The sequence below is a fragment of the Balearica regulorum genome, chromosome 1, assembly GCF_011004875.1.
Source record: "Balearica regulorum gibbericeps isolate bBalReg1 chromosome 1, bBalReg1.pri, whole genome shotgun sequence".
Taxonomy (NCBI): Eukaryota; Metazoa; Chordata; class Aves; order Gruiformes; family Gruidae; genus Balearica; species Balearica regulorum.
The window spans coordinates 147,500,506-147,710,537 of NC_046184.1; the positions used below are offsets into that span (position 1 = coordinate 147,500,506).

Consider the following 210,032-nt stretch of genomic DNA (forward strand, 5'->3'; position numbering starts at 1 on the left):
AACTTTTGTTCTCCTCTTCCCATGACACCTCTTTGGAGATGCTCACATTGGGAAGTTGAGCAAACTGACTCTGAGCAGCCCCTTGTGCAGAGTGAGAGTAGGCATGAGCCAGGGTGGCCTTCTTTATTGAAGGAGTTATTTCTGGCCCAGAAAAAGGAGCAATTTCTGCTGCAGCATATCCCGATAAGCTCACTGTGCTTCCTTAAATCTGTTTTTCTGGGTAGAGCCCTGTGGGAAGAATATGCAAGTTCCACAGCCTCAGCTCTGCAGTTTTATTACAGCTCAGTCAAAATGCTGTAGTGCCAATTCTCTTCCATTTTTGCTAATTGTTAAAGGAAATATCTTAATTGTGTAGAAGAACGTGCAAGTGTAACATATGAGTTATTATCGAGAACCCGATTTTTTTATGCACCGTAAAACTCCATCTGTCCTGTCATCTGGAGTTGGCTACTACTCCTCTAACACACAAACGCAGATCAAGAATAATAAGTTTTAAATATCCAGTGTATTAACCAAAGCGGGGACTCATTTTATTTAATTGAAAGTATTGGAATAGCAGAGTCATTGCTGTCTGTGGGCATCAATGAGCATATTACATACGAGTTTCTATTCCTGACATGAGGTAACTTAATCCCCAAATTTGTAAAACTGTGCCCTATTCTTACGGGTTGCATAAGGAGCTCGGTCCGCAGGACTTTTTACTACGGTTAGAAAATGGCTTGTTTTTTCCTATCCACTGCTGATAACGAAAGGGTGTTAGCGCGTCAGCTTGCTCTAGCATACGTTGGCAGAAATTGTTTTCACCAGCTCAAGGTTTCTGACCTAATAAGCGCCGTGACTTTATGGCACTTGTAAAACGTGCTTTGCGAAGAGGCAGCCCGTCCTCTGCTTGCAAGCAGGGCATTCCAGGTCTGCACAGCTCCTGCCTCAGCGCTTCTGGCTTCACGCAGCCGGAGCGTGGACCTGGCCCATATTCTGGTGCATTAAAGACCGTGTTGACTATCATTTTCAGTGACTTCTAACGTTACATTTTTAGCAACATGAACTCATTTATTACACACAGATTTTGATCAGTCATTAACGGTTAGAATGACTTAGATAAGCAAACGAGCAAAGTGTATGCTGGATAATTTAGGCTCTGACTCAGCAAAACCGTGTCACTTTGCTCATCTCTTCAGAGTTAAGGCCCAAAGACAAGCACGTGCTTAAATGCTGCACTGAACAGCTGTCGTCTCAGCCATGTGCGTTGTATGGATTTCTTAAGGAAAGGAAAGCAAAACTCGTCATTGAAAACTTGGCCTCTCCTTTTCCTTCCAGCAAAGCTGTGGTGTGGTGATGAGTGTGAGAGTCAGTAGCAGCTGCAGAAGACAAGCAGGAAGATAACAGTAGCCCTTGAAGAAATACAAAATGTTTCACTTGTTAATTTTTTGCATATGATGTAAATCTCTGGAATAAAGCAACAGTATTAAACAATAATGTTCATTCCTAGGTCTGATCATCTCTCACAGAATTCAGAGAATTTTTTATAAAGAATATGATCAATAACTTTAGAAAATAATTTAATTTGGAATTTAATGGATATTTTCCACTCATTTTATATGGAGCAGATTCAACTCGATGGTAATGAAACCAGTAGTAGACATCTCTGAGAGGACCTATGGGATAATAACAGGACTAAGTATAAATATGCATTATATAAATCTTAGGTTTCTAGAAGGACTCTACGTGGCCAAAGTAAAATGTACTTTGATGCTCCAATAGCAAAAAATAAACCACCTCCCCCTTATTTTTATCAGGACTGCCACAAAAATAGCCAAAATAGTGACCCTTGAGGGACTTCTGCTGGAGGTAGAGGCCAGGCCCAGATTTTCTACCAAATCCTGGCGGTTACAAGGGCTCCGCTCCCTTCCCCAGTTCCCCCCAGCCTGAGGAGTTTGAGGGTGAGTCTCCCACCAGAGACAGCCCAAGAATTTCTGTGAAAGCAGGAAAACGCATGTAGGTTATGAATTCTGCTGCCTTGAGCACTTATGTTCAAGGGAGAAAACTTACGCCGAACGCCTTACGTTCAAAGAAAACAAGCGTGAGTGTTGGATCCAGTCCCTGGACTGTTCCCAGTGCATGGAAGGCACAACCAGGGCTACTTTAGGACAGGCGTAGGGTGGGGGGGCAGAGGGGACCTCTTGTTTCTGAGTCTTCCCAGTGCCACCTTGCTCTCACAGGGCAGCTCTGGGCATGCATGGCAGCAGTGCTGGGGGGCTGTGAGGGGTAAAAATTACAGATGTAGATGATCCAGGCAGCTATGTGCGTCCCTATATAGTAAAACTATATACAGAACAACAGGCTATCAGGACAGATGTGATGTAGGTGGTATATTTTGTCCTTGAAGACCAAATATAAAAGATAAAGATTCAAAAGCTAGCAAGGAGCAATGCACCCAGTTTCTCCCAAAGGAAGCGAGGCTGTGTTGTGCACAAGGGGTGCGAATTCCCAGGCCCATCCATAAAGAAAAAAGGATGAGGTCCCAGCTGCCGTCAGGTAATTCACTTCAGTGTGGTTGTGCTGCTGTTTGAGGCAGTTTCTGTCTCTGACAGGCTGATTGCAGTGGGGGTGTCTCACCTCTCATTTTGTACCAGTTTGTACCAAAAGATGTAGGAAAGACCTTCTGAGGAAGAAGAAGAGGAAAGAACCATCAACTTCCATTAGGATCCAAACGCAGCAGCACCTGGCCCGTCCACCACCTCCTTGCCCCACTGAGCCGTGGGGCTTCCCGGGACAATCCTAGCCACTGGCTCGAATTTAAAAACATAAGAATTGAACTGTCTCGAGTTTGATGGCAATGATATTATTGCCACACAACGATACAGCGAGGATTTGCAGGGATAAAAGAAAGGCAAAGGGAGCTCAGGATGAATGTATAAATAACCACCCGGGTGCAATGAAACCATGAACGCGGGCGGCTCCTGCTGCGCCATTGGTTAAGTCACTCGCGGCTGCCCCCGGATTAAGAGCAGCTGGGATCTGTAATCCAGTGCAACTCTGACAGTCTCTCCCTGCCGGGGTCAGCTGAGGACTGCGGCTGCTGGGGAATCACAGGAGGGATCACCAGGGTAATTCCTCCTTCCTCCTCTCCTTGTTTGCTCTGGCTGGCGGTGCGCGGAGCAGGGGCAGGTCTGCATTCCTGCATGCTTCCAGCTCTGCTCCGAGGTGCGTGTTTGGGGAAATTAACCCAGGAATCGGAAGGGCGGAGGGAACGCAACTGAGAGCTGAAATGCTCCAGAAGTCCTTGCCTAGGTGTGAAAACGGCGACCTGCCACAATCCCTTCCTTCTCCAGCTGTGAGCTTAGCAAGAGCAGGCTGTTCCCTCAGCTGAACTGACACCGTTCTGTCAGATTTGGGGCTGTTTGATCATGTACATTAGTGTCCTTAGGATGTGCCTAGAGACTCCTCTTTACTTGTGACTCAGAGGAAAAAATATGCAGTTGAGGGACTATAATGTTCTCGGTATTAAATCTGGGTTATTTTTGATGGAGTGAAAAGCTAGCTACAAACTTGAGCAGAAACCGAATTTGACTGGTTGGTCCACACCACAAACACACACATGTGGAGGTTCCCAAATGCGACAGCATCCCTACAGAGGGAAATATAAGCAGCAAAGAAGCATTCGCAGTGGATGGAAAAAAAAACCAAAATGCAGCTTCCTTATTTTAAGGTAAGCTCAGTGCTAGCCCTAATATAAGAGTTGACCATAGCAGGTTGTTGGGGTTTTTTTCTCTTATTGAGAATAACTGGAGCACTGTAGTGCAAAATCCCACCTTTCCCCCCCAGAGGAACCAAGCAGCCCTTATAGGACTACTGTAATGGAGAGTGCAAGTTTGTAGTTCAAAATCTGCCTCGACTCGTGTGATATGCTTTTACGTTTTCTTCTTTCTGCCAATACCGCTGTGCTGCGCCGCGCAGAATGAAAGAGGTAATTTAATATGGCGTTAAGCTGTGCGTTGCCTGCGGAGCCTGTAGGGATGGTTCCGTAGGGGTGCTTCTGTGGCCCTGAGCCAAAATTAAGGCAAAATGTTATGCTGCAGCACGGATCCTGCCTGCTACCTTGCCTCCAGCTGCCTCTCGCAGGGTGAATCTGCTGGAATTGTGCAGGTGAGGGGGATGGAGCTTTCTCTGATGTGTTGGAATAAATTTTTGAGTGTTATTTTCCCAGTCTGCCCTTTCTCCCTTCCAAAAGGAATCAGCAGGCACCAGGGCTGCAGCTTGCTGCAACTGTGCTCAGCTGTCAGGACTGGTTTTCCTACGGGCTTGGGATTGCAGGCAGAGCTTTCATTTTGAGAAAAACAGAGATGCCTCAATTTTAGAGAGACCTTGGCACATGCTGCCCAGCTTGGCCCTTTGCGGAGAGATGATCCTGCTCTACTTGGAAAAAGGAAAAGCACAAATTCTTCATTGACTTCGGGCCCGCTACGTGCATTCCAATTTTGGTTCCCTTCCCCACAGCTATCCCAAGTCTCATCTTGGATAGGTCTTATTTTACAAAAGGAAAAAGCATCAGGAGTGACTGTCAAAACAAGGCAGAGTTTTGCCTGCAGGAAGATGAGTGATGTTGCTGCAACCCACAGTCTGAATGCTATGTGAAATGCCAGTTAAAATAGAATTGTTTGCATAAAATAAAGCACAAAGTTTTCCTAAAGCCTGATGCTATTTACAAATAAATATTCCATGAATGATAAATCCTGGGCACATATAATTTGTAAAATGACAAAAAAAGTCAAATGATCGCACAAGCTTCTTTTTTACAACGGATTTTTGTCTTGCTCACTGTCCTGACTATTAAATAGCACCTCTGTGTTTCTGAATGTTATCAACAACTACTGTTTCCTTGACAAAACCATAAGAGAGAAATAAATCTCTTAAAGAGATTGCTAGGCAGCTGTTTGCCAATGGCTAAATGCTTGCAAGAGTTACACAGTATTATCTCTGTGTTCGTACAGCTCAGCACTCGACTAGGAATCAGGGGATCTCAGCTCAGCTTCTCCAGACCACCTGCCTGCCTAGCAAATTTTGGTGCATTTACCAGCATTGGATCCCTTTCTAAATGAGTTACAAACCCCAAATCTCTCTGCATCAGTGCAGAAAAAGACCCAGGACCCTTAACTCTTAATATACAAGTGCTTTTCTATATAATAGAGGAATGCATTTTATTTGCTAGAAAACTCAGCATCATGGAAAGCTGTCACTCAATTTCTGCTGTCGTGAAGCAGATCTTGCCTCCTACTACCCAGCAAACACATAGAAACAAGTACAATAGGGCACCTGGGGGTTTTGGTAGCACTCAAGAAAAATGCCGGCAGAGCTTTGGCGATGCCCATGGTCCAGCAGTCAGCTGAACCGGACAGCAACGCAAGTGTAAACGCGCCTCTGCTCCCTGACTGCGGTGTCACACAAATGCGGGGACACAGCAGGGTGCTCAGCACACCTCCGACGGCCACCAGCCGAGGTAGCCCTGCTGACACCAGGGATGCTAACAGCAGATCAGCCTCACCGTGCGACGGGGAGCAGAACCGTGCCGCAAGGGGACGGCTAATCTTTGGGTACGCTGGGCAGCCCCGCCGGCCACAGCTGCAGTCCCACCGTCACCTCGCTCAGCGTCACTGCTGACTCGTGTGAGCTGAATGTGTGTGTCAAACCGCAGCCGGAGATACTGCATGGCGGGTGATCGCCTGGGGCTCAGCTTCTCCATTACTCCACGCTGACCCAAGCCTGTGCTGCTGCCGGTGGGGCCGTGCGTCCCTGCCCCATCCCTCACGTCAGCACCAGCGCTCAGGCAGCCGGCGGGGACCCCCACACAGAAACACACCCCGCTCACTGTGCAGCTCCCCTGTCGCTGGCAAGGGGGCCCGGGGAGAGCACATGGCTAGTGAAAGCAGGACGGTGGCAGCGCATTTGTGCATAGTTGTGAAATTGGCCCTGCTACAGGTTTCATTGTAAATCCAATGATGGCCTTGAGAGACCTGGATCTACAATGGTAGATTGAGATGATCTGCCTGGGGGTGCTTTGAATCTCCGTCCCCAGCGAATTTTAAGGGTGGACCATGCAAACCTGTGTTAAGGATTAGCGTGGAGCTGACCCTGTCTTGGGACTAGAAGGGGGAGCCTGGATGTCTCTCCCAGCCATGCCTTCTGCGCTGGGATCCACCAAAATGTTACATAGACAGGCAATAAAATCACTGCACAAATAACTGTGGTGTGTTACTGTTCCCTTAAAAGCAGAGCTAGTAAGAGAAGACTTAAACAAAGCAGATTTGGGTTAATCAAGTGAAGCTATGCCAGTCTCACACTTGACATATGCACGCACTCAGGCATGACTCACCCTTCAAACAATGATTCATCATTAGTTTTTCTTGTGGGTTTGTATGTCTTTTGTCCATCCTTGTTAGAGTCTCTTGCCGTCATCTCACAAGTGCAGTGATGATTAAAACAACATTAAAATTAGACTTTTAATTGGGGCCTGCTCTGTTGCACGCGTGGTGAAGGGCAGAGAGGTCACTTGCTTTTTGTTCTGATGAGAAACGGGGAAGTGGGCTGTAGGTGATGATTTTGAATGGGGGAAGGAGGGCTGAGGAAAGAGGCTGAGGAGACTGTAAAAGTGTCGATTCTGGAAGGACAATGTGATCATACATTCGGTTACTGCATAAGGAGCTGCAGCAGTTTGGTGAACTTGAGAGGAGTGATTAAAAGCCCCACGACCTGCATAAAGGTCTACACTTTGCACTGTATTTTCTTTGCGTTAGCACGAGTTTGAAGAGCCTAGTCGTGCTGCCGACCTTCAGCCCCATGGCTCAGCACGGAGCTCGGCAGACTGTTTTCCCAGGACATTTTCTGCAGGTCAGGGCAAGACGCTGCTTAGCCCGCGGCCTTGGCTTCTCCTTTTGGGGTTGGCAACTTTCTCCCCCAGAGGAGCAAAGGCTCTGCAGTCCCTGCTCGCCGGGACCACCGCTCTCACGTGTCATTGCCCATCTCTTGTAAATGTGTGCCTATGGGTGTAAGGCATACCTTCCGCATGCGCGGTGCCCAGATGTACGCCAGACAAGACAGCACTGGGTGGCTTGAAGTGCCTGGTTTATTCCTTCCCCTGTAGGGCACTGCGTACGGCCCCCCGTGCTGTGCATGCACGGCAGGAGCAAGGAGCCTTCCAGGAAGCTGGCCAGAGCCTGTGCTGGGAACAAGCAGCTCCTCCAGGCCACCTTATCACTTGAAAAAGAAACTACTCTCTGCCAAATTGCTTGGTAATCCTCTACATGCCATTCAGTGGAAGTAAACAGAATAGACTACTACATCTCCTAATAGGGGAGATACTGAATAAAACTCTTTTCTTTCTTGACAGACCCTGCAGCCCAGTGTTTTAACCATTTGTCCTTTGGGAAGTGAAATTTGTCCAGAAGAGTGAGGATCTCTACATGAAAAGAACGAAAATAATATTTTTATTTTTTTTTATTTCAAGCACCCAGGTCTGTCTGTGTAAGCAGAGGGTAAGAGTTTACAGTGGATTACAGGTCATCATTCGTAATGGCATTTGCTCTTAAACGGTTACCAGCTTTATTATCTGCACCCATTAAAAGCGGATTTGAAGGAAGGGATATTAACAGCAATGCCAGACTGTACATATGTTTTGTTTCATACTGTACAGTTCTAAAGAGAGAAATGAGCTCAGTAATAAGGTTTTTTTTTAATCCAACTTCTACATTTAATAATATTTTAAAACTGTTACATGTCCTGTTTCCTTTTGTTCCACCTGCTTCCTTTTTTCACTTCATTTTCTTTTGCTGTCTATTACAGTTTATGCCTCTGTTTTTGTGTGTCAAACTTGTAATGTATTTCTTTAACGTGTTTCTTCAGGTTGCAGTACTTTCACCCCTTCAGAATCAGCCTGCTCTCATCTCTCTTTCTCTGCAAGGAAGTCTCCTCTTTCTGATTGTGGCTTTCTTTAGCTCCTTGTTCCTGATTTCTTTCCTATTTAGTACATTGCTAAGACTTCCTTTTTTTTCCCCTTTGTTATATTTCTCTCTCTTGAGGTAGTGCTCCTCTTCTCTTTCCCATCTCTGCTCGCTCCCTCATTTACCTGCTCTTTCAAATGCTCAGGGCTTCTCCCCTTTGTTCTCCGCTTTCCATCCCTTCCACTCTTCAACTCTCCTTGTTCTCTCCTCACCACAGTCTCTCCTTTCCCTCTTCTCACCCTCCTCTTGTCTCTTCAACATTGCACACACTTTTCTGCCCGTTTCTCTACTTTTTTTCCCCACTCGAGGAGATGATCAAAGCCTGAGCGCTCCTTTTCTTACTCCCTGGGGGTTGTTGAGGAATTTATCTCTGTTTCTAAAAGACCCAAAAAAAAAGGAATATCAGGAGAGCTGGAGGGATCTTCTTTGTATTTCCCGGGACCCTGGAGGAGGATAAAACCTTGTGATTTGCTGGGAAAGTTTATTCTCTACATCTCTGGTCTGTAAGTGTGAGCAAGGGCAAAGGCTTCTTTGGGATCTCCCCGTAGCCTCAGCAAGCATCCCCCTTCACCAGCCAGACGGGCACCTAGCCCCGGCCCTCTCCTCCACGCTTCCCAGCCGGAGGGGTCGGGCAGTGGGACACGGCAGGGACAGTATGTCCGCCGCCGCTTGCTTTGTGACTCTTGGTGCAAGGGACGCCCGCCCTTCCCCTCGGCACGGGCAAGCAGCAAAGCTGCTCCATGGCCGCAGGAGCGTGCGTGGTCGGGGAGGCAGAGGGCAGGCAGGGCAGGACGGGGTTGGAGCCCTCACCCTGTGTGCCACCTCCAGGTGACTGTCGATGCCCCAGGCTTGTCATCTGAGAAGACCTCAGATGACCTTATGTTTCTCTAACTGAGATTTCAAAATAAAACCAGCAGGCGTCTGGGTGGCAAAGGTCCTGGGAAGCAGATACGGGCTCCTGCCGTTCGTGTTGTGCAGCACCACAAACGCACAGGACGTAAGCGAGCTTTGGAAACGTTTCTGTAACAATAGTAAGTAGTAATAAACAGAAAAGTAATTACTTATCACTGCCATGCTGCTAAAGAAATCAATCTTTAGCATGTCGTGCTGTAAGCGCCAGAAGGGATTGAAGAGCAGGAGGGGCAGAAGATGAAACGAGGCTGTGGAGAAGAGAGACAGCAGAGGAGATTAGAGGCGCAGGGCACCGGCAGAAGGCTCTCATCGCGCCCCGCGCTCCCTGCGAACTGCTGCCTAGGACAGCGTTCACATTTAGCCAACGCATATAAGTAAAGGCTGAGCAATTACCACAGGACCGAGCCAAGTGTGCCGTGAAATTTAATTAAGGTCAACAGGCTCTGGTGTCTGGTGGGGTCAGAAGAGAGCCCTTGCAGTGCCTGTGCAAACCGGCCTGTCATTAGCGGTGTCCCGGTGCAAACAGCCCATTAAAAGTCTCTGGAAACGCTCCTTTCCCCTCAGTGGCTTTCTGTCAGGCCTAGTGTGAATATTACAAATTAAGCAGAAATGTGCAACAAGATTCCCTGCAAATTCTTAATTAGCCTTCATGCGGTGGCATTGCTCATCTGCAGATCTGCTAGTTGTGGCGGAAGTGCCCATGGCGGGGGGATGCCAAAATCAGCCTTTCACAGGGATCCTCCACTGGCGTGGTGGCACGGCTCGTGGCAAGCGAGGCACCCCAAGCGCCATGCTCACCACACTGCCGCGTGTTTTATGGCAGCACAGCAAGGTGCCGAAAGCATGATGGGTGGCGACAGGGCATCATCCCCATCTCCAAAATAACTTTGGCGCTGCCACCTGGGAGCAGATCCCACAGCAGGGACAGGAGCAGCATGGAGGACCAGGCTATCCCGTGCCTCCAACATCCTTTCTTCGCTCAGAGACCTGCAATCGCTGCTCCCCCAGCCATCAGTGCTGCCCGTGGAGGGGCAGGATCCACTCCCTTGGCTCTCCCTTTCCCGTGCCCCCCACCCCCTTCCAGACCAGGTATGGTGGGCAGCCTGGAGCCGGTCCAGCTCAGCACACAGCACCACGGAGGCAAGCAAAGAGTGAGACAGGTCAGACAGCTGAAGGAGAAAAGTCAAGTTCTTCAGAGTCTTTTTAACTTATAGGATCAATATTTGTGTAATATTCATGTCGTAGGACTAAATATTTGCTATAGGATTAAATGTTTCTGTGCTGCTCTAGTGACTTCAAACTAGCCTCCAGTGCCTGGGGCTGCCAGTAATGAGCTGGAGTCACATACCAAACTGAATTATTATTACTAACACGTTTAGATGCAGCCTCATACCTGATGAATGACACCTGCTGTGAAAAATGAGTGATGCTATTTTTGGAAGGTATTTATCTGGTGTTTGGAGGGTAGCTTTAGATGTATGCAATTCAAATGCATTTCTTTAGGTAGGATAACGATCCTTACATTATCATATTCAATGAAAGTATGTCTACAAGTACGTGTTCTGTATGCGCTGTATGTGTGCAAAATGTGTATCCTAGATACCTAATGGCAATGGCAGATCCAAGCTGTAAATAAACTGATAAGTCAAATGTGTATTACTGGGCCCAGATCGCTACAATCAGTAGGAGCTTAGTCTGGAAAGGAGTGCAAGATTGAATCAACCGTAGTAAAGACAAACACTATTATTTCCTTTTTGGAGATTAAAGCAATATTACAGATTTAAAATTGGATGACATTTTGCACACCATTTGGAAAATCACGTTACAGATTTGCCAAGGCACTTTCAGCTTAAAACTGCCTTATGGAAAAGTTCTTGGTATTTCTTTTGAAAATTGCAGGTACATTCCCCCTCTCCCTCCCTCCCTCCCTCCTTCTTCTACTGAACTTGCACCTTTTAATCATGCTCCACAAGTACAACAAAATAAACCAATAAAATATTTATGGACAATATTTCTCCATCGGGGTTTTTTTTATTGGCATTTTTTCACTCTTCCTGACTTGCAGGTGAAAGTGGGAATTATTAGGGGCACGAGTCCATTTGCACAGCTGTCTTGCTTGATTCCTATTGATACAGACATTACCTGGACAGTATTTAGAGTAGGCTTGAAGTGGGATTATAAACGTGGCTTTTGCGATTTCTTTTCTCTTGAGACACCACCTTGTTCCCAGTAGTGTCACTTGCACATTCAAAACAAACCAGCGAAAACCCCTTCCTCTCTTTCTCCCAGGAAAAGACAACCAACATTTCCGAAAGGCCAAGTTTGGGTTGTCCCAAGGTTTTGTGACGGGCACATGCATTGCTGTCTCTGGAAATGCCAACCGCGCTGCCGTCAGCAGCGTCCCGCTCAAGGACGGTTCCGGGAAACAAACCCGACCTGCAGTATTCAATAGACACTGCAGGCTGGCAGGCCTGTGAATTAAAGCTAGAGCAAACCCAAAGGCTGTAGTCTGATTCCTAAACCTCCCTTGCTTCTGGTTGCATTCCCTGGTTTCTGTCTTTGTCCTGGTGTGGCTCAGTAGCAGCATATTTCCTGGGCAGGTACCTGGGTCCTAGGCTGTCTCCTGGGAGCGGTGGGAGTGGTGACAAGCAAGGTCTGGGTAAAGTACTCGGTCTGCTCCATCCCTCTGCCACCCCAAAGCCCCCGAGGCCGGGGACAGGAGGGAGGGATGCGGGAGGGATGCGTGCCTGGGCTCGGTGCTGTACCGGAGTGGCTCCCTGGCCTTCCGAGTGGAGCTGCCTGTCGGCTGCGGTCCCAAGAGCAGGCAGAGATCCTTTGACTGTAATGAGGTTTACAGGTGCATGCTTAGATCATCTGCCCGAGCCCAAAGTGCTCGCATCCTAATCAGAGCCCGTATTTCTATGCCTAGCAAACCGTGGGTTTATTCCCAGTCTTTTACTTGGGAGCGTACCTCCATATGAATGAGAGTTGTTCACGGGCTGACATTCATCAGCGCGCTTTTGAGATGCACGTGGTGGTCTTGCAAATTTGGTTTCATTTTTTTCCCTCCAAAAGTCAGCTAGGCTTATATTCCCAGGTTGGTTTTTTTTTTCATCAGCACAACTCAAGACAATCACTTTCCTCTTCTTAGTTTACCCAATTGTATTTCACAATTTCTTCTTCTTAGCCCCCAAACTAAACACCTTGCTTCACAAAACTCTTTTTTACAATACTATAATGGTATATTATGGGATCTCAGATTTCTCTAAACAGCCTTAGGTGCTTAAAAAATAAATTCTTTAAATAGTGTAATTTTACTCCTCACAGTGGGAAGCAGGCGTCATTCATAAAGTTCCTATTTCCTCAGGAGACCAGCACTGACTAATGCTCTGGACAATTACGCGTTTTAATTGTATATGTGAGATGTAAACCAGGAGCTTTTTCCAGACCAGGTCATGCTTTGAAAAACTGTAAGAAGGCTAGGTGCTTCAGTAAGCTAATTTCTTTTAAATGGTTTGTTTCTCTGTCCCACTTAAAATTTATCAGATAATCTAGCATGTCCCAAAAGAAAGGGTTCACTGAAAAGCTGTGATTCCCTGGTAGACTAAACATATGCACAGAGCCAGGAGTCATGTGGGAAAAACAGGGCTTTTACACCAGCATCCAGAATTTGAGATCCTGGGTTTTTCTTCAGACATGATGAAGAATCTGTGTTTTACAGGAAATTGAGTGTAATTCATGTTGTGTTTATGGGTACTAATTTCTCATGCTCATCTATCGGTTTCCAATCTTCCTCTCAGTAATCTACATTAAACTTTTCAGTCCATATTCTTGTTGACTGTTGAAATTATCTCTTGTAAGTATTGCTCAGTCAATCTATTAAATACATTAGAAGTATTTATTGTAAAATTCACCTGAAATTCTTCTAGTTAATTTTCTCAGGTTGTGTTAAGTAACATGTGAATAATAAAACAACAGAAACAGAGTATCTTCTCCTTATATTATCACTGAATAGCACATTTACCTACCAAAATGACCTAAAAAAATAGACCTTCCTCAGCATACAACACAAGGCATATACATCCTCTATCTAGAACTGCAAGTTAATGATGATTAGGGTTGTGCATTTTATTATGGCTTCATTAAAACTTGCTGTTCAGCATAATAGCCTGTGATGACTGAAACTTGTTAAAGCTTCAAGTTAATGTGAATTACATAGACACAAGCTTTATCTAAACTAGCAGTTTCCAATATCCATTTACAAATATTTGTCATTTCCTCATTCCTTAGAAATGAAAACTGAAGCTACCACTAGTAATTCATTCAGCTTGAGGGGGTTTTGTGAATGGGTAAGGATTTCATACCTTGGATCTCATGTGAGAACTAAAACAAATGGAGAAAAAGACTCTAGTCATCCTCTGTCTTCTTGTTTCACAGGAACTGACAACTCACGTACTGAGAACGACTGACCAAATCAAAGGACTTTGTTGGGGGAAAATCCAGTACCAGATCTCTGAAAGTAGGGTTTTTTTCCCCCAGATATTTTATATTTATCAGGGATGTCTTCCTACAATGAGCTCTCGCTCAGGTTACTGAAGCTGATTCTCATATAAACTAATGTCTCTTCAAGCATTTGCAACTCATTATAAAGAACATTTCTTCTGGCAGAGACAGACTACAATAGATGTCTATAAAATCTGAAAAGTGATGGAGAAAGTGAGTGGGGAATGACAGTTTGCTATGTCTCCAGATGCTAGAACAAGGGGGCACCTCTGAGAAACAAATCTGAAGCACACCAAGGCAATGCTGATTTCACGCAGAGCATATTTAAATTGTGAGGCTTACTGCCTCAGCAGGAGGTCCTGAATTTCTCATCCTGAAGAAATGCGTGTTGAGGGGGCCCAAGGTATGAACAGATTCCAAAAGGGCTTGAATGACTTCGTGGAGGAGAGAGCCCAGGGGGACACTACACAAAGTTGCCTGGGTGCATTCTCCAGTGCACAACGTGCCCCAACAGTTGTTGATTGCTGAAGTTGCGATGGCACAGAAGGGGAAGGATCATTCCTTTTTGGGGTGTCTCCTGACTGTCTGCACTGAAAACAGAGTGTGAGGTTAGATGGACCTTGACTGGTCTAATTCAACCTCTACTGCAAGTGGTGGTGGCAATCAGCCCCACTATTTAAAGAAGTCTATTTCAGGATCATATTCTTTGGATGGTGCATTCAGGTATTCTTTCAGACATTTAATTTCAGTTCTCAGGAATTTAAAGTTCAAATACATTTCATCTATATAAAGCACATTCTGAAGCAATTTATTCTGTTTTGAGACCTGTCACTTCAATGTTCAGTTCTGACAATACAAGAAGTTCTGCACTGAAGCAACGCACACAGAACAGAAGGCCACACATCTGCCCAGATGAGTCTGACCTAACAAGCCTTACAGAGGGGGATTTAGCTGCTGATACGGATGCCTAAATTTAAGTGGAGGCAATCTAGATATCCGTGTTTGAGCTACGTGTCTAAGCTTCCATTGGTGTTGATGGAAATTTATTCGGTAGGGAATGGACCCAAGGCTCAGACTGCGGCGCTTCCTCACTGTGCTGCGCTCATACGATGCTCAGCCTTTGAAGCCCAGCTTGTGTAAACAAACTAATCCACCAGTGCATGATAAGGTGCATCATCACATACATGAGAACTGGAAACGAACTTGAGTACATCCACGAGGAGGCAGCCTAGCTGATTTTGATTATTAAAACAAAAAACTAAACACAAAGCAGCACTGGCTTGGGTTGCTCCCTGAGTGCTATTACAGGAGTGGTTGAGCTCATTGTGCCCTGTCCCATCACACAGGAGGGATTTCTGCATGCCCAGTCCTTCTTTAGCAGCCAAAAAGAGATGGGCTTTATGTAATTTGTCTGTCCTACATTTATCTCTACCTGGCAACGACTTTGTCGTGCTGGCTGCGTGCTGCACGTTCTGTGCCTCATCCTCAGCATCACTCTCTCCGCATTTAGAGCTGAGAACATAACGATGTCAGATCTTCTGCTCAAGATCTAGCTGAAGGGAGCAAACATCGTCTCATCTCTTTCCCCTAAACCGCACAGAATCATCTTGCCTTTTGTCTCAGACTCAGGCTCTGCATACTCATCTTTAAGTCCCAGCACAATTTCTTTTCCCATCTTTTGACAATTCATTGTTGATGCGGATGTGACGAGCAGGAAGAGATGGGGGAAAATCTGAGACGTGGGAAGGTGAAGTGACTTGCCAAAGGCAATAAGGCAGCTCACTGAACTTCATACTTACGCTCAAATCTCCAGAGTCTCAGCAAAGTGCTCACATCACTCAGTCACACCAAATGCCTGCAAGTCTTAGTCCTTACCTTCCACCAGTCCTCTGAGCATCTCATCCCGGCTTCTTGTCCTCTCCTTCTCTCAATGCCCCGCAAGTCTGCCAATGGCCTCTTCACCCTCACTTCATGCCTTGCCAATATACTGTCAATACCTTTCTCTCTACCTGCCTTTCCAAAAACTTCCCTCTCTACCAGGCAGGAAGGAGTAGTTCCATGCCATCTTCCCATGTCCATCTTATATTGTTGCAATTGTACAACACACTCAGATTTCTGTTTGAAGAGCAAACTGTTACTCGGCTTCCACTGTGAATAGTGGCTGCCTAGGGCAGGCATGCTCACAGAAAAGATCTTTGCTTTCTATCTTTCTAAAAATAAATAATCAAAGAAAGGGAAAAGTCAAAAGCTCATCATGCCCCAAAGAAATGTCTGCATCTCCACGGAAGACTTCCAAATATCTAACCCAAGATAGAGTGGTAGGGGTAGGCAATTTGCAGATCAAAGGTTTCAAAAACATAAAGTTCTGTTTGTGTGATGCAGACCAGAGCTGTTTGCTCTTCTCAGAATTAGCGATCGGGCCAGCACACTCCTGCCAACACAGCATCGCCATCAGCTTTTGAAAGCTGAATGCCACTGCCGATTGTTGCAAGTAGACCTAGAGCAGAGATTATTTTAATTGAAATGAAGCTTTCAGACCACTTCACTTGCTCTCATAAAGCAGCTGGGGATACTTAGGCACAACTTTGGAGAGACATTTTAAGGGAACAGGTTCAATATTTGCACCCCGTGGCACTAGAGCTTGAGGTTGTCAGACTAATCCCTGGGTGGCAGCTGCTGCAGGAGGAACTGGTGGAAAATCTGAGTGCGATGTCAGCTGTGGGCTGTGGTGGTTTGCTTGGTGGAGCCAAGTGGGAAATAGCTATCAGTTACCCTGGAAGGGGGAAACATCAGACTGAAGCTTTGGCCATCACTGCTGCTTTTCTATAGTGCCGTTATCAGTCTTACTCAATAGCACCAGCCCAGATTAGATAAAATTTGTAAAATAATACACCTAGCAAGGATTGCGAAATGAAAAAGGAACTGGGTAATTATGATATTTACAACAGTTTTCAAGTAATACAAACATCTGACTACATCTTTAAGGGCAAGGAGGATATTTTTAAATAAACATGCTTCCTTCCTGCAAGTAATAGATTGCAATAGCAACTGGCAGAAGGATTCATCTGTTACTTTAGTTGTTTTCATGGTTTCATGGGGTTTAGCTCTAACAAAAATATTTAAAAGAAGAGAGTGCATTCTATTGCAGGGAAATTGTCAAAGGGGTTTCTTACATTATTCTATTCTACCCTATCATGCATTTATTTTCACAAGTTTAGAACATTTTGAAACATTTCCTTTTGCTGTTCAAGTTTTCTGTGGTTGATCCTCCTTCCCCCTCCAGCATGGCTATCTTTTGTGTACATAACTTAAATATAGCCCCTCCAGAAATCTTGGAAGTTACAATGAATAAGAATACATTTTCTCCTTAGCAATATTCTAACCATTCTTTTCTTTTAATAGAGCTCAATCTGTAGATAAGACAAATTTCTATTATTTTGGGTTGGATTCAGCAGGGCTATAAAAAAAAAAAGGTAAATGGAAAAAACTGTTCTTGAGCTCATGTAACTGAAATGTACTATGAATCCCAGAAGATCTTAAAGACACAAGAGTCATTGCACCATGTTAGCAGTTATTAGGGAAGGAAAAGCCAGAAGACCATCATGCACCTATACAGATTTAGTGTGTGCCCACTTGGATTGCCTGTTGAATAATATGTGCAGTCCTGGTCCCCACCTCAAAGGAAATCCAGTGGGAAACATTCAGAGAAGAGCCACAGGCATGATCAAAACCATGGAGCAGTTTCCGTACTTTGGCTCTTCAGCTTGGAAAAGTGATGACTGAGAGGGGATACAGCACGTGTCTATAAAACCACGACTAGCATAGAATGGGTGGAGAGGGACTGGTTGTTCCTCTTCTCTTCCAACACAAGAATGAAAGGGTGCCAAATAAGGTTAGCAGGTTCAAAATGAGTGAAACCAGATGGCTCTTCATAAAGTATATAGTTAAGCTGTGGGGTTCCCTGCAGGAAGATGTTGCCCATGGTGGTTACATGGGCATACGGGGAGCTCCTGAGCATAAACTACTGACGGCTGAGAGAGCACTCCAGGGAAGTGCACGCTTGCGCTATTCTTATTCACTTCCTTAGACCTCTCTTTCTGGCCACGGTTAGAGGCAGAATACTTTGGTCTGGCCCTGCATTGCCGTTCTTATTTTCATAATTGCTTCACGATAAAACTGAGTCCCTTTCTTTGCCCCAGCTACAACCCCAAACTCAGGTAGGAATAGGGCCGTTCTTACAGATACATCTGTTTGTAAGGAGGTGTTGATGTCAATGATTTACTGAAATACACACAGCAAATCTAATCAGCAAACTGCTTTGGCATTAAGAACAGGAAAAGATAAGAGTGTCAAGAACGAGGGAGTAATTCAGTTATTTTAGGGTCTTGCAACAACTGGCGCTGCAACAACGCAGCCTGTGAAACTTGTTTTTAAAAGAAAAACTGTTTTTCCATGTGAAGTTACAGCCATCACAATATAGATGATGGACTGCTGTCGTTTTTAATCCAACCTGGCAGAAATATGTGCTTGACCAATGTTAGCATTAAGAAGGCTCAGACTCACTCCTTGTCCGAATCACAAAGGTGCAGACTTCCCCTCGGAGACATACTTCCCACACAGAGCCTATAAATAGCCCTCTGGAAAATATTTTGCTGTATTTAGCATTTTATTAAAAGCATTGTGTAAAATGAATTCTCCATTACTCTGTGCTGTTCATCTGCATGTAATACCAATGGTAATTGATTTTCTGATGGTGCATGAACTGCTAATGTAAAACCTCTGCAGAAGACTTAAAGGTAAAATCTATTTTCCCTGCAGAAAGCCTATATAATCTGGTTTTATACAGGAGAAGTACATCCTAAAGGAATCGGAGGGCACTGCAGTTCCTGCATCCCAGTTACTGCTCCAACCTGTGGCGGGGAGGAAGGTACCAGCCCAGCCTCTCCATGCCCTCTGCAAAGGTGGCGGCATCAGCCAGGCACCGGTGATAGTTTAAACACCTTTTACTCAGTATTAAATTGCTAACACAAATTTGCACCAGGAGCTCCATTAAATACATATTCTTTCACTTAGGCTGTGTGTCCACATCCACACACGCCGCTGTGTTTGTGTCTTTGCGCCCACCTCTTCCACTCCCTGCGAACCTCCTGCCCGGATGCTGCTCCTGCTTCCCGTGGCAGGGAGAGGGAAGGCATCGGCTGCCGCACTGGGCTCACGTCTGTGCGCAATCCGTGCAACCACGTCAGGATCGGGCCCTGCGGGCTCAAACAGCTTGCTGCCTTCTCTGCAAAAGCAGCTGAGGGCAAATATTGCCTACAGTATCTGCTGATGCTGGAACACTGCAATTACTTCTGAAATCTAACCTAATTACAGTTGCTGAAGAATGTTTCTCCATCCTCTCTGGCTCATTTACAGTTCTCCCACCTTCTCCTTTATGTCTCCTTTCTTTGAGTCAATATTTACCTTTTTAACACTTTCTCTTCCTCTGCTTCCTTCCCTCCTGCAATGCTCTGTGCAAGCGGAATACGACAGCCTCTGCTACCAGCCGGATCTGCGCGCAGCCTGCCCTAACGACGGAGGCCAAATACACCTTCCAAGTTTTTACAGCGAAAGCTCTGACTTTGCAAAAGGAACACCTCATCTCATTTTGCATTAGTGAAATTGTTTTCGAGGGGTTGGTTTGTATTTCGACGCTCTCCCGGGGTGCTCACTATGAAATCTGAACCACATTTGCGTGAATATCAGGAAGAGGAGCCACAAAAAAGGAAGAGCAGTCCGTGAAGCAGCCCATTTTCATTGACAACGTAGAAAGGAAATAATCTAGCTCAAAGGAAAAATGTTTTCTGAACTTTTTTCTTTTAACTGTATGACTATGTTCAAACTAAGAGTTTAAAACAGCAAAGTAAATTGGTTTTAAATGTATGATTTAACTAGTTAGGGTGGGTTTTTTTATTGTTACCAGAAATTTAGCATCTGTTTGGACGGGGGGTGAGCTCATTGCAGAACACACCCAGTGCCTCATTGACATCTAGTGCCTACTGACTGCTGCAGTTCGAGCAACACCAGTCAGAACACTGAAAGAGACAATGAAGAAATGAACTTGATTTTTTCAAGTCAAGATCAAAGTCTTTTTAAAACATGACAATAAGATACCTGGCCAGATGCACTAAGAGGAAATTCTGTGTCCTGGATTTGTTCAGGAGGTCAGAATTAATGGTCCTCATAGCCCCTTCTCATATGTAGGGGCTGTATAAGACTAGATAATGAGAAAGATCTGAGCACATATGCTACAAACATCCTGGAACAAAATCCTCTGAGCTTATTTTTTTAAGTCAAGGAGCTAAATCCAGGCTTACACAATGTCTTGATATTGATAGTTGCTTACTGCTTTGAAAATCATAGATGACGGAGCTTTATATGTGAGGGCAAATCCATATACTCCCGAGTTTGAAGATTTTTTATATTTCCTCTGTTATTTATTTAACTTACACATTTAAATTTTCCATATTTTTACTCACATGTGTCATTATTAATAATAACATAATGAGCTTAAGGTAGGTGCAAGAGTGCTGCACAGAATCAAAAATCAAAACAAGCTGAGAAGAATTTGAAAGAGCGAATGGTGGTAAAAGTTGTAACTCCAAGGTTGTGAGCAAGAACAGTACTCAGGAAAAAAGAGGGGAGGGAACAATTAGCAAAGAATTTGGAAAACTCTGCAGAATCCTGAAAGTGAGGATGAACTCCAGGCCTAACCCACCTCCTGCTGAAGTCAGTGGAGAGGGGAATAAGGCTAAGGAGAGAGGCAATGGTTTGCTACACCTTCCTGCTGCCCATCAAGAGCTTCTGGAAGAGGTAGAGGACTCTGTGAAACCTGCCAGGAATTAAAATATTTGTACAGATCCATAGGGACTGTGTCTTGCCAGAAAAATACTACTGGAGTCCAACATTAATGCAGTTGTTTCTCTTAGTGAAGATAAAGCCAAAGATGCCGTGTTTGCATTCAGACTTCTCCTGACCATTCTTAATTCAGTTGTGGCACTACAACGTTTTATTTTATTGGAGAGGGACTGTTTATCAGGGAGTGTAGTGATAGGACAAGGGGTAATGGGTTTAAACTGAAGGAGGGTCGATTTAGAGTAGATATTAGGAAGAAATTCTTCACTGTGAGGGTGGTGAGGCACTGGAACAGGTTTCCCAGAGAAGCTGTGGATGCCCCCTCCCTGGAAGTGTTCAAGGCCAGGTTGGACGGGGCTTTGGGCAACGTGGTCTAGTGGAGGGTGTCCCTGCCCATGGCAGGGGGGTTGGAACCCTTTGAGGTCCCTTCCAACCCAAACCATTCTATGGTTCTATGATTCTATATCTTCTGTTCCACTGGGACTTCCAGAGAAAAATAGCAGATTATTTACTCCTGGGTTTGAGTTTGAACTCCATTTTCTTGAACAGCTCTCAAAGCTGAACAATCTCCATCAGCCTGATTTCAGACCAGAGCCTTTCTCCCAGGTACAGCCATGCCATAATTACTTATTTGTGGTAACCATCATAGTCCCACTGAAACCTGACTTGGCCATGAAATGTATTACCATCCTGCTGCGAGTGAACGAAAGGTTTTGTATGGACCAAGAGGAGCACTAGCACAAAGGCCACTGTCAACCAGAAGGTGGGTGGATCATGTCTTTCCCATATGAGAAGGAATTATTTCCACAGGCTTGAGCTTTGGCTCACCAGGCTGACACACGCGCATACAGCACGCTCCCTGGCAATTGAGTGCATACGTACTGCTCATCCTGCAGAACTGTTTTGCTTCACAGGAAGGCTGTAAATGCTCAGTCACAAGGTTGCCAGGCAGTGGTAGGCTTTAGGGATTTCTGTGCACCCGAAAGCAATTTCAGCCCTTCCAGACATTGTCTATTCAATGATTAGTCACTAATTTTTCAGCACATGCATTCTTCCTCCCCACTCCTTACATTGACCACTTAAACAAAACCTGAAAACCCTTTTTGGAATAAGCTGGGAAAGTCAAACCTTCAGGTAAGTTGTATACGTGACTAAGTTCTTCCATGAAAACCCTGGCAATGGATAAATTTTTGCTTCAAAATGGATCAGACTAAGGTGAGTTCAAATCAGCAAATTGGCTCTTGTCTTGTAATGACCATGCAGAAGAACAGGGAGCTTGGTTTTCTAGCTGAAGAGACTCTAAAGACCCGTCAGGCATCCTACTTCAGCGCTTGGGGCAGCAGCAGTAGGATGCATCTGAAGTCCATTTCTCTGTGGCATCTCTCTGCCTTTCCCTGATTTGAAGGCTGTGCTGCTGGTTGATAAGTATGCACTACCTCTACCTCCCTCAGGAAGCTGTAAGCTGCAGAATGAAAAATAACACTGATCCTCTGAAGACTGTTTCTCCCTGCAGAAATCTCTGCCAAAATTGGTTACAGAAGTGTGTTACCCAAAGAAGGAGCTCCCTGCATCTGTCCTCGTGCTCCCATGCTCACCTCCCCTAGCCAGCCCGGCTGGAAAGCAGCGCAGAGCTCCCAGCAGCCATGGCTGGTGCAACTTCTTTGACTAACAGGAGCCACTAGATTTATTTGCCATGTATTTGCCCTAGTTGCTCTCTCTTTCGGCATGGAAAGCAGGGAGCCAAGTGGCTCAAGGTCTGTCCTGCCCCTTAATTAATATTAACCAAATTAATCCTTGTCCGTCTCCTTCTTACTGACTTGAATACCCAATAGTTTTGTATTCAGCGCAGTTTGATCTGCAATTAGGTCCTTAATTATTTTCCATCACGCCCTGACTTTTGCATCACTGTTGCCATTTATGTTGATTAAAGGATGGTTATTTGGGGGACCCCTTTTTACTTCTACACAAACACTAATCCAAATGTAGGCTTCATATGAAAATTATCAGCTGCAAACTGCATCTCATTTTCCCGCAACGTGTACTTGTGTCTGTTAAAGGTTAAAAGTGCCAATATTGCATAGGTAATGCTTAAGGTAATGCTTATGCTTCCAGGTTGTGGTGACCAGGCTCTGGCTCTGGAGCCAAGCGGTGCCCAAGGTAGCTCCTTCCTTGAGGGTTACATCATGTGGCAGTGGTGGCACCACATAATCCGAATCCCTGACAGTGAGAGAAGGCAAGCCAGCAGAGTTAAGCCCCAAATGTTGGGGCTGAACTCACACCCACCCCCACATCCCTCCCATGGGCTTGCCACAATGGAGCAGTGGGGTTCTAGGGAAGTCGCCGTCCTCTCCTGCTCTTGCCCTCGGCCCCCCGCCCTGGGAGGCACCTAGCTTGTGGTTCAGGGCCCATTGAAAACCCTGCTGTGTCATTTCTGGGCTGCGAAGGTTGGCCAGACTATTCTAGTCGAAACAAAAGGGATTGCAGCTTTGGATCACAGGCTCCTGCTGTCCGAAAAGTTACTGATATTTCATGACTGTAAAACAATTTAATTTTTTAAAAAAATTGAACGCTGGGCTCCTTCCCTAAAGTTCTTACATGTGGCATCTAGAGTAACCCTTTGGTTGATTTCCAAACCAACCGCAGTGTTGACAGTATTGAGTTATTTCCCATATGTCACCGGACCCAGAGAAAGGCTGCGTGTTTTGAATGGCTGGTATTTCACAACCCGGTTCAGGTATGCGCTGGGAAAAGCCTGCCTCACCCTCAGCCAATCTGCTGTTTGTTGCCCTAATTAAAGTTTACACTGGTAACCTAGGGAATGAATGAAGAAACAAACCTTAACCAGTCTCACTTCTTCACTTGTGCAATGGAGTCCTTAGAAATTCACAGGGAAAATGTTAAAACATGGTAGAGATGTAATTTTGTACATACGCCCCTAGGTCTCTCTGGTTGCCTTTCTCAGCGTGGTATTTTCCTCAAGGTACTTGGTTTCCCAGCTTTTGAAAGCATAGGGTTGTTTTGGGGGCAGGGTTTCGGTAGGTTTTCAAAAGGACTGGTATATCAAATCATGTGGTGTATGTAATCATGGGAAGTTCCTTTTCTCTAACCTTACAAGGCTTGAAGATTTTATGTTATACTTCATTGTGCAACACAAGAAAAATACCTCAGGAACAGAAATGTCTTTTATTCCACTCCCCATGTATCTGATGCTTTATTCCCTCAGGCACTACTTGTTTGCCAAAGGATTGTTTAACCACCGTTTGACAATTTCCAAATGGGAAAAAATGCTGGGTTTCATCCAAAGGAAGGGAGGAGCTTTTCAAAGTTTTGTATTTAATCTTGGTTAAAAGTAAACAACTTTACCCTTTCAACATTAGTCATGCCTGTTGTATAAAGTACGGTGTAAAAGTGCTCAGCAAAAGAGCGCGACATTTTTCCATACTTTGTAATTATTAACATTTGCATTTGGGATTGAATCTGATCAAATAACTGGCTGGACGTGCCATGCGGGGGGAGCTGTGCACCACGGCGGGGGAACGGGGTGAGCTGGGCGGTGGGGGCAGTGGGAGAAGCAGCACGGCTCCTCGCTGGAGCAACCTGCAGCCCACATGCTGCACCCACACACGCACACCCCGTGTGGGCAGAGAGGTCTCTGCTGGCTGGTATTTTGCAAGGATTAACGTGTCTTTAAAAAGGAGGCCGGGGGAGATGGGAAAACAGCCCCCACCGCCCAACACAGACTCTGCTGGCACAGGTATGGCAGTGCAGCCAGGCCCTTCTGGCAGGGACAAAGCTCGCACCAGCTAAAGGGGCTTTTCCCTCCTCAGCAAATCCCTTCTCTCAACAAAAAAAATGCATTTCTCCTAAAAAGCAAATACTGTATCCCAGGGGGAGACCCCTTCTGCGGGTGGAAGAGGTGCCCACTCCACGTGTTTCTTTGGCATAGCAATGGGGAGAGGGGGGGGTTGGCCGGGTGGACACAGCACTGCCGGCAAGCCCCGGGTGCAGAGGCCGTGCGAGGGCGACAGCGGGCAGGGGGCAATAGCCGGCGGGGCCCGGGAGAGGCGGGCGGGGGGCAATAGCCGGCGGGGCCCGGGAGAGGCGGGCGGGGCGGCGGGGCCCGGGAGAGGCGGGCAGGGGGCAATAGCCGGCGGGGCCCGGGAGAGGCGGGCAGGGGGCAATAGCCGGCGGGGCCCGGGAGAGGCGGGCAGGGCGGCGGGCCCGGCGCTGCCGCTGGCAGGAGGCGCGGGGAGAGCGGGACTTGGGAGGCGGAGGGGATACGGGCGGGCTGCGCCCAAGCCGTGCCCCTCGCTCCCCTGGCATTTCTGTCCTCCTTGGGGGAGAAGGGCAACCCCAGACCTCGCTCTCCGCCGCCGTCAGAAGTCGGCAGGAATGCCCGGCGAGGCGAAAGCAGGGCTCCGAATCAACAGCTCCTCCCAGGCTTCAGTACACTTCCTTATCTCACTGGCCACTTTGCAGCAGGAGTATTAGGGGGAAAAAAAAAAAAGCAAAAAAAAAAAAAGCAAAGTGGGGAATAAAAAGAATGACCTACTTTGCAACAAGAAAAAAAAAAAAAGAGCTCTCCGTCAAGGTTTTGCTCTCATTGCCGGTGCGGCGTTGCATAACCAAATCGGGAGCTCCTGCCTGTGCCCGGGGAGGCCGGGAACCCGCCCCGGGGCAGCGCGGTGCCGTGCCCCGCTCCTGCTCGGCTCCCGCGGCCACCGCCGCCGCCGGGGGAGCGGGCACGGGCAGGGCGCAGGGTCACCCCCCGGGCCGGGGGCCGAGCAGGGAGGGCGTCCCCAGCCCGCCGAGCGAAGCCGAGCCGAGCCGGGGCCCCGCCGGGGCGCCCCGGGAGCCGGCGGCCGGGCACTTGGGCGCAGCCCTACCCGGCGGGGTCGGCGGCACCGTGGCCGGCTGGCGTGGCGGCGGCTGCCGGGGTCAGGCTATAGGGGCGGCCGCCGGTGCAGCGCGGGGACGTCGCTATAGACATATGTAAACGCGGGCACGCTGGGGTTTGCTCGAGGCGTTGTGAAACCATCCTTGATGCGGGGCTGGCTTTTGGTTGAGGTTTTTATTATTTATTTTTTTTCCCCTGCTTCCCCTTTCGTTCTCTTTCCAGCTTCTCCTTTTCTTGGATCCTCGCCTGTCTCCTCCCACAGAACGAAAGAGAGAGAGAGAGAGGGAAAAAAAAAAAAAAAAAAAAGGTCACGTATGTTTGGAAAAATATGTAGGTCAGTGGAACATTCCCTGCACTTGTGCACAGGGAGCCGGGGCGGGAGAGCTCCTCCGCAGCCCTCTCGCTACCCACCGCCCCAGCCCGACCCTCCCGGAGCTCGCCGCGGGGAGGGGGGAGGCGTGCGCCGGGTTCCCTCTCCCCCTCCCTGACCCATTTTGCGCACCGGCCTCGGGTTTGGGCTCTTCCCCCACCCCCACCCCGCTCCCTGCCGGGGAAGGTGAGCGAGCGGCGGAGGAAGCCGGCGCAGGAGAACCGCCGCCGCCGCCGCCAGCCGCCGGGGCCGCAGCTGCCCATGGGCTGAGGACGCGGGGCGGCGGCCCGGCGGCGGGGGGCAGGCGAGGGGAGGCGGCGGCGGGCGGCGATGAAGGGCCGGCGGAGAGGATGCCCCCGCCTCGCCCGCCGGGCTCCAACTTCGCGGAGAACTATCGGCCCCGCAGCCCCCGCGCCCGCCCTACCTCTCCCGGCCGCGCGTCCAACTTAATGCCCCAGCGGGAGCCCCAGCCAGCAGCCCCCCCGGCCCCCGGCCTTTCCCCCCCCCCGCAGCAGCCCGGGCTCCCGGCGGCCTCCCGCTGCCGGCGGAGCCCCTGGCCCCGGCGCGCGTGGGTCCCGCGGCGCCCGGGGCGGCGGCAGCGCGGCATGCGGCGGCCCCGCGCACCATGAGACACGGCACCGGCACCGGCACCGGCACCGGCGGCAGGCAGGAGGCGGGCAGCGTCCCCGGCTCCTCGTCGGCGAGGAAGAGTTTGCCGGCTCCCGAGGCCGGCCTCCTGCGCGGCTGGAGCAGCGGCGGCCGCTGCCGCAGCGGCACCGGCAGGCACCGGAAAAGCGGCGGCATCCAGCCCGGCGGCACGAGCACCGGCACCGCCGGCACCGGCACCGCCGGCGGATCCCGCGCCCAGGTGGCCACCGCGGACAGCAGCAGCGGCGGCGGCGGCGGCTGGGGCTTCCCCGCCGCGCTCCCGCAGCACCGGCACCCCAGGTAACGCGCGGCCCTGCGGCCCCGGCCCTCCCTCCGCCCCGCGGGGCGCCCACCCGCGACACCCGAGCCGGGGTGGGGGGGTGGGGGGGCGCCCGCTCGCGACACCCACGCGGGATGCCAGCCCACGCGTGACCCTCCGCGGCGGCGATCGGGGTCAGCTCCCCTCCGTCCCACGCACCGCGGGGGTCGCGGACGTGCCCGGCGGTGCGGGGTGGCATCACCTCTGCCGCGGGAAAGTTTCCGTGGGGAGCACGCCGTGTGCGGCGTGTCTGTCCCGGCCGGGCTGGCGGGGTCCGGCCGTGCTGGCCCCTCCCGTTGGAAAAATAAGTTGCCCCCCAAGCTATCCCCCTGCCCATCTCGTTTCGGTGCGGGTGGCAGTTTCCTGACCTTGGGGGTTCTTTTAGGTTAGACTGGAACGGGGTCTGCGACGCGACCGGGCAGTATTTGATCAAACAAAACTTCCAGTAAGACCAGTGGGATTTTTGAATAGGCGAAGGCTGCCGGTGGGAGCAGAGGTTGTGTCGTGTGCCGGGAGAGCCCTGCTGCTGCTGCAGCCCTGCGCCGGGCTCCGACTTGTTCCTCTTCAGCGTGCAGAACGGGGGGAAATCTTAAATCCACGGCTGAGTGGCAGTGCAGGAAGATGCAGAACTCTCCTTTCACGAAGAGTTGTGCGGCGGTGTTTTCCTTGATGGTCACTGGTCTGATTTGTCAATTAACAAGCACACTCATCCAGAAACTTTCCTCCGTACTTCTTAACTGTCTACAGGATGGCAGTTTACTTTCACTCAAGTGACTCAGAAATAATTAGCGGTTATAAGCATTACAGCCAGCAGAGGAACGGGAATTTTCACGGTGCTAAATCTCCAGAAGGGCTGTAGGGTTCCCTTGGACGAGCACGGCTAACCTGAGCATTCAGCTCAACAAGTGGCCGCCTCTTGAAGTGGAAAATTATTTCTCTCTTACCCCAGCGTGAAATGTTAATTTGTATCCCACCGTGGGTTTAGTTTGTTTGGTGATACTAAATAATTAGTGTTCACAGTTTCCAGACCTAGCCAGCTCATCCGATGATCCGTGTCCGATCCTCAGAGCTGTCAGCTGGTGGAGGGCCCAATCCTGCACATGTTTCTGTAGATGAATATTGACACAGAGTTGCTCTGCAGGGATGGCCTGGAAACAGGAGTGTTTGCAGAACGTAATTGCCAAGCTGTGCATTGTCTTACTGGTTATGTGAAAACGAAGGTTTTCCAGAACCGGGTATCCGACACCAGGGTGATTCCCCAAGCTGGCAGCACTTCTGTGCCCTGCTCCGAAGCCTGGAGACAGTAGGCTTGCCTAAAACTGCTTTCCCTCCTGAATAGAAGGTGTCACCCTGCGTGTGTGCAGGATTGAACCCACAGACTAGACTTTACAGAATCAGGACTATTGCCCCATTTTCTAGCCTAGAGCATGCAAGAGCATTTGCAGGAATTGTTATTTCATCATAGGCAGTAATATTGTCTACAGTTAAAATTATCTAGTGCTTTCCAGTACAATGCTCTGCTCTCAGGTGCTTATGCATTTGCTAAGCTAAAAACTAGGCTGACATTTTCCAGGCTGAGTGTTTGCTGAAGACAGACTCTCTTTGGGAAGTTTCAGATGAAATGGTTCAGCTATTTCTGAGAACGTGGTTAGAGGAAAATGTATTCTTTGGCCACGCATTTGACAAAGATGGTTTATGTATACATCACCCTGCATTAGGAGACCTTGATCCTTCTTTTTCTGTGAATCTGCATTTTTTTGGCTATGTTGAGAAACACTTTCATTGAGACTGTTGAATTCTTGTGGCTTTGTGTTTTGGAGCAGGAAAAAGATACTTGGCTTGGGATCAATCTTGTGATGGGGGTGTGCCTTATCTTGAGCCTATGCAAATCTTCCAGAATTTGTCTCAGTTAGCATTTTGTCACAACACTCAGGTTGCGCACTCTCGGTGGAGGGATGTTGAGGGCTTCATTGTTGCACTCACTCGCTGAAGATGCTCTCAGCACGGAGCATGCTGAACACCCCAGCGTTGTTAGGAGCTGAGCAACTTCTCATCTTCCCGGGAAGAATGAGAACACTCCCGTTGGTGGCTGAAGGGCTGAGTGGATTTCCGCCCCGCAGTTATTCTTCCCAGATGTTACTGCTATGGTGAGCACCATAAGGAGGGAGAACTGAAGCCTGTCTCAGCTGTGTCTTCGGTGGCAGGGTGTGCCTGCCGATGCAGAGGCAGGGTGGGGAAGGAGGAGGAAACTGTTTAATTCATATGCATGGTGACAAGAAATGGTGGGACTGGAATGGAGAAGTATTTGTGATGGAGGCATGGGAAAAGTGAAGAGCAGGGACCTCAAACTAAGTCAAAGGACTTGATGGGGTTGTAGATGACAAAGCTTGGTAACAAGGTGCAGGAAACTGTAGATAGAGGTGGAAAACCCAGACCAAGAGAAAGAATTGTGAGCAGAAAAAGGTGATGAGAGACTTGTGATGGACCAGGACAGGAGATGTGAGCCTACAAAAGCCATGGTTTCCAGTCTTTCAATGATCAGGTCATGGTACTACCGCTTTTTCATCCTTTTCATCTTCCTCTTCACACTACCTACTGTGTTCTTCAGCCCCTCCCTCTGCTTCTTTGCCCTTCCCCTGGTCCCCTCAAAGCAATTGTTGCTGTCTCCTTGTCATGAGGAGCAACTGTTGTTGCTCCAGTCATGGACCTTGGACCTGGAGAGGAGCTGTCTCCACTGTGAAGCCCAGGCTCTGGAGTCGCGCTGAGCCCATGTGTTTGTTCTCCTCCTTATCCTGTACCCCACCATCAGACAGCACCCCAGGGAGCAGGACCTGGCACCAGGGCTAGTCTCAGTCCTTCACCATGGTGTCTGTCCACCTTCTCCTAGCACGGGGTTTGCTGTGGACATGATAGTAACATTGTATGACCCGGTTAAGTCTAAGTGGACGTAAAGGACTCAACCCAGTTGGTGGCTGCTGCAGTAGGCTAGGGTGAGTTTTCCACTTTTTACACCAGAGGAAGAATTTGTAGCTCAGTATATTAACAATACATCAAAATAGTGAAGCCCCATGGAAAAAAAATAGTATGTAATCATGTAACTGATGTTGCATTGTAACACGTTTGTATAAGGTAGGAAATTTAAGATCAACAACTGATGATTTTGATTTGCAACTCTAGCATTCTTTGAGGATAAGATGTTTTGCACAGCAAATGTAATGATTTAAATAATCGTTGCCTGTGTTCAACCATAAGTTTTGAGCAATCAGATTACGTACATCACTATACAATTGATGATTGTAAATATCATACACTTGAAAATGACAGAGAAAAGTGTGGTTTATGTGTACTTCATTGCTTTTCTTTCTAAGCTGGACAGTATAGAATTTAAATCACTTTCATTTGTGTTTATACTTTTGCTTTCAGGCTCTTAGGGCAGATGCACTTGAGTTGCAGATTTTGAAGGGGTATCTGTATAAAACCCAGTCATTTTCTTAGGTTTGGCTTAGCTTTCTGTTAATCCTTGATCTTATTAAAACTTGGTTTTGGAAAACTAGGCTGAGGCCGTGCAAATATTTGTATTTTCGCTGATTTAATTCAGTCAGAAATCAGCATCAGCTAATAGACTGACTTTATGAGACTGATTACTGAAGTTTGAAAAGGAAACACCATGTAACAATATTCAAGCAGAATGTATAGATGGTGGTGGATTTGTTTATGTAATGGTGCTTTTGGTATTTTTGGGAGGGCCTAAAGGCCTTACTCTTTGTTGTGACCTGCTATGGGCCACACAGGATGTATATACCAGTATAGCGCCAGCTGAATTCAGACATACGAATTGCAGGGCAGGAACGGCAAGGGGGTGAGAAGGGATGTGATCCTGTAGGCTCTTGCTTGGAGTAAGCGGCTGAGAAACTGCGGACATGTTTCACTCTCCACTCCTTGCATTTATCTTGCGGTGGCTCAGGGATGTCGGCAGATTAGGCTGAGGGATTTTGGGGCACGGCTTTCTTGGTCTTGTGTGCATAAATTTGATGTACATTTTGGGGGTTGAGGGGTAAGTACTGGTTTTATGTTTCTCTTCCTCTGTCTCTTCTCCCTGAAGGCAAACCATGAAGCACAACTTAGTCCGACCAAAATGTTGTGTTAAATTACACTTCGGTAAAGACATTTCTGTTCCTTCATCCAAGGATCATGGTAGAGATCAGTGTTCCTGCATGCTGCCTGCTATCTTTGGGAGGAATATATTGCCTTAGGCACCTCCAGTGTTAATTTTAATCCCGCTTCAGTCTAAAAATTCACCTGTGGCTTCAGAAAAATAAAACTCACAGAAGTTAGGTCACTGGTGAGTTTGGACCTTTGTCACTAGAAAACACTATTGCCACACGCGTTGCCCTGTACTGTGTCACTACCTGCCTGCTGTTCCTTGTCCTGTCCTTCGACAGCAAGCTCTTTGAGGCAACGCCATCTCTTTCTTCTCTGCCTGTGCAGCAGGTAGCATGCCCAGAGCTCCAAGATGCTCCAAAAATGACCATGTACATGGTGGGAACAGGGAGGTTATCTCACCTTCTCCTGCTTGGGCACAAGTCTGTGTGAAAACAGCTGGTCTTTTGCTGGCCTTTTGCTGGCCTGATTATGACAGAAGGTGTTTTTCAGCTGTTTTACCACTGTTCTTAGGGATCTGTGCATAAAATAGATTTCTAGCCAAGTGAAATGATGGTATGGGAAAAAAAATCTAAAAGATGTGTATGTGCATTTGAGATCAGAATGGAAATTTGGAAGTTCGGGTATAAAACCTCTTTGTCATTTCAAAACATACAAGAAGTGCTAGCACGACAGAGTATCATCTACTGGGACGTTTCAATCACCCTTTCTCTTTGAGTGTCTTCATGTCAGATGAATGTAATATGCATGCCAGGCTGAAAGCTAATATAAGAAAGTATACGTGACCCAAACAAAAATCATAGAAATTTATGGCTACAGGTCACTGAAGATGCAGAAAGTTAGATAAAATCTTCTATAGAGAACTCGGAAAAAAAAATCAATGCAATGCTCAGATGTGAGGTTTTTTAAAAAAGGGCAAATAGAACGTTAAGGATTATTTTAAAAAGAATGGAAAACAATAAAAAAAGAATCCCATTTTTTCACTGTATAAACTATGGTGTGCCCACATCTTCAGTACCACGTTGTTGATCACCCCACCTCAAAGATCTGTAGTGGTGAGGGAGGACACTCAGAGAGAAGTGATCAGAGGAACAGAGCAGCTCCTGCCTGAGGAATGACAACGCTGATAAAGCAATGCAACAGAAATCTGTAAAATTAAGCGAAGCATGGAGAAGGCAAACTGGGAATGACTGTTCACAGCGACAGCAGCGGAGGGCGTCGGGTGAAGCAGGAAGTTGTGGGGATGGAAACAAAAGGAGGTGGCTCTTCACGTGGCGTGGTCAGACTGCCGAGCTCCTCACCACAGGATGTGGATGCTGAGAGGTTACATCAGCTAATGAGGTGACTGGATGAGTTCATGGAAGAGAAATCCATCAAGGGCTATTAAATACAAAACCACTGCCTCTGGCTTAGGAAGTTTTGAGCTGCAAATTCTTAGAAGCTCGATGAGTATCCTGAGGAAATATCACCATTGGTTTGCCATGTTCTTATATTCACCCCTCATCACCAGTGTCCGGCTGCGGCTGAGGTGAGGTGCCAAGCCAGGGGATCCCCCCAGCCATGTCTGCTCTGCAAAATGAAGTGCTCCAGTGTCTGGCCCCCTAGGCTCCCAAGGCCAAGGGGGTCCCGGTGGCTTGCACCTTCGCTGCTCAGGACTGGCCCCGTTATAGCACATCTGCTGCAGAAAGAGCTGGTTGGAAGAAGGTAGTTGAAGTGCTCCAAAGCAGAACCAGGGTGTGAGCTAGAACTTCAGCAGTGCTTCAAAAAGCAGGGTAGAGTGCTTACACTTGCTCCCTGATGTCCTATTACTGAGCTGTGCAGGCATGGCGAGGATAGACAGCCTTATCTTCTTGGGTTCAAGTAGGTTCAGAAAGCAATTATATTCACGGAAGCAATCCCACCAAGAGGCATTGAATACCAAGATACAATGCCTGGCTGAAGAAGTCTCCGCTGGGAGACTGTAATATTGCTACATGCCCGCCCTGCTTGCGCAGGCTTCCCGAGCCCTTGCTGCTGCCCAGTGTCAGGGAGAGAATTTGAGGCAAGGTGGTCATCTTCCCTGACCTGGTGTTGCTGTAGTTACGGTTTTATCTGTCTGTGCGAGACCAGGCTTTGAAATCCTGAACTGAGACTGTGAGGATGCATTGGAAATTCATTTTCTCCAGCTATCCACTTAACCACTGGTTAAAACAATAATGTTGCGTTGACTGCTGCTTACTAAACCAGACAATTTGCTTAATCATCTGAAAGGCAGATTTTAAAGCCCTAGATCGTACTTACCACGGCTGTGCTAAGCCAAAGACTGTGTATTGCTATTCACTTAAGCAATGGTCAAAGCACAATGCATTCAAATGTAACTCACGCTGATGGTATTTGCTAGTTTTTACGTGAGGTCTATTGCTATTAAAGGAACAGCAACAATCCCAAACTCAGCAATGTGTAAGTCCTTCTGATCGTTTCTTAAAATTTCTAGATGCTAACTGGTACAGAAACTCCGATACAGCACTCAATGGAGCTCGCAACTGCCTAGCTGTATTTTCGGGCTACTTTATGTAATAAAATGGCAGGCCTTTACACGGCTTGCGCAAGCGAGGTTGCATAAGCAGCCTGGGGAAACAACTGGAGCTCCAAGAGCCCTCCTGAATCCTGCACGTCTTGTTTGATCTCATTTAACATTATTTAATAAGCGATATTAACCTCTACCTTCCTCATGTTATCTCGGAGCAGTGATACTGATTTAATTTCACATGCAGACCTCACTTTTTAGATAAGTCATCAAACTTTTCACTCAATTGAGCAGTCTGATGTCCGGGTAGCCTTGAATGTTCTGTGATCAGCACTCAATCCAGTTAAAAATAAAAACACATTAAAAACAAAACCTTGAACAGGAAAATACTTGTTTTTCTTTCTCGGTTCTAATTTGGTAACCTTTCTTAAAGTTCATCACTATGGTTTGTTCTATCTTGGGAAAAACAATTTATTATTCAAGCAGCTTTTTTTTTTTTCTTTAAAAATAGACAATACTGTTCAATCATTGGGAAGAAAACCAGCACAAGAAAATTGTAATCAACTTTAACAAGCTTACAGATGGCAATGAATTTCTTCAAGAATAATTTTAGCCCTGCAAACAATAATAATTGTGTTTGATTATTTATTATCATTTTGTCATTGATGAACAGACCAGACTTTTTTCTCTCGATTCCCTCTGTTAGGTGTGTCAGATTTTTAAGCTGGAGAGCAATTTTAATAAGGCAGCTCCCACTTGTAATCTCTAAATCAACAGGTGGATGTAACCGTGCAAAACCTGAGAATTACTGGTTATCTGATTGAGTCCGGGGCCGAATTAATCCAACTTTGAGCGTGTCCTAGGCTTATTGGTTTGGGTGGGACACCTCTCATTAATACGTCATGGAGAACTGACATGATATTTCCCATATTATGGCTAGGAATGGTACGCTTGCAAAATCTTGTCACTAATAAATATTGCGTGCAATGTCATCAACTGGAGATGGGATATTTTTCAGCTATTCCTAGTTCTCATACAAAATATGTTTTTAGTGGTAATTCTACAGATTTTACTTGTGGTATTTTGTCTGTTCCTGCTTTTGACATCTAAAACAGTAAAAGGTTTTAAATTGGAGGCTTTGCATTAGACGTACCCACATTCCAATTACACTTCCAGTGAGAGTTCCTTTAATTTATGATTTATAAAGAGGAAAACAGCTATATGATTTCTGCATGGACCATTAAGGCCACTACTTAGGCAGAATCTTCATCCCATTCATCAGCTGAGCATCAAGCTTTTTTCATTTGCTTTACCTTTGGTTACCAAGCTGAGAAGAATATTTTATTCTCCACTGTACTTATCTTATGCTTCCTTTTTAATATATTAATACAATATTTGGGAAAGATACCTTCACAAAAACAGCCTACTCAAACAATAGTTCTGTGAACCAGATGGGTGCATTTCCAACAATTTCAGCAAGAGCGATACTGACAAAAAATAATTAGGTCACTCATATTCGGTCTCATATTTATATTTTTTTATAAGAAGGACTGAAGAATCTTATTTATTTTCTAGGCTGTCACTGAAGTCAATGGAAACTTTGCTGGAATAATTCCAAACCTTTAATTTGATTGTTTGCTAGGTGGTACGAGTCAGCTTTTTCATCCTTTTTCTTTCTTTCCAGCACAAAGGACCTTATTGTCAGCTGATGCACACTGATGTAACTCAGCTGGTTGTAGCAATTACATTTATACTGTCCAGACCCTAATATCCATATTTCTTCAAAAATGCATCATCTTTTTCAACACCAGAATATCTTGCTAGATCTTCCTGTTAGTCAAGTACAAGAAATAAAGCTGCATTTGGTGCCTATCCTGCAAAACTCCCACTGAAATCACTGAGTTTGGCTGACAAAGAATTACTGGCTTGAGCTTCTGAAAGGTCTGAACTTTCTCTGTCACTTTTTGGTTTTGAGGTGGGGTTTTTCTGTAATTTTTTTTTTATTTTATTTTATTTTATTTTTATCTCACCTTGCATTTTAACTGTTCCCTCTCCTTCTTTTTTATTATTGAATATTTAGCTTTCTTCACTAGGATTTTTGTTATTTTTACTTCAGCCGGGCCTTAGGACCTTCTACGTCCCACCTCGCCCTCTCCTCCTTTCTTCTCTCCTCTTACTATCTCGCTCTCTCTTTAAGTTATCCTTCTGCTATGTTCACCTTCACTGACTACAGCACTGTAAAAAGTTGATGCATCCAGGAATTTCATTTAGCTTGTTTAGACCCCTTCTACGTACAGGTGCCTATATTCAGGTACTTGCCTTAGGGCGAAGCAGCAGTTTGTAAGATTGGTGATACAGGCAGAGATTTGTTTGCACAATATTCATCTCTGTAATCTTTCCTCCTTTTCTGGGCAGGATCTTAGAAGTTCCTCTGAAGTATTCATGCAGGGTTTCAGCAGTAAATTGAGGTTTGGACTGATAAAATAAATATTTGGCATAGTATTGCAGTCAGAAAAAAAAATACTGAAGGATTTTGAAGTCTGTGTAAAAGGGGTTTTGTTGAGGGTGACAAAACTGGAAATCTCCAGGGAAGTAGCGGTTTATTCGTAATTCTTCTACTGTGCAATGTTACAAGCTTAGACCATATATATAATGCTTTTTGTGCATCCCTTCTCCGATCCACAAACTAGGGCAGCTTTACAGAGTGTTGGAGGCTATGATCAATTCTGGGTGCCCTTCATAGGCAGGTATCTGAGGGGGGCACTAAGTGGGGGGCTCCAGGGTGCTAAATATATCATTGGCCAAAAGCAGAGCCCCAGCGAAGGCTTTTTGGGGCGTTGATCCCTCTCAGCGGTTAGGATACATTTAAGGCAGCACGTTGTCACCGCAGGCATTGTGCTTCCAGCTGTGCAACACCTGACGGCGTTGGAGCTTTCCCTGGATGTCCTGGCTCCGTTGGTGACCTGCACAAGGGCTCCGGTCGTGTGTGTGTGTGTCCCCGGCGCTACCTCTTAATTATTTGCATTTTTCAGATGGAAAGCATTTTGAAAGTGCCAAGTATTGTTATTTTCTTACAAGTTTGACTGAAATTCAAGTTATTTTCCAGAAAGCCTAATTTGTGCTTGTGAAATAAATAGTAGGTGTATGGCTTCTTAATGTATAGCGTAGCATTTCAAACGAATGTCATCAGCTTACTGTTTCTTAGCATCTGGATCCCTGCAGACATACTTCTTAAAGTAAAAGGCATAACGCTAAACTTGCTTATTCTCCCTTAAATAAGCAAACACATTTTCTCTTACTGTAATGGTTACAAATAATTTTTCATGGTGTCCAATTGCCTGTTACTCTGGCAAACCTAAAATGTGTCAAAAACTACAGGCTATATATATATAAAGTAATTCCACTTAAAAAAGCGTTTCTTCTTCTTTAATACAGTTTCTATTTGATTTTCTCAAAACCCTCCTCTTCCAAAGAACAATTTAAACCACATCTGAACAATAGATTTATTGGTGTTGACTGAATGAGAAATTTGATAAAGATAGCTTTTCGATTTCCATTAAAAATATATTATTTTTCAGAGGACCTAAGGCTATACGTTCAATTTTTAACTTTGAATTTCACATTTAGTTTGCCAGGTCTATAATATATATATTTTCAAAGTCCTAATTGGCATTAGACTTGGCATGTTTCTCTGCATATTTTTTCTCAGTGTGAAACTACTAGAGGGTCATTGCGCTGGTTAATGAAAGAGGGCTGACATTCTTTGTAAGTCGTGAGTATTTAAATATTCTTCTATGCAAATTTTGCCTTTTCATGAAAAAAAAGTTTAAAGAGACATCTTAAAAAAAATTCCTTAGAAGCATTGAAAAATGCAGGTTACATTCATTCAAAATCTAGATATCCAGTGGTGGGAAGTGATGACACATTTCAAATTTGCTACTGTATAATTAAGAGGGGATTCCACGTAGGAGATGTAAGCATAAAAATTGGGTATGGCTCTTTACAATGCTGCTAGTTTTGCAGCTGAATTCCTCAGTACTTTTCTTGGAGTATATAATCAGTTACGCTTGTGCTGATTTAATCAATTATTCTTGTGCGCAAACAAACAAACACAAACAAAACCCAGCTAATTTCAGACTGCCTTTGAAAGATCAGAACTAGAGATTTCACTTACAATGAAAGAAATATTATTTTCAAGCCTCCAGAATGATTTTAAAAATGGCAAAGATATATTTGGGAAGTATCATACTTTTGGGTACCAGCAGCTGTGTATCCTTATGCAAAAGTGGATTTGGCTGAAAGACCAATTCATAAATATTGTATCTGAAGATTGCAGCAAGCTTTCATATTTGCAAGAGATAATGTAAAATGTGCAACATTTTTTTCTTCACCCTAAGAAGTTTCAGCTTAAACAGCTCCGTCTCCCAAATCTAATGAATAATGGCCAGCGAACGTAAGGATCCATGGCTTCTGGAATCGCAGGGGCTGGAGACCGTTGTGTCTGTGGAGGAGGAAAGGTCAGCCTGCTGCGGTCAGTCTGAAAACCCTCCTGCGCGCTGCCAAGCTGTGAAGCGGCTTGGAGGTGGGAGATGTCAATAAATAACGACTCCTGCACTCGGTGACTTCCCATCTCACGGTCTAGGAGCTTCCAGGCAAGCAACAGACTGCTCCTAGCTGCATTGCCTGGAGAAACCAAATGGGCGATGGGGGAACCTCTCATTTCTCTGTTAGAAAAATATCTCTTTTTTTATTTTTTCCCTTTTTTTTCTAGACCTCCTCCACCTTGATCTGCTGTTTGGGGAAGTGAGGGGTGTAGTGGGGGAGGTAAGACTTATCTTTGATCCGATGGCTTCTTTCGTTCTGGGCTGCTCTCCAGGAAAAACTTTTCCCCCTTGGGGACGCAGCATTTTTCACGGCAGAGGCTCTGCGAGCGAGAGCGCTGCGGAAGATCCTGAGCTCGCCTGACGTGCGCTTGACATTTTAGCACAGATTCAGCAAAGCAGCTTTATTCAGGTAAACACTTAGGCACATGCTTTTCATTACACATTTGCTCAGAATTTCATCTGAGTTTCTCTCCTGAATATGGAAAGACTTAAGCGCATATTTAAGGGTTGAGTAGGTCCCCGGTCTGACTCACGGGTAGCACAGCGAGGGTGGGTTGGATGGAAAGGGAGCGGTCAGTCGTCACGGCAGCGTGGCAGCTGAGAAGCGGGACGTACCGCCTGAACATCAGCACGCTACAAAGGGGCCTTCTTCTGGGAGGCAACATTTATCTGGATGTGGCCCCAAGAAGAGGAGCAGGCCTGGACTTTTTACTATCATCTGTCTATTCGCTCTCCCATTTCTCTTCATTTTGGATTTCTCTGTGCAGGGCTTGGATGATCTGAAGTAGGTTTATAATTAAAATGAGTTTGGTTGTTCCAGCAACCTCACGTTTGGCAGTTTTAAGATGTACCCATCCGGCACCCCAAAAAGAGGACAGAGTTCTTTTGCAGAATACTTTGGGAGATCTGTATGTAACGGTGGTGCCGTATGCTAAGTCCTCTGAGGATTACTCAGACTGCATCAGCCACAGAAGGTTTCTGAAAATTATTAAGAATTTGTCAGCAGTGAACACATACCCCAACCTTTAGGCTCTTTCTAGCTACTTTATTAATGAAAAATGTTGGTTCACCGTTTTGCCTGCAAAACTTAAATTGATTCAGGCACTGATGTAACCTTTTTTGCTTCTTTTGAGGATCTGAATTATGAATCTAGATTAATGTTTTGCAGCACAGAAAGGAAAGAGAAAGGCACTGCAGAGCGAGCTCAGAAATGCTTTTACAGGAAGGTCATTTCGGCGAGCCAGGTCTTGCCTACTGTTAAAGGTCTTTGCTGACAATAATACATGTAAGGGCACAGTGGTAACTTTCTCTAGCAGATATGTATTATATGCAGTTACTTTACTGGCAAAACTAAACTGTTTCCCCAAACAGAATGAGCTATCCCAGCAAAAAGATGTTTCGGGGAAGTATGGTAGTCTTGGCACAAAGATGTTTCCAACATAGGGTTCATTGAAGGTTTTTCCACATTCCTCACTGACAATGCCACCCAAAATTTGAAATACAGACTACATCTAAATAGAATATGGGTGATGGCTTCCAAAACCTCGTCTGATGAATAGCCTTAATCGTTGCATTTGTTCTTGCACTTTAATCAGGAGTGTGGCTACAGTGGAGGTCGCATGTTTTTCAGGGACTATAAGGTAGGAAGTGACTCACTTCAGACCAGCCTTTTTTCTGTGTTTTAATCTGGAGTTAATAACTTTTTGGATGTTTCTCCCCAGTCTTGTTTCCCAGCTAGTCTACGGGTTTCTTTCGGAGAAGTTTGGTGTGAAACTCCTCTCACCCTGCCAGAATGTGACACCCCTTGCAAGACAGAGCAATAACTGGGGAGTCGTGAGACGTTTCTGGCATGAACGCAGGCAGCATTGCCCCCGTAGCATATTCTTCCATTTAAGACTGATTTTTCATTGCTTTATCAAATCTTGCAAGACTGCTTTAATCCATATAAGTCTCTGCTGCTACTGCAAAGGATGATCCTGCCTTACTCCCAGTTCTGGATGCTCATTTCTGTTATTTCCCTTGTCCCAGAGCAGTGGGCCAGAGCAGGAAGCTGCTCTTGCTGAAATTTAACCTTTTCTGTGTGTGGATGGGTTAATTTTCAGCTGTTGTGTTTTCCTGAGTTGGTTCACTGTGCAGCCACACAAATGGTGGTGGTGGGGGTCAAAGGAGGAAAGTGGGATTTCCTTTGGAGCCAGTGTGGGTTTAAACCACTTTACAGTGTCCACTGAACATTTTCCATACGAGTGACCTGGAGGAGAAGAGAAGTGGGGACGGGGTTTGTCCTGTGGGGAGCTGGTGTGCGAAGAAATGGAGACTGGGCTGAGACTGTCTGAGGGAAGTGAGCTGGGGAGAAAAATGGGCTAGCAGGAGAGGGAACATGGAGCGTGGATGGAATAGAAGACGATGACCAGCAGGAGAAGGAACACTGACAGTGGATGAGGAGCAAGGGAGACAAGGAAAGTCGAGCTGCAATCCATGGCAGTGAGGAGAAAGGAGAGAGGAGGAATGGAGAAAGAGCCCCTAGTACAAGCTTGGGTAAGGAGGGGTTGCTGTGGACAACTGGAAAAAGGGAGTGTGGGAAAGGGAGCAAGCATGGAGCTGAGCCCGGGAGAGGGAGGTTGGGGCAGCAACGTGAGTGCAGCACAGTGGGGAGAAAGAAGTTGGAGGAGAAGCCAAGGAGGCCTTTGGGCTGAACAAAGACTGAAAGTGAGGTTGGAAAGCAGGGGGTGATGCTCTGAGTTGCTTGGGAAGTACCTGGGAATTGGAAAGCCAGAAATAAAAATGTGCTCATCCTAAACTGTGGGGCTGGAGCGAGGAGTCTGAGGCACAGAAAGAGCCGTCAGGCTGGAGGTCGGGGAGACAGGCAGGGGCTGCTCACTCACACGGGCACCTGGGAGGGGAGCCCGGTGCTGGTGAACTTGGTGCTCCTCTGCTGCCTCAAAGCACGGGGGGGACAGCATCTCATCCCTGCCTCTCACTCCTCCTCCTTGTCCCTACCTGCAGTGGGACACTGTGACCACTCCAGCTGCCACAGCTTGTTAGCTGAAGGGACAGGGAGGCTGCTGATGTTTTGGAAATGTCACAACAATGCCAAGTAATGATGTTTTTCACTGTTTGAAAGACCTAGCAAAGTCACACACTCACAGAAACTGCATTAAATGCTAACCGCTATGGATGCAAAGTCGAGCACTCAAAAATTAGGAAATAGTATAATTAAGTCTGCCTGTGTAATTTTAATTTATTCACTTCCTGCATGTTCATTATGATTCAATACTTAATGATTTAATGATCACACTGTGATCAAATAATTTTTTGTTTTGTTGTTGCCGGTCATTTTAAGTCAGGTTAATTTGCTGTCAGTTACCAATCAGTTCACTGAGTCACTGCACAACTCCTGGCATAAGCTGAGGGGGCAGGGAATGGCTGTGACCACCTTTGTGCCAGCAATGCTAGCTTAGCTGGCCTGAACAAAGTCTGAAATGACAACATTAACCTCCATGCAATAGGCTAACAACTTCAGTTTTATTAAATGTTGGCAAATCCAGGCAGATTTGTAAATGGGGATATCATTGTTGCAAAGAGCCCACACACCTGCAAAGCAAGGACTAACTTTTCTCAAGAACATACCATCGCTACTTCTTAACTCTTTTGGCTGAAATCAGGAATTATTATAATTCCAAGGCAGACACCAGACTGCGAAATTTCAACCCAAGTGGTTTGATGGTGGAAATACTCTGTGTAACCAAGAAAGTTTCTCGTACCTGGAAGAACAAGGCAAAGTTTCCTGGCAGGGACTGTCCCCAGACGTGTCCCTAGGAAAAGCAAGAGATGAGGGAGGTACCATGAGGCTAGCCTTGAATAAAATTCATATTTTCCACAGCCAAATTCATGAATCTTAATAAAACCCTGAAGACTTCAGACTTTCTCCTTGATCATTCTGCGAAGCTGTAGGGGCATTTACTGAGCAAAGCTTTTCTTAGAGGACCTCCTCCCTTTTCTCTTAAAATTATTATTTCTTTAACTTTGGGTCAGAGGAAAAATGGAAAAAATGTAGGTAATTTGTATTTCTACTGGCTGCAAGTGGTCGTGTACAAAAACAGGGCTAAGAAGTGGTATTTTATGTACGACACAGCCAAACCATGAAGGGCAGTGTTAGAGTACCTACCACAGGTAGGGAGTGGACATGCTCAATGGCTGCCACCGCTAACAGCACTGCCTACTTCAACCAGTTTAGCTGATAACAGGCCCAAAAGATAATTTGGAAGAGCAGGGTGAGCACACAACACAAAGATATTTCTGGGTCATGGCCAGTTCCCTTATATCCTCTGTGCCACAGCGGGCAGTGCCTGGTGGCTGGCTGAGCTTTCCCCACCAGGGCGTTCCCAACGACTAGCTACCTGGCACCAGGCAAGCAGTGACGAGCACATTTAGGATGAGATTCTGACTCTTCTGAACTTCAATGTGACCAAAATTTTGCCTTTATGACCCACAGGTTTGGGGCCATGCTGAGGCCATTAGATGCTGTTTCCTGATGCATCCTGTTCTGTTCACCACTTTCTGCTACTTTGCCTCAATGCATATCATTATTTGGCCGCTTTATCTGTTTTAAGAAGGGGGACTTTGTGGTTTAGCAATCTTAATATAGGTCAAGGGGGGGGGGGGGGGGGAAAGCATTTTGTTTAATTGCAAAGTATTGCCCTGGCAACTTTGTTTCTAGTAAGTTATACGGCTAATGAACTAGTTTAAAAGATCAAATTTTACATAGAATTTGTAATTTTTATTTTGAAATGTACATAATTCAGAAATAATAAATATTGAACCCACAACGCTACTTTCTTGTTTGTTTTCAGGCGTTTCTGCTGCTTATATCTGTTTTGGTATGGTTAAATCAGCCTTATGAAATTTTAAATTTAAAATTCTAACTGGCTTAAATAGACAAATAAAGAATTTTTTTTACTAATAGCTAAAGTAATTTTTATGACTACCTTAGTGATATAATTTTCATTTTAAAGAACTATGCACTATTTTTGTATCTTGGAAAATATCAGTTGTTCATCTTCAGAACTATGTAAAGCTTCAACAGTGCTTCTTTCTGATATGAATTATTTCAAGATTGTCAGTATGTAACCAAACTCTTGAGATCAAACAGACTTTCTAATTAGTTTTCTGATCTTCTAATTACATCTTTTAGAAGCAGATTGACAGGCATTAATGAAACTTTTTAATTTACAATTTACTCCCTACAAACCCATGTGCAAAAGGAATTTTATTGTCTATTCATATACTCCTTAAGCTAAGGAAATAAAAACTTCAAGAATCTTGCATTAATTCCATTGCTTCTTGCTTGCTGAGCTGGAGTTGCATGTGCTGGTTTGTATTGTATCTGTAACTCAACAAGTTATTAAAACTTGTGTTTAAGTTTGAAGTTATTTTTATTGTTGAAGTGACTTGATTACTCTCATGCATCAATGTCTTCAGGAGAGTAATAGGTCTTGTTTCTATCATGTATTTTTCCGCTCCAAGCCTATATGTAAGCAAAATATCATCCTTTATTTGTGAGCTGTTTAAGAACAAATCTTTACAGATTTCTCTTATGCTGTGCAAGGCTGGAAAGCTCTGAAAAGAAGAATAGTGTAAACAATAAGAATAAAAACCTTTGTGGTGTCCGTACGTCACATCCTGTCAGACTGATGCATTAACTTGCTGGATTATGGGCTTCAGTCAGCAAAAAAACAAAGCAAGTAAATAAAAATTTGACCTGTTTTTCCATGTAAATAAAATAGTCAGTAGAATTAAAACTAGTGGAAGGCAGTGGACTTTGCTACAAGAGCAGGCAGAAATTGAAAGCAAATACAAGTTACCTGCTAGATAGCTTTTCAGTAAAGAGAGTCATTCTTTCATTTATCCTGGTATATGGCGACCAAAAGCTTCCCCGTGGACTTTCGAGGGACCCAGCTAACATCTGAAGTCCATCTATTATAGCTACAGTAAATACATTGTTGTCATGGTAATGCAATGATCAAAGTCTGAGGGAAAAACTCCAGCATTTCTATGGTTCATAGTGTGAGATGAAAGGAAGGCTTGACAAGAAATAAAACAGAATTGATAAGCATTTAGTTTAAGTTCATTTTGCAACCTTCCAGAAAGATGCTATGAATTTTAATCTAAAATTAAACTATTTCAATTTAATGATGTGGTTTTGTATAGTCATTCTGATATTGTACTCAGAATAATGCTGTCATTGTTGCCTGGGAAAGGTGGCCATTTTCTTCCCCAAATCAATTTCTAATTTTTTGGGACAAAATTGACCTGAATTGACCCAATTGGGCCCCTTGTGAGGCCATGCAGGGGAGTAGCTGTGAGCAATTGGGAGGATTCACGGGCAGATCTACTAAGGGATGAAAGGTAAGGTTTCACAACACACTACAGCTTATTTAGGCCCACTCTACCACTGACTGCACTTAAATGGTGGGGGGCCGCTCCCGTTTTCACCCCTAATCTGGCAAACACCAGCCACTGTCCCCCAATCCTAGCTGTGCCCTTCTGCCAGTTGCCTTCTGCTCTCCGAACTCGTGAGGCTTCTCCAGAAGTCCCTTCAGCTCTCTACATCAGAAAATAAAAGAAAAAATAAAGGAAAAGGTGGCTAATTTTTTGCCAAATTACAGAACTGAACCAGCTCACAGAAGAAGCAGGGGTCAGCAGTAAGGATGAGCAGAGTAGGAGGAGCAGGAGGGGAGAAAGACCTCCTCTGTTTGGTGGCCAAGAGCCATTTGGCTGGCCCACTGTGGCCTTGAGCGTTCAAGATGCAGAGCCTGAACTGCTGGCTCACCAAGCAGGTGTAACGCGCGTTCCCAAGGAAGTGCAGAGTGGAAGGGTGGCTTGAAACCCTACCTTCCTCTGCTGCTCCGGTGCCCTACAAAGGGCTGTGGTTAGGGCTATCGGTAAGATCGGAATACAAAGCCCCAATCCTTTCTGCATTTAGGCAACAGATCTTTTCCTCTGGGTTGTGAATCCTACCCCTGGGTGGCCTGCTTTCCTTGTTATATTGCATGGGACACTTGCTTCAGGCTTCTGATTTCCACTCCAGAAAGAGCTGCTTGAATATCAGGCATGGCTGCACAGAATATTTCCCGTCTCGGATCCCTTTTCAGAGGAATCGCCTCCTTTGCCAACATACTCAGAATGTGCTTCTAGCCCCAGCCTGATATTACTTGCTCACAGTGAATATCTCATTATTCCAAAGCTGTGTCCTTCATTTCAGTGGTGTAGCTTAATGGGGTAGATGCATGCATGCCCATAAATCTGGATGGATCAAGCTGTGCAAGCTTTAGTCCCAGTGAAAGGGGATGACTCACCTGATGAAGTGCTCACTAGTCAAAGCAAAAGCCGCACAAAGGCAATCTTAAGTGTTAAAATAATCTTTTGTCAACAGGGACAGATTCTGGCCTCCTTAATCACAATGACTGTGTTTTACAAGTAGTCCCAATGAATGAACTGAAACTACTTGCAGAGTAATAAAGAAACTCTCCTGGGAGAAAGGGTACCGAATTCCAGCTATAGGTCATCAACCTTGTGTTAAAGTCTCATTCCATTTAGTTGATGTCTCACGGTTAATGTTCCATGAAAGCCCTTTAATACACAAGAAAACAGCTTAATCTGAGACACCCCTCCTGGCAAGTTATAAATTTCATCAGTATTGAAGGGACCGTTGAAATTACAATTACAAAAAAGATGTGAAATGTCACACAACATGGTGATGATAAAATGCTGAGCACTCTCCTAACCTATGTCCTGGACACTGCAGTAGGCCCACAGCCCAACATTGCCCAACAGCCTGAGATAAAGGCATAAATATGGAGGAAAAGGCAAACACGAGAGAAAATTCAAGGGGAAAAGTGCAAAACCCAAAAGGAAAGCAATAATGGTGAATTTAACTTCCAAAATGCATGATTGAACAGAATTGAGAGTGTTGAAACCACAAGGGTGGTCTCCATGCAGGATTAAGACTGCTTTCATTGTACTTTTTAAACATAAGCAGTATAAAAATTGAGTGTATGTGAGCCACCATGCATAAGAGCTGTATAAACACCGTGCCTACTAACCTGGAGCCCTCCCTGGATTTTTAAGAAAATCCCTGCCAGAAAAAGACTGGTGACCTTAAAATTATTTTATTCAATAATTACTGTGTCAAAAAACAATTTAACTTTGCAGACCTAAATGACAAGAATGTACTTGTCTTGAGGATATTACTGCCTCATGCAGTTTTCAACCTAAACAAAGTAAACAGACAAGTAATTTTGTCTGAGTAAGGACTTTATGATATGCCCCAGGGGAATGAAAACTCCAGGAAAGGAAATGGAAAAATCTAGAAAATGAAGAAAAACAATTATTAGAATTTAATAGCATGTTTAAAGCATATACTTGTTTTATAACATGTGCTCAACATGTTTCCTTACTGGTTTTTAGGATGTACAAGTAAGTACCAGACGATGTATATTACTAAATCACAATGCAAAGATCGATAAACGTCTCCGCAAAACTTGCATTTTTCCTGGACTTCAGCATGGATATGCAAAAAAATAATTAAAAGGGAACAAGGAAATGGAAGCATTAAATGGGCTTTTTAACCTCCAAATAGACTGTAAATCAAGCGTACAAAAGTTTTCATCAGTCTTAAGGCAGCACTTAGCTGTATAGAATATCAAGCATCCAAAGGAAAGACCATCACTTCCGAGATGCACTCACTGTTCTCATTTGTAATTTGTCCTGTAAAAATACAGCAGCAGAATATTAATGGGTTTTGGTTAGGTTTTTAAAACTCAAGAAATACTGAAGTCAAAGTGACATGCTCAGTCTGACAGCCTGATATTTTTTTAAGAATGAACCTGAAGTGATTTCAGACTCCCCTTACTCTTGAATCCCCATCTTGTGCTTTTGCAATTCCACTTCTGAGCATTTAATACATTATTTTTCTCTCTGTTTCTGATGGGCCCATCCAAGCAGAGGGCAAGCTAAATGCCAGCCCACATGTATGAAGGAATAATAAAACAAAGGGTCATCATATAAGCAAAGGTGGGTTATTTTAAAAGGCGAAGATTTCTTTCTTTTCCTTCAGATGATTGTCCTTCTACATTTATGGAGGGGAAGACTTGCTAATCTAGGTGAAGAGGCTGAGGCCTGAAAGAGGAAAGAAGAGGGGTTTGATTTTTTTAGGAAAGTGAGGAAGCATGTGAGGAAGAGCTGCCAAAAAAGCAGTAACGGGGTTTCCTGAGATCCTGGGGAACCAGAGAGAGGGAGAAGGGGGTTAGCCTGAGCCTGGTCCTTTACTATCAGCTGGCACGTCTCAAGCATGAAGTATTTCATCGGTTTTGATGACTCTCTTAAAATTGGGTTACTCGTGCCCTAAGAGTTCCTGTTGCTGTCCACTGACTAGCACAGCAGTTTTGGCAGTTACCTCTGCTGCCAGCATCTGTACTGTAAAGACCTGAAGTTAGGTGAGATGAGTCACAACCCAGATGTATAAAAGCTAGACACTGTTGCCTCTAACTTACTGGTTTGTTAATCCTTACGGGATCCAGTCCTTGCAACCTGCCTGGTTTGGGTATTGAGATAACAGCAATGATTTTTCTTGGGGAAATAAGGATTATTAAAAGATACACATTTTAAAAAGAAAAAGTCAGCAACCAGAACAGAAAATAAGTAGGAACCATTCAGAAATCGGGAAAGGTGGATGGGCTTAAGGCCAGGTTCCTTGACTTCATGGTGGTAGCAGTTTTGGCAGATGATGTATTATAGTAGTGGCTTCTCTGGAGAGGTTTTTGTGCAGTGACTGCACACTTTGTCCCCTCTGGCCACATAAAAAGAAATCACAAGTGGAAGGGATTACTAATGGGAAATGCTGTATTATTTTCATAGGTCTAATAGATGATGTGAAAAAGTGAATACTGAGGGAAAGCCAAACTCTCTATGAACACTGCAGCATTTAGACCTGCTCTTGGCTAATTGCTATTCTAGAGACATACCAAAAAAAAAGCTAGAAACGTGGTTCTGTTGATTACATCAGTAGGATCCACTGATCTAGGGACTCACACACTGCCAGCTGGCTTCTCTTTGAACTTTGTGAAGCCAGCCTTGTTGGTGGCACGTGAGCTGGGTGCAACAGGAGGGAGAGGCAATCACCGCGGACAGTGAGGAGATAAAGAACCTGCCTGCTGAGTGCCAAGCCTGCTGCTCACAGAGCCGCTGATAAATATCACAGGTTTTATCTGGAAGGTCCAAGGTCTTCCCCGTCACGGATTTGTAATTTTTCTCCTCCTCCACTGCTTAACATTTCGGTTCCCCTCAGAGCAAGCGGGAGCTGGCTACTCCGCTTGCCCTAGATGAGTCACTCCTCCAGATAAGCCTGACTGACTTCAAAACTCAAGTTACTCTGCATCGAGTGTAAAACGTTGAGACAGAAAAAAGCAGACTGCAAATGAGGAAACACTCCTGCCAAATTCCAGTCCCTGTCACATAAAGCCATGCTATTTCATGTGTGAGGTGACGTGCTGTTTTGAACTGACTTCAGCTGATCGTAAAACAAAAATGATGTTGTAATTGTCACATAAAGGCTCCTGACATAGCAGGGGAGAAGACTTCAATCTGTCGCAACCTGTTCTCTTTGAGGAAGGAAAGGTGACTGAGAAAGTGTTACTTGGCACAGAACAGTGAATCAGAGGCAGAAATATAGTCCTCTTTCATTTTTTGGAAGCATTTACACTTGCTAATATGCCATTCAGTGCTCTTAAAAACTCAACTCTTCGTTCCTACCTGGCAGCAAACTAAGAATCTAGTTTCCTAGGAACGTGCCAGAAAAATACAGCTTCTTCAGAACCAAAATTTTCAGTCAAATGTTCAACACAGCAGTTAAAACAGCGAATGTTTCACTGACCCGCAGGCTGCTCTCCACGTGGGACATCCCAGACGGGGAATTCTTGCACAGCCCCGAAGCAGAAAGATCGCCTTTGCGTTTCCCTATCCCTACACTGCCAGGAAGCTAGTAAATGTGGCAGACGAAGCTCAAGCAAGATATAAAGGTGGCTATTCAGGCTCTCGGACTTTGGTTATAACACCTACTTTATCTTTAGGCAGGCTGAGGAGGAGCAGGGAATGTTGGTGTAGGGCTGACAGCGAACCTCCGTAGGAGCCTCCAGAAGCAGAGCAGCACTGCTTCACACCAGTGCAGTCAGACAGCACCGGGCAGCCACCTCGCCGTGAAGGATATGAGCTGGGTTTTTTTTCAAAGAAATTCTCCAATGAGTCAAAAACTGAGTGACATTTATTTGATATTTTTGTAGACAAGGAAGAGAAAGGAGCTGTATATAAAATTGAAAATCTCTTCTATATTCTAAGCATAGCCATAACCAGGCAACAGTATATCATCTGGGATCAGAAGAACTTGCAGGAAATAGTAGTACATTTAGCTCTTCAGTCTTGGCTCTTCCTAATCCTGACCACAGGCCTACCCATAGCTATATGGCCCCCACCCAACTGAGACTGTCATACTTTCACCATGCACGTCTTATAGCACCCATCAGTGAACCTAACCCTCTGGACCCAAATGCTAATGGTAAGATGGGCCCAAGTCAATGAGGCATAATATGCTATGAGCTACTCTCAGCCCTTTACTCCACATAGACCAAGTTCTTCTGTTTGATGTTGGGGTAGGGAAAATTAAAAATAGGATTAACATTCAGGTTATTGCCGGCAATCACAGAGGCAGGAGAATTCAGTTTATTGCTACAAGAGATCACTGGGATATACTTTAATACTAGATGATGAGAGGAAAACCTAGGCTTATTGCTGATTGTAGTGCAGCTCTTGGAGGTGTAGGTGCAGAGGCTTACTGCCAGCTGTGGAGGAAAGGAGGAGATATTGGGCAACTTTTACACAGTGTTTGTGATAAGAGATACGGTTAAATTTTAGGTGTGGAAATACTGAATGACGAGAAATATTCCTGGATTGCACAAGGCCAGGAGGCTGGTATGAAGGGAGAGCTGACAGGACAAAAGGCTCTAAGCTGAATTTTGGCCCCATGAGGGCTTCTGCAGGATGGGTAAGGACGTCTGGGGGTACGCATGGAGTGGGGCTGAGTGGTAAGAATTACAGGGACGGGCAGTTCAGTTTGCTGCTGGATCCTACAACATCTGTAGGGGGAGAAGCCATCGAGGCACGAGTCAAACAGTTTACATTTGCTTTTTTAACCTAGGCGTCTTCAGATGATAATTAAAGATAGGATTAGGCTTAGGATGGTTGTTAAGGTTAAAAACAGGCAGGACTGAGATGCTCGATCTGCTGGTACAGCCTGCGGGGTCTGTTGGGCTGCAGTAAGGGCTAGGGACCTCTGCTGAGAGGTAGCTGTTTTACTGAGTTTTACTGGCTTCATTTTGGTTGGGGTTAGGGAAAAGATGATCTGAAGAGTTTAATTAATTTTTGGATTGTGTAAGGCCCAGGGTGGTAGGATGATAGCAGGTTCCCCCAAGGCGCTTAGAGAAGATTAGTTTTCACTGGGGGTTTAGGGGAGACTGCAGAAACTAAAGCACCCCAGATTACAGCCACAATTAATGCTCAGTCATTGGCTCATTCTTACCCAGGCCTTGTCCCAGCCCTACAGATCCAGTCAGATATGAGAGTCCTATCTCAGTCATATCTCTAAACCTAAATTGCACACCAAAAGTTCACATGCCCTTCCTCACAGTACCAATAACTACCTGCTCTTCAGCCCCAGCACCAGCTGCCATCATCCAGCCCTGTTAAACTTGCAGAGTCTACCAGTTTACACTCCTGAACCCACTGCTGCCCACTACCCCATCCTTTAACCCTACCTTTAACGCTAACCCCCATCCTTGCTGTACTCTAGTGGCCCACATCTACTCCAGGGTTACTCACAAGCCATTTGCTCTGCTGGCATTTGTGCTCAGTCCAGCTCAGTGGGCCTACAAGGCTTTCTAACATTGCTCATAGTCATTCCCACCACAACATGGACACTTGTGCAGGACCCAAGACAAGAAAGGGTTTGTCCGAGCACCTGTGATGTTCCAGCCAGAGCTGTTGTTTTGTGGGATTGAGACAATGGCAGAAGACAGGCAAGAACCCTAAAAACCTTTGCTAATGAGTATGTGTCACATACAAATATAACAAAACACAGAAAGTTGTAAGCTGCTTGACTTCTCACATCAGTGATTGATGCTTCCGCTTGCTCATTCACTCAGAGGGAACAAGTCACTAACCAGAGACTGTTCTCTTCAGCAGCAGACACAGTTTCAAGAATGGTTCCTCTTTCTGCTTTCTTAATGCAGGCCTACTGCCTTTAATAACATTATTCCTAAGCTACCTACATGCAAATCCTTGTTAGCTTCTACGCATACACGGACAATGCATGGTAGGCCTTGACAGAACGTGTGTATTTGGCAAGCCACACTTGTTTTCAGGTCACTTTGTCCTGGTTTTGTATCAAAGCTTTTCATATCAACAGCAGTTTCATTTCAGTAAACTAATAATAGCCCTTGAAAAATCCTATGTATCAGCAAAAAGACTCCCTGCTGCTGAAAATCGAACTTAAGAGTTTATGCTGCAGAAGGGTGAGTGATGAGGAAGCCTACATGTTGGCCCAGGCTAAGGCATAGCCTTGTGTTTGCGTAGGGAGGCCTGCGGCAAGGCTTTGCCGTTGTCTGTAACTGGAATATCGGCTAAGTCCTGTGAGATCCAGTAATGAACTCAGCTCTTTGGGTCCAAATTATAGTTGTACCCCAAGCCATTAAACTAACGTAACCTAAAGCACATTATTCCTATCCAGCCCTACAGCTGGTCAGGCTTTACTGGACTAATGCTTGCTTTTCATCCCCATCGGTCCTTAGCCCCAAACTCAGCTCCAGCCATACCATTAACAGACTTGAGCAAGTCAAGTCTCCAGAATCAACAGATATCAACCTAGATCGAATCACAGTCCTGTGGTCTGGAGGAGCCAGCCAGAACTCTTCACCTCCAGCTTTTCCAAGGCCAGCCATCAGCCAATGCCATTCCTAAACTGGTATTAATGGCCATGCCGGACAGCCTGCGCTGTCTTTGAGCCCTAACACAGAACGATGCTCTGGGAAGCAGCGCAGCAGTAGACATGAGTTTTGCTTATGGCCTCAAGCCTGTCCTTTGAAAATGCCAGTAGAGCATGGGCAAGGTACATTTTAGTTTGCTTTTTAGCTGTAGCCCAAGAACAGGCCCTGAACATTGTCCTGTGTTATTTTCGGTTTTTCTTTATGCAGAAGTACAACAGTAACTGCATATATGACTCAAGAAATGTTTGTGGATAAAGATCGTTTTTCTCAATGCCTCATTGTAAAATGCACACCTCAGAAAACGTCACGCTATTGTTGGTATTTTGGCACTGCTTTTGAGAAAGCGGGAGTGCAGTTAGTTTAGTCAAGGTCATTAGAGCGGTGCCATTAGGATGATGCATATTTTCCTGGGCGAATAATTGTAGTACTATTTATCTCCAAGCTGTATTTTCACAATAGAGCTGAATCAATGTATCTGATTCCAGTTCACATACATTCATTTTACTTACCAGTGGAAACTGATATTACCAGTCTTTGATAAGCACTTAAATTAATTCCTTCCAGACATTTCATTTAATGCCTTTCAGCCTGATCGAGTTAAATTAGCAGGACTAACTACTTAAGAGTACCAAAAAAATGAAGTAAAACATTTTTAAGGATTATACATTTGAAACAGGTTTACACATTAGCATATTAAATCCATACAATACAGATGTTAAAAAGGGCTTCAGTCACTCCCTGATTAGAAGCAAACCTTTGATAAGAGCAGGGTGTGTGTATCTCAAGACACAGGCTCCCTTGTGGATGGGAGAACTTCATCACGCCATGCTGACACTATGTATTTTGAATAGCACTATGACATCACTTCCTTTTATAGAAAGAAGTGCATTCTCAATGTAAGGGAAAATGTAAAGGTATTATTTTCCTCAGTTTAAGAGCTGTATTCAGAGCTGCCTTGCTGCTCTCACTCGGCAGGACCATTTCTGTGCTTGAAACCTGGGATCGGGCACCCACAGAAATGGTACTAGCAGGTCTCCAGTCACGTCAGGGAGGTCAGGTGTGAAGCAGCACCACTATATGGATTTACCATGGCTCTCTTACTGGAAATTATGGGTTTAGTTGGCACCTTGGCAGCTCCTACCACTTTGGAGGAGAAAGCCCACAAAAGCTTTCTGATTGAAAGGTGTGAGCCACCTCTTAGAGGACCACCATCCCTTGCTGGTCTCCTAGAACCAGTGCAGGCAGTTCATGTCATGCCCACATCACCTCCTGGATCAGAGTCTTATGGTGATGATCACTTAATGTGGGGAAAGAAGCAACAGGTCGTTTAGGAGTTTTTATTCTGGGAAACACCTACACCAGTGGACACTGCCTGCAAATATCTTATGAGTTATGTGCAAAGACACTTCTAAAATGAAATTCTGGAATATTTATGTATCTTCCCAGTAGTTACTTTTTACTGAAAACGTCAGAAAATCTGAAATATTCCAATAAAAAGAAGATGTATTTCAGTTTTCCATAAAATCAGTGTCCCAAAGATTTCTTTGAAAGATGCACAAAGTGTCTCTGGTGTTGTTGGTTTTTTTTAATAAAAATATACCATTTTTCAGGTAAAAAATGCTATCACTTGTTTGGCAGTCTTCTCCTTAATTTATAATTCATAAATAACATTTCCTACTAACCTTGTTTAAATGTGCAAGGCCTAAAGATGTGAAGATCTGGAAACTTTCAATAAAAAAAAAATCATCTCTACTCTCCATTCCCTCCTCCTCTTTTTTTTTGTTTTTCTTTTTTTTCCCCAGTGCAAAGTAGGAAATACAAGATTGGGAAACTTGGGAAAAGCTTCAGCTGAACGTATTTGAGAAATACATTTTGTTAGAATGAGTAGAAAAATGTGCAATGTTTAAAATAAATGCTGAAATTTCACCCTTCAAAATATTTTCCATACAATAAAGTATTTCAGTTAGGTTACTATGAAGTCACTATGCTGTGTTAGCTGTATCATGCATACAGTTGGTTATGTTCCAAACATTTCTTCTAGGAATATGGGTTGGTGCTGTATGGCTTTGTGCATTACGGCCTTCGGTCTGCTTACATCATATCTCTGATCTTATGGAATCCTCTTGTTAATGGCTCAGTAATGCTGGTACTCTCTATTTCCATCTTTCTAGCTATTTACTTAGTCATTTTACTGCTGGAGAGATATGTCAACTGGCAAGAAATGTCAAGAAGTACTTTGTGTGCATTACAGCTCTGTCTTTAATATTGGGCATTTTTGATGGTGTTCAAAAATCAGGATTTTTTTTCCTTATTCTCAGAGATATATCTGGCAGAAATCTATATGCGCTAACAAAATTAGGTATAATACGGTTCTTATTCATAAAGAAGTAAATACAACTTAGTTCTAAATTGAAAACTGCGGATATTTCAGTTTTCCCTTAAAGGGGAGAAAAGCCCAGAAAAATCTGTTACATTTTCTATGTACGGACATTTCCAGAAAATTTAAATCTCTGGTTAGGCTACACTTTTTTAGCAGAAGTCAGATAGTGAAATATCCTTGACTCAGGACCACAGGTATAAAGTAAGTGTGGAATTAGGGAGAAAAGTTTGTGAACGCAGTGTTGCTTCTGTCTTTCACTTGTTCACTCTTCCTTGTGCCGTGAAAAAAAAAAAAAAAAAAAGGGTAGAGAAGGTCAGAGGGAGGAGGTGGAGAAAGTGAGTCTCAGGGTTTCTTTAGTTTTCTCTGCTGCTCCAGAAAAAGCCTTTGCAATCCAAAGAGCACATACTAAAGCAGAAAGCCAGACCACCAGTCACCCAAGCTCATTTCTCAGCCCTGAAAGGTGCTGCCATAAGTGCGTGTTGTCTCTGCCGTGATGTAACTGTCCCCTTTTAGCAATGCCGAAGTGAAAGTTTCCAAATCAGAGCAAAGGCCAACCTGCTTGTGTGCGTGTGAAGAGCTGGAAGGCTGGACGTGCGGGGGTGGGAGTGCTCATTTGGACCGGGCAGTGGTGGCAGCCGTGGGGCATAGAGCAGAGGGAAATAAAGCCCTTCTGGAAACATTCTTGGCTTGGGAACTTTTTTCTCAATTGTTCAAGATAACATACCTTAAAAAAACCCCCAAACCAACTATTTGTATTTGTGTGACTTGAGTTAGGTCTTAATCCAACACTGTGTTCCCCTAAGTGTGTATCTCTGCTATCCTACAGAAATAGAATGTACGTATTGGAGCTCTTTGCCATGTTCCCTCTTTTCTGACTTGGCTGTTAGGAGTCATTACCCCTAATCTTCTAAAGCATGATGAATGCACATCAGCATTGCATTGTAGGCTAAAGGAAATTTAGGGGTAAAGGGAAAAGAATTGTTTCTGTGGCACCTTTCTGCTGTGGGAACCCTAAATTAAAAAGAAGTATAAAACTCTGGGGGGAAGTGGTACAACGTCAGAGCACTTAGTTTCGTTGTCCTTCTAGAGCTTTTTGCTCTTCTGCTCTTTTTGCTAAGGAACAAGTAATCTCTCAGATTTGTTTCTTTCCAAGAAGAGTCACGTCTGTGTTTGTAGCTAAGGAGCATCCAGCTTGGCTTCGTCAGAGGATCTTAGAGTAACTCAGATGCTGACTGGTCTCTGGTGCATAGGACAGCTATTTCAAACAGGCTTTGATTTACACCAGAGACTGCCAGCCAGAAGGAGCCCAGGCCACGGTGCTTCTGCCCTGCCTTTGTTCTCTGGGCATGCCCTCGGTGGCTGGCACGACAGCCACAGGCTGCTCTGAAATCCAAGGGCTTCCCTGCTTGCACTGCTGTCGGGAGGTCCAACACCTTCTTAAGGTCCCCAAGGAGTCTGTCTCCACCTCCCCATCCCCGAATCAGAAGCCTCAGAAAGCAGGACAGGCGGAGGGGGCTCACTCATACCCTGTGCTATCTTATTGGTTTTTACAGCTTTGCATTCCTCCTAAATGAGGCAAAATACTTTATTATTTCCCAGCTCTCCTGGGGTTTCATGTTCCAGTGATGGCATTTGCCACCCACCTGGCAGAAGAGAAGGTATGGGCAAGGGAAGCAGTGCTTGGATTAGTTATTGCGGCGACCAAGGTGCTAAAAAGTTGCTTGTGCATGCTTAAGTAATGACAAAGCTGAGGATAGTGGAGAAGAGTCCCCCAGGAACAGAACATGAACATTAATTATAGGGGGGAAAATATATCATTAACATCAGACCGCACACTACAGGAGATCCCAGTGTGACTATTAAAGGAAATTAATTACCACCTCTCTTTACCTTTCAGATCAACTCTTCTTTATAATGAGAATAATTCTTTCATTGTTACCACTAGTATTATCAGCTGTGAGAGAATAATTTTTCCTGGTGTTCCATTCACTGCTATTGTGCATCTGTATGTTTTGAAAATACGTACTTCCAATGGGTGCATTGCATCCCCTTTGAGGAGAAGTCCCGCAGACTAGGCTCAGGCTCTATAAAACAGAGCAATATGCTAAAATACTTGTTCCTCTGCACTGATAAGTGTGAAATAAATAGCTTCAAAGTCATTCAGTGTGGCAAAACCAGGACCAGACTTTAGGAGGGAGCGTGCCAGCACAGTGCAGGAAACCTCTCCTTCCTATAGCTGCTCCTCTCGTCACATCAGCCACATGTGGCCATTATATCGGGTTTGTAAATTCTGGGATTGAGGAGCTCTAGAAATAACTACCCTTTCAGAAATAGTTAGACATTGCTGTCTTTGAGGCTAAGTAAAAAGAAAAAAAAAAAAAAATTCTCAGTCTGAATTATTTTCCATGTACGCCACTCCCCTAAAATAGAGCAAAGCAAGGAGATACTCTTACTTTTTTAGACTATTCTGGCTTCACAAGTCCCTTTTCCAGATCCCACTGTATTTTCCAAATGCGCCTTGCATAAACTCACATGAGAAATTTTTGCCGCTAAAGTCAGAATTGAGGTCAAAACTGGACTAGAAGAAAGCTCATTACAACTTTAACATCCGTAATCCACCCTGAGGAGAGAGATGAATGCAGCAGCGGGCTATGGGTACATTGTTTCCATTGTACTCTTGATTAACTTATAATTCACAAGTGAGGGAGTGTGAAGGAAACTACTGACTGATGGAAGGTCACCAATTCCAAGAGGAAATAAATGATATATAGGCATCCCATTCATCACTTTATTTGTGTAACGGCATTTTGGATTCTGTCTCTCTAGGGCAAAGCCCATTTAAAATCTTTTAATATTTCTGCAAAGACAAGGCTGGAAAGCTTGTGTAATCTTTTAGTAACAAAAGTCCCATATGTAAAATCCACATCATCCCAGGGCAGCCAGTGACTTTTTCCTTGAAGAGGGTGCTAATTCCCCAAATTATTCATGATTGTCCTTGGATAGAGGCCAGTAATTATCATGATTCTTTCAACCCCACATGAAGATCTGCCATCAGCCTATTATTTCTAGCATAATAGCAATCCTAAGCTTTGCTGTAAGGTTCACCTTTGCATTATGAGGAGCGTCTGCTTCTCGGAAAATCCCAATTACAGCCATGGCTCTAATTTGTATCAGGTTCCCAAATTCAGGTCTCAAAGAATATATAAACATGTGCATGATCCCCTTTCCTTCATCCACCTTCAGTTTTTACAGGAATAAATTTATTAATGAACAAAAGCTATATAGCAGAGAAAGTGCATCAATTGCTCCCTTCCTTTGTGAAAAAGCAGATACCCCTCAAAAATGCATCAAGCTCCTGAACCAGTATCTCACTTTATCACGTTGAAATGGAAGCAGTGTAACAGTAGCTAGTCTAAGCCTGGAAGAAGTAGCAAGAATTCAACATACTGCACGTGGAAAAGCTGTAGAGAGTTTGACTAAAATACGAATCAAAACGAGAAAGTGGTCATTAATATGGACATCATGGGCAGACAGAGAAAATCCCTGTGCATATATCCCTATATTTACTTCTCCTGTTAAAGTAATACCATGGCAATAGGGCAGCCAGACATGAATGAAATGCTCTCACACTTTATTTTCTTCTACAGTTTATTGCAGAAATAATAAACACTGTGCTGCACAGAGTCAAATTGACGCATGTGATCTCCTGCTATTTTGCTGGCTAATACGATTGCTCTGGAGCAGGTCAGTGCACATTCTCACTTTCAGTTACTTTGGACAAATGCAAACTAAGTGTACCATGAAAAATTTCAGCACATAACATGGCGTCCAAAAGATGATGTATGTCTCTACTGTGATATTTTTATTATGCCTCAGAGAAAACCCATTTTAATGCACAGCTGCAAAAAGAACCACAGGTCTTAGAGTAAAAAAAGACACGGAGTAAGCAGTGTGGGCTGGCATTTTCTATCACGTAAACTGGCAGAATTGCAAAAATGCATGAGATGGGTCATCAGCCACATCTTTCTGATTTTAATTTTTTTTTTTCCCAGTGGTAAATTTGAATTGAATTAAGTCCTAATGCTGGATTTTATACTAATGCCTGTCTGGAAGGCAGTGAATTGCCAGATAGAGAAACAAGGGAAAGCTGTGGCATGCCTACAGAATCTTAAGGCATGGAGGAATCAGGACACAATACTAAAATAAGTTCTTAAACTCTGCAGAGAGTTTCTTTGTTCAGCCTACTATGCAACAAACACGACACAGTATGGCAAAAAGAAATCTTCAGCCAAATTCTGGCTCTGTCACACCTACAGCACGCAGCGTGGCTGGAGCTGGGCAGACTCCTCGTCCAAACCGTAACTCCACATTAGCAGGAAACCTCTTTATGAAAGGGAAGCAGCTGCTGCGCTCACTCGTTCCAGCTCCGCTTTAGCAGCTCAGTGTGTAGTGCTAGGTCCCAATTCCAGGTCAGCTTTACAGAGCTTCAGCTCCACTCATTTCGAAGGACTTACTGTCGTTCTTCACTGGCGTGAGTGAGCGCAGAGACCGGCCTCATTTCTCCATCCCAGCTGAAGTGCTGGAGAATGCTGGTAGGCGAAAAGAATTTCCCCAGTACCACACACCTGGATGGGGCGATGCCGCGGGAGGAGGGAGTTCTCACCGGCGACGTGAGTATGTCAGGAGGGCAGGTTGAATAGCTTCAGGCACTCCAGAGAGGGACAAAATCCAGACTGAGCCCAAGATAATTGGTTTGATAGTTTAAGAATAAGAAAACAGCAGATGTCTTTGAATGCATGATGAGAGCAACAGGTCAAAGTCTTGGCTTGTGGTGAGAGAGAGAAGGAGAAGCTTATCTTCTGAAACTTGGCACAAAGCTTCAGTCTTTTTTTGAACATCTCTTTGGGTTGACAACCTATGATCCTTCTTTTTTTTTCTTCCTATAGTTTCCACATGAGAGTGACTGCTTCCGTCTGCAGTTTAGTTCCTCAGGAGTAGACTAGAGAAGGAAAAGTGTCTGCATCTGTGAAAAGGATAATACAGGGGAAAGGGTCAGAGAGCCTCTGTTTCCCAGGGAGCCTTCTTAATGTACCTCACCGTTGACTCAAAGATAGATTGAAATCCATCAGTGTAATTCGTAGCAGCACCTGGATTTTCTTTCAGGGTTTCTCATCCAGGCTTTGCCCAGCCTGTTACTGCTTATCTGTATGATTCAAAGTCATCCTAGCAGCCAGGGAATTGGAATGCAACACAAAATAGCTGAAAGCTAGCTATGAATTTAGGAGCTGTGCTAGCTGTTCGGAGATTTATTATCTTTTTTTTTTTTTTTCTGGGTAATGGGCGAGTGAGAACCTTTCGATATACTCCTGAGGACATGCTGCATAAGCTCTGATCCTGTATCTGAAGTCCAGTACCAATGGGTTTTCTCATGAAAAATGTAATTCATTCAGCTAAAAGAGAGTGAGGTTGACTTTGAAAATTAAAATCAATGCTTTGATTCAATACACATACAATTACCAGCTGTCGAATAGCATGTAATGCACTTTTACTGAAAAAAACAACAGCACAAAAGACCAGAAAGGAGGCTTTGACAAATGTCAGGATTCTCATAATGAATTTTTTTGTGTGTTTTTGAAAGCAAGATTGCAAAGTTAAGCACTGCAGATGATAGGGCATTATGCAGAGGGCGTAAAAGGACCGATAACATTTTTCAGAATACATATCACTGCTCCCTGTAATGCTCTGTTGTCACAAATATATGGTGATTAGCTATTTATCAGCATGAAAGCACATCATAAAACATTCCACATATCATTGAGTTTCTAATAATCTGTGTCACTGTGAAGATTAATACATTAAGTCAGTCCACATAAGTTCATGAAATACTTTCCTTTGCCAAGATTTATGTTGAGTTTGGCAAACAGAGGATGAAACACTGATCAGATGGGAACATCTACTTTTGTTGACTGATCTGTGAAATAACACACTTGTTTTTTCACTCTGGGGTAACACGGTTTTGAGGTGGTAATAAGAATGCCCCCGGTAGCGTTGTCAGCAATATCTCACCTGCCTGCTCTACTGCTACAGTCCTCCTTAGACTGTGCTTTGTCTGGGACATGATTTACCCACACTGGACCCCTGCAGATCTTTTTGCCATGTGAAGGCACACTGAAGACCAGCACTGCATATCAAGGTCAATATTTTCAATTTTGAATGTCGAGAGGTCAGCACTTAAATCCATATTTACTTCTCTGACTAACTACCCTTCCAAGCACCCACATGTCCTTCAATTCCAGTGATGAATCACCACCTGTGTTTCCACCGATATTTCCCCAGAGCTCCACTGTGTCTAAGGAAACACTGGAAATCATATTTGATCTAAAAGATAAGCAGCATAATTACTGTTTCTGAAAAAAACCCCCAACCAAACCAACAACAAACCAAAGAAAGAAACAAACCAACCTTAACATTGCAAAAGGGGAATTGTTTCAAATCACAGAAGACCTCTGAAAATCCATCCATGTATTCAGGCAGCTAAATATACTGCCATCACTAGCTTAAAAACCCCGTGTTTGAAAATGTTGCCCTGAGCCCACTCAGAAATACGCGGTTCAAAATGAGATTAATGATGAATCCAAGGGAAATATAACCTTCTCAGGTTAGAGTGTGACTGATGACACCCATCCCCAGTTCATGGGGGAAGGTGGGAGTTCATTTAGATTGATTTATTAATGTTTTTCCCAGAGTCAGTAAAATACTTGATAATTAATGGCACAGAAATATGAGTTCAGCTAAAATCCTCCATAAATTAAAAGTATTTAATTTAATAGTAATTTAGAGGATTTTGCAAAGTGCCAGAGCAAGATAACTGCATTTGCGGAGGAAGCAAGATTGAGAGAACTGTCTCCTGGACTGATGCAAGTAATGTATCTTTATAGCCATGCGGGTCAGAATTCAGTAGCAGTATTACTATCCTTCACATCAATATTTCCATGAAGAGAGAAAGAGAGAGAGAGAAAATATATCAGGAAAAACATTCTCTCGCATTTCACTCCTCGCTCTTTAGCAGACTGAAAATTTACTGCGTGCTTCACAGTATAGTTTAAGACTCCTCATCATTTCTCAGGATAATGTCAGTTTTAAAATAGCCTAGAACTGGACAGTGGACCAACTGAAGCACAGCTGCAGCTGCGTTGCGGTTCATTCCAGTAAAATAATTCCGAGCGATAAAGAGCAAATCCAAGGAATGCCAGCCTTTTAATGGCTTTGTGTTCCAGCTTCCCTTGACCAACGTCAGCTTAAACCCTTTCAGCCACCCAAGCGGTGTCAGCCAAACTCGAGTTCCTCACGGCCAACGCGTACATCAGACTTTGGCTGGTGTAGCAGCTCTCAACGTGCTCCCAGATATCCAGCTCCAACACACAAGACGTTATTTAAGGCAACATGGAGCCTCTGACCCGGGCACGGAATCCAGTACAGCGAAGGGGAGCGGTGATGGTGTGTGCTTGTGCGGGAGGAAGGCAGCGGGGTGCCCCGGACCCCGGGGGTGGTTTCTTTCAAGGGGAGAGGGTGCTGGCCCAGGGTGCCATGAGCAGGGGCGGGAAGCAGGGCAGGGAGAGGCTGTTTCTGCTTGAGGGACAGAAAGCCCAGAAGTGGGTTCCCAAATTGCACATCTTAGCCCTTTTGGTTTCCAGGGGTTGAACCAAGGTACCTATTTTTCTAGAAAACAGGTCAGTTTTAGACATTAATGGAGCAACATTGAAAAGGGTGGGTGACATAGACAGACCCCAATGTGTACTGTGAAAGTGTTTATTCAAATTTCTGTGCAATTTTTCCAGGAATTTAGGGATTACGGAGCGTTTCATTTCGCAAAGGTTGGTCTTACTTTTTCCTGCCCCATGTCCTTGAGAGTGAGGTGGTTAGAAACAGCAAGGTGAGAATTTTCAAAGGAGAGAGCTGTAGGGCTGGAACCAAGATTTGGATGAGTATCTCCCTCTTTTTCTCATGCCCATTTGAAAAAGCTCTGCTCTGCTTTGGGGAATTTGAGAGACTCCCTGCCACAGATTTTAGGAGAACTGGAACATGTTCAATCATGGTCAGAGGGGATAAAGTGTACTTAATTCTCTGCACTTTAGGTGGTTTACATTGGCACAGGCTGAAAGGTTTAGAGTTCTGAAGTTTACACATTCACAAAGTCTTGGTGTTCAGATTTAACATCATGTACTTTTTTCACTTGAAGTAGGAAACAATAGGAACCAGCAGAAAAGTTTTTTCAGGAACTTGCCTTTTGAAGTATCTAAAGGAAGGAGGATGAGGAGGGGAAAAAAAAACACCCTCCAAATATTTTTCTGTTTAAAAGCAAAAATCCAAGACCCAAATACCCCCAAAATAGTGTGGCAGTAGGATGAAGTAGAAGTCGTTTAAAGTGAAGTGCTGTGATATCAAATTTTATACTACCTTTGGCAGAGTTTCTATAAATTATTGTCTCTTCTGCAGACACTAAAGTTGCTACAGTTTCTATAGCCACCCTTGAGACCGCTTTAAACACACTTGACAAGGAGCAGCAATAGCATCTCTGCGACCAAACTTCCCAATCTATCCTGTGACAACAGTGTTTTTCCTATGGTCCACAAAACTGCCTTAAGGAACCCTCTTTTTGTGTGGATTTTAGCAACAGGACACAGGACTTTCCCTATTCTCCCCATCTCAACCCATTGCCCTGCGATTTACCTCTCCCGGCTGCTTCACATGAGGCTATGAGCCAGAGGACCCGACCCCAACCTCAGCTCCCTGCCAACTGCTCCTCTTTCTTTCCTCCTCTTTCTCTTTTTCCTTTTTTTTTTTGCCCCCTAAATTGAGCTGCCCTAAACAACCTTTTATTTTTGGTGACACTGGGTAAATATGTAAACTAGCAAACCCACACAGAGCTGCATTGATGCTTCACTACTTGTTTAAAGCCAGATCAGATATGCCTACAAGGGCTGAAGTCACAGTATAGGTATACATATATAGATGGGATATAAAGTACCTTACTTTCTGCAGAAGAGTTAATCCTGATTTTTTTTTTTTTAATCTGCAAAATTCATGGTGCATTGAGGGTTCAAGTTCTATTCTCCCATATGTAGTGCTCCAGTAATGGCCATGGCACTCTGTTTGAAATAAAATGTGATTCAGCATGAGTAGAGATCTAAAATTATGTCAGGGTTTTTTTCACCTCCTAGCTTTTACCCTGGTAATTATGAAAGGTAGGTAACTGTGTGCAACAACTCAAGCTTTTTGGGACACAGACACATACTTAGCGTGTCTGTATGAATATTTGACACAGATGGCAAATAAAATAGCAAGTCAGCTTGACATTCTGACAGCAAATTTTCTTGCAAGTGGAAAGGGAAGATGCACATTCAGAATGGAAAGCAGCACCCATCATAGCCAAAAGATGCTTTCCTACCAATATTGTTTGGCACAGAAGAGATATATTATTTTGCAGTTCTAACTCACGCAGTACATAAGCGCAAAGTGAATCAGCACATCAGTATTTCACTGTGGTTTTCAGAGTGTCTCTATTCTTTCTTTTCAAAGTTAATATCTGGCAGAGGCATAATTTGATATTTCGCTATGGGGCTTTTAATGACTTCTCTGTTTCTGAAACGCCACAGTTGAGTGAATATGCTAAAATTTAAGTGCACTTTACACTCTGTGGACTATAACCTGCATTTAGCCTGTGTTCAAGAGGACATCAGCCCAAGACTTTTTGAAATCTCTGTTTCATTTTGGTCAATAGGGAGAGTTTAATGTACAATATGAAGTAGGAAGATGCTGGTGTATGAAAAAAAATATAAACAAAAGCAGTTATAGTTCTCTCTCATTCCCCCTTTTCATCAGTGTAAAGCTTTTACTATGCTAATCAGCCCGGGTCACTGGAATGAACTATGGATAAAAAAAAAAAAAATTTAAAAAAATTGAGTTTTTAAAGTTCTTTCCTTGTGTAGGATCCCTAGGAGGATATATGAATTCTGAAGCCAGATCAGTTTTAATTGATCCTAAATAATCAGATTCAGGACCAACTTTATATTGAAATGAGTTCTTTCAGGCTCCGCATTAAAATTAAGCACACAGCTTAAGCTGTAAAATTTTGTTGTCTTAAGTGTTCCTCTGGATCCTCCTTTTCCAAGTCGCACCCGTCTAAAGGGATGCCTGGGACAGGGGCTATTCCCTGCGCACCGAGGGAGGGGGAGGCTGGCTGCCTTGCAAGCTCCCCACGCAGCACCGCCACGCCACATCATGCAAGACAGCAGTGTTGCACCACAAAAATAGAACATCTATCAATTACGGTTGAGGAGGCAAAACCTCCCTATAAAATTCAGACAAAATCCCCTGCGAGTGTTGAAGCCAACAGCAGAAAAAAAGGACACAAGGTGCGGTAAGCACTGATGAATTAGAGAAATTGCCATGTGGGAAGGCTCGACTTCCACTGGAGGATGATTATGCAGAGATTTTTTTCCTGCTACTGTATAGGCTTTGGGTTTATTTTCTCTTCTTCATGTCTTATGTTTTTTGTTGTGCTGACCCGTAAGAGTTATCATTACCTGAAATAAATAAAAAAAGAATAGGAAATGTGATATGTGCGGTACAGTAAAGGTCTGAATTTTTCATCTTTTAACATTTTGTTTTTCAAATCACTGTATTCCCAGTAGCACAGCAAAAATCATTTGCTTTAATGCAATTGCTAATAACGATGATATCAACACAAACCTCTGTTTGTTCGTATGTTGAGCTTATTGAATAAAGAAGCTTATCATTTATCTGTGTAGAAGCTTTTAATTAGTTTTCTGAATTTACTCCAGAGATTAATGGGCAGATAATATTCAATATATGCTTTATTGTTTTCATTTCTTTATTGAGATATCTGAATTTGTATGCTCTTCCCTCTTTGATCTTTTATGCTCTCTCTGTGTTAGTAACTGTAAAATATTTGGCTGCAAACAGACTCATAAAAAAATTCCACTAGTCCATTGCATCTGGGTGGTGGTGGGTGGTTTATAATGTAGGGCACAGCAGCAAATTCTGCTCTATCAGGGATTATAAACTGTACTCAGAAAAGACCATTTATACTGGTGTCACTTGCTGGCACTTTTCAAGATTTCCAGTAGCTGGCTGGGCAGGTGCCTTTTCCTGCTCACACACCAGATGATAAATAGTTTGTGAACTTAGGAATTTCTTTTTTATTGAGATTTCTTTTGACTTTTTCCCACAGCTGCCACCTTTTCCCCTGACCATCGCTTACAACCCAAAGAGAAGGAAATAGGTGCATCAGACCTCAGTATTAAATCATACCCCTGCAGTTCACCTACCTGGCTGATGCTGGCCAGTGCCAGCTGCTTTGGAGGATGAGGTGACACGTTTTCAGAGCGCGTGATGCAGAGCAGGCACGGGCAGGGCACTGGCTGCTGCCTGCTCGCAGTGGGGCCGTGACAAGTGCCGGTGGGGTGGGATGGCCGTGGTTGCTAGCAGAGTGCCGGTGGGCTCCCATGGCAGCCAGGCTGCTCTGACATCCCCTTGCTGCCATGCATCTGGCCAGCGCAACATGGCTCTTGTGACCCCTCGATTTCCTCCTTGCCCGCGGGACCGCTGTGGTATGGCAGTGCAGTCCCATAGCAACCACCTGCTCTCCTCCTCTTGGCAAGTCTCTCTTTCATGCAGCGGGTCGCATCCTCTGCCTGTTCTCATGGTGCGCACCCTCTTGTTGAAGTCCACGTGGAGACCCAGAGGGGGAGAAGCTTTGGCTGTTCAGGAAAAAGGGCTTTAAATCTGCAGCGGTGCTGCAGGCTTCCCTGACACCAGCCAGTATCCACAAGCAGCTGCCATCCTGGTGCAGGGGCTGTGCTCTCTTGTTGCCAGGAAGGGAAATGGAGCCCAACCTGCTGAAGTCATCTTTGCTCTTCTGCATTTCTTGCATCCTGGGAGAAGGTGCACCTTCAAAGTGCAGACAAAAGGGAAAATGGAAATCCTAAGTAAACAGTGCATCATTTTTATTAAAAATAGTGCCCTGTGTAAATATAAAGTTCAACATTATGGTTTTGTTGGCCCAGTAGGAGAAGGATTAAAAATGCTCATTAATGGGATTTAAAAGCAGGAGTTCAGTTATATTAGCTACAAAAATATAATTATCATAATTAAGATTGCAAAGCACTAATGAAGCTCTTTAATAATTATCCTTTTTCCTTGGAGATTCATTTTGTAAAACCTGATCTGAATTTTACATCACGCTGGAGAAACTTTGTAAAAATGGGAACCACTGGTAGCATGAAGAGGCTGAGAACAGCGGCACTTTGCACATCGGTGGGGACGTGCCAGCACCACAGCTGGAGCGTGGCTCAGCCTGACATAGGAGGGACTCAAGGGCTTAAGCGTTTGAGATGGTGCAAAATACAGATGCAGCCTTGGTCTGATGCTGTGTCTGAACTCTCAGCAGGTTTATGGACTCAGACACAAAATTAGGGGACTGCAACCGGAGAGCATCTGTTCACAAGGTGCCATGCAACCAGGGAGGTTGTGTGTCTCTGGCCTCCTTAAGGCTCTAGACTTAGTGGTGCCCAGCCAAACCCTGAGCTGACTGCACCCTCCTGCCTTGGTCTTGTCAGAAATGACCTTAAAACCCTGTAGGTTACATGGTTCACCTGCAAGGGAGACAGCAAGCCATACAGAGCAAGAGTCTGTATGGTCACAGTCTTGCAGGGTCCCTCCTGAAGAGAGGAGACAGCAACTTCTCAAAATTAAATGACAACAAATTGTCCGCTTTAAAATATCTCCCCAAAACAGCTTTTCATGATTCATCTCCCCAGATGATTAAATATTTAGTTCTGCTGACAGGAATATGATAGTTACTGTAGACCAGAAAATTTAATGCAGTGTGTGAGTTATAAGCAGATATGTTATCAAGCTGTTAACACAAAAGTGATGGGATTATTGTTGTTGATATCTGTATTTATTTCTTTATATTGTATAGGGATTTCCCCCCCTCCCAATACAGCAGCAGATTTAGGCCACAGCTTTGCCTCTTGCACAGGGCAGGGAAGTTGTTGCTTCTTGCAGGCTCTGTGGAGGGTTGGTTGTGTTTCCCCCATACCTCCCACCTCTGGCCACCATCAATGGCAGAGCAGCTGAGTTCCCATGGGCGTCACCATGCTGGGACACCCATGAGGACGGGGAAGGCCAAGGAGAGCACTCGTTGCCTGGCTTAAGTCCCAGTCCACTCCTTGGAGCTGGCTCCACTGGTTCTTGCTGGTTGAAGAAGCAAGCAAGGCCCCACCAGGGCGAGGAGAAGGCGAGGACAATCCTTCACCCCAGGTCCTATTAAATGGAGAGGAAGCTGCCACATCAGGTTAGGTACCTAAAACTAGAAGGAAATTTGGCTTTGTGATTAGTTTCTGCTTTCCTGCTGAAATCTCCGCAGAAACGTGTGGCCTCTTATATCAGCATCTTGCATATGGAGGGGACACCACCGCAGCTGGTGCAAATTGTGACAATTAATTTGACAGCACTGTCAAAAATTCAGAATTCCCTTCTGGAGTAAATTTCTCTGCTGTTGGTGAAATTACTCCCAGGCACAGAGACTTTAAAAGAAGAATAATTAGGTACTTTGAGAGCCGTGGTTAACAAACAAACAAACAAACAAGCAAGCAAACAGAGTGAGGGGAATGAGACCAACCTATGTCAGCTCCTGGACATCTTGCTTTATACTCCAGTGCTGCTGTAGCCTGTTTAATTGGATGGAAAGGATTAAAAGGATCTTGTCAAGGCTATTGCTGCCAGAAAAAAAAAGAGAGCAACTTTTACAACAGTCCCATCGAAAAAGACTGATTTTCTGCTTGTGTTAGCGTTTCGCAGGTAATTTGTGCCAAACAAAACAACAATCCTTGAGTTTTTGACAAATAAATCTTTAGAGTGTTATACTCTCCTATTCTGCCAGTTTGCCTGTACTGGCTGAGCATTTGACCATCAGAAGATCATAGGTCAGTTGTTATATTATTCTACTTATTTAAACATTTGTAGAAGCAAATAAACAGATTTTTATTTTTTTTTTACAACTGTGAATACTTTATAACTGAGACTATTTTCAAGGGAAGATTTCAGAGCTAATAATTACAAAATAATCTGTGCAGCTCTACCTCCACATTTAGGCCTGGATTTTGCAAAGATATACATACATGAGGGACTTCTTATAGCAGTACAGAGTTAAGCACATGTTAAAGTCTTTGTACATTTGGGACTTCTGATACTATGAGGATTAAAGTTTTATAAATACCTAAACCAGATTAAGAACATGAGAAGGAGAGAGAGAAAAATAACAGGTTTTGCAGTCAAGGGCCATTCTCATGAGAGGCATTTTTCTTCTTTTTTTTGCTAATTCTATCATAAAGTGATTTATTTTTTTAAATCGATGTCTAAAAGTGACATGACAGACACCTGACATACAGACATACAATGTTAAGATGTGTATCTCACAGTCTTTTCTCCTAGAAGGCAGGTTTATAAAGCAGGAGGGATGTCAGTGTAGGGGAGACAGTGCACAAGCTATTTGTAGCACAGAAGAGCAAAAGCATAATAAAATAGAGTTCAGGAACATGTATAATATAGGAACTAATTCAGGGGGACTGATATGCTTAGGATGTTCCCAGTGGTAGCCAGCTCAGTAGATCCTGAGTCACAGGACAATTCAGGTTGGAAGGGACCTCAGGAGGTCTCCGGTCCAACCTCCTGCTCCAAGCAGGGCCACCATTGAGGTCCAATCAGTCTGCTCAGGGCTTTGTCCAGCTAGGTTTTGAAAACCAACAAGGGTGGGGTGGCACAGCCTCTCTGGGCAACCTGCTCCACTGCCTGGCTGTCTTCATGGAGAAAAGGTTCTCCTCTCTTCTTTCTTCTTATGCCCATTATTTCTCACTCTCTCATCCTGCACCGCTGTGAGGAGCCCAGCTCCAGCTCCTCCTTGATTCCTTGTAGGAACTAGGGGACTGTAAGGTGCCCCAAAGCCATCTCTGGTCCAGACCAAACCAGCCCAGCTTCCCTAGCACCTCCTCACTGGGCAAGTGCTCCAGCCCCTGCTGCCTTAGGGGGTCTCTGCTGAGCTCCCTCCAGTTAATGTACATCTTTTCTGTGCTGGGGGGCCCAAAACCAGACACACTACCCTAGATGTGGTCTAACAAGTGCTGAGTCAAGTGGGATAATCCCCTTCCTTGATCAGGCTGTGCACTTCATGTAGCCCAGGGTGCTGTTGGCCATCCTCGTCACCAAGGCACACCACCAGTTCATGCACAACATGCTGCCTGCTGCCTACCAGGACTCCTCGGGCCTTTCCTGCAGACCTGCTGCCTGTTTAGTCCATCTCCAGCCTGTATCAGAGCCCAAGCCTCTTCACTCCCAGGTGCATGACTTGGCAGTTGTCCCCATTGAATTTCATGAGGTTTCTGTCAGCTGTTTCCTCCAGCCCCTCTGGGTTCCCCTCATGACGACAGCCGTGCCTCTGAGCATGAAGTTTACATAAGTAACATCCACTGCTCTCTCCCCATCCACACATCCTGTCATTTCATCATAGCAGGCAGTCAGGTTACTCTTGGTAAATCCATGCAGACTGTTTCTGATCACCTTCTCCTTCATGTGTCCAGAGATGTGCTCCAAGAGGACTCAATCCATGATTTCCCAGGGACTGAAGTGAGGCTGACTGGCCTGTTGCTCCCTGGATCACCCTTTTGGCATTTTTTGAAGGCAACATTTGCCTTTCTCCAGCCATCAGGGACCTCCCCTGATTCCACAACCTCTCAAAGATGAGAGATATTAACCTAGCAAGGACACCAGCAACTGTCCCAGCACCCATGGAGGCAGGTGGTCAGGCCCCATTGACTTGTATGGGTCAACTTCCCTCAAGCTCCGTTAAGTTCTCTGAGTTGACCCTCACCTGCTGCTGGTCCTTCTGCTCCTCCCTGACCCTGCCTCCAACACAGAGGCCTGGGAGACTTTGCTGGTGAAGACTGCAGCAAAGAAGGCATCAGCACCTCAGCCTTACGTGCCTTTGCTGTCACTAATTCACCTCCCCACCTATCACCAATACTGCAGCACTCCCATACTTTCCTTGTTCAACCTTTTACTACTGGTATAGCAGCAAAAGCTCTTCTTGCTGCCCTTGATGTGCCCTGCAAGTGTCAACTCTAGGTGAGCTTTGGCTTCCCTGCCACCATGCCTATACACCCAATAGAGTCGATACAGAAAGACAACACCTCCACCAGATGATTTACCATCACTTTTCACTTTGCGCATGCATAAGTTTTGACAAATGTTTGGCTGTGCACAAACTGGTAGTAACTAAGCCTGAAGCTGCCCCATGCCTCAGTTTTCTTGTTGAAATGCACCCATTAACTCCAATGCACTGGCCATGCTTTGCAAAACCCCCACTTCTACCAGAGGCAGGTGTCGTCCTGCAGGGACGCAGGGGTCTGAGCCGCCTCGTGCACCCCACGGCAAGCCCAGGTGCTTCACTGCCACGGCACATTCAGAAGGCGAGAGGGCTGCCAGCAGACCATCGCAGTCACATCCTCCTCCGTTCGTCGCATGCAGCGATGTTACCAAACTGACCTACTTTCCTCGTCCACCCACGGAAGGCTAATCCTATTTAGCATTGCTGGAAGGGGACGGGCACGCGGAGAAGTGCTCCGAGTTATACAGATGGCAGTCTTTGCTGATTAATGTTAGTTTAATTTGTTTGCCTTTCTGTTTCCAGCCGTGCGAGGGGAGAGCAGAGCAGCAGTTGAACCCGGGGATTCACTTAGCCTGTTCACTGAAGTCTGAATGGCTTTAGTCATTCAGTAATAATAATAATAATAAGGAAGATAACAAGCATGTATGTGCTGATCTTCATCAGAGATCCTAAGCGCCACACAAACTTTACGCGTTGCTCATAAGCTAGAGATAAAGGACTCCTCTCACTTACCCTGGCCATGTTCCATCACGGTGCTGCTGACGTCAGCCGTCTCATTCCTGACTTAAACTGATGTGAATTACACCACATCCATAGACAGTTTGCAGGCGACTCACCCTAAAATTCAACTGGCACCGGGGTAGAGGGGGGAAGCTGTCAAATAACACACAGCAATAGGAGTAACATTTCTGACCTACAGAAAAGAATACTTCTTCCCACTAAATGGGAATAATGTAAAGAATAAACCCAGAATATGTTCTGAGCCTTTACTTCTCTTCGTCATAATATCATAATACTCAGCTAAATTACTTGTGAGTATCTCCCTGCCATCCCCAGTTCAGAAGAGTGGAGCATTAATTTATATCAAATTCCATCATTTTAATTGTCCACATTTGGATTTTTTGAATGTGTGTTTTGCTTTAAGCCCATTACCATCTAAAGATTCATTGTACACATATGTATGAAACATGGAGAAGCCTATGAGATTCATGAAGTCCAATATTTTCTCAAAAAGTTTTCTTTTTCTTTTCTTTTTTGGAAACCTCTAAACAATTCTTCTCTAGTGTAAACAAAATGTAGTAATCTGTTGAATGCAGGAAGACTAAGATGCACACCATCAGGCAAAAACAGCCGTAACTGTAAAGCTGGACACTTACTATGCTACTGCATTTTTCTTTTACCCATAAAAACAGTAATTCCCATAATAATTGCAGCATTACATGACCCATGGTAACTGCAGACTGCTATCCTCCCACTGAAAAGTCACAGTCCTTTCTCAAATAACAACGTATATCATCGGGAAAGTGATTTTTTTTTTTTTTTTACTATCTTTTCTTAAGTTTTCTTAAGGCTACTCTGTTTACATCTTGATAAATCAATTTTGATTGCTACAGGTGGGATTGTGCTGTATTTAGTTATGGATTCCAGCACGATCTTGCAACAGTTCACAGGTTTACATCTGAAAAATAAGGATGGAGGGGCGCAGTTAAGTTGGATGTGTCTATAAATCTTTTGATTTATTCTGATTTGTCTTTATACAAATCCTTCCTCTGTGTGTTCATGTCATGGCCCTCATGGTGGGATATTCAAGTGCTTCATCCACGTCAGAGAAACATGGAACAAGGCATTTAAAATGGTTAGACTGTCACTTCTTGCCTGTCACCCTGTGACCTTTCCTGCCACTTCCCATTTGCTAATCTTTCTCTTTGCCCCCCAGCAAGGTGTGGAAGGGAAATACTCTATGTATTAGTGTGTGTTACGTCATTTCAGAGCTCTGCTCTAGCTGAGAAGAAGGGAACAGCTGTAAGTGCCAAGCCACAGCAGTGCTCCCCAGTGTGGGCAAGTGCCCACCTAGCCCACGCTGTGGAGCACCCATGGGACAATGCCATTGTCTGACCACAGTGCCCATCAGATCTTGTCCATCATCCCCGTGCAGGGGCACTGTCCCCTGTGCTAATGGGTGGCCAGAAACTGTCCGTCCTGGCTCATGCCCAGAGCCTGTACTCCCCTCTGGTGCCTTCTTCCTATGTCTTGGATTCTACTCACTGTGCGTGGGGTACCATTGCTTGCTTTCCCTTCCCAGGCACATGAATGGACCTGGCCTTTAAATCCTGAACCACTGAACATACCCTCATGCCTTCTTTGAAATGCTGAGCTCTTCGTTAACAGCCTCTTTCGTCCCCCTCAAAGAGGGAACCAGAGGCTAGCTCCCTGTTGAGGCAGCGCTCGGCGTCTTGCAGATATAACACTCAGCAGAGATGGGCACTGGAGGCTGAGCGATGTGCCTGGAAGGCACCGGGACGTGTCTCCCCTCCACCCTGTTGCTCTTTTTCTTCCCTCCTCACAAGGTTAACAGTCATTAGGGAGAGTCTGCCCAGAGGCCAGAAGTTAGTTCAAGATGTTTCTTCGCGGGGGCCCAATTTTCGGTACAACCCTTGCCCATCCCCTGCCTGTGAGAGGCTTGTTCTCCAAGTTCAATATCATCACCTTTACTTAGGACGGTGATATTGTACCAGCATCCTAAGTGGTCTGAGGGTGAGGTCCGAGGGAGGGCTCAGGTGTATTTGTAGTGGGTGGGAAGCAGCACCAGGGTATGGCAGGTAGCACCCCTCTCCCCAGGGCTGAGCATCTCCTGTACAAGTGGCTGAATAGCCCAAGCAGGCCTGTGGGGTGGTGGAGGCAGATACCCCACCACGCCAGAGAGGGGAGGAAAAACCCAGTCGTCCCCCCAGCTGCCCAGTATAGGGCTGGAGGAGCACAAGCACTATGGTTTCTCACCAGGCTTCCTCAGGCACAGCCCAGCACCTCAAATGGAGATTTACGTCTCTGATTTAATTCAGCTGAGTTAAATGAATATGATTAAAAATTCTTGTTAAATGTCAGGCTGATTTGTAGGAACTGAGATTAGCTGGCCACGTGGCAATTTAGTGGGAAATCAACAGCTGAGTACTTACATTTCAGTGTCAGTCATTTTATAGTGTATCCTTATAAGCAGTAGGACAGGAAGGAGAGAAACCAACCTCAGTGACAAAGAAAAGTAGTAGTTTAACTCACTAAAAAAATATGTTTCCAGTGCAAGATAAGGTGATCTGTGCCAGATGAATTTTATAGTGCAAGCTTTGTGTCCACTGGGAATAGACTGTATCAAAATAAACATGTGCAACCTTTTTTCTGGAGAGTCCCTGGAGCCAGCTGGCACTCTGCCTGAATTACTTCTTTCCCAAGCGACTACTCATTGTATGAATGAATGTGGGGGGGATGTTTATGCTATAATTCTCCATCTGATAACTAAGCCGGGGGTACACGGTTAACAGTTTAACCATTCTTTTGTTTCCAAAATGCCACTCTTCCCCCGCTTGTGGGTATGCATCTTTCTGCGTGTCTGTCTGAGTACCATCAGGATGGGAGTACATGAGCTTTCTCCACCTTATTCCAGGTGGTTCCCATCTTTTTGAGTAATAGCTTTTTCACTCCTTGTAGATAATGAAGATATTAATGAAGCTCCAAATGTAACTGTCACTGTTAAATACTCTGTTGGCAGGAGTTATATCATGTGGTGTTGTTACCCATAGGTTTCCAAATTCTCTTTGTTAGCATGAAAGGATTGTTCAAATTTTGAGAAATCCTTGTGCTACTTGTTTTTTATGTCACCTCTTTGCAATTACTGACTGCCTCTGTCATTGCAACAAGCCAGAATTGCCTCCTAAACCAGGCACTGATGGGGATGAGAGAGTAGATTTCCAGTTTGCTATTCGGGACCCTCCCAGTTGAAGGACTGGGAGGATAGTGTAAAACAAACAGGTTGCACTAAGCACGTACCTAAGTTCCATGCCATGGCTTTCTCCTCCAGCTGTAAGCCAGCATCTGGTGCAGCTCAGGAGAGGGATGGCAGCACCAGTTTGCAGCAGTTGTATACTCTGCCGTATCTATTTTACTGAGAACAGTTTTCAGTTCATATGGTACATATGTACTGGCAAACGCTGTTAGCAATGCTTACAATGCTCTGGAGGTTTTGCCGTGTGAGCAAACAGAAGCAAAATGACAATTAGATATTGTCTAACACTAGCAACAGCACAGCAGGTCCAGAATTTCATGTCAGTCAGTGAGAAACCTTGTTTACTGGAAGCTGGCCATGAATTGCTTTACAGATCTAGCCAAATCCTTGGCAGAACACACCAGTTAGACCTGTTGCTCTCTCATAAGGGTAGAGGCTTCCCAGCAGTGTAACGACTCCTTGATGGTTTATAGGGTAGGAAACCCCTTTCCATTAGGTACATTGTGCCCCTCCAGAGCATCCGGGGCTGAGCAGCACTGATGCTGACTGCCCCATCTGCCCCCCATCCTTCCTCAGAGCCACCCAGAGCTCTCGTCCCCATGTCCTGCTTTCTCCTGGGAATCTGTTACAACCAGAGGAGGCCTTGGTGCAGCAGAGGAAAACCTTCCGGGATTCAGAGAAAGTGACTTCTTCTGCTGACACTGCCCTGTTTTGCTTGTCACGCCCTAGATTCAACACGGATGCGCGCAACAGAGCATTTTAAGCAAAGGTCTGGCAAAGAAAGACAGCAAAATCCTAAATGCTAACTCTTGCCATATTACTGATGCATTCTTTACTCTTGAATAGCATAGGTGAACATTTTGGTTGCAATAAGTGAGCAAATAACAACAGAACCCATTGAATTTTGTCACTACATTTTAGCTGGAATTATTTGAAAATGCACTTCTTGGGCTAGCAGTGTGATTCTGGGATTGGGCAAATAACCATCTAAAGTACTTGTTAAACACTGGTAAATAAAATTTAACTGGGTCTCTAAATTTTCCTAGTCTAAAATATGGATTGTGATATGGCTGACTTGGCTGTTTTGCAAGGCCAAATAAATACATGAAAAAACATCTAAAAATTACATGGTACTATTTGTTATTTTGTTCTGTATAATAGAATTCAGCAACTTAAATTTGACAGTAATGACTAAAAAAGCCAGTCTCTCGGCCTTCATATTTCCTATTTATGCTCCTCCATCAAAGAGGTGAATGCCACGTAGTAGCTTCACCCTCCAATCAGTGACCCGTGGTTTTAACTCCTCATTACTCTTATATTTGATAAAAAATTACAAGGTAGTTTCATGTTCTTAGCTAACTGTTGAGTAATGAGCAGGTGGAATATTGCTGTAAGAGAACTAGAAGCAGGAGGAGGGAATTTATCCACTGTTCTTACTATCAAAAAGTTTTCACTCCTGTTTTTTCATAAAATGTTCTTTAAACAGACAAATTTATGTGTGACTCATATGTGGAAAATACCATGAGCTTAAATAATGCATAACAATTAACTTCCCTCCTCCCCCCCCATCCAATTGTATTCATGTCTTACATGTTGAGGACTCATTAAATGAGAAACATTGATTTTTGAAAACGAGTGTTATCATTGCTTGTCATTACACCACCGCTTTGACAATATCCAGGGTTGGTTTGTAGCAGCATTGTGCTGCCAGTTCAGAAAATATTTGTGTGGGATGCAGCAGCAGCACACGGCTTTTGTGCCCGACGTGGGCGCGAGGTGCCGTGAGAGGCTGCAGCAGCACGGGGCTGAAGTGGTTATGGCTCGAGCATCCCTTTCTCGTAAGGCCACAGAGCAAAGGAGAGGAGGGCAGTGAGCTGGTGACAAGTGTGTCTGAGGATCTCAGCCTTCAGGTGGGCTGCTCTTGTATTTTTCACTTCACCTTGCCTACACAGATTTCCTTAATTTACCCAATTTACCCCCTTTTACTCTGTGGCTTTATGAACACATCTTGTGCTCGGAGTACTTTCTCCTTACGGCTCAAACTGCTGGAGCAATTGGACTATAAACCTGACAGCAGGTCACAATGTTTTGATGAAGCTTAGCAAAGAGAGTGACGAGGACAGTACGGTCCCCACGCTCGGTGCTGGCACCACCAGGCGGGCGGTCCGTCAGCTGTTCCTGGCTGTGTGAGGGTTTTTTCACAGCGTGGTTTAGGCACTGGGATTTATGAGGACACTTTGAATTTGGGGTGTAATTCAGTATAGTTATGCCATCTCTTTGGGCTTCGGGTCAGGGCCCACAGAGGAGGATGAAGAGCCTCCCAGTAGGAAGCTCTACCTGAGGAGTCAGAGGCATCAGCGATGCTGGCTCTTGCGGTGGGGATGGGTTTTAGGGGAGCGCGAGGGCCGCTGAAAACTCCTTTTCAACTTGGGCTAGACCACAGGGTTCAGCCAGTCTGCAAATTTGCAGGAAGTAACCTCCACACCAAAAAATCACCCAGAAAGTAACTGGTTTTGTACTGTGCTGGTGCACCAGGTTGTGTCTGGGAGCCTTGATCCCTGGCTGGAGCCCCTAAGGCTAGCATGATGCTCAGGAATAACATTATCCACAATGGATGTTTCCTAAAATCAAGGACTGTGGCATAAAGCACTGCTGACACATTTATCTGACCTGGATATCATCACTCTGTTATTAAAATGAAATAGAGTGACTCTGAGATTAACCTGCAAGTAGAGCTAACAAAATGGCATTTCATAATGATTCTCGCATTCCTTCAACAGAAAAAACTGCTTAGACAATCTAATGGATGAAGATGAGAAAGACAGGGCAAAGAGGTGAGCACTTTTTCTTTTATAACTCTCTGTTTAACTTGTGATGTGCTTGATACTGTTTGTTGCTGCAGAAGCCGTTTTATCCATAATCAATTAATCAAAGAGAGAGAGAGTAAAATACAGCCAAGCACAACTTGAAAAACTGCCATCTCACAGATTCCTATTCTTGGCTACCCTGTAAGAAGAAAATAACGTAGCAATTTTTCCTGTGGAAAATGTCAAAAAAAGCGAAGGTATTGATCGTTTTCTTCACATTACTGCAGAACATGAGAACGAAGAACCAACAATGTACTCCTGCTGCTATAATACATCATCTGAGCTTCCCAAGTGTATAAAAATATGGGGGTTTTACCAAAAAAAAAGCATTTTGCAAAATAGAAAGAACTAAAGAAGTTGGTTTTTCCCTATTATGATGGTCATTTATTCAGCAATGCCTATCTCACAATAATGAAAACACCCAGAAGTTACCTTCAGAGCAGAGAAAGACCACGAAAAGTGCTGTGTCAGCCCTAAACTGGCACAAAACCTTTATTCACATACATTCTGCACTCCATCATCAAGTCCCAGTTGGTGGGAAATTGTTGTGAACACTTTGTTGGGAGGGGAAGGGTGTGTTTCAAGGCAGAAGACCCATGACAATAAAACTCTTAATAACTGTCAGATCTGACTGGCATCTGCAGAAAAGCTGTTCGGAAGCGTTGGAGGGGTTTTTTTTCTGGACACGTTATCAATACCGCAGCCTGCAGTTTAATTGCTTTAGAGAGAGCCGTGGGTTGCTCGCATTTTTCCCCTTGGTTCCCTCTAATGAGAGTATTTCCAGTCTAGGCACAACTAGTTGATCCAGTTTCATCTCTTTTGATTCCTTCTCCGCTTCTTTCCTCCCCGCAGCTTTTTCTCACCAATATAGGTCAGCACAGGCTGCAACCGAGCTCAACCGTTCCCCTTTGCTCCCTCCTCTTGACGCGTGCATGCTCAGGCTGCAGAAAGCCTGCCTTTGAGACCAGGAGCAAAGCGCTGACCTCACCGCCTCCCCTTAGGCCTGCGAGGGCTGATCTGCTGAGGCCAGGGGTCCGCTGGACCCCGGAGTCGTTGCTGCTGCTGCTGCTTTTCACGGGGGGGTTGATGCCCGGGAGAGGGCCAACACGGGGTACGGCTCTGCCCAACCATCGGCCAATCAGGCAGGCACCCCGGGATCAGGGAACAGGGGACCCCACCTTGCATCACCGCTTTGCATGCTTACAGCCTGATTATCTTCAAGATATTTGTGTGCTAACTGTTTTTTGGTTGGGTTTTTTTTTTTTTAAATGCATTAAATGAATCCATAAGACAAAAATAGGATAACACGTATCCCCACTATCAGCGATTGTCATCACCATCTGGTATGGTTTTCATGCCATTTGTTCCTGGAGGGAAATTTTGTCATACCCTGGGGCAGGCCTCTATCAAGGTGGATAAAAAAATGATAACTCTGAAAATGAAAAAAAAAAAAAAAAAGGAAATTGCTTCTTTGAATTGTAATTTAAGTACATTTAGAAATGTATCTTTAAAAAATAAATCTAAATTATCTAAATTTGAAATTAAGTTTGAAATCACAAGAGGCTTCATGCAGATCTATAGTTACTACAGCATACTGAAACCATTCAGATTCATTTAAAAGCTACAGGTTTTCTTCCGAAGCTTTACAGAGAGTCAAACTTGGGAGAAGCCATTGGCTGAACATTTTGCTGTTGTGTGTTGAAAACTGAGGACTCTCATCTGTCCCGTACCACAGGGGAAACGCTTTCTTTGTTTTCTTCTATTTGGTGTAAGAACTGGGTCCCTCAGTGCTGAGAAACAGAAGAGAGGGTGAAAAAGCCAAGAAAATTGTTCTCTTCTTTCATTTTCTGAGTAACAAGTAGGTGAGGCTGGAACTTTCTGGGTCTAACTCTTTGGGGATGGACCCAAGCCAGAGACTGGGCTTCTCGAGTTGGAAGTGTGACTAACACACGCACATCATTTACTGCCTGCTGCAATTTATTAGGTGCGTAGAGGTTGTCTTACACAGACATCCCACCCGTGCAGAGAAGAGGGTCCATCCTCTCCCACGGAGGGGCACCTGCACTCCCCCCCCGCCAGGCCGTGTTTAGTATTTGGCCAAGATGCGTAGCTCTTCCTTCACGGCACTGGTTATTTTCAGCCCCATTCTGCCTCCTCTGACTCCCTAAGGCGTTACTTCACTCCAAAGACACAAGGACTAAAATGTGGGTACGATGGCACTACACTTGGGAGCATCAAAGACCTCTTTGAGGTCTGCTAATCTTCTGGAGATCAGAAACCATCATTTCTTTTTCAATTCTTTGATGCTAGATGAGGCTTACTTTGTTTTATAGAATTATTATTTTTAAACAAAAAGCATGCTTTGTGCACTTTTTTCTCTATTTTTCTTTTCGTTAGCTTTAATAGTAAATTATTTTTAAAAAAATTTTTTGCAATTCAATAGAATTCCAAATTCCAGCCCAAACCATCTTGAAGTGAACCATAAGTAAGTGCTTAATAAATAAGGACTATCACCTGCCATTTTCCACTCCAATAAAAAGTAAATTTAAGAATCTGAAAGAAGGTATGTGGTATGGTCACTTGCTTGGATGCATGTATAATGTATGCCACCCGGACAGCAAAAAAGAAATACGAAATTTAATGTAAAGCCACATTTCATTGTCAATCAGCATGGTGTAATGGTTACTAGTCAGCAAGTATCAGTCTGTCTTTAAGACAACAAGCAGCAAATATGTAAGAGAATAAAAGTGGCTATCTAGAACACATTTTAAATGGGTGATTTTGATCATTCTGAATTCAAGCTGTCCTGTATTGCCTTTAGCTGTATTCACTAAAACTCCAGATTTTATTCATAATGTGTCTCCTTCTTCCCTTTGAATACACTGTTGTTGTTTTTTGGAGTAGCGAGGAGGGAGGAGAACTGGGATGAATAGTATGGAATTAAGACAGAGACTGTTTTGGCTTACTGTAAATGATATGCCCTAGCAATGAAGTAAGCAAAGCTAGGGAATAATCTTCCAAGGGAAGTGATGAAAACTGCATTATTTAAGACATTTACAACTGGACTGAACAAAGCATTTACAACTGTGCAGGGATAGTTTAGATGACCTAATTGTGGGGGTTTGTTTCCTCATTTTTTTCCTTTTTAAGATTTTACTGTGATCATCGATTCAGATCTTGGTGGAGTTATTTCCACTAGAGGAGTTTTCATGTTTCCTTTGTGAATAAAATGTCAAGTGTTAAAAATAGATACTTTCTATTTCTGCCAATGCATCTTTTTTTTGTTTTTTTGAAAAAGCAACACTTTCCCTATAGATGTTTGGTGTTTTATTTTATTTTCAGGGAGATCAAGACCCTTTAAGCTTAAAATGAACTGAGGATTGAATTATGAGGAAGTAAAATGTTGATGTTCTTAACGTCCCCTTGAACTGTACAGAAATAGGATAAGGCTGGAGCTTTTCACATCTTGTTCTGACAGCCTTTTGCACTGTAATAAGAACAGGCTGAAATCAGTCAGGCAGTATCCACCCAATCTCTTGTGTTCAAAGCTGTAAAATAATCAAGTGTTGGCTTCTATCCAGTGTATTTCCAAGCGTGTTCAGGGTTGAGAGCAAGACAAACAAAAATTACCCCTCTGTCAGTAGTAACATCCAGAAGCCTCTGCAGTGATTTCTCTGCTGAAAATGTATATTGCCGTCCTGGTCCTTGGCGGGGGGGGGATGTAGATGCTGGGCTAAATTTTGCTCTGATTTTCAGGTGTGTGCATCCAGAGCTGCTTACAAGGTACAGCAGAGTTAGCTGGGACTGAGAAACTCAGAGTGAGAACCGGCCTCTTGGCTTTTCTTTCCTGTCAGATTTTTAGATCTTTACGTAATTAACAAGGCAAATCTTGTCTGCTTGAGGACCTTTCAGAAGAACAGACCAACTTTCTGGGTAATATTTATTTCTATTTTCACATGGCTGCAGAAGTCTGGGTGATACCCCCCAAGCAGAACAATTGTCGCATTCATGGGAACAATTCAGAAAACGCTTGCTCGTGTATAGGTTGACATATAATTTTTAAAAAATGAAGTGCACATGCTGAAAAGATTATCAACAGCCTTAATGACAGTATTATGATGGTGCCAAAACACCCCGAATGAAATCAGGTCATTTCTTCCTATGAGCTCTTCAAACACAGCAGCAGAAGCAGGCTCTCTCTGAGGAGTCTGCAAGCTAAACAGACAAGACTGGCAAAGAAAGCTGCACAGTCCCCATTTTACACCTAAAGAGTCGGGGAACCGTGACCTTACGTGATTTGCCCAGCAGCACGCAGAGATAAGGGGCAAGCAGGTGACCCCTGCTAGCACTTCTGAGCCCCCAGGTCTGGCAACACATCCCACCCTCAGACCCGGTCCGTGCTGGGATGAGACGTGCTGATGCCCTTCCTCCTGCTTGCCCTTGTCACCTTGGAAGGGAGACTGAACTAGTGGCATACGCACTAGGTGGGAGCTGCAGCAACCTCTGCTCGGGTCCCTGATCTTAACGACTGGAAGATAACAGCCTGATTCCTCTCTGTAAGCCAGCCTGGAGGTAGCCAGAGGACCTGTGACCAGAGCGGGCAGGTCCCTCTAGCTCAGCCCAGCTCCAGCGCAATGGCTGAGCTGCAGGACCGGGGTCCCTCTCTCCTGTTAAGACTGCACAGATGGGTATGACCCATAGTTTTACCAGTCCCCACTCTTCTCCTTTATGGATGCTTTTACTGTTGTCGCAGTATTTCTATTTCTTCTTGCTCTGAGTGCCTCCTCAGAGGCTGCGTGAACTTTCAAGATCCTGTGCATGCCTAGGAGATGGACAGAGCTCCTTCACCTACGGGCTTAATGCCAACCTGATAGGCTCAACCAGAGCATCCAGAGGCAGCACAGAGGGGCGAGCAGAGCCTCCATCTCCTTGCTGGACTTTAAAGAGGACCCAAAGACAAGAGCAGGAGGTAGGAACAATTGCTTCCTACTTGTCTCTGCAGCTTTGTTGGAGGCCGGTGTCAACCTTCACACACTGAGGCACACAGCAAGCTGATTTCCATGTGTATACACTCCAAAGAGGAGGTACATGATGATTTTTCCTCTTGGTCTGCTGATCCTTTTTTCCCCCTCCCCGTCTACAGGGCTTCGCGTAACAAGTCTGAGAAGAAGAGGCGCGATCAGTTCAATGTTCTCATCAAAGAGCTCAGCTCCATGCTTCCAGGCAACACTCGCAAAATGGACAAAACTACTGTGCTGGAAAAAGTCATTGGCTTTCTGCAGAAACACAATGGTAAGATTTACTGCAACTCTTCATGCACTTGCCAGACGGTTACTACAATATCCTGTTTCCTTCAGTGATTATTAGAATGGCTCAAGGGGCCTAAAAGTGCCAACATAAGGATTTTTTTTTCTGTCTCATCAAAAAAGATCATTTGCAGGCACTGCACTGCCCAAATCCATCTCCTTGTCTGCTCTTTAGTTGAGGATGACTCTCAACCTGCTAGAGAAGGGGGTAAATGTCAGGAACCAAGGGAAGGTGGGCGGCAGTGCCCTGAGATTTGGGGCCAGAGGGAAGATTCCCTTCCTTGAAATTTGCAGTATTCTGAGCAGAAGAGCAAAGCATTCACCCCAGCTTCTCTGCAGAAAAATGCAGGGAAGCAATCTGTTCAGCCCCCCTGCTCCTCAGTGGACTGTGTAGGACTCAATTTTCCACAGTGAACAGAAAACTCAGACCAGAAATGGCCCCTATTTTTGAAGTCGGTTTCAGCAAATTGCATCCGCAGATAGCTGGCGTGCTTCACGCGGTTTGCACAAGCAGGGGCCTCATCACATTTCCACAGCATGCAGTTGCAATAGTAAAGTTTGGCCTCAGAAAGCCAGGAGTTTATTTTTTAAAATGCACACAGCAGTGACAGTCAAGTCCCTTAAACGCGTGCCCTTACAGAGGGCAGAGGAGATTTCTGACGCTGCTGATCTAGGCTGGTTGGTCTAGTTTGCAGTTGCGGGCTCCCTGATGCGTGGACATCCGCCAGCAGCGGACAATTGAAACATTTCTCCCTTATAAATCGGGGCACTGGTTTAAAATGGGACCTTCTTGCTCTGTTCCTGTGAGGAAGAGGCTTCAGGAGGTGACCGTGGGGATCATCCCTGGTCCCACAAAACAGAAAGGGCTCTCATGAGCTGATGGACCGCATCCCCAGGCTCGCCTTTGCTCATCCGGCATCTCCTGTCCTCACTCCCTGGAGAGCTCTGGGTGAAACAGGAAAGACCATAAAACCTCTTATATCATTACTCCCTACATAATGGAGTCACAAATGTCAAACTTATTGAGGAAATAATTATAGTGGTTCTGTTGTTAGAGCACAGTTTCTCCTTAAATGAATTTTTGCCACAGACAAGATGATTTCATACAGGAGGGCATGACTAGGACATCTCAAAGTTTAATAATTGTATATACCTATTAAAAAATGACAGTAATAACATATCTTTTTTTTTTTTTAGCTGCCCAAGGCAGAGTAAAGGAGGATGTGAACATGCTCAATTATAAAGCCGAGCAAAGAACAATCACATGACATTTGAATAAGTGTAGACAAGTGTAGCTGATAGCCCAAATAATTTACTCCGAAAGGCCCTTCATTTCTGGAAGAACAACTAGGTAAAAGAAAGCTAACAGTCACAAATCCTTCCACAGCAATTGGGTCAAACTGCGACTGGTTTTTGTGCACTCGCTAAAAAAAAAAAAGCAAATGTTATCTATTTTTAAACTAGATTAGTAGTCACACAATATAATACAAAGCATCAGCGTTTAAAAACGTTTATTATCTTCGGTGTACTTTGGATCTGGTTTATTCAATCATATTTCCCTTTCATTTAGTAGGCTAAACCAAGATTTTAGTTATAACGAAGGAGGAGGTCAATTTTCAGATTTTTTTGCTTCATAAACAGCCTCCTTCTTTATAATCCGGAGAATCTCTTAAATCTCAAGTAATTCTTTGAACAGTCACTGTTTTGTGCATATCAGCTTTCCCAAGCTACGGATCTGCTGAAAGTATCCCATATTCTGAGACCATAATAAAAAATATGATTAGGGCTGATCTCTCTTTTTCCTTAGTCTGGTTTTGAAACCTCCGTGTAAGACCACGGGGGCTGTGGAGAGCCGCCGTGCTATCAGTGACAGCCCCCAGCGGTGCAGAAAGCGAGGCGAACAAGCTGGTAGAAGCAGACGGCTGCAGCTCCACTAATAAAGCCTGAACGGAGGCTTTGATTTCTTTCTGGGCGACAGTATGCACAGGCACTGGTATCAATTTGCTGTCTTTAATATCATTTAGCCATTTGCATTTCTCCGGCCAGTTTGCCTATGTGCTCCCAATAAGGACTGTTGGGTATTACATGCTCTGGAAGTGTTAATCAATAGGATTAATTAGCAGGCGGTGCAGAAAGGAGAAGGCAGGCTGTGCTCAGCAGCCCCTCACTACTAGTGCTGAATGAGGGAGCGCTCTTAGACAAGTGGAGCGAGCAGTGACCGAAACCAGCTCAAATCTCTCTGAATTATAAGATCTGTCCCCCATGACCCTGTATGACTCAGGTAGAGCTAACATGAGTGGCTGTTTTTCAAAGGAAACAGCTCACCACGGTGCATCCGGCTACCCCTGGTACGACCCCCAGGTTTTGTGCAAAGCCGTGACTTGTTACCCCGGTGCGCCTGCACCCCTCCACGGAAAGCTCTCGGGGAGCAAGCATCCTCAGGCTGCTGCCAGGCCAGGACTGGCCAACAGCGGGGCAAAACCTCCCCAGGTGTCTCATGGGCTGACAGCACAGGACAGGATTTGGGATGAGACGCTGGCGCTCTGTTCCCTCTCCTGGGCTGCCCTGCATGGCACAGGAGAGCACGGGGTTAGCGGCAGCAGCAGTGTAAGGCTGCTGCAAATGCTCACGTTCCGCTCACATTTTGGAGAACGGAGCAATAGCTCTGCTGTTCGGGGTCACAGCCCTTTGTGGTTCCTCCGAAGGGGTTTTCTTGCCGCTCCCTATTTTGCACAGAAGCTGTAGGCTGAACCCTAGCTCTCTCTGGCATCCTAATTTTGAAGCTGGAAAATGTAAATATCAATTTGACATGTGCTAATCCTTGCCTTGATTTTAATTTCATGCAAAGTGGTTTTACCTTTTGATCAATACCTGTGTAAGGCTGATTGAGGCCAATGGCTATGTGAATACAGGCTCCCACTGACGTCAGGTCAAGCTGAGCCGAGTTAAAAATGAGGAAAACATTTCAGGATCAGGCCCAGTTTAGAGAGTCATTATTGTCTCTGTATGCAAAATGCTATGCTTGAAAACTGCAATTTTTGAATATAAATGGGACTTCTGTCTTTTCATAGCAACTCATATATAGGCATGCAAGATACAAGTTTTTTGAATTTAAAAAAACCAAAATGTTTTATTTGTCTAGAAGTCTCGGCACAGACGGAGATTTCTGAAATTCAGCAGGACTGGAAGCCTTCATTTCTCAGCAACGAAGAATTCACCCAGCTGATGTTGGAGGTGAACGTGCATATATATCCCTTTCCTAATTTTGTCTAGCAGTCGTGGAAATGCCTATGCATCTAGAATAAAATGTCATCTGCAGTTCCAAAAGAGGAGGTTTCAGCTACTGCTGTATTTGTCCGTCAAGCGGAGTTGTCACTGGGACAAGGGATTAGAGGCCCCACGCGTTGCTTTTCACTCTCGATGGTGCCATTGCGCTGTGCTGCCGCAGCCTGCAAAGCTGCGCAGGGACTCCCAAGAAATGCAATCCAGGGGAGAGATTCAAATCACAGGTTACATTTTATTTTTACAAACAGAGGTGAGGAAAAGGGCACATGGCAGTTTTTCCCCTGTTCTTAGAAGGCGTTATTATTACCTAATATTTATGCAAGACTAGCACCTAAAAAGCAACAGTCACGTCCCTCTAGTGCTAGGTGCTGTACAAGCAGATAAAACCTGACAGCTTCTCTTGGTTTGATGCAGTTAATACTTCCACTCCAATGATTTTCCAGGCCCTTATCAAACACTTTTTATTCTAACAGGGAGCAGGGTTATTTTGCAATGATAGTTTTTAAATTACTTTTAAATTATACCATAGGTGCTTTTAACACTAGCTGGCATTTGAAGGGAGGTGACTCAATGGCATTTATGTAGGTTCGAGATGAAATGCAAATGAGCTGCTAAAATGTATTTTTCTCTCTCAGTAACAGCTAGAACCTTCTTTAGCAAGGATCTTCTCCCATACTAAACACACGGAGGCTGCCCAGCCCCACAGTGTCCTTTCAGAACAAGCTTCTCCTCCTCCCACAAATGACGTGAACGTGGGGTGTGATCCGGGCTCTGGCCGCGGGCAGGGAGGGATGCCGGGGGAGCAGCCTGACGTGTCAGGGGGTGGCACGAAGCCAGGGCACGTTGCTGGTCCCCGGGGGCTGGTGGTCCCTTGGCCATTGCAGTTTGTTGTGATGAGACTCCCGTGGTTCAGTGTGAAGAGTCACTTTGCTCCCATTGCACCGACAGCCCCCGATTCCCATCGGGAACTTAACGTACGTAACTCCTTCGGTCTGCGCTGAAATATTTCCCTCGGATAGCAATAAATGGGCAGCTGTCTTGACTGGCTGGGTCTTTGCTGATTCTACTTGTATGCCACACAATTTTAGATTAAAACAATTGCTTTTAGTTTCCCAGCTTATAAATCACCTTGTTGCTACTGTGATTTTCCATGCCCTTCAAGATAACATTGGGTATTGGGATGTCCTGTTGAGCCAGCTGTTCATCATTCTCTGCTTTTTTGCCTTTCTACCAATCTTATTTTATTAACATTTGGACAAGACTACTTGAAGTTTTTCCAGTCCTGTTATTAAAAGATGGGAAGGGTTTTTTTTTCAAGCACTGATTCAAAAGAATCAGAGCATAATTGACTGCGGTAATACATCAGCTTTCCTGAAAACAGCCTTTTCTTACCCCACTGAAAAGGCTGTCACCAGATTACATAGGACTGAGTATTAAGCTCTGTTTGTCCATCTAGGACTGTTGCAGTAGTGAAATCTTTGGAGAGGGATATGCCCTCTTAATGTTGGAAGGACCGGTTGCAAGTAAATAAAAATAGAATTATGTATGCATACACTAAGTTGATTTTACCACAAAATTCTGATGTGAGTCACTTTTTGTATAATTTGCATTGGATATGAAATAAAGACTTGATTTTTAAAAAATCCAACAACCTTCACCATAGTAACATGCACAATCCAGCTGCCTTGTAAAACCACTGCTCTCTTGTACGGGTTAACAGCTATCATGCTTTTTTAGAAAACAGCTTGAATGTACTACACTAAAGAAAAACATATTCTCTGCACTTAGATTAACAAAATCAAACTAACTATAGCAGCTGGAGGGTTTTCAGAGATGCTAAACACACGCTCTTCTACTGGAGTATAAGTTATTGACCTGCTTTTCAAAGGATTGTAGCACCAGCAGATTCCCATTGACTTAAATAGTTGTGGGTGCTCAGCATTCTCTGGAAAAAGGAACATATGTTTGCGTCTTTATTCAAGGCTTTGTGCTTTCCTTTTTTTCTTTTTTTCTTTTTTTTTTTCTTTTTTTGAAAAACAATTACCATTTTCCAGTGTTCTCAGAATTCTTTCCCTTATTGAAGTCAGCGGGGGGGGGGGGGAAGGATGTGCTGCGGCTCACAGGATCAACTGCTAGTCTGGCTTGGAGGCATGCCTGGGTTTGCAGTAAGGTTTTCTAACACCGTGTCACGGTGATCAGGCCGTTTGCAATACACCTGTCTCCTGAGCAGGTATCGTCTCTGGAGCATAGTCGAACTCTGCTCTGATTCAGTCATGCTTGCAGTGCCCGTACTGCTCAAATACCGCAGGCAACACCGACTCCAGATCAGCAGTGAGCGGACAGGAAGGACCCATACCTGCTCAATGTGAAGGCATTGGGAGCTTCACCAGTGGCTACTCTATTACAACTGGGAAGTTTTAATATAGTCTCTGAGCACCTGCTCTTGACTCTTAATTTTTTGGGGGGGTTCTGCTCAGAGTAGGTTACTTTAGATCTGGAAATCTACCTCTATTTAACTTTGAACAACATTTAGCTCAAAACTTTGCAGCTGAGACTACGAAAGTAATTTGGAAGGTGAGATTGCTCCTGTGCAGAGGATGGGGATAAGGCTGACATTCCCCTCCGGTCCTAGGAGAGAAGGGGCTTACCACCAGGTGGGACCAAAGTGAGGAAGAAACTCTGCAGAAGGGTGAATTTCTCTTGGAATGAGTAATCTAATACCATGACCTTTAAAATAAATCACTCAATTAAAACTCAGGCTAAAGATTATTTGATCATTTGCATTGCTTTTACTTACATGAAAGCCCAGTAATACACAACGTTACATTAATACAAACTGAGATTTATGGGGTTTGCAGAGAAGTACCATTTTGAGATAGGACAGCATCCTTTCATCGTCCTTTGATATTTACACAGAGCTCAAATGTTCATTTTAATAACTTCCAAGGGATCCAGTCTTAGTCATTTTGCATTATTAAAATGTGTGATTAATTTAAAAACTGAGACATGAAATGTTCCTGTGAGCCCTTTGTTGCTTCAATAGTAGGTTTTACTAGACTACAAAGAGTGTTGTAAAAGTTAAATCAGACTGTAAAATCAGAGAATTACTGTTCTGCAACTTGAGATAACGTTCCTACAACTCGATAACAATATGGTGCTGAAGTCAAACTGTTTTGATCAACACGCGATGAGACGTCCTGTTTACACCCCTTGTTCCTATTAAAGCACTCTCCGCTTGTCTGTTTTCCTTAGGCATTAGATGGCTTCATTATAGCAGTAACCACAGGTGGAAGCATCATCTACGTGTCTGACAGCATCACACCTCTTCTAGGGCATTTACCGGTGAGTAATTCTGGCATTGGCTTCTCTGCTACAAGTCATAGGATTGGGCCCTGCAGTTTTAGAAACAGACGTAAAAGGGTGGTGGGTGGGTGGTGTTTTCCTGAAAATGCAGTGAGGGGTTTTGTCCCGGCATTATGCTGGCCGCTGCTGTTTATCAGCTCTGCTCTCTCTCCGTCTGATTCATACCCTTCAGGTTTTTGTTACTATGAGGCGCTTTGGCTTGAATGGAAAAAACTCTGCGGGAATACTCTGACCAAGGGAGGGACAGGGTGACCCATCTGATCTTTTCCATCTTTGATTTCTAAGCTAGCAGAGAATAGCACCAGTGCCACTGGCAGCCCGGCAAGGAGCTTGTTATTCTGCTCCCAGGGAGGTAAAGGACAAAACCCCCATTGAATTCAGAGGAGTGGGAGTTAGCTGGAGGCTGCTGCCAAGCTGCCCCTACAGCTCAGCTGTGGTTTCCCAACGGGAGAGCACCCCACTCCCGGAAGGTGCTGGTGGAGCCGATGCTCGGTGCTCCGGTCCGGCACGTTGGGCTTGTTTGATCTGCGGGCTGCTGGGTCTTGCTGTGGGAGATGCTCCTGCAGGCACGGGCTTGGGCTGGAGGAGCAGGGGAGAGGGACTGCTCCGAACCCTGCTCCCGTTGCTAAGGCTGCTCTAGGAGAAATAGCACAATAATTAAGGATTAATCCTCATGCTCATTTTTTAGTAGCTTGGTCTCAAATAAATACATGCCCAGGAGAAAAAAATAGCTGCCAAATCATTATTGTACCACCTCCCTACCCATGTTCTTAGGAAAATTACAATTCTTTTTCTCTCGTTTTACTTTTTCACCAAATACGTGTTGTGTTTTCCACCCAGACAAATGTATTTCACACACACTACCTTGCTGTAATATGAACAAAAATTATTTTCTTCTGAGACGAAAGGAACTTGATGAAAGGCGGCAGCTCCTGGTAAATGCAAGAATATTGCTATGCAACAACAGATTAAATTGAATCTATCTGTTTCAGTTTTCTTTAATCCTCAACAGTTGAGAAAACCAGTAGTTGACTATTTTCTGACATTTGCCTTCACTTCAAAGGCAGAGAAAGCCCTGTCCTGCATGCAGTCTGTTGGGTCTTCATACACTTACTGATTTCCATGGAATTGCTTTGTCTTTCATGGTTTGGGGGTTTTATTGCTATCCCTTCCAAATACTGATTCTTAATGGAGATGGCAGATCTGCTGCGGGAAAGTAGCATTCTTCAGGAAGACACATTTCAGACACTGTCTCTAAAGCCTTAAGCCTGGCTGAACATGGATGGATTCGGGTTCATAATTCCTGAGTTGGGCCATCAGAGACTAAATTGGTTTTCCCTCCCAAATTCATGCCTCATGTGATAATCTTTGCCCAAAACAAAGACAAGGATGACCATTATTTTTCATTCTCCCAGAAGCAGCACATAGCGACCCAAGCCAGGGACCAACCTGCCAGGGCGGGAGGTGGAGCAGGAGTTCCCACAGACCTTCTCGGAGCTGATGGAGTGATAATGGTTAGCAACTGCCCCACCAGCCCACCTGTGCGGGGTGACTGGCTGTAGCCCAGAGACTGCAACTGAGCAAGCGATAAAGGCTTCTGCCTGCCTGAGGCCTGCAAATCGCTACGGCCATGGGCAGGGGCCCGGCTGAGTGTGCAGTTAGGTGCACACCGGGAATTTTAGTCCCACGCTGGCCTTTCCATATGTCTTTTTAAGTTTTAAAACTGATCAGAGTGCTATCTATCTGGAAAAAATCTATGTGGCTTATTTTGTTTACCTCCAGGATCTATTTGTAAGTTAAATTCAGTCACTGTTTGAGGGACAAAATACCAATTCTTTCTCCTCCGTGGCTGCAGGGGAAAAAAACACTCTGCAAATCTTCTGCTTTGAGCACTGAAAGGGAAGCAAAACGGGGCAGAACATGGAGCAGGGCTCTCTGAGGGCCCCTATCAAGAAATCTGATGTATTTTCTTTCATTAAAATCCCTGGTGCTGAGAGAAAATATATCCAATTCTCTTTAATACAGCTTCCCTAAGTTCCACGGAGCATTTTCAAACACAAACTTCCTCTGTTGTAATTCTCAATAGTCTGTTATGACAAGATCTGGAGGCTACTCCTAGGGTCGGTTGATATAAAGAGAGGTTCAGCTCGCATGATAAGATTGACTATAGCTGAAGTGAAGTGAACTCCTGGAAACCTGGTCACAACTCATAGCGTTTGCCGGTCAGATGGTATGCTATGACCCCATGACTACACAGGTCTCTGGAGGAGGGTCCTCCCTGTCCCTTCTTGCCTGCTTTGCTTGGTGAAACAGTTAAAGCAGCAGAGTCCCAACGTCCAGGAGATGCAGCTTTCTCATGGACGTTGTCTGTCCACAGACGCAGGCAGAAGGCACTGCACCTGCTCATGGACTGGCAGATTGGTGACCATCTCACCCAGCTTTAGTTCTGTAGCCACAGGGTCTGTGCTGGGCATCTGCCCACATGGTGGTCCACAAGGGTTGGTGCAGAGGTGGTTGTGCAAAGGCAGGAGGTCCCTGGCAGGGCTGAGCTTCTCCTGGTGGGGGGGGGCTCTTTCTCCCCAGGGGCTCCCCGGTGAAGCTCAGGCAGCTGCTCTGCTGTGTTGAGCCTTTAACTTAAACAACAGGGTGAAAAAATCCAGGACATAGCACCTTACAGTGTACAAAAGTTTTGCGTGCTGTGTTGCTGTTACAGGGTCGCACTGGGCACCAGTGCAGGATCTACAGACTGATACAGGGGTCAAATCCCAGCACACAAGTGCAGAGCTGTCTTGATTTTCTGGGTGATGGGAAAGAAGCCTATCTCATTTGCAGCCCTCCACCTGCCCACTCCTGTAGTGACCGTGGTGCTCAGTTCCCCTGCTTTATTTCTCTGCAGCAGGAATAACTCATCATATTTCCTCCTCACCCTCCCAGAAACCAATGAAGAGGAGAGGAAGGAGCTCAATTTTGTAGTACAGCTGTTTTGTTGAAACTGCACAGATATTTAAGCTATACATCAAATGACTGCAGAACCTGGGACGAGTTTATTCTGTGGTTTTTTAAGAACAGACCAGCATCCACGTATGCAGAGCTGTTGTTTCTTTGCCTGCTGTAGCTATCGGGGTAAATACTCAGAAGTTTCTGTTAGCGGGATCCACAGATTCCAAGGCGCAGAGTAGCTTCCAAGCTTAGCAGCATAAATATGCATTAACGTAGTCCATCTAACCACTCTACCCACAGTCACTGTAATTTATCTTTTATCCGCTTTGCCTGCCTCATTCAGCAATGCTTTGTGGCTGTGTCTGCCAGCAGGGCAGAACTGCCCACTGCAGAATAATTAGAATAATTAGACAAAGCTGCAAACTGTTTCCCTCCAACCGATGCATTTTTCTCTGTGACGATCAAATTTTGTCCATCCCTCCGGTCACCTTTTTGCCATGGCACCAGATGTCTGCACTTTGGGTCTGGTGCAGAATTAGCTCTGAATAGCTTGCCTGGCATTTCCTACAGCTCCAGTGAGACTGTGGAATATTTGCTTCCTTCTCTCTATTTGACCTGTCAATATATTCTTGATTGACATATTGATTCATAAACATTGCTGGAATCTTGATGCATACAAGATCCAGAAATTCTATTCCATGCACTGCTTTACATGTGTGCCTAGCTTCTGCAGGAGGCAAGAGCTGTGAAACACAGTAAGGAGGAGATATCATTTTTTTCATAGCGATTAAAAAGAAAAAAAAGTCATTCCCTAACAGAAAAGATGAAAACCAAACATTAAATTCTGGATATGGTACATGATGGTGGCAAAAACTATGAATGCCAAGACTTGCAAATCTCTGAATAGCTGGTGCTCAGGGCAGGAGGTTGCTCTGAGGGGTGTGTGGAACAAAAGTCTCCCACCACAGACGTAGTCGCAGGCCTCTGCAGCTGTCACCTTAAACGGAAACAACACTGCAGAACTGATAATAGGTTTTGAATCAGAGCTTGGCCACAATATGGAGACAAAAGGTGGTACATCCTCAGGTCACTGAAGAAGCAATAGTGTTTGAGGAGCGGTGACAGCTCACATCTAGTCCTCCTGCAGCTACTGCTGAGTGGCTGGGAGATTAATTAACCCCCGTGAGACTTATGTGAAACTGGCGGATAAGTATCATTATCTACCATTTACAGGTAGAAAAGGAATGAGAAGCAAAAATTACTTTTCTGAGATTGTACCGTAAGCCTTGAACAGGACTCACCACTGCTGTTTCCATCAGATGTTCTTTCTTCATATGCCCAAAATTACATGAACAATGTAATGCATTTTGTGTAAATATAAATATAATGTGTGTGTATATAGATACATGTGTGCGTATAAAATAAATATATATACATGATATAAACATAATGTATGTATAAATACATATATATAAAAACTTAATCACATACTGTATCAGTAGGATGCATATTAATAAGGTATACTCTAAAGTCACAAAAATAATTGTCAAGTATTCATCACAAAAGGAATATTCAAGTAATGAGCACATGTAATAAAAACTTATAACTGAATAATCTAAAGTAATATATTATTGCATCAAGATAGGCGTGTAAAGCATAGCACTCTAATTTTCAAAGTATACTCAATGCATTTCACCACTCTAAACACGAAGTCCACACAGAACAGCAGGCTTGGGTGGAAAGCAGAGGGAAACCAAAGCACAATCTTAAGTAAATACATAAATAAATGATGATGATTAATAACTTGCCAGTCTCATACAGGGCTAACACATTTTCAGCAGTCAGATAGCAGCTGCTCTGACGACGCACGAAGCTGTGTCAGTGTGCCAGCTCAGCCCGGGGTAGTCTCCAGGGGGATGGATGTCAATCAATGCCATTAGAGGGCCACTTTATCTCAGGACTTCCTTTCAGGTACGCTCTTCTAGCGCTAGGTTAGTCACCTTGCTGAACACAGTGAGACTTTCCTCTTGGCAACCCTGTGACACACTCTTTGTCTTCTCCACCCTGGGCCGGTCATGGCCTTTTGCACAAATCCGTCTCCTCTTCCCACTCCCAAATCTCAGTACCTCGACTTCAGATGGATTTCAGGTTCGTGCCAGCTGACCGTGGGGCTGGAGACACCCGGGGGCTGGAGCGTGGAGAATTAAGCTGAGAACCACCCAATGGAGAAGCACCCACTCGGTTTGCCCAGCAGTTCCCCCCTGGTTTTGGCTTCATCAGGAATCCCAGGAAATCAATGGGAAAACTCCTGTCAGCTGCCACAGGCTTCGTAGCCGCGTGGCTGCACATCTTTGCTTGTTGTGCTGTTTCTGTTCTTCTCAAAGGTTCTTTTTCTTTGCAGTGTGATGTCTTGGATCAGAATTTATTAAATTTCCTCCCAGAACAGGAACATTCAGAAATTTATAAGATGTTATCTTCTTGTATGCTTATGACTGATTCTGCCTCATCGGATTACCTAAAAAGTAAGTTTTATTTTATCTTCCCCAGTAAATGAAAAAGCATGGGCAGATTAAAAGTTTTCTCACAGAAAGAGTTTTTTATGTGATGTACAATATAAAACTTAGGTTCATAGCCTTTTAAAAAGATCTCGCCACCTGGAATGACCCTTTGGTCCTATTTTTAAATGAAACGCTTTGCCTTTGTTTTACTAGGCTGAGACTACTTGCAGTTATGTTAATTATTAAATATCGTATCTTTTGAGACAGCTAAGGAAAATAGGTTAGCCGATGGAAACTGAGAGTTCACCTGAGACAAATCACATCTTAATTGATATTTCAGCCTGTTCAAGTGAGATGCCGTTCAGAGATATGCAAATGTCACATACCTTTGGTTTGCATATAGTTGAAAAGTATCTGTAAAATCATTGTAATTCTTTTTCAAATTGAATTTTGTTTTTCTTAAAAACGCTTTTACTTGCCTCGTCCTTATTCACTGTAGGAGGTAAGACGTAGGAAACCAGAAAACACACGACAATGTAAGACTTACAGCTGCTTAATTTACTGTATATACAAAACCTGCAGCTGATAGCTAATATGCCAAAGTTAATTTAATAGATATTTTGAGGTAATTAGGCATAGTTTTCCAACACAAGATGTAGAACAGCTGTGAGTCATGAAAAGCCTAAATTAAAAAAAAAAAAAAAAAGCGCTATAAATGATCTACTTCTCTCGTTCGCTATGCCGATGCTGTGGCAGCGTAACTCCTGCGATGAAGGTGGTGTAAGGGAAGGGCCAGTGAGTCCCGACGGCTGTCGCTGAGCCGCGGGCAGACCTCTGCCTCTGCACAGCACTGAGCAACCCGCATCCCTGCAAGGCGATGCCTTGCAGAGCCTCTCATCCTGCAATGTATAGCACAGAGGTGTATAGGACTCGGAGTGGTAACAAGCTGCTCTAGTGCTGCCAGTTGCAAGGTTGGGGTTGGAAGACACCATTGGTTGTGTTTCGCTTAAATAGTATATTTATTTCTTCTTCTTCTTCTTTTAACAATCCAGCTGACAATGAACTAGAGTTTTATTGTCATCTTCTGAGAGGAAGTTTGAACCCAAAGGAATTTCCAACATATGAATACATAAAATTTGTAGGAAATTTTCGGTCTTACAGCAATGGTAAGCTTTAATTGTTGTATAAATGTTACTTTAGCTGTGTAAAATAAAATATAAGTATTGCTCCATTGAACAAGACAGGCTTTTAACAGAAAGGACTATTTTTAACATTACGGGGTAAATTTTGCTTCACACGGATCTCGCAGCTGATTTGCAATAGCTGGACACATACCTATGAAGAGTGAAATTATGTTAGTTGCTTTTGTTACTGCCCTTCACTTGTTAGCGGTGATCCTGGACTCTGGGTAAGTTTGCAGATAATGACCAGTTCTGAGGAGGGTTTGTTTGTGCTCACTAATACTGTGTGCTAAGACTGCACCTATTAGCTAAATAATAAGCTTGCTACCTTATCTGCTGGCTTACATTAAATGTGAATTCTCTGCCAAAACTAACCACCTGTCAAATCTGCCCTGCCACCCTTCTCCGCAAAATTTTGGGGAGAGGCAGCAGCACCACATACTTGAGCGCCAGCACCCACGGCCCCACGCTGCCGCTGGCACAGGAGTGGCCGAGGACACTTCCACCCGCCTCCCTCTCCAGCTGCCATGTCACGTTCCTCTCCAGCACTGCAGAACCCAATACTCTCCAAAAACCAAAAAAAATAAGGAAAAAAAAAAAAGGAAAGAAATACAGCCAGCAGAGTCACTAATGCACCACAGTTGGTCTAGGGAAACCATCTTTTAGGGGATGAAGAGCAGATTTCCACATCGCCCGTTCCCTAACAAACAGATTGCTGCACGGCCATTAGTGTCAGAAATGAAATACTCTTTTATTACTTTCCCTTCTCCTGCCTGCCCAAGTTTGCTTTAGTTACTTGCCTGATTGAACTCCAGAGTGGCATTTCCAAAGTTGCTGGTATTGTTCCAAATAGGTCACCCTCAGCAAAAAAATTCCCCACCGTGCTTTCCAAAAACCGCACGCCACACTGCGAAAAAAAATGTCCCTGTCCCCGTTTAACTTTCTGCTCTTGCTCCACATGACTAGAATAGAAACCGACGTGCAGGATGGAGATATGTATTTCTTGTTTGGTGCCATCTGATTTGAGGCTTTATTTGTATAAAAAAATGTAACTGCCTGTGTGCTTTCTAGTTTGAATGAAGCGAAATGCGGCTGCCTGACAGACGTGCACACCAAGCTGTTCTGTTTTTTAGAGCAGAAACCGGATTTCAGGTGCTGACTCATAAGGATACATTTCTACCAGGGGAATTTCTGATCCATTTTCTTCAAGGATTTTCAGCCTTTTATTTTGGCGTGACCTTAATATTGCCCTCTTACCCATTAGAATTTCATACTCCAGCATTTGTATCACTGGCTTTTTCTCAGAAGAAAGATAAAACTTGCATTACAGATATCTTCCCTAGGTTAATGCATATAAACTAAATGGGAACATATTGATTTCAGAAGAGACCAAATCATTTTCCAAAGACCCTAGCTTATAGCTTTCTAACAGGACATGTGCCTTCTGCTTCAATTTTTTTTTTCTTTCCTTTGTGCCACCTTTCTTGAAATCTTCCACTTTATTTTGTCTCTTCCAATTTCTTCCCATCTCTGCTGCAGTCTGACCCATCGGTCAGTAGGGAGGGGACGGCCCTTGCTCCCGCTCTGTGAGATGGTGCCTCCTGGCCCCCTTCCCCTCTCCCCACCGCAGGACAGCAGCTTGCCCATCCTGACTAGTCTCCCCAGTTCAGTGCAGAGCCTGGTGGAAATACTTCCTTCACCAGTGCAAGGCACAAGCGTCGCCAGCGGTGCTCCCCCTTGGCCAGAGGTCACCCCCATGGCCCCTTCTGCCCCCCCATCAGCCTGACTCCTAATTCAACTGCAAAACCACCTCCCAGCAAAGGTGGAAGCAAGTGCACCTGACTCGCGATGTAGCAGCAGCAAACTCTGCTTGGGAGCTGGTAACCTTGGGCCAAGGACAGAGCGAGCAGCCAGAGGAGGGTGCGAACCTCCAAAGCGGCTGTCGTTAGCCCCACCGGCTTCTTGTGTCAGCCCGCCACACCCTGAGCAAGGCACGGGGGACATCAGCTCAAGTGAGCACTGTATGAACGCAGCCACCCTTTGGGTAGCTTTCCAGCCCTGGGGCTGGGGGCAAGCAGCTGTGCTTTGGTGCGGGGACTTGCCACACGGACACCTTTGAGCATCTGATGGGTGCGGTGGTGTGCTGGGTTCCTGCCTCTGCTTGGCCCCCCACGCCCTGGGGTGCCCCGTTATCGGGCACCCTCCCCCCAGCCCACACACCCCAGGTCTGTCACCTGCCAGACCTACCAGTAATAATTGCTCTCTTTTTCTTCCCATTAAATAAATACCTGTTCTCCAGCCAACTCTGGGTGTGAGGCCAAGTGGGCGAGAAAGACAGTGGTGGGCAGGGTGGCAGAGGAGAGACCTATCACTCACAGGGCAGCACACGTCCTACCTGCGTAGGATCAACTGGGCCCAAATCCTGCTTTTCGGAGGTGTTTGTGGAGGAAGGAGGCTAAGCTAAAGATAAGAAAAGAGTTAGCTGAGCATACTGTGGGGGGAAAAAGACAGAAATTGCAAATTAAGCTTAATTAGTGGGAGACTTTCCGTATGAATGTATTCAAGAATGCTTTTCCCTGTAGCTTTTCACAGCAGTGGAAGTGCGAGCATGTTTTTACACATGGGAGACTGATACAGGATGTTCTTCTCTAAATACAAATCTCTCTGCCGTTCCTTTTTAGCTGCCCGATGCCAAATCCTACCTTTGTTTCCATCAGTTTGCTGAACGTAGTCTGAGTCCGCTCTGCCTGTGCCTTCCTGCCGCAGGGATGCCAGGGCTGGCTGGGGAGGCTCTTTTATCCCTGGGCAGGCTGGATCCCATCAGGATCCCATCAGGATACTTAACTATTCCATTCTTATTAATGTAGGATCAGGGCAGCCACAGTCCTAATGAATCTCTCACCTTTCCTTCTCACTTAACCTGGCTCATTGCTCATGTAATGGTGGTGCTTGGGGGAGGGGGGTGATGCATGCTGGGGTCCCAGCGACTTTACCCCCCTTCCCTCCTCCCTCGTACCTTTTCCGTTAATCGCATTGTGACTTATGGCTGAGAACATCATATAGGGATGGGTTTGAATGGATTAATTTGAAGGAATAAGGCTTAGAAAGCCAGTTAGGGGCTTAGCTGCTCTCCCTAATTTTAGTGGGAGCTCTGGGGCTTTAAAGGCCATCGTACTGAGATGCCAAAGAGAATTTTTTTTCTGCTAAAAAGTAGAACAAATACCTGATATCTCCCAAGATGACTTGTCAGCAGGATTGCCATCGGGGAGCCAGGTCACGCACAACCTACATCGAACCCATGCTACTCCCTCAGAGGAGCAGACACTGGCACCTTTCTCCCACCCAAGAAGGGGCACAGAGACGCATGTGCAAGCCCCAGATATTGCTCAGGAAAGTTCGCATAGCTCACGGCATGTGTTCAGTCTTTCAGAAGATCACCGTCCCTAGAGCTCCTGGGCTCAGCTATAGCTGGAGGCTAGAGGAGCTGCACAGCCCAGTGCCAGTGTTAGCAGGAGGGTCCACGCTTGGGCTGGTCCCGGCAATGGTGTGCAGGAGGCCACACTCTGTAACCCCTGCTGCAAGGACATTTCTGCAGCTGTATCTACACCAGGGATGTGACACGAGTCGCCTGCACATGAGCGAACCGCCCTCGCATTAGCTGTGCCCAGGCGAGAGCGGCCGACCAGCGAAACAGCAACGCAAGCTGTGCGGAGTGACTGCATGAGTCACTGGCTGTGCTAAATCAAATACAAGAGATTTGATTTGCCATTTGGGAGGATTATATAATCATCATTAATTAAGCTTCAATGAGAAAAGCAGGACTGTAACCTGATGTGAAGACTCGGTAGTCCCTTGAGAGGAGGGGAGGTGGCGCAGGGGCCACTCAGAAGAGGAAGGTGGAGTTCCCTCTTTGCTTCTATGAGAAATGCCAACTTGCAAAAGGGTTTTTTTTAATTTGCAAATAGGAACTCTTTCCAATATTTTATATATTTCAGGTTCTGGTCCTGTAGTCCAGATTTTAACAAGAGAGATGAATATATGCAAACATCTGAGGGAGCCGAGTACCACCACTGTACCTGTTGACCAGTAGTACCTGATAAGGGGCAGAGTCATGTCAGCACCACCAATGAATAACACAGTGACTCCCATCCAGTTTTGCCTGAGGGCTGAGGGGGGAGGCAAGTATTAAAGATAACCTTCCAAAAAAAAACCCAAGGAAATGCTTAGCTCCTGGTATAAAATGTCAAATTGAGAATAAATTATTTTACAAAGCTGCTTAATAGCTCACTCTGATAAGAAAAGATAAGGCTGGGTTTATCCCTCCTGTGAAAATTGTTTGTACGTTTGTAAACAGAGAAAGAACTCTCATAATTATATAACCAAATATTGGCTGTGGTATCCTCTTTCTGAGGTGACACACTTGCTTAAAAATTCCTGAAAGGGACGTAGCCAGAGTCCTGCCTTTCAAAATATAAAAAAGGACCACCAGCATCTTTAAAGTGGCAGATCCGTCCTTTCATCCAAAATGCCTGAAGTTTTCCTCTTAAAGGAGGAGATAACTGTTAGGTCAAAAGAGTTCCTGATCAAGTAATATAATTAAATATTATAGTGGAATTCAAAATTGTGCATTTTTGTTCCCAATTACATGGAAACTCAGGAAGTATCTGGTTACTGGATGATAATAATAGCAGATACTCTACTGTTAGCTGATACATTTCTCAGAGATAAGAATAACCTTCAAGAAAATTATTACGCTGGGGAGGAAAAAAAATCTTTTCACTCCCAGAACAATTAATTCAATCTGAATTCCTTTTTAAAAGAAATAAACAGATTTATATAGAAGATACATTGATCTTGAGCCTCCATAAGCATATGCAGAAACATCTGATAACAAGAATAACTCAAACTGAAATGAATGTTTTGATCAGAACCGACAGCCACATATTATTATTTACTATTAACAATATTGTAGAAGCTGCAGCTAGCAATCTGCAGCACTTATGCCGGGCTCTCTATGGGCACTTAAGAAAAAAGGCACCATTCCTGTCCTGAAGAATTTACTTGGGATTCATATCAACAGAGGATGGCGAGGGGAGAAACAGGAGAGGGAGAGAGGAGATCAAAGTACACAAGTGATGTACGGACACCATCACTGTCACTCGTCCGAAGCTACTGAGCGCAGTCCGGCTTGCCACTAGCACAGTAGATTTCTTCATTATATATCTATTAATTGCTAAATATTCTGTTTATCTGTGGTCTGAATTTATTTATATGAAACAATCTCTTGATTTTATTCCGGTCTGTTTGGCTTGTATTTTTTGAAATCAGTGTTCAGTTTGACAGTCACTAAGACTGGTTCTTTAACCATTAACATCTACTGACAAAATAGGAAGGAAGGATTTCTTCTGTCAAATGGTATAAATGAGAGGTTTGCTATTGTAGGAAGACTATGTTTTAAAGATCCTAAGTTAAAATAAGATGACCGAGCAACTGAGTACTGTACTATTATTAACCGAATAATGTGGCATCTGGGGGGTTTTAAACATGTTTTCATTCATTTCATGTGGCATGATTTGTATCCCTAAGGATAAAAATCTTTTTGTCTATGGTAGTTAAAGGCTTGGTTCCTTATATATATTACTTATTTTTAACATCTTGTCCTTAGTGTCCTGGTCTTTTTTTTTAAAAAAAACCCCAAACAACAATAACAACCACAGACACAGACACAGACACACACACACCCCTTGCTGTGTATAGGCAAATCAGTTTCTTTCTATCCTCTTATATAATATTTGCAGGTAATTTAATACTTCTTCTGCAAAAGAATTTTGTGATAGGTAACCACAAAAACTATTAAAATTCATGCTAAGGAGCATTAGCTAACTGATATATATGAGACCACTGTTTCAGCTTTCTGATTATGTATCTAGCTTTGTCACATGAGCTTCTAATTCCCTACTCAGGATATTTTGTCTAGATCATTTAATTGTGAAACACGCATGCCCTCATTTACCTGAGCCCACCTGTTCACAGCCAGCTTAACATTTTCATCAGGCGCCTTCTGACAAAAGCACTCCAAGACCTGTATTTGACTTACAAATGTTAATATCATCATAGCCTCAGACTTCATCCTATATTTTCCACTCCACTATTTTTCCATGGTGCTTTCAGAAAGTTCACTACTGAACTTTGCTACTTCAAGATGTTGTGTGTTTCCTTTAAAGAGACTTGGAGAATTATAAAGTATGATTTTTTCAGAAGGCATGCTTAAAAGATTATACCAGGATTATTTTTTTTTAAATTCATGAAATTATCTCTTTTCTTAACTGCACTTTAAAATTTATCAACAAAAAAAGTTGAGATTTGCTGACCAGCTGCAAGAGCAGAGTAAAACAGGCCACGCTGACAGAGCTGTGGAAAGAACAAACACCAACAAAATAAGTCAGGCAGCAAAGTAATTCAGAAACAAATGTGGGATTTAATATTTTTTTTCTTTTAGTTACTGTAGTTGTCATTTTCAGATCAAGATTTACATTTCAAGTTGGTGGCTACCTGTCTGCATCATCGAGGCTTTCAGTGTTTTGGACTTTGTAAGGGGCAGCTGAGCATGGAGGTGGCACTGTAGCTGTTCGAAGACAGGATGAGTTTCAGCCAGGCCAGCTCGGTCTCATCTCCTTGGACTTGCTCATTCACTGCCGCTAAATTCAACCTTCCCAAATGTTGTGATGAAATCCCAAATTTACTACATAGCTGTTCTATACAATAATTATTACCCCTTTAGTATTGCATTCATCTCTTGGAAATATAATCCGATATTGTGAATGCCGCATTCAGGGATGTCAGGGATGTATTCTGCTCTCTTCAGGGAATACTGTCAGGCTCCTGACTGTTTCCATCCGACAGCTGACATGAAAAAGCCATTCGCTGTCTTTGGTGCGACTCAGTCTCCACTGGGCATTTCTTCTGCAGCCTGTGTCATTTGCAAGCCCATGGGTTCACTAAGTTAACTTATCATACCTGTACTTTGGAGGCCAAATGCGTTTATCTTATTTTCGTGTCTTTGAGCCCAGCCTGCAAACTGAACTTGGCCATTACAGAGAGAAATGGCCCCATTGACTTCAAATGTGGCAACATATTATGTAGTAAGCTTGGAAGTAACTTTTTACATTGTCCTTAATGCGGGTTTGTAGCTATCCCATTCATTTTTAAACAGGACTGACTACAGAAATCAAAAGACTTGCACAAAATAATCCTATCAGAGAAGAACCAATAACTCTTTAATCAGGCTTCTCCTGTTTCCTGTGGCTCCTAACTCTTTCTTTTTTTCCACCTCTTGTATTAATAATCCCATAGAAGCCCTCATGTATGCACATAACCTCAGGAGCAGAGCGGGAATACATATTCCTAGGAAGTCCCCAGAGCAAGTGTGCTTTGCTGGTGAAAGGAGGAGAATTTTGCCCATATTTTTTATCTTGATATCCAGCCAGCCATGCCCTCCAGACTCCACTGCAAGAGAGGGCTGTAATCTCTGTGGATGTTCATATCTGTGCTGCCTTCTCAGATGAGGAATCTTTCTTCCCCTTTTTGGCACAATATACATTGTGCATGCAGTAGCCTAAATCAGTTAATCACAGGTGTGAATTCTTCTCAGAGTGCTTATTTTTTCTGTCTCATACCCTGTTGTCCTTGTTATCAGCTATGTATCATTATTCTAAGGCTTTTTATAGGTTGAACTGGGTTCCAAAAGCACATGTGATAAATTGAGACTTCTTCAATCTCTACAATTTATGCTAGTGAACTAAAGTCCAGTGCAGAAGCACCACAGAATAAAAATTGCTATCCTCCCTGGATAGATACAAAGTTTTTCATTTTCACAGGAATGGAGATGCTTATCCTTGCTTTGTCCTCTGCAGAAGAGCCAAACTGTAGGAAACTTCATAAAGTTGGATATAGGGGCCTAATAGTAAGGAAAGACAGTTTCATATTAGCATTAATCCCTATTAGCATTAGATTAACTCACGTTGGTGAACTCTGGCTGCTAGGTGGGACCTTCTCTGCCCCCATGGGAGATAGTTGGCTGGGCAGGGCAAGAGCCCATGGGGCCAGACCAGTTCTCACTGCACCTTAGCACACAGTTTTCTTTCACTGCTGTGGGAGCAGGATTACCATCTCTAAACAGCTCAAATTTGGAGGAAGAATTGGCATTATGTCATTCTAACATGGGACTGTGGGCTAGCTTAAGGCAATACGTTCTTTTGGCAACACATCTCTGTGGCAGGAGGTCCTAGTGGGCTCCAGAAGCAACACGAGCCATGCAATCACAAAAGACACAGATAAAAAAAAAATAAAAAACACATAAAATCTGTAGCCACATCACATCCAGTTTTTCCTTCTGCCCAGTGTTTCAGGAGACAGCAGGCCATCTGCAGACTCACCAGAAATGCCCAGCTCTGGAAGCCAGTGCCATACACGGGGTCCTCCTTGCTCTTCTTTAAAACAAGGAGAATTTGAGCAGGCTGGGGACAGTTCTCCTTACTGCAGAAGGGGAAGGCGCCCTTCAGCAGCTGAGAATCACAAGCAGCCTCTTGCTAGCTCGATGAAGCCTCGCTGGCTGTGAGCCCTGGTGTTTTGCCACTGATGACTTGATGAACTCTCTTCAGCTGCCTCCCTTGCCAATGCTTTTTTTCACTGCCTCATGGAAGTCAGTGGGCTAGGCGTGCTGCAGCATTTTTTTATTTTTTTTTTCCTTGTGAGTGGTAAAAAAGAGCAATTGGATGCATGGGGTTTCTTTCCAGAAAGGTGATTTATGCTCTGTAATAAGGTTTGGCCTTATTTTTATCAGGATTAACCTGTAAGATTCATACTTGAAGTTAAGCTCTGATGTCTTTCTGCCTAACATGACTGACTTGGATTTAAATATATGCATATCAAGCTTTAAAAGCTTTTAGAGCACTTTTCTGAATAAAATTAGTATTAGTATGCTTCAAGTGTGCAAAATATTCAGGGAGAGCAAATCTCCTATGAGGCATGACTCTGGGTCCCGGTTTTTTCCCTACCTAGTGCCTAACTCCACTTGCAATGGCTTTGACGAGGCTGTCCCAAGGGCTTACAGAACATCCCCGGGAAAGCAGGTCTGCTTCGTTGCGACTGTTCGTTTGGCAACGCCTCAGTTTTTAAAGGTAAGTGTGTACCCTGGATCCCATTCATTTCAGAACTTCTCAAAACACTTTCAGATGGGGTGACACGCAAAGTTCTTAATTTTGCTAATTGAATGGATTACAGATATCACATTTCATGCATAAAAATCCAGGGAAGAGGATTATCAGTGCGAGCCAGGATCTGCAGAAGCGGTGTCAATTCTGCCCCCCTTGCACAGGAAATGGAAACCCTCGTTGCATTAGGAATTGGAAAATCATTTTGAAATTGGGTTCTTCGTTGCTGCTTTCTGTTCCTGCGACGGGACAGTGTACAGATGGCCACCAGTGCTTTCATTTGTGCCTCTCGGTGTCTTCAGATGGCTGCTGCTAGTTTTCCTTCTCCCAAATCCTGGTAGTAAGATAGTTGCTTCTGGAAATAAGGATAGACCACGCAACCTTGTGCCTGGCACTGTGGTTCCCTAATTAACAAATATGAGCTACTACATCAGGCGTCCCGTCCTCAGAGGTTAGGAGATTAAAAAGTCTAATTGAGAACTAGCCGGTATGAAATCACTGCTCCCTTGGCCTGGCTTCATTACTGCTCAGGGACCTGAGGGGCACTCTCAACTGATTCACGGCCCCGGGAGGCAAGCAGAGTCCCTTCTGGGTAAGTAAGTGAGGACACATCCCATAAATCTTAACCACAGTAATCATATTAGCAGTAGAGGCTGGAGTTAAGGTTCTCTGGGAACCCTGAAAGCAAATTCCCTTGTCTTTGGGTAGCTAACATCTCAAAATAAACAGGGAAATGAAATGGGCTGCACACGGCAATGAGCTGCCCAGTGCTAGGGGAGGGGAGAAGGTGTTAGCTGCCAGGAAACCCTCAGCACTGATCTCTTCAGTTCACCTGGGTGACTCATTTAACCCCTGGTCCTGACTTTCTCCTCTAAAGTGAAGGCAAAACTATTTATCTGCCTGGCTAAGCAAGGCAGAATCAGCATTTTGGTTGCACGCAGCATTGTTCGCATGTTGCACCTTGAATTTTAGGGTATGTTCTTGATATCAGCATGGATTTTGGTGTAAACTGGAGGAGGGGAGAGAGGAATTTAAGGTATGCATGAAGCCTTTTGCCACTGTACTGTCAGCAACTTTAATCAACTTTGTGAGTATTGATATATATCAAAGAAACACTTGACGGCAGTGCACTTCAGCTTTTCCTCTAGTCCCAAGAGGGTTTCAAACATTGGTGGCCTGAAAGAGACCAGAGGAGATGATGAGAGGGTGTTACTTGCACAAGGGGATGTAGCAAGAGGGAGCAGGGGGCCAGCAGCATTGGGGGGCAGCGGTCGGGCTGTCCTTGCCAGTGACAGTGGAGACCCTCATGCAGGAGAGACATGGAAGACACAGTAACCCTGGATGCCACCAAATCCTGACTAATCGCTGATGCTGGCAAGTCCTAGCCAGGAGTCTCCAGGCTGACAGCTCCTGGAGCTGCAGTTGCCCCTGCAAATCGCCACTGGGAGAGGAGAGGTCGGCAGAGGGGAGCTGCAGAGGGTCAGCAGTGAGGCACGCAGCCAGCCCCAGCCCATGCACGGGCATGCTCCGCGGTGCCGTCCTTCCTCCCCTTCCCACCTCCACCCAACAACTAATCACTGTCAACTACATCCTGATCCCCGTGCCTCTGGACCAAGGATGTCCTCCCTCACAGACAGCCCTGCACCCTGCTTCCTGTAATTCACTTATTAATTATCATTCTCATGAGTGCCAAGGGCTGCCATGAGTCTTAAGGGCCAGTTTCTTCCCACCTGGCACTGGGGTGCCAAGCGTGCCACCGCGGGAGTGAAGCACAAGGTAAAACTACCACATTCCACCCACCTGATGGGCTCCACGCAGGCTGCCTGCCTGAAAAGGCATTTACCCCCCCCACGGCACGTAGTGCTCCCAGCTATTGAGTGGGAAGGAGAGTCCTCCACCTTTCCCAAAGAGGGCTCGGAGGGCAGACATCCAAAAGGGCCGGGAAAGGGTGGTGGGTATCTTTAGTAACACAAAGACAGTGAGGAAAGATGTGGCAAACCCAGGTGGGACCAAGCACAGGCTGGGTGCTGGGAATGAGCATCGCTCCTCCGGGCTGTGGGGAGTACAGCCCCGGGCACTGCTTCAAAGCCACAAAAACTATGGCACCCCAAGGAACAGTCATGGCTCTTAGGTCTGTGCTCATCACAAGTTCTTCTCCCCAACTTCTGCAAAAATGTTGGCATTCATAAATACAATAGATAGCTCTCTGGATTTGCCAGAAAACACGTGAATCCTTTGTTTTCTCCTCTTACGCACCATGCATTTATAGCTAACTAAAGTTAGATGAAGCAGAGGGGTGAAGCCGCAACTCTCGGTAAGTTGGTTTTCTTCACCATACAGGAGATGTGCATCGTGGAAGAACCTCTAGAGGAATTCACATCAAGACACAGTCTGGAGTGGAAATTTTTATTCCTGGACCACAGGTTGGTGACAAGAAAAGCAGTCCTGGTAGTGTTCGGTGCTTGTCTGCTGCTATTTTCGTAAGTGCAATTCACTCAAATAGTGTTACGTTTCACATTTGAACAGGAGGGCAGCCACTGAAATTCCTGCAAAAGATTATATCTACTGTTTTACCCTGCATTTATTTTTATCAGTCTTTTAAAACAAAACTACTCCGTTTCTCAGGCCGAATTGTGATTAGCTTGTTCTTGTTTGCTTTAAAAATATCAATGGACCAAAGTCTGTCACACGGCAAAATCATCTAATTATTATACAGCTCCCGAAATCACTCTTTCCAAATCCAGCCATTGATTGTGCATGTGCAATTCCCCACCGAGTTACGGAGGGAAAGTCTGCGCCGGCCTGAGGCAACTGTGCTGGCAAAGGTACAAAGCAACCTCCTCAGCACGCCACCGACGAGCTCTGCAGACACCCTGAGGGAAGCGGCACAGTTGATCTCCCCTCCTACCCCCCTAGTCCCAGCAGATGATGGCTTCCTATCACCTCGCCAACGTGTTTTTCCCCGTGCAGGGACTACGGGAGCCACAGCAGAGCCCTTGACCAAGGAACAGCCAGGGAACGGCTCCTTCACAGCAGGTTCTTCTGTGAAGGTCCCTGAGAAGCCGAGTGGCTTTCCACAACCGCATTTTCGCTGGAAAGATGGGGTGGTCATGGCCTTGTCCTGGGGGGAAGGTGCCGTGCCCAGGCAGGCATCCCAGGCACAAGGCGGGGGGGGAGTCAGGATCCGATCCCCTGGGGTGGACGACCGTACACCGATGAGCGAGAGCAGATCCGGGCTTTTTACGTATGCGTGTCAACATGCAGAACTGCTGTCTCTTTCGTGGTTTATGAATTCACTCATATTGTGCCTAACCGCAGAGCACCGCCGATTATAGGATACTTGCCTTTTGAAGTGCTGGGTACTTCCGGCTACGACTATTACCATATAGATGACCTAGAGCTGCTAGCAAGGTGCCATGAACACTGTAAGTACGGCATAGCCCCGGTTCCTGTGCAGTCACTGGGACACCTCTTTTCAGTGAAATGCAGTTTCAGTTAAAATTGGTTTAAACTTGGAAGATGAGGTTTGACCCCTGCCTCGCACCTGTGTGTCTTAGCAGAGTTAGAGCTGATTGGGGGCACCGCAGCTGATCGGCATCCGGGCCAGACTTATCAAGCTCTGAAAAATACAATTTTACCTTCTGTAGCCCCAGAAGCAGTCAGTGAGACTCACTGAATGGATAAAACACACCAGATTAGACACCTGCTCTACTAGTAAAGAATATACAGGAATAGTTCAAGCCATCTCAGAGGAGATCCCATTTTGTAAAATTCTGGCGGATAATTTACCCTAATGTCATTCACCATGTATTTGGGATTACCTGTGATTATTTAAATATAGTCTATTAAGATTTAATTGAAAAACTCTTTCACTAAGTAAAGAAAATGAGTCAATGCTTTTCAAATATTTGCTTACAGAACTGGCTGGAACATCTCAGCTTACCACCGCTGGGTGTCCTGAAAATATCCCATCAACATTAGTTTTTATATGTTGACGTTAAAATATTGAAAGGCTAAATATGTGCACATTTGGGAACCCCTTGAAATCACTGAGGGGGAAAAGCAGAGCTTAATTTTGTTGGTGAATCTTTAAAACCTTTAATACACAGCAGTTTACTGCACTTTGAATTCTTGCCAGTCTGGGAATTTTCTTTCAAACGATTTTTGTCTTTGTCACAATGTTGTTATCTGCCATACTCACTTCATTCTGCAGAGAATACTCATCTTTTCAAGCATTTTTATCCTGTACTTTTCTGCTAGAGAACTTAAGATGATCACTCTTAGAGATTAATCCCAGATGCCTAATTAAGCAGTATGTGATCAGCACATAAACCAGGGTAAGATCTATGTTTAAGTTGTAGCAGACATTAATGCATTAGTGTCCAAAGTTAAGGTTAATTGTACTGTGTGGGAACGTACCGTTCAAAGTGTCAGAAGAAGATACCTACTGATCTTTACGATATTTGCTCTATCACACAACTGACAGGACCACTTGAGAGGTGCTCAGACACCTGTCTCCCTTGGGAATCGATGGGGCCCCAGATATTTTTGTCACTCTCTTCACATTTCATGTCATTTTCACATAGGAAACTGTGCTACAAGCTGTGTGTATTTTCTGCTGACAGTGATGCAGTTTGGCAAGGGGAAGTCGTGCTGCTATCGGTTTCTGACCAAAGGACAGCAGTGGATCTGGCTCCAGACCCATTACTATATCACCTACCACCAGTGGAACTCCAAGCCAGAGTTCATTGTGTGCACACACATGGTGGTAAGGTATGGAAACTCCTGTCAACCAGCGGGGACGTAAAGGACAGTAAGATAAGGGCATCCTCATGACTGCCAACATTTTCTCTTAGAAACATGATGTCTTTTATGTAACAAAAACGAAGCCTGACTTCTCTGACGGAAATACGTTCCTTATAAAAAAATGATCAGACTAAACCTTACTTTATGCTAAGCTCGATTTGTCAATCATGAGTTTAGGGGCAGATTGACTGTTGCATTTTTCCATTTTGTGCAAAATTATGGAATAGATCCCTTAACTATTCACTTCCTCTAATCCTTACATTGCTTTTAAAGAGATGTGTGGAAGCTTTCCAATGAAGTTATAAAGTGGTTGTAGGATGTGAACTTGACCTTTATATATATACACTTCTTTAATATACTTTTTGACTTCAAGAAGACAGGAACAGAGCAAAAACTGAAAATGAAAACAGTCTCTCAAATGTTATTCAGTAGCATTTGACTTAAGTGATTTTTCAGCTGTTCATTTAACCTGCAAAATGTCACAATAATGTGTTCCTCCATTTCCTTAAAGCACATTTTATGAAATATAACAATACCGTGTTGATACATAGAACTATATTTTCCATTCAGTTATGCAGATGTTCGGGTGGAGCGGAGACAGGAGATGGGCTTGGAAGAAGTGTCATCAGAGGTTGTGTCCTCAGCACTAAAGGTACAATGAGAAAAGTTGGGTTTTTTTCATGAATGTATGTAGTAATCACAACTCGTTCCTATGTTCACATCAGTGAAGGCTCCAGAATTGTCCTTCTGTGTGGATTCCCACAGCTTCAAAATGCATTGCTCTTTTGAAGAATTTTAAAGCAAATTGGATAAGCTCATGAAAGGAATCATGAATCTGGAGATCAGTAACAGCCACAAATTAAGCAGAACATGGGCAGGGGCAATGTGAGATATCTCCACCTTGTCTTGGTGAGGTACTACAGTTTGAAGATTCATTTGGACATGTTCTGGCAATCAGCTGTCCTGGCTAAGGGAAGAAAGAAGATCTCCTCTTTGGTGCATGGCTGAATGTCTCAGAGAGGTTGCAGTTGCTGTCGTGTCCAACTGAACGCAAAAGAAGGATTCAGAAAAACATCTGAAGGCACAAAATTGCTATGCCAGTAGCTTGCTGTTTATTTCCAACTCAGTGATAGCTCTTTGTGAAATGCATTAGTTAGATGCTATTTGGAAGGGATGTTGACACCTGTGCCCAGGTCTTCTGCTGGCCTACCTGGGATTAATTCTGCTCAAGTCATTTTAGGCCAGCCAAAGAACAGGGTGTGCAACCATTACCAGATGCATTTCAAAATGGTTTCACCCTGACAGATGCAATAGCTATTCCCTTTTTGTTTGTTTATTTTAGGACAGTGGTGCCAGCTTGGATCCTGAACAGCACTTTAACGCACTTGATATCGGTGCCTCAATCCTCAGCACTAGTCGGACACCCTCGGTATCATCCAGGAGCTCACCAAAATCTTCCCACACACCCAAGTCAGACCCAGCGTGTGAGTGGCATTCCTGGGTTACTGCATTATTTTTAATTTAGCCAAGTTACAGAATGTGTGCCTATATACCACAGCTGCCAATTTAACAGTTATTTATGAGGTATTGATGATATCTGTTTGTCACTAACGATGAAGTGCATAATCTGAAATGGTAAAGTACAAGAGGGAAGGTTGTAGTGCAACCGTCCATACATTGGAAAATGGGTAGCGGGACTAGCCATGAGGCCTGCTGCTTTGATCTGTTACGAAAATGAGGACTTCAGATTTAAAGGCATCAGTATAAGCAATACTAGGTCCCCCTAGACCTACATGACTAATAACAGCCTGTGAGTGATTCTCTTCTGGCCAAGATTCAGGATGCTCCAGCCAAGACTTGGGCACACCTTATATACTCCTTCTGCTCCCTGGTCTGGAAGAAAAGCCAATGAGCTAACCTAAATTTATAGTTGTTTGGCCCATATGAAGGGAGTTCCAGCTGGTTTAGAACAGCTTCTGGGTCCTTTTGCTCCATTCACTGGAGCACAGAATCATAATCTGTCTCATTTACTTTTATCTTTGCCCAGGCCCTCCTTATCAGTTTAATTTTACTGCCATTGAAGTCAACAAGAACAGCCTTGACTCCTGTTGGAATTTAGCCAGGCCGTAATCGTTTCTCGCCAGGTCTCGTTGTAATTCCCACTTCAAATGGGGATGGTTTCCAGCGTGTGAGAACTCACCGGTACTTTTCTTGCAGCTACACCAACAAAGCTGATTGCAGAGTCTAACGCTCCCTTGCCAAGAACACCGAGCGCGCAGCAGGATTTATCCGTGCATAGACTCAGTCAACCTACTGCTCTTCAGGTAACTTCACTAAGACTCACCAAAATAGGCAGACAATATAAAGCGTGTGCCACATACGCAGCTTAGCAATTAAAAATTACTTGCACAGAAGCCATGGCATTAGAAGAAACTTAAAATACAAAGGAGCCAAACTTGTAAATAAAGTTTTGTTTTGTTTTGTTTTTAACTCAGGTTTCTTTGCCTTCTCAGCCTTCATGTGAGCTTCTCCCACAGCAGCTGCTGCCTCAAGCAACACTGCAAAATCAGCCTGCATCTCTGGCACAGGTTAGTTGGGAATTTGGAAGTGGAACAGGTCACTTTCCTATCTCCTGATATTTTTTCTTTTTGGGGCTTTTAGGTTACCTCTTTAGTAGCTAAAATCCCCAAATCCACCAGCTCTCAAACACTTAAAATATTGTGGGAAAGTAATCTGAATCATACACTTGTGTGTTTAAACATATATCTGCATACAGGCATTCAGAGCAGAAGCCCAGGTGCATGTAGGTTCAGGTGCGCACAGATATCTATTTCACAGGAGGACAAAAAACAGATGGATAGTTTTCAAGTTTGCTGCTACAGAATCAGGTCCCACCAAAAACAAGGTCAGAATGAGAATTAAAACCAAAAACTGACAAAGACACACAGTCCTCCTAAAAACACCTGTTTGGCTGTGCTAATGCAGGACTAACCACCAGTAAAGGCCATGCAAATCCAACAAAACTCATTTTGGGAGTGTGCCAGTAATGGTGAGGATGCCGCTGGAGACAAATTCCTCCAGTGAAATCTATTAACCTGTATATGATGGCCCAAAAAGTCACCTTGGTGTTTCATTTGGTGGATTTTGAAGGAGGAAATTTGAGTACCATGTTTCCATCACACTGTTTCTCTCCTGTGGTCATGCTGTGATGATATACCCCATCATCCTCCAATTCTAGAAATGACAGAGTAGTCCTGAACCTAGGCTGCTTTTACTATTAGTACCCTGTACTCCCTCACAAGATCCCAGAGTTTCTTCCTGTAGCATATAAAGCATATAAAGTCCTGAGGAACCCTGCTTTAAAATAACAAATTCTCATTTATCTTCTATGTTTAATATTCTTTTCACGACTCCACACCAGCATGCAGCGAAGAAACAGCATATCAATTATCTGCTCTGAGCATTCATTTTCTTTTACAGATATTTCTCTCCGTTATTCATTAATGCACTTCCAAACATCAATTAGTTTATTTATTATAAACCTGCACATGTTTTATTTGACTTTTTTCTACCTCCCTTTCTTCTCCATGAAAGCTCTTTTTGAAGAGACGCTTTCCAGTCATTTACCAAGAGCCTCGCAGCCTTGCCCCTTCCCGGTCAAACGCTCTTACTGGCACGCCAGCTCCATTTCTTCTCCGCCAAATCGGAGTGCCGTCCAGTTGCACGGCCACTGGTTCAGCCTCTTTGGACTGGCTAAATCTCGGCGAAGGGAAGAGGGCTCACTGAAATCTGTCTGCACAGGCAGCCCTCCGGCAGCTGTCTTCTCGACTGGCAGCAAAGTCACAGCACAATGCTCACGGCGAAGCTCAAGATGGAGCTTCTCTTGATGGGGAGCAGGGAAATAGCAGCGGGACGTTGCAGCTCAGGTTGCTGAGGCTCACACAGCAAGGAGATACTCCTGGGAAAGGTAGCAGTTCTCCACAGACTTGGGTGATTTTCATAAAGTATTAATTGCTTTCTTCCAATTGCTTACCTCCCACCTTAAAATAGTAAACATGTCAGCCTACAGCATGATAATCCATTATTTAAAAGACAAAGTGCCTGCAGCGCTAAGCGAATGAGTGACAAAGCCCAGGTCCGCGTGCTTCCCACCACGAACTTTTCCTCAGTTTCTTAGTTGACTGTTTCGCAGCCGTTTAGCAGCAGAAAACAAGCTCATCGCTTTTAGAGATAGCATGACCAGGCACCCCGCTGCCGACCCACGAGGAGGAGCTGCACAGGTCGCTCCCCGCTGCCTTTCCAGCGCTCGCCCTCAGCTGAAGGTGACCGATGGCGGGAGCTGAAAGGCAGCGTGCTGAGCCTGGCCACGCGCGGCCCGCCACTCCGACGGCCGTCCTTGGGGCTAACATTCGGCTACGGGGCAGCAGCGGGGAGGAAGGACATTTTAGGCAGCCTCGACCGCATCTGCAGCGAGCAGCTAGCTCCCGCCTCGGGCGCCATCTGCTTGAACTTTGATTAGTTTTATTTCGAGCAAAGGCTGCGATGGTTTTGTCTCCACCAAAATGAGGTTTTAGCTTCTGCCTTGCTGGTCTGAATGAACAGACGAGACAGCACAGTACTAGATGTCGCCTGAATATAAATGGTTTACTTTAAACCAAGTGCTCCCTATTAGAATATTTGTTTGTTTGCCTTCCTCATTGTAATAAATTAAAATCCCCTACAACACAGCGGATGTTGATGACTGAATAATAATTAGCACTAATAATCCGTTTGGGATTACGCAGGTGTTATTCAGAAGACAGAAAGAACGAACAAGTTGTTCGGTGAGCTGCAAAACTAATGAAACCTGGTTTCCCAGGGGCTGAGCCTTGCAAGGCTGGCACACGGACCCAGCCTTCCCCGCAGGAGGGCAATGAGCGGGTCCCTCTCTCCTTTGCTCAGCTATAGCTTTCATGAAATTACAACACCCTGGTATTTTTGAGATTCTCACAGGTCTGTTGCATGTCTCTAGCACTGGCCAGAAGGATTGAAAGTTGGAAGATAGGCAGAAAAGAAAGGTTTAAAGGAAACTGAGCTAAAAAATAAATAGGGTCTCTTTCCTTTACCTAGCAACCTATTGTCATGAAACCTGTAGGAACAGAATCTCTCTGAGGTGTCCATCTTTTTGTTCATCACATCTGAAATGGGGGACCATCCCGTAGGTGGATTGTGCCGGATCCCTACCTAAACACCTGCCGACACAATCCCAAAAGCATCACTTTTTTTTTTTTTTAAGAAACCAGACTAACATTAATGCTGTGGGGGCTTTGTCTGCATTAACAAACCTTGATTAAACTGGTGATCCTCTGCAATTATAGATATCCCACGTGTCTAGTCTTCCACGTTCGACTGTCTGTGGAAAGCTTTTCTGTGTATAACATGCACTTTTCTGAGGATCTGACAGCAGTTTGTAAATACCCACGTGAGACAGAGCAACTGCATCTGATGCAAACGGCAGAGTTAAAGCTGTGCAGTGTTTTCTGCAAAACATTTTGAGTTATCTTTTAATTTATTATACAATTACAGATTTCTTCCCTAATTAGTAGAGCGGTTAATGATCTTGAGATAAACACTCTCTGGTGCAGGTCAATTGCTGTTAGTATCTCATTGTACAAAAACAATAGAAGCTCTGTAGTCACAGGGGTCATGGCTAGAGTTCTTGAGACATTTGGGGGTTAGAGTGGGAAAGGGGAAAAAAGGCAAAAGAGAAAGTTCCTTGTCTTCTTCCGCAATGGCTCTCACTCTAGTAGACCAGCTAATCGTTGTTGTCAAGTGTGTTAATACAAAAAGCACATCAAAAAGAGAGCAAAAAAAGACAATACTAGATGAATGTGCTAAATATAAGATGGTGCTGAAAAAAAAATATTAAGGAATAAGAACTTAAAATCAACAGCAATATATTTTTGCATGAAACTTTGCAAAGCAAATTCAAATTCAAAGCTAAGGCCTGGAAATGGATTTTGTTTCTTATTGAAGTATAAAATTATTCTAAAATTATCTGTTATGAAATTCCTCACATTTATTAATTGAAGAAAATTGGGTTTCTTTCCCAAAATGTCTTCAAGAAGTTTGCATGTTAATGAAAAGACTACCATCCGCAAGCCAGGCAGCTTTTAGCTAAAATTGTTTTTTATTCCTTTCTGATTCCTTTCTTTTAATCACTCAAGAGTAGTCCTCAATAATAGAGTTCATATAGAGAGAACGAGGTTGCAAGACTCAGCTCTTTTAAAAACTCCTGTACGGATCCAGTTTAAAGCAGGAATTACCTACTCAAGCTATAGCGTCATTCGACTCGTAAACTCAGGGTACCTGGGACTCTTCAGAAACATGCATTTGGACTAGAACAAGCAGCACTGGATGCCCCTTGGAGTCACTTGTCCTTGTTCCCAAACATCAGAGGTTTCCACTCGTCCCTTCCTCGGCTTCATACTTCACACATGGACTAGAAAAAGAGAGAGACGCAGCTCTGACCTCCCCCCCTTTAACACCAATTAGAAGTAATGCAAACTTCCCTTTGGGAGCTTTGACGCCATTTTTCTGCTCTGGGGGAGGACCGGGGTTGCAGATGACAGCGTTGCTGTTTGAAGGCCAAGCGCTGGCCTTATCTCCCGGGGCAGGCGGTGCAAGCTGCGAGCGCTCGCAGGTGCCTCTGCCACCAAAGTGGGCTTGGGGGGCTTCTGCAGCAACCACACGTGCCACCTTAGCAGACCTCCTTCCTCCTAAGCAGGGCTGACCATGAAAATCCCCTCTGGCTTGTCACGTGAGGTAACTCTTTGAGCGGTGACCTCCCGGATTGTGCAGGGAAGCCGCCCTCCACCTGGTAAATAGAAATAAACCCTCTAAAGTTCTCATCCTTTCTCACCTAAAGGGCATTAACATGGAGATTTCAGCTGTTTGCTGAAGGCAATGTGAAGGTATTATTTCATGTATTTAGCTGGTTTAAGGCAAAGCAGTTATCTGATACAAATCTGACCAGTCACATTTGGATTTCTCTAAGTAGCCAGAAATCTCATTTAACTGTACAGTGTTGCTAGCCCCAGAGCTCTCCGTAATTCCCTTCTCGTTACCATTTTTGTTTTCCTAGTAAAGAGCCAGAAATGGTGTAAGCAAGTGCACCTCTATGGAGCAGGAAGGCTCCAGCAGCGTGCACCAGTTCACCCAGCAGCACAAAGCCACTGGAACAACCACAGCAACAGGGCACCATTTTCAAGTCACAGGAAAACTATTATTTTTCTTTTGCCTGGACATTCACAGCACCACATGTTTTCAGAGAGCTCTTGGATGCCTTGATTATAGAAAAGCTTATGGACTTTTGGAAGTGGGTTTTGGTTTGGGTTTTTTTCCAAAGACTGTTTTTTTACTTTCGGAATATGAGCTCATGCAAAGCAACTATTCCAAAGCCTATTAAAGTAATAATTAACTTTGGTGGACTTTGAATCATACCCGATAACACCATATAAAACTAGGAATTTATCATTGTGTTAGTCCTCTCCGTGCTTATTGAATGATTCCACTTTGTGCCAAGCACTGCTGCTACTGGAGGTTGCACTTTCTTCTTGACCCTGATTAGTGATCTCCATTTTACAGTATTATTTAGAATAGCCTTTCTCCCACTGAGCTGAGCTATTCATTTTACATCACGTATAAAAACAAATTAATGAGTATTTCTTGTAGCTTCACTAATAGCTGCAGAAAGCTAGAAAATGTTTATTGTGGTCAGCTGTTGCACAATGCTATAGTAAGTCATCAGCAGAATAAACCATTGCAGCACTGCTGTTTCTGTGCGGAAAAAGGAAAGCATTAGTAAAACACTTCCAGAATATACAGTTATGCCACACTAAGGGCTCCAAACTACAGGCTAATAAAAATAATGCACTCATTTGCCATCCAATTAAGATGCTGTTGATATTTTAAAGTAGCATACTCTCAAAAACAGTCTTGCTGATAATTCCCTAAAAGAACAGGGTCAGCTGTAAGCAGATCACTCTAACTGAGGCAATTTAATATATGTGCGTAAAATTGAAAATAGACAAGATTTATCTCTGCCTAGATGTTAGTATATTACAAACATCTTTTATTCCTTTGGCTGTGCTTTACAATCAAGAAGCCAATAACTTCTTACAGAACAATGTTCTATTGAGACCTGTTCGTATTATAATAACAGATTTCCCCTCCCCCCCCCTTTTTTTTTCCCCAGTTCTCAGCACAGTTCAGCATGTTCCAGACCATCAAGGACCAGCTAGAGCAGCGGACCCGGATCCTGCAGGCCAATATCCGGTGGCAGCAGGAGGAGCTCCAGAAGATACAGGAGCAGCTCTGCCTGGTGCAGGACTCCAGCGTACAGGTGCGTCGCTGCTGGGAGGGGCAGAGCGAAGCATCCTCTTTCATGTGGCCGCTGATAGGGTTGGCCACTTAAAATTAGCCCCAGAGTCCAGGAAATCTGGACATGTGGAAACCAGCTCATATGAATGAGAATGTTGCTCTCTGAAAGCCTCTTGAGTAAACTAGGTCAAGAAAGATTATAAGAGCTCTCTGGAAGACGAGAAGGAAGAAATATCTCAACCTTAGGAGGAGGAGAAGAATTTGCATCATTTACAGTAACATTTTAATAATTTTATCTACTGAGTCTTCTGACTGAGCAGCTGTAATAGAAAAGTGTTCATGTTCAGACTTGGCAATGATTATGTCTCTCCAGTTCATTAACTTCCATTCAGTCATTGCTTGCTTCGTGTTGGCATCACTCATGCTCAGTATCTCGTCTGTCCAGCTCTTCCTTAGCCAACAGCCCTCCTTCAGGCAGTGCTCATCTCTTTCATTCGCTCCCTGTTTTCCTGACCCTACCCCAGCGCGGATACAGAGCACAAGAGATTGATTTCCTTGCCACGTTAAAACAAAACCCAAACCTCTGCTGATATTCATTTGTTCATACCTGGGAGATGTCTGAATTTGTTCTTCACTGGACCAGCTTAAGCCTTTAGGGTGAAGCTGAGTAAGCCTGCTCTTCTTCTGCCTTTGATACCTCCTACACAGAGCTAGAATTCACCAAGTACTGTCTCTGCTTTGTACTACCCCTTATGTCTACCAAAGCTCAGAAATAATAGCAAGTGCAGTTCAGTACATCGCAGGTTCCACTTAATGACAAATGGACAAGCCATCCAGTTTTATGGAAGTTTTCTAAACGCGGGGTGATTACTGCTATGTCCCTCATAATTTAACTATAAATGCCAGGGGAAATGACCCTTGCTAGAAATGTTGCTTTGGGGACCCACCGTGAGTATTGTGCTAACAAGATTTTTTTAGAAGGAAAGCTGTCAAAGAAACAAATGTCTCAAAGAACATTTTCAGCACAGGATGAAAACCTGGGACCTGCTGAAGTCAGTGGGAATTTTGCTCCCAACTTCCACAGAAATAGACTCTCACCCGTCATCAGCGTCTGTGAAATACAGTTTCACATATTAAAATAAACTGGGATTATATGTTTAGGCAATTAAGAGATCAGTGAAGCCGAATTAGAAACTTTGCCACCTATGTTGCTGAGTGTGTGCTGCAGTAAGACAGCACAGCAATGGTGGATCCCAAAACCAGGACTCTCTGTTCCTGGTGCCATACAAGCATATAGGTAGACCAGGTTTAACTTCAGTCCATTTCTTCTATTGGTTCTGCGCTGACTTTGATTAATAGGAAGGGAAAGAATCTCTGCAATTAACTGGCCTTCAGTTCAGAATCATGTCATATGTCTGAAAGCTATTATTGTTATTATGAATATCAAGAGACATGATATTCTCACTTCCTCTCTTTTTAATTGGGTGAAAACCATTATTCTCTCCTGGTGAAGTCTTCCATAGTCACAGACACTCATCCCTTTTTCTTTTTTTTTTTTTTTCATAATTCAGGCAAAAATAGAAGATCAGAGCACATTCTTATATGCAGGAAATGGATTTTATTTTTACACAGCTGTCTCCCATATGTGCTATGGTGCATTTAATAACCCAAAGACTGTGGGACAGATTCTCAGATATGCTCATAGGGAGCTCAAGCAGAGAGAAGAGGAGACCCAGTGGGTAGACGGTGGGTAGTTCTATACTGCCCACCCCATACCAATTTGTAGCTCTGAGTTACACCATTTGGGTGATTCTCTCCCCCACAAAGAACATACCAGGTTGGACCAAAAAGAATATATTTTCAGAGCAGAACAAGTTCTCTAATGTTGGTGCTGACCATTTCCCCACTTACCGCAGATGCAGAACTGAGAGGCAGGGGGACTGGAGGGCAGCTCCGAAATGCAGGGGTTGCGTATCTGCCTGAAGGGGCCATGCTGGACGGGGAGGATCATCCTCTGTAGTTCGAGTGCCTTTCGGCCTCCTCAGAGCAACCAAACCAGGCGATGAGATGCGAGCGGTCACACTGACTCACGGCCAGGGAGTTTTCCTACTTCCACTTTCTCCAGGTTAAAAACACCCAAAGAAATTACTGTGCTGTTGCACTGGGATAAAGTGAGACCAGGAATTAGCTTTGCCTTATTTGGCTAGGGGCAACTTAAAAGAAAGCCTCATGCTGTTGCACGCAGCACTTTTGTGACTCACAAGCAGCTAGCAGTAAACTGTTAAATCAGAAATCCAACCACGTGCTTTGCCGCACAGATTTCATCATTCAGAGAGCTGGATGTCTGCAGACATTGATCTGTGTCTATTATCAGAGCTACAAAGCAGAGCAGCAAACAGTCAAGCATTACTATCAAGCACATTTCTGGTCTCTTTAATATTCTGAGTAGAAGAGCTGTAAGCATGGGGGAGTGCCGTAGGCTGTCTGAAAAGGGGGAAGTGTTCTCCGGTTTTCCCTCGTTAGCTGATTTATTAGCATATCTTCCCCACTGGTTCACTCCCTTCCACACAGAAACATACAGGTAGCTCTGCAGAGAATTAAGCCTGATTTCCATTTCCGTCAGAGATCTTCAAAACTGCAGTACGGCGGTCCACCAAGAAACGCTTTCACAACCGGACAGCTGTTCAGCACGGTAGTCTGCGTTAGAAACTATTTCCAAGAGCCTTGTGCGATGAAAGATGAAACTAGCAGGAGGGTTGTGGGCCCTGAACAAAACCGTTCAAAACCCCATTAAATCCCTGTTACTGCTTTTCCTGGCAACCTAAAGTATGAAGGACAGGAGCAGTAAGAGTAACCTCAGAAGTCTGAAGGATGCTGTGTCAGCTCCAGATTTGAACAGTCTAGCTAATGAATTGTGGATGGGGAGGATGGCAGAAGGGCTGAGCCTGACCAGCCTGCAAGAAGTGCAAATGAGACCATTCACAGCCACCCATCATTTGCAAGCCAGGCTCCCTTCAAAGTCAGCGAATCTCAGTTTCCCAGTGCTGTGCTTCTCATCTGTCCATATTTTACATAAAGAAAGAGTCTTGATGTCTGTAATGATGAGCCCGAAGGCTATAATCCCCTGATTATCCAAAGGACAGGTAGAGTCAAAGAGCCCTTTTCCTCACGACGTCTTGCCAATGTGATTCATCCATTAGCTGTAGGGACCATCTATCTCAGAGTGAGGGGGCAGCAGTGTCAGAGGGTCCCTCCCCTCCCTCGCTGCTTTGCCGCGTATGTTAACAAGCTGGCCAATTAAAAAATATTTGTAAGATGCTTCACTGACCTTGCAGTCCACAAAATCAGCCATAAGACATGTCATTAGCAGCAATGCAGTTAGGGGGCTGCTAATTTATCTACTTGGATTTGCTCAGACCGGGAAAGATTTCATTCTTTATTAGGGAGTTTCTGTTGTTATTTAAAGCTACCATATTTCAGTGTTTCAGAGGAATTCAGGCAGGACTATCACAAAAGAGGCACATTATGAAAAAACACCATTAAGTTTTGTACAAATGAAGCATGTTCTTGCTTTTAGGCTTAACTAGCAGGTAGAAATTCTACACTTCGATCCTCTCTCAGGTTAACTCTTATTTTGATGAGGCATCTTGAGTCTTCCAGTTCTGCGGACACACGAGTTAAATGGCACCATCGCTTCCTGCCCTGAGCTTGTTTTTCCAGGACACGTATGTTCAGACAGAAATAATGCTGCTTTGGCCATTATAATGCAAGAGAGGGTCCCTGGGTATGAAACACTCGGAGTCCTCTCTGAACAAACAGAATTGGTTTATTGGGATAAATTTGGTTGTAAATTTATAGCGTGTTAGCTGCCAACCATTAACTGTGCACGTTCCTACCCAGTGGCACACTCTGGTAATTGCAAAGTAGGTTACTCTGCTTTCTTTTAAGGATAAGCTCTTTGGCCTTCATCTGGAAGTAAGGCATGCACACAGGCAGGTCCCTGCAGAGTGAGTCATTCCTGCAAGTTCACACCCTGCCTAAGATTTGCATCGATAGATGTTGACTTTGCATTGGATGAACTTAGTATTTCTCCAGCACTGTGCGCCACGTACAGGGAGCACACCTAAGATAATCCTTCTAAAGGTCTTAATTCGTGGTGATCTGGCCAGTACCAGTGGGCTCATACTCCCCATCACATTTTTGAAACACATCACTTGCTATACCTGTTCTGAATTTTATATCAAATGTTTCATATCAAATTTTATATCAATGGTGACCAGTTTCATTGCTAGAGCTAATCAAGGGAGTTCATTTACCAAACATGTCCACAGCTTAGCTTCTATATACAGAAAATAAACAAGAAAATGAATTTTCATAATTTCTGTCTTTGATTTATTCATAATAAGACCTATTTATTTGGCAGAAGTTGCAAGACCATCTGTCTTTCTGATATGTAATGGCTCTAAACTCAGTGATCAGTGTTTTTAGAAGAAAACACTCGGAGCTAGTTTCAGACCTGCTGTGAGCAGCCCCAACTCTTGTTACTTGACCCATTTATTTCTATCAGACATCTTTGAGATGTGGTTAGCCTACAGCACCTGAAACAAGCCATTGCTTTAGGTCCATTAACATTTTCATTAGCTGCCCCCCTCTCTCAGCTGATTACTGTAAGCTTTATCTGTACCTTTTCTCTGAGTAAAATCTTGGCACACAGAAATTCATTAAAAATTTATCATATTTAAATAAAACCTGTGTTTTAAAACTAGATAAATAAGTACAAACATGATGGATCAACCTGTACTTATGCAAAGAAAAGCAATGCTTTGTGCCCATCCTTTGGAGAGAGGTATGGGGTTTTTCCAAGAAAAATTAGAGGGGACATGGTAGTTTAGGGAATTGTTAATATAGCAATAAGCTGCAGAAAGGTGTACTAATTACTGGGCGTACCTCAGACGTACTGCTAGGCATGAGACTGATGGATGAATAATGAAGAGACTAATTGTGATTCTGATTTCATTTAAACCCTAAGTAGCTCCACTTAAATTAATGGAGTTCCACATGTGTAGTGGTGGTGTGGAATCAGAATCAGATCTCAAAATGCCTTTAACTACCTGGGATGCGTACCTCCGTACGGTCCTTGGTGGCGAGAGCCTAGGTTTGACGTATTGCAAAGATAGCTTGTAACTTTAATAATTCATGATTTTAAAAGATGCCTTTTCCCTCTGTACAGCTGTAATAAAGGAAATAGCCCCTAGAAAAGCAAAATTTCCCAAGCCTTACAACTTTTAAAGAAGAAAGCTCCATCCTGCAATGCAAGCATGGAGAGTAGATTGTTTATAGAAACACTAACAGAGCTGCTAGCTTTTGCACAAGTCAAGTGCATGGCACGGTTAGGCAGAACTCCAGGTGACAGTTACCTGATGGGAAATCACCTAAATGACAGTGACTGTCCATTTACACATCTTCGCAATGATAAGGACACGGCCGTTCAACACAGACAGCTCTGGCCCGACTGTGGCCTTATTAAAAACATTCGACAACCCAACTGTACGTACGGTGTTGGATTTCCAGAGACAAATTGAAAAGCAGCCCTGTCTGAAAGGCAGGCTGATTTTGTTGAAAGGAGAAAGGAAAGGACTGAAAAGACACAGAGTTACTCTCTTCTCTCTGGTCAGGATGCCCCAGCACGCGGTGAATGTACAGAGAACCGCTCCTACGAGGGCTGTGCCTGCCCCACGGAGAGAGGACTTGTACCTTCAGGACACATTTCACCAGTAATGAATGCACTTGCAGAACAAGAAATCAAGAAACTAGAGACAGCAGAATTGTTAATGTAGGAAAGATAGGGAATTTCCAACTAACAGTGAATGCATAGTGAATCCAGAAATGTGATAACTTTATTTTAGAATATATCTTGGGATTTCATTCTGTCACCTTCATTATCCAAGACAGCTGGGCTATGTAAATAAACCTTCCTCTCCTTCTTTTCCAGATGTTCCTACAGCAGCCGACGGTGTCCCTGAGCTTTAGCAATACTCAGCAGCCAGAGCCACAACAGCTACAGCAGAGGTCAGGGGCCATTTCTCAGCAGCAGCTTGTCCCCAGTCCTCAACTTCAAGGGCAAATTGCATCTTCACAAACAGCAAACCAGCAAGCACTGAGAGAAGTGAGTGTGATATCGAACCAGGTAATCATTTATTTGAATAGAGAAGCTTTTATATGGGAAGAAGACACTATTATTAAATAAGCAAGTAAAAACATGTAATTCCTTTAAGTGTGCCTTTGTCCTTCCTTCCCTATCCTCCTCTATAAGGGCAGCCTATATAAAGGGGTTCCCTACAGCATTTACTCTACCTTAAATCCTTTTTTTTTTTTTTAGACCTCAGCCAGGAGGGTTGTTTGAGCAGCTGTTTCAGTCTGAAAACTGAGGTGGGGGGGGCATACAAAATGTGTGGATGACTTATTTTTCTTCAGCTGATTGTGAAAGAAACCTGACCAACCACACTGGAAACTAGCAATAGCGGTGTCAGCAGTGCGACCTCTCAAAATGAGCCTTACCCCTGCTCACTCCCTGAATCCAGCCAGATGCCACTGACACAGCAAAGCGTGTCTGCTGTGGTGGCACACAGCTGGAATACATGGAGATTTGGGTGAGACCCCCAGGCTGTGAGCCTAACAGATGCCTGCATGGGGAAACAAAGTTCAGCCTCAGTTAGTGGTTAACTGAGACCTGTGAAAGCTAGTAGGTTTGGCAGGGGATTTTTTTTCTTATTGCTGGTTTCTCGGCACTTCCAGTTTTTGCTCTTCCACCCACCTGTTGCACCTCCCTGCACAGAAAACTTGCCTCCTGTTTCTGTTGCTTGAGTGTGCGGCAAACATAGCTGCACCATTATCTTCAGACCCCTCAGCTGTAGCTTTTAACCTCCTACATACCTCTGTTATAATGACTCTATTAAAATAAAAAGTGTATCCATATTACAAATAGAAAAAGCCCACCATTTCTTTCTTTAATAAGGTTTATTCCCCCCACTGGGCTTTTACGGCAGTGCTAATCACACCTAACTGCTCGTGTCTTCATGGGGTGTCGCTGGTCTTCTCAAATGCTTGACGGCACAACCGGGGCGGCTTTGCTGTCCCAGCGCTCTGGTCCGAGAGACCGCAAGCCGGTAGAACAGAGCGTGGGGCGGCAGCGGGGGCGAAAGCCGCGGCAGGCGACAGGAACGCTGTCGTTCCCTGCATCCTGACAGCAGCCAGGTATTAACGGCGGCTGCGCCCCCGCCGCACTGTCACTGTCCGTGTCTTTAGGCGTTCTCCGCACAGCGGTGACCGAGCTTCTCTCTCTCTCCCCTCCTCTCTTCCAGGGCCCGAAAGCTGCGAGGAGCGCGGAGCTGGCGCCGGGCGGCGGCCGCACCCCCCGCGGCGCGCCCCCGCCGTTCGCCGCAGTCCCCGCCGGCGGCGGCACCGCGGCGCCCCCTGCCGCTCTGCCGCGGGGCGGCACCCCCGGCCCGCCGGCCGCCGGCTGCAGCCACGACCAGCAGCTCAGGTACGGCACGGCACGGCACGGCACGGCCGGGGGGGCGATGCAGCGCCAGGCCGGGGGGCCCGGCCGGCCTAGGCTTTAGCCCCAGCCGCTGCGCATGAGGATCCCAACGGCACTCGGTTAGGACTCGGCGTGCGCGGTCACGTCTGCGGCGCCTCCTCACCGCGGCGTGGTGGGATGTCTCTGCTTTTCCCTCACTGTCTCAGGCTCCCCTGGGTGGGCGGTGGAGGATCCACCTTGGCATCCAACTAGACACGTGGACCAAAAAAACCCATAGTCTGATACTCAGAAAGTTCAAATGCAAGCCATCCCCGCCAGCAGGAGGAAAATAAATTTTGCTTTCCTGAAACCCTAGTGCCCAGCAAGGCACCCACATTGCCAGGGAGGGAACGCACTGCCCCAGATCTCCACCTCACAACACTCGGGACGTGCCTGCCGTGGCCGGGAGCTGAGCTTACATCTGCTAATGCTCAGCCTTGTGCCGTGCCTACGAAAGCATCCTGTCTCTGTTTTCAAAATACGGGATTTGTGTCGTCCTTCTGTTACAACAATGTCACTTTTTTCTTTTTTTCCATGCACCAGACTGTTGCTCAGCCAGCCTATCCAGCCCATGATGCCTGGGTCCTGTAATGCAAGACACCCTTCAGACCTCAGCATAGCGGGATCCCAGGCTAAGTACGTGACTTGTGAAAGATAAAACATCCAAGTTGCTTTTGAGGGGAAATAGCTTTCTTTAGTAAGATGACGAAGCAAGTTATAAATATCGGGAACGTGTTACTGTGCTGAGCCTGCCTTCCAGTGTCAGGGTCAGCCTTACCCTGCCTGGTCACATCAGGAAGGATGACAGAGAGAAACACAACATGCCAGTAGCGTTTTAACAAGCCAAGGGGGAATTTTTCTCCCTTGCATGATGCTTGCTTCACTGCCGCATCTTCTGACCCACCAAGGTAAATGTGAGAGAGAAAGTCAGCACTGGCCAGTTGAAATGACCGGTGCCAAGAAAGCTCCTCCTTGCTGGGCAGTGAGACGCCGGTGTAGCACCACTGGAGCTGTGCCTAGTCCACACCAGCAGAACTGAAACAACCAACAGGCCGCTCCGCATGGACGCTCTCGGAAAAGCTGCTGAACGAACCACTTCAGTTGTTTGTCTCCTCGAAACTTAGATGAAGGAAGCAGAAACCGCCAGTCTGAAAATGCCTTTTTTTTGTTTCTTATCTGGTTGTTGTCACTGTACTTAATTGTGAACTGCTAAAATAACAGGCAACCATTTGCACATCATTACTTTAAAAGTAATTCTGTATGTTACCTCACGAATGTAGGTATTCAGTACTTCTTTATTTAAACATCACTATTGCTGTTTATCTTGAGATACATTTCTCAACTTTAAATATAGAGCATTTTAGATTTGCTTTTCATCATCTAAATAGAAGCAGCCTGATTTCAAAAGATACATCTCCCAGTTCACGTAGACTTCCTGACTCACAGGACCCTTTTTTAGGAGCTCACATCCTAGTACAAGTACCCAAACTGTAGCATTTCTGACTAGCCCCTAATGTTGAACAGCTGTTGAGCGAACACACGCCACACTATGATCTCATCACCCATTACAGGATAAACAGAATTAGGCTGGGTTGGCAATGGCTCCATTGTGGTTTTGCCCACAGCCTTCCACAAAACAACACACATTTAAGTTTTGCTATGCAAAAGCAGACTGGCAAGAGGAGCCGAGTATTTTGTTTCTGTCCCATCGCTCACTCCAGAGGACTTCTAGAGGCTGTTTCTGTTCCTGCAGTGAGGCTCACAGCTACGGGACCTGCTGACCATGCTCGGCAATATGTCTGTGAGCAGCTTAAGAAGTGATCAACCCTTCCCTTCTTTCTGCAAGAGATTACCACCCCACAGGCAGTCGCAGGGGAGCACAGGCAGCAGAACGGGAGGTGCATTTCCTTCTCTCACGCCGCAGTTCGGAGCTCAGCATATTAATACAGAATCAAAGGCCATTCGGTTTCATGAGCCTGGGATGTGAATGCTGTGGCTGAAGAGAAGAAATGGGTAAATCAGAATCTTTAACGAATCTAAAATGCGGTCTGGATTTTGAGGTGAGATGTATTCTGCCCTCTAAGTCCAGCTCATGCACAGAGTAAGGGAAAACAGTGCTGCCAATGGTGCCATTGTTCATATTAGCAGGTCCCACGCACTGGAATCCTTTATTAGCAATGATTTATAAGGACTAGGGACTTCCTAAGAGAAGACTTTTGCTTCCAACAGTTTGTTCTTGATCGTTTTACTTCTTTCTTCCACAGATACTCTCAAACCCAACAAATGTTTCCAAGTTTGGAAGTGCAGACTTCCAGCAGCGGCTCTCCAATCGTACTGATGGGACAAGCAGTGTTAAACCAAGGGTTCGCCACTACACCTCCTTCCCAGCCATCCTCTCTGCCACCTATGCAACTCCAGCACCAACAGCATCAGCAACAACGCTACCTGCAGGTAGGGCAGGACAAAGAGGATGATGTATGAAACATACACGCAGAGTAATAATGGGGCCCCAGGTTTCAGCAGGAGCCTGAGCGTGGCAGAAAGGGCCATTTTAGAGATACTGAAATGTGGGAGACACTGACACGGTGTCTTGTATCCTTCCAGTATGGCAAGGGAGCAGTGAGGACAGTCAGAATATTTCAAAGGAAATTACTAATTCTGTACACTGGAAACATAATCAGATTATCCTGGATATATTTAAAGTGTATTTCTAGACGGAGAAAATTGCTGCCTTAGGATTTATTCTATACTCTTTATTCAGTATAAAATTTGCTTAGTTTACAAGTCAAAAGATGATTTTTAATTACCAGCATCGACATAAAATGAGATCTGGATCAGATATCTGGATCCCTTCAGTAAATTAACATATTTCTTCAACTCCACAAGGCAAAGACGATAAATTGGAGCAAACTGCCTGGAAGAACCAGGTGATTTAAAGATGTAAAAATACTTATTTTTTGACCTAATTCAACACATAGTAAAGTAAAGGAGAAGGAAGAAAATGAGGTGTCTCAGTATTAACTCAAAAGGAGCTGAACTTAGTCTATAAAGCCTGATCTCATATCCACTGACATCATTGAAAGAGTATCATCAACCTCAACTGATTAAACTCGTTATTGAAATGAAATCCTTATCATAGCTGAGAATTAATAAAAAAACTGTGACAGATACCATTCCCAATAAAAGCACCTGCAAAATTCACATTGACTTCACCACTGCAAGGTCACACCGTACTGCAAACTCACAAAAAGGAAGGGCTAGAAGGGACAGCATGAGGTACACTAGGATCCCCTGTTTCATTTCTGTTATCTGTGTCATTTTTGACATGTTCGCCCATCCTGTTCCTAAAGAGGCTTTTCAGGATAACCTGCAAATCCTAGGCAGTGCATTCCTACTAGAAAAGCTTTCTCTCTGTTGCAATTTATGTCCATTCCTTCTAGCATTAGATAAGCTAACCCCATGCCAAGCAGCCCCAGAAATAAAAGCCAGCAAACTAGTAGTATTTTTAAGCACCTTGTACATTGAGAATGAAGAGCTTTAACATGTGAAAGAATCGAACACCACGATGAATTTTATTTTATCTGTAGGTGCAAACACCAAGTTCTTTGCACAATGAGCAACCTGATTCTTTGCTCCTGCCATCTTACTCGCCACAGCAAGGAAACATGGGGTATCATCAGACACAGCAGCAGCAGCAGCAACTAACATCAAGAAGAAGCAATAGCTTATCAGAATCATCAAATTTACCACAGCCACTGCGATAGAGTCCCACCAGCACAATCAATGCACGATTAGCTTTAACCAATGGGCACATGGGGCAGAGGACAATGACTTTGTACTTACTGTTTTGGCTTTTGCACAAGCATTTCTTTCAAAGCTCTATGACAGAAGTACGCCACAGAGTGCAGGCTGCCACAGACAGCGCATTTACGGCATGCTGGATTCAGTTTGTGCTCTCTCGCGAGCACAGTGTGTACTGGCAAAGCAAAATAAAAAGGAACACTATCCTGTGCAGCCTCCATCGTCAATGGGTGCACGGGAGGAGGCGTTCAATCTTGGCGTGTCACTCTGAAAGCTATCTGGCAATTCCAAAAGACTGTCCACAGACTTATGAGGTACTTGGCCTTCACTGTTTCAGTTCTTCTTTTGTGTATGAAAAGCACTGCGTCAAAGGTCTATTGAGGAGAGAACAAGAGATTATTTTTATTATGATTATTGTTATTATTTTGCACAACTGCACAGAGGACAAAACCTAGGCACTTTCTGTAAAGAGAAGTTTGTTTCCTTATTCTTGTGGCCAAATTAGCCCATCCAATGGAGGAGAAAGCCCAGACATTGGTGAAGATGGTCTACAGCTCATAACCCTTGATTTAGAATCTGAAAAGTATTATGCAGCTTACCCTAACTGTTCTTCATGACTAGAAACAAACAAACAAAACCAACCCACAACGCGCACTGGACTGTTTTCTATATGAATTGTGATTGCAAAGGAGAACTCAAATTGTAAGCACAATCATGCAACTCTCCAGTAGTACAACATGGATCCTTCTTCAAACTAAACTCACCCACTGCAAGTCTCTGAGAAATATGCACTGTGTTTTGGCCCACTGACTCGGGATGCTGCAGACTATTACATATCTCTTTCATTATAACATTTAGGATTGAATTTTCCTTTGGGGGGAAAAAAAAAAGAAATGCACTTTTCGCTTTTTTTGTATGTTTTCTGTTGATATGTTTCTAAGAAAGATTTTATGTAATTATTAAATAAAAAGTAGTGTATTGTACAGCTGTTGTAATAATGACCTATTTCTATATAAAATAAAATTATATGGAATTATGTGGAAATTATTTTGTATATGAAATATCAACTCATTTCACAAGTATAAAGATTGCGCTTGTGCTTTTTTGTGAGTGGATATTTTGTAATAAACTAATGAATTAGAAATGTTTTTGTGAAGGGAACTACTGTTTCATGCTATATACAACTCAAACTATTATTTTTTTTTCCATTTAATGCTGGACAGTTGTCTTTATTTGTAGAATAAAATAAAATAGCCAAAAGGCTTTATTGCAGGACTTGCACACATTTTCCTGTGGCTGTTCAACTATGTGATTCACTTGAGATTGTTAATACTAGCTGTAGCTAGCAAGGTGTTTGGCACTCAGTTAGCAAAAAGTAGTATTATCCTATGGGATCTTTGTCATGGCATAGACAACAAGAATGATAGCTCAGGAAGTTATATGAGCTGGTACCAAGACAGCTCATTTTAAGCTCCTTTAAAACTTTAAAGACCTCAGGCACATCTGTACTTCCAACCAGTTTCAGATTAGAACAAAATAGACTGTTTGAAGAATGGTTTGACTTAGTACATATCAGGGCTTTGACTCATGTCCACCTTCAATGTTTTAAGACATTGCTGTCCTGAGTTTCGTGATGCACCTCTGCTGGAATTGCTATCATGCCCACACTGTAGACAGTCTAGTTTCCACTTTGGCATCCTTGTGCAGACTCTTTCTCACATTACATTCAAATTGACTACAGCATGGAGCAGCCAAGGTACAGGTCTGCTTTCCCTCTGCTGACTCTGCTGCAGAAGCAGCAACCTCCAACACAGAATGAGGTGGATAACTGAACATAGTAATGGTTTCATTCACTATGGCAAGACTGAAAGGGGATGGCCCTCAGGGCAGCTTGCAGCCACCCGAGCCAGCATTAGCTTCAAGAAAGTGCAGACCATGCTACCCTTCCTGCTCTTCAGTACCAAGGATCACGTCACAGGAGCCCAGATGTTCAGCTCTGGTTTCTATGCCATAGAGGAACAATGGAGATAATCGGGCTGGGAGCTGGAAAGGCTAAAAGTAAGCTTTCAGAAAAATTAAAAAGGTTCATTTGCCCCGAGTTCTAAAAAACCTTCTAAAAAAGCTAAAAATCTCCTGGAGAAAACCCACTGGCAAAATGACCCCGGTGCTGCCACAGCGTGAATGGCTGGTACGACTGACTGGTGCATGTGTATCAAGTATCTGGTCTCCAAAAAGCCTTCAGAGATCAGGTTTGGTCTCTAAGTGTTTTGAAAGCTAACTTTAGGTACCAGTCTGAGTGAGCCTGCTCATCTCTTTAAATTGTTGCATTCAGTGAAGCAAGAGTGACCCCACTAGATGAAGATTAAAGAGCTAAGCCTTAAAATGCCTGAAGGAGCCTCTCTCTTTCCAGTAACTACAGACAAACCTTAGCGAAGGCCAGTCGGCTAAGTAAGAGGCTAACTTCATAAACGCCACCCACTCCCATAAGGGCTTATTCTGAGAAAGGGGAGGGAAAATTTGTCTGTAGGCCACAAAGCTCATGCAGGAAAGAGGTAATCAAGGGACGTGAACACCTCAGAGGAAATACCTGTGGAAGCAGCACTTGATCGGTCTCAACTACTATGATGAAGTTATAGGAAAATTCCTTTAAGAATTTGTTTTACTCTCAGGGATAGTTATAATACACCCACATCCCTCCCTCCCAATTGCCACTGGGTACGTCCAAACCAAGCTCAGCATTGAAGAAAACACTTATCTTTCTAAAACCAGTGGTGCTGTACTTGTTAACAGGGAGAAGCTGTAAATAGGGTGGGGTTGCCTTCTAAGCTGGTTTATTATATTGTTTGGAAGGATACAGAGCACTTGCAAGAACAGATTTATGTCAACACCTTGTTTTTCACGCTCTGTGTCATTTCTTCCCTGTACACACATTCCGGTCTTGGATTGTTGCACTTGTTCCCTGTTGCACGCACATGCAACGCCAGTCCTCTTCATAGGGCTGAGCTGTCGTTCTAGCTCATTATAGCCGAGATCTGGCTTGTTCCAACATCATCACTCAGCTTGGGTCAGTGCTGTGGGCAGGCGGCCGGACAGGGCAGTTACTGCAGAGCACTGCCCCGTGCTGGAATACCTCGCTTCTGCCTCAGGAATAGGAGCTGCAGAGTAGAAGGCAGAGCAATCTGCTTGCTAGAAGCACAGCTCCCAAACCGAGGTCCCCATACAACGCATCACCTAAAAGATTCCTAAATAGGGGGCGAGCAGGTAGGCAGCTACTCAAAGCCACCCGGGCCAGACGCAAGCAGGTTATTTCCTCAGCTGTGAGGGGGGACACACGTTTCTTTTAAGGTAACGGTGCTGTGAAACCTTTCCTGCGACTACCCCAAAGGAAACGGCGAGCCGGCCGGGGGGGGGGGGGCGGGTGGGGGGGGGGGGTGGGTGGGAGCACTCGCCGCCAGCGGTCAGAGCGCGCAGGCACGGCCGGCTCCCACCCGGTCCCTCAGTCCGCTGGCGAGCCCCCCCTCACGGCTCCGCCTGGAGCCTGCGCCACAAGCAACTCGCCGATCGACCACGGCCAGGGCGGAAGAGCCTAGCGCCGCTCCCTCCAGGGTCAGCAGCCCCTCAAAGGGAGGGGGCCGCAGGGCCCCGCCTGCCCCCTCGCTGCTCCCCGCTCCCCAGTACTGACTGACTGACTGACTGACTGACAGACAGACAACGCACCGCCCAACGAGCCCGCACCCCTCGCGCGCATGCGCGTCACCACCTGACTAGAGCCCCTCCCACCCCCGGCTGGCGCCGGCGCAGTCGGTCCCCACCCGCATCCCGGAAGGGCTCCTCGCTCCCACAGCCCTTTGCGCGCTCTTTTCCGGCCTGTGCCCGGGCAGGGTGAGTGGCGGCCCGTGGGGGCCGCCTGCCGAATCCGCCTCCATCCGCCCGGCAGACCCCGTAGCGGAGGGGGATCCTTGGCCTAGCCCGGCTCGGGAGGCGGCCCAGCGCGGGGGGCACCGGGTGGTTCCTCTCGGTGGGTCCGCGTTCGGCGCGGCTGGGGCCCATCTCCCTGCTCCCCCAGGCCTGCGCTGGGCCGGGCAGGGCGCAGGCGCGGGGGAGGCCTGCGCGGCACTTGTCGGGGGTTACGGTCCGTAGTGGGCCGTGGTGAGGGAGGAGGAAGCTGTAGGCCGTCGTCCGTCCCTGGAAAGAGTCTCTCTGGCACCTCATCTCCTTTCCGGGACGGGCCAGGCTGCCCTCTTGGGTCGCCTTGAGGGAGGAAGGGATTCGGACATACAGAAGCAGGACGGGGTGGTTTTAAGGGTGCCCGGGGCTGGCCGGGAGCCTGGTCGTCTTGGGAGGTGGCGGAAGAGTCTCAGATGTGTTTCATGCTCCTGTCAAGGAGACGAGAATGAAGCGTTTGTGATGCTGAAAAGTTGCTGCTTAAAATCTGCAGCTGGTGTGGCCTCAGGGATGAATTAATCTTTAAAAGTTTCTGAATGTGGGAATTGCGTGGCTTGTAAGGAGCTGGGGGTGATGGGAGGAGGGAAGGTGACAGGAGAACTGAGGGAAGTTGGGTCCACATCTGACGCGTGCATGGATGCTTTTCAGCGTTGCTCAAATGGCTCCTGCAAAGAAAGGTGGTGAGAAGAAGAAGGGCCGCTCAGCCATCAATGAGGTGGTAACTAGGGAATACACCATCAACATTCACAAGCGGATCCATGGCGTGTAAGTTCTTGGTTTTTATCAGTGAAATTTGCCTTATGTAAAGTGGCATTTGGTAATGGGTTTGTTAGGTTTTAAACTGCAGAGAACGACAGTCTTTGCTGGCACCAGTGCTAATGCGTGATGGTTTAGCCCCTTGTGCTACAGTTGTGTCCTGAGGAAGCAGCTCTGTACCTGTGCTGACCTATACTTGTAGGTGGCTTTCAGGAATGAGCTTGTTTTTTGGGGATTTTGGGATGTTTTTTTTGTGAGTGTTCCTGGATGTTAGAGCTGTTTGTGCACATGTTGTCGTTCTTTCCCAAGCAAAGTTTAAAATTTAGCCCACTTCAGTAAGTTTTTGAAATTAAATATTGTAATCAAATGATTGGCTCCGTGTTTAAATTGTGTGAGATGTAAATTGGGGTATGATTTGAGTTAAACAGTATTAGTTGTGCGTAGATGACAAAATGTTGAACCTCATACAACCATGTAGTAAGTAAGAAAGGTTGTAGTAAAGCACTTGAGAGGACTTCTTGAGAAACTGCATCTCCCTTTGATTCTCTCTGTATGTGTATGGCTGCAGTCATGTGGAAAAAAACTATATCCTGAAGTTAACTTAGAATAGGAGAGAAATGAGACAGCGGACTATTCCAAAACCATGGGTGAGGATGGGAAGCATGGTACCTTTAAATGGCAATAAGATGTTCTGGCCTTGCCTGTTGATTGTTCATGGCAATTTAGTCTATTCTTAATGGTGACGATCCTGCTATCCTATTTTCTTTTGGGGGGCTTATCCTCTTTTCTCTTTAGGCATGAAGTACTAGGGGGGGAAATACTTTTTGTTTAATGCTTGTCTCACTTGTAATCACTCACCCACTTCTATTTCTAGCACTAAATATCAACAGTAGTGTACAAATAATCCTAAATATAACCCACTGTGGGACCTCAGAGCCTACCGACGTTATAGTCGCGTGTCACAGTGTGGGAATAATACCAAGAGCAAAGCACTCACAGCACAGCTGCAGCTTTCAGTGTAAACGCCCAGTATGGGCAGAATCTGTCCATAGAAGGCATGAGACAAGCTATACGTGTAAAAAACAGTTCTGATGGTGGTCCAGTCATGATGACATGAAGAAAGTAACCATCAAACACTGTTTAGCAGAAGCTGTTATTCAGAATAGTGTCAGTTTTGTTCTTCTGCTGTTTATTTCAATACTGAACAGTTCTGTCCAGTTTGTATTACCATTGTTGCACTGCTTTTTTCATAGGCCTTTCATTTATCTGCGAAAGCTCTGATCTCTTTGGTAATATTGCAAGAAGTTTTCATGTCAACATGTTATAAATAAGACTTAACATCCAGGAGATCTTGCGGTTGAAATGTTACTGAAATGATTTGACGTAACTATACATGGTTGCTATTAGGCATAGACATTAAGGTTAGCAGTTGCCTATCAGAGTAAAGGTCTGTTCGTGCTATGATGCAGCTCTTGAACTGCTGTTGAACACAATTGTTTCGATTGTATGTTTAGAGAGCGTCAGTGGTTGAGTGCTGCAGCAAGTGTCCAATGCTGACAGTTTCCTGAAGTTAAAGAAATTGTTCTTGTGTTTGTCCTAGGGGCTTCAAGAAACGAGCACCACGTGCTCTCAAGGAAATCCGTAAATTTGCGATGAAAGAAATGGGTACTCCTGACGTTCGCATTGACACCAGGTTGAACAAAGCAGTCTGGGCTAAAGGAATAAGGTAGGTTTCTGCAACTTTCCTTATTGGGTGAGGAAGAACTGTGTATGTGGAGGTGCAGAACTTGGAGGGGTAGAAAAATTTGCATATTTCTTGCAGTATTTGCATTTCCTTTCTTAAAACATGCATGCCAAGCTATCTTTCTGTCACCTCTATGTTCTGGTCAGCTCCCTCAGTGTACTTGTAGCAAAGCGTCGTTAAACTCTGGAATCAGAAGAACTTTGTTCTACCTCTAATAAGAATAAAGCAAAAGAAAGAAGGAATGCAGGTTAGGGGGTGTGGGGGTGGAAGACTTGGGGTGTTGTGATAGTGTAGTACCCCAATCCCTACTGTGGCAGGCAGGTTTTTTTAGAAACATGGCTTTTTAGTGCTCCCTACAGTCCCAGGCTAAGTACTTGGGATTTGTGTAATGTGTCTGAGTAGGATTAGGTTTTGAAGCATGCTGAATTGGTAAGTGCCACACAAAGAAATAATGAGCTGTGTTTTAAATAGGGCTATTAATCTTGTCTTGACAGTACAAGTAGTTTGGGAGCCAAAAAAATACAACTTCTGTTAAACTGCTGCTACAGGGGCAGCTGATTTGGCATTTGACATGTGTGAAGGTGGTCCAAAGGGTGGGAGGAGTGGGACCTCTTAAACCATAATAAAAGGTTAACAAGCAGGGATTAATACTATTGAGTGATACACTGAATACACATGAACCCTTGTTTTAAAGCCTGTCTTCTAGGAATTAGATTTCTAGTCTAGTCTGTGCCATGTTTACAATCCTGTACCTGGAGTTGTGTGTTTAGGCCAAGCCTTCCTTCAAAAACAGAGTGGGAAGATGGGACCAAGTTAGTGCGTGTTCTGGGCAGGGGTTCTCTGTCCTTCCTGTTGAGCTGTTCCACTTCATATGCAATGAAGAAGTAGCAATGGAGCCAGGTGACAGCATAACTTCAGAGCTTAGTAGTGAGGCTCCTAACCAGGACTTCCTTATATTAACTTGTAGAGGTGTATTCCGTGGAGCAGGGAGTCATCACACCTGTCTTTCCAGCATGAGTTTAACTGCAGTTTTCACTAGTTAGGATAGGTAATATATGCCAAGTAAAAGATCTTCCTCTGGAAGGATCAGGAGAGGCTAAAATTGCCATGTCAGCTAGTGCAATAGTCTGTGATCTAAGTAAAGTAGTGAAAAATGCTTTTGACTTGTTCAAGAAGGGAGTAATCAAAGCAAGTTCCTGTGCCTTAATTACTGCATCCATCTGATTCAGTAAGTCTCCTCTGAGAATGTACAGCAAGGAGGAAGTTTCTTCTTGTATTCTATGGAGCAAAGTACTCTGAGCAGGAGTTTCCCCAAAATCATTAGTTCATTTGAGGTGAGAGGTTACTTTAAAAATGGTGTGGACAAATAATTTTGTGCCTTCCCTCAGCAGCATATTTTGGGCAGTGTTGGGGGAGGATGCTAAGCTGCGACTTGCCTATTACAAATAAAATTATCTAAGCAATTTAATTGTGGGTCCATGGGCTTTGTGAGGAAGAAATGTTGGTCAGTCATATGCCCATAAACAAGATCCTGGTTCAGGTCTAATGCTCACTGGAATTTCCACAACTTCTGGCAAACAGATTGGGTAGTACTCTGATTCTTGACAGGGGCCTCAGGCTTTCAGAACAGATTGTTGGGTTTTTTCCCTTACTATTTTCTTTTCGAGTAAGAAATGCTTGTTACTAACAGCTGATTGATCATACTCATGCTGTGCTTCATGATCATCTTCAGAATGTATTTCCTGGCTCAGTAGTGGACGGATGGTGCACTTCTGATGTTATGCTCCCACTGGATTATGGATTCATTTTATTCAAGGCTCAGTTAAATCTTACTTGCTCACTTTAACAAAACAAAAAGCTCCTCTAAGGCAAACAGTATAATCTCGAAGGTACAGGATTTCACTCGTTACGATGCTGAGGTAGAAACAGAATTGACTTATGTTTTTGCACAAATAGGCAAAGCTTAAGAATGTGGGGCGGGGATAGCAACCATGGAGCAGAGAACTTTTCTATGAATTAACAGGCTTCAGTACATATTTTCTTGAAAGTTAATTTGCCGTCTTTATTTTAGGAATGTCCCTTACCGTATCCGTGTGCGTTTGTCCAGAAAACGCAATGAGGATGAAGATTCACCAAACAAGCTATACACACTGGTTACCTATGTACCAGTCACAACATTCAAAGGTAAAGTTGCATGCAGTCTCTCTTCCTTCGTGCCTCATTTTTCTGAACAAGTAGCAAAGAGGGACAGCTCCTCCTGCAGTGCAAAATTCAGATGAAGGGCATGCGAAAGGGGTCAAACTGCTGGCTTAAACTAGCTCTGCTGTAGAGGACAGGGCTGCTAGCTTGCCTGGTGAGCATTAAAAAAGCAAATACAAAATTTAGTGAAATAATCCTGTAAATTCTGAGAGAAGAAAAACACTGGCCAGAGTTGTTAGGGTAGTTTAAGGTTTGTGTTTTCCTATATAAAGTACATTCTCTGATGTCAAAAGCTCAAGCAGGTTGAGCCTTTTCTGCTTGTCATCTGAGAAGTATCTTATTTGCAGAATGGATTTAACATGAAGTTTTTAACATTTGGTGAAATACTTGCCTATTCAGTTTGCTTTTCCAGAAGTGGATCAGCAAGCTAGCTTTGAAACTAGATGTACTTTCTTGTGAATATATGTATATTGCATATACACAAAGAGAATTGTCCTAGTAATAGGTGGTGATACAATTTCCTGTCTTGCAGGTCTACAGACAGTCAATGTGGATGAAAATTAAACTGATTTTCATTACAATAAAAGGATAAAAAGAAATTTTACTCCTAAGTTGTTGGGTTTTTTTGTCCACTCTCTTCAAGCTCTCATCCATGAAGCCTTGACAAGCTTACCTTGCTTTCTTAGGGCTTGTAAATAATGGTGTAATTTTCTTAATTAAAGATACTGTAGACTTCTGTTACATGTGAATGGAATAAGGAGGAGATGCGAATGTTCCTAAGTCAGTGGCAAAGTCCTAGTGGTTTGGTTTTGTTCCTGTGGGAGTAAGGAGCCAATACACAGGTATTTTAAGGCCAGGTTTGTTTAAAGAAAACCAAACCAACAACAACAAACACCACCCCCCAAAACTGCTAGATCAATGCTTCATGTACGTAATCTCTTGTGGATAATCCTGCCGGTCTCCTAGGCAGAATCAGTAAGGCTTCTCCCAAGCTGCAGCTCTGTGCACTGCACTGAAATGGGGTTCTGACCAGGGAATTAATTGTGAGTGCGCTAGCTCAGGGAATTTGTTTAATGAAGTAGGGACTAAAGGCACTTAACTTCCATAAATCAATAAACACTGTCAATGCAAGTCTAGTACAAAAAGGGTTTATTGAAAAGTGCATGTTTTCACAGACCAACGTCAGAAGCACAGTCCATGTACACTTAACATTTCAGCAAGACATACAAATTTGAATACAATCAAATATATTAAAATAGTTTCAATTACCAGCATTGAAACAGTTTTCAGTATTAGTGCAAAAAAGGCAACCCAAACAAACTGCGGACAGTAGCTGAGAAGCATTTTCCTCTGTTTAAAAAAAAAAAAACACCCAACAAAAAACCAAAACCAGACAGACAACTGGAGCCAGCCTCTGCTCTCCCAGTGCGGAAGAGGGCTTCAGTGTCTTCACACTGTAGACAGATGTTTCCTTTTAAAGCTCTTAAACTGAAAATCACAGACCAACAAACTCTTTATCAGAAGTCCACTGCTAACTGAAAGCCTTTTACAGTACGTGCTTTGGCATAATTTCAGTGCATTTTGGTTTTGACAGGTCTGCTACATCTGTGCGTTTAGTTTTGTATGTTCACCCCGTGACTGGCAGCTCATTCCATTTGTTTTGAGACTATATTGATTTAGCTTTGCGTTCTCAAGCTTTGGCTTCAGTTCTAAGGGTTTTTCAAAGAAGTTAACTAACGACTGTTCAGTCAAGAGGGATGCTAAAATATGTTCAAAAGAGACAGTCCAGTCTCCTGCAGTCACAGGTGAAGGTTGAGAGTCTTTCTGAGGGGTCTTCACAGTGTCAGTAAAAACAGTGTCCTGGTCTGAAGCAGAGGCCTCGGGCTGTAAGTCCTCAGTGAACTCATCCGATCCACTCCCCAGGCTGATGCTTCTTTGTCCGACTTCTCCAATCTGAAGTAACAGTGTGGTCACAGTGGCAATGGCTTGATACAAATCATTCTCCTCTGGATCTTCATGAAACATGCTATACAAGGTTTTGCAGAACTGAATGAACTCCCTCTGTAAAGGATGAAAAACCAAAATCAAAGTACTCAACAGCCACAGTATGGATAACTAGGAGTTGGGTGAGGGCACAGTACTGCAAAGGAAGGCAGAATGCTGTTCATTGATGTGCTCATTTGTAACTTCTGCCTGCTTTTAAAAAAATGCTAGCGAAGGGATTTCAGCCCCCACTGATGCTAGGAAACCTTGGTGCTGCAAATCAAAAAGAGAGCAGAGGAGTATTTTGCTGCCTTGGTGAAGGAGATCAGGACCTCCCAGATGACCGAAGCGCAAGCGAGATACAAGGCAAGGGATACAATCCGTTACTGGTGGGAAACTGGTGGCTGTTACACAGAATGAGTTACAACCAAAGCAGCCGTTTGCAGGCCTGCAAGCAACTTCGCTTTCGCTGTTTCTCCATCTGTCCCCACCTCTTCTGCTAATAAAATTCAGACATCTTCCCTGCCCAACCCCTTTCTCCCCTTCTTTCCTTTGCTCACCCATCACAGATGATTATCAGGCTAGAGAGGATGTGTCCACATCCTGTTATGAAATTTGTGAGCCCTCAGGTTTCACACAGCCCCAGGATGGCTAATTCAGGGCGGAAGGGACTGCAGGAAGCTCAGTCAAGTGACGCTTTTATTAGAGATTCTGTGGCCCTGCTGAGCTGACAGGTTGGGTACCTGCCACCCACTTAAAGCTTAGAAACACCAGCACAGAAGGGATTCTGGGTGTCATTCCATCTTTCTTTGCATGTCTGTGTATTTGTTTCACTAATACGGGACCCTTTCCACTCCAGTTATTTCCAATAACTCCAGTTATTTACACCAATAACATACACAAGGCTCTGCTGGCATCAGGGAGGAGATGGTAAGATGACAAGAGCCTTCAGCTGTTGTCATGCAGTTCTAGTCAGTGTTTGGCTAAGGCAGGCCGGGTCCCAGTTGGTCATGGACTAAGAAGTTACGGGTTTGGTGGAGAGGAGGTCAGGGAAGACAGAACAGCAATATGCATTCTTTGGAATTCTGTGGGCTCAGGAGGAAGGCTTTTCCCAACCTCCATGAGCCTGTTTTCCAGCCTGTTATCCTGCGGGTGAGGGAAAGTCTGAAATTCGTTCTATTCACCAGCTGGTCTGAGGAGAGGGAGCTGCTAGAGAGGTAGCTGAGAGTTTTTAAACACCTGCTCCCTGCATCAGAGGAGGTCAAGACCTAAAGGACTGAATCTAAGCTCAGGCTGCAATTACACTTTCTCACAAAGAGCTAAACTCTGGTATTCAGGCATTTCATTTTCGAGTACTCTCCACTTTAAAAACAAACTACAGACTCTAATGTACGTACCTGGCTCATTTTTGGCAATTCTTTTTCAGTTTTAGTATCTTTTTCTTTGGCTAGATCCTTCAGCATCTGCTTCAACTGCTTTTGGTAATCTACCGCATCACCTTTTTTGGAGCAGACACAAAAAGGAGAATCAGTTTTGAAGTCATTAGAGTAAACTCTCATTTCAAAATAAACCCCAGAGAGCAGAGGTAATAGAGTTAACAAATGGAAGTTGGTTATCTCATATGCACATGGATTAAAGAACATTTTGGACATACCATTTGTTTTTCCAATGACTAGTGGTCTTGAAGTTGACAGCAAAGGATTCTTTAATGGTGACTGGCTGTCTCGTTCATTTTCTGTGAGAGCTATCAAAAAAAAAATGACAAATGTAATGATTAATCCTTCAAATGCTGCATAATGGTTATTTATGCTTTTATAATTTACATATTTGAAGAAAGCAAAATAATTGGGCAAAGCTGTTTTTAAACAGTACTTCATTAAATCATGCTGTAAGGTTATGTTAATGTAAGTAAGGCTGGTGCTGCAGTGAGACAGTCGGAAGTTTGCCAAGAACGGCACATTTAATTAAAAAACTTTGCACAGAGAAACTACCACAGAATTTTGTCACCAAATCAAAACTGGATCAAGATGTGATTAGGAGATTTCTACTGTACACGGAGTATAAGCCATCCAAAAATGTTCTTTCATTTATATTTTGTCTAGAAGTAACCATATAATTGGCTGCAAAAGATCTCTGAATGCACCAGATGCGAGCCTTGATGTTGTATATCTATAAATTTCATCCAAAAAGGTTTTGACTGGAGTAATTTTTAAAATTAGTGAGCATAATGACAAATACACATCCTATAATGCTCCCAGCTGAAGGAAGCAAGATAGGGTTCTTCCTTAAGCAGCCTTTTCCCAAAAACTCTAAGCAAGAGATTTTTGGGAAAACTGAGGTATTCATTCCCTTTCAGATTTCTTACCCGGCGGGATGTGCAGCTTATATAGTAACTTTATCTTTTCACTCATTTCTCCATTATACATAACATCTGCAAGGAAAGAAAAAAAACAAGAAGGAAATGGACCAGAGCATTTACTTCCACAGTTTAAAATAAATCAGGCATCTCTGCGCACAAAAGATAATTGTTTGCATGGACAATACATGAAAACATATGGCCAGTATATTACATTGATTACATTTGCCTATCAATGACGAACAGCAGGTGAGAGACATCTGGGTTGGTCTTTGTTCTTGTAAAATAGACAGGGCGTACCTAGCCCTATGGAGCTTCAGCATCATTTAAAAATATCCAGTAGGATGGCAGGGAATCTAGGAAAGGGTGTTTGCTGCCACAGAGTAACAGGAATGTGAGAGGGGAGAGACAGAAAACGCCCTTGGGGCCATTGTATTCATAACATTTCTCCCTTTCAGCCCTTACTGCTGTTCTGTTAAATAAGCCCAAAGGAGGTAACTACTTCACAAGTAGTATAATTAATATTTTCCATGACCAGTAGTAATGAGATTCTAAACTTTCAAATGCACTGAAATACTGTGAAGAACTTTTTTTTTTTAAATTTAAAGATGTATCCCTCTAAAAATCAAAATCAAATAACAATATAATACAGGGTGCCTTGGTTCACATCATAAAAAAAATTCTAAAAAGCTTAAGTGGCAAGAATACAGATTTACTGCTTTTACTGAAGGTTCAGATGTTGATTCAAGTTTTTTTTTTCACTTGGGGCAGGCAACAGTTGAGATGTGGCACTTTCTTCTTCAGCCAGATTTTGGGACGGGCAGCCTCATCTCATTAGAACAGCTGGTGGCCTCAGGACCGACACTCATGCAGCTCTCAGTGCCTGCTGGCCAGATTTTTTTTTTGTTCTGCTAATTATCCATATATAAGGCAGTTGGTTGTGTAAGATTAAGGCTTCAAGAAGCAGTTACAAAGAGGTATACTGAGAATTCAAAGGCATACTGAGATTTCAAAGGTATACTGAGAGCAACAAACCAGTAGAGAGGATCTCCTAGCATTCCATGCAGACCCAGCTATAGTTTTAATTCAGAAAATATTTTCAACAAAATTACTATTGTCTGAGAAATCAAGTATTTTAGTACAATATTCAATCACGTCCTTAGGCTGTCTTTTAAATCTGATCGACTTCAGGTGACTGGAACACACAAAAATTAGTAAAAAGATCACTGGTTAGGCTAATTACAAAGCCAAGAAAACCACAGGCCCGCATCCTCCCCTGCCAGTTGTATGGCATTTTAACATCCCTGCCTCACCCACGTGCCACCCCCGCCCCAGCTCTGCCCACCTTCCACCCCGCCGGGGAGCCGATACCTAAGCAGCTGGCGAACCCCTTGAATTCAACCAGGCGGTCCATGTTCTCATCCAGGAGCCGGAAGGTCCTTTGGGCGAGGATGTCGGTGTGCTCCCCGCAGGTCCAGGGCGAGACCAGCCTGTAGAGGTTAGCGAACTGCTGGGCATCGATGCGGTACTGCTCGGCATACGGTCTGCTGGGGTCGTGTCGCTCGACCACCGGACTCGTCGTTTCCCAGTAACACCTTATTAAATGTTCCCTCTAGGAGAAATCAGAGGCGGGAGAGGGGGGAATGCGGTGTGCGGTATCTGAGAGAGCGCAACCAGCAGAAAAAGGCATTTGCATGAAAGTATGCTGGAAAAGCTCAAAATTCTCCTTGCGTGAGGTGTTACAACGATACCAAGACCATTCCGGCGAGAAAAAACAAAGTATGAATCTTTAATTAGAGCAGCCAAGCGCTCTCATGATTTCCGATGGATAACTAATAAATTTGAAGGGAGTCTGGGCAGATTCTTGGAAGAAATTCACTGCAGGTTACGGAAACTCTTATTAGCCACATCTGGCCCTGGATGTATCTCACCAGCCAAAGGGACAGAGGGACAAAGAAAAACCAGGGTAAGTGTCATACAGGCTTGACCTGCTCGTTTATTTTCTCCAGACCTCTCCGTTTGGATACCGTACCTATTAATCTTCCCTTAGGGACAGGCTGATGCAAAACAGAGTCCTGACAAGCTGTCCCAGGGAAGCAAGGGAGCTAATGAAGAAGGAACTACCACCAAGAAACGAAATGAGGAAAGGGGAGGAATGCAAGCCAGTTAAAGCTCAGAAACAGAGGAGCAAGGAGCAGGAGGGAAGCACTGAAGAGCAATTCCCAGCAGCATCCTCTTACAACCACTAATGGAGGGAGGATACAGCGGCTCTTAGCCACAAAGCTAGGTAACACTTAAGAACATGCGCGGTCATACTCTCAGTACCTAGTATGTAGGGCTACGAACAATACGCAAAAGAAATGGTCCATTAAGGGTGGTAATTATGTGCTTGGAGCTCTAAATCAAGTAGTTGTATAAGCTTAGATGTCCCTGTCTCCAAATAACTTATAACAGTTCTTTCAAACATCAGCTTGACAGAAAGGAACTGAAGTAGAAACTGCTTTTAGTTCTAAAAAAAAGGAAATAATTAAAACTATTAGAAAATTGGGAAAAAATAGCAAGGACACAAGTTTGCGGAGATTTTTTTCCCCCATGGGAAACAGCGTCTGCCTTTAAAGAGCATTAGGAGAGCAGGACTTAAAGTACTGCAGAGCTCCCAGTGAACAGAGCTACATATTATTTAATTTACTCTGCATGTGAAAGTTACCAGAACCTAATTTCTGGTGGACCATTTCCAAGCAGCAAGTTAGAAAGGAAACTCTGAAGCAATTCTCCTTTGAAGGATCAGTACATATTTTTCCTCTTTTAACAACTGGGCGACCACAGAAAGGACAAAATGACTAGGTCCCATCTGAACAGTACCCCCCAGGCAGAGGACACGAGGTCCGAGGCGGCTCTGCAAAGCTACGGCTGGAAGTTACGCCCAGGAGCCTCAAACAGGTGCATCCCCTACTTTTCAGGGAGACCAACCTTGAACAAGTCATACAATTCCTCTAAGTCTTCAGGAAGAATCGAAACATCTGGGATGACAACTCGGAGCTTAAAAAGAACGAAAATCACGTTAGTGACAATCTTTTCTTCCATCATCACTGACACGTGCAGGCCCACGAGCCCCGCAGGGACTGTATTTACAGGGTACAGCTGAAAACCGCAGCACTGAAAAACCTTTGCAATTTTTCCCCCCTTCTTTAGGTTCACCCGTTGGACAGATCGGTGAAAAGAGAAATTCCTCAAGGGCTGTTAGAAACAAAGACGGGAAGTCCCTAAGCTACAGGGCACAGGAGGCCGGGGAAGCATCGCACTCGCTCTCTTCTTACACTCTTCCCTGGGCACCTGCCTAGGGCCACCATCAGAGACAAGGCGCTGGGCTAGATGGTCCTGCAGTTGTTCTTAATGTTAAAGCCACCCTAGAAAACAATGCACGTGGTCGCAAAATTAAACCCATCAGCATCCCAGGAAAGAGCTTTTTCCAGAATCAGTAATGATTCTTTCTTTTTTCAAGATCTGGTGGTGCCTTTTAAAAAACAAAAGCCGTCCACCTCCAGAGAGGAGACGTTAAGCTACGTCACTCAGAACAATACCCTACTCACCACATTTTGCTTGGTTGTGTCTTCGTGGCTCTGCAGGACACGGATTCGGTGTTTGTAGCGCATGTGCTCTATCTGTGCCACAGAGTGGTCTCCAAATTTCTACAAGGCAGGAACAGAAGTTTATTATTTTTATAGTATTTTATGATATTTGTACTCATTTGCTGGAAATACAACTTTTAAAGTACATTGTGAGTCCTTGAAGAAAAAGCATACCCAGTCTCCAATTAATCTGTCAGTGTAGGTGTTTATACTACACCTAGCCTTGTGCATTTGAGCACTTAGTCAAGAAATCTGTGAAGATATGCATCAACTTTCAAAACATCCATGTTGAACTTAACCTTTTTCTTTTTTAAAATTCTAACTTAACTGACCAGTAGACACAGAGCAGTATTTTACCTCATAGGAGTCGTGAATCAGGTTAGCTATTTCAGTCACTGGAGAGGATTCCTGGTCGTCGCTGAAGAACGCATGGTGATTACCAATAGGTGGCAGAGGGCTTTCCTCGTTTTTGACATGCTCTAAAAACCTGAAGGGAAGAAATAAAAGCAACACAGATTACTCTGCACTGTGCTCTTCTCAACATAAATAAATAAACATGTCCTATGGCTCAGACTTAGAAATAAGTTGGGTTCTGGGCTGCTAAGCTTTTCAAAAATGCCTTCATGATTACTCATCCGAGGAATGGCAAGCCAGCCAAATGACTAAATGCTGCCCAAGGAAGAAAACTTCTGTCTCCTTCAAGTCTGGAGCAGGAAGCCTGTCACTCTAGGGAAGGCACGAAGAGCAGCAGTAAATATTGCACATTGACGCAGTCGATGCATGTCTCGGCGCTGCCAGGAAATTTCACAGGACATCTACTCGTCCGATGTACAAAGGCCATTGTTTAAGGCGGACGCTGCGAAAGCAGCAGCAAGGTAACACGGAGGGTCCCGCTGGTGCCTACAGAGCGCCGTCAATACCACGACGGCACCCAAATGCCTTTGTTTTACGGCAAAACAGTCCGTGATGGAAGGAGCACTCCTGCATGGCCATACCTGCTCAGGATCATCAGGGCCTGCCCATCGTCCTTGCTGTTACACAGATCCACGGCGTTGGCTTCCAGTATGGCCAAGCCCAGCTGGAAAATGGCCTTGATCCCATCATAGAAGAAGCAGTCCACAACGTTCACAGCACTTTCCAGGGGCATGATGCTAAGGAAAAGGGTAAGGAACCACGAAAGAGAAATGGAAGCTAAGGTTGTCAGATCCTTCATATGTTCAGCCAGCTCTGGAAGTTGCTCTTTTATAAGTTCTTCGAACACCGACTGGTCTACCTGAGCACCTGCAAGTCATAAAGAAACAGTATGAGCCAGGACTGACACAGGAAAAATCATTCTTTAATGATCGCTGTCAACTATCAACTGCAAGTCTTTCTTAAAATTTAAACCGACCAGATACACGCACCCATCTGCAATGAAAAATCCCATTATGCTCCTGCTGTGATCTCAGCCCCAACCCTCATGTCCGTAATCCTTACTGTACAACTTTCTGCAAAAAAGATGGTGTTGATTCTGCTATGGGCCTTTAGGGTGCAATGAAATAGTAATAGCAGCAGCTGTTGTTTTCGGCTAAAAGAGCACATAACAATTAAGCGCTAGTGAAAGCAATCTTAAAGCATTTTACTGTTTGACTTGGGATCTGTGCAATGAAAATAAGAGTACACATGCCTCTCCAGCATATGTGCTCAAGCCAGCAGGCAGTAGAGCTTTCATTCTGAGTGAGAAAATACAAGATGGAAATCCAGATATGGCTACACACACTGAGCAGGAAGAAAAATATTTACTCGTGAATATACGTGCAGGTATAAATATATACTTACATGCATATATATATTTTAACAACAAAAGATTTCTGCAATGCCCAGATATAAGCTTTCCTAACTGTCCCAACCAGTCTCTCCAAAAGCAGCAGACCTGGGCTCTGTTTCAGCTACTAGCTCAGTCCTGCTTTGTCAGCAGCTATTGCGGAATCAATATAGTTTCGTATCGTTAAAAGTGCCCTGTGTCTACAGACCAGATCTGCCACATCAGGAGCTTTAACTGAAGATGCTGGAAGTTGCATATGTTCCTGAATATATAATGCAGTTAGCTTTTCAATTATTTTATCTTTCAAGTTATTTCATGTAGTTCTTCTTTCTCATAGTCCATATTCTACTAATATTAGGAGACAACTTTAATTGCTATGAAATGAAGACATATATCCCCATAGCACTCAAAACTTCCGCTGTCCAGAAGCAGAATATAACCTGGACAATTTGTGGCAGAGAGCCAGCATATTTTGGCTTTGTATCCAAATTTAAAAAAAAAACCAACAAAAAACCCAGCCAGCTATGACACTTCTCTGTCTTAGAACTTTTCACATCAAGCCACAAAAAGCTTCTGCTGGTGGCTGAACAAACATTACAACACCACAAATCTAAAGTAAGTGCCCAGGGACATGTAAAGAGCTTTTGAGAATCACATCAAGCACAGTGCTTTCAAGAGATAGCCTTCTCACATCAAATGGTCATGAATAAGAAGGGTAGAGAAAGCAGACTGGGGTTACTCAACAGAGAGCAGGTTTCTGGTGGGTTTTTTTTAACAAACTTAACACAATTCAATAGCCATAGTTAACATGGACCAAAAAACCAGAGCTGGTTTTAGGGCTATTTGAAGGAAGCCAGCGACAGATAGGCAGACATATAAAAACATCATTCTGGGCTAAGAGGCAGCACGGGAGAGACTGGCAAAAGCAGAGGTTGAAAAGGAATGTGCGATGCTGCCCAGATCTTTTGCAGAAGATTCATGTTATAATCAAGTGTTGACACTGTAGACAAAAGTCAGGCAGGTGTATTCAAAGCGACTTTTCATTAGGCTCCCAGAAACCATGCTATCTGAGCAACTAAACCTCTAACGTATTACAGTATGAAACCATAACCAGGTAGGAAAATACCAGGGTATCCATTTAAAAAATGATGACCCAAGACACAAACTAAATGATATCTCCAAGACTGAAAAGGCAAATCAGAGACATTAAGTGAGCTTTTCACTGTTTCAAGAATTATAATAGATGATGACAGTCTGAACAGATAAAGTGAGGTAAGAAGGCCTGATGCTTTAGGGACAGGATGGAAAAGTCATGGTAACATGAGAGTAGGATGTGCATTCTCCTTGCCACCACTCTTGACCTGAGTACAACTTGTTTCTTATCTTGTAGCTATGTGCTTATAATTTCTCCTATGCATTGCAAAAGGGAGAAGGACGGAGGGAATTCGGGAAGGAGGAGGAAACGGGTGCCAGCCCTGCCTGCTGGCTTTTCCCATTTGCAAGCAGAGAAATGATGAAAAGGCCTGTGAAAAGACAGAGCAGTCATAGCTGGCAAGGCTGAAGGAGGGAGGTGCTCACGTGATAAAAATAAAAAGATTGACTAGGACTCAATTGCCTAAGTTTTGGAAGCAAAAATTATAACTAACTAACTAAAAGATTTTGAATGTCATAAAGAAAAGACCCAAGAGAAGACAGAGCTAAGAAGGCCTGTTATAACCAAGGTCATGAATCCAGTAGCTGTTTTGACTGTAGAGATTACTGGCTGACACTGAAGAGGAAAAGCACGGTGACGGGTACCAAGGTCAGAGATCACCGAAGTTATAGAGAGAGCAAAATCTGGACAACAGTGTTGGCAGTGCAGACAGAGAGGAAAAGTAGGGTCTTGGAAGTGTTATGCAGGAAGAAACAATACGAAGTTTAGACAAGAGCTGGTTGCAAATCAAAAAAGGTGGTCAACTGAAATGTGAAGCCAAGAACAGTAACTCAAGCAACAGGAACCAGTGGAGGGGCAGGGTGGAGAAGATCAGTAGCACTGATTTGGCCACGCTAAGGTCTAGGGTAAATCAAAGCTGCAGAAGTAACGGCTCAGTGAAGCAACCATGCTGCAAAACTACACTGCTGCCATTTGACCAGGGGGAGCAGGGGAACTTCTGAGCTGAAGCCCCTGGCTGTTTGCACTGCAGTGAGCCACAGCAGTACCTCTTCTGCAGTCACCATACTCTTTCCTTTGGGTACAGAGGACAGCAAAACAGAGAGATGGGATAACTGAGACTACCAGCGCTCAAACCATGTAGGCTATAGCCATGGCAAATGACGGGCAAGACAGAAACCCAACATTAAGTACAACTCAGAACAGTGATATGGCCCACTGAAGTTTATTTGGGCGTGAAGAATGCTACTTACAGGCAATAACCCATCAAGCACCAAAGTTATCAGTAACTCAAGACAGGCCCTAGGCAGATGATATCTAGAAATGCACGAGGACATATAAAGCTGTGTTTCTTTTTTAATCAAGGAAGGAGACAGACAAACATGGGAACAAGTCATCAAGATGGCAGTTTAACGTCATGTTAAACCATGTAACCCCAGTCTGTTTTCTCATCTGCTTTCTTTACCCTTCTTATTTATGGCCATCTGATGTGAGAAGGCTATCTCTTCAGAACCATAGTTCTGACAAGTGGGACAGTTACGGTGCCCAATCCACTAGTTGAAAATACCAATGGCATTCAAAGCACCACAAAACATCCTACGCATCCAGCTAACTTTGGAATAACTCTGCTTTAACTCACTTTACCTGCCAGTTCAGTGACGAGACAGTAACTGCCGCGGCACAGTGTCAGGAGGGAGATATGACAATCTCATCCTCCAAACAAAAGATGAGAAATCTTCTCAGGTGTCTCCTCCTGCTCCCTAGGCAGTACACCAGTGCCCGCACCATTTCCAGCTCCCAGAACCACTGCTGCCAGGGATTTCCTCCTAGCCCTACCTCCTCACAAGTGACCCTGACCTCTCCTTTTGCTACAGTGATGTGTAATGGCAGACGCTGGAACTAAAGAGTAAGGTTAGCAATAAAGAGGGAAAAGCTATCAAACGTTTCTGTAAGAGGAAGAAGTAAAGTGACTGCAAAGAACAAATATTCTTTCTTGTAAGTATACCTGCAATTACTGCGTCAAGCTGCTCAGCCCCTCTCTTTCTGTGCACTAGGCAGACGTTTGCACAACAGTCTTAAAATAGCTGCATTGCAAAGAACTGGAGACAGCTCGTGCAGTACAAGGCACGCACTGCAGAGGGACTGGGCTTACTTCTTAATGCTGCATCTCACACTCAGAGGGGTTTGTAACAGCCCTCATTACCAAGGGCCAGTTTAGATGCAAGCCTGTATTAGTCCAGCAGCCAGGCAATGCAGCCAGGTCAGATCAGAAATACCTACCCTGGCAAGCTCTTTCCTAGGTCCATTTTAAACAGCTCGAGTCTCTAATACTGAACACGCCTAACCAAGACACGCAAGCTCTTCTATTTTTACCTAACAGGCAAAAGTGCTACCGCCTTTTGACCAACAGGCAGAAAAAGACAAACTGTAAAGCTGAGCTTATATTTATAGTTCTTGCAGTTCAAACCCTTCGAACAAAAACCAACCTTAGCTGGAGACTGAGCAGCCACCGCTGCTGGCCCTGCACACCGCACAAGTCGATGGACCACCTCACACAAAGGGTCTGGACCTCAGAAGACCTCAAGCATTTTACTCATCCCAGTGCCCTTCGGATGCCCCTTTCCCAGTTAGCAAGAGGAGAGACACGAGCTCACCTATCACTCGGTGGTTGAAGTAATCTGGCAGCATTCGCTCACACACAGCAACCAGCAGCCAAAAGGCTTCTTCCTCTTTGGCGTACAACAGCAACACAGAGGTCAAAATATTCATAGACTTACAAGGGCAAAAAAAGAAAATGGGATTTGTTAGGGACAGCAAATCCTACTGACAAAAGCTAAATTGTGGCTGTTTTTAAAGAAGGGAAAGTAGCCTAACATGATGTAAACAACTAAAAAAAAACAGCAAGAGAAAGGTAATAGACAGTCAATATATAATTGCAAGAATTTTTTCAAGCTTATGTATACTGCTTTTCCTAAAAGCAATAGGAAACAAGCACAGTACTGGATTCGCCCAGGTACCAAGTAGGTTACTGATGGGGCAAGATGTTTTGGGACTGCTTTCCCCACCTCCCTGTGTTTGTATTTTGAAAGAATATAAGGGATCTGGAACCAGTCTGATGTTAAATCCGAATTCAGGGAGCTGCACAGAAGGTAAAGTTATTATTTTAGCTGGCCAGCTGGGTGAAGTACTTCATAATTTGTCATCACTTTTGGTAGAAAGTAGCAGAACTTTAGTTCATTAAACCTCTGTCCCTGTGCTCTCCGTGAATCTCATCGGTGCAGGACAGTTTATTTTGCGCTGTCTCCAAGTATTGGGTAAGAAACGCACTTTTGAACAAACAGAAGCATCAGAAACATTTTTTTTCCTCTCCTTTAACTCTAAATGCAGTTTGCAAAATGCTGAGGGAAGACTGTTGTTAAGCCAGAGTACCAGCCTATGCACTTGTTTTCCACAGTAAATGACATTTAGTATCTAAACTCATGTATTTTTCATAACTAAAAAGACATTATTCATCAAAACCACCATTAAAAATACTCCCAAGAGAATGACAAGACTGAGAGAGCAGAAAGAGGGGAAAAAAGCAGCGAGCGTTATCCCGCTGGGAGTCTCTCACCTGGCAGTATCCTATTTTGGGGTTCCTGTGTGCGTACGCCGTGAGCACCCTTCTCAGGGCGGCTATCCCCGTCTCGCTCTGGAAGGCGGGGTGCTCGGGCAGCGAGCGGTGGAGGTCACGCTCGATCTCCTCCGTTGCCATACAGCACTTCCCCATGGACGCCTCCACCAAATGTACGTAGTAACCAGGATGCGAGGCGAGATCCGTCACAGCGTCTGACGGCAGCAGGGAGAGAGGAGGAAGACGCAAATGTTAAGTACCTCTTAACGCTACACTTAAGTGTTGTGGGTATTACTGCTCGAAAGAATACAAGCAAGATGGTTTTTCCCCCCCAAGGTCTGTGAATTTAGTGCAATCTCCAGATTGCACTAAAAATAAGAAATAAAGTCCTAGCAGAATACATGTCTTGAAAACAAAATAAATATTAGCAAAGCTTATATGACGCAACATAATTCAAAACATGTTAATATTGACATTGAGCAGAAAACTTCCCCAGCAGAAAGTCTTACTGGGAGAAATGTACTCAGCTGCTGTTCACACCCTCCAAGGAGGAAAAACTCCACGTGAAGGAATACTTTTTACAAAGGTTTGAACATGTCATATACTGGATTAAAGACTAAACGTGAGATCATATTGTAAGCATATTCTGGCTCTGCCAGATCTGTGGCTGAAACGAGTTGTTTTTTCCATCTCCAGTTTCTATTGTTGGCACCCCGGCCAACATTCAACAAGAAACAGGAGCAGGACTGCTGACTTTAAGATGTCATTATTTTGCAATAATTTGATTTGTCTAGGATTAAATCAATATTTGTGCTACAATCTAATTGTTGCTTGAAGATGAACATTATTTTATGAAAACATGACGTTAATTTTAAATTACACAGATGAAGCAGATGTTATTTCAATTCTTCTGCACATCATGTCATGTTATCCAGAGATAATTTTTTTACAGATCTACCTAGATATTTCCTTGCACTTATTAGTTCAGTAGCTGATCATTTCTCTTCTGCAAGCACCATCACAAACTCCAGGTAAACAACATTTAATTGCCCTTGGGAGATTTCCTGCCTAAATGTTTTGTCACGTTCAGAATCAGATGATGCCTACAGCCAACATTTCTAAGAGCGCTCACCTGAGAAAAGCAGCCAGAGTTTGCCTCTTAAGGATTCAGGGATTCCCATTGCAACAAGTTTTCTGATCTTCTCTGTGCGGAACATGCACACGGTTCTGCCATATTCTACAAAATGGTCATCCCACAGACTCTCTTTGATTTGCTCCCTAGACTAGGAACAAGAAGGTATCTTTTAAAAGAACAAATCGTGTGCATACAAGAACTGGTAAACAGAAACATTTTACATATTAGAAATTCCGCGAGGTATTTCCATTACCAATGGATATGGGAAGTCTGCTCTAAGGACTACAACTTTCCCCATTTTGCATATGGAATTCCACACACAGGGGCAAGCGGAACTGATCAGACGGAGAAAAATTATAAATATTCACCAGAAAGAAATGGGGGGTTAAGGAGAAGAAAAAACTCCAAGGAAATAGAAAAGCCATTATCCCATAGCTAACTTCTCCAGCCAATACAGAGTTCATTTTACTAAAAATAAGTATCTGTTTGAATGTCACCCCAGCTTTTAAAAACAAACCAACCAACCAACCAAAAAAAAACCCCAAACCCCAACAACCTCCTACAACTTCCCCCAAATGGTACATACCTTTCCAAAATCAAGGCCCGCCATCCCCGACTGATGAAAGTCCGACCTTAGTGCTTCTGCATTGAGCAGGTAACTGCTCTCCCTTCCGCATTCGCTTCTCTCCTTGCTTTGTGAAGCCTCTGTTCCCGGACATGCGGGCTCACCGTCCCTCAGCACGCACGTGGATCCAAAGGCAGGAGTGTTCTGCAACACAGAATCAAAGCGTCAGCTGCTGAGAGGAGGGTAAGAACTATGTCCTCAACTGTCTTCAAGACACAGAGCTGGGTTCGCCTTTGTCTTTTGCATCAAAACGTTTCACACCTTTTAGGAGGAAAGGCCTTACATGAGACTTTCTTCGAATTATCATTCATTGGTATGTCAGAAAAAGAAGTTGTTAGTAAATTCTTAGTGTCTTTGATGACAAAGTACCAAACAATCTTCTACTTTGGTTAGGATTTGAAAAACTGAATCAGAGAATAATTTAAGTTGGAGGGGACCACCTTTTTCCATCCCTTGCTCAAAGCAGGGCCCCTCAGACCAGGTTGGTGGGGGCTGTGTACAGCTGGGTTGAGTAGCTCCAAGGAAGGGGAGTCCACCCTCTCTGGGCAGCTCGGTCCAGCTCTGCCCACCCTTGAGGGGAGATCCTTCTTTTTATCTAATTGGATTTCCCCTTGCAGCAACTTGTGACTGCTCCCATTTGTCTTTTAGCTGGCACCTCTGACAGTTCGGTTCCATCTCCTCTGTAACTCCCCATTAGCTAGTGGAAGACAGGCTGAACAAGCCCTGCTCCCTCAACTTCTCCTCATAAAGCATGTGCTCCAGCCCCTGGTCATCTTGTAGCCGTCCACTAGACTTCAATTTGTCAATGCTTTCCTTGTGTGGTGGGGTAGAGTCAAAATCAGACACGGTACTCCTGATCATCCTCAGAAGAGCTGAATAAAAGGGAACAGTAACATCCCTTGACCTGCTGGTCTCACCATGACCCCCCAACTTTTCCACAAGGTTGCTCTCCAGCCAGCCAGACCCCAGTCCCAGTTGCATGGGGTTACTCTGCCAGACTTCGCATTTGCTTTTGTTGAACTTCATGAGGTCTCCATCGGCCCATTCTTCCAGATCACTGAGGTCTCTGTGAAGGGCAGCCCCATCCCCCAGCATATTCACTGCTCCCCCACATTGTGTCAATCACAACCATGCTGCGGGCGTACTCCATCCCATCAGGCAGGTCATCAGACAGCACTGGCCCAAGATCAACCCCCTGAGGAAGGCAGGACGACAGACCAATGGATAAACACATGGAATTCATAATCCCAAAAACCCCAGAAGTTCAGTACCTGGTTCTTATTTTGCAAGTTGTTACAGTGCACCGGGTTGCTGGAGTTCACTTCTTTTAGCCTCTGGAGCAGGTTCTCCACCAAAGTATCCCGGTCCTTCAGCTCAATGAACTGAAAGGCCATCTTGCTCCTTATGCTAACAATGATGGGATTAGGGAGAAGGCTTGTGTCCTCCATCTTCTCTATACTGATTACCTTTTCCAGAAACATTACAGAAAACACATTATGCACTATATCCACAGAAACATCTTCAAATATTCAAATGTACAAAACCAGCATTCATTTACACACGTGCTTTAAACATGGTTATTCAGATTGGCTTTCCTTGATCAGACACATCCCGCCACCCAAAGTTTATGGTCTCTTTAGAATCTCAAAGTAGGGACGAAAAAGTATTCCAGCTGCCTTTTTTTTTTTTTTTTAATGACTTTGTCACCCACTTCTAGAGACTGGACTGAGGGGAAAGATAAGAAAGGGGATTGATGATTAAAACAAGATTTAGAAATGGATCAACTTGGTCAAATTCTGGGATATGGAGGAGGAAATTTACTTTCACGCTCCTGAGGACAGGGGAAAACAGTTGTTTTGTTGTTTCTTATCACATACATAACACTGTTCTTGTGTTGTTTTTTATTTCTCTAACAGTGGAAGATAAGTTGCTACAGTTAGGATATTTTGATGTTACTCTGTTATTAGTTGAGGATGAAAGGAAAGCTTTAATTAAAAGATCATAACAGCCTTGTAAACACAGCAGATCAGGCAGGTGTTTGCTGACAGCTTCCTTCTCCTCTTCTACACCCACCACCTTCCCATGCATCCTCTGTTCCATTTAAATAAGTCTCTTGATTTCATGGAAATGTGACAGCTCGTCACTGCCTCCAGAACATCCCCTTTTTCTCTCTGCCCTACAGGTTTGCAAAGTATCCACAGTTTGCTAGAGTTTCTCTATGGAGGGAGAGCTTCAACATTTGTAAGTGTTGATCCCAGGCAAGGATGCTTTTATACGGCTAGAACAGTCCAAGCTGACATCTCCATCAACATCCAGCTGGATGTAGGCATTCGTGGAGCTGGGAGAGGAGCGCTGTCCGAGTCTTGGACCAAGCAGACTCTGGTTTTGCAGTGCTCTCTCCTGCTGCATTACCTGTCCATACTTCACTTTGACGATCACGTTGAATTACCCATGCATATTTTTAGGAACTCATGTCCTAATGAGTCCCAGAACAAGCTTTACAACAATCCCGCAGGCACAATACGCACAAACATCCTACTCTTTTTCATCAAACGATAGTCTGCAGACAAGTCAAGGGACAGTGGATGCTTAGGGCAGAAAAAGGCAGACATGGACCCAAAATGAAACAAACAAACAACTCTACCTCTCTAAGTGGGATGATAACATTGCAGCAGCCATTTTCTTTGCTGGCAAAACAGATATAACTGTCGGAAGTATACATCCTTCCCGCTGTGTGACAGCGACTAAACGGCGTCCAGAGAGAACAGTCTACAACTTCATGCAGCTTCTCCTTCCTGGGCAATCTGAAGAAGGCCCGAAAGAATTCATTCTGCGCTCTGGCTTCAAGATCCCTTAAGAGAAAGCAGTAAGAGCGAATCACAAGACCCTGAAAGCCAGGACATCCAGCGCAAGGTTCATTTTCTTGTTAGCCTCACCAAGAGCGAGGGATACAGAATAAAAGCACCGTGCACAGCAATCTTCACTGCCTATGCGAACAGATCGATAAAAGACCAACTTTGAAATACAACAAAGATTCATCATCATCATCATCAACACTCGCTTGTTTAACAATAAGATCAAAAGCAACTATTGTAGTGAATAGGAAAGAAAAGGACACTAATTTAAATCAGCTGGTTTGTTGGGTTTTTTAAAAAATTACTATTTAGCCATGCATTTTCTATGGCTGCTGTACCACTTTCCAGCCTCAAAGAGTTACAGACTTCAATGCCCAGGAGGTAACTAAATCTTTTACCTGATGAACATATATTGAGCAACAGAGATTAGCTTTATGATCCTTGTTTCCCTTCCCAGTAGCATTACCAACATCACCCCGGCGATTTGCATCTGCACCCAAAACTAACGCATTTGTTCGATGAGTTCTTCCAAAGTGGTCAGTAATAGAAGAGTTAATGATGGTGGCATTTACATCACGGCATCCTTGACTTGCAGAGGTATCAGCCTCTGAGAGCCCTCAGAACAGTTGCAAAATGCAAAACAGTTTCAGGTCACTTACAGACTCAGTTGGGAGTAACGGCACCAGCTAAATTCAGTTTGGACTTGGCTTCCTTCCAGCCACCCATCCACATTTACGTGGAGAGAAAAAGTTTAAATAAATGAAGCTTTCATTACTGAGCTATGGTTATACAGGCTTGGCTTTGGGGATTTATTTTTTTCTTGTCCTTTTTTAATGAAGAAGTCTGCAGTAATTTAGAGAGCTATGCAATTACATTATAAACAGGCTATGGCAATTAGCTCACCACCAGCAGCTCCAGAAACATTAGGGCTTAAATTCTATCATTTTCTTTACTACAAGTAAATTTTTCCAAACATGATTCACCGTAGGAAAAAAAAAAAAAGGGAAAAAAAAAAAAGGGAAAAAAAAAAGGGGGAAAAAAAAAAAAGCTTTACTTTGTTCTGGTGAAAGAATTTAAAGCGTGGGTTGAAGCATTACAGGGAGTGGTACCTTGGTGCTGTAAATCCCCTCTCCGCTCCTTCCTTCATCCTCCTCTTCTGCAGACACCCTCCCCCTACCCTAGCCCTGCTGTTTAAAAATAAGTTGAGACAGATGATGCCTCTGCTTCAGTAAGTAAATCAATTGTTTTGTTTTGGTTTTTTTATTTCAGTTTAATCCATAGAGAGATCTAAAGCCTTGTGAAACAAGGAGGAAGACAATCCAGAACAAACCGAGACCTGAGAAGGGAGGATCCGTATCTGTGACCAACAGAAAAGACAGAATGCGCTCGACCAGCATTCGGCTGCTGTTTCCTTCTCAAGCATTATCTTCCTTAATAAGATTATCGAAGGAAAACAGACAAATCATCTCCTGTTTTTTTCACAAAGAACAAAGGAAAACCCTCTTTGTGAAGGACGACAAAAAGGTTGAAATTCCACAGCGAGAGCAACTCTGATAAGTGCCCACAGCGATCTGCTATTGTGACAAAGCTGGATCAGGATATGCCTCCTAGTTAACTCACCACTAAAATATTTTCCATTTCTGCACAGCACAGATGAATGCTGCTGATAGCATCTGCAGTCAGGTCCGGGTAGAGCTGCACTCTCCTGCTATTGTGCCGAGAAGGTAAGAACCTCCCTGGATCTACTCGGTCGTGAAAATTTCTATACCTTTATGTGAAAAGAGGCGTTACACAGAAGAGTGGGACCTCTGTTGAGGCAGAGATTGTCTGATAGTTAAGAGATGACTGTTTCTAATGCTTCAAAATCTGCAGTTTCTGAGTCCCCAGGATTTTGCTGCATCTCTTGGGGCTGTGGGCTCTGGGTGAGGGGTCTTTCAGGCAAGAAACCACAAGTTTTTAAGCTGAAGAACGACATTTCCCGTATCTGATACTAAGTAAATTCACCAAGCACTGCGTCCAGCCCCCTCACCCCGTACCGGGGGAAGGCTGCCAACCCTAACATCCCTGGAACCGCCTGTCCCCCGTGACTCAGGATGGGGGGGGTGTCACACAGGGCCACCGCAGGGACCGCACCGCAGCCAGGGCTGCCCCAGAGACAAGTGCTGAAACAGGGGCCAGCCCGCTGGCGGGAGGGAACGAAAAATGGTAACACGGGCATGAAATGCTGTCAGCACTTACCACTGTGGGCTCAAATAAGAGGTTTTATTAGAAAGTGGCACACCATGAAAGTATTTCCTGTTAGGCAGGCAAATTCTAGGGTTTAAAGCAATGACTTCCCTTCATAAATACAGCCAAACAAAATTAGAGCTGGTTAAAAAAACTCAAACCCTATAACTCCAGAAAACCCAGAAATGAAATTAGCTCCTAAAACAAGACAGACAATTGTTTCAACATGATACAGCAAAGATGCAGCAACTGGCCCCTGTCACCAGGTCCCACAGCTTCCATTTTGAGTTTCACAATGCCTCCAACGCTGAACAGAAACAGAACCTTTCTACCTGCTGCCCAATCTGTTTGAAATTTTCTTCTCTAGCTTAACAATTTCCATGGTGGTTTCATTTTTAAGCAAATGCAGTGTACTGAGCTGTACCTAAGGAAAAAAAAAAAAAGAATGCTATCGTTATACAAAAATAACGTTTATCGAGTGTTTACACATGCATCAGAAGAATAAAAGGCGAGAAGATGCAATTGCCTTGTTCCCTACTTTTCAGAAAACTCAGCAATTCTTTCCAAGTGCAGTTCCCAACTTGCACATTACAGGATCCTGGACTGCCTCCAACTCCAGCACTTCAAAGCGAACGGCAAGTCTGAACTGCGATAGCTCCTTGTGTGTGACCCCTATGTTACCTTCCAAGAGTTTTAAATTAAAGGAAATAACGCACAAAACTAACAAAATGCCTAAAATTATGTCCTCACTGTCAAATGTTTTTCTCTGCTTTAAATCTAACAGAAGTCAACTTGGCAAGATTTTAGCTCTGCTGAGTCACTCGCTGCCTATCTAAAATCTAAACAGACTGGCTGACCTCTTGCTTTTAGAGACCGATTACTAGACTCTTCTTGCTATTCAGACTCCAGAAAGTTACAGATTTTGGAAATAACACACCCAATGATATAAGTCTTGTTTATTGGAAGAACTGCTAAATTTGCGTGGCAAGAAAGGCTTCTCCTAAGCAAGCCAGGAGAAGTTATCTGAGACGAGCCAACACGGACTTGTCAGGACACATGTAAACTGAACATCATTCCCTTACGCAGCAGGAACACTGGACTTGTAGATGAGGAGATGAAATGGATATTTTAGCCAAAATTTATGAAAGGCTTGATATTTCCTCACATGGAACTAATAAAACTGGATCAAAGCTAAAAACTGTTGTACCAAGCCAGTTGAAAAAGAGTACCCCAAAAAACAGTCCTCAAAGGCTCCTTGGAAAACTGGAAGGCTGTATCGAGAGGACCTCCTTGGGGGTCTCCCCTGGATAGCTTCTGTTCAATGTCTTCATCAGCAATGTGCACAATGGATCAAGAGATTGTTGTTATTAAACTTGCACACAACATGAGGCTGGTATCAGATTCAGACTGATATTCGTAAACTTAAGGGATGGTGTGGGGAAAAAAGCATTACAAGTATCTTCAGCTGTACATCATAAGCTGCACAAATGCAGCATGGAGATCCAACTCCACCGGCAGCCATTCAGCAAGAAGTGAAGACCGAGGGGTGACACGGGATCACAAGTTGAACATTGAGCCAGCAGCCTCACGCTCACAGGAGGAAGAGGAGCACCGCGCTGGGCTGCACAAATGCACGACCATCAAGATGCGGCACGGCAGTCCCGGAGCTGCTGCAGAGACGGTCGTACTGCTCCTGCCCTGATCAGCACCGGCGAGGTGTCGGGGGCAATCCTGTAGCCCACCACCCCACGCCTGCAGCCACATGGGATAAGTGACAAATGTCCAGAGGAGAGCGATCAGAAGGGCTAAAATCAGGACCGATAAGAAAAACCTGGATGAACTAGGGCAGTGCAGTTTAAAGAAGAAAAGAGACAGGAGATGCATACCAACCTCCAAATAGACAAATGGTTGCTCTAAAGAAAGAGAGAACATCTGATCTCTTCAATAGTACCAGGTAGGACAAGAAGTAACAGACTCAAAAAGCAGCACGAAAGATTCAAATTAAACTTCAGAAAGACTTTTCAATGATAGGACAGTGAAGTACTGGTATGGATCCTAGTATTTCCATTACTGGAAATCCTTAAAAAGAGGTTAGGCAATCATCTGTCATGAATGACACACAGAGATAACCCAAGCCCTGCTTTTTGCCCACAGATGCAATAAAAGGAGGTTCTTTCTAGTCATACCCTCCTTGTTACTGAAGCTTTACAGCATTCTCGGATCCCCTCTCTGAAGGAATTAATGCGGACTGAAGTGACATTTACAATTCAAGATACTTCGAACAGTTTCCATTCAGCTTAGATCAGTGTTAAAAACCTTCTTTGCCTTCATACAAAGCAGAGCCATCCTCTTTGGCAATTCACAGTTAGACATGAAGAAAAGAAACCGAGTGGTTAGAGCCTGGAGAAATGTATTATATTTTTGAAACCTTACTGACACTGGCACTAAAGCTTTTAAATCACGGGTTCTGCTAGGGCCAATTTCCTCATTCTGTTTGAGGAATGCAATGGATATTCTTGCATCCTGAAAAAGATGGAAATAAGTAGTACAAGAAACCTATACCAGAAATTTTAGTCTTATTAAAACAGAAAAAATAGTTACCCTGCGTTCCAGTACAACTGTATGGCATATTACTGTGTCTGCAAGAAATGGCATTTGTAGTTATCCAAACACTTCAGCTTTACTTTGCTTTTTTATGGCAATTAACTTAATTGCCATTCATCCCTTTGTAATCCATTGTTCCAAGCATTATCCTCCCATTAAGCAGCCGGAAACTTGTATATTAACTTGTTTGACTCTGGCCATGATGTAATTTGTCACAGACTGTGGGCCGAATCCCACAGCCTCTCCAAGTCCCGTCCCTCCAGCGCTCAGCAGGATGACCCCAAGAGCCTCAGGAAGAGCAGCCAAGGCTTCTGGTTTCCAGAATGGAGAATATACAGACCACGACAACATTAAAAATTCATTTTTAAAAAAATAAAGATATGGAGACAAGCCTCTTGCAAAAGAAAGCCTAACAAACAAAAGAAATCCACAGCGACTTCATTAATTTGACACAGCTGGAATAATTTTAATGATGTGTGGATTATTGCTTTCATTTTGATAGACTGCTATTTGCTTCCAAATCATGCACAAGAAATAACAAAGGCAATTATTAGGGAAAAAATGTCAAGTGAAAAAGAGTTCTTCATGTAGTAGTACAACGGCTTCAGGAAAAAAAAGCAGCAAAAAAACTTCACGCACCAAAAAAGCTCAAACCCCCCCCAACGCATGTAAACGTTAAAAACCAGTTTATCCACTATTCAAACTACAGTCTTGCTTAATCACCTTACATCAAAGGGGTTGCTGAAGTGTGACAAAGGGCACCAGAAACAGCAACTTATCCAACCACTACCTAATTCATGCAGAGGAAATGGGATTTTGGCACCTTCCATGTTTCCACGATTTCCTTTCTGCTATCTCAAATCACAGCACATCAGCACAGGTTAGAGAACATCTTGCCCAGGAATGCTCCAGTAAATATATTTTTATCCTTCCTTCTCCTCTACACCCCCCCTCAACTTTTTTTTTTTTCCCCCCTTTTAAGTTGAAAGGAAGGAGAGCAGAAAACTTGTTTGAGTAAATGTGTAGGATGGTTTCTGTTGCTTGTTTGCTAATAGACATACTACTTTTTAAAAATGCCACAAGGTACCTACAGGTTGATTCCCCGAGAGCCTCCTTATTACAGCATATTACTAAGCTTATACTTTTCTTTGCGACTGTAATTTTAGTTTCTTTGTAGTTTTCCATTCAGCCAATACCCTTGAATCCAAGACTTTTGGGAAGTGACAATGATGAGTTAAAAATCAGTAGAGGCTGAAAATATCTCCTCACAGGTTTTTGTCACATCTCCTCTGGATTTACGTTCCTTGCTTCAGTCCAAAAGCGGGAGGAGGGTGGAATGGTAAAGCAAGGAAGGGGGCTTAGATACAACCTACTGCTCACAGCCATATCCTACATACTCTACATTTCTTGGGCCAAAAGCCTACAACGTTAATAACACCCACTTACACGTACGTTGTGAAAACAACGGTAGCTCTCGGGTTTAAAGGAACCCTGGCTATGAAAAAAAAAGCCTGCAAAGATGTTGGTGGCTGCTCACCACTGTGTCACCTCAAAAGAATTCCTTGATGAGGTCATGGATGAAATCCCGGTGTCAGTCATTTTCCTTATTGTGTATACATATGAAATTGCCGAGAAAGTGCGTTTTATCATTTTAAACTCCGTTATGAAATTTCACAGAAGTGTTTAGCTGAGACGTATACCCAACACCACTGCAAAAATGCCCCTCAGAAACAATAAAACGGCTACGGGACATGTCTCTGGTTTTGGGAAATGATACCACGCATTCCTTACGTGTCAGCCAGGAAGCAACACCTGGGTCATTCCCTTCACACCTCTGGCTGAGGGAGAGGAAGGAAGAGCAGGAAAGGGTATGATTCAGGATGGGATAAGCGCTCCACTCACACCCCATTCAGTTCAGAAAAGAAGTATTTTAAACCAGCACCTTAACCCTGACGCCCCAGGCAAATTCCAGTTTGGGCTATTCCATCCTGCCCACCTAAAATTCCCCCTGGCAGTTTCCCTTCCCCTTTCCCACAGCAGCAAATAAAACGCAAAGTTGTGTGTTGTGCTACAGGCAGGGAAATAGTTAGCAGCCTTCTCCCTGAGAACCCAGTGCCTTTCTGTAGTGGGAGAGGAATGCAGAGATGCATTTCGGGGACGCATGGGGTAGAGCTGACAATAGCATATTAATCTGTTACAACTGCCTGTGGGGTTTTTAAGTCCTATAACTGCTTGCTAAGTCAGCTATGGCAGTCACACTAGTGGGAAATTCCATGTTTCAGATACGATCAAAAGCAGTGATTCTACAGAACTGATGGCACTAGGAAAGCCTACACATTGCCAAAATTATAAACAAAATAATGTTGCTCTTCAGGGAAGATAAAAAATATCCCTTGCTGCAGTCTACCCTTCTATGGGGAATGGTACTTTTCAAAGAAAAAACCAAAAAACTACAGCGATGCTTAAGGGAAGAATATAAAATCTGAAAAAAAGTATCTTGCATACCAGTTAAAATGCACCTATTGGATACAGCATAATACATTATAAAATCTCTTTTGCTCCCAATCAAGCAAACCTTTGAAACCTCACCCAGCTAATGAAGCAAACCATGAAGCCCACCACGGAACCTCTGCTCACACAAGGGAGAACAATTCAGCTTTTTACCTCTTGGTAATCTGAGTAGGATCCTGCAGGCCTGGATCCAGTTCAAAGACCTCATTATCCAGTAGCCTTCGGAGCGTCACATCAGCCAGTTGCTCCATGATCCTGAAAGCCTCGGCGATATCGAGGAACGTGGAGAAATCGCGCTCTTTATTTGGAGTGGTGACGCGGACCGTGTCGGTCATGAAGACGTTGGAGGTTCTTTCCAGCTTCTGGACCTCAACCCAAGGAATGATAAGTTTCACTGCCATCGGAGAAGCAAAAATGGGTTGGAAACTCTGCTTACATTTTTCAGATTTGGGAAATAAGCAAATTCAGAATGAAGTGCAAACAACCAAAGAAGAAAGAGACTCGTTTTTACAAAGACCAAGCAAAAGCTGAGATGCCATTCGTTCTCCCCCCACTCCACAGTACTGTCTTTTTCAGAATCTCTCCCTCAAAATTTTACCTATTTTCATAAGAAGTGCCGGACTGGGGAGCTCTGCCTTTGCAGAACACCTGCCACAAGCCGTGCTCCTAACTCCTTTACAAGTCATTTCTGCAGCCAGAAGAAACGGGTCATGTCAAGAGTAGGAAGAAAATAGGGAAAGGCTTTGTAATCTCCCAGAAATAAAACTGTAGGCAGGTGGAAACCCAATTACATGCACGGTACTTTAACTTTTAAAATACAGCTAACTGCCGTACAAAAGAAAGCTTTTGCACATGGACTTTTTTTATAAAGTTTAAGTGTTACTACAAACAGGGTGTTTAAAAAAAAAAAAAAAAAGCCGCCTAGGCATTGGGATCTTCCCATTTTGGTTACTTTTCACTTAAAAGGTGCACAGCAAATCTTGCCCTAAACATTAACTGTAGTCAGACTTGTTTATAGAAAAGAAAAAGTATAGGCCACCGTTCTCTGTACTTAAACACTGCTGAATCATATAAATACAAATGGTAAACAGAATCAGCTTATTTTATATAACCACTACAGGATGTTATTTGCCTCCCTCATACAAATCTCTGGGTAGAAATTAGGCTGGAAAAGACTTTAAAATAGATTAAATTTCTACTTAACAACTGTTGGAAGCTTCCCAGGATTCTCTGTGCCAAGAACATCAAGACTACACCCCCTAACATCCCTCACTGGTCTCCTGATGCCAATAAAGCAATAAAAAGACTGTACTAACAAACATTGTCATATATATGTGACACTTATCCATGATCATTAATTACCCAAGGAGCTACCCTCAGCAAGTTCCCTGCACTACATGAACCACAGCTGTCAAGATTATTTGCGGATTACATTTTTTCTTACTTAAATAAAGCACAGCTGCGTCAACACGCACAAACTGTTGCGAATGGTCATAAAATCATCTGTACGGGCAGAGCCAAGGGAAGAAAGATTAAACAGCGCCGTAGCAATAGCACTATTGTTCACGCAGGTCGGAATCACATAGGCTGTACGGTGTTGGTTATGAAACAGCAGAGCAGCCTGTAAAGGGCCCAAACTACTGATGAAAGCTACAAAGTCTTCAAAGTTTCAGGAAAACAAAAGTTTAATTAAAAAACGTGAAGAAACCCTGGCACGTCCTTTCAAGAAATCTGATGTTCTTTCTAAGCCTCTGAAATTCTGCAAATACTTCGAGGCTTAGATAAAAGGGGACTTGTCCTGGAAAAAATGTTCCATGGAGTTTACGCTCGCATAAGCCGTAAGTTAATTTCGTGAGAAGCTGAAAACAGGTTCCAATATTGCATTCCAGGTCATTTCAACATAAGACAAGGGGAAGGGGACAGACTGGCCAGAAGGAGAAGACTTAACGCTTTGCCTATAAAGAGATTTCAGTCTACAATTCGGAGGGATTTTTATAGAGTTAAAACACATATGAGAACCGTTATTTTGCAACTCATATACTGGGTTTTTTCCCTGTGCTGTATTGAAGAATGCAATAAATGTGATTTCTTAGCGATATTTTCTAGACCAGATTTATCCAGATTTAATTTGTGATTACTACCTGGAAAAAAAAGACAATGAATGACTTGTTCTACATACAATCAGCATCAGCTTCTCTAACAGTAACAAGCAGAACTATAGTAAATCTGGATTATTCAATGTAATACAAGTATTTCATAAATGTGACAAAAAACTAGCTTTGAAACAGAAGCAGTCTGCTTTATCAGAATCGAGGAGGTGGGAAGCATTTCCACATATAATGCTTCCCATCAAGCCAGGGAAGTTTTGTTTAACCAAAAGAAAATTCAGGGGTTTATTTCACATTTCCACGCAGACAGATGGGAACACAAAGGCAGTGCAACCGACTGTAACAGTGGATGAACAGTATTATTTTCCATGGTCGAAATGAGAAGTTGCAAACATGAAGTTGTTTGGGGTTTTTTTTTTTTGCATTTTCATAATGAATCATTATTAAAAGAGATGAGAAGCGATTTCTTCTTAAATAATACAGCATGGTGTTGTACTTCCAGTATCATTTAATGATCTGTGGTATTGCATCAACAACATTTTTGGAACATTATAAAGGGTTTTTCTCTCTCCTTCTTCCTTCCCCCATTATCTATCATTAATAAGTACCATTTTTGCTTTGTGTGCTTTGGCAGACTGGATATCTCAGACTTAATGAGATAAAGTCTGTAATGATAGCAAGAAGAAATGATTGACAGAGGTTATTATTTAATACTAAACAGAAAACAAGGAAATTAAACAAGAAAGCAGATATTTAGCATGTATCAAGAGACTCCATTCTAGTCTTCCCAGCAAAACTCAACTTTTGTTTTTATAACAAAACTTACCAGCATTTTAAATCTAACTCTGCCACCTTTTGCAGATATGACAAAATAATTGGCTTGAAATAATAAAAGGAAAAAAGGACGTCTAACTCTAAGCACGTCTTTGTATGTTTTAAGTCTTAGAAATTACCGATTACTGTCTTTCTTATCTTTAATGTACTTAATTTTTAAATCTACAGTTTTATTTGACCAGCCATCCCAACGTTAAATCCAGACAGTAAGTGGTAAAGTTTTCCTGATTGTTATAATTGACAATTCTTGCTACATTTATAGCGATACAGGTTTATATTACTGTCCTTGCTGAAGTTTCAGCAGGATAAACAGGAGTTAAAATGCTATCGGTTCATGAACAATCTTACTCAACAGAGAAATGCTATAGAGTTTAAATGGCTACATTCATTTTTACTATCTAAACTCTATTACATTCATTTTTACCTTCTAATATCTATTCTGACCTGCTTTTCATAATCACTCAACCCTTCCTCTGTAGAGGAACATCACGACCAAAGTCTTACAACTCGATTCTTAAAAACATACATTTGTTACAGTCGCTATCATGCACAAATTTGCCACCGTCTGAAGGTCTAAAAACCCCGGATACACTTCTTGTGGCCTTCCTGTACTGCTATTCAGAAACACAAAGAAATCCCTAAATTGCTGTTGTTTTCCCTTACAAACTCTGAATTTTCCCCTGGCTCTTCAGAGCATAGCCCTGGTTTGTTTCCCGGGCTATTTTCAGGCAGGCAGCTGCACCCCGGCATCGCTGACCCCACCAGCCCTCACCCTTTTCGGCACTAAAAGTCTCCATTTCAGATCTGTACGAGGTCTGTTACATTTTAAGGCTGCATCACCACGGCAAGGAGAAAAAAACCAAAAAAAACCCCAGTGTCTGCATACTCTTATAGTCTCATTTTTATTACTGGATTAATACTAAAATATAAATATAAAGGCTGACGTGAAAACTAAACAGGATCTTTCAGCTGAACAACAAAAAACTCAGAAACTAAACTTCAGAGGCGAACTGGGCTTTTCATAAAAATTCTAGCTATTCTTGCTTTTAAAAATAGTTATATTTACATCTCTCCCCAGAGTTAGGCTTCTTACGCATTTACACTTACATTCTTTGCCCAGGAAGAAGGAATAAAAACAGAGATGATTGATGCTCAAATAAAGCCAGCCTTGCCGAGGAACCTTTCCTTTCCAACAGCAACAGGAATAATACGTGATCAACTTCTCGGCTTCAGGAAAATTAAATCTGGATTCAAATTTCACCAGGGCTTCTCGGAACTTCTCGGGGTCTTCCTCCTGCTCGGCGAGCTTGCTGCTCGTTTCCTCCGCAATCAGCGCCTGAGTCCATAATGAGATAATATATCAGGATAAAGCTGCAGCATTCACACTCAAGCAAGTTGCTACAAGCTAGCCATCCAAATTTTAATAATGCAACCCTTTCTTACAAAGAAATTCAAGTTGATTTGCAATTTTCGCACATGGAGAAATTTCTGTGGTGTTTGCATCTCTCATCCATTTTGAATGCTTCCAAATCAAAACTTCAGGGGGCTTTTTTTATTATTATTTTTTCAACGAGTCTGGCAGAACCATAGATTGACAGTTTCACTACAGCTTATGATTGCTGTTATTTGGTGTATACAGAGCAAAGGTAGAGTAACAATTGTGTATAATGACCGGTAGTATTTTCCTAGGAAGAGGCAATGTAGTGAGATGTGTCAGGAACTTGTAACGTGTTTGGAACCATTAAAAATGTAGTTTCAAGAACATCTAAAAATATAATTAAATGTTGAGAATTTTAATAGTGTTATTAGAACAAAGGTGTTAAGCTTATGTATTGCACCGTTCAGACAAATAATCTGTATGTTACAGCACCTGGTATAATTTGCAATTACCCAACAGTCCTAATATGCCAAAAATCTACAAGCAGAGGCGAGGGTCCAAAACCTGGACTTAACATTAACTAATGAAACCTGAAGAATTTTAAGTATGTGCCGTGTATGGTAACAGGCTGCCACAGCGTCATCAGGAGAGATTAATTTTATTTGAACTTTTCAGTGCACTTAGACAAAGTTGTTTTTTTAAGAAAGCAGGATAAAACCCAAGATTTGCATGGTGATCTTTTGCCTCTCCGTCCCCTTCTTCCCCAACTTCAGAGCCCACTGAGATCACAGCAGCAGGGTTGAAATCCACCAAAAACACGTCCTTACAAATTTCCCAGACCAAAAAAGGAGGTATGGGGGAAAGAGCACCTCACTAAAACTCTTAGCAAGGAAAACCTTGCAGCAGGACCTGAGGTACAGTAGTCACCAGCAGACCCGCACCCCTGCCAGCCATCACCAAACTCCTCTTGGGCATGTATTTTACTAGAAACAGAGCTCAGGACGCCAGGCTGTTATTTTAAATCCGGTCTTCAGTCACCAAATTCCCTTACTTTCAAAATTCTCCAGCCTTCCAAAAGGATGCTCATTTCTGCAACCCTGTGGCCAGCCAGCAGCTCCACTGCACCCTGCAAAGCCACCGGCGGTTTCCGTGCCGGACCCTTACGCCGCAGGTGATGTTGCACAAGAGCCTTGTCCCCTGTCCCTGTGCCGCAGGGACTGCGCCATTGTCCACAAGGGCGTGCTGCCAGCAGATTCGGGCACGGTGGCTATCACCTGCTGACACCTCTGAGCCCCATCAAGATGGACATGAGTATGGAAACAGGCAGAAACGGGCAGAAGAAATCGATGGGATAAAGCCAGGAAAAACACAGGACAGGGGAGGAGAAACATAGTGAGGAGGAGAAGGTGAGATATAGGAAGGGAGGGTATTTAATGTAATGTTTTGGAGGCAGAGGAACTGAAAGCAGATGCTGAAGAAAGCTCAGCTGGACATCACAGGGAAGAGAAGAACAGTGAAGCTGGAAAGACATGGGTGGGATAAAGATGAAATTAGATACTTCGATTTTGAGATGATTCCAGGGAAATGTAAGTAAAGATGCACAGATGCGGGCCACCAGGTGCAAGTGCCACATGGAAAACCAATATATAATGTTCAGATGGCCAAAACCAAATATGATTGACAACTTCATGACATTATTTCTAATAAACCACATGTAATCGGGCAGGGAAGGGCAAAAGTAAGACAGTTTCCTTACCTTCACTTTCCCTTTGACAAAATTAACAATATCTTCTTTATTGTCAAACACAGACAAAGTATGGAGCAAATTTTGTTCCAGCCATTCCCAGTGCTGGTTTATCTCCTCTGCAGTGGCACCTAGAAAAGCAAAAAATAGTGTATTGAAATGCATCCTACCAAATAAAATTGAAAGGAAGAAAAAAAAGTAATAAAATGCAGTATTTCATAAATTCATTGTGAGAAACTGAACTTTCAACCTCAAAATTCTTGGTAGCAAACAGGTCAAAAAGGTCTCATTCGTAGCAGTATAGTTAGAGAAAAACAAAAACCTCATTGTTTTAGAGAATTAGTTTTAGCGCTTTTAGTTTTATCTTCTCAAACGCTCTCAGCCAGCAAATGCTGCATTAAAAGTCAAAGCAGAAAAAAATAGCAAAACTTTATCCTGAGCTGCTAGACTGCAGCTTATTTTGACATGATGTTCCTTAAGTGGCCACTGGAAATGTTTGATTTATATCCTGTTCCCAAAAAGTCCCTGATCTTCCCTTCTCCCTCCCTCGGTACACGCATGCATCCACACAGACACAGCCTTTGAGAGGAATATACATGGTCACAATCTGCATCCTATTTGAAAAGCTCTCTATAATAATTAAAGTACCTAAAAATAAAAGAGTTTGGTTCAGAAACACCTACAAGGTCTACAAGAGCACATTTCTGCAGTTTGGGGAAGAAATAGAGTGAGCAAAAAATCTTTGGCAAATACAGATTTTCAAATCTTTAAGGCTTCCTTCTCTAAAGATTTATTTGAGAGTTTTGCTGTTGTTTCAAATGTAATGTGTTCACACTAACTCCAGAAATAATATTTCAGTCACCTATTTGCTTTGGCTGTTTCTGCTTGAAACTGAACTGTCACTGCATCACACAATGATGGAAAAATCAGAGCAAGACAGGCAACATACAGGGCAATTGGGGGAAAATCTGTCCCCTCCAGATCTTACTGGTCAGGGATTAAACATTATAGGCAAAACAGTAAAGGCAGAAAAAGTTGCTTTTCCTAATACCTTGCAGAGAGAAGTAGTTGGATGTAAAAGACATACAAATCACAGATGAATATAATAAGAAAATGAATCTCAAATAGAAGACCCATTATCTCAAGATTTGATTTGTGTGTATATTAGAGATGCATCATGTTGCCTCACAACAAAAAAAAAAAATGATAAATTCAGCTAAGGATTTTCCACTTTGCTCTGTTTTCCATGCAGAATGCCAACTGGCAGGGAAACTTTCCAAGCTTTAACTTCCTTGACAGGAAGGTCTTGTGATGGAACTTCATAAATACCATTAATCAAGGTTAAATAAAAAGCAACAACAACAACAAAACCAAAAAAACAAAAAAAAAGAAGAGACAGTTAAATGCCCTTTAGGTAAAGAAAAGAAATTGTGTCAATGGTTAAGAACACCACAAATGCAATCATTTTATATTGAAATGGCTGTGCAAAAGCAAATACCGAGTTGAATTTTTATTTCTGAACAACCTAAAAGATATCAACTGTACGGAAGAGCTGGTGGGCTGCCTCTTGTGAAACAAGCCCTGAGCAAGACACCTTTCACAGCAGCACAGCTGGGACTGCTCTGAGCCTGGGCTCTGGCAGTGGCCATCTCCCACGGGGGGTACTGCAATCTTCCCTGCCTGCCTCTAGATATCTTCAGGGATCCTCCTCAAATACTGAAAGATCTCTTTGCCCTTTTCATTTGGTCAGGCCAGCTCCTCAGCTTTTTGGGTCCCTTCTTTATTTCTAATTTCAATTTCATGGCTTAAAGTCATCCTGTGATTTGACCCAAGCATTGCCAATCTCTTTCGTATCCCTCTTCTTGTGTCAATGCTCTGCACAGCATTTTATTCCACCTTTTACCCACCACCATTATGTGCCTGTGCCAAATGTATATTTAGTCTAACCACAGCCTCACACTTCATAATCTTTTCTTTAAACCCACTTCTCCCCAAGCCCTTTTGCTCTCCCTCTCCCACAAACTACTTCACTTAACTGTGACTTGGGGTTTTGCCCACAAGTTTTCTGAAAGGAAAGTACTAGTGGCTCCGCACTAGGGCTGTTAGGCTTCCCCCCCCCCCTTTTTTTTTTCTGTACTGGTTTAACATGATTAACCATCTGGATTAAAACATCTCTGCCAGAACAGCCATTTCTGGGCAGGGATCAGACTTCCTAGCAGCCCTTGGAGATTTGCAAAAGTCTGTAACACAGATATGACTCTCACACATATATTATCATTTAAACCTGCAGCTCCTGGAACAGAGGACTGCCAACACACAATTAAAAAATGTCATGTTAATTAACTGCCTAATGACATGATGGCTATCCCTAATGAAGTTACACCAGGAGACTGGACGGAGCTCCTGGAGCTGCTCCTTGTCCTTGCTATACAGCAGGAACCCTAACTTAATTTGACTGGCTGCTCCTTCCAAATCCAGTAACGAAACTCTCATCGCCATGTTTGCACGAAGCACCTCGCTCAGACCGGGCAGAGCTGGGCAAGCAGCAACGGCCACTTCTGCGCAGGGAAAGTCCTCCAGCTTTGTAAGAAAAGGGTCGGGCGATGCTGTTCCTCTGACTCCCACTGCCAGTGCCAGCTCTCCCCAGGACACTCGTGTCAGGGTTTCACAGCAGAGATATTGTTCAGAAACAACTTCTGCTACCGTGGCTCTTCATTTCTGTGCAGCTCTGGCAAGCGCGGATGTCCTACCCACGTGGCATACAAAACAGAGCCCTCCGCTTTCCTCTCTGTTACTATAAATCTCATTTTTTCTGGGCTGAGCATTCATTCAGAAGAGCCAAAGAGAATTCTAGAAAACATTAATCAAGTAAGTTTATCTCAGCAAAATCCTTAACCATTTCAAACAGGCAAGTTTTTGATTTGTAGTTTCTTTAATATATTAAAAAACAAACAAACAAACAAACAAACAAAAAATCCCCCAAAACTGTGGGAATAAGAGTTGGCGAGGTCAAGAATCAGCCCCGGAAAGGAGTATTACTTATATTCAAATGACCAAGAAGCCCATGATAGCAAAACTGAGCTTCCTTTTCCAGTGAAAGCTACCTGGCTTCATGAGAGAACTATAACAGCATGAAGCTCTTAAATTTCTCCATAAGATGGCATTATTTAAATATAAAAAGGATGGGGCTAGGGCTATAAAGCAGAGAGCAATTGCAAAACCAAGAAAACCTAGCCACAACAAAAACAGCACAAACAGACTTTACGCAAGCTTCTTCACACACATCTGGCACAGGGAAAAATTTCCAGTATTAATGGGGAACATACAGAGGGGTCTCTGCTGAACCAAGGAAGAAATGCTGAATGAGCTTGTCCAGAGGAAGGGCGCAAATATACAGAGCACCCCTTCCATTTAAAGGACTACTGTCTCAAACACCATCAACAACATGTCAAAACTTACATTAGCTAACTACTTCATGGCTTGATCCATATAGGAAAGGAAAAGGAAGAAGAGGAAGAAAAGGAAGAAGAGGAAGAAGAGGAAGAAGAGGAAGAAGAGGAAGAAGAGGAAGAAGAGAGGAGAGAAGAGGAGAGGAGAGGAGAGGAGAGGAGAGGAGAGGAGAGGAGAGGAGAGGAGAGGAGAGGAGAGGAGAGGAGAGGAGAGGACGACAGGACTAGTCCATCATCTCATCCAACTGCCTGCCCACTTCAGGACTGACCAGAAGAAGTTAAAGCATGTTATTAAGGGCATTGGCCAAATGCTTCTTAAACACTGACAGGCTTGGAGCATCGAGCACCTCTCTAGGAAGCCTGTTCCAGGGTCTGACCACCCTCTCGGTAAAGAAATGCTTCCTAATATCAAGCCTGAACCTCCCCTGACACAGCTTTGAACCATTTCCAAAGGAAAATCTGCTGTAAATTTGAATGCTAGGGTTTTATAGACCGGAGCAGAAGGGATGAGAACAGCCCTGCAGACAGAATGGCCAAGCAAGAACAGGATGAATGGAACAAGCGCGTTCAGATGGCCATTACTGAGCCATGGCAAGGTTGCTGCAATTCACATCGATAACGCTTTCCTGAAGATGAGCTCGACCTTCCGAGGGTGCAGAAACACCGCAAAAGGGATTAGTGCACAACGGAGCAGGCAAATAGACATTCCCCCTCTGACAACTTTATCTCCTAAATCATGTAGCATCTTCCAAATGTGCCAATTGTATTTCATAATAGCCAAGTGTGACAAGACATTTCATAGTAAACAAGCGAAAGACTAGACTGGTGAAAGCCTCGACTAAGTAGCTTCTTGCTGTAAGGAACTATTACTTCTGTAGGAAAAGATATGCATATGAACAGAACCACACTACTTAGCATACGACAGAAAATTAATGCAAAACACCCTCAGCTAAACAAGCTTTCTATAGAAACCTAATGTTCCTAGTTAACAGTTTTTCGTAATTCCTACGTGGGATTTTAACCAGAGATTAATTTGGTTGTTAAAAAAGCTATAGGCAATAGCTTTCCACGCACACTACTAGCTGGGGTTACCTTGAGCTTCTTGGACATGCAGACACTGACCATGCTCAGAATCGGTTTGGGGTTTTTCATCTGTGACTCACCAATAGCTACGGCCCAGTAAACTTCTGATCCGTTCAATAACTCACCACATGCAATGGCAGAGTAAACCTGTGAGCCTGGAACTTGGAGTAAAATTCGAAATGGAGCAACGCGTGCGTTAGAGTCTAACACGGCATCCAGGGCACCCACCAAGCGACCTGCAAAGAAAAAAGGTGGTGGGGGGGGAGAGAATTAGCGCCAACTTTCAGTTCTGCAGCCTGCAAGTCTTTTCACATCTAAAGCCGTAAAATCAGAATACAGAACGTAATGATAACTATTCTTCCCCTATTTTATGCTGCGATTTACAGATGCTCAAAACGTGAAAGACAAACCAGATTAGAAGATCAAAAGCACATCGAGTTCTTTGTGTTTCCCGTTCTGCCTCATATATATGTATATAATCACAGAATTGAAGTGGAGAGACCTGAGGGCACCTCGGGAAGTTACAATTCCAGCCCCGCTCTGAAGCTGGATAAATACACCTCTGCCATACATGGTCTCTGTCTAACCTGTTCTTCAAAACCTCCCACAATCAAGATGCAACAACTTTCCCAGCTAGCCCCTTCCACTATTTTGATTAAGTATTCTTACAGAAAAAAAAAAAAAAAAACACCAAAAAAACCCAAAAACAAACAAACAAGCCAACCACCACAATCAAAAATTTTCTTGCTGGAAATTAATCTGGCTCCCTGGAATGCGGAGAGTAATTGGCCACAGGCACTTCTGATGTTAATGTCTGACATACTGAAAAAGTATCATCACAGCTGCCCATCCTTTAATGATTTCTCTTTATCTAAAGAAACCCCAATTGCCTCATCTCATCCTTATGGGTCATATTTTTCAAACAGCTCATTGTTCTTGAGCTTAAACTGGACTCTCTCCAGCTTATCTTCAAGCGTGACACTCCAAACTGGACACGATGCTCACTACCAGTAAGGTCTCAGCTGTAAGAAGAGTGGAAAATCACCTCCTGCGTCTTGCGTACACACCAAAGCATCCAAGAAAGCTTGCAGCGGTATCCCACTGTAAATCGGCACTTGACATAAATACAGGCACACTCAAGTCTGGAGACCTGGTGCAACTGCTGTCCCCCCAAAAGACTTCCCAGTCTGGGGGCCAGCTGGAGTTGCTGGCCTGTCCCTCCACCCCTCCTCTGGCAGGCAGAACCAAACTATGCATGAAAAAGCTATTCAAATGCCATGACTTGCAAGCTGGCTTATTAAAGTAACTCCGAATTGGTTTCTGGCACCTACAAACAGCAATTCAGGAGCAGCTTTATATTCAGTCCCCTGTACCACACACATCCTGCAGAGACACAACCTCCTACAGAGAGGGATGGCAGACAGCAAGGAATGGCTTTACCATTCTGCAATACTACATTTTCCCTTTGCACATTTAATTTTTCCAACCTAAATGTCATATTTACAGTTGTATTTTTTGTTCCTTCACCATCAATCCAACATAAAGCCTCAGCCTCCAAAAGTTCTGCCAGCCCTGGGCACCACGTGCAGTTTTTATAATTGCATTCTCCAGTCCATCACCTAAGTGATTAATGGAAACAATAAAATGAGACCTACAAAGTCCTCATCTGAAATGTTTTCTCACTTGGACAACAAACCACGGCTAATTAATTTTAATATGGCACAACAAAGCAGCAGTGTAACCACTTTCTGGTCTCGGAGGTGTAAGAAGCTCACATGGAACAGCATCAAAAACCTTCCGAGAGTGAAGAAAATTACATCAACTACTTCCTCCTTGCGTTCACCCACACGGTTGATGATGCTTTCAAAGCCAAGCAGAAGTTGGACACAATATGTTTTAAAACTGTACGGTGAGATATTATTTGGCACCAGCTTGCTTCCAGTTTGCTTATGTCAAGATATTACACCCATTTATTTAAAATGAAGACCTGAATTTGGAGACCAGTAACACATATAATAACAGAAAATGCTACACGCTGTCCTGTAACTACAAGAAAAAGACAAAAAACTGATCCAAGTATAAAAGGTAGCAAATTATCCATGCTCACAGGAAATAGAGCATCAACTTCAGCGTGCAGTCTTCAAAAACAGCTGGATTAAAGCCAGTGAGATAGCATCAAATGATGCAGAGAACAATAGTAGGGTTTAACTTTCAAATTTCAAAAGACTTGAGACATTACAAGAAAGAAAAAGAAGAAGAAACTTATGAAGTGCTGTGCAAGTTTTCCCCTGATGTTAGATCAAGGAGAAAGATTTCTTTTTCATTTCACTAAAGTCATGGAAAAAAGTCAACTAACAGTAAGTGCTACCAAAATCCCAAGAGAACACTTAATGAACATCTGATTTTTGAAATACTTTTTTTTTTTCAGAAATCATGAAAAAAGCGCATGAAAGCACAGAAGTAGCTGTAAAATTTTATTTTTACTTCTTAGCCTGTGCAAAAATTAATTCCTTTTTCTGTTCCTGAATAACTGACCAGAAAAACCAATTCCTCTTCTCACTGTTTACTTCTGCTTACAATTTCCATTTTGCTTACCAACTATTAAAAAGAAAAAGTTTCCTCCTTCAACTATGCGTGGAAAAAAAATCATCTCCCTTGTCTAAACTACTCACGGCTAAAATATTACCTAAGGGCAAAAAAGAGGAGCCAGAACTAAGAACCAAAGAGAAGGGGGGAAAAAAAAAAAAAGAGGGTGGGGATCAGGATACCTGCCAGAATAAAGCCCGGGCATCCTGGATGTGCATGGGGACTCCCTGCGAGGGCTTCACAAGGGTGCTGCACCCCACGCCTCCGTCACCCGGAACCAGCGCTGTGGCTGACGGGGGTCCCATCCTGTTCTCTGCCGGGGCGGGGAGGTGCTTGCAGTGGGGTCGCTCCAGAAGGGACATAAGGACATCGCGGGGGGCGGTGAGAATAAAAGCGAGTACCGCTAAAGCCAAGGATGCCAAAGAGAGCAGCAAGCCCCGTGACTGTGGTTTAGCACCTGTACTTCTGCAGAGGTTCCGCTGCACATGAAGTTGATGCTTAAGTGCCAAAAAATAAAGGAGAGACTGACGGAAGAAAAGATGGGGGGGAAGGGAATTAGTAAGAGTGCATTTGCAGGAGCATGGAAAGGGTTCGACACTAATAAATACACCCAGGCCTAATACGATGATTTAGTTGAAACTGAAGTACCATGAAAATTACCAAAAACTAGAGGCAAAATTTTTCCAGTGTGAGTTGCCTCATACTCATTTGGGGTAACTTTCGAATCGTTACACTTGTGTTACACTTCTCAGTGAGGCATCGAAAAATAAACCACCTAAGAATCCCTGAACAAACAAATAGACAAGAAACTTTACACAGTAAACTGATTTTGAAACGTGCTTTGAAAAATACCTAGCTTGTGAGCAAGCACCTTTCTAATAAAATATCCTAACAGCTTGTTCCACGGAAGGATCTCTCATAAAATAAGGTCTGTTTATAAAACACAAGGGTCTCTGGCTCACAGGTACATATAAATTACATAAAGGGTCTCTGCCTCACACGCTGCTGCAGTAGCATGCCTTCAGTTTGGATGCCGCAGACCTCTTCCCTATTACAGGCAACAGTGAAACCATTTATACCTACCAGACAGGCAAAAAAATAAAAGGAAAGAGAAACAGAGGGCAAAAAGAGAGAACTGCTACACTGGTTTCCTTCCCAAAATTCTCATTGTTTGGGGGTTTTGGTTTGGTTTGTTTTTGTTTTTTTTACTCTGTGTGGGACAAGATTTTTGGGAGGAACTTAAAATCCAGAGTACTCTTTTCCTTTAACAAGCCACCCCACCAACTCCTTGTCCACTTTTTGACCTCCCGAGATGCAGAAGTTATTTCAGGAAAGCAGTTAACTGTACAATAACTACACTAAGGAACGTGGCAAACGTGGCTTTGCAAAGCCTTCTGCTAAAGACAGCTGACAGAACGTCGCAGGTTCCTCAAAAGGTACAAGTTTCTTCATGCAGAAAAAAATATTCCCAGGCTAAAATTCACATGCAAGTTTCAGGTGTAACATGTACTTCTGACAAATACGGAGAAGAGGACAGAAGAGGTGGAAAAGGACACACTTCTACTGAAATTATACGCTTCTCCTCAATAAATCCAATTACTTTAGCTGTAAGGTTGATTTCAGGTAGAGAGAACATCTATCTGTCTTTTTTTCAGAATTAAGTCTGTAAAACAAATCCCACACCTTACTTGGTAGTTTTTACTTCACTGAAACATCTGCTTTTGTGCATATTTTATTGCTTCAATACTGGAAATTGGAATATCTCAAAGTAAAACAAAGGTGGTGTATTTCTAATTGTAAACTGGGGTTTTTTTATCAAATGCACATGTGTATTATGGATACAATACCACAAATAAACTCAAGTATAAAAACAAGCAAGGAACCGTTTTGAATTCTGCGACAGGTAGGGAGTGTTTCCCTTTTACAGAGGTCAATCTGTAACCAAATGGGACGCAAACAGGACATCACACACAATGAACTTGTTGAGCAGTTCTTCACAGAAAAAAAGAAGTCAAGGATATTTTATAATGATCGTGTTCTCAAATGAACTATCACGAGCTCACCACTCTTCATCTTTAAACACAAGGCCCCTGATATGCCCCCAGAAAGAGAAAAGATCCCATTACGAGTTACCCTGCGTCATGCTCGTAACTAATCTAGGAAAAGGAACATGTTTACTGTAAGTTAATCTAACACCAATTTCTACTAACCATATCATATCTTTCAAACTAAAGAATGCAGGCTTCTTTCCTGGATCGGTGTTAATTATCCATTTAATTAATTATTACTTCAAAAATTCTCTTAAACTTCTGAGACACTGAGCAGAGGGTGATTAAAGCAGAACTCAAACTAAAAACTGGAACTGAAAACCTAGCATTTCCATCTTTTAGGACAATACTCAAGAGGCAGTCCAAGGCACTAAGGCCCAGCTTAACAGGACATGAATTAAGGCATCCTCTACATAGAGCAAGATGATTTCTGCTTACCTCCATCATATTTCAAAGGCCTTAGAGGGAAATTTTCAGAACTACTCAAACGCCTTCCCGTAAACAGGGTGGTCACTTCAGCAGCTAAGCCATACTGCAAAGCAGAGGGACTTGGACTGACCACCTAGGAGGTTGGGACCTATAAATTAATAAAATCCTAACAAAATAAAACAAAAAGGCAAAAGGCCAAAGCTGCTACTGCTTTTTTTTTTTTTGGGGGGGGGGGGGGGGGAGCAGAGTTAAATCTAAGGCTAAGTGACAAGGAAGCCTGCAGTACTGCAATACTGAGCAACATTATCCTTACAGTTTTACTTTGATTTTAAATAAGACATCTGGTCCCCACAGCCAAGATCGTTTGTTTAAGGCAAACTCATAAATTCATTACAAAGCGGCGAGTGAATGTCAATGCAGTTCAAAGAAGCAATACATCTGGCATCTGCAATTAGCTGGTAAGAAATTCTGACAGTGCTTTTTAAAGCTGGGGAGCAGCGGGCCGGATGCGAGGCACAAGGAGGGAAGGTACCTCTTCCCATCCATGTGCCGCAGCCATGAAGCTCTCAAATCAAGCGCTTACACCCGTTCTCCCAAAACCAAAGGGGTCACAGAGAAGACCAGAGTCCAACCTGCACCTCCAGCATCCTGAGGAGCAGCTTCAGCCACTGTACAAGCAGACTGACTACTGCAGAAATTTGAGGCAGGGAGAAAACCGCCTTTCCACTTCTCCTGGGTCTATTCGGGGAAGAAAAAAGAGATCTGAGGTCTCCACCTCACCTGAAACTCAGCACAGCTGGACAGATGTACAACAAGACCTGCCAAATCCAGCCCTTCCAAGAAAACAGGCAGAGGACCCCACAACAGTACCTGCACCCAAACCAATTTGCCAAGATGCTCAGCTCCTCCAAAGCAGAGGCTGCTCTTGGCCGCGGGCACCTGGCACTTCTGAAGGTCAGAAAAGCAGTGGGACCATGCCGTCCCCAGGGTCTGCAGGGACGGCTCTGCTCCATGGCTGCTTGGCAGTTACGCTCACCTGTATCGTGCCAAAGCCCCGTTTTAAATACTCATACCCTTTTTTTTTTTTTTTTCAGTCAGACTAGGTTATTTTTATACGACAAAGCCACCAAATTGAGGCATTTATGATTACAGCTGCAGCCCAGCATCCTGCCAGGCTCCCGTTCCAGTACAAAGCCACGAAGCGTAAAGCATGCCTCTCAATTCCTCCTCGGGAGCTCACTGCTGCTTTTCACTGCTGCTCGCTACTTCTGCTCCTCCATCAGAAAGCTGGGCGCTGAAAGAAAAACAAGCCCAGAGAGCAAAAGCAGCAGCCTGACAAAACCAATACTTTACCAGAAAGGAGAAAGCTCTTCCCGGGAAGTGGAAGGAGCTAACGGTACAGGGTGCTTCCCAGCGGATGCAGTTTCACAAGGAGAGTTAATAGCAGCAAGAGGCACTCTAAGCTGTTCAGGCACGCAAATTGGGAGAAAAAAGCAAATAATTCAGATGATCATAAAAATAAAGTGGTTTTTTTTTAGGACAGTGAAATTGAACCAACAGCTTCAATAAAGCAGAATTAATCTCAGCTCTTTGAGGCAGAGAAGCACTCCAAACCCTGAATCCTAATTACACTTCTTCACTTAGTTTCCTCCATCTCACAATGATTTGCAAACAATTAGAGTCTCACAATAGTCATGGCAGTAGCAATTAGCCGCGCTAGAGGAGGCAAGCAATCTGGTTGAAGGAGCAGCCCACCACCAGGCAGCAGAACACACGGAGGGACACATGGATGTCCCTGTTCCCTGGCCCCACACCGTCCCTGTGCTCCAGCTGCAGCAGAAAGGTGGTTTGCCCATCAACCCAGACAACCTCAGCCTACCAAAAGGGCACTCCAAATAGCAGGTCTTGCTCGTCTGGCTCTGTGCAGCATCTCCAAAGCTCTCCATAGAAGCAATGTCCCAGCTGAGAGAGGGATGGAGGGGTTATGAAGCTGGCTCCCACATGGCCTCCACCAGCTCACCACCTAGGAGCCCTACCTAACTGGTGACCCCATCCCAAGGCCAGACCTGGAGCTGAGATGCACCTGAGGACCACCTCAGTCCTGTCTTCATCCTCACCTCTCAGAGCTCAGCCGGAGTGTGACGCTCATCCCGCAGGCACTGGGCGTTACAGGCCAGGGTAGAAGCTTTCGAGCTGCACCACGGTGGGATACAGCCCAGGACAGTGAGTACGAAGGTATTGCTGGCCAGTGGTGGCTCCCAGCAAAAATGTTTGGGGACGTCTCTAGGTCTTTCATACCATTTTGATTTGATTTCGCTGAAAATTCAAAACTCAGATGGTTAACAGGTTGTTACTTTCACTCAGGCCTCCCTAAAATCCGTGTTTTTCCTGGATAAGAGCCCCGTCAGTTATGCAAGGCCACTAACGACAGTGGCTCAACGTCTTGGCTTTACACCAGCCACACTGTCTTCACTAAATTCTGCAAAATTATATAAACAGTTTTTGATACAATACAGCACCCATGAGAGAGTATTTCTTCCCCCATCAAAAAATAAGTTGCCGAACTTATTTGAGTAAGTACGTAAGAAAAAGGATGAAGGAGGACTCCTCCAAGGGCTGTAGGAAGACTGTGTTTCCTTTGTAATGATAAGGGCTCACCACACTTGAAGATAAGCATAGACAACATTAGATTTCAGCACGAAGAACTAACGCTCCGAGCATTTATTCACCCAAGGAAATACCAACATTCAAGCCTTAACATTACCTCCAACATGGGTTTTGCCAGACCAAACACTGCCACTGGGTAAATTGGGTTTTGTTGGTTTCGATTTTTTCAATCTGGCACGTAGAAACGAATTGAAACAAATTGTTTAATCATTATTCCTCAATCCTAGCACTCTGGGGAGGCTGGACATGAGAAACGAGGGGAGTTTGGGCATTTCACTGCAGAGGTCGGTGTGCCGTGGTCCCTGTGACTCTATATCCCTGGGTGTGATGCTGAGATCTTGCTCCGGCATTGGACCACCACGTGGGCAGGGAGAGGCCGCATCAGGGAAAAGAGAAGTGAGCTGAGCCGTGCCCCGCTCTCCCATCGGTGCCGCAGCCCTGGGGCGCTGCTTGTTTCTCCTCACCCCCACGTCCCCACAGCCGCTTCCCCAGGCGGCAGCAGGGCTCTCGCAGCTGCTTATCTCAGTCCTCTGCCACCGGCCCAGGTCAGGCCAAGCCTATTTTTATAGCCCTGAAGGCCACAGAACCAAATGCTTCGATTCTCACGTTGCAAGTCAAAATACCTGAAACTGTTTTCCACCTGAAAATGGACAAGAAGGTGGGACACACAAGCTGCTGCTGCTGCAGTCCCATAAATTACCTGGACATGGGACTACTTGGGGCAATGTAAAAGTCTCATTTCTGGTGGGTGCTGTAAATAGCGCTGAAGAGACTGATCTAGCGTTACTTAAAGTCTGCCACCACAGATTTGCCCAATTATTTTATAAGGAAGACTTGTTTTTACTGTCAGAGTGGTGAAGCACTGGAACAGGTTGCCCAGAGAAGCTGTGGATGCCCCCTCCCTGGAAGTGTTCAAGGCCAGGTTGGACGGGGCTTTGGGCAACCTGGTCTAGCAGAGGGTGTCCCTGCCCATGGCAGGGGGGGTGGAACTGGGTGATCTTTGAGGTTCCTTCCAACCCACACCATTACCTGATTTTCCCACCTTTTTCTGTGCCATCTGGCCTCCACAACAGGAAAATAAAAAGCCATGGTAGCTGTTCGCTGCATTACAGTGTTGCACAGGCTGGTGGTCAGTCTCTAAGCAGACACCACCCTGACCCCTCTCCACGCACAGGTACATCCTCACCTTTAATACTAGTATTTAACACAACACTACCATTTCAACATGAGCACCTGCATTTCGCCTCACCCATCTCAGCTGTGCCGTAGGAGCAGGACCCCCCCCCCCCCCCAAAAAAAGGCAAGCAGAGGGAGCCAGAGCAGCACACACAGCTCAGGGGTCCGGAATTGGGGTACTCAGCTTTGCAGGTAGGAGCACGGCCCTCCCACTCCCATCCCTCCTTCCAGCTCATGCCTCTCGGCCAAACGCTCTGACGGAGAAGCCATCCGCTTGGGAAAGAGCGTATAAGCACACATCCTCCTTAAAAAGTGTTACAGTACAATAAGGACGCAAAAAAAAAAAAAAAAAAAAAAGGAGGAAAAAAACCTGCCGATCTGAATTCCAGTTGCAGGCAAGGCTAGATAACATTTTGACAAGAGTCCAAGTTTTCAGAAAAGTATTTGGATTTCCCCCTCTCCTTGTGCAAGGCTTCAGAAAGCTCTTCCTTAAGAAAACAAAACCATGAATACAGACAGTGGGCACTAGCAATAGCCTCTGTTAACTGTGGCATCTTCCTCTCATCAATCCATTGAATTTAAAATAAAAGCGCTTTTTTTTTTTTTTTTTTAAATTAAGAGGTCAGATTGAGCCTTTATCTATCAGTAACTTGTTTTGGTATCTTCGACATATCTTAAGGCAAGCTGTTTTGAAAACTGTATTGGGACAGATGTTTTAATATGCTACTCATTTTGCTTTTCACCCCTCCAAAAGGTAAAGGAGTTTACGGGTATAGCCATTTGCGTTCTCTACTAAAAATCCAAGTCTCCTCCATATTTTTGACCCTCTCCTGATACAGTGTAATGAACAGGGGCAAGCTAGATAGATTCCCCATCCGAGCAGTGGGAACCCTCAACCTCTGTGGTCTGCCTTTCTTTGAAATAGACTTTATTATGAAATTATTTACCCAGACCTTGGGAGATGCACAGTGTTACTAAAAGGTGATGTGTTTACAATGATTACAGTATTCTTTGGACCAGAAAGCATGAAAGAACAGCTAAAGATCTGTTGGGTTTTAATTTCCAGAAAAGGGCACATAGAGTTTATCAACAGCCATTTTTCTGTATGCGTTAAAAAACTTAAAATTCAGGTAAGGGGGAAATAAGGAAGAGAGCTCTTACCATGTAACTACTCAGATGTCCATTCATAACCATGAGGTGCTCTATAGATCAGTTTGAAAGCTACCACCCTGCAATAATTTTATTTAAAAGAAAACATAAAATCCTAAGATGGGAGTTTACTTCGATTGCTGGCATATAGCTAAAGGAAGTGTATTTATCATGCCTATCATGTTTATTTTTATTAAATGAATAATAAGGTTGAGACTCATATACATAACACGCTTCTTTTTGCCAGTGTATTATCTTATATTTAAAGCTGTGAACCGTAAAGGTTTGTATGAGCTGAAGGAGAAATTAATTTCTTTTCAAAATGTTCATCCTCGGCGAGTTGCAAACAAAGTAAGACCACATCCAGCTTGGAAAGTGCCCTGAGCTGAAAATGGAGGCTGTAAGAATAGTAGGGGGAAATATCATAACTAAATTAAAAACACGGGTGAAACAGGAACCAAACGTAATTTTTTATTGATCTATTTCAAGCAGGAAGTTAAAGCAGCACTGTATCTGAACAAGCGAAGACAAAAAGCCGCTTGAAATATGAGTTCATCTTCAAGTTTTATTTAACCTTATTTATAATAGGGAAAATTCACAAGTGTTCAAAAGAATCTTAAGTGGGTTTTTATATACTAAGAGTGTGCAATGTGAAGTACTGTGTAAACAAAAACTGCAAAGCTAGCTGCTTGGGAAGAGCGAAAGCCTACTTCTCAGTCCAGTGCCGATGATGAAATCATTCCCAGCATCTCCCAGAACAAGCAGTTTTGCTGTCAAAATGCACAAAACAAATCTAATCAAACAGAAAGGTGTCAGGAGCTTTCAACATCCCCTAATAAAAATGAAAGTAGTGATTCACTTACAGGCTAAACCATCCTGCACTATCCTACCATGAGGGGTTTGACAGTATTTTTGACTACTGATGGCATCTCAAGCTTATCATTAATATGTAACCTCAGTACCAAAGATATCGGCAAGTACCAAATCCAGCCAACTTTGACCTGTTAATCATGGCTACATCACAAGTCTTTTTGTAGGGATAGCTGAAAAGGTCTCCAGTTGGAGGGACACACCAAAAAACCAAACAGAACCAACAGAAATTGCTGAGCTAAATAATGAAAAAAAAAACCCTCTAACTTAAAATTAGTTTTAAAATTAATTATTTGTTAAAAAACTGTAATTCCATTTCTGTAAATTATTTATAAAACATTACCAATTTCCTTCCTAAGTCTCTGATCCAACAGAGGTCTCAAGTAGAGATGCCAGGTCAAGTCACGAGTTAAACATTGACTTGAAAAGCATATCCCTCAGGAAGACAAAAACCAGAATGCACTGGTCAGGTAATGAAGAGTTAAACAAAGCCTCCATCATTTTTTGTGCCCATGCCACTTGCAAGCCCAGTGTGCGTTCGGTAACTGCCCTAGGATGCAAATTAAATAACAGCAGTAAGTACAGTCTCTCTCTTACAAACATCTGCTCAGAGTCTGACTGAAATACAATACTCAAGGAAAGAAACATAGATTCAGAAGAAAAGCGCTTTTTGTGAGAGATCTTCTCTAGTCCACCCCTCAGGAAATAAATCCACATAAAATATACCCTCCAGCTGTGCTATCTTACTCTTACATAATGGATAAAATGCCCCGGTAAGGAGAGAGAAGTGTCCTAGAAGAAAAAAAACAAACAACATGTAAATACAAGAATAGGGCCATAAAACAGATGTCCTCACATCGCTCAGTGAAAACACCATGTTGTAGTAACATGCACAAGGTTCGCTCAGACATCGCACCCTGTTTAAAGGGGATTACGTCACGGGTGGTCCACTGCCCCCTCTGCACTCTTTATGTATCAAATCTGGTCCTCCGGGGGTTGTGTTCTGCTGACCCCACATGGGTCCAGCACAGCCTGAGGGTACGAAACCTCCTCCTCCTCCTCACCCGCAGACCTGTGAGATTCTCTTTTACCATGGCACCTGCTTTCACGTAAAGGATCTTCACATCGTTGAAACTTCTACCTTTCCATCAAATTTAACTGCAGTTGGCCAGGGCTCAAGTTACCAAAGGGAAAAGAAAACAGATATGGATATTGTTCTCACTTAAGCTTTGCTTCCCCAGTAAAACAAATAAAATCTTCTAACTTAGGGCTCTACAGCTAGGTAGACCATACTCTGAAATACAGTAGTCCCTAAGTGCCCTTTGTATCTGTCAGTTTGGAAAAGGCAGGTACTAATAAAGTGTCTCTATAGTCACATAAAGGAAGAATCAGGAGGTAAGCTTTGCACAGAAAGCAAAGCCCAACTGTTTCTCAGCACAGGTCTCCATTTCGCTCGTCCCAAGTAAAAACTGTGAAGAAAAATTAAGCTATCCGTCTAACTCCAGCCACGCTTAGTGCTCCCCCACATTTGTTTTTTGTTTATAGGACTCTAATTTCTAAGCCCTTTTAAATACAAACATTTACAAATGGTTTAAGAGACTGTCAGAATTTACAGTTTCCCCTGGAAAACATCGTCTGAGACAGGAATGGCTTTCCTTTGCCAGCCAAAAGAGATTTATACAAGCCCGTGCGCTGTAGATTCAGCAAAATGATTCACCTGAAACTTAACCAGAGAGAAAAGCAGTTTGTTTGGTTTAAGCTTGCAAATTTCTGCCACGGAAAGCTCAGGCACGAGGAGTTAACATTTGTGGATCTGAACCTCATGATTGTCCTGGACCTAAGTCAAGCAGCTGTAAACAGCTATTTTTAACTCTGAAAATTAATCCACATCGTCCTTACAATCACAGAAGAGTAGCCTATGACTTCTACGCAGGAGGCAGGGGAAAACACGAGGGTAGACAGTTGTTTAACTCGACGGCAAAACTTCCATTAACCTTATCACACCTAGCATTTCATTAGTAATACACTGATAACAGGGGATCCGCCAAGCCACAATTAAGTTTTGTGTTCCTTTATGACTCCACAGCTAGGACAAGCTCCGATTAAAAAAAAAAATAGTAATAAATGCAGAAAGCAGTATTATTGACTGGCAAGGGCCAATGGTTCAGCAGCAAAAGGTTTTAATAAAATAAATATCAAAGCTGATAATGTAGCTTCTTAAACTGCCTAGAAAATATTGGTTTTGAAATACCTATTCTTTCAAACATACAAACCACCAGTAAAAATTATGATTTTTAAAAGGTACTAAACAGCCTCATCTGCTTTTAGGTAAGAATTACGCTGTTAAACTCTATTATTTCTGCAAATTATTGCTTGTTTGTTTGAATTCATGTCTTTGATGTCTTTGAACTAAAAGTTTCCCCCAAATTCCTTACTCAGTTACTCTACAACGTCAACGCAGCCTAACGCAATGCTCTCGCTGGAGTTATTCATAGATCTATACTGTTGCGAGGGTAAAGCGTGATCCTTGTTCTTCATATATATCCTCCACTACCCGCACCTAGAGAGCCACATGGACATAACGTGCCTTATCCACAGCCACAGAAGCCGTAGTATAGTTAATGCAAAAATAAGTCAGAATCCACTTTTCCACAACGCCGAATTAAGAACCCCCTCCCCTCAACGTACGTATCGGCCAAAAGTCAGAAGTCCTGTATGTATTTATATAACCCCCATTATACAAACGGGGGCGGGGGGGGGGGGGACGGACTACACGACCACGACCCTCAGCGCAGGTGGCGGCCGGTCTTTGGGGGGTCACAGGGGGCTCAGCCCAGCCGGGGTCCCCCCCAGCAGCCCCCCGGCATCCCTCCACCTCCCACCGCCGAGCCCAGGGACCTCCGCCCGGTCCTCGGCCGGGCTTCCGCGGGCTGCAGCCGGCCCTGCGCGGAGCGGGGCCGCCCCCGACCCCCGGCGGCACCCGGAGCCAACTCCACCGGCCCTGGGCACCCGTGCGGCTCCTCCGCACCGCGGCTTACGGGGGCCGAGCTTGTCCTTAGTCACGTTTAAGCAAGCCACCGGGAGGGGGGGAAAGGGGAAATAAAAAGAAAAGTGGCTTTAGCGGTGCTCAAGGCTACAGAAGCACGAAGCTGCTCCCGAGGCAACTCGGGGGGAACCGGGGCTGTCCCCGCGGCCCGGCCGGCGGCGCCCCTCGCCCGCCCCGCGCCCCCGCCCTCTCCGTTTCGCGCTATCCCCCGAGCCATACCGAGCCATACCGAGCCATACCGAGCCGGCCCGGCGAGGGGCCCCCCTGCGGGCCGAACAAAGAGGCCGCTCCCGCCTCCCGCCCCGCCGGCCGGTCCCCCCGGCGCAGCCAAGTTCCCGCGGGGCAGAGCAGAGCCAAGGGGGATTCAGCGCCCGACCCGGCCCGGCGCCCCGCCGAGCCCCCCGCCCCACCAGGTACCCGTGAAGCGGCCGCCGCCGTCTCCGTGGCTCCGACGCCGCTGCAGGATGAAGTAGCCGCTGCTCTTCTGCGTGACCCACAGCTTAAGGGCATTTTTCAACAGCACCTCCTCGGGCTTCAGCCACATCTTTCCCCGGCTTGGAGTCTGAGTCTCTCTCCCTCCCTCCCTCCTCCCCCCGAGCCCGCCTGCCCCCGCCGCCCCGCACCGCACCCCGGCTGCCCGGGTCACATCGCCCCCCGCGGGCTGCGCGGCGCGGCGCCGGCTCCGACTCCCTCTGCGCGGGCCCGGCCGCCGGGGAGGGGCGGAAGGCGGAGTCCCGGTGCGGGCCGTCCTTCGCGCAGAGCCGGGAGCTTTGTGCGGCAGCGGCAGTCGCGGTCGGCGCCGCTCCGTGTTGCCGGGCAGTTACGGCGGAGGTGGAGGGGCGGGTGATGGGGGACGGCGTCAGGAGGGAGGGAGAGCGGAAAGGGGGGGCTCGGGTCTTGCTCTCGGGGGTCCCATGGCGCCCCGGGCCCCACACACAGCGCATCGGCGTTCCCACGGCACCCGGAGGTCCCGGCGTATCCCCTGCCACCGGCACTGCAGCCCGGCGTACAGCAGCCCCCCCGGGGAAGGCACCCGCCGTTCCCCTTTACGGCGGGTAGCGTCGGGATCCGGCCCCCAGGTCTCCCCAGCCTGTGCGGGCACACTCGGCATGTCCCCACAGGTGCACGGCCCCACCCGTGGGTCTGTGTCTCACGGCCCCCGCCGCGGGGAGCCGTCAGGGATGGCGGGAAGGAAAGGGTGCCCTGGCTTCGGCGGGGGGGGGGGGGGGGGGGGAGCTCTGCTTTCCTGTTTTCTGCTAGATCCCAGCTTAAAGCGTGAGCCCGCAGCTACTCACTTTGATGTTTGAATGCCAGTGCTTGGAACTTCGTATCTCAACTGAAAAGCCCGAATCTTAATTTTACAGTCTTGTTTATTGTTTTGGGTTTTTTTCTTTTTAATTTAAGAAATAATCAGATGCTGCTTGTGGTTGAGCTGCCGGTAGGATCGTTTGTGAACTTGCACAAAGGGTTTGTGCTGCAGCACCTTAACGTTGGTAACCCTCTGACACTGTGGTTTACGTTTTCATTAACCCACATTGCCATTAAAACCTGACCAGCGTACTTTCCCTCAGTCGCGTTCTGCTTCCGATTAACAGCAAACATTAAGTAATTCTTTACAACCACTGCAGTAGCAGGCTGCTAAACCTCACACGCTCTTCATTTGGATTAAAGACCCCGGTCACTGTGGTTTAAATCACGTACTCGTAATCTGGGCAAAGATCCCTCTTAGTAAAGAGCGTTGGTTACGGAGAAAGACCTGAGCTTCACTTTACCAAGCTGTTCCGTGAGTTGTGAACTTCCCAACTCCTTGAAAGGGACTGATGCTGCAGTGTGCTACTTAGCACAGCCAGCGGTAATTATTAACTGGGATTTGGAAGGTGACCATGTGGACTGGTTTCCAGCTGCCAGTGGGAATATTTAGCAGGGAAAATTCTGTACTCAGCTGCAATCTAGTCAACAGATCTCGGTTCTTTACAATTTCGGTGTAAAGCAATGATTCCATCTCCATACATAGAATAGCAAGCAAGCATTGTGAGCATACTACTTGTCTGATATAAAAATAAAAGCTGTTAAAAGGAGGAGATGATGGACAACCACAAAACTATGTATTTAAAAATTAATGAGAGTGTAAGGAGGAGTTATTTAAAATGCTCTTTCAGGATAAGAATAGCTCAGAGGTTCCCCTGCTCCCAAAACAATCCTGAAGACATGCAAGTCTTGAAAGTTTAAGTGCTTGATGAAGTGAGAAGGTGACTATTTCTTCCCTTTTCAGATATTTGAGTATTCATTTCTGTTAGTGGTTTTGGAAGGGGTTTTTTACATTCAACCTTGGGTTCTGGGCAGGCTGATTCGAGACGTGATTGAGAAGAGGACGAAGCGGATGGCTGACCTTCAAGGTGCTTTTGAGCTTGAAAGTTAGCTAAAGAGTAAAGCAGTTGATTTCAAGATCAGTGTCATGCATGCTTGCCTTTGCTAATTACATCGTGCTTCCGGTTGAACCCCACCAACAGTACTCCTTCCAAGTCATGGGCTTCAGAACGGCTTCAAGGCTGTCCCAACAATCGTTCAATCAAAATAGCATCATTCATGCTTTCTAAATAAGCAGCTTTTCCAACACATGGAATCAGTGGAAGTAAATTAACAAAGAGTCTCTGAGAAATGGCTTCAGAGGGGAAAAGGGGATGGATGACAAGAGGGAAAACTGATCCAGGACGACAGAGTAAAACAAAGCATTTTATAATATATATCGTAATAAAAGCTTCACATCTCCTGAAAGTAGGAGCATACTTCTTTCTCAATGTGGCATTGTGCGCGGCATTCCCGGACACCGCGAGAAGGCTGCAGAGAGGTGCTTGCTGCCAAAACGCCTGTGAGTTTTAGGATACCACCACCCTTGCTCCCGTCCCTCCGGGCATTTCCATTCCCACAGAAGTCACCAGGATGCATAAACCTGCCGGAGCCACTTCGAGCGTGAATCCATTTGGCGTGCACCACGTCCTGTATGCTGCCAGGCCAGGTATTTTGAACGGTCCCTGGCCTCAGCTGTGGCACGGCTGAGAGCCGTTCACACGCGCACCAAAACAGGCGCTGATAACCTCCAGGCTTGCAGAAAGAAATTGAACGTGCTTGTTATATTATTTAACCACAAAGCAGCAAGGAAAAACCACCCCACACATATATGTCTCATCAACAAATGGCGCAGCCTCTGCCTGCCAACTAGTTCATGGAGAAGGTCTTGCAGCAATGTACTTTCTATTTCCACAGCCAGTATTTGAACAGGAGGTGGATGATCGGAGGGTCTTCTGAAATCTCCTGTGAGGCAATAGTTTTATAATGCTGCTGTCTAGAGAGGTAAATAAAACCAGGGAGGACAGGAATCTGGTAGATTGTTAGACAAAAAAGAGGGTGCTGTGAGAAGTTATATGCCTTTTCATATGTTCTCTGATATAGGCTGGAAAAGATAGGGCTATCTTACTCAATTGCTTGAAGGTACTTAGGCAGGTTAGTAGGCTTGAAGGTTAGTAGGCAGGAGAAAAATAGCTTTAGAAAAAATGAAGATGTATTTGAAAGGAAAGAACTGAAAGAAAAAGAGCTTTCTGGCCTTATGCCACCCTTAACATGCACTCTGAAATGACTGTGTTTGGGTTATTTATGCTGCTATATATCTTTCCTAGATTTCGGTAAAGAAATAGCACAAGGCACGGAGTCTGCCGTCCAGACTACGGTAGAGGACAGCATCAGTAGCACCTGAAATAAACGGCAGAGATCCTGAACGTCCGTGAGACGCAGTACAGACTGCACAGGGCGCAGGGGACAGTCACGGGGCAAACTTTGCTTTCCCTTCTTGCCTTTGTCACTGACCGCCTTCCCAGCCCCTAGGTATGCCCTTTAACTCCCCACGGCTTCATCTTTTCATCCATCAAGCACATAAATAATTTTTATTCTGGATGTCACTGAGATGCTTAGGGAAGACGGATGCCTCACGTGCATAAAATGAATGATGCGGTTGCATAGCTGAAGCTGCTGCAACTATGGGCTTGCCACCAAAACAGGTTGTCCATGCTCCCCCCTCAGCCAGACCTCCTGTAGTGAATTGCATTAACTAAACTAGTCAAAACCTAAATTCTATTGATTTAAGTGTTTTGAGTAGGTTAGTTCTTTAGTCATGTTGTGACTGTAGGAAAACTAGAGTGAAAATGCATGTCCTGGGCTGGGGGAAAGAAACAGGCTGATCTTTCAGGCAGGAGACCGTAGGGAGATCAATTTGCATTTATCATGAAATGACAACCTAAAGATGGAGCTTAATTTATCTATACTTATAGCAACAAATCAGCTGGAATTTGGCTAGCATTCTGCAGGTGCACAGTCCAATCATCTCCATGTTTCCGGTTTTGAGTCTTTACCTTATGTCTTTATTAGTATCTGAAAAAGCCCTAATCAGTGAGCTAATTCAATTCCCAAGACACAGCTGATTAAACCCTCGCACGATCTTGAGTTTGGATGTCCTACAGGCAGCAGTGAGTGCAGAGAAACAATGTGTAGGGTGCTAGGGAAATAGCATATATAACATTGGAAATTGAACCTGCTGGCTAATAGATCTAGGGAAAAATAACTAAAATATACTTATTCCAGGGGACAAAAAAAAAAAAAAAAGCCTCACAGAGATTAATCAACAGCTGTTGTTTTCAACCCTTTATTTTCTGCAGCCACAAGGTTTTCCACTACGTCTTCAGCCTCCTGTAGACCAGTTGTCAGCAGGCATCAATACATTTGCTTTTCTTAGTGGCGTGTCCCCTTGAAGCCACCCGCCAATGTGGAGGTCCGCAGCCTTCTGGCTAAAAACCATGGATCACTCTGACAGCAGGGAAGGGATTTTTCTGAAGAACCGAGCCACGAGCCTTCAGATTCTCCATATTGATATGTGACTGGAGTTTGAAAAGACCTTATCTCCCACCTACACCGAACTAAGGAGCAGATGTGGTGTCACACTTGGTCAGCACCCAGCAGCAGCCTTAAGCCCTCAGCATGCTGCTCCCAGGCACAGGGTCACCTTTGAAAGGACCCTCAAAATCCCAAATCCCCCACTGCTAAGACTGCCAGGCTTTCCGTGTAACATAGGATTACATTTCTTGCATTGTGGAGACAAATCCCCATCACAAACCAGGTAGATAACAGTACACCTCTACAAAAGTCCAAAGGGACCATTCTTGATACATCATATTAATTTCAGGGTGCTTCAATGCTTGAACGATGTAGATCTAATGGAGACAGTTTAAGAAAAGAACAACAGAACTGATGAAGGGTTTGAAGCTGACTTGCACGCTCAGATTGGATGGGTCTGATATATGTGTGCCTTAGCTGAAAGTGACAACTGAAACAGAGCACAAAATAGCTGCCTACAAGTACTGGTGTGTTAAACACAGAGAAGATGATGTATTTATTGCATTTAAAAAGCAATTCACTAAAATCAGTAAGAGAGTTTTGGTTTGGTTTTTTTTTTCAAAAAGGAAAGGTTAGATTAAATACTAAGCAAATCCTGCTGACCAGGAAGCTTTACTGTGCTGAATAGTGTACCGAGGGACTAGAGGAATTTTAGAAATAGTACAAGATGGATCATTTTATGTGAGATGGACTTACTTTCTAATGTAACTCTGGGATCAGAAAGATTAGGCAACCAAGTAAGATGCCCTCTGCCTCCTATGCCCAGCTAATGACTTTCTTCACTACAAGAAATCCCCTACAAGAGGGGATTTTTTTAAGATGCTTTGAAAGGCTCCTCTGCAAGGTTTTTCACGTCAGATGCCCTCCCAGACATTGTCCTGTTGGAAAGGGGCCATGTTTGCTTCTCACTTGCAGAAAATCCACTTCAAATTTGGCAGAAATGAGAGGGCCCAAAGGGAAATCACAGCAATTCACACGCAGCTCCCAGCTCCTGGCAGCATGCCTCCATTGAAACCACGCCGCAGAGACCACTCCTGCCAGATATATCAGATCCTGGGAATCTGCAAAAGCAATTCTTAAGCTTAGATCTTTTAAAAAGATTCAAACACAAGATGCATTTGGGTTTGAAAGGATCCAGGCGATGGCAAAGGTAGTCAAGGTCTTCCACACCGAGAACTGCTGTGGAAATGCCTGAGCATTCTCAGCTACATTTCCAAGTAATTTCATCTTCGTCTTTCTTGCAATGACTGGATTGCAAAAGCCAGTTAATGTTTATGGGTCCACATGTTTTTGTCTTCCCGCCTGCTCTAGTAAAGTAACAAAACTGTTACGACCTGTAATTAATTCCAGAGGTTTCATTTATTATCTCTGATTAAATTAATGCCTATGTAATAATGAAGATATAGGAAGATATAATACACTATCAGGAGCAAGTGCAATTAAGCTACAGGCAACACTGTAAAAACACATTAGAGGTCTTGACTCACAGTTTTATGCAATAATATTTCATGGCCTTTTCCTTGTCAACAACATTAAAAAGTGCATTTTTATATTTCAGCTGGCTGAACTCATTCAAGTACTAGGTCTTTTGATGAACTATTGAGGACAGCAATGTCCAAAATGTTTGTGCTGCTGATTCCACTTCTTGTTTTACTTCCAGCACCACTCCCTGACTTCCAGTTGCAAAACTCACTTCTGCAATTTAGGACTGCCAAACATCTTCTGGGAACCACACAGTTACTGTGATACTGGAAGGGCTATCACATTTCAAGGTGTTTGACAAATGTTTCCTAAGAAAGAAGGCAGCCCCTCTCAGGTCACGTAATTAAAAAAATACATGCATGTGGTTTAAGGCAGTAATTCTCCAGCTTTTTCTGTGTCTCGCTCAACTTCCAGTTCTCCAAAACACCAGAGGGAAAACCAGTCCCTTAGCCCTATACTCACATACAGCAAATCCCTGCAGAGCACACAACTGAGAGAGGGGAAACCCAGGCAGGGGCTTCACGACCACTGTTTCTGCAAAGGACAGCAGAGGAGTGTGACCATGCCTTGCCCTGCCAATCACTTGACACCCCCCCACCAGAGCTCAATAATGCTTCGGTGCTCTGCCAGACTTGAGTCACGCCTGCTTTCCTCTCCACCTTCAGTAGGTGCGGAAGACCTCTCTTCACCAGAGCTCCCAAAGCCCGTTGGTAATGACCCCGGGAAGCCAAGAGAAGATGCAGTTGATGACTTCTGGTGCGATGGAAAGAAGGAGGTACTTCTTGTGTTACCACCCAGGGTACCCTCCCTGTCCATCCTCCAGGGGCCTGACCCCTCATCTCAGAGGCATTTTCATTCTCAAAGATATAGCTATGGATAGATCCCATCCTCTCAGGACTTTTATATATTACCCAGTTTAACATTGAAATAAGACACTAAAATTATTCTGGTACAAAACGAGAGGAATGCCTAGCCCTGTATAAGTCACAACATTCCAAGAATAACTTTTTTTTTTGGCATGGCATGGTTGCTATGGTGTAGTGGGAATGGAAGAGCTGACCTCCTAAAATGCATTGACACTCTTTAAGGAGAATGAAGCAAGCAGACAGTGGTTTTCATACTTTTTGGAATGTAATGAATTAAACTCAGTGATATGGGATCTTGAACAGCAAAGGAAATTAGCAGTGGCAGAATCAGAGGTACAGGTGCAAAGGCTCCATAACCTGTGACAAGGTGAAAAGCCCAGGGCAGAGAGGACAAAACTTCCTAAAAGGAGGTTCCAACCTGCAAATTTTCTAACTGCAATTTTCTGTAGAGCAGCGAAAGCAAATGACCTTGATGGGAAAAAGGTATTGCTGCACTAACGTGCTACTGAAAGCATAGCTGCTGGCATTCACTCGTGCTAGGCAGTCTCAAAGGAAGCCTGAAGTGGAGTGGCCAGTGTTAGCAGCGACTTCCTCCAGGGCTGTTTCCTGATCCAAAATTCTAATTCATCTTCCAAGATCAAAAAGTCTTCAGGAGTTCAGCAACAGTTAGGTGATTTGGGGAAAAATAACCCAAACCCAAACTACCTCCAAAAGTATGCCAGCATTGCTATAGTGCCCCATCTTGTTTCCATATGAAAATGGGCAGTGGTATTTCTACCAGAGCTGTCTTTTGCTGGATCTGACTACAATCTGCCTTTGCTAAAGTATGGCCTAGAAAGCTGGCAGAATTTCCACTTTGCTTTGCTGCACTTGGAGCCAGAGGTTCTTGTTGTTTTAAAGATTTCCTTTAGGTGCTTACCCTGTTTTTCCTTTGAATATCCATCCCCTGGAGTATCATTTGTGTAGACAGTAAGACTTTTTTGAAATCGAGAAATAACCATTCCTTTGTCTCAGCCAGAGATTACTCAAGGCACACAAGCGTTGCAGAACAGAACGACATGGAAGTATATTGTCTCATTGAAGTTATTATGGTCTCCGTCCTGCCTATACGCATCAGGGTCTGATGCTGTAGTCTTCCATGGGATTTCTCATAACCCTGCACACACAGGGACCCCATGACCAGCTTGAAGCTGCATAAAACTCTACTGCTTTCAACTTTTGTGATTCCTGCCCGCCTGTTTGGCAGCTGTGGAGGAGTCAGCATCTCCCACCGTAGAGCCTGACGTCGCATTACCACCCGAGCAGGATTGGGGTGAGCGTGCCGGGGCTGCCGGCGCTGCCGGTGGTGCCAGGGCTGGGCACGGTGGTGCAGCAGAAGGCAGAGGGAGGAACCACCATTCCTGCTCACCTCCTGAGGATTTCAAACCGCCTGTGGGGAGCAGCAGCTGCAAGAATGGCAAAACTGTGTCACAGCACAAACCTGATCGTCACAGATGTGTCAGCGCTTTCAGACAAGTTTTAAAATGTGTATGTGAGTGCCTTTGAGGTACCCTTTAGGATAATTTTTCTGGCAATTTTTTACTTGCTTTTGTGCATAGGGGATCCCCACAGGAGCATTTCTTACATCTTCCCACTGATCTGCTATGACACTCAGGGTTATACTGAGACTGTACTCGACACGTTGCTGATATTGCCGAGTAGGAACCATGCTGCACGTGCCTAGGACGGGGTTTGAACCTGCTCTTTTGGTCAGTACTGCATTTTTGCTTCTACCTGACTGCTATATTCAGTGCGAAAGCTCTGTGATTCCCTCCTCGTTTTGGCTGCTGGCTAATTTAAATATGACAACCTCCATTTCTACAGAATTTGGAGGCTTTTTCACCACCCATGTTTTTGCAGGTAGGCAAACAAGATGTTAGTCTTTGAAACAAATGTAGCCACAGAACAATTAAAATTGGGAATGCATCATTCCAAAGAAAATAACTATAACTCTCTCTTCCTTTTTTTATTATACTGCTATAAACAAAATATATTGTTTTTCTTCTCTGGACTACCAATTCACATGGTTTCTAATGAAGTCCCACATTGTTTCTCCTTCACTTCAGCGAAGCTGATGACTACATACACATCCATGTTTTCAATTCCTTTCAGGAATAAAATATTCATCACACACTTACAGAAACACACCCGAACCATCTGCCTAGTCTTTACGGGAGATGTAGAAAGATTTCAAAACATGCTCTGCTTCCCTTCCCATTTGCACAGATGAATGGTTTTACTTGGAAGTGTTTTCTTTTAATCTTTGTTTTCTTTGCCCTTTTTGTAAGCGTCTTAAGCCTGCAGAATCTTTGTTTCCATGCTTGTCATGGTGCAATAGTGACAAATTAAAATGTTTTTACATATCTATTTCTCTCATGAACCAGCCTCTCCTTATACACTTTGGGAAAACCCAGCAAGCCAGCATAGCCTGAATTTTCAGAAGCTATTGCTGCTTTTGAGCGCACAGGCTTGGACCTAGCTTTGCAGAAGTAATCGTATAGTTGACAAAAAAAAGTATAGTTGACAATGATGGCAACTGTGAAATCAATCCCTTTGGAGCTCTGGTGCTGAGCATCAAGGGGAGCTCTTAAAAGTAGTTTCTGCTTTTGAAAACTTTGGACTTAAGCCAAAGCTTTCATCTTCTTATCTATGAAAATGGCATACAGCTTAAATACCTCTCCAACAGCTCATGAAGGTTCATTAATGTTTATAAAACACTTGGAATTGAAAAGCACTGAATATTACTGATTATTTATTCATTCCTGTCATCTTGCACCTTCACATTCCTTTCACATGTCGAAGAGGAGGATTTTGCGGGCAGCAGAACCAGCAAAACCTGTAACAGCCTCTGCTCCCCTCTCTGCCTTCCCTCCCTGTATCCCCCTGCCCGGATCCCCATGTTTACACCCTCAGCCCCCCCTCCTGCAGTGCCTCCTGCCTGCCCTCCTCCCAGCGCGGTCCTGGACCCCCTCCCAAGGCCTCCGGGCTGAGGCCGGCCGGTCTGACACATCTGCAGAGCGGCCAAGAAAGGAGAGCATGAAAATTGGTTAGCCTTGAGAGACCGAAGAGCAAAAATGAGGGCAGACTCCACAGCAGAGCCCTTCTCCGCCAAGCTCCACGCTGACGGAGCTTCTAAAGCTCCATCTCTTCCAGGCCCCTACCCCTCTCTCTCCTTTGGCTGAAATTAGCCACAGGTTTCAGAGTTACTGGGAATGGGGAAGTTGGTGCGAGGCTGTGTAAATACGGAGTTGATTTCTTCCTTTGTTGATCAAGTAGATGTTTGAAATGCTCTGAATGTTCAGATCACAAATAAACTGCACCGACCAAACTCACTTTTTCCCATTTAAACCATTTATCTGAGTGCAGTATTGACATTTCTCTTCTGCTTTTTACAAGGTTGTACTCACAGTGGTGGTTGTATGCGAGTTGATCCATTCATGGTACAGATTAAGTCTTCTGAAGGACACAGTGGCTTGTCTGAGAAGTGCTTATGTTCTCCGGGAACAAGACTCAGGGCCTTAACAAAAAAAGCATTTTCAGAAGCATTTTCATGCTATCAGACTATCCTGTAGTAGCTCTCAGCCCAACTACCTTGTGCCAACGTGACATAAAGTTTACTCTGCCCCGGCATGGCCTGTGGAAGCTGCAGTAACTCCTTCTGGCCAGAGGAAGGATGTTGTAAACCCAGGAGCTTGCTGGGGCATGCCATCCTCTAAAGACAAAGAATGCATCTGCAAAAATACAACACGTACATCCATACAGGCACTTTGTACACCTACATGGAGAAAGCAGTGAACTAACGGGGGAAGCACAATTAAGCTAGTTGTGTTAGCGCTTTGCCCTTTTTTTGACTGAGAAGCAGCCCTGGGACTTGGAGGCCCCGACGTTTTCAGTTCTGCCACGCATTCGCAGCTCTGGCAAGTTAGACCTCTGCCCGCTTCTGGCTGTAGGATTTACCCTGGCTTACATATGTGGGTGTGGATACCCAGACAAACCAAACTTGCCCGAAAGCACACATTTGATTCACAGTTCTATATGCAAGTCCACGCGAGGAGTTTTGGGAGGGTGGCTAGGACTTCAAAGCATCACCAGTATGAACTACCTAAGGAACTGTTTCACTGCGTGCTGCGGAAAGACGTTTGTCTTTCCTCAACTCCTGCTCACTGACGTTCCTCATCCATTATTAAGCTACCAAAAATAAAATATTTCTGAGTCAGCATTTTCTCCCTTGTGTCCTCTCCAGCTGCTGCCCAGGCATGGATCCTCCACCAGTGAATGAGCTGTTCCTGTTTTGGACTGTGATGTTATTTCAGAAGGATGCACACAGAAGGCTCTGGCCATGAAGGGCATTTCAGCAGCGTTTCTTTTAACCCTTACTTCACGGTGATAGTTCCTGGCAAAGAAACGGTGCTGCTGATGTAGCAGACGGGAGACAGCTGTTGTTTGCCTCGGTCCTCGCCAGCTGAGGTCTCTGGTGCCACAGGGTTGTGAAATTGCATCAAGATCTGGAATATGGGTGATGAGCAGCAGCTACAGAGTTATTGCAAAGGGAAAGCCCTGCGAAGAGCTTGCTCTGACCCACAGGTGCTGTAATAAACCAGGGAGGGGGGGCCAGTGCACGAATGGGTCGTCACTTCTAACCGGGAGATGGCTGTGCCAGGCTTAGGTAACCGTTTTTGTGTTGATTAGACAACTTCTAAGGCTGTGATAGTTAAGATGTTTGTGCTGTGGTGGCTGATGCCAAACCACAGGCTCCGGTGGCTAATACAGATGAAATAGTAGCTGGCTGAGGGAGAGCGCACCTTTCCAACTACGCCGACTGCACGCGTGTGTCCTTGGTGTGATCTCTGCAAGAAAAGCAGGAATGATTGGCAGTCAGGGACAGAGATCTGCAGATGGTGGCTGGTCACAGGGAAACATTTATGGACACAAGCGCGGGATGCATAGTGGATGAAACAAGGATCCCTTTGGAGAAGGGACTCAGTTTATTTCCAATAATATACTTACAAATAGAATGTTTCTGCCCATTATTAGATTATTTGACCCACCTTACCATCTTCTGTCCTGGCATGAAAAGTTATATGCTGAGGTCAGATCACCTGACAGGAAAAGAAGGTTTAATTATATATTAAATACTTGCAGAATGGTTTTGGTTGCTGAAGGCAAAATGGCCCAGCCTTCAGACTTGTTTGGATGCCAGTGTGCACTGTGTCATTTGTGTTAACACAGCACTCTGCACCTTCACAGCTTCTGTGAGCGTATCAGCTAAGGACGCCAGTCTTCCGTGGTAGGCAGGGACAGCAAGAGAAATCAGGGATGCTACAGGGTCTCATACCGCTGTGCTGCAAGTGGCATGCTTGCGCACTTGTGTGCACCACAATTTGTGTATGTGAGAGGAAGAGCTTCATGCTGAAGGTACTTCTTGACTCTTCTTCCTTTCCCATGCACTCCAAGGCCAACCACATTCAAAATAATTTGGATCTGTGTCCAAAATCCCTAAAAATTTGCAGGAGAAAGGGAACCTTTAGCCTCCCCTCAACAGATTCCTGCCCTGTCATCTTATCTAAGATGAGAACTATATTCTCCTCCCTCTACTAAGAAAGCTTCTTTTTTTTGTTAGGCGGTGGAGGGGGAGAATTTTCTTATTTACATTGTTCATCACAACAGGGTCACGGCTTTTTTGGTATCTCTTTTATCTCCTCTCCACCCATTAGCCTGTTCTGAATCCCCTGCAAGACAGTTGTTTCCAGATACTCAGATACTTCATATTTAGGCTTGAAAGAATTTGGGAAAGAAGTAGCACAGGTTTAATGAGGAAGGGTAGGGTAATTGAAGAAAAGGCACATCACCAGTACTGGTTTAAATACATTTTTAGGGTACTGACGGAAGCAGACGCAGCTGCTTCCCAGAGCTGTGACAAGAGACCTTATCTCTTTGCTAACAAGATGTTTAAACGTTATCTGCTGACCAGCATATTAGTGAATTAGTTGAACATCTTTGTTGGCGACATGGACAGTGGGATTGAGTGCACCCTCAGCAAGTTTGCCGACGACACCAAGCTGTGTGGTGCGGTCGACACGCTGGAGGGAAGGGATGCCATCCAGAGGGACCTTGACAGGCTGGAGAGGTGGGCCCGTGTGAACCGCATGAAGTTCAACAAGGCCAAGCGCAAGGTCCTGCACGTGGGTCGGCGCAATCCCAAGCTGGGTGGAGAATGGATTGAGAGTCGCCTTGAGGAGAAGGGCTTGGGGGGTGTTGGTGGACGAGAAGCTCAACATGAGCCAGCAATGCACGCTTGCAGCTCAGAAAGCCAACTGTGTCCTGGGCTGCATCGAAAGAAGCGTGACCAGCAGGTCGAGGGAGGTGATCCTGCCCCTCTACTCCGCTCTTGTGAGAGCCCCACCTGGAGTACTGCGTCCAGCTCTGGGGGCCCCAGTACAGGAGAGACATGGAGCTGTTGCAGCGAGTCCAGAGGAGGGCCACGAAGCTGATCAGAGGGCTGGAGCACCTCTCCTATGAGGACAGGTTGAGAGAGTTGGGGTTGTTCAGCCTGGAGAAGAGAAGGCTCCAGGGAGACCTTATAGCAGCCTTCCAGTACCTGAAGGGGCCTACAGGAAAGATGGAGAGGGACAGTTTATCAGGGAGTGTAGTGACAGGACAAGGGGTAATGGGTTTAAGCCAAAGGAGGGTCGATTTAGATTAGATGTTAGAAAGAAATTCTGTACTCTTCGAGTGGTGAGGCACTGGAACAGGTTGCCCAGAGAGGTTGTGGATGCCCCCTCCCTGGAAACGTTTAAGACCAGGTTGGATGGGGCTTTGGGCAATGTGGTCTAGTGGAGGATGTCCCTGCCTGCAGCAGGGGGGTTGGAACTAGATGGTCTTTGAGGTCCCTTCCAACCCAAACCATTCTATGGTTCCATGATTCTATGAATTGGGAAGAACTAAAGAAAACTTAGTCTCTTAAATGATCTTACCAATTTCTCCATTAAAAAAAAATCTCAAACATCACAATAAGGATGTTAGGGAGGTATAGGCAGATGTCAGACTACGTTGGAGAAGCTGTCTGAAAACCAAAACTGCTTTTCCTTTTACTGGTGTGCTCTTCTCTCATAATGTGGCATCATACTACATATCTCCAAGGTGTTTAAGCACATCCATTGCCACTGACACTTAAAATACAGGTCATGGGGGACAATGCTGTGATGCTGAAATATAAGAGAACAGATACGTCACAGTGGAAATAGGAACTCCTGTTCACTAGGCTTATAATACCAGCATTATCTTAAGACTATTTTCCAGGCATCTGGACTATTTTCCAGACATCACTTCAAACACAGGTAGAGTAGATAAATAATTATGCTACATACTTCCCTCCAGCACGGGAACACACGTGCTGCTCAGGGCCATACCTTACAGTGGAACAGGCAGGTGGTTAGGCAGCCAGGGGACAGGCTGAGCTTCTGCCTTGGTCCAAATATACTTGGTACGTTCGGTAGGTAAAAGTCTCCCAACAGCGACACCGGAAAAACTCAGAGACTGCCCACAACTTAGTATGTGGGCAAACCTGCAATCTCCGTTTGAGGCAGCACATGCACTTGCAAAGGGTTTATCAAATGACTGGCTAGATGTCAACCTGTCCCTATTTCTCCAGTGCATAATTATTCTTCATGACAGCAATGACTTGCGAAACACCTGTCAGGTAATGGCAAAGACAGCGATGACCACTTCTCTAGCACTGGCTTTGCATTTCTTTTCCACCCTGTTCCTTGAGCCACCACTGAGAAGCTCCCCAGAACGTGACCTTAAAATTCAGTCACTTTGGGATATAAAGAAAAACCCCAAGCGTGCTCTGACCCTTGCCTCCCATACATCCAACAACCCCGCTCCTTCCCTTCCCCTGTGCCACCTCTCTCCCCACCCCTGAAATACTGCCCAGTACCCAGGAGAGACCCTCCAGAAGCTCCTCTGAACTGTGCCCCCCCCCCAGTCCCTCTTCTTCTTCCACCTTTGGGAGACAACGCGCGTCATGGGAGCGTTACAGCCACGCACAAGGTGACTTGCCTGTCGCTGCCTACTCGCTGAATTCAACCAGTACTTTACTTCTCCAGTGGAGGAACTGGTAAGGCCTCTCCTCTGGCCCAGCCATTGATTTTCATAAAACTTTTGTGCATTTAACACTTTTGAAAGAATTTTGCCTCTCTGTCAGAGCTGGCTGGAAAGATTAATGGTCAGAAGTTGATGGGGGGAGGGAAGGGGGCTGATTCGATAGACAAATAGACAATGTGATTGCATCAGTCTCATTTCCGTAGGAAACTGGGCTAAAAATAAAAGGCTTTATTTGCCCCCGGGAATAAAGCAGAATGTCTCTCACATCTTTACAAAACATTTGTTTCTGTGTATACTTATAAATAGTCAGGATGGGAGAGGAAGTTTGCACTGGATTTTGAACAGAGAATTAAAAGGAAGAGCAGGAGGTGCGTGAATTTCAAAACCTGGGATCCTTTTAGATATATGACAGCAACAAATGCAGGGTCTGGTACACCAACACCATGCTACCCATGTGTATACATTGTTGGCGTGCAAACCGGCTGCCCATCGGGCAATTTTTCACACCACCACGGAATGAACGCACTTGTGCACCGATGATGGATGATGTGCTTTAGACCAAATCCTTTGTACACTTTGAAGTCAGCAGACTCTCACAGGTATAAGTGAGCAACATGGAATTTGCTAGAATTGATCTGATTTATGGTCTAGAGATTCCTGTCTGACAGTGACCAACACCAGCTACTTCAGAGGAAATACTCCCTGAAAAGGTCTCATCCATCATTAATAGATGGTGTAAGCTGAAGAAGCACTTATACTAGATATTTTTGTTATCTTTGAAAACGTCGTATGCCTCCTTACAACCTCGGTCTCGGCGATAGTCTGTGGCAATAAGTTCTTTTTATGCACGCTGTATATAAAATGCTTTTTGTTTACAAGATTTGAATTTACTACCTCTCACTTTCATGGACCTGGCAGCACTGTGGACGTGGGCTTTTATAGTCATACCTAACAGGAGAAAGGTTCATATGGCAGGAGCTGAGGGGGACTTCCCTCACAGTGGGCTGGGAAAACAGAAGCAGTTGTACTGTCCATCTCCTTTGGTTTTGCACTACCTTTTAGTTTTTGCTTCAATGGCCTATGCATGGAAGCCCCATCTTCCGGAGACATGCTAGAATTTCCATTACAAGGATACTTTGCAATCACTGTACTGAGGACTATGTAAACACGTCACTGGAGGCAGTCCTTGTCCTGAAGAATTTAAGTTTAAAATATGAAAGACCAGCAGACTTGGGGAAAAAGGGATGCAATACACTGTTGGAAGGCAAGAAAAGGAACATATATCTTGCCTGCAGGTACAACTGGGGCTCTTACCAGGACTTAGCCTCAACTGGGCTTCAGGCTTGATCTCGCTTCCCCAGGGGATTCAGCACGACTTTAAGGATGGGATTGATCTGCCCTAACTTAGAGGTCAAAAATAAGACATCCAGGCTGATCATTCTACAATCCCTCCGCAGTGAGCCAAGAGAATTAGGTACTTCCAGGAGACAGTTCATGTGTCCTATCTTAAATAAAATGGTAACAGCCATTTCTTCTGTCTGCAATTACAGGCATCTGAGATTTCTGCTCAGACTAGTTTACAACCCATGCTCCACTCCACCGCTTTCAGCAGTTACTCATTACTACCTCCATCTATTCAAGATAGACTATTTTTCCCATTTCCAAATTTGTCAACCAAATGAAGATGGTCTTTTTGATCATCTGTGTCACTAGTTAGAAGTGTCTCTGGTATGGGAAGAAATAGAACTTTACTCACATTTTAATCACAAAACACGTGCCTATGCCTGTCTTAGGTACCTTATTTGTTAACTAAATTTCTTAGGTAACCTCTGAGAATCATGTATCTTAATTTTAGCCTAACTTGCACACTGGGAACTACTACTAATTCAAAAAAACTTCTTAGACTTCAAAATCACTTACATATCCTCAGAAATATTCTCATGATCTTGACAGCAAAGCACAGAGATTGGAAAAAATATGAACAAAATGGTAATCAAAGCAGCTGATTTTTTTTTTTAAGTTCGAAAGCAAAAACCCTGTCTAATTATACTCAACAGCACTAAAGTCTGAGTCATGAGTTGTCAGATGATCCTCTTGGTTGATGTGGTTACAAACCAACAGCTGTACATTAGGAAAGCAAGTGAACTGAAGACCTTACAAAAGCATAAGTCTTCCTTGTTTCCCTGGTCCTTTGCCTTTCACTCTCTCTCTCTCTCTCTCTCTTACCTTATGTTTAATCAACGCATAGGGCAGAAACTGTATTTCCTAATATCATGATAGTGTCATGCACATCTACGTTGCCATACAGATAACTGATGTGTAAAGAATATGAGTGATGCTGTGGAAAGCCAGAAGGGTAAGGTTAATACTTGATGTAAACTTGACTTATATTCATTTGTTATAAACGCTCCCTGAAAAAAACATGTCACAGCACTGGAAAAAGAAGGTCTTTACTTACAACATAAGGAAAATATATAGCTCGTGCAGCCTGGCAATGCTACTGTTAGTTTTATGTCCAAGTAGGCACACAGGCAGACTGTCAAGGCACTGTATGGCTGCTTCACATCTTGCTCCTTGGCTTCTCAGGAACTTCTGCCAAAACCACTACTCTCCATAGGATGCAATTACGGAGTTACTCATCAAAAGGGAACTGTTATCTTATTTTACGTTGATGTGTATGTTTGCTGGTTTCATTTTTCTTTTTTGTGTTTTTTAGCCCAGCCACTCAGCCTGAGTTAGGGTGTTCCCATAACTCAGGGATCTCCTATCTAGAGGGCATCCTTGGGCAGTTTATTTCGCTCTGGAGCCAACATGTTGCATTCTCTGACAGCACTGATTGGATCTAGATCATTCATATCTTCATCGAGACCAGAGCAGATAAGGAAAGCTGTGTCTGGATACAGCGATTTTGTGTTTTTTCCTTTTTATTTCCTTGTACCAAGGATTATGGCTTGCTTGTTTTAGGACACTGAAAATCATACATTTCTAATGCAGCTGATATTGAAACAAACAGATTGCAGGCAAGGTGGGGAGACATTCAGTAGAGATTGTGGAGATTTTTTAGTAGACAGATACTATGTTGCGTTTGCCTTGTCTTTGAATCACATTAAATATACACACGGTTAAAAGGCTATTGAAATGTTCAAATGTCAGTGTTTCAAATGAAAATCAATAGCACGCTATTAGGCTCATTATATTGCTGTTATGCATCACTAAAGTGTATTTAAAAGCTTTCAGCATAAAACAGGAGATGGGATGAATAACAAGACACTTTGAGGATGTGCAGCATACTTAGAAGGCAATAAAGAGTCAGGCACCAGAGAAACTTTGTAGGCAGCTGGAAAGCAAAGAGCTTGCTGGGTGTTTGCAACATATGGGAACATGAGAAAATGAATGATGCACAACTCTGAGAATACACATCAGTGGAGCTGCACCGCTGCTGGAGGAAAACAAAATCATCAAATATTGTTAGAGATACTTTTATAAATGGGTCTTTGCAGTTTGAGGTTCTCTCTTTGCCTGGTCTATATATATCTCACTATACCACAACGCTCAGTAATGCCCCTAAAAATACTACTGACGTTTTGCCCTCTTGCACAAAAGGACTGTATCAGATCCTAAAAACACATTTAAAAATTAGCTTTTCCAAGCACCCTTCTGGTCAAATGTCATGTGTCACATCATCAGATACTCTAACCTACTTCTTCCCCATCTGAAATAGATTTCTAATCACAAACTTTTGGTTTAATATTTAAATATGCACGTGTATGTTTATACATAAATAAGTACGTACATATACAATCATATACATATGAGAGAAAGAGAGTTTCCTTACTAAATTTCTGAAATTTTCTTTCTAAAGGGAAAGAATGGGAAGAGGTGACTCTCCTAGTGGCTGGGACTTTTAATGGGCAAGAGGGACAACAGATTTCCAGTCCCTACACACATGTATGTTTATCCTTTTACACCTGATTGTCATTGAGCACATGCTTGCTTTGTTCCCGGAGCAGAACTAGAACACAGATCACCATCCTGCATCTCACCAAAACCATCAGACCTTGCTTTTGCTCCCTTTCCCTTGCAGTGCATCTTTAATCCCTGTAAACAAAGCAAAGTCACTTCAGCCAGAGGAGATGAATGCTCCTACTAGCCATAGCCTGGGCTGGAGTTTAAAACTCTACAGGCAGAGGACGAAGGAGAACCTGAATCTCCCAATTCCTGGACAAGAGCTCTCTAATCAGCTGTGAACTATTGAATACTCTTTCAGAAGGCAGATTTCAAATTTGTAGCTTAAGCATAAAGTCCTTCCTCCTGCAATTTTATCTGCGTAGGTAAAGATTCAACTAAAATTGATTTTGGATGAAAACAGAAACATAAAGCATAAATCAAGTCATCGAGCCAGGGAACGGAAATAGTGCCATTTGAGTCAGACGTGCAATTGCACAGCTCAAATTATAAATGCTGAGTGCTCAAATTAAAGTTCACAGTGAAGAGCTCCTGAGCAATGCATATACTGAATGTTTTCACACAAAACACATGCTCCACTATTTTAGAATTACACATGGATTTTAAAAAAAAATCCCTGTCTGATTAAACAGTAAGAAAAAAAGACAAATGAAAATATAATTTTGCTTCGAATAATTTTCTGAGGAAAAAATATTTCTCAGTTATCGGGGAGAGGTTTCCTAGTCAGAAGAAGGGTCTCCGTAAAGATATATATGCAAATAGCCATACTGGATGCTGCTTTTAGGTGCCAATATGACTCTGCTGGAGTTTCACCATTGATTTTAATTGGGGCCAAAGTGCCATCTCTTCTGGAAGTGTCTAACACTCAAGAAACCAAGTGAGCGGACTAACATTAATTTATACATGTGAGCATCAGCCATTTGAAAACTGGCTTAAAATGCAGAGGTATCACTAAAATTCACAGTAGTTAAAGAATTCAGCAACAAACATTTATTTCTAAGCCACCCAGTATTCAGCACTTACGAAGCCATTCATGCTATGATATTCTTGGTGTTTCTTAAGTGCTCTTCAAGCTGTATCCAAGAATCCCTTGGCATCTTTGAGGTCTGACTACAAGTGAAGATGCGTTCTCACACAGTTACTCAGGAAAGCTTTTAGGCGTTGTTAGCATGCCAATATTGTTGATTACTCCAGGAATAACAAAATCTGT

At 44.3% G+C, this 210,032-nt stretch overlaps 3 protein-coding genes across 8 annotated transcripts; 2 read left to right on the plus strand and 1 right to left on the minus strand.

Annotated features, from left to right (window-relative positions):
• Positions 1–24,853: 24,853 nt before the first annotated feature.
• On the plus strand, positions 24,854–130,978 carry NPAS2 (neuronal PAS domain protein 2). 4 transcript variants are annotated; one of them, XM_075738203.1, is made up of 22 exons: positions 26,386–26,518; positions 57,926–58,022; positions 77,302–77,355; positions 82,532–82,680; positions 85,837–85,928; positions 89,232–89,321; positions 94,684–94,804; positions 95,833–95,946; positions 105,022–105,140; positions 107,514–107,596; positions 108,492–108,598; positions 109,799–109,946; positions 110,550–110,631; positions 111,322–111,463; positions 112,197–112,303; positions 112,475–112,567; positions 118,216–118,362; positions 124,333–124,527; positions 125,702–125,883; positions 126,463–126,555; positions 128,184–128,370; positions 129,507–130,978. In XM_075738203.1, exons 3-22 carry the CDS (start codon positions 77,324–77,326, stop codon positions 129,681–129,683), a joined length of 2,460 nt encoding a protein of 819 aa, XP_075594318.1. In that variant the 5' UTR covers positions 26,386–26,518; positions 57,926–58,022; positions 77,302–77,323; the 3' UTR covers positions 129,684–130,978. The 4 variants fall into 4 exon arrangements, 3 of the variants coding, with proteins under 3 accessions (XP_075594300.1, XP_075594308.1, XP_075594318.1); XM_075738185.1 differs by lacking the exon at positions 57,926–58,022 and having other exon boundaries at positions 24,854–26,518; XM_075738193.1 differs by lacking the exon at positions 57,926–58,022 and having other exon boundaries at positions 24,855–26,518; positions 112,493–112,567.
• A 2,515-nt stretch (positions 130,979–133,493) lies between these two features.
• RPL31 (ribosomal protein L31) lies at positions 133,494–138,963 on the plus strand. Of its 2 annotated transcripts, none has more exons than XM_075738216.1 (5): positions 133,494–133,602; positions 134,314–134,430; positions 136,022–136,147; positions 138,237–138,349; positions 138,897–138,963. In XM_075738216.1, the coding sequence occupies exons 2-5, from the start codon at positions 134,324–134,326 to the stop codon at positions 138,926–138,928; spliced, it is 378 nt and encodes a 125-aa protein (XP_075594331.1). In that variant the 5' UTR covers positions 133,494–133,602; positions 134,314–134,323; the 3' UTR covers positions 138,929–138,963. The 2 variants fall into 2 exon arrangements, with proteins under 2 accessions (XP_075594331.1, XP_075594339.1); XM_075738224.1 differs by having other exon boundaries at positions 133,597–133,738.
• Positions 138,964–139,496: 533 nt separating this feature from the next.
• Positions 139,497–189,984, minus strand: TBC1D8 (TBC1 domain family member 8). Of its 2 annotated transcripts, none has more exons than XM_075738235.1 (20): positions 189,840–189,984; positions 175,577–175,687; positions 170,932–171,050; positions 168,905–169,133; positions 165,009–165,249; positions 157,304–157,511; positions 155,931–156,125; positions 154,621–154,803; positions 154,032–154,182; positions 152,900–153,114; positions 151,941–152,058; positions 147,328–147,613; positions 146,690–146,819; positions 146,294–146,392; positions 145,674–145,742; positions 144,075–144,315; positions 142,713–142,778; positions 142,002–142,091; positions 141,745–141,845; positions 139,497–140,425 (listed from the first exon to the last, which is right to left on the minus strand). In XM_075738235.1, the coding sequence occupies exons 1-20, from the start codon at positions 189,964–189,966 to the stop codon at positions 139,964–139,966; spliced, it is 3,441 nt and encodes a 1,146-aa protein (XP_075594350.1). In that variant the 5' UTR covers positions 189,967–189,984; the 3' UTR covers positions 139,497–139,963. The 2 variants fall into 2 exon arrangements, with proteins under 2 accessions (XP_075594350.1, XP_075594341.1); XM_075738226.1 differs by having other exon boundaries at positions 175,532–175,687.
• Between the last annotated feature and the right edge of the window lie 20,048 nt (positions 189,985–210,032).

Excerpts from the sequence above, each read along its gene's own strand:
- NPAS2 (XM_075738185.1), top strand. The coding sequence starts at position 26,196 with ATGAGACACGGCACCGGCACCGGCACCGGCACCGGCGGCAGGCAGGAG. Across the intron at positions 107,597-108,491 it reads TTTTTATTCCTGGACCACAG|AGCACCGCCGATTATAGGAT; the intron begins GTTGGTGACAAG and ends GCCTAACCGCAG. Across the intron at positions 112,304-112,474 it reads GTCAACCTACTGCTCTTCAG|GTTTCTTTGCCTTCTCAGCC; the intron begins GTAACTTCACTA and ends TTTTTAACTCAG.
- RPL31 (XM_075738216.1), top strand. The coding sequence starts at position 134,324 with ATGGCTCCTGCAAAGAAAGGTGGTGAGAAGAAGAAGGGCCGCTCAGCC. Across the intron at positions 136,148-138,236 it reads GTCTGGGCTAAAGGAATAAG|GAATGTCCCTTACCGTATCC; the intron begins GTAGGTTTCTGC and ends TCTTTATTTTAG. Across the intron at positions 138,350-138,896 it reads ACCAGTCACAACATTCAAAG|GTCTACAGACAGTCAATGTG; the intron begins GTAAAGTTGCAT and ends CCTGTCTTGCAG.
- TBC1D8 (XM_075738226.1), bottom strand. The coding sequence starts at position 189,966 with ATGTGGCTGAAGCCCGAGGAGGTGCTGTTGAAAAATGCCCTTAAGCTG. Across the intron at positions 146,393-146,689 it reads TGATTCACGACTCCTATGAG|AAATTTGGAGACCACTCTGT; the intron begins GTAAAATACTGC and ends CCTGCCTTGTAG. Across the intron at positions 142,779-144,074 it reads GGGGTTCGCCAGCTGCTTAG|ATGTTATGTATAATGGAGAA; the intron begins GTATCGGCTCCC and ends CTTTCCTTGCAG.